Source organism: Equus quagga, chromosome 3, assembly GCF_021613505.1.
Source record: "Equus quagga isolate Etosha38 chromosome 3, UCLA_HA_Equagga_1.0, whole genome shotgun sequence".
In the NCBI taxonomy this organism is placed as follows: domain Eukaryota; kingdom Metazoa; phylum Chordata; class Mammalia; order Perissodactyla; family Equidae; genus Equus; species Equus quagga.
Genome location: NC_060269.1, coordinates 98,316,459 through 98,604,816, shown reverse-complemented (window position 1 = coordinate 98,604,816; position 288,358 = coordinate 98,316,459). Strand labels below are relative to the sequence as shown.

Genomic DNA, 288,358 nt, shown 5'->3' with positions numbered 1-288,358 from the left:
AACAAACTTATCCAGTAATATGGTCAAATCATTTATGGTACATTCACACAATGATGATTATTCAGGTATTTAAAAACATGTTTTTATGGAATATTTGATGATATCTGCTAGCACTTGTTACATATCAAGTCAGGAGGAAGAAAAGGAGCAGGAAAAGAAGAAGAGGAGACTTCAAAATTGCATACACAGTTATTACCGGACATTACGGCTGAACCAGGGCTCAGATTCTGTAGGTGAAATTATTACGTCCCCTCTCTCAACATAGCAATTGAATTTGGAGCTCAGGTCTTCGGAGGAGTTGAGTAGAACCATCTGCTTTTACAAATGCATACGGAGTAAAAAGCGCCTTCTGGTAAAAAATGAAATGAGTCCCAAAGCCATACTCCTGAGAGTCAATGATATAAAAACATGTTTGATGAACTAGGGTGGCAGAATATGGATATATCCAAACCAAAGCCAGTTGTCAGCAAGACCAGCTGTTGCCCACAGGGAAACCATATAAGAAAGGCCAGGACACTGTTTCCCAGACTGAGACCCGGGCTGAAGTCACAGAAGGGAATGTGGGTTTCAGGACCAGCACACACCTAAGGCTGGAACCTGTTCCAACACTGCCTCTCACTCCCCGGGTCCTATAAGGACACCAGGAGGGAAATGTCTATCTAGCTCATAGCATTGTGCCTGACATGGAATTAGTCCTCAGCGAACATTTTTCTCAAATGAAAGAAAAAAATGAGGGAGTCAATGAATGAATAAATGAATAAGAAATCGTCCACCTGGAACCAGGCAGTTTTGCTATGGGCACCTCAACGAAGCATGACACTGAGAAGTAACCTCTTTCAAACCCCAAAAGTGCAGATACACAGATATTTTCGCAGGGAGCAAGCACAAAATCAAGCAGGGCTTTAGGAACCCCCGACAGAGGTGACTCCACAGTGAGGACCATGCCTGGGGGCAACTGAGTCCACAGCGGGATTCTCCTGGGGCTTCGGGGATGCAGCCTATGGCCCTGAGAGCTGCATTCGAGATTCCAAGGCAGCTGCAGGTGAACAACCAGGAGAAGGAACTGAGGTACGAGTGCAAGTGCCTTGGAGAGCTTCAGGACACTCGGAGAAAAGCACCGAGGGCAAAGTGACCTTGGAGAGCTTCAGGACACTCGGAGAAAAGCACCGAGGGCAAAGCGTGCTCTGCTGTCAGGTTGGAGCCCAAGCCACGGATATTTGGATGTTTAACAGACAGATGATTGCATTTTGTGGACACAGACTTTTGCAAAATAAATTATTTAAATTACACAGTAACATACATGTTTTGTAAAAACAGAAGGTCTTACATAGACACACGCACGTATTCACATGTACACATAGACTCACACTTCAACAGAGAGAAAAACATTTCTGTATTTTGTAACTTCTTGTTTAAGGCCCTTGGATTTATTTTGCAAATTGGAAGCAAATTTAAAAGATGGCTTTTCATTAAAAAGGAGTAAATAAAGCGAACTAAGCACTAAAATACCTGTTTCTGTACAGTGTTACCACACAAGTTTATAGTGCATTGAGTTATGCTATAAAACACAGCACAGGTGAGGGTTAATAACTATGTACACTCTCCCTTCGGATCTCTTTACAGCACAGAGGCCTGGAGAGGCCTGGAGAAGGCTGAAGGGGCCAGATCTACAGAAGGAGCCAGAAAGGAGGCCAGCTTTGATGGGCAGCCCCAGTGGTGTCCACAGCACGAGCATGAGCCACATGTGCAGCAGTGACTCCAGATGCCTTTGGTGGCAGCAGCGACGGTGCCACTGCAGGAGGGAAGACGGAGGGTGGACTCGTGACAGCAGTGGAAGAAGATCCAGGTGGACATGCAGAACCAGTTTGGAAGAATCTGTAGGGGCTGGAATTCTCACAAATGGATGAGGATGGAGCCCGAAAATGTTTTACCGTTGTCATTGAGACCACAGTTCCACCCCTACACTATTGTGACCCGGGGGAGAAAGTTTTCATTGCTCATCCTCCAGGAGTTCTTAACCTGGTGGACGGAAGAAAGCAACACTTGAGAACTTAATGGTTTTAGACAATATAGAACGAAGTGGAGAATTAGGAACTGACTCCCTAATGCTGTAAGAGTTTAGAAGAAAGTTCTCTGAGAATGAAGGGGCCAAAAATTATCTCATTATGGAGAAAGGAATTTAAGTTTTTCTGTAAAGGATGGGCTGGAGCTGAATAAAACAAGAAAACTGGAGATCGGTGGTAGAGGGTATTCCAGGGCATGTTCATCCTGCAGCATCATCTTCATGGAAGGCTCTAGAAAGGTGATCCTAAGAAGCAAAGGTCAAGGTAACTAACAAGTTCAATACTTCAGATATAATATATACGAACTTCCTTGACTTAGGATACAGTTACGTCTTGATAAACCCATCATAAGTTGAAAATATCATAAGCCAAGAAGGCATTTAATAGCCCTAACCTACTGAACATCATAGCTTAGCCTAGCCTTCCTTAAACGTGCTCAGAACACTTACATTAGCCCACAGTTGGGCAAAATCATCTAACACAAAGTCTATTTTACAATGAAGTGTTGAATATCTCATGTAATTTATTAACACTGTACTTAAAGTGAAAATCAGAACAGTCGTGTGGGTACAGAATGGTTATAAATGTATCTGTTCTTTACCCTTGTGATTTCGTGGCTGACTGGAAGCTGTGGCCCACTGCCACTGCCCAGCATCACAAGAGAGCATCAAGAGAGTTTCGTACGGCATATTGCTAGCCTGGGAAAAGATCAGAATTTAAAGTTCAAAGTATGGTTTTTACTGAAGGTATATCGCTTTTGCACCATCGTAAAGTTGAAAAATCGTATCTAGGACCATCTGTAGTCTAATCTCATAAAAGGACTATTTTCCATGGAATCTTATTAGAACGTCTGAAGTCAAAACACATTAAAGAACAAAGTAGCTGCCTAGTGAACCCTTTGTGAAGAAGAAAGGATGACAGAGAGAAAAGACTTAATTACAGAAAACCTGTGGTGCTATAATTTTACTGGAGATGGAACCACTGTCATCCGACAGTGTTGAGCGCCCCCTGGTGGTCATACAGTGAAGATTGGTTACTCGGGGATTTTCGTCCATTTTTCTACACGGGGAATGACTCCAAAGGATGAAATGGCCTTGACTTGATTCTTCTTCCCTCCTCCTTCATTCATCTGCATACAAATGCAGCCCACCTCCATTCATCTCCCTCCACCAATCTCATTGTTTGACGCTTCTAAAAAGCCACTTCTTTGAGCACAGCTATAGTAAAATGAAGAGCTAGGGAGAATTTGTAGGTGTATATTGGCAATAAAATGGCTAATTCCAGATGGCAAGAAGATATGTTTTGTATTTCTAAAGAAAATACCGAACATCATGAAAATCAATGTTGTGGGAAACGTGGGCATTTAATGCTATTTACACAGATTTCTCGTTGCTGTGAGACAGGCAAAGATTATACAAGTATGCAAAACGCCTAGTAGAGTGCCTGTCATGGAGCAGGACTCAGTAAACATTATCCTTTTCCCTTGAATAACTACAGATAAATTTCTAAATAGGGTTCAAAAACAAAGTGGACCCCACACATAAAGAATGGTATCTATGTGAGGCGATGGATATGTTAATTACCTTGATTGTGGTAATCATTTCACATTGTATGTGTATAATAAATCATCATATTTTTCACCTTAAATATATGCCGTTGTATTTTTCAATTATACCTCTATAAAGCTGGAAAAAAGTAAAAGATGAAAACAAAACAGAGAACAAAGGGAAAAAGGAAAAATATGGATTTGACAGAAAATCAAAATGCCATAATGATAAAGAATTGAAAATGACTTTATGGGATCTATTTTCTGCCTGCCATATACTGTGTCGACGAAAATAATCCATAACCAATCTATAAATGAAAATTTTGGAAAGTTTATTCTGAGCTGAAATCTGAGGACCATGGCCCAGGGCCTTTCTTCCTGAAGGAAGAAAGGGCACCAAAGAAGTGGGGTGCACAGAGTGGTTATATACCCCCAGAGAGGATGTTTCACATAGGATTGAAATGTCCCTTTTACAATAGTTTCGAGACTGCTCTGTCAGCACAGCTATTGATGGAAATAGCAGGTAAGTCTGCTGTCCTAGTGAACACAGCAGGGTGGCCGGTCTGTTGTCTCGGGCTGGGTGGTCACAGGTGAGCGCAGGAATCAGTTCCTAGCCTGAAGAAAGATGCTTAATCTTTAAGGAAATGCCAAAGTTGGGAGGGGGAGGGAAGTTGCACCTTTATCTCAAGGGCCTTTGTTCTTGCCATAGGAAATATATATACAATTCATGCTCAACAGCCACAGTCAGGCCCTTTTGGAAAAAACAAAGTCAGGCCGAATTAGGTTTATACCAAATGGCTTCCTCATATACTCCAATATATCCTATTGCTTGCCGTTTTTATTTGTCAACTGCCTCTTCTTAGGTTTTATGTGTGTCCTTCATTGAGCAAAAGCTGAAAAGAGAGAAGAATGGGCAAAGAACTATTTAAGTTTCTCCTTGTTGAAACTAATATGGAAAATTCAGTTCTCTGCTACTGGCTAGACATGTGACCTTAAACAAATCACTTAATTGATTTGGGTCTCAATTTCTCCATCTGAAAAATGAAGAGATTGCCCTAGATCAGGGATTCTCCAGTGCAGCTCATGAACCACCGAGAAACTAAGAGGAGTTCATCTGTCCTTGGTGAAATGGACAATGTGTAGTTTTACATAAAGTTAAATTACTAAATTAAAAGGTTGCCATCAATTCTGAGATTACATCCTTCTCACCCATGTGGTGTTAAAATATCCCTTCTTTTATGAAGCAGTGGTGACATGATTTTAGAGGTGGCTTTAATGTCCTTACTAAGTAAAACATCGCCAACCCTAAAGTGATCCCTAAATTTTGGTCTATGAAATCACTGAAAATCCACTGAAATTCACCAAAGAGTGGATATGGTAGAAAGTTAGTAAAATCTGGAGACAGTCGACCAGACTCTGTTAATTCAATCCAGGCTCTGTTAATTACAGACTATGTTACCTTGTGTGATTTATTTAATTGTTCTAAACCCAAGATGCAATTAGACTCTCTGTGCTTGAAAGGTTATGGATCATGAACACCAAAGACCTAGAAATTCCTTTCCTTGCTGGTCTCTGATGGTCCTTCCAGCTCTGCTTTCCAGACTGATACATGCACATTCACCTTAGTTACACTGTACCACTAACAGAACCTCCAGTCACACATATCAACTTGGAAAAAACATTTGAACGATCATCCATGACAAGCTGAAAATGATGGAGACTCTATCACTCTGGGACTAATACAGCGGGAGAGGGAAAGACTGGCTATGCATAAGCATCACAGAGAAAGATGCTAGAATTCTAACAGAATGCCTCCTGTATGTGCTTAGCACACAAATATTCCATGCTAATATACACATGAAAGAGTCATTTCATCACCCCCAAAACATAAACTGCTAGCCGTGAGTTTTCAAATTTCCAAATTTCCTCCTTGGGTTTCACCCCCTTATTGTGTCAACTTTGTGAATTCTCTTTCCAAGGAGAGAGAAAACAAAAGAAATTGGAAAAATGAGAGCTGAATAACCGCCTAGGGTCTCCAAGCTCACATTTGGTCTATAATACTGTGTCTCCACAGAGCTTGGGCAGTGGAAAACACGGGGGGGAAAAAAAAAACAAAAAAAAGCCCTTTCTCCTCTAGAGTGTTCTTCCTCTGCCTCTGACAAAGCTTCTGAATCCAAATACAGGTCACAGGCGCCACCTAGAGGCATAGTCGTAAGTCTGACTCACTTCAGTGAGCTCTGAAATGAGTCAGTTCGTAATCCAATTGAGTGCTCTGTCCAGTCGCAGACTTGAAAATTAATCAGGTAAAGTTCTCCCATCTGTAAATGCTATCAGCGGGAGGCAGTGAGACCAAATGAAGAGGAGATGTGCAAATACACACTTCCTGTCACGTCGTTAGACTCATCTGTCTCACCATCTCATTCGTTAACACTTTTGTGGTTTCGCTTGCTGCCTATTCCACAAGAAAGGTGCACAACATAAAGGCCACAATTCTACCTTGGGGTGTCAGGAGCTCATGAAACTGAAACCACAACAATCCACACAAGCCCTCACTTAAGAAATAATATGCCCTTTTAACAATGAAAATATGTCTGCAATAAATTATATTAGATCCTGCTCTTACCATTGCTATTAGTCAAGTGCAAGGAGTCCATTTCCAGAAAGTTCAGCCTTCACATGTTGGCTTTGTCCCAGTAGCAATAACACAATATCTGAGTGATTTTTTTTTTTATTAATGTTATGATAGATTACAACCTTGTGAGATTTCAGTTGTACATTTTTGTTAGTCATGTTGTGGGTACACCACTTCCCCCTTTGTGCCCTCCCCCCAGCCCCCTTTTCCCTGGTAACCACCGATCAGATCTCCTTGTCAATATACTAACTTCCACCTATGAGTGGAGTCATATAGAGTTCGTCTTTCTCTGACTGGCTTATTTCGCTTAACATAATGAGTGATTTTTTAATCATCTGTGCATCTCATCTATGTGACATTAGCCAGACTAAATAAACAGGGTCCCCGAAATCCAAAGGCCTAGCTCTTCCCAAGATGTCACAAGTCGCCAAAATTGAGAGCTGAAAATAATGAGGAGCTATGAGCTCCTGAGTCCACAACTCAGGACTATGTTTGACAAATGCCTTGGACATCCAGGATATCAGCAAACTAATTTAGAAGGCAGCTCAGCTTGGCAGAAATGATGTTGGCTGGGGATGTTGGAGTCCCAGGTTCTAGTCCCATCTTTCTCACTATCTAGCTGTGCGATCTAAGGCTATTGATTTAACCTCTCAGTTTTCTCATCTGGAAAATAAAGAGGATGTTTATTATGAATTATAAAGTTCTATAAGCAAAAAAAATTTTTCATTATAATTTGAAAGTTCTAGGTTTAATAAAGCCTATACAAAACACCTGCCTTTTTATTAGCATTGATATTTCATTTCTACAAGCCACTAGGGGGCAGTGTCGGGCACTTTGCCTAGGACACAACCTGCAGGGTGAGCAATGAGACTCCTCTCGCACTGAAGAATATCCTTTGCAGTCTTTTTCTAGAATTGTCTGCAGCCTGCCTACCCGTTGCTGCAATCACTATCTCGTGCTTGCTGTAAGATATACCAACCAAGTAGATCTATAAAAGTTTAGAGAAGAAAAGGCTCAACATTAAATATGTTTTTCTTTTATTTTCACTATAAATTGATCATTAGGCCCCGCTTTAAGCGATATCATGTTTAGTTCAATCTTTAATTAATCATTTCAATTGTCATATCAATTCACTAAAACTGCAATTGTTCAAGAAAGAATTAAGTTCTTATTCAATGATCCAGAACAATTCTATAGGTTCTTCCTTTAACCAAATAGATGTCTTTCAGAAAAGATGTATGTAACGACCCTATTGATGACAAAAGTAATGTTTCACTAAAGAAATTTTTAACTTTAGAAAAATCACAGAAGAGACTATATAAATCCCTCAAATCGTAACATTTTGAAAATGTCATTTTTTACATTTTTTGGTTTATCTTTTATGTAAGAATTTAACTTTTGCTTTTAAAGGATCTTTGCATATATTTTTCCATAATCTGCTGTTCTCTCATTAATTTTGTCATGAACATTTTCATGCCTTTAATTGTCCTTTCCATCATCTTCGTTAATGTCTGCACAGTATTATATTATGGGGATAGGAAAAAATTGAGTCAATTGCCTTTTTTGGAAACTTAAGATTGTTTCTAATTTCACAACACTGAAACTAACATTCTTACTGGTAAATCTCTGTACACATCTTTGATATCTGACCATAATCCAAGGTTTAAAGAATTCAGAAACAATTCTAGTCATTTCAAAGTTCAGACATCTTTATTTGCCTCAGACAGACTTTTAAGTAGATTCTGAACATTTGAAGAAGCCCAATGGAGACATTTTTCTAATCTTGACTTTCACCAACTTAGATGCTGTCTTAGTCCATTCGGGCTGCTATAACAGAATACGTAGATTGAGTGGCTTATAAATAACAGAAATATATTTCTCAAAGTTCTGGAGACTGAGAAGTCCAAGATCAGAGGAGGTGCCAGAATATTCGGTGTCTAGTAATTGCCTGCTTCCTGGTTCATAGATGGCTGTCTGCTTCCTGTGTCCTCACATAGCAGAAGGGCTGTGGGAACTCTCTGGCGTCTTTTTTATAAGGGCACTAATCTCATTCACGAGGGCTCCACACTCATGACCTAATTACCTCCCAAGGGCCCTACCTCCAAATAGCATCATATTGAGGATTAGGTTTCAACATATGAATTTGGGGGGACACAAACATTCAGTCCATAGCAGATGCTTTGGTTTAAGTTACCGTAAAAGAACCATAAAGTAAATGTCTTGGATCCATGTGTCCTAATCCACTATTCCCATACAAATTTGGTTAATTCTCCTCCGCAGCCACTAGCGTCCTTCCCTGCCTTCCTTATTTTAATATTCAGTAATATCTAGCTTAAGTTAGAGACTTGGGTTCAAATCCAGGTGGAATTACTTATTACTATGTACTATCCACCCTTGAGCAAGCTATTTAACCTCCTTAAGGCTCAGTGTCCTCATTTGTCAGTTGGGGATTATAACAGCCCCTGACTTACCAGGCTCTTATAGGAAGTAAATGAGCTAAAGCATAAAAAGCACTAAGCACAGAGCCTGATACAAATACTGTTCAATATGTGATAGATATTATTATTTTGTTAATTCAAGAATTTACCAAGTACCTTTCATGTGCTAGGCCTAAGGGATAGAACCCACACGTAATACTCTTCCATCTTCACGTTGGGTACATGCTAATGAGGATACACATCCACAGTCAGTTACAACACAAGGTAATAAGTTCCATGTATAATCATGCAAGAGCTATGGATGTTCAGAGGAGGACAACTGAACAAAGATGTGTGAAGCAAAAGAAAATTGCCTTTAAAGGAAAGAGGAAATGATACCTCAGCAAGGATGATTAACACAAAGAGGAAAGCAGTGTTCCTAGGCCTGTGAAAAGGTTTGGAAAAAAGAGATTAGGCATAGAGCAGTTGGGAAGTTGCATAAATCAAAGCTGAGTGTTTAAGAGTTACCATGTTGAAGACTTTGAACTCTCTCTTAAGTAGAATGGTTAGTAAGTGGTTTTAGGCAAGAGCTGGCATGATCTTATTTCCTTTTGAGAAATGTCTTTGGCTACAGAATGAAAGATACATTGGAAAGACAAGACTGCAGGTAGAGAGCAGTTAGGAAGATATTGTAGAAATTCCAGTGAAATGATGGTGGTTTATAGGTACCTTCATTGGGAATTAGAGAAGCAGACACGTGCAAAAGAGTTTTATGACTTGTGGTATGAGGAGAGGAAGGAAGTTTAAAGGAGAGGGAGAATTCAGGATATTTCTTTAACCAGTCAACTTGGTTGGTAGAGAATATAGAAAAAGGAGCAGATTTGGTCAGAGCGTGACAATGAGTTGAACTTTAAATACACTGAGTTTAGTGCCCGTGGACAGCCACATGGAGATGTCCAATAGTCTGTCTGCTATTTTAATCTGAAGTTCTAGAGAGCAGAAGAATTGGAAGAGCAGATTTTTAATACATCAGGGCATAGATGGCACTGAGGTCAAGGGAATTGATGAGATCACCCAAGAAAAGGGTATAGAGTGAGAAGATAAGGCCTGGGAAAAGCTCTAATGATCAAGACTTGAGAGGAACAGGAAGCAACAAAGGAATTATTGGAAATAGGAGAGGAAGACTAAAGTACGCTTTGCTATGAGAACTAAGAAAAAGAGTGTTTTAAGAAGAAAACAAATGGTTAATCATACCAAATGCTGACAAGAAGTTGAAGTCAAGAAATCAAGTAAAATAAGGATTGAAAAAATTTCAGGGAGGTTTATTGCAGCGGCATGGTGTTTGAAGAGAAAGACAGAATCTAGATGGCAGACTGGGGATACCTGTCTGACTCTCCTCCAAAATCTCTAGAAATTACAAAAAAAGATATATTTTTTTAAAGTAACAAATCTATAACAGAAATTAAAACCAAAGAGGGGAATCATCAATGGAATAGAAATGATGAGAGAAAATGTACTCAGGGAAGGAGTCAGATGAAAGATGAGAACAGTTCTGAGGGTACTCTAAGCTTGGGCATTTAGTAGAAAGGGAGACAGGCAGGGGCAATGGCAACTGTCAGGTTGTTTTTAGGACCACTTAACCACTTGATCCTGCTTATGCCACACAATAGCTGGCAGAGTCATCTATCAAGTATAAGATAATTGATTGTAAGTCATTGGGTTAGGAGGGTACAGCAGTGCTCTGTATGGCCAGCTACACCAAAAAGGAACAAGGAGCACTTCCCATATAAGAATATTTGTTACTGATACCCTCTGCCTTACTGCATATCCTTCTCTCACAATTATTGGAGGCTGCTACAATAATAGATACTAGCAGAGAAAGTTAAACAAAGACAAAAACACAACTAAGAATCACCAACACTTAAAAAAATCACACCCTGAGATATAAGCATAAATCTAAACATGCAGAAGAAGGATATTTTATATCCTGAGGAAATAAAATAAATATAACAAACTGAAAGCAATTTTAAAAGAAACGTAATTAATATCTTCAGAAGCACTAAAAAAATATCATAGCAAAGGAGTGACATCAGCATCATGGTGGAGTGAGCTTTTCCTTGGACTCTCCCCCTCTAAGATACAACCAAAAGGATATTCATACACCAACACAGGACATATACACAGCACAAAAGATTTTGGGGGACCCATGCAGCCATACACCTGAAGGTGGTGGAGGGGCTGGATCCTCCAGAGGAAATGGAAGCTGATCCATAGGAGCTCTGTGGAGAGGGATTGGCTGCAATGGTGGGAAATGCACAGGAGAAAAGGGCACCATGTCCCTGCCCATACTCCAGCCCCAGAATCATCCAGAGCATGGTGCAGTGAGCAGGGTAGTGGCAGGGGGAAAGGGCACAGGCACTCCAGCCCCAGGTTCACCTGGAGCAAGGCACAGAGAGCTTGGTGGCAGCAGCAGGAAAAATGCACAGCCCCAGAATAGTCCAGAGTATGGTGCAGAGAGTGTGGCAGCTGCGGAGGGGAGGGTGCACAGCCGAGAGAGGCACCCCACCACACCTGGTGCTCCAGCCCCAGAATCATCCAGAGCACAGTGCAGAGAGTATGGCAGCCAAGGAGGGGAAAGTTTGCAGATGAGAGAGGTGCCCTAGCTCCATCCGGTACTCCAGCCCCAGGATCATCCAGAGCACAGTGCAGAGAGCTTGGCAGCAGCAGCAGAGAAAGGGAAAGTGCACAGTCCTGCAATAGCCCAGAGCTCCATACAGAGAGACAAGTAGAGGCTGGGGGAAGCACTGGGGAAGGAGAGTACCCCTCCCCCTGCCCAATGCTCCAGATCTGCCATCAATCAATCACTCAGAGAGAAAAGCAGTCACTGGCTGGAGCTGGGGAGCCCCTGCTCATGCCGGGTCCAGAATACACAGTGCCAGATCCCCATCCTGTGGTGTATGTGGCAGCTGTGACCTGATAAGAACACCATGAGGAAGCAAAAATCTACCCCATCAAGCAGTATGAGTCGGTATATTAAAGCTCCAGACCAGAAGGAAAGTGACAAGTACCCAGAAAGCAATCCTGAAGGAACAGAAATCCATAAACTAAACGACAAAGAATTCAAAACAGCAATCATAAAAAAAATCAACAAGTTACAAGAAAATAGAAAGAAAAATTAACAAATTCAGGAGCTTCTTCACAAAGGAGATTGGAAGCCATAAGGAAGAACCAATCAGAATTGTTAAAGATGAAAACCACAATGCATGAAATTAAGAAAAATCTGGATTCCCTAAACAACAGAGCTGGCAATATGGAGGAGAGAATCAGCCAATTAGAGGAGAGTACCATAGAAATGCTTCAGAGGGAGGAGAAGAGAGAACTAAGACTAAAGAAATGAGGAAGCTCTCAGAGAAATATCTGACTCAATCAGGAAATGAAGCATAGGGATTATAGGTATTACAGAGAGGGAAGAGAAGGACAATGGAGCAGAAAGCTTGTTCAAAGAAATAATAGCTGAGAACTTCCCAAACCTGGGGAAGGAGCTGGAAATCCACGTGAAAGAAGCCTCCAGATCTCCTACATTTGTCAATGTAAAAAGACCCACTCCAAGGCACATAGTAGTGAAGCTGGCAAAAGTCAATGACAAAGAAAATATACTAAGGGCAGCAACGTAGAAGAAAATAACTTACAAATGAACCCCTATCAGGCTTTCAGTGGATTCTCAGCAGAAACCTTACAGGCTAGGAGAGAGTGGAATGATATATTCAAAATCCTGAAAGTCAAAAACTTTCAGCCAAGAATACTCTATCCAGTGGAAATCTCCTTCAGATATGATGGAGAAATAAAAACTTTCCCAGATAAACAAAAGCTAAGGGAGTTCATTGCCACAAGACCCCCTACAAGAAGGCCCTCATATCTGAAAAAAAAAAAAAAATAGGAAAGAGGCTACAAATGAATAGGCAGTCAATAGCAGAAAATGGCAGCTCTCTATCAGATCTGGTTAGTAAACACCTAACTTTAACATCAAGGGTAAAGCAAAGGAAAACTCCAAAACAAAAATGATATCTTTTTAACCACAAACTCACAACACAAGATGGAAAAAGATATGACAAAAATAACTTAGAAGGGGAAGAGGAAAGGGATGGAATCAGTATAATCTAAGGAAATAAGAGGCTATCAGAAAATGGACTATCTCAGCTATGAGATTTTTTATATGAACCTAAGGGTAATCACTAAACAAATAATTAGAACAGACACATTTATGAGAAACAAGGAGAAAACGAAAAAAACCAACACAGAAAACTACCTAATCAAATTGGTAGTCCGAAATACATGGGATGAGAAACAAAGGAAATGCAGAAGAACCAGGAAAAGTCTGATAAGATGGCAGTATTAAGCCCTCATCTTTCAATAATCACTCTAAATGTAAAAGGATTGAATTCTCCAATCAAAAGACACAGAGTGGCAGGGTGGATCAAAGAACAAGACCCAACAGTATGCTGCCTCCAGGAAACAAATCTCAACTCTAGAGACAAATATAGGCTCAGAGTGAAGAGATGGAAGACAATACTCCAAGCTCATGGCAAACAAAAGAAAGCAGATGTTGCCATACTTATATCAGACAAAATAGGCTTCGAGATAAAACTGGTAAAAAGAGACATAGAGGGGCAGCATACAATGATAAAAGGGACCCTCCACCAAGAAGACATAACACTTATAAACATGTATGCACCCAAAACAGGAGCACCAAAGTACATAAAGCAACTATTAACAAACCTAAAAGGAAATATCAATGACAACACAGTAATAGTAGGGGACTTCAACACCCCACTTACATCAATGATAGATCATCCAGAAGAAAAGTCAACAAGGAGATAGTGGACTTAAATGAAAAACTAGACCAGGTGAATTTAATAGATATATAGAGAGCACTGTATCCCAAAACAGCAGAATACACATTCTTCTCAAGCATACATGGAACATTCTCAAGGATAGACCATATATTGGGAAACAAGGCAAACCTCAATAAATTTAAGAAGATTGAAATCATATCTACTGTGTTTTCTGACCATAATGCCATGAAACTAAATATCAACTACAAAAAAAAAAGCTGGAAAAGGAACAAAAATGTGGAGACTAAGTAACATGCTACTGAACAACCAATGGGTCGTCAAAGAAATAAAGGGAGAAATGAAAAAATATTTGGAGACAAACAAGAATGAAAATGCACCATACCAACTCTTATAGGATGCAGCAAAAGAGGTCCTAAGAGGGAAATTTATAGCAATACAGGCCCACGTTAACAAACAAGAAAAAGCCCAATTAAACAATCTTAAACTACTCCTAACAGAATTAGAAAAAGAAGAACAGACCAAACCTAAACTCAGCAGAAGAAAGGAAATAATAAAAATTAGAGCAGAAATAAATGAAATTGAAACAAAAAAAGACTGTAAAAAGGATCAATGAAACAAGGAGCTGGTTCTTTGAGAGGATAAACCAAATTGACAAACCCTTAGCCAGACTCACTAAAAGAGAGAAGGCTCAAATAAATAAAACTAGAAATGAAAAAGGAGAAATTACAACAGATTTCACAGAAATACAAAAGATTATAAGAGAATATTATGAAAAACTATATGCCAACAAACTGGACGATCTAGAAGAAATGGATAAATTCTTAGACTCTGACAATTTCCAAAAACTGAATCAAGAAGAAATAGAGAATCTGGATAGACCAATCACAAGCTAAGAGATTGAAACAGTAATCAAAAACCTCCCCCAAAATAGAAGTCTAGGACCAGACAGCTTCTTGGGAGAATTCTACCAAACATTCAAAGACAATTCATTACCTTTTCTTCTTAAACTATTCCAAAAAATTGAGGAAGATGGAAATATTCCTAACACATTCTATGAGGTCAAGATCGATCAGCCTGTTCCCAAAACAGACAAAGACAACACAAAGAAGAATAATTACAGACCAGTATCGCTGATGAACTTAGATGCAAAAATCCTCAACAAAATATTGGCAAACTGAATATAGCAATACATTAAAAAGATTGTATACCATGATCAAGTGGGATATCATACCAGGGACACAGGGATGGTTCAACATCCACAAATCAGTCAGTATGATACACCATATCAACAAAAGGAGGAACAAAAACCGCATGATTATCTCCATAGATGCAGAGAAAGTATTTGACAAGATCCAACATCTTTTCATAATAAAAACTCAATAAAATGGGTATAGAAGGAAAATACCTCAACATAATAAAGGCCATATATGACAGACCCACTGCCAACACCATACTCAATGGGGAAAAACTGAAAGCTATCCTGCTGAGAACAGGAACAAGACAAGGGTGCCCATTCTCACCATTCTTATTCAACATAATACTAGAGGTTTTGGCCAGAGCAATTAGGCAGGAAAAAGAAATAAAAGGAATCCAAATAGGCACTGAAGAAGTGAAACTCTCGCTCTTTGCAGATGACATATTTTTATAAATAGAAAACCCTAAAGAATCCATCAGAAAGCTATTAGAAATAATCAACAATTATAGCAAAGTTGCAGGATACAAAAGTCAATGTACAAAAGTCAGTGGCATTTCTATATTCTAATAACAAACTAACAGAACAAGAACTCAAGAATACAACCCCATTTACAATTGCAAGAAAAATAATAAAGTATCTAGGAATAAATTTAACCTAGGAGATGAAAGACCTATACAAGGAAAACTATAAGACATTACTGAAAGAAATCGATAATGGCATAAAGAAATGGAAAGATATTCCATGTACATGGATTGGAAGAATAAACATAGTTAAAATGTCCATACTACCTAAAGTATTTACAGAGTCAATGCAATCCCAATCAGAATCCCAATGACATTCTTCACAGAAATAGAACAAAGAATCTTAAAATTCATATGGGGCAGCAAAAGACACCAAATAGCCAAAGTAATCCTGAGAAACAAGAACAAAGCAGGTAGCATGGCAATCCCTGACTTCAAAATATATTACAAAGCTGTAGTAATCAAAACAGCATGGTACTGGTACAAAAATAGGCACACAGATCAATGGAACAGAATTGAAAGCCCAGAAATAAAACCACACATATATGGACAGCTAATCTTCAACAAAGGAGCCAAGAACACACAATGGAAAAAGGAAAGCCTCTTCACTAAACAGTGCTGGGAAAACTGAACAGCCACATGCAAAAGAATGAAAGTAGATCATTATCCTTCTCCACACACAAAAGTAGACTCAAAATGGATCAAAGACTTGAAAGTAAGACTGGAAACCATAAAACTTCTGAAAGAAAATATAGGCAGTAGACCCTTTGACATCAGCCTTAAAAGGATCTTTACAAATATGACGCCCACTCAGACAAGGGAAACAAAAGAAAAAATAAATAAGTGTGACTTCATCAGACTAAAGAGCTTCTGGAAGCCAAAGGATACCAACAGCAAAATGAAAAAACAACCCACCAACTGGGAGACAATATTTGCAAATGATATATCCCGTAAAGGGTTAATCTCCATAATACATAAAGAGCTCACACAACTGAACTACAAAAAAATAAACAACCTAATCAAAAAGTGGGCAAAGGATATGAACAGACATTTTTCCAAAGAAGATATACAGATGACCAATAGATACATGAAAAGATGCTCAACATCACTAATCATCAGGGAGATGCAAATCAAAACTAGTCTTAGATACCATCTTACACCTGTTAGAATGGCTCTAATCACCAAGACAAAAATTAATAAATGTTGGAGAGTTTGCAGAGAAAAGGGAACCCTCATCCACTGCTGGTGGGAATGCACAACTGAAATTTCACAATGTTATAAACTATTTAGATCACAACAAAAAAATTTTTTTAAAAAAAGAAAGAGAAGATTTAAGAGTTTATCCTAACTTTAAGGAGTTTATCCTCAAATTTGAGAACACTAGACTAATACAGAGAAAAAAATAGTTTTCTACAAAAGCACCAACAGGGGTGGGCCCCCTGACCAAGTGGTTAAGTTTGTACACTTTGCTTCAGCAGCCCAGGGTTTCACTGGTTGGATCCTGGGCGTGGACATGGCACTGCTCATCAAGCCATGCTGAGGCGGTGTCCTGCATGCCACTAGAAAGACCCACAACTATGTACCAGGGGGCTTTGGGGAGAAAAAAAAAGGAAAAATAAAATATTTAAAAAAAGAAAGCACCAACAAATATAAGCAGTTGTAGTACAAACTAGTAAGTAAACAGTGAGCATGGGATTACGCAGTAATTATAATTGAACAGAGTTCATCTAAGATGGCTGCTGGGATATGGTAAAACTTGCACATGTGCCCAGACTAGGTCCTCCCTGAGGAGAATGTGCTAACCTGGCAGCGTTCAAGGTAGATGCAACTTTGGATCTAGAAACCAGACCTAGACTTTCATCCTGGTGCTGCCATTCACTCATGCTGCCACCTTCAGTGAGTGGTGAGCCATTTTCTGTTTAGTGTCACTGAATAATGACCACTGCCCTTTCCAGGATGTTACAAGAATCAAGGAAAAAACCAAAACTCCAAAACCAGTATCCATATAATTTGTGCTCTGAGGTCCATGGAGGGAAAAAGTACTAAGAACAATTGAAACCAGTTCTGCTTTTTAGTTTCCAATGTGAAATAAAAGAGATTTCAAAAACAAAACAAAACAAAACAATATCATATCCATGTAGCAAACATAGGCTGTTGCAAAAAAAGAATTGATTAGAGCAATTAAAATTAGAAATATTATAACTGAAATAAAACTCAGTAGATGAACTGAGTAGACACACCTGAAGAATAGACACAGCTGAAGAGCAAATTAGTGAACTAGAGCACAACGCAAAAGGTCAGAGTGATGGAAAGTGGGAGGGAGTGAAGAATAAGAGAGTGGAGATAGCTGGTATGGACAACTTAAATAACTATGAATGGGAGAAGAGAGATAGAAGGAGAGAGAACAACATGGAATACCAGAACATATAGATTTCAGGAGTGTTGAATGATAGAGGAGAACCACAAAGTTAAGCAATGCAGTGAGGTCGCTGCTGGAGGGATCATCAAAGTGGGAAATAATTAATACTGGACAACAGAGAAGGCACATGATTTATAGTACCAGGGCAGAAAGAAGGGGAAAGATAGTGGATATGAAGTTTGTAAATTAGTGTCAGGAAGTTAAAGGAGCTCACATTTGCTGTTCTATTATTTTTTCAGTATGGTGAGATGAGGTTTTCTTCCAACCCCATCCCCACTTCCTGGAAGCTGAAAGCTTCCACATCTAAGGTCATTGAATGGGGGCTACCTGTGACGGACAGAAGATAGTTTTTTAACATAGTAAGATATAAAAGGAGAGGAATGTGTTGACAAGCAATAAACCATTACACTATAAAGTATCAGATCTTTTTCAAACTTAGATTCTACTCTCAGGCCAGACTAGCACTTTGACCCTCCTCTCCTATCTTCTGGACCTGTCCAACACAGAAATTTTAAGGAACAAAAAGGGACAACTATTTTAGGAGCTCTTACAGAAGAATAGACTGGGATTAGGATGAGACAAAGAAAAGTAGGTAAGATGATGAAGAAACTAGGAGAAGGGCTCAAGGAGGAGAGTTCAGAAGAGAGACTTTGCAATGAAGGAGATGGCCATGTGGGCTCCTCTAGAGTTTATAAGAGAAAGCCCACCTACATGAACGGAGAATGAACTGGGTCAAATAAAGGAAGACATTCCTAAATTCTCACTCCATGTGGATATTATGTGAGTTAAATTATAGTGCAAACCTGAAGTAAAGAACTGAATGAACTTCCTTTGCAACTCTATTATGTGTGTTTCCAGCTGAGAAAGAGGGTAGAGCATGCTTTCCCCAATCAGTTAACAGGAGATGCCCCAATTTCTCCTGTGAAAAAAACCGTATGTTGGAACAAATGCCCAACTTCCTTATAATGATTTCTCCTTACTGTCACAGCCTTCCACCTCCAAGATAAGATTCAGAGTGACCAGGTTGTATCTTGGGGCTTCCCGCTGGCGTGTTCCCAGGTCACTTAACAGTGTCCAGTTGTACCCGAATCAAATCATAACAAAGAACTAAGGTAAGGGACAATCCACCATGGCAGCCAAACTATTAGCAAAATGGTACCAAGAAAAGTGGCTTCAGAATAAAATGGTTTTGGTATTTAGAATCTCCAGACAGAGGGAGAGAGAAATAGTATAGTATTTTGTGATCTGGTCCCTGGAACCAGTGGGCGAGTGTATAAATTCAGAAGACTGGAACCGTGCCTTCTGCAAACCCACTAGGTCAGTTCCTTTATTGAGCTTTCTTGCAACGCATGGAAAGTGGCATATAGATCTTCATTACCAGACAAATAATTTGTTTTAAAAATCTGAATCACTTCTAGAAAGGGAAGAACCATCCACAGAACTTGACCAGAGGACAGATTTGCAGTGGCTGCTTCAGAACCAACGTGACGGCCTGTGATGGTCAGGGAAAGAGACAAGATTGCTGACATTGGATGCTATTAGAAAGAAAAAGCTAACAGCGTTTGTTAGGAGCACAAAATGATTCCAGATGGGATGAGTGGAACTGTGGATTTTGGAGAGTAAGAACAAGGAACAATAATAGCATGCATCAGAAAGCACAAACTGAAGAGGGTTTGGAGCATTTGCAGCCTCTGCCTTCGAGTTGATACATGGGTTAAATGCCACAAATGGGAAGGAAATATGCTCCTGTTGGGTCCTGTGGGTGACAGTGGGGCACACTTCTCACATAGTAACAGGAAAATAATGGAGACTGTCCAAATCCACCTGGAAAGCTTCTTATTTGATTTTTACTTGCCTTTAATTCCTCTAGTGCAGGAAAAGGGACCTGAGTCGGCCAGGCTGCATTGACACTAATAGTGGAAAATTGTGAATTTGGGCTGTCTCCTGTTAAGGAGGAATAGTTACATTGTGTTTGAAATTATGTATACACATACACATACATACATATATATGTTGAGGAGCAGCTAAGGAGCAGGAGCAGGATGGAGAAGTCCTGTAGCCTTGGAAGATTCATTCCTTCCCAAAACTCCATTCATGTGGTTTAGGTTGAACTTAGCCCAACCCTGGTTCTGGGAGCAGTGCATATAACCCATATTTGACAACCACACCCTACACCAAGGTTAGACCAGTTGGTTCAGGGATGGGCAATCATCACAAACTGTTTAGTTTCCTATTGCTGTTGTAAGAAATTACCACAAACTTAGTGACTTAAAATAAATTTATCATTTTACAGTTCTGGAGATCATTGTCTATAATGAGTCCTCAGGGCTGTGTTCCTTCTGGAGGCTTTAGAAGAGAGTGTGTTTTCTTGTCTCTTCCAGCTTCTAGAGGTCATCTGCATTCCTTGGTTCATTGCCCCCCTCCTCCATCTTCAAAGCCTCTTCTCTGTTCTCCTGCTTCCCTCTTGTGATAACATCGGGACCTCCTAGATAATCCAGGATGATCTCCCCATCTTAAGAGCCTTAACTTGATCACATCTTCAAAGTTCCTTTTGCCACGTAAGGTAACATAATCACAGCTTCTGGAGATCGGGACATGGATATCTCTTGGGGGGCCATTATTCTGTTTCCCACACAAGCCAATCAAAGTCTTCCCTGGAACATTTTCTAGAAGAATGGGAAGCACCAACAATAGAGATATTGCGAGCCTGGAGCTACTAGTGGCCATTTTTGCCACTTGAGACTCAAGAATCAGACTGACCTGAAGGAAAGCAAAGTTGAAAGATAAAGGAAAATGGTCCCAAGAATATTGTTTAAGCTCTCAGGACTATCTATGCCTAAAACCAACATTGCCTGTAGATTTTGCAGTTATATGAATAAATAGATCCTCTCTTTGCTGAAGTTAGATTGAATAAGGCTGCTATACATTATAATCAAAAGAGGCCTTTTAATCAAATTAAGTAATGGAAAAGCAAGCTATAAATTGGAATTTAGATGTTATCCATCATTCCAGGAGATATAAAATATGTTAAAGAGGAATAACATTAACAATACAAAGCCTTCTACTTTTTAGGGAGTAACCTAGAAAAATTGTTTTATTAGAGAAAATTATTAACTTTAAGGGCCATATTCATGAAGTATTCATGTCAGAGTATCTAAATTTTGGAGTCCAGCAAAATTAAGATATATGTGGATTATGGCATGGGTCAAATAGGCTAAAATAGATCAATATCTCATGTTGGGAATTCAAAATGCTCTAACAGCTGACTCAGCGCTCAGTAGTGCTGGTGGTGGTGGTGGTAGCAGTGGTGGTGGTGATGATGATGGTAGTAGTGACATTGGTAGTAGTTGGTGGTGGTGGCTTGCCAAATTTAAGAAATAAGTATTTTCCCAAAGGACTTGCCCTGTTCTTATGGGAGACCCTAGGACCTTCTGTTATTGCCATATAACAATTCTTCCTTCTCATGGAAATCAGATGCATTGGTAGATTGTGAATACTATCTCTTGTTCTTCAACAACATATGGCAAGGATCTGTACATCCCTTCTGTGGGTACATAATGCTACAAGGAAAGTGAATGTGTAATGCTTGCAAAATCATTATGACGTAGCCTCTTTTTTTTGGTCTTCGAAACATGCTTGCTTGTCTTTTTATATATATTAGAAATAGCGTAAGAGACCCTGAAGCACTGAGAACGTTCCACTGGGTCCCTGCAACTATTCCTGTCTTCTTGCTCCTACACAATGACCTCAGCCCCTCACTGTTCTCCACTCCTCTTGCTAAAATCTAAATTGCCTTGCCTAATTCTCCAAACTATCTAAATATCAAGTGACCCTTCCTGTTAAAATAAAAGTTTGCAACAAAAATTTTGCCCTCCTCCCCCCAGTTAGAATGTTCCTTTAGTGCCTTCTCAGGCCCAGCATTTTGAATAAAGATTTATGTTAATGGTGCTCTGAGTGGTTATTGTTTACAGTAGAAAGAAAGGGTGGAAAAAAAGCCTTCAGTATACTGAATGAGGTAAGAAAGTTTTGATTGAACGTCACCCCAGGTCCACAATTTTTTCCCCAAATAAAGCAAGAAGGAATGCTTCTCCCAGGAGCAGGCAAAGGCTGGACTGAGGGCAGCAGGCCTGCAATCCAAGTCCTCTGACCAATTGAACTGATGCCATTTTAGACATCTCTGAAGACATCTGCCTCAGACATGTAATATCTGATTATACCTGGAAATAAAAGGGAAGAAAAACCCTGGAGACCTGTCAATAGCAGTCTTGGGGCAAGAAAAGAACATTAAAATTAAGTTTAAAAAAAAGGTCTAGCTCAGAAAAAAGAGTTAATCCTACTTTACGTGAATGCCTATTCAGGCCAAAGAGAGCCAACCATTTTGACTAAAATGTGACTCCTGTGGCCAATGCATTCATTTAATCATATTACCCACCACCGTGGTAATCCAGGCTGATTTTAACTAGCAAACCCACAGAATTCATATCCATGGACCTTTTTCATAAAATGAGAGAGGAAAATCTGCATACAAACTTTTGTTCATGGATCACTTTACTCCCCACACCCAAGAAAGCCAACTTTCTAGTGTAGGTGTAATGGGGAATTATGGGGGAAAAACATCTTTGCTTTACTCTATGTGATCAAGGGAAAGACTGAGAGGTTGTTACTACAAGAAATGTCCCATTTATCAGGGATTTTTTTGTTTAAGGATATTCCCATTTATCCTTTGGGGAACACAAATCCTGAGAATTTTACTAGAACTTCATCAACAATGTCAGCGACTCTGCCTATAGAATAAAAATAACAATGGAGCCAACTTGTGGGTTGCCATGCCTACAAGACCACCAGGAATTACCAGCTGCACAACTGCCTGGCCTTTTTTGATCTTTGAGTGTATGGCCTGCTTCCATTAAACAGTTTTAGGGTAAGTGACGAGGTGTCAGAGATATTAAGCTAGGAGTGAGTAGGGGGAATGAACATCTTTCCCTTGGTCACTGGGCAGCTCAGCACATCATTGAGATATGGAAAAGACACCTGTCACTCAGGTGCAGCACCAGGAATGGCAAGCTAGACATCAATTCCAAAAATGGCATTTGTGCATTCCAGACATACAAAACAACTGACTGCTGGAAGCTCATTATACATAGTGGTGGACAGGGTAGTCTCCCTAGATGAATGAGCTCAAAGACCCGGGCCAGGATTATCTCAGTAAAGTATTTTAATACCCTCCTGCCCACAGGAAGATGGCAAGGAGGGAACACACGCAGTCTAGGCACTGACCTCAACATCAAAGACGAAAACTGGAGGGATTACTCTAAATAGAGTCAGAAAGAGGCTTGGCTCTCCTTACTACCACCACTGAAGAGAAATGGGGATACAGATAGAAAGAAAAATGGAAGAGATGATGGGAGAGGGAGTGAGTCCTTGGATCTAGATAGCGCAGAATATCTACCACTGCAACGTGGAAGACAGAGGAGCACATTCATCTCCATAGGTCTTAATCTAGAAGTGGTAGCACTTAGACTTGAGGAATAAGGTCAACAAATGTGTTTAAATTAAGGGGAATATTATCCTGGATTGCCAGAGTGGCCAAATGTAATCACAAGTGACCTTAAAAGAGTGAGGCAGGAGGGGCAGGCCCCGTGGCCCAGTGGTTAAGTTCTCATGCTCCACTGCAGGTGGCCCAGTGTTTCGTTAGTTCGAATCCTGGGCGCGGACATGGCACTGCTCATCAAACCACGCTGAGGCAGCATCCCACATGCCACAACTAGAAGGACCCACAACGAAGAATATACAACTATGTACTGGGGGGGCTTTGGGGATAAAAAGGAAAAAAATAAAATAAATAAAAAATAAAAATGAAAAAAAAAGAGTGAGGCAGGAGGGTCAGAGTGAAAGGAGATGTGACAACAAGAAGAGAGGATGGAGTGAGGAGGATCACGAGCCAAGGAACTTGAGCAGCCTTTAGAAGCTGGAAAAGACGAGAAAGCAGATTCTCTCCTAGGGTCTCCAGAAGGAACACAGCCCTGTGGACTCATTGTAGACATCTGACCTCCAGAACTGTGAGATGATAAATTTGTGTTAAGTCACTAAGTTTTTGGTAATTTGCTACAACAGCAATAGGAAAGTATTATGTGGGTGAAATTTCAAATTTTGGAATTGTGGTTTGTCACTCTGTCTCTTAAGGGGGTGGAGACTGTGAGACCTCTTAGTCTCAGTTTCTTTTTCAAAATGGTGTCATTTTGCCTTCTCTCTTATTATGTAAGCTTTCTCTGCTACCATTGTCTTTTTTGCAGCATCTTAGCTTTATCATGCATGTGGGATTTGTCTGGTGTGATGGCCGGTCTAGCATTCACTGCACACGAAGCAGTTCCCCAATTGACTTGGTCTCTGCATATCTCTTAGATCCAGTTTTCAAGAGAGATTTGATTGGTCCAGCTTGGGCTACATGAACAACTCTGATACAATCATCTATGGCCTGCAACGAGTATGAGTTGTCACCTGGTGAAAAACTTACTCCTGAGGGGTGGGAAGGAAATTACTAACATAGCCAAGGCAGCAAGTGAAACAACTCGGTGGGAAGGTTGTCAGATGGGATGTCTGCTTAGCTACTGAAGTCATCCAGTGTGATGGCAGGCCTGAAGATAGAGAAGAAGCCAGTAAATGAGAGAGGAGACCAGGCAGTCAATAGTTGTCAAAAACATGGGTAGGTAGAATTAGGGAGCAGATTGTGGGGCTTTTATTAGGCAAAGGCTGGGGAGGAGGACCTTGTCATGGCATGTAGAGGTGGGGCTTTCCTTGTGCATGTGCTGTTATTCAACATGCCACCTCATGTGACGCATGTATCATTAGTATAATAGCTCTCCACCCAGGTGTAATTTTCACAATGCTAATAGGGCTAGGGTCACTTTCAGTGGACTCTTGGGTGCTAGGGTGCATGCATAAGCCCAGGACAGTCCCGAGGCTGCAGAATGTGGATCTTGGTGGCTTCTATCTGATTCTCCTAAGCCTGCCGATCATTTAGGGCCAATCTTGTTAGGGCTTTATCTTGTTAAGCCTGGGGTCTTGCAGATGGCCTTGTCTCATTAGGCTGGTTCCCATCTCATGATGAAATCTGGTTCAAGGGACCAATCCTGGCAGGGCAGCCACTCTAATTTTCTTTTACCACCATTAGAAAGATTCTTAAAATGTTTCTTAAAAATACCACTTCAATTTGGAGAACATCTTGATGACATATCTTTTGAAAGCTTTTTTGAAGGCTTATAATCTTTATTCTTGCCATAGCAGCTAGTTTGGGAATAGTGGTTTATAAAATTAATAAATTGTCGATGCAAAATAACCAATAACCATTCCATAGATAAAAGAAATAAGGTGAATTTTACTTGAACCAGAGTGAGGATTACACCCTGTGAAGGCTTTAGAAAGCTGCCAAAGAAACATGGTTTTCAGTACAGGCTTAGATCTTTTTATAACAAAGAACATACATTAAACACACCCAGGATACATTTTCATCAAAGTTTCAAAGAGACATTTAGTTGCAAATTAGCAGGTCAACATGACCGTGATGTCAGGAAGGGCACTAATCCAGGCATTACCAATAGGGCATAGGAGAAGCAGGCATTCTTATCTTAAGACAGTGCATTCTTTACTTTAACGGTTAAGCAGATGTACAAGGTATGTTTGATAGGCCATAAGTCAGGCTTTTTAGTTCAAGCTGAATCAGCTTTGAACCCGAATAGTTATCCTATATACCTCAATATGTGAAAATCTCTCGTCAAAATAAGTCAATTTAGCTATACATCAAGTTCTTAGGTCCCTTTTGACAGATAATGGTAGCCTTTTGATACCAGTAAACAGCCATTGATGATTACGTTTTGTTTTTTGGGGGTTCTTTTGCAATTTGGGGGTTCTTTTGCAATTACTGATTAAAGCTTTTTTTTTTTTTTTGAGGAAGATTAGCCCTGAGCTAACTGCTGCCAATCCTCCTCTTTTTTGCTGAGGAAGACTAGCCCTGAGCTAATATCCATGCCCATCTTCCTCTACTTTATATGTGGGATGCCTACCACAGCATGGCTTGCCAAGTGGTGCCATGTCCACACCCGGGATCTGAACTGGCGAACCCCAGACAGGCAAAGTGGAACGTGCGAATTTAACCGCTGTGCCACCGGGCTGGCCCATGATTAAAGCTTTTTGTTGTTTACCCTCCCATTGTTAACTGTGCTGTTTAGGCGATAAGTCATTTGACACCCACTAGGTTCCTATAGATAACATCTCTTTGGTGCCTGGGTCACCATGATAATGGGTGTTTTAGCTGTTTTTCAGGAATTAGGACCCCTTGTCCAGTTCAGGCCACTTGGCACCATTAACCCATCAACTGTGCAGATGCACGATAAGTGACCTTTTGACGTCAAGAGGCTCAAAACTCCACCCTCAGATGGTGCTAGCACCGCCACTTCATGAACGTGCATCCTCCTATGAAGAGGCACGATGTCTGACTACATTTGTGCACATCATCAATTACCTCACCTCTCCTCACCTCCAATCATCTACCTCCACATTTCAGACCACCGTGCCCCCCTACCCCATAAATATCCCTGAGTCCCCATTTTTATGGAGGCGGATTTGAGACTTGTTCTTCCATTTCTTCACTTGGCTTCCTTGTGATTAAAACTGTCTCTGCTGCAATCTCATCATCTCTGTGTTTGGCTTTCCAGGCGATGGGCAAAATGTACCTGGTTCAGTAACACTTTCAAGAGTCTGATATGAGTAAATCTTAGTGATACCAGCTCAGCACAATCTTGACATAGGGAAGCCATATTGTAGAAAAGAAACCACGCTGTAACTTTGAATGACCTCTGAGTACCTAGCCCAGCTGGATACGCACCCTCTAGGAGATATACATGCTTTGTAGAGTTTACATCCACTCCCAGCTGCGGTAAGTTGATAACTTTGTTCTTTTGAGTTCCTTAGGAATGTGATGGCCCCTGGGCAGAGAGTCTATGCTGATAGCCATCATCAATGACAACGTTAAGATCGGGTGTGGCAACTCTGGCTATTCCTTATAATTAAATTCAGGATCAAATGTGTTTCTAAACTGTCTGCATCGTTGGCTCAACAACTCCCTCTCCAGAGTCATGGTGGCAAAACACGAGTGATTCTGTTTCATTCAATGGTCCCCCTACACCAATTCTTTTCAGCAGGAAGTAGCCAGACAGACGACAACCCTGTTCCCATTACCAGCATACAATTATGCTGGGTTACAACTGACAGTGGGGAGTTGGTGCCACTCACGTAAACAGTAATCTTTACTACATATATTAAAGATTTTATTCTTATTATCTTTAAACTAAATCAGGATATAGGGCATTGCTCTGGTCTCTGATGCATATCTAGTAAAACAAAAGATTATCAGAAACTAACACCAGATCTCTGTCCCGCCCAGAGACCAGATGCCTCCCCCACCCGGAGACCAGCCCCCTATGTAACTGGCCTGTAGTCTTTGTTCTGTAAGATGGTTGTTTTGGATATTATCAGCCGTCTTCTCCCTTGCTAGCAAGCTGTAATAAAACCCTTTCTCTCCTACCATCTTGCGTCTTCACTATTGGCAGGTCTTGCACCAGGCAGATGACCCCTCCTTGCATGGCAACATTAGTCATTCCTCTATCCTACCCTCCAATTTCACTAAAATGAAAGCAAGTCTCAGACTAAATTCTCCCATGTATATGTTTATTAAACAAAAGAAAATGTATTAGCAAGCAGACACAAACAGTTCATGATTCTGTGCTCTGAGCTCAATGAAATTCCAGCCTCTATCCTTTTAGCGATGTCATCGCATCTTGCATGAAGACTTAACTACAGACAGGGCTCTGTTATCCTTGGAAAGAATGAGAACAGCTCAAGATGAAGCTTGGGGTTGGAGTCTGAGGTTGGGGAACAGTCTTGTGAGACTGAGCCCTTAGCCTGTGGGATCTGACACTAACTCTAGATAGTGTCAGAACTGAATTGAACTGTAGGACACTCAGTTGGTGTCCACAGAGAATTGGAGAATTACTTGGTGTGGGGAAAAAACACACATTTGGTGGCCAGAAGTGTTCTGTGGGTAGTGTATAGAGGAAAAAGAATTTCCCTTTAGTTGGAGTTTTTCTTTCTAATCCATTCTGCTGTTTTGAGATATTCCATTTTAAATCTCTAATAGTTCTGACCAACGCTTTCCTGTGAGTTGGGAATATCATGATGCCTGGTGATGTTGACATATATGGTATTCTTTTAGCACAGTGATAGTGTCATTGCATAATAAACAATTCTTTGCCATCTAATTCAATAACAAGATAATCCAGACTCTACTGTGCCTTAAATGGATGAAATTTTAAGTCCACTTTTCTTGTTTTGACTGGATATGAACCGGTAATAAAAAATAAACAAGATGTCAAACAGGGCAGTACACATGGCACTCAAAGCGCTCTGGAGTTGTAATTACATCACTGAGATCTGTGGTGTGCTGAGCACTGTGGGAAGCACTGTGACATGAGGTCTCTGTCCCTAGTCAGCTCTGCAGTTGAAGCATGAAAGTCATAACAATACGTAAACAAACACAGCTGTGTTCCAATAAAAATTTATTTTTGGACACTGAAATGTGAATTTCATATAATTTTTGTCACAAAATATTATTCTTCTTTCACTATTTTTTCAATCACTTAAAAATGTAAAAACTATTCTTAGCTTTGAGGCTGTCCAAAAAACGGTGGTGAACCAGATCTGGCCCATGGGTCATAATTTGAGGCTCTCTGATTTAAACTACCACGTGGATATAATACCAAGCGGCATAGGTTGCAGTGCAGCTGATTCTCATTACTTGTGGTAGTTTGTTCTTTAAAGCCACAGAGAAAGTGAATTGGTGACTACGGAACCATTGCTCACAGGGCAAATACGGGCTTAGGTTCCTGTGAACCTGTGTTTACATTTTTGTCAACCAATCAAGACATAACCTTGTTGTATGTTGTGTGTTTTTGTTTGAAGACATCTTATTTAATACATATTGTAGATTCATTCACATTGAACTCATGACCAATAGCACTCTAACTCATGCCCGAACGAAGCTTAACTAACGTGTATTTTCTCTGTGAGGACATTACAGCTTCTTGCACTTAGTGCTTTGGGGCCATTTTAAACAGAGAAATCAACAAAATCAACAAAAAGTATAAAAATGAGAAAAACATGGCATTAAATAACAAGAAGTTCACTTGTTTACAGTATAAGTACTGGGGCAAAAAGGCAGAGTGTACCTTGTTTGCTCTCAGCTGGGAACGTGCACATTGGGCGATCCATATTTTTTGGTGCTAGGAGCAGACCACACACGTCTGCAAGTAACAGCAAAAGCATTTGAGCATTTTAAAAATTAATTTTAGTAAGTAGGTGAATTCACAAATGTGAATCCTTCATATTTGAAGAAACCTTCAAGGATAGAAATGTCTTTTTTTGTTGCCTAAGAGAAAATAACTCAACAGGAGTGGTGCTTCCTTGGAGCACTTACTTTTATTTCAGGTTTTTCCACCCATGTTTTTGTTCCCCAAAACTCAGAAGTCCTCATTTCATAAAACAGAATCAGCAGTGCAGGACCAGGCAGTTAAAGGTAAGGCTACCTTGCACAACTTACCTGAAAACTGGGCAGTCAAGAAGGCAGCCAGTGGTGGAGCACAAGGGAATGTCATTCTCCATGTTAACTGCCTCTTTGGGACAGTTGTGTCAACATGTCCTTCATGTTCAAGTGACAGCAAAGCAAAAAGTTACCGTCCTATGAACCAGGCAAAGCCTCTGTATTAAAGTGCTCTGTTGGTTTAATCTAGTTCATTCTTGGGAATTTTGCGGCCATTCCTCAGCTGGTAATTTTTTTTTCTTTTCTTGAGGTACCGGCCAGGCCTTGTGGTTCCTACGGCTGGGAATCAACCAGGATCAAAATGCGTTTATATATAATTCTTAATTGAGATTGTGGAAGGTCTTAGGTGAAACGCATATGAAGGCTAGACTTTCTTAGTGTGGGAATGGAGAATTGTGGGGAGGCAGGACCGTCTTTCATGGGACCAATTTCTTTCTCAGGGGCAACGCCTAAAGCTACCTTAAAAGAAAAATTTGAAAAAGATGTATCTTTTAATATCTCCAACAAACACGTCCAATAACATCTTCCTCTTGGTGGCATAAGCAGCATAAAGGAATGTGTGACAGCATCCACGGAAAACTACATACCCAGTAAACATCATTATATATTTTACCTGACAATGAGAGTTCCAAAATCACAATGAAACATCAACAAGATCAATACAGTTACTGAAATAAAGCTCAATATTTTCTAATAATTCCTTTTGCTTTTAGACTATATCCCACTAACGATGTGCAGTCAAGTTAATTTGTTCAAGAGTCACCAATTGCTCTCCCCTGTGGCTGTTCGTCCTCAGCTGGTGACATTTGGTTCAGTTGTTTCAGTCGGCTGTGTTTGCTGGCATTCTAGCAGCTGAGAGTCAAAGCTCTCAGGCTGAGGCGAGTGGGGATCTACCGCACTCTGTACTTGGGACAGAGAAGGCTCCACTGTACTTTGAGACGACGGAAAATACTCAAACAGCTGTCTCCAGAATTCTGCACAACAATCTTATTTTACAATGATGTGATCTACCTACATTCTCTAACAACTAAATACACAATCATAGGTACAAGATTCATATGCATGCTCTCTGGCTGAATAAGCTAATTCTTCACCTATTATTACATTTCTAGTAATATTAAAACTTATATGCTTTCATAATATTCAGTAATTATTTTTAAAGTTTGCTAAATACTATGCTGCTCTTTCAAGCTTTTTAGATTTATTTTGCTCCTTTTTCCAGGCTGTGTAATTACAAATTTTGTAATATAGAAGACCCCCATACCAACTTAATGTTATATATTGTCATACCAAGGTTTACAGGTCTAAAGGATTCTCCCAAGTAGCACTAGCTTGGCCCCAGTATTAGTTTTTTCACTTTCTTAAAGGGTTACCAAGGAGATATCTGGTACCTTCACATGTCACATAATTAGCAAAGCATATATGTAAATTCAAGGTTTTGGGGTTTTGCCTCAATACATGTATATAAATGTCTTTATATGAATATATATAAACTCTTACCTTTTTTTCTTTATTTTTCCTTTTTCTCCCAAAGCCCCCCCAGTACATAGTTGTGTATTTTTAGTTGTGGGTCCTTCTAGTTGTGGCATGTGGGACGCCGCCTCAGCATGGCTTGACGAGCAGTGCAATGTCCACGCCCAGGATCTGAACCAGCAAAGCCCTGGGCCACCGAAGCAGAGCGCGTGAACTTAACCACTTGGCCATGGGGCCGGCCCCTAAATTCTTACTTGCAAACTCAGTACAGAGTCCAAAATTTCAGAAACTTTGGGATAAATATATCTATGATTTGAATGTTGTGAAAATTCAAATTTTCCAAAGGCAAATAATGATTTCATAAAATACAGGGTATATATAAAAACATCTAAAAAGACAATAACTAGAAAATATCAATTATTACAACTTTAAACTATACCCATAAAGTTCAAATGGAAAATCTTCTATAAATTTCCAGATTATCTATGTTCTGGTAGAATCACAAGTGTCTATAATGATAACCCATTGTTACTGCAATCTCATGTTTTTTACACATTTGCATAAAGCTTTAAATATGTAGCTTTAATACAGAAATCTAAATTCTTGCATGGATTCAAATATCATGGCTGAAATTCCAAATTTTGCTTTCATTTATCACTCCAGAGGAAAAACAAACTGCATTCTTTAATTTTTCTGTAGGGTCTGAGTTCCTAGTTCTTCCAGGGCTTAATCTGATATTGAAGCAATTTAAAAAGCGATTCTTAAAAAAAAAAGGTGATTCCTGGGATCATCTGTGGGGACACTATGAAGACATACGGGTGAATAAGTATAGGTGTAAAATAGAGAAGTTACTGAGATTTATTTGGGCACCTATTTTTTCCCAGAAAATAGTTTCCTCAATGTGGTCGAGGACTGGCTGTGCTTCTGGGATGTGAGGGTTTGCTCTTTACTCTTGAGTGCTTTTAAAGGGACCTGGAAAGTCTTCTCCCTGTTCGGTTTTCCCAAGGTCCTTCATGTGGTTTTGCAACCACTCCTGGGTTATTTGTGAGGGTGGCAATCAAGGATTTTGACATTTTTTTAAGCCTCATCTTCCCACCTTGACATCTGGCCAGGATAGGATGGTTCAGGTTTTCTCTCACAATGGTTCCAGGGAAAACTAATTTTGAGTCATTCTGCATATGCCAGTTCCATCTCTTAACATACTTTTGAGTTCGGTTATCATAACGGTATAACATAAACTGATCCAGGAGTGAGTCTCCCTTCCTGATTCTTGGGCTGAGATGCACTGGTAAAAAAGTGACTCTGGGGGCCAACCCGGTGGTGGGTGGTTAAGCTCACTTGCTTCACTTCAGGGGCCTGGGGTTCCCCTGTTCAGATCCTGGGCACACATCTAAGCACCACTTATCAAGCCATACTGCGGCAGGCGTCCCACATAATAGAGGAAGATGGGCACGGGTGTTAATTCAGGGCCAATTTTCCTCAGAAAAAAGATGAGGATTGGTAGTGGATGTTACCTCAGGGCTAATCTTCCTCAAAAAAAAAAAAAAAAAGTGAATCTGGCCTAGAGACAAAAATAAGACCCACAGGAAAAAGAAAAAGATGCCCTCTCAGGGAGGGGGAAGGATAACTAACAAACTGTGGTCCTTGCTCAAGAAGACAAAAGATTTCCTTAATTCTGCAGGCCCAGGATGGAGCTCTGCCAGGAGTCCCTCAGCAATCGAGGAGACAGAAGGGTCCAACAGGCAGTTGTCAAGGGATCTTAACAGCTTGTGTCCTCTGTCCCCATTCAGTACCCACCTCCCCTGACCTCAGGCTCTGGAAGTGCTCCAGACTATGACAAACTGTTGGGGAAATAAGATCAAACAGCACAGACTTGGAATTTTCTGAAATATGACTTGCTGTTTACTAAAAAATCTGCCCAGAGAAAGAAATGTGGGTGAATCTTTACCAGCCTGAAGTCAGGTGAGTGATTCACCTCAGTTCATAACACACCCGTTTCCTTTATACATGAATACATCCCAAGATCCTAGCCACCCCCAAGCCTACCTGAAAATATGCTGAGATCTGGGAACAAGCACCTTGTATTCTCAAATAAACTTACTGTATACATTTGTAAAGCAATTCAAAAAGTTTGAAAATGGGAAAGCAATAATAAATGAGGTAAAATATCCATTTGAAAAAAGATATCAATGTACATTTTGAAATCAAGAAGAATCACAGTAAACAAGGTAAAGGATGCACACGAAAGGAGACTTGCCTATTTGAAAAGGGAGCCACAGCATTTCTTCACTTTTTACTTTTCAGAAAGTGACAAACTTCTTTGAGCAGGACGGTGGAAGAGGGCTGATTTCCCTCATCCCATTAGGAGAAAAACATCTGAATTAGTACACAATGATACACATAGCAAGGGCCAACTTGTTCCAGAGACAGCCAAAGTTTTTCTCAAATTCCCTTTCCTCTTTTTGCTATAACACAACCAGCACACTTTTCTGCCTCTGCTTCCTTGACTGCACATGTTGCAAATGGTCAATTCTTGTTATTTGAGGCAGTTATGTTCTATGAAGGCATCATGAACACTGAATGAGTAGAGATGGAACCACTAGTTGAATATTCTCCGAGAGAATACAGAGGGTCAGATTCCTACAAACCTCTGGTCACATTTTTGTCAAACCATCAATATAATATGTTGTTGATTCATTAACATTGAACTCACAGCCAAGAGTATTGTAACTCATGCCTGAATAAAGCTTATCTAATACAGGTATTTTCTCCTTAAGAAACATCAGTGGTTTGAGAAGCAGCTATAACTGGGGAGGGTGGTGGTTTTTTTGGGGGTGGGATTAAAAAAAACAAAACAAGAAAGAAACCTCAGAGCTTTCTTGTGCTTATGAACACTAGACAGCACTTCAGCATGACATTTGGAGGCCATTTAAAATAACAAAATCACTAACAAAAAGCACGAAAATGGGAAAAAACACGGCACTAAGATCACAGCAAGGACACTTATTTACAGTCTGAGAGCTGAAATAAGAAGGCACCGTGTTGCCCTGTTTGACCTGCTGGGAACATGGGCCTCGGGTGACTCAAAGTTTTTGCTACTCTGTGTATGTCCAAGAACGACATCAAAAGGACTGTATTGATTTGGGGGTTACAAATATATTTTAGCAAGTAGGCAGACTGGTAAATATGAACTGTGTGAATAATGAGGATGGACCCTACATAAGTTTCCATTCCTTCACTGTGATTGAGAGGCACAGCTGCCTCAAGTGGGCAGTCACAACCACAGCTGGGAAGCTGGGAAGAGAACCCAGTCTCAACTGCTACCTCTAAATGCTCAGTGAGCTGCAGTAACATGACAACTAAAATGGCTAAGATTTAATAGACATCACTCAAGAAATGACTAATTCATTTCACTTTAGTTTTTATTTTATTGTAAAAACATGAGACGGGATGACAGGGTACGTCAGAACTAGGTTCATGTTCCCTTTTGAGGAAGATTTGTAATTTATAATCTTCTCAAATGCCTATCAAATTTATTCCTAAATATCTCAACCAGAGTTTATGTTTTTTCTTTTTTTGAGGAAGATTAGCCCTGAGCTAACATCTGCTGCCAATCTTCCTCTTTTTTTGCTGGGGAAGACTGGCCCTGAGCTAACATCTGTGTCCATCTTCCTCTACTTCATATGTGGGATGCCTGCCACAGCATGGCTCGACAAGTGGTGCATAGGTCTGCACTCAGGATCCGAACCAGTGAACCCCAGGCTGCCGAAGCAGAATGTGAGAACTCAACTGCTGTGCCACCAGGCTGGCCCCACCCAGAATTAATTTTATCATCTTTTCAAACTAAACAAGCAAAAAACTGGGTTCATAATTTATATTTACTTGTCAATTTTTCCTATATTAAACATCTACCATAGTTTAAACCCATTACAGCACTTAATCCTGCCAAACAAAGAACAGTTTATAAAATCACCTCCCTAATAGGGAGCTGCCCTTCTGGTTTTCTTCCTCTGACTAAACGAACTTGATGCTTAAGATTTCCCACTTTGCACTCCAGCAGTACTAGTGCTATACTCCATATTCCAGATTTCTTATAGAAAAAGGAATGTACGCTTTTTGTATTCTTTCAGAACAGGGTTGAGAGGCAACATTACCTACCATACTAGGTACTTTCTTGCACGCATGGACTACTTGACTGTACCTAAGTCCACTTTTTTCAAATCACATATTAACTCATGATCAATGTATGTTCCATTAGAATAAGATTTCTTAAACGAGAGTTACCAAAAAGGCCTTCAGGGGTGGGGGTGGTGGACAATGAAGGTCCCCATGTTGTGAGTACCAGGACTTTTCTGAAGAGAAAACCATAGCTTTATCAGACGTTCAAACAGGTCTATGATCTTCTATACCTCCAAAATTTTAAGAATCAACTCACTGGTTTCTTTTACTTTATAAAACTTTAATGCGTGGCACTATTCAGTGTAACTTGACATCATTCAGTATATACTCCTGTTCTCCAAAGTTCTGGCACCTCCGGCAAGCTGTAATTTTATAGACAGAGCCAGACACTTTCATTCCACTTTTATACTTTTAGTATACAATTAAACATAACTATTTCTAACACTTAAGAGATTTCAGGTATTGTCAAATATATCTGAATTATGTCTTAACCCACAGTACTTCACAAAATTCATGATTTTAAATAAAGGGAAATTAAGCCATATCTGAATTTCTAAGTCTTCTAAATATATTAAGGTGGTAGTACACTTGTAACAGTTTCAAAATTATTGGAAAGTATGTCATTTTCTTGAAATGAACTTGGCGTAAAAGGCAGCAAAGAGGTCCTTATAAGGAGTGTCCGAATCTGACTTGGTCAATGGTATTCGGCAAAGTTGGCGAAACCTAGGAGAACGCAGCAGCAAGTTCTGTGAGAGGCCCATGAAGCTGGAGCATAACCAGTAGAGAACAATCGACTATAAAAAGAAGAAAGGACATGAATGTTAGCACCTTTCCATTTTCCAAGGACACCAAGGTCCAGAGACAGGCAGGCAATAAAAAAGAAAATTACAATCTCTATAAACAGAAGCACACCAGGACTCATCAAGACCTGCTGACATCTGTGACAGGTCTAATAGACGGGTAAGAAAGAAGGTTGAAAGGAAAACCAACAAGTGAAGAAAAAGCAAAAGCGGAGGGATTCATGATAGAAAGTGGATGACAGAGAGCAGCTCCCAGGCAGAGGCCTGAGGGATTTCCCCTCCCTTCTTTAGCAATTAAGCACACGTTTTCCTTAGCGAGAGCCCTGACAAGCTGCCGTACTGGAGGTAGGGTACTAGGGTCACAGCCATTTATAATGACAAACTGAGCCTCCCTAACCTCATTCTCCTCCACATAGTCATCTATCTTCCAAATTTTCCCCAGTGACCAGTTTCTAAGCGTAGTCAGGAGTGCATTATCTCCGCCTCTTTCTGAGACAAAGAGTCTCAGCATTATCTTCGACTTTCTTTTGTATTACCAACCAGATTGATTTATTTAGGTCAGTGACTAAGTTCTGCAGCCTCTCAAAACCTTCCCATACATGCATCTGCTCCAAAGTCTCCTTTGGCATCAGAAGGCAAGCAGGCCCCAGGGGCATGACCACGTGGTGGCTGAGTCTAAGTCCTGGAGTCAAACTGCATGAGCTTGAATTCCATTCACTCAACTTTGAGTAAGTTATTTTTCTTCTGCTTGAGTTTCCTCATCTGTGAACCAGGGACAGAACGGTACCTACCTCAGGAGGCTGCTGTGAGGAATAACTGAGACAAGTCACGTAGGGTGGTCAGCACAGAATGGAACCCATAGTAAGCACTTGTATTTGTTCTTGAGCATGTTTTTAGGGGCAGAAAGTATCGCATTCTTGAAGGGAGACTAGCAGAGTAGTTAAAAGCAGGAACCAAACTGCCTGGATGTGTTAGGACTCTGCCACGTAAGAGATGAGTGACCTTGGAAGAGTTACTTAACCTCTCTGTGCCTCAGTTTGCTCATCACTGAAGTGGAGATTACGACAGCAACTACTTCGGTACATTGTTGGGAGAATTATATGAGTTAACATATGTAAACCATTTAAAACAGTGCCTGGCACAAAGTCAGCGTTGAATGCATAATAGCTATCATCATCATCTGTCTTAGCCACTAAGCAAAAAGTACCCTGAGCCCAATTACAGCAGACTATAAGCTGCCTACTAAGAATCATTCTTCCTCCTTAGTAACAAAAATCCTAATTTTTAGCTGGGTATACCGTCATCTTAAAAAAAAAGACTACTTCCCAGCCTCTTCTGCAGTCAGGTGTAGCCACAGTACTAAGACATAAGTGCAAGGTTTGGTAGGATATCTGGCAAGCCTCCTTAAAACGGCCTGACTGCACCTGAAGTACCCTCCACCACTCCTGCAAGACGACAAGCTTCAGCAGCCGTCAGGACCATGCTGTGGCCCGAAGGAGAGACAATGCAGGCTGTGGATGACAGAGCAGTAAGAGAGAAGCAGGCTGGGCCTCTCCCGTCCTCAAGGAGCGGGCACATCAGCTCCACACGCAACTGCCCAACTCTGAATTTCCTATATTGGAGAAAATAAACTTTTGGGGATTTAAGGCACTGCTTTTTAGATCTCTGTTACTCATTTAGAACCCAACTGCTCATGAAACTTCACTATTTTATTTGATCTGGTTTCCTCACTTTTAAGTGGCATTATTTCTCCCCAGAAATGTAGTGAATCTGTACTGTTCTATTCTTACAGGGTATTTTACAACAGTACTACTACATGAAAAGTACTATAATAAGCACTTGATGTCATTTCATTAATTCTCACAGACATTAGGATGTCTATTTTAGAAATGAGAAAACACTGTTTTATACAGGACCAACGACAGTATTATGTCCAAGGGACAGCTTTAAAAACACATTTTTGATGCTGAACACATACTGTTACAGATTCCTAAGACAAGTACTATAAAGCACTTCTATATATGCTGATATAACCCTAACTACCAGCAGCAAATGAATTCTACTTTATGGTCTATGTGTTGGCTCTGAGCAAAGACAGAGATATTCCTGACACAGCTTTTGCTCTCTTAGCACTAATATCCATGGGAAATAAGCAAAAGCCTAAAAACATGAAATAAATGCAAACATAACTATTTCTTTTTCTATTTCTATCAAAGTTTAATTACATATAAATGGGGACAAATGTTCCTATCTCATGCAGTTGTTATGAGGTTAAATATCATTACATATGAACCCATATGGACTTGGCACAAAGTTTTGTTTCTTTTTTAAGTAATAAATTCCTTGGCCCAGTCTATGTAGACAGAAAGAACTCAATATATCAACTAATCAAACAGAGCAAATACTATGTTTATAGTACTGTGCAAGGTACATTGCAAGACTTTTTTCAAAAAAAGGGTGAACTGGTATTTTAGTTTAAATTAAAAAAAATAGAATTTTTTTAATTAAAAAAGGAAAAAGGAGTTTGATTTAGTAGGAGAGTCAAGATACATTCACATAAAGGAAGATTAACCAATCCCAAGAAATACACAAGTGTCACTTGGCGATACAGACAGATCAGCTACTATGGAAACTCGGAAACTAGTAAGGCATCGAGCGGTGAGAGGAAGCTCAATAGCAGAGGCAGAATTGCAGCCAGGCTAAGCTAAGAACAGAGAGGAGTCAGCACACGCTACACACAACGCTGGTGGTTACTCACTGAAGGTAGCGTCGCAGCAACTGGAATAATCAACACTGATACCGCACGGACAAAGTGTGTAATATACGTCTGAAAACGAGACATTCCGATTTTCTGCAGAGCAAAAATCTGAAGGGGTAGAATATATACATATACAATGATTATGAAAATGCATATTAAATTAGATGAGCTTTAAAACACAAACCGATTTTTGACTGGCCTCCACCTACATTTTAATAAAAGTAAAAAAAGTTAAAAATAAAACAGATAAATTTATATGGTTGATCATGTATCTTTTAAAAAACTCATGCAGAATTCTTAAATAGAGCTTTAACAGCAATAAAGAAGAGATTCAGCTATATTAAATAGAATCATAGCATAATTTTTACATGTCAACGTGTTTTTAAAGATTATCTGTAAGACTACAAGTCCCTTCAAGACAGGCATTATGTATGAATCATTCCCCTTGTTTCTTTGGCACCTAAATACAGTGCCCAGCATAAAGAAGGAACTTAATAGATACCTCAGGTTTTGGTATGGCTCCATGGAATAAGGGGAAGAATCAAGGCTAGGCAAGACAGTAACAACTTATGAATTACCTATTTAAGAGCCAGCACAGCGTAATGATATGAGCATAGACTCTAGCCTAACTCCCCAGGTTCACGTGACAACCCTGCATTTAGTGGTTATGTGACTTGCGCAAGTTATTTAACTTTTCTGTGCCTTACTTTCTCTACCCTTAAATGAAGGTAATCAAAGTACCTACATCAAAGGATTACTATAAGAATTAAATAAGTTAATTCATGTAAGTTGATTACAATAGGGCCTAGCACACGGTGTATGTTAAGTAAGAATAAGCTTTTATTAAACTTGTGCATGCTGGGTCGTTAGATAGTGTAAAGGAAAGACTTGAGGACTGACATTAATTCATTGTGACCTTGTGTTTATCATTTCCTCCTTTCTAACAAATAGTCACTAAGTACCAACCACATTCACAGAAGTGTGCTAGGTGCTCTTACAGAAACATATTTAGACTACACATGTAGGCTTTCTTCAAGAAATTTTCACTCAAGACCTTACAGTATCATCTACATTCTTCTCGTCTGAAAAAATAAGGGGTGTATCAGATTTCCCAAATAGAGACCAGCAGACATGAAGTCTGTGAGATCTCAAGTGATGTAGATCATTTCTAAGGTTTCTTCCAGTTCAGAGTCTATGCTCTTCTCAGAGTCTGAGAACAGCTCTTTATGAAATTAAAGGCATGACTCCCTTAGACTGTTGAGTAAAGCAGCATGGGATAATGGTAAGCCATGGTTGAGAGGTCAAATTTTACATGTGTAAAGAAATTCTATGACTTTTCTAAGGTCATATAGCTAAAAAATGGCAGTCAGGTATTGACTGTGTTCCCTGCCTACAAATTTACATACTAAGCATATACACAAAGCACCAATCTATTGTGGGAATAAAACTATACTGATTAGGCATCTTAATTACTGTCTTTATTGGAAGCGAACCACAAAACTGTATGTATTCAAGTCATATAATTTTAAAGCTGACAGAAACTTTGGAAGCATTCTGACTCAGCTCTCATTTTAATTATAAGCATTCTGACACTGAGGGGTTAAGGAACTGGCCTAAGACAGACAGACAGTTTGTCAATGGCTGATCTGTAACCAGAAACAAAGGAGTCTCAATTCTAGCTCAGAGCTACCACCGCCAACTCAAACACACTGATATCTGATGTCAGAACAGCAACAACAAAATCCCAATGATTTAAATGGAAAACAAATTTCACTTAAAACCACTGACCTCTACTATTAATAAATTGATGACACCAACGGAGACAGGCAGAATCCACGTGGAATCCAGTGCAGTGAGGTCACGAAACCACAGGACCCCACCAGAAGCTAGCTGCTCCTGGACAGAAAAACCTGCTGAGACAGTTTTATAAAGAAAACAAAAGAATTTCTAAAAATAGCGGAGGGAAATACACAAGACATAACTAGTCTGATAATTCCAAGAAGGCGTCCCTCAAACTAAAGACTTGCATTGGTTTTATTCAGCTTATTTTGATTCCACAACATAAACTAGTCCCTCCTGTATTGAGAAAGAGGCAGGCAACTTTCTATAGCAAACAGACGTACAGAGCCTAAAGATATGCGGCAGTAATCTTTTAAGATTTAAATTTAAATAATTATTTCTCCATAGGCTGCTTTCTTTCAAGTCTATTTAGATTACTTTTTGGTTAGAAATGCCTTCAAATGAAAATAAAAAACAAATGCTTTAGTTTATATCATTTCTTAATGTTGACATTTATAATCATGAAAGCTTTTTCTGGTCTCTTAACTTTATAAATGGAAAAATTCTTGGCCATGAAACTGAATTATGGAATTATAAACCTGATTTCATTACGATCTCCAAGAAGCAGTATTACTAATGTCCTTCCCAGATTCATTTGTTTTCTCAACACAGCTAATTTACTTATACTTAATATTTTAAATTCTACACCCTTAGAAGGAAGACGGTAAAAGTATTCTACTTATAAAAAGCATGGGAGGTTGTTTTTTTCTTTAGATGACAAAGACAATGTTAGAGAACTTATTTGGGGGAAACAAACTTCTGTAATAACTACCTTCTGAACGTGCCGCCCCTGTGCTAAAATTCCGGAGAGCAATAGACATGAAGATCCACATTGGAAGCTGGATCCAGACCAGAACAGTGGCCTTGAAAGGGTGGCAGTTGTCCCGAACATACAGCTCTGAAACAAGCCTCCGCATATTCTTTAGATAAGTGAGCCTAGTTTGAAAGAAGAGGGGAAAAAGGGAAAGGAGAAAATGTCATTTAACTACAGTCATGTGTTGCTTGATGGGGATACCTTCTGAGAAATGTGTAGATAGGTGATTTTGCTGTTGTGCAAACATCACAGAGTGTACTGAAGGGGAACAAAATTTGCCACTCCAAAATATGTCTCTTTCATATGAGGAATACTTTAGGCTGATTATTTTTAAGAAACAAAAGACCCAAATTTCTTCCTCTTACCTCCTCTTTAACTGCCTAAAAGAATTCAGAGAAAACACTTGTCTCAGGAGGCAAGCCATCACCTTAGCACAACGTGAACTAGAAAAGCCTATTTGTTGGGCTCCCCGCTCTGTGTTCTTCTGTTTCTGTGTGGCCAAATGTGTGCTTTCCAAATGTTTGTTCCTTTCCACCTACCTGTGAATTGCCTTCCTCACCTTTGAAGTCTCCGACTCTTCCCACTCCCAATATCATCTTTTGTCTTTTGCTGAGGATGGTATTTAAGGTGAGGGCTTCCGCCATTTTGGTGAGTTACTCAGTTTTCCTGAGTTTCTCCCACGTACGGTCATACATTGCTTAACAAGAGGGACATGTCCTTAGAAATGCATCATCAGGTAATTTCGTTGTTGTGTGAACATCACATAGTGTACTTACACAAACCTAGATGGTACAGACTACTACACACGCAGGCTGAATGGTACTAGTCTTATGGGACCATCACCATATATGTGGTCCATTGTTGACCAAAACATCATTAGGCAGCGTATGACTGTATTAACCGCTTTATACCCATAGCACAAACATTCTCATGTTGTGGTTATTAGCTAAAAGATTTGTGTACAATTTTTACTTGTCACAGGCTGTATTGAGGGGCTGCCTAAACAAACGGCAAGTAAAGCCTTTCACTGAAAATTCTCTAGCAATGTTCGCAAATTATATAACAATTCAATAAATCTGATATTGTCAGACTACAGGCTTTGTGCCTGGTAGTCTTTGGCCAATTAGACTTTAACAAGGGAAATTTCACTACTGACATGGTATGTATAACCAAGATTTATACCAGAAATACTAAAGGTGAAAGCACATTTTACTCAAATCCCTCCACTCCATCCAAGCTCACTGACTTGATCCCTGCATACATCTTTTGAAGCAATGTGATTTTGTACTGAGTATGCTCTTGGTCTGTCAAAATGGTCTCTATTCTTCAATCAACTCTTTCATGAAGATTTTCTTAATCTATTTCTCTGTTAACTATATTAGTTATTCCTGTTCTTAAGTCCTACTTTCTAGACTACAGTCTCCTTGAAGGTCAAGTGTTGGGTCTTATTTATCTCTAAATCTTTTTTTTTGAGGAAGATTAGCCCTGAGCTAACATCTGCTGCCAATCCTCCTCTTTTTGCTGAGGAAGACTGGCCCTGAGCTAACATCTGTGCCCATCTTCCTCTACTTTATATGTGGGATGCAGATGTCCACACCCAGCATCTGAACCAGTGAACCCCAGGCCACTGAAGCGGAATGTGCGCACTTAACTGCTATGCCACCTGGCCGGCCCCTCTAAATCTCTTGTAGCATGTTTTGTAAAAAGGTATGCATTCAACAGGTTTGCTGAATTTAATCGAATTATAGTGTACTGAATTAAGACAGTACCACAGACATTCCACGCTCTTTGTAATTTAGCCTCTGCCTTCTCTTCCAACTTTATCTCTTGTTACTCCTCTACAGATGCCTGTATATTCTAGTGCCTGAATGACTTAGGTTATCCAACAATCAGACTTCTACATTAGTATGCCTTTGGAAGTTATTATATCATCTGTGTAGATAACCCACTTTCCTGGCTGTCTACATCACAAATTCCCTTTCACCCTTCAAGACTAAGCTCCATTGAAAATGCAGGAAACCCTCAGATGTGTCTTCCTAGAACACCACCCATCTGTATAAGGATGTGTCTGGACAATCATCCTGCTCGTGCTGCACAAGCAAGTGCACAGTCTTGTCTAGGCTGGATTCATAACCCAGGTGAGCAGCTACTAATCTGTTCTTTTGGCCTAGAGCTGTAGTTCTCAGATTTCTCTGATCACTAAAACTTCAAAACTATAGGTTTGCCAACTTTATTTTATTAAGTAAAGACATTAAGCTATCACGATGACTTTTTTAAATGTAAGGTCTTTTTAACACTAAATAAAAAGGGAGGCAATTTCGGACTGAAGATAGTTGGCAAATTTACACCTATACAGATAAAAATATATAGATAACCATATATATATATATTACATATTCATAGTAAAAAGCCCTTATTTTTCTCATTGTTGTGAACTGGTGAACACTCTGTCACAGTCCAGTAAGGATAAGAATTTGGGAAACTAAGTAGTAGCTTAGGCTGAGTGAAGAAGGAAGACATAGAAGAAGTTCCCAGTGAATGAAGGCAAGCATACAACTGCAACCTGGTCAAGCACCCTTGGGTAAGGGCTCTCTAAGAGCCCAGACACACACCTACAGAGGGTAACCACAGTGGATGGACAGCACAGTGGCTATCCAGTTGCTCCCACCATGGCATTCACATTTGCTACCTCCCCATTTGTGTGGGCTATTGCCTGCTACAACTTTTACAAAAAGGCCAAGTTTATAAATAATCTATATCATTTGTTGACTAAAATCCTAACAGACTGGCACAGTATCTTCATCCTGTGAAGCGTTCCCTGCAGCTCCACGATGACCCAACTCCCTGTGCATACCTTATTTATAGTACTTAATTCAGTCATTATTTGATAACAGGTCTTTTTAAGTAGGCTGGTGTCCCTTAAGAGCAAGGAACTTACTCTTCTTATCTGTTTCTCCATTTCTTTGTTTTCAGTCCAGTATATAAAACTATCATGCCACATAAACTTAATAAAATATTAAAGAGTAAAAAGAATTACTTTGCTACGAAAGCTACAGAACACCCAAACCTATAATTAACATCATCACTTACACATTATATATACATTCACGGTCTTATATGCATAGAATCAGCTTACCTGGCAACTCTTTTGGACCACCCCAACTGATGTGCACGAACTGCAACTTCTTGGTTAAGACACCTTGCAATGTTTTTTATTTCTGGCTGCAAATTTTCCACCTAGCTAAAGAAAAAGTAGAATTTGTTATGCGCACATAAAGGATCTTTATTCATAACCACTCATAATTTTACTCTCTATTCCCTCAACTCATTTAAAAATGTGGTTTACTGATCATGCCAAGAAACTTTAAGTCTAAGCATAACATGTTTGTTTGCGTAAGAGATCCTCAGATACAACCAAATTCAAATTCCAGCTTCTACACTTAGCTGTGTGATCTTGGGTAAGTTACTTAACCTCTGAAATCCTGTTCCTTCATACATAAAGCTTACAACAGTGCCTACTCCACAGGGTTATTATAAGGATTAAATGAAAACTGCACCCTGCACTTTAATGTTTCATCCCTGGATTTACCAGTAATGGAAACTGAGAAAAGAGAAGTATATTAATTAAGAGGCTTTAATACGCTCTGTGACAGCCACAGAGCCACAAAAAATTTGCCGGTATTTCTGTCCCGTGTTAATTTTCTCTGTGAAGTAGCTCACTGCCTTAACGGTGCTGATGATTCCCTTCCTGTGCCGTTTCCGGGTTTTCTTCCCCAATTATAATAATCTAAAACCATGAAAGCCATTACTTTTGAAGTTTCATATTTGAATAATACTTTGCTTTCAAAGCACTTTAATCCTATTATCTGATTTCATGCCATAACATTGTGAATTAGGCCAGGAAGATATTACTATTCTGATTCCACAGAAAAGATAATGAAGCCCCGAAGGTCAAGTGGCTGCGACCAACCAGACACAGGCTTGTAGGTGGTACGGCCTGAATAAGGAACCAAATTTGCAAATTGCTAGCTTAGTTTTTTCCTACGGAGAAAGATGAGCTGGAATACTTGGGGAGGAAAGATGCTGCAGACATACAGGCTGTTAGAACCTTTAAGAAGGTAATTTTATAGGTTTCTCCAAACAATTTCTTCCGGTACTGATTCCTTTATTTCTCTCGTTCTCTAACAGCAAGCTTAGTAACTACTTATGCTTTGAGCACATACCCAGTAGGGTAAACGAAATGACAGGTACAAGTTTCGCCAAACATCTATTTCGCACATCCAATGCTAGCTAAATTTCTTAGCAATAAAGTGGTCACGATGATTAACACTAAGCACACCGGAAGTATGCAGGGATCTTAAGCCACTGGTAGACGTCAACCAACCCTCCCCGGAGACGGAAGCGCAGGGTCCACGCGCGGGTCGGCGCCCCTCACCTTGGCCAGGATGTAGTGCTGATAGGCGGCCAGGGGCAGGGTGACGGCGCCGCGCAGGGCCACGGTGGTGAGAAGGATGCTGCCCCACCAGGGCAGGCCCGTGGCGGAGTGCGCGCCGAGCAGCACTTCCTCTGCGCCCTGCACCGGCGCCGACCTGGCCAAGGCTTCGTACCAGCCACCCTGGCCGCCCGGGCCCACTGCAGAGACCGACGCCACTGCCCACAGTGGCAGAGCGGAATGCTTGGCGCAGCCTGTTGAGGCCAGCGCAGCCGGCGGGCCCCTGGCCCCGAGCTGCAGGGAAGGGAGCGGCCGCAGCCATCTACCGCCTAGCCGGCACAGCATATCCGCGGCCAAGGCTTAGCCCGGGGCGCGGTGCTCATAGCCTAGCAGCGCGCACCGCTCTGCTGACGCCGCTACGCGCATGCGCGGGCGACCGCTGGCGTAAGGAGGACGCGCGCCTGCCTGCAGCCACCATTCACCTTCCTGGTCAAGCGAGCGACGTCTTGCGTCGCACTGGGGATGACGCAAGAGAGAGGGAAGTTCCGCCTTTCCCACGCGGCACTGGGCAAGCCTACTGCGCGCACACGGAACTTTCCCGCTGCTGGCGTGGAGTCGCGAAGCTCGCTGTTGCCCTGCGCCGGGCGGGGCGTTCTCTAGGGAGCGCTCGCCTTGGAAAGTGCCTTCAGCGTGTGCTCTTCCATTCTTTTTCACTTAACCTCCTGGCGTCACTTGTAGTAGGTTAAGCTTGGTGGGTGGTTTTTGTGACTAGAGGTAGTTCCCCACCTCTTTACGTGCACTCTGCTTCCGTTAGAGATTGAGATTATACTGCCAAAGAGTCAAATAGGTTGCTGAAATGCCAGTTTGTAGAGAGGCATGTGTTTGTGGCCAACCCGAGTTTTAATTAACTACCTTCAAGCAGCAGGCATAATTCAGTCTGTGGTATAAAGATTTAACCGGCTCATCTGTTCCAGTTAGCATGTTCAAGCCCACGTGTAAACTGAGTTTCCTTCAATATTTTCTCTTTCATTAGAAATAGCATATGAATGGCAAAGTACTATATTCTGACTTAAGGGGAATAATCACTAGCAGGGTGGTGAATACTTTACTACTGCTCACATGTACCCCATAGACTTTCAGGAGCCTGAACAGCAACATTAGGTGTCTTCTGGTTAAAAAGAATACGCAAAGTCTACACGGACTAGTTCTTAGTTTTGTGTTCCTGGCAACAGCAAGCAAACGAATGACAAAGTTTCTCATAGAAGGGTCACCCTTAGACCTAGAGGCCAAATTGTGTTGAGTGGAATAAAATGCTGATTAAAACGAAGCCTCCGACAAGTTGGGATAATGTCAAGTGCGGCTACTGTTAGTGCTTCATTGTGCACCCACCCAAATTGATGTCTATAGGTGGATATTTAAATATGTTCAAATATACACATCCCAATATATGCTCTATAGAGACTTTCCTTTTTAAAAGAAAAAGCCTACCAATGTATCTCCCTATTTAAATTAAAAAAGCAGCAACCATTTGCTGACTACTGATTTAAAGCGGGAACTAATTTTAAATGGAAATATTTTGCCTAAAGATTGTGGGAGTACAGAGGCAACTTCTATGCTGCCACCCCCCCTCTCCCTCCAGAGAGCTGGTAACATTGGCAGTTAGCCCTTCCAGTGGCACTGAAGCCTAGGGACTCTGACTTTTTAATATCCAGGAAAAAGGAAGTTGATTTAAAAAATCCGTATTTATGCATTCACTGCTCATATAAAGTAAATCAAGTGTTTTCAAGCTACTCCTCAGATCTCTAAGACTTTCTCCCGTGGAGCTGTATCAGGGGTCAGGCCTGGGACCTCTTCAAGCAGTGTTGGTCTACCTTTTCTGCTACACACTGGGGTCACATATTCTCATTTTAAAGGGTTCCAGTCTTTAAGTTTGAGTATTGTAATCTAAATAAACTTTATGAATGTTTAAGTTCTGCTAATTTCATATATGTAAACATGAATTTTTAAATTCATATAATGGGGATGATTAAAACTTGCTATCTACTTGGTAGAGAATATTAGGGGAAGTATTTGTCAATTATAAAGCCCAAAGCAAAAGGAAAGTGTTAGCACTAATGTGTATGTTAATGGTCATCCAACATTATGATACCTTCTGTCTTCTGAGTTGCAGAATACAATATAAAATGACTATACAAATATTGAGCAAACCAACCGAAATCACGTCAACTCTAACACTTCACTAATGAACTTGTGCAACACATTAAAATACTTTTTATACTTTTTTTTTTTTTTTTTTGGTGAGGATTGGCCCTGAGCTGACATCTGTGCCAATCTCCCACTATTTTGTATGTGGGACATGGCCACAGCGTGGCTTGATGAGCAGTGTGTAGGTCTGTGCCAGAGATCCGAACCCACAAACCCTGGGCCACCAAAGCAGTGTGTGCGAACTTAACCATTACACCACTGAGCCGGCCCCTAAAACACTTTTTAAAAGTTCAACCTTTATATTACTGTTGTGTCACACAACTAATTTTTTTAACTTTATTTAAGCTCCTTAAAAACAGAGACTATATATTTCATTTTCTTTCTGCAGTATTTGAAATTCTTATCACAGTGCTAAACACAGGAATGCAGCTCAAAATTTGAATATAGGCTATTATACATATAAACTGTACAGTCATTTAAATTACTCATTCTCAAATATGCCTTCTGAAATGTATGGCAAAAGAACCTTCAAAAGATAAATGATTTTCACAAGCAATTGTTATTCTGTGGAATCAGATTTAGGTTTAACTTCTTTCTTTCTTTCTTAAGGCATTACTTTTCAAAACCAAAGCTACTCAATACAGAATTATTTTTTTTTCCTGCTGAAAAACCTCCTCATATCATCTTTCTTATAACTGGTTCTTAAGTATTGAGCATGCAAAATTGGCTTTTACTTTTCAAAAGTGTGAATTCATTTAAAGGCAGAAGTCTAATATGAAACTTACAACACATCTATTAGTTCTGTATTCCAGCTATCACATTATAAAGGGATTCTTATTTAGGTTAAAGCCTCAGTGGCACATTTTTCTCTATATTCACTTACCTAAAATACAAGTGATAGTATTTTTGCAATCAAGGTATGTAACACAGTGGGTTGTATTAAAAGCACTAGTAATGCTCTTACCCTGAATTCTAGTCACCTGGAATTAACACCAGTTAATTTGCAATTAATAACACCAGTTAATTCACAATAACAGCCATTAATTCAATGTTGTGACTTATTTAAGCAAGCATTTATCAATGGGATGTATATTTCTAAAGAGATTCAGGAGCATCCAGAATTTACAAAGTATAACATAAGTATATTAAACATTAATATTAAAAGACATCTGGAGGAGCCGGCCTGGTTGCGCAGTGGTTAGGTGCGCACGTTCCACTTCTCGGCAGCCCAGGGTTCACCAGTTTGGATCCCGGGTGCGGACACGGCACCGCTTGGCAAAAGCCTGCTGTGGTAGGCGTCCCACATATAAAGTAGAGGAAGATGGGCATGGATGTTAGCTCAGGGCCACTCTTCCTCAGTAAAAAGAGAAGGATTGGCAGTAGTTAGCTCAGGGCTAACCTTCCTCAAAAAAAAAAGAAAAACAGAAAGAACGAAAAGAAAAGACATCTGGAGAGATTTGCTTATCTAAAGTAAAAATACACTGAGTAGATGGAATACTGAATCTCTATATTATAGTGATTAAAAACAGTGAATTGGTTTTCCTTTGAAATTTTAATCTCTGAAATAATCTGATTTAAAACTTGTCATTTAAAAGAAACTTTCGGCATGCTTTAAATGTTCTGTTCTGTAATGCCAGATCTGTGGGAATGAGTGTGTTTCTGAAAAACACTGAAGTACAAATAGATTGAATAAATCAGAAAGTCTGAAAAGATTCTGTGATCTTCAATTTCCTTGTTTAGTCTAATATGTTGTATTGTTTTAAAAGTCAAGTGGATAATATAGTGTGCAAAATAATTTTTATGAAATGTGTATTTAAGTCATTTGAGTCAAAAGAAAGATGGAATACTTTCATGAAGAAGACAGGATCAGTTAGTACTTACCGTCCCTCCACTTTTCCTTTCCTGAGAAGAAAAGTGACTATAAGTTTAATAATTTATCAAAAAATTATTTTCAATTACTAGCAAAATAAAATGATTTAACTTTACAGTAACAGGAAACAGAAGGGAAAAATATCTTTCACATGAATACTAAAATGAGTTTTTGTGAATATGTTGATATATGATGAAACATATGTTGAAAAGGCATGAAATGGGGATTCTGTTGGCACGCAACAAAATCGTTTCTAAAACAGAATGGTTGGTATAAACAGATTACACAATAAATGGAATATTAACTATTTGGGGATTTAAGGCGTGAACTAACTCAAGTGTTATTTCCAAGAGTTAAGTCACTTCTTAAAATAAGGGAAAAGAAATACCTTATGTAGTCTGCAATTACTCACACCACATACTTTCAAAAAGGGGGAAAGAAAAAGACCTGCATGGTCTCAAAAGATTATGTTCTTTTTTTTATTGTTCAAATAAAAATGCACTGCATTACATCTGAAATATAAAAAATGTATTTGAAAAATGTTCCTAGTACAGACCTCTAAAACCATGGTATTGTACTTAACAAGCCTGATCCCCAAAACTAAATATGGAGCATTCCAATCTATATCCCCCCGTCCCACAGTTTGAAAGTCAAGAAAATATAGGGGTTTTTTTCCTCTCCTTTTTAGTAAGACATGCCATCTTAAGAAATTCAGTTTTGTGAATCCACATAACTCACGTGTTGTAATAAATATTGGGTAGTATCTGTTATCTAGCAGGATTATTTTAATTAGAAAATAACCCTAGTTAACACAGGAAAAAAAATTATAGGATAGTGGCAAAAGTCATATAAAATACTCTGTTAAATATCATTACACACCTTTCATAGTAAAGTGCTATAATTTTATTTTATTTCAAAGCTAGATTAATTTGTAGGATATCATTTAGCTTTTCCTTCAAATTTGGTCATATCAATCAGAGACAGGTAGAAAAACAAATTTATATATTTTAAGACCACCTCCTAAAGATATAGTTGTGTTTTTTACACACTTCTGGATCTGTTTGAGCAATCTTCTTTTACTCTTTACTCAGGCTACTAAAGAAATCATTTCATTTACTTGAACAGCCAAGAAACCATACTAATAATATCAATTCTGGGTGATTTATCTGAATTTTAGTTGATGTTTATGTTTCACCACTGTGGAATTTATGTCTAATTAAAAAAAAAAGACAGATTGATACATACATTACTTCACTTTTATGCTTACTTTCTTTTACATTTCGACCATAGAATTTATTTTTCAATATGAGAGAGGGTAGGACACATATTTTTCTTGGATATGTTACTGTTTATTATTTCAAGTGAATGAAATAGATAAATTCCACTGAGTAGTTTAGTGTGGCCCTGATCTTATATAAACAAGTTAAATGGAGACTTTATCTTATAATCTGTGTATTCATATTTACCATAAATTGTCTTAACGACAAATGCAAAATTTCTTTTATTACTTGCCCCAAGTTAGCTGTTGATCCTTTTCACTGATAATATACAAGTGTAGAGAACAAGAAGCCTTTAAAATTTGAAAAATAAAAAGATACTTTCCACTAAATTACTGAAAATTGGAATTTTTATGTTGACTCTTGATGACTAGAAAGCCAATGTTAAGAATCAATATTATCCAATATAAAATAGTACACTGAATTATTTAATAATAAACAGTATATTAAGAGCTTGTATATGCCGACTGGCAACCAGTGGTGGCTTTTTAAGTTCTCAGAAAGACTAAACACTTTATGGTTAGAAGAAATCACAGGTGATGATGAAGGTGTTCCATCTGTCTGTAGCAGCCATTACAGTAAAAATCTTTACAAAATTATTTCACGATCAGCAAGAGAATTTTACTGGTATTAGTGGTAAAGGTGAGGAGAACAGAGTGAAGAGAGAAGTGTGTATTAGTTTTAAAAGTGTGAAAAGGTAATACAAAGACATGGAAAAGTGATAAATTTCTTCTTCTATATGTGCCTTGCTGCAAACAAACTCAAAAGTGAGCAAGATGGGTATTTTAAAAACCAACGTCGGGAAAAATTCACGGATAATGCCCATTGTTTTGCTTTATACTTAAATTACACAAGCAGAAAAGTTATGCTTATTAATAGTTTAATGTATGAAGGAAACATCCAGATTTCTGAATATGAAGGTACATATCTCACATTAATTTAAGTCTACATAAAGTAGAGCCTCTATACTGACATATTGAAATTTACTTTCTGCTTAGCCTTTTCTGTTATGTAAACAATTGTACATTTATTTGCCATTCTAAAACTTCAGGATCAAGTTTACATAATTTTGCTAAATTTCCGTGTTTGCTCAGAAGCAGTTTACAGTACTAAAACCAACCAGCCAAAGAACAGCTTCAACAGAAAGTTATGTCCAAAGGGGAAGAGGGAAAGAAAAAAAGAAAAATGATAAGAAAAATGCTAACTAAGGTAAAACGGATGATGATGGGGAATGGGCAGTCACAAATGTTCACAGAAAATAGGTCAGTTAGTAAGTTCTTCTGCAAAAAGCCTACACACTTCAGTCAAGCACATCAGTAGAATGATTTGGGAGCATAAATTTTTTTTCGGCCACTTGTGATTTCCTCTGAATAAAAAGGAATCTGCAGGCTAACAAGCTGATCCTCATCAGCCAAGCTGGTTCATATGCACACTGTTCATGTGAGGTGCCCAAGGTCCAGTCCACACCTGTGAATATAAAGCACGTATTTTATTAATTATGTCTTTAACACAGATTTGATTAAAACGAAATTCTTAAAAACTAAGTGCTCTTAATATCTATGGACTAAAATAGCTAAATCTCATTCAACGTATAACATACTCAGAAACAATGAAGAAAAGCAATGATTGATAAACCACTTTTTATCTGTCATTTTCCTGCCTCGCCTTTTATCCCTCAAACAGGATCTGACTTATCAACATCTTTTTTAAACCGTTACCCGAGCACATACAGATTGATGATTGTGGAATAAAAATGAGTCCAAGACATCAAACATACAACAAAACAAGCTAAAATATACAACAATTTCTGTGAATTTTCAGTTATAATTATACATTTGTTTTGACATTTCTCATACTTTTAATAAATAACCTCTACATGGCCCTTTTCACACCACTAGTAAATTTTGATGTATAAAATTACACTACAACAATTTTGCAACTTAAAATCTTTTACTTACCATCTGCTACGCCATGGAATATATTATGCCTTTCATAATTTTAGCCACAAACCATGACCTTTGGTACCACATCACCAAATCTTTTTCTAAATCTCTCTGCTATATTCCAGCTATATTTAATTTCCCTCAATTTCTTCAACTGCCCATAATCACCATACTCTATCATAATTTACCTGTATCCTATTTATCTTGGCATCTCTTAACACTAAATAAATGTTCCCTGAATGGTCAGCCTTACCGTTTGAGGGCCATTATTTTCTGTTGAGCTTGAAACCATCTTTATCAGGGAGTTCCAAGAGGGGTCCGCAGCATGAGGGCCATTAAATATGGGTCCTCCAGCACCATCAGGAATAGGTGCTACTGGAGGAATCATTGCATTCCCATACACAGAAAAAGGCATACCCTTAAACAAGGAGAAAACAAAGATCATGCACATTCAAGTCACTGCTTACTTTTCCCAATATAATCAATAGCCTTAAAAATTGATATTTGAAACTTACAGGTCATTGGAAACATGTAAGTTATCTAGGTAATCTAAAAATTATTTTCCATTACATGACTTCTTCTAGTATTAGATTATACACAAACCTACTATATCCAAAATATTTTGTCAAAAAACATTTCTCTAAACAACTGGGACAAAATCTAGACATAAATATTTATATTTTAGCCATATTTTGACCCATAATTACAGCCAAATCCCCAGCATCATTTCACAAATGCTTAGCCACTTGGAAGTGAAATAAAGCTAATAATAAGAAAACCATTAGAAATAATGAAAATGCTTATTTAAATCACCATTACCCCAACTTTAGGAAAGTCCATGTATCCTGCAGGAACATGCTGATGGAATGTACCAGAAGGAGTTACAATTCCTGTACTCTCTCTCTCCATTGCTTGATGCTGTGAAAACACTCCTGGATCAGACATTGGCCTATGAATCATAGGATTTCCCATCCCAGGGTTACACCAGTCTACTTTGTCTGAGGGAAAACAGAGGCAGAAAAAAATAGTTATTTAAAATCAGAAGACAGCAAAATATTTTATATATATCTAATATTTTCCACATTGAACTGTGAATTTCTTCAAAATTATGACCTACTTTTATATATTTACTGCAGCATTTACATGTTTGTAGGTAGTGTTAGTGGCCTAATAAAATAACCTGAACACTTGTGTTACAAAACAAAAGAATAAAAACTAAGAGAAGATAAAAGTTAAAGAGCCTCAAAGGAAGTATTAATATCTCCTTAATATGATGAAATGAAGAAAAGAATATGCTTGCATCAGACTATTTTCAGAAAACAATGATAAACTCAATGGAAGATCACATGGGAGCAAAAAATGTTCTGAACTCTTAAATAAAAGTGATTAGTCAAAATAAAGAGATATGAGTACAGATCTTTTAAGAATGACTATGAAAGTTAAATACTGCTTACAATATTTTAGTTAAAGGCATAAACTTAACTTCCATAAGCAGGACAGCACATCATACCTTGATTGCCACCAATCCCTTCAAAGGACCAGATGCCACTATGCCCTACCGAAGTGGACAAATTACTCCCAATAACAGATGGAGCTGAAGTTCCAGTTTGCCTGATACGTGCAGAGCGTTCAGTCCCAATAGGGACTGGAACTTTTCTGTCCTGAGAGACGTTGCTGGGCTTTTCTGACCCTAAAGGTACTGATGATGGGGCAGGAGAAGGTGCACGAACTCCAGAGGATACTGACTGTGCAGGAGAATCTAGAGAAAAGATATTTTGAAATGGTATACATGTCATCTATAGAGCATGTAATTTCGTAAAATCAAATCTTAAATTCAGAAGACACCTTAAATATGCATTCTCTAAGGAAAATGAAATATAAGAATAATGCTTAAATAATGTTATGCATACTAAAATTTGGTTCAAGTTCCATGACTTCACAGTCATTTTTTAATTTGGCTCACAATTTTTCCATTTAGGTACATGATAGTAGAATGTGAAGATGGGAATGCTGCAACTACATATGTAATAAACCATAAAACTAACTAATATTTAAATGAATTAAGCCTTGATACTGAGTAAAATATAACATCAGAGCAATGAGAAGACAATGTGTAAATAAAAAAAAACAAACATTAACAACAACAAAATGGAGGTGGGGAAAATCATGCCTGTATTGGCAATTCCCAAACTGTATTCCTTGGGAACACTTGTCCCTTCGTATGTTATAATGAAAAAACAAAGGAATTCAGGTATCTAATGAATTTGGAAAATGTAGCTTAAGCAAAAAATAAGTTTCTTCAAATTAGGACTTCACAGAGCCTTAATATGCTGATAAAATACCAACAGAAGGCTATGCCTCATTGCCCAACTTTGTTTTATTGTATCTTGTGGGTATTCCACAGAACATACTTTTGGAAATGACAGTTTAAACTTTACTTATCAAAACAAGATGAGTTCTTAATATAGTCAACATGACAGTATTCATTAGTGACTCAATGTCTTCACACACTACATAGAAAACATAAAAATAACCAAAATTGTATTTCTTGTGAATAGATTAAATATTAAGTACATTTAAATATAAATAGAATATAAATGGTGGAGGAGTTCCAGCTTAAAAGTTAAAACAGTTACCTGAATACCTACAATTTACTCATAACTGCCTGACTGTATGTCCTAGAGATAGTCATTTAATTATACTTTTCCATTCAACCATCTTTACCTTTAAGTTTTCTGAGTGTGTGTGTCTGTAACCATCCAAGGGATTCAGGTAGCTAATAAACTTACAAAAATCAATCAATCAATCAATCTGCACGTGTGCACACACACACACATGAAAGCATAAAGATTCTACTTCTCAAGATACTTTTCAGGGAATTTGGAAGACAAATAAAAATTCAGTAGTACTCTTAGCCTGAATATGTTTAAAAAACACTTCTCATATATATTTTAGAATCATATAGAATTGGAAAGTACCGTGGAGATCAATTCCATCTTACTAGTGCTCGCAGAGGTCTATTTTGGTTAAATTGATAGTACCACTTCTCAATGAGCTGTAGTGACTATTAACGAAAAAGAATGAATGTGAAAGTACTTTATAAATTTTAATTTATTATATGGATATTGATATTACTGGGGAAGAAAAACATGAAACATATGGACTTGTTATCTGTAAAAGTAAACCAAGCAAACTATTACCCTTAATGAAAAGTTAAAATGTATCTCCTGTGATCATGGATCCATCAGCATTATTTGACAGCATTTACTGTTAACAAATCATAAGACAATGGAAAAGCCACATACGTGTCTTTAAAGCAATTATGAATATTTTTAAATTCACCTTAAAATTATACGGGTATAAGAGGGAATTCTAGGAAGATGGAGGAGGCAGTAGCACAGGTTTTGACTCTTCCCAAATCCTCCCATAAAAACAAAGCCACTAAATTAGCAAAGCCAAAAACCCATAGATAACATTTATAACCAAACTAAGAAAAAGGTATCGATGAATCCAAAGATACAAGTGAATAGGGACAAATCGTCGATAGCTATAAGACTCATGTGCTATCAGCATACGTGGAAGGAAGCAATTCTTCAGACCTAAGAAAAGGAAAAGAGGGGAAACACGAAACAGTCAAAAGTACTCAAAAGAAAGCAAGGCAGGCCAATCTGAGAACAGCAGGTGAAACTGGGAGAGTTCCGCCAATGCATCGGTGATTGCAAAGGATTCACAATAAGATCTGAAGGAGCTGGAGCAATATGGGCCCTAAGAACTCTCAAAAGTACCTGCTGAGGCCTCCTTCCATGATAAAATTCCTCACTGACAAGAAACTTCGAGGATTCCAAACTGAGCAGGAAAGAGACAAGAGAAGCAAAGCAAAGAGAAGATCTAGTCAAGAGCAGGGCAGAGGTGGGATTGGTGGGTGGGTATGGGACAACAAAGCCAGCAGATTTAATAAAGTGCAAGGCCATATTTTTGCACACTTCCCTAAAAGAGGCAATTCTAGAGCCTTTAAGTGAGAAAAGATATCCTGATCCACCTATCCCTTCCAAAAGTTCAGGCCAACTCATTTCATTAAAAAATAGAGAAAAAAAAATAGAACTGCAGTCAAATTCCATACGAAGCTATCATATGAACTAAAAGACATATGGACCCATAACATCTTGTAGATAATAAAAGCACGCCAGAAAGAAAGTTATATCCTAATATTCCAAAGGCATATCAGAAAGAAACTATAACCTAAAATAAATGAAAGAAAAAGATATGAAAGAACATCATAATCCAGAATTAGGAAAACTGGAAATAAGATGACAAAACTCAGGGAAGTATTAGAAATCAAAGAATATTTCAAAAAAGACTAAATTGAACTAAATGGAACACAAGAAAGTGTAAACACAAAGGATAAACAAAGTTTTGGTTTTTTGTTTTTTAAACTACGTATCGAAAGGGCACAATTACCCAGCTGAAGAAAAACCAGCCCAGAACTAAGGCAGGCAAGCAGGAGGCAACCAAGGACAAAAGGCAGGAAGAACTAATGGAAGGACGGAGGAATGAATCCTGCCTTCTCCCAGACTCATCCTTGGGAGCCTGCCCTAACCTCAGTCTTAGATCTAGTTTCTCTTTCCTGTATTCTTCCAAAAACAAAAGCAAAAAGCAAAATAGCAGCAACCCTCCAATATGTTTAAATGAACGGAATAACTAGCCTTGCTTGCTGATCAGCCGCATTTAAGAGATTTGCCCTCTTCACAGATTCTGCCATCTCACTAGCCACAGTTTTTATCAGATGACTGTTTTCTGCTTCCTTCCTGCAGGTTTACAGGACTGAGGACAGGCATCTGGCTGAAGAATGATGAATTTCAGGCTAGCCCACAATCTATGATTGACACGGCCTGACTTGAATATATGAGCTGAGCCAATTATATTCCTCATTCAGAAAGGGGCAATTGATGAACAGGGAAAAACTGGTTTAATTAACTATGAACTGAATCTTTGAGAACCATATACAAGATGAGCTTATCAAGAAGCCTAGGTGTAAAGAGAGTAAACAGAAGAGACGCACAAGAAACAGACCTTGAGTGAGAGACCACAAATCCTCCAGAAAGATGGAAAGAATAGCTGTCCCAAATCCTGGATGGTTCTGGAGATAGCCTTAAAGTAAACACCACTTTCCTTGCAATTCTTTGCTGGCTCAATATTCCTTGCCACGAAAAGAGCCTAATTATTATAATTTCTTTAATTAGAAAAAACCCCCAAATCTAATTCAGAGCCATGTTATTTTAAAATATGCCAGTTTATATTTTGAGAAAAAACAGGGTTTAGAAGTTCTGTGTGGCCTTATACAATTTAGGGAACATTTTTTAGAGAAAGAATACAAAATTAGGTACAGGATCTCCGCAGGGCCCCTTGCAAATGAGGTACCCTGAAGCTTAAGCTTCACTGGCTTCATGGTAAATCTACTTCAGTTTTGAAACGACAACAGGGTCTTGAATTCAAATCGAAAGAGCAATGTGACTTACAAATTGAAAAAGTGCTCCTGCAGGAAAATTGCACTGTGCTTTCTTCACACTGCAGTTCAGTATTTATTAAACTACAGTAGGTTATTAGATTAATGTGGTTGGTCACAACTAGCATAAAAATTTTTTTAAAGGTTAAAGAAAACAGATCAGAAAATACCAGCATGCAACACACATTGTAAGGATAAGTATTGTTTTGTAAATATATAATTTCAACACACACGTACATGTGTACTGGGTCACAATATAAAATTAGTTTCTTCCTTTCAAAATTGTAATGCTTTTTTTACTGCTTTTGATCTGACAATAGTTTTATAAGATTGAGTGTCAAAATGGCCCACCGACTAAATTTGCCAAGGACTGAAACTCACAGACCAGAGCCAGTGATCAGTAATCACTGCAGGGACTGGTTGAGTGTTGGCAGGACAAACTTTAGCAGTTTGAGTGGGATAGGACTCAGGTGATCTCTGCAGAGCCCTTGGGCATCACCAATCTGTTGTTCTGGGGCCTCAGGAAAGGGTTCTTTGCTTTCTTTTTCTTTTTTTTTTTAAAGGAAGGGTCTTGTGTCCCCACATCCCAACTTAATTTGTCAGGGTCCTAATATCATGTCCTAATGTCCTAAAGAGGGGGAGAGAGAAAAGGAGTAGAATGCATGGAGAAACCTGTTCCAGTACATAAAACTAGATAAAAATATTGTGAAAAATAAGTCATGCTTCTGCTACAACAGCATCCAGAATGGCAACTTCTAAGAAAAATATCTAGATAAATATTGAAAACAAATTTTAAAAGACTACCATAAACAAAAATACAAAATTACACTCATATGAACAGATTATCTAAAAGAGTTGGAAGTCATACAAAACAAACTAAATGGTCGTTAAAAAGAAATAGTACTAAGATGTATATTAGGTGAGAAAATGCAAACTATTTAAAAATTCAGTATTAGAGGCAAAAGTCTGAGAGTCTTGCCTGAATCAGTCACTCTAATGGTTGCAAAACGATGACTATAATTATAATTCCCTCTACATTTTTGAGTTGTCATTATACTATAAGAAAGAACATTCCCTTCTGAATTTTAAAACTTTATAATCATTATGGACATATGGATTCTTGTTTTATCCAATTAGCTGCCATTATTCATTTTGAGGGTCAAATTGCCCTGGATTTGGCCAGTGGGAGCCCCTCCAAACTGCCTCCTGTGTCCTTCTGACATGTCCCTATCATTTTGAGCACTTAATCACTCTGCGACACTATATGACTTCACAGGCTCCCCTTATACTTTCCATGCCCCAACACTCAAATCAGCTATTTCCTCAAGAAGCCCTAGTTTTTTTGAGGGGACAAAAATATTTAACAGATGGATCCGGACACTTGATGTGCTCACTGCTACTGAAGATTCATTGCTTCTAAGCCTTTTGAGTAGATAGAGCTGTGGGGAAAATGGCAATTTTATATAATTCAATCTAACACATATGTAATTGAAAAAGCATGAGTTCACACTGCTCCTCTAAGTCCAATCCAATTCCACGGCATTCTTCCTTGTCTTATGCCATTCCACATTTCTGTCTTCTCACAGTGAGAACCCTGGGTCACACCATCATCAATAGACTTATTTACTCATTTGTTCAATCCTACAATATACTCCATATACTTTTAGAGTTGCTTATCCATAACATTATAAAAAACACGTCCTAAGTAGAAGTGAAGATGTGTCTGAAGTCTATTTGTCTCTAGACTGAAGGTCACAGAAAGTACTGTGTTTAAGAGTTTTTTGGATTGTTTCTTTTTCTTTTAATAGGTTTATGTTAATAAATTGAAATACAGTGAGGTTTATTTGTTTCTATTTATATTCAATTGTAGTGTTCTTTTTTTCCATCAAAGTTGATTTTTTGGGAATTTATAAACATTAACACAGTTACAAAAGTAAAACTATTATTTATACTCAGACACGTACCACTTCTTCTGTATATTGACTTCTTACACTAATCCAGTGTGGTAAATATTAACAGATTAGAAAACTGTTTACATTAGGGTTTTGCTGAAAAAGGCAGATTTGGGGGAAAATTAACATGAAAAGTGGCTAAATTCAATAAATTAACTTCTTGTTGCTGTTGTTGTTATTAGTAGTTTAACATACAGTTACGAACTGTATTACAAAAAGAATTCATTGGCAATCCTTACTATTTTACTTTTCTCTTAGGTTTTTTCTTTCTTTAATTGTTGTAATTTTTGCCCTAAAATCTGTTCAAATTCATGTCCCTAAAGGGAGGGACTCTAAGTTAGGATAAAGTACCAATCATTAAAATACAGAGTGAATTACCTTCCATTCTTCAATATTTACCTGTCAATCTTTCTTATAATAAACTAAACAAACAGAATAAATATCCATATTCCTCTAGGATACAGATATATGTTGTTTGAGTACAGCTTTAAATAACCGAGGCTATAACCTTTTATTAAAAGCCAAAGAGTTAGGGATAAAATGTAATGACCAGTTATTCCTTAGTTATATTTAGTTTAAATATTCTATTTAATGCCTTATGTTTAAATAAACCAGGCTAAGTAACATTGTTATACTATATTCACTTTATCTTTTTCAAGGATAGGTAGAGTATCCTCAATGAGAACTGCTAGAGACTGTTTTTCTTATTATATATATTAGTACATTACTTTCATACTTCTTACATTATTTCTGGCATGTTTCTATTTCATCATTTTGAATTCTTTCTTTCTTTTTTTTTTAAAGATTTATTTTTCCTTCTTCTCCCCAAAGCCACCCAGTACATAGTTGTGTATATATTTTTAGTTGTGGGTCCTTCTAGTTGTGGCATGTGGGACACCGCTTCAGCATGGCTTGATGAGCAGTGCTAGGTCAGCGCCCAGGATCGAACCTGGGAAACCCTGGGCTGCAGAAGGGGAGCTCACGAACTTAACCAATTGGCCACGGGGCCAGCCCCTGAATTCTTTCTTAAACCATTTACCCTCACACTTAGGGAAACCTGTGCAAGGATAATAAATACTCTTGCTATGTGACAGTCCTCATTATTTGACAAACACAAGAAAAACTACACAATATGTAAACTCATTACAGGCTATAACTTACTTCATGCTTTAACTGGCAATGTACTTTGATATGCATCTCTCGAATATTTAAATTATTTTTTACTCTTTCATTCAGTTAACCAGGCTCTGTTATGTAGGTTCTAGCATTGTTAGAAGAAATTTGGTAGTTTAAAAAATGATTCTTATAATTTCCTCAAGGAGAAAGCAATTTCATGTCTTTATCCCCACAAAAAAAAAAAGAAAAATTAAGAACTACAAACACAAAACCCACAAAACCCAATAACCTTACTAGAGAATTCTCTTAATGTGAGTTGAAGTCTCTATGACTGCTCTTCCTTAGTTTGAAAATCAGCTTCAAAAGTCTGACTACAGCTAAAAACACACATCAGATAATGTGAAATCAGTTGTGCTGTTAACATAGTAGATGAGATTGAAAGGTGGACAAAACCATGTGACGTAAATACCTTTAAGGCTAGAAATCTTTCTCCTTGGTAGCTGTAGTCTCAAATAAAACTAAAAGTAAATGTAAATCAATAGGAGGTACGACAAGATTAATTTTTTTCCTCGAGAAAATGATCCCTTTTAAAATAAATTTCTATATAATATTCTAGGATTGATATAACAGAGGTTGATTCCAGTTAATTTAAAAATCTAGAAATTCTATTGAAAGTATTCCTGATTTCACAGACTGTCATAATACAAATTACATTTTTACAGTATTAAAATTATGATGAGGTTTAAAAGTTAAAAATTCCAAACTTTGAAAAACTTAAAACCTCTTGTCTTTAAAAAAACATATATGCAAACTCTTCTTAAGGAACCACAGTGTATAATACTCACCATTTGATGCTGATGAACATGGAGTCAACAAACTAAGTGGGGAAAAATGTTGTCTGTTAAAGTTAGCAGCTGCGGGTGCTCCTCCAAGGGGTGCCCCAGGTCCATACATTTGACCTCCTGAAAGGTTTGAAGCAAAGTTCCCCAAATGTGTAGAAGAAGGTGTTACAGAACCATATGGCGAGTCCATATTGACAATACCTACAATGCAGAAGGATAATCATAGTTACCCTCTAGGAGAAACAATTAGAAAAACCTGAAATTCCAAGAGGTCCCTAATATATCCCAAAACATTTTACATTAAAAAAGTTTCTCCATGCTTACTTCTTTTAGTCCACAGACTCACTATATCCCACTTTACTTTATAAAAGAGGAATAACTACCAAGGAAAATATTTCTATATTTAGTTTTAACATTTGATTAGTTATTATAGAATACATGTAGACTTAATATCAACACTGGAGTTTAAAAAGGTTTAATACCCAAGGGGTAGTATAAAAATTTATCTTTAAAAAACTTAGGAGGGGGCCCAGCCCCTTGGCTGAGTGGTTAACGTTCTGCATGCTCCCCTTCAGCAGCATGGGTTTGCAGGTTCGGATCCCAGGTGCAGACCTACTCCACTCACCAACCATGCTGTGGAGGAGTCCCACATAAAAAAAAATGGAGGAAGGCTGGCACAGACGTCAGCTCAGGGCTAATCTTCCTCAAGCACAGAGGATTTTTGAGACAGTGAACATATTCTGCACAATACTATAATGGTGGATACATGTCATTAGACATTTGTTCAAACCCACAGAACATACAACACTAAGTGAACTCTATTGTAAGCTATGGACTTTGGATGTGTTAATGTAGGTCCATCAATTATAACAAATGTACCATTCTGGTGGGGGATGTTGACAATGGGGGAGGCTATGCCTGTATGGGGGCAGGAGGCATGTGGGAAATCTCTGCACTTTTCTCTCAGTTTTGCTGTAACCTAAAAGTTCTATTTAAAAAAAAAAGTCTTAAAAAAAGAACTACAGGGTGAGGAAAAAAAGGCGTAGCTATACTTCTACAATGGAGAGATCTAAGGATCAGCATCTTAACTAAGTGGCCATCCTTTCCATAGCCAATAGTGGGACAATCTGTCACTGAGTGCCTCCTGATATATCCTAGTGTGAGCTTCAAAACATTACCTATCTAAAGTTCCTGCAAAAAGTATCTGACCTGAATGTATAATCATGGATTAAGGAAACAGATGAACCTGAAATGTGGACTATCCTTCAGGACAACTGGATTCTTCAAAGGATTCAATATCAAGAATAACAAAGGAAGGTAGTGAGATGCTTTAGACTGAGGGAGACCAATGAGACATAACAGCCAAAAGCAAGTGTAAACCTTGATTGGATCTTGGATCAAAAGTAAAAAAAAAAACAAAACAACCAGCATAAAGAATCAGTTTGGGGGACCAGCCCAGTGGTGTAGTGGTTAAGTTTGCGCGTTCTGCTTCTGTGGCCCGGGATTGGCTGGTTTGGATCCCAGGTACAGACCTACACACCGCTCATCAAGCCATGATGTGGCAGCATCTCACATACAAAATAGAGAAAAACAGGCACAGATGTTAGCTCAGAAACAATCTTTCTCAAGCAAAAAGAGGGAGATTGGCAACAGGTGTTAGCTCAGGGCCAATCTTCCTCACTAAGGAAAAAAAAAGGAATATACTTGGGATGATGGTACTACATATCGGGTGTTATTACTGAACTAATGTTAATTTTCTTGGGTGTAGTATTAGTGGCATAGCTGTGAAGGAAAACATGCCTGTTTTGACCTGAATCTAGTAATATCCTTCTCTGATAAATTCGCAAGTTAGATTTCAATCCTAATTTTGGTTCTCATCAACTCTTCACCCCAACACCTCCCTTATAAAGAAGATGAGCCTTTTTCTATACCTTTCCACATAATAAGAATTTATTTCTTTTTTCTCTAAATCTTAATTTTAGTCTTTCTGAACACACTACCTAGATTTCACAATTTTTGAAAAGTGAAGTATTTTCACAAAATTCCAACTATTATAAAAATGAAATATAAAAGTATTTCCAACACATTAGCATATGGTGATCTTTTAAAATCAAATTATATTGATTCTATTATTTTAGTACTCAAGAGAAACTGTTTTTGAAAGTACACTTAAGTATTTCAGTCACTCCCCAGGAAAGACATATTTACTGACTAAGTTCATTACATTGTATTTATATGTTATAGAAATATGTAAAAATAACATCCAGTATCACATCAAATTTAGAAATCTTTAGTCCCAGCATGTCATCTCAATAACACAGATCAGGTTGGCAACCCTTCTGTAAAGGGCTGAACAGTGAATATTTTTAGGCTGTCAGCAGAGCATGAAAGCAGCCATGACACAATATGTAAATGAATGGGCATGGCTGTGCTTTAATAAAATTTTATCTATGAACACTGAATTTTGAATTTCCTATTTTTTTTGTCACATATTACACTTTCTAAAATTTTCCTAAAAACTATTTAAAAAAATCTTAGATAACATTATACCTCAATAAAAAAAAAAAAAACAGAAATGTAAAAACAGGTAGCAGGCCACATTTGGTCCACAGACCAGTTTGTCTATCTCTGGCATGGATTACCTTTAATTACTTAAAATGTTTATATTCAAACACATTGCTCTAAATGCAACCTGGTATCCTGGATTGGACACTGCAACAGAAAAAGGATACTATTGGAAAAACTTGAGAAATCTGAATAAAGTCTGTAGTAGAGTTAATTATACTGTACCAATATTAATTTCTTAGTTTTAATAAATGTACCATGATTATGCAAGATAATCCTATGTTTACATTAGGAGAAGCTGGGGTAATTATAGAATTCTTCTTCTATAAGTCTAAAAATATTTCAAAGTAAAAAGCTAAAAAGAAAAAAAGCACTCACAACCAGGAGATCTTTAGATAATCGATAAATGTCAGCATTGTCCACGAGAACTTTCTATAACAGATATCTGTGCTGTCTAGTATGACAGCCTCTAGCCATACGTGTTTATTAAGCACTTGAAATATGGCCAACTTAGCCACTACAGAAAACAGTATGGAGGATCCTCAAAAAATTAAAAGTAGAAATACCGTATAATCTAGCAATTCCTTTCTGGGAATATATCCAAAGGAAACAAAAAAACCCACTAACTCAAAAAGATATCTGCACTCTTATGTTCATAGCAGCATTATCTACAATAACCAAGACATGGAAACAACTAAGTGTCCATTGACGGATGAATAGATAAGATGTGGTACACACACACACACACGAATATTATTCCGCCATGAAAAAGAAGGAAAGGGCCAGCTGGGTGGTGCAGTGGTTAAGTGCGCATGTTCCGCTTCGGCGGCCCGGGATTCGCTGGTTTGGATCCCGGGTGCGGATATGGCACCGCTTGGCACCCCATGCTGTGGTAGGCGATCCACATGTAAAGTAGAGGAAGATGGGCACGGATGTTAGCTCAGGGCCAGTCTTCTTCAGCAAAAAGAGGAGGTTTGGCAGCAGATGTTAGCTCAGGGCTAATCTTCCTCAAAAAATAAATAAAAAATTAAAAAATAAATAAATAAAAAAGAAAATTATGCCATTTGCGACAACATGGGTGGACCTCGAGGGCATTATATTAAGTAAAATAAGTCAGAGAGAGAAAGACAATAACTGTATGATCTCACTTATGTGTGGGATCTAAAACAAACAAACAAGCAAACTCATAGAAAAAGAGATCTAACTGTGGTTACCAGAGGCAGGGGGTCGGGGAAAAGGGGAATTCGAGGAAGGTGGTTAAAAGCTACAAACTTCCAGTGACAGGATAAATAAGTAACAGGGATATAATGTACAACATGATGACTACAGTTAACACTGCTATAAGATATACAGGAAAGCTGTTAAGAGAGTAGATCTTAAGAGTACTCATCACAAAGAAAAAGAATTTTTAAAAATTTTTGTTTTTTCTTTTTATTGTATCTATATGAGATGAATGCTAATTATTGTAATCACTGCACAATATGTAAGTGAAACTATGACGCTACACATCGTAAACTTACATAATGATGTCTGTTAATACACTTCAGCAAAACTGGAAAAAAATTTAAAAAGCAAGAAAGACAGCCAGCTTGACTGAGATGAAATTTTAATTTTACTTAATTTTAATTTAGTTTTAATTTAAATGGCACATATGGTTAGTGGCTACTTTACTGAACTACGTAGCTCTAGATTTTTCTGATTATTTTAAAAACAAAAAAGATGATCAGAAATAAAATCAAATTTAAACAATCTTTGTTAATTATTTATTTGAAATAAAAGCAAACTGACGGTGTTACCTTATTAAATTAAATCATAGAGACTTATTTTGAGAGAAAAATATTCCTGATAAACAAATTTATGGGAAGTTCAAGATAAAATCCACTACAGCTTCTAAAAAGATTTACAAAAAAATACACACCATATTCATAACGGCATTTGAGTTAACTCAATACAACAATTTCTGTCCATCTGACATAGTCATAGGGTAAAAATGTTAGAAAACGACTGAGAGTTTTCACATCACCTGAGTAAATGAGCAGCAGCAAAAATGTCAGAAAATACAAACTCACCTGAGGGACTTGGAGCAGGTCTCTGTAATGGTGGTCGAAAACCTGGAGCTTTGGAAGTATCAGACTGATGTAAAGGATCAGAATTTGGCAAATATGAGGATTTTCCTGATAGCATAGATTCTGGTGTTGACTGAGATGAAACAACAGATCCTCCCCAGAAGGCATGAGCAGAAGTAGGGCTGTTTTCAAACAATGTGCTAAAGGGCCCAAATGGTAAAGGAGCACTAAAATTGGGAGCTATAGGCTTATTTGCTGGATGTACTGAATTTTGACAAGCACTTTGTGTACTTAAGGTTGAAGGTAGCTGGACAGAAGAGGGAACACTGTGAGGTCGTTTAATGTGATTGACACTGAGGACTGCAACAGATGAATTTTGCACTGGAGCTGGATTCTTGTGAGGGGGAGCTGTGCCATGAGAGGGTGGTCTAATAGCAGGGGTTTCCATTTTAGGAGCAGGCTGGGAGCATCCCATTTGTGTTTGAGGCATAGGGTAAGTCACTGGGGCAGTAGAAGGCACCGCCACTGGAGCAGAACTTGTTGTTGCTAAAGGAGGAACAGTCATTCTAACTTCCGGGGGAGGAACCTGAGACTGCTGAAGAGGTGGTCTTGGCTCCTGAGAAACAGATCCCGGGGGTTGTTGCTGAGTAGAATGAACTGATGAACTCCCAGAAGAACTGCTGCTGTTTGGAGGTCTACTGTTTGCCGTTTCTACTACGGGTGGACTACCTGCTTCCTGTTCAGAGGAAGATGCCCCTTTATTGGGAGATGCTGTTCCACAATCCAAGGGGCTGTTTCTAGAAACCCCTCCTGGGTGGGCTGGTGGTGATGGGGAAGATGGGGATGATACTGGGTAGTGTTCTTTGGCAGTAGGCATAGGATATGTGGCATTTGTGGGTGCAGTGCTGTTGTTGCTTGCTGTGGTTGTGACCGTTGTTGTGGTGGCATTGGATGTCTTCACAACCGTGACAAAAAGCTGCCTTCTGACAGAAGGAGAACTTGGACTGCCATTTGTAGATGTACCAGGCACCGTTGAAGCTGATGAACTGGTTGTAGTTGTTGGACTTGAAGTTAAAGAACCTGCTGAATTCACCTGAGAACCACTGCTATTCTGATTGCTATGGCGAGGCACCATGTGAGGCTTAGGCGAGTTAGTAGCTCTGGCAGGGCTCAAAGGCCTGACAGGAAAAGGACCCCAAGTGGATTGAGCTGGTGGAAAAGTACCTCCAAAGTGGGTCATGGGCAACCTTGGTGGACGGATCTGCTGGAAAGTCTGAGCAGCAAGCAAAGCATGTGCAAACTGTGGAGGAGGATATGCTAATGGAAGAGAAACTGGAAAACCAGGCCTCACATTATTCACTGGATTCTTAATGGTTTTGTGAGTAGATGCAGAAGAAATTGCAGGCACAGTGAGTGCTGTGGCAGTTTGAGATGTTGATGACAGAGCTACAGTCGTCATTTTAATTCCCATTAAGGAACTGTTAGCAGCAGTGGTGGTAGGTGCTGATGACCCTATTTTGGAATTTGCTGAGGAGCTTTTCAAACGATTCTTTGGAATAAGTTCATCAATTTCTTTGTCTGGATCCTTGATCAGAGCATTGATCAACTGAGTTGCTTGTCTTGTTGATTCAGTGCCACCTCTGTGAGTTGAGAGAAAAAAAAATTAGGTCCAGTTTCCCCTACTTTTTAATATATAAAGCCTAAATTCATTCGTGTGTGTACATACATACAGAAAACAACAAGGCTAGGAGCAAATTTCTGACTATTCTTGAGGTATTTTGCAAACAAAGCAATAAACTGTCCTGACATGCCACTATAATTTTCAAAGGAACAGTAAAGAATTTATTTTTCAAAAATTCATTTTACTACTGTTTCCTTAAACTAAGAAATCATTTTCCTACTGTAAAATACATTACAGTTAGGAAAACCACTGTACTTAAAAGCCTGTGTAATCCATGTATTACTGTCAAGTTAAACAGTTGATCAATACTAAAAGCAATACAGGTAAAAAAAGAAAATGATACAATTGAGTAAGAAAATTCTTAAATCCTGGGACCTAAGATAACTCCATCTACAACATATTTGTTAGTGGTTTCTCCATTAGTAGAATTATTATTATAATTCCTCTGGAATGATGTCTGAGAATGAGAGAGGCATCCAGATAATGCCAACAATGGCCATAAGGTCAAACTCTAGTGTTGAATCTTCAGGACAATATTTGATCGCAAGGAAGGACTTACGGAAACCCTAAGGGGGAAATTACTCATATGGGGTATCCGCTTCCCTCTTCTCTAGATAAGGCAGGTTATGACTACCCACTTATCCCAGGAGACGGAAAAACAAGATAAGAGAGGAGGATAAGTACAAAACAGAGACAGCTAATTGCCTCTTTCTTTTTTAGGTAGTCTATATCTATTGGTCCTCTTATTATGTGAAGGGGCAGCTGCCTCTTACAAACAAACCTATGATTTCTTAGAATATTATCTTTATTTTAAGACTATTTAGATACAGACATATTAAATTCAAGACAAATATCCACTTCAGATTTAAATCTACTACTAAGCTCATATTCTTTTTTTTTTTAAGATTTTATTTTCTTTTCCTTTTTCTCCCAAAGCCCCCGGTACATAGTTGTGTATTTTTCAGTTGTGCATGTGGGATGCGGTCTCAGCATGGTTTGATGAGCGGTGCCATGTCTGTGCCCAGGATTCGACCTGGTGAAATCCTGGGCCGTCAAAGCAGAGTGCGGGAACTTAAACACTCCGCCATGGGGCCGGCCCCTAAGCTCATATTCTAAGGACACAATCTCAAAATAACAAATCTCAAAGGCTAATTTAAGAGAAAGATGGAAAAATACTGCTTAAAGTGTGTTAGAAACTCATTCCTTTTCAAAAAGTCTTAGAATAAATTTTTAAGAATGTCATATGAACAGTTTATGTAAGGAAAAGACTATCTAAACCTTTGTCACACACATACAAAAGAAAAATTCCTTTAAAGTCCTTTGAAATACTTCACAAGAGCATATGAATTAAAGAAAAAATTATAAAGGTTATCTTCTCAAATACTAATTGGATTCCTATTTTAAAAAAGTATGTTAATAAATACAAAGTTCCACTAAAAACTCAAATGTTTCTATTTCATTAAGCTATAATGCAATAAAACACAAAGGAAGAAGACATAAGAGACAAAATTTTGCCTTATAGTTATTATCCGGTCTCCTGTCTTGTCTTTCTGCTTATCAATATCTATGTGTGCACCAGTGAACTCCCGAATAGCATTAATGTTACAGCCTCCTCTTCCAATCACTCTAGATATCACAGTTGATGGAACAGATACTTTCTTTGACCTGTTTAAAAAGTTGCAAAGATACATCATTAGCATCAGTGGTTGTGATTAAAATAAAAGAGAAAGTATTACTAAAATACGTTTCTGTAAATACACAATAGATCATTGTTGAATAATCCTTTTCCAGCTAGTCTCAGCCCAGGTGATAAAAGGCAACGAGGAGTTACAGAAAAGAAAGAGAGAAAGAGAGAGAGAGAAAGAGAAAGAGAGGAAAAGATAAAGCTTTACCATAGCTTCTCATCTCATTACCAAACACCGTTAGCTTTTTTGACTTTCATTCTTCATTAATACCTGTAAAGCACATATCATATGTAGACATGCACTGGGTTAATGCAAATACTAACAGTAAATAAGACAGACATGGGTTCCTACCCACACATATTGACTATGCAGACACCAAGGAAGAAAACTACAACATCATGCCATGAATGCTCTAAGAAAGGTACCGTAAAGACACATTGGTTGGGACATCTGATCTAGCCCAAAGATTCAAGAAAGGCTTCTGTGGGTGCCTCTGGGTGTTTGACTCATAATCTTCTTTTTATTCTCTAATATGTAACTGAAAAGATGATCTTAAAAATTCATTGTTTTCCTGCATTCTTCTAGAGGCATTAAATGATTAGCCACAAATATGGAAACCTACTAAAGGATGTTCAGCATTGTGAGGAAGGAGAAAATACCCACCAGAATTTCAAAAAAAACCAAACTGATCTAACACTTGCAAAATTACATTACAATTTTAAACATTCAGATTCAGGAACGGAAGACACAAATTTCTGACAAGTCTAAATTAAAGAATACTTCTAAAAGAAATACAGTATAACTCTCAATAAAGAGAATGAGTCAATTACGCTTTAATGAACAAGTAAGTTATTTATTTAGAATGGTAGGTTAAACATTAAAATAAAATGCATTTTTTAAAGGTAAGGTATGACCCATGCCCTTTAATATATATATCTAAGTTACCTGATAATTCCTTTTTCCCTAAAGGGTATAATAATCAGTCAGTGATCATTATTTTCAAATTAGTTAAGAATTTCTTTGTATATCACAATATAAAATGCATGCAGAAAAACTGAATTACTTTACTCATGTATGGAGAGTACTGTGATGTCTGATTTCAATTAGTCCAATAGAGTGTGTGTATGTGAATGAGTTAAGAGTGTGTGTGTGTGTGAGACAGAGACAAAGATAAAGATAAAGACAGAAATAGGGGTAAGGAGGTGGCTTTGGTCCAAAATAAGAAACAAAATGTACAGTGCATTTTGAAATTAATAGTAATAAGTTTGGTTCATTACAGCTCTTGTTTCAAATAATCAAGAGCTTAATTTTTTTTTGAGGAAGATGGGCTCTGAGTTAACATCTGTGCCAATCTTCCTCTATTTTATGTGGGATGCCACAACAGACTGGCTTGATGAATGGTGCTAAGTCTGCGCCCAGGGTCTGAACTTGTGAACCCTGGGCTGCTGAAGTGGAGTGTGTGAACTTAACCACTATGCTACCTGGCTGACCTCAAAAGTTTAATTTTTTTGTAAAATTTCTGGAAAGTTCTTTAAAAGAAGTTATCAAAGATTTATAATAGATCACATTCTTTCTGGGTTTGTGGTATTTTACCACCTTTTAGTTTCTGAATACTGTTTCACTTTTTGACACTCATTACTTAAAAAATCCCAAGCAAGGGGCCGGCCCAGTGGCGTAGTGGTTAAGTTTGCGTACTCAGCTTCAGCCACCTGTGGTTCATAGGTTCGGATCCCAGGTGTGGACCTACACACTGCTCATCAAGCCATGCTGTGGCAGCATCCCACATACAAAATGGAGGAAGATGGGTAGTGATGTCAGCTCAGGGCTAATCTTTCTTAGTGAAACGATGAAGACTGGCAACGGATGTTAGCTCAGGGCCAATCTTCCTCACAAAACAACAACAAAAACAAAAACAAAACCACAAAAACAAAAACCACAAAATCCCAAGCAAAATATAACAAAATATTTTAGTCCTAAAATTCTTGAAATAAAGGTATCTTATGATTTAAAGATTAGAGTAGGTTAAAACCAATACTTATTCATTCTTCAAATATTTACAAGTAATGTAAGACATTAATGTCAAGTAGACATTACGTACTAGGCTCTAAGATTACAAAGCTGACAAGACATAATCTATCACCTTCAAGAGCTTAAATTGGTTCTCTACCAAATACCAACACCTATGGGGGTCAAGCAGATACTACAATTATCTAACTTTTTATGTAAAATCTCCCAATTTAAAAAGTATTAACATATAACTTTTATTTTCACCTAAAATAGGCTGTAGGCTGTCTCTATTGGCCAGATTCAGCCTTGGGACACTAGTTTGTCTGCAACCTTTGGAATAGCTGGAGGATTTTAACTGTAAGGTAAACCACACTTCACTGTGAAATACAGCACATAAAAAGAATGAGAAAAACAATCAAAGAAACACTCACCTTCTTACAACTTCTTTCCATCCTTCTTCTCTCTTTTGTCCACGTTTAGGACTTGCTACTGTTAACTTCCCATTTGGAGAGGAAAGGGGAGATGGACCAGATTTTGTGCAAGTGGACAGAGAGTTACTGGTCACTTCACTGATAGTCTCTGACAATCTTTAACAGAAGAAGGAAAAGTACATTAAATATAGAACGGATGTAGAATTTTTAAACGATAAAGGCCATCTATTATATAATTTTATTCTTTTTTATTTATTTTTAGACTAAATATGGTGAATAAATGAGGAACTTACTTTTCACTTTTCAATACTTAGCATAATATGAAGAGTGAATTTTTAAGATACTATCTCGTGATCATATTTAGCAGAGCTGAATCACAATAATAACCCCCAAGAAACCATAATCAGTATTTTTATGGGCTAAGTTTAACAACCAAAATGAAGAAAGTACATAGTAAAAATAATTTTCTTATTCATTAATACAAAATCTAAAAAATACCTTATTCTTCAATTCAAATGAAATTGTGCCTTCTTTAGCATAAAGACAAACCCTTATTTTGCCAGTTGTTAATTTGTTTGCTTTACTAAAAAATTCAGCAACAAAGCATCTCATAATGATAACATAAATTATAAAAATTGGAACTAACTTTATTGCAGCCTTGCCAGAAACAGATTTTCTCTCCTCCTTTGGAAATGTAACCAGAACAGATGGCTGCTTCTTGCTGGTCACAGTGGTAGTGACCACAGCAGGTGAATGATTGTCACTCTTTCGGCTGCTGTTGCTGTTACTACTTTCATCACTACAGCTGGAAATCCTCATGTTATCACTGTCTCCGCTCTCGCTGGTACTGCTGCTCTTGGACTCTCCGTTCACCTTCTCTGGCTGACTGTATGAGATCGGTAGTGGATCATCAAATATAATTTGAACATTTTCTGGATTAATTTTATTTTTCCTGTTTTTCCTCTTTGAACTGGTTGTAGTTATGGTATTATTTCTTTTACCATGGGAACCTGCCAAAGTTGTCCAGGTTGCAGATATACCTATGGTCGTAGTGGTTGTGGCACTTGGAGGCTCTGTCAAGACTTCAGGCTCATCTGTAAAAGAGCAATACTGAATTAATAAGTTCCAGGTGTTCTTACAATATATTTAGCTTTAAGCATTTGAAGAAAGATAAATACAGGAGTTACTTTGCTACTATCAGACATAAAGTCATCAGTCATTCCAGCATTCATTAGTAGTGATGTGAATATGATTGATTTATTCAGCTCTATGTACCTAAGTCCTAAACAACACATAGTAGGCAGTTTCAAGAAATACTTCTGGGTCAATTTGGGAAATATGAACACGTACTGTATATTACATATTATTATATATTATATAATTATTAAATTTCTTGGATGTAATAATGTTATTGTGGTTATGTAAAATAACGTTCTTTTCCCGGAAAACACATACTCAAGTATTTAGGGGTGCTTTTGTGTGATGCATACAGCTTATATGCAAACTGTTTTGAAAAAGAGAGAGGAAAAAAGATAAACAAAACAAGTGTGCAAAAATGTTATAATAATCTAGGTGACATACAGGTGTTCATCATACTAATTCTTAAACTTTTCTGTAGTTCAAAATTTTCAAAATAAAAGGCTAGAAGAGGGGGAAATGAACACATACACACTGCATACACATTCAGTAGTTTACTGGTAATGGTTCCTCCTCACAATATCCTCATCTCAAATAATCTTTCAGTTAGAACCTAGTTAAAAATAATTCCGGCATTTGAAAAAAATCTGAATATGGTCTGGATTGTAGATGATATTATGGAATTACTATTAATTTTTTCAGGTATTATAAATGGTATTGCAATATGTAAGCAAATGTCATTTTTAGGATATGTGTTTAAGTTTTTATAGGTACAATGTCAGGATGTCTGCAATCTACTTTCAGACAGCTTAGAAAAAATATGTATACATATTTAGAGAGAAAAAGATAAAGCAAATATGGTAAAATGCTTATTTTAAAAATCCAGGTGGAGAGCATTCACGTGTTCATTTTATCATTCTTTTAACTAGTCTGTAGGTTTGAAATTCTTCAAAATAAAAAGCTGGAGAAGAGATTCTGCAGAGATGGCAGCATACGAGGACTCTAACCTCACCTCCTCCCATGGACACAACAAATCTATAGCTGTCTGTGAAACAATTTCCTCTGAGATAGATCTGGAAAAAGGATAAAAAGAACCCCCATGACAAGGGACAACACTGACAGGGGTGGAAGAGGCAGAAATATACCTCTGCTGAGGAAAAATTCACATCCTAGCGGTGGCACTTCAAGGCCGAGAGCAATCTTAAAGGTACGAAGCTCTTCCCAGAGGTGCAGAGGGATCTGAGCAGGCGACCTATGCCACAATAAGCATGCCAACCTTTACATCCAGCACAACCGAGAAAACATCCCATAACACCTGGCTTTGCCGGCTTTGAAAACCAATGGGGAATACCTCCTGAACAATTATCGAACTTGAGAGAAAGAAAAACCCACACTTAAAAGGCCCATGCATAGATTCCCCTGATGAAGAAACCAACAGAGAGAGACAAGAAAACTGCACAGGCCATTAGTAAAAGAGGCTCACTTACTAAGCTCTGAGTGTATCTCAGAGAGGCAGGAGGCAACTATGCCCCCAGCAACTGAGACACTGGAGGCATCCATTATTGTGACCTAGTTCAGTTGTGCTGGCAGACACCAATGGATTCCTTCCTCTAGCTTGTTAGCATAGGGGTTTTCCCCGCCCACTAGAGCACCACATCAATCCAGCACAGCCAAGGTGGGTAGCCCATCCCAGAGACTGGCCTCACCTACCAGCTAGCCCATAGTGAACTTCTGGGCCCATACAGGCGGGGTGGGTGGGGCATGACAGCCATAGAAGATTGTGCTGCTGGCCATTTCAAACACGCACACAGGGGATCTAAGCACCTTCCAATGCCTGAAACAACTATGTGCTGCCAGACCTGGGACCAGCCTCACCCATCTGCATTCCTCAGAGAGCCAACCACAACACCACACTGTAGAGGGCCACATCAGAGCTGCATTACAGTAACTGTGAGTCCTGAGCCTAGCAACCAGCCACAATGGGGGTCTGACTCGCTTAACAGCAAAACAGCAGTAATTGCGTGCTATTAGACCATGGAGCCAGCCATACCATGGCTTGCCCCACCCAATAATAAGTGACCACAGCAACTGCACACAGCTGACCCTTACAACCAGCTGGCCTGGGGGCCAGCCTAGCCTACCCATGCACCTGCAGCAAAAGCAACCCCACCACAATAGAAGCGCACATGTAGCCCACACAGGGGACACTCCAGGAACATCTGGAACAGGTGATGAGAGGGAAGCACATTGCTGGGCCCCATAAGGCATCTCTTATATAAGGCCATATTTCCAAGATTGGGAGATGAAGCTGATCTACCTAACACACAGATGTAAGCACAAAGCAGCAGGCAAAACGAAGAGACAAAGGAATATGTTCCAAATAGGGGAACAGGACAAACCCTCAGGAAAAAAACTAAATGCAACAGAGATAAACAATCTACCTGATAAAGCGTATAAACAGTCATAGGGATGCTCATTGATCTTGGGAGAAGAACAGATATACACATTGAGAACTCTAACAAAGAATCGGAAAATATAAGAAAGAACCAATCAGAACTGAAGAATACAATCATGGAAATGAAAAATTCACTAGAGGGAATCAACAGCAGAGTGGATGACACAGAAGAATGGGGATCAGTGATCTGGATGAAAAAGAAGAAGAAATCACCCAAGCTGAATGGAAAAAAAAATTAAAAAGAACAAGGACAGTCTAAGGGACCTCTGGGACAACATCCAGTGTAGTAACATCTGTATTATAGGTGCCCCAGAAGGAGAAGAGAGAGACAAAGGGGCAGAGAACCAATATGAAGGAATAATAGCTGAGAATTTCCCTAACCAAGGAAACAGACATCCAGGTAGAGGAAGCACCGAGAGTACCAAACAAGATGAACCCAATCTTATATATAGAAAACTCTAAAAAGAATCCACCAAAAAACTATCAGAAATAATAAATGAATACAGTAAAGCTGCAGGGTACAAAATCAACATACAAAAATCAGTTGTGTTTCTATACACTAACAATGAAATACCACAAAGAGAAATTAAGAATACAATCCCATTTATAATCACAACAAAAAGAATAAAACACTAGGAATAAACTTAACCAAAGAGGTAAAAGACCTGTACACTGAAAAGCAGGAAGCACTGTTGAAAGAAATCAAAGACAAACAAATGGAAAGATATTCTATGCTCCTGGATTGGAAGAATTAACATAGTTAAAATGTCCATACTTCCTAAAGCAATCTACAGATTCAATGCAATACCTATCAAAGTCCCAACAACACTTTTCACAGAAATAGAACAAAGAATTCTAAAATTTATATGGAACAACAAAAGAAATCCTGAGAAAAAAGAACAAAGCTGGAGGTATTACACTCCCTGATTTCAAAATACACTACAAAGCTAAAGTAGTCAAAACAGCATGGTGGCATGAAAAAAGATACACAGATCAGTGGAATAGAATTGAGAGTCCAGAAATAAACCCACACATCTATGGACAGCTAATTTTCAACAAGGAACCTAAGAACATACAATGAAGAAAGGAAAGACTTCAATAAATGGTGTTGGGAAAACTGGACAGCCAGATGCAAAAGAATGAACGTAGACCGTTATCTTACACCACATACAAAAAGTAATTCAAAATGAATTAGACTTGAATGTAAGACCTAAAACCATAAAACTTCTAGAAGAAAACACAGGCAGCGTGCTCATTAACATCAGTCTTAGCAGTATCTTTTTGAAGACTATGTCTCACCAGTCAAGAGAAACAAAAGAAAAAAATAAACAAATGGGACTACATCAAACCAAAAATCTCCTGCAAGGCAAAGGAAACAATTAACAAAATGAAAACACAATCTAATAATTGGGAGAAGATATGTGCAAATCATATATCTGATAAGGAGTTAATATCCAACATATATAAAGAACTCATACAACTCAACAACAAAATGACAAACAGCCCAATTAAAAAATGGGCAAAGGATCTGAACAGATATTTTTCCAAAGAAGATATATACAGATGGCCAAAAGGCACATGAAAAGATGTTCAACATCTCTAATTATTAGCGAAATGCAAATCAAAACTGCAATGAGATATCACCTCACATCTGTCAGAATGGCTATAATTAACAAGACGAGAAATAATAAGTGTTGGAGAGGATGTGGAGAAAAGGGAACTCTCATACACTGCTGGTGGGAATGTAAACTGGTGCAGCCATTATGGAAAACAGTATGGAGATTCCTCAGAAAATTAAGAATAGAACTATCGTATGATCCAGCTATCCCACTTCTGGGTATTTATTCAAAGAACATGAAGACATTAAGTCAAAAAGATATTTGCACCCCTATGTTCATTGCAGCATTATTCACAATAGCCAAGACCTGGAAACAACCTAAGTGCCATCATGGATGAATAGATAAAGAAGATGTGGTTTATATACACAACATAATACTACTCAGCCATTAAAAAAATATGAAACCTTGCCATTTGTGACAACATGGATGGACCTTGACGGTATAATAATAAGCAAAGTCTGTCAGAGGGAGAAAGTCAAATACCATGATTTTACTCATAAATGGAAGATAAAAATAACAACCAAACATGTAGCTATAGAGACTAGACTGGTGGTTACCAGAGGGGAGGCGGGGAGGTAAGAAGGAGAAAGGGGTGATGGGGCACGTGTGTAAGGTAAGGGATGGTGATTAGCCTTTCAGTGGTGAACATGATGTGGTCTACACAGAAACTGAAATATAATGACGTACACCTGAAATTTACATAATGTTATAAACCAAATTTACCTCAATTAAAAAAAGAAAAGAAAAAGCTGGGGAGACGTCAATAAATGAAAACAGCATGTAAATACTTTAAGGGCTTATTAACTTAGTAATCTATTCTTACCTTAAGTTACTGATATTTAAGGAAATATAATTTTAAATAGAATGTATTACACGAAACAAATTAGCTGGTTGTTTAGAGAAAATACCTTCAACTTTATGCTTTTCTTTTTCTTGAGCAGCTTGGAGTTCAAAGTTCTCTTTATTTTTGGCTTCGATTTCTTCTAGTTTTCTTCTTTGTTCTTCCTTTTTCTTTCTTCTCTTCTCTTTTCTCTTTTCTCTTTTAGCAGCCAAAGCTAGCCTCCGGCTTTCTTCCCTTAACTGTTAAAGGATCAATAAAACAGAATTATAACACTGGAATTTACCTTGGAAAAAAGCTGTCACATAATGTCATTTTATCATAAGGGAACTAGGATACTATAAAATTCAGTCATCTAGCTCAATTCATTGTTTGATCAAGATCATACTAAAATCACTGTAAAGAGAAAATACTTTTAAATATCAAGATCAAGTTAACGATAAAAGACAATCTAATTTTAAAATGAGTGAACGGTAAAGAGATGCACAGCTTGATGATCACTAAAGAAATGGAAATCAAAGTAACAAGGTATTGGGCAGGCCTGGTGGTGCAATGGTTAAGTTCACATGGTCTGCTTCGGCGGCTAGGGGTTCACTGTTCGGATCCCAGGTGCGGACTTAGCACAGCTGGTCAAGCCATGCTGTGGCAGGTGTCCCATGTATAAAGTAGAGGAAGATGGGCATGGATGCTAGCGCAGGGCCAGTCTTCCTCAGCAAAAAGAGAGGAGGATTGGTGGCAGATGTTAGCTCTAGGCTAATCTTCCTCAAAAAAAAAAAGCAACAAGCTATCATGTTTCATTCATTAATTTGGCAAAATTAAAAAAGATATCATATCAGCAAAAGTTTGGGAAAATGAGTTCTTTCCTATACTGCTGTGGGTCTCGTACAAAAATTACAAACAGCTTATCCTAATAATTTACCCTAAAAACTGACTATCTCAAGTTAAAAACCTATAGGTTCAATAATTTCCATTGCAAAATTGATTATAATGGCAACAAATGGAAACACAGTAAATCCATCAATGGAGAGGGTGGATAAATTGATAATAGTATACATTTAGAATACCAGGCAGCCATTAAAAGTGTTATAAATACATACTTGAGAAAATGTTCACAATTTACATTTGTTAGGAGAAAAAAGGCACAATGCAGATCAATGATCCCATTTATAGGGGAAAAGAACCCCTTATGTGGGTCTATTTGTAGAAGCACACAAAAAAGGCTAAGCAGATACAAATCAAAGGCTTACTTGTGACTACCGCTAGAGAAGAGGACTGGAGGAGGGGTAGCAGGAAGCTAGTGACTTTCACTTTTACTCTGTATAACTGTACATTGTTTCTGTTTGTTAAAATAAATACGTATTACTTTCACAGTCAAAAAATTAATAAGTTTAAAAGTTCAATAACATCTCTTAAAGCTATTTTAACTACTAAATTTTCCTCTTTGGTTCACAGAAAAGTGGAAAAACCATCTTCAAACACTTCTGTTTGCATGTCCTCCAGAGTCAAGCTGATAAGCTAAATCAGACTTACTTTTCATCAGAAAAAGTCTGACTTCATTTTTTGTCTTTTGCTTTTGCTAGACACTTCTGCCTTTTCAAATTATCCCTTTTAGGTGTCTGAAAGGTTATGCCCACCTTGAAAGCTTTTACACCTGGGGCAATGCACCATAATTAAATTCTCCTGGGTGAGAGATCTTTTGTTCCTGAAAAGGGAATAGTTAAGAATAATCTGTAGAATGCTGATACTTTCTCAGAAAGATGGAATTCAGGCAAGAATACAAATGGAAGTTGAAGATCTAGAAATTGTCTGCATAACACCCAGTAGAAATTTTTGCTGGTCCTCCAGAAGCATACAAGCTCCAGTATGAAGATCAGGAAAGGAGGAACTTTTGACCTTTCAGGACTGGGAAGAAAACAGTAATTGGTGAGCTTCACTTCCTAGTTCGCCACAAGGGAGGAAGAGTACTATCTGATTGATGAGTTTGAAAGAAGGAACTGAGCATGTGGGACTCAGCTTATTAAAGCCTGGCTTTAGTGGAACCAGCTGCCTGTCCTCATGAATCAGTGCTTGCTCTGCCTGAACTCCAGTGAAGGAGGCTGGTGGAGTTCTGTCTAGCACTGACTTTGATGGAATGAGGCAGAGAGAGTGTGGAAGTGAGGATGAAGGGTGTGCCAGAAAAACATTTCAAAGCAACTGTGGCTATGGACACACATTAAGTCTCTGTAATTTAGAATTAGGAATAATAACACAAATTTTATCTCTATCATGTAGGTATGGACAGAAAAGCCTTGAGAAAGTTATAGGAAATAGCTTTTGGGGGGATCAGAGTAACAAGTGAAGTTTAAGACTTCTGGCTCAGCCAGGATGGGTTTCTGATTTTGCTAGATTTTTAAATTTGTTCAGTGGTAGGAGGTAATTGTGATTGGAGTTCAAGGGGGCGAAAGCTTTTTTAAAAATAGAAAAGTTTAAATCAGACAGCAGGCTTTCATCTAAACCCACCTGGCCTACGTGGTGTGTGGGTGGGGGTGACGTGCTAGGGCAAGTCTTAGTGTGTGGGTGTGGCTGGGTCTTAGGTATGCAATGCCTCAGGCCTTACAGATTTCAGTCAGTGGAGCCTGGCCCTTTGGCAACTGTAAGAGTCTGCATTATCAAATTTGAGTTCAGGTCCCCAAGGGCTAGGTATTTACTCTTATTTCTAAATGTTGAAGTTCTAAGGCTGGTGTCTTGATAATCTCAGAGATTTTATTAACCCTTTAGACTCACTAAAAAGTAGGGCACAAATTCAGAGGTCCTAAGGAAACTTTCTGGAGAAGAGATCTCACTCAGACTATGGCTGCAAAGGACCTATAACATATAACGCTCTTTAAAACTAAGCAGAATTAGACAAGATATATACAGATTTAAGAGGCAACATGAGTTTGCAGGCGGTAGTTGAAACTAGTGAGTTAAATGAGACCACCAAAGGGAAAAAGTTAATAACTATATATTTATGTGTGGGTGTATACATATTGAGAGAGGGGGAGAATGGGAGGGAACAGCCGATATTCAAAAGGAAGAGCAAATGATCCTTTAGGAAGGCATATTCAGGCAGAGGAAGACAGGTAGGAGACAACAGCTTCAATGTGAGAAGAGTTTCCTGAAGAAAGGCAAATCACCATTGGTAAGCATCAGTAAGAACTGAAAAGAGGTAACAGGATTTGGCAGTGAAGATGCCACTGATGATCTCTGCTGTAGGGGGGGAGCAGGCAAATGGTTCTGGGCTGAGGATTAAAAATTTAAAAGGTAGAGTCAACAAAACATAGATTATTCTCTTAAAATATTTGGAGAAGGAAACAAAATACTAAGTTTGAGATAAAGTTTCACAAGGATAGTTACCCTGATTAAGTTTTAGGCAGAGGGCAGGAGTTAATGAAACAGCAGATAAAGCAATATGGGGGAGGTGGTAATAAGTGATACAAGACCTTGAAGAAAACACATGAAAACAGAATAACTAAATCATGAAGATTCAAGTAAGTCTGGAGGTACAGGAAAACAGAGTTAGAAATTCAGTCTACGACCTATATTTTCTCACAAGGCACATGCCCAGATCTCATTTCACTTACTGGGGAACTGCTATATGTTTGTGGGTATATGTCGGGGAGGGTAGAGGCTTTAAAGAAAAGGGTCAAGTTGTAGAATAATTTTATTGTGGAATGAGAAAGGGCACTAACCCAACTGGTGATTTCTAATTGAGAGTTTAGGAAACAAAGTGACATTTGAGAGTTAAGCTTTTTAAGATGAGAATTTAAGGATTTAGGGAGAGGTGGTCCAGACTGAAGAAATACCATCTGCAAATTTGGTTATATGAAAGTAAATGAGATATGTGAGGAGTAGAAAACCATAGGAAGTGATGAGCCTGAAGAAGTAAGATAGGCGATCTTGAGTGCATGGAATTTCCCACGCAGACAATGAAGAGACTAAAGATTTTTGAGGAGGGACTAAGGCAATCCCACCTGTGTATCAGAAAACTATGGGAACTGTGGAAAAGTTACATTGGAACAGAGAAGGATTAAACTTGAAGGCAAAAGATGATAGAGAGAAAGATATTTATTTATATCGGGAGACTGTTAAGAAGCCTACTGTAGTACTTCAGGTGAGAAGTTGTAACTTAGAAAGGAGTGGATTGGGGCCAGCCCCGTGGCAGAGTGGTTAAGTTCGCACGTTCTGTTTTGGCAGCCCACGGCACGGACCTGGCACCGCTCGCGAGGCCATGCTGAGGCAGCGTCCCACATGCCACAACTAGAAGGACCCACAACTAAAAAAAGCATGCAACTATGTACCAGGGGGGCTTTGGGATGAAAAAGAAAAAGAAAAAAATCTTAAAAAAAAAAAAAAAAAAAGGAGTGAATGGGAGAGAAGGCTCGTCCAGAGACTGCCAAAGCTCAGTTAAAGGTGATGATGATGATACTGATCCAATCAATATGTAGAGGGTCTAATGTGTGCCAGGCACTGGATTAAATTAATTTACTACACTAACTCCTTTGATGCACGTAGGAAATGGTAAGCAAGGATAAGTGAGAAGCTGGAAGTGACATCAAGATTTCATTTCTGAATAATGAGTAGTGACATCAATAACAGAAAAAGAGATCAAAGAGTACTAGGGGAACAGAGGGGCAGGATCCAATGAAAATTCACTGATAACTTGCTATGTACTAAGCATGGTTCTAATCTCTTAAGACTCATCATCAGTAAATGGGACAAAATATCCCTGGCCCTCATGAAGCCTGCAAAGCTCACATTTAGTTAGGGGGGAGGCACACAGATGATAAACATAATAAATACATTATATAGTTTTTAAAAATGTGTTAAGTACAATGTAAAAACAGGAATACTAGAGCAAGGGGAAGAGAAGTGTGTATCTGGGAACAGGTAGGGGGGTTTGATTTTAAATAGGGTGATCACTATAAGCTTCATGAAGGTGAAGTTTAAGCAAACATCTAAAAGAGCTGAAGTAATTCAGGCAAAGAAGTATTACAGCCAGTACATAAGCTGCAAGTATGTTCAAGTAGGCATGGAATGTTCAAGTAGGCTACTGGGGCTGAGAATAGTAGAAAATGACTTTCAGAGAGTGTTATCAGGGAGCTTGATTACCTAGGGCCTGGCAGGGTGTTTTAAACACTTTATCTTTTACTCTGAGGGAAATTTAAATGATTTAAGAGGATCACCTTAAGTGCTAAATGGAGAACAGACTGCAGAGCAAGGAGAGAATCAGGGAGACTAGTTAAATAACTACTGTGGTAATAAACATAAGAGATGATATTAATGACTTGAACCAGAAGTGATGAAAAGCAATTAAGATTCCAGATATAGTTCCAAGGCAAAGGTAACAAGATAATCCAACACAATAGAGGATAGAAAGGAATCAAGGATGATTTCAAGGTTTTTAGCCTGAACAATTGCAAGACAGAGTTGAGGGGTCTGGGGTGGGCAAAGATAGGGAGTTCACATTTGGACACAAGTATGAGCTGTCTAATTAGGTTTCCAAATGGAGATGTTGACTAGCTATCTGGATATATGAGACTGGAGTTTAGGGAAGAGGTCTGGGCTAAAGATATAAATTTGGGATCAGCTGGTATAGATTTAAAGTTACGAAGCAGGATAAGATGACCAGTGGATAAAGAAGATCATGTAATGAGCTAAAGGGCTTCCAACTAAGAGAGGAGAAGAGAAGGAATATCCAGAGAGGTAGAAGAAAAACCAAGAGTGTGTAGTGTTATGGAGGCTAAGTGAACAGAGTATGTCAGGTGTTACTAGACTTAGTAAGATAAGGATAGAGCAGTAATCATTGGATTTAGCTACATGAAAGTCACTGGAGACCATAAAAGCAGGGTTTTGGTGGAGTTGTAAGAGAGAAGGCCTGGCAGGAATAGATTCAAGAAAAAGGAAGAATTGGACATAGCCAAAATAGACAAGGAGTTTTGCTGCAAACGAAAGCAAAGAAGTGGGCTTGTAGCTGAAAACTGGGGAGAAAGGGTTGGAGGAATCAAAAGGTTTTTTTAAGATTGGAGAAATAAGCTTGTATGATGATAAGAATGATCCAGGAGAGGAGGAAAAATGATATAAGAGGTAAAAAAAGACAATTGCTAAAACAATGTTTTTGAGTAAGGGAGACCAGATAGGATCTAGTTTAGAAATGGAGGGACTGGTTACAAAACGTTTATTTAGTAACTGGTAGGAAGAATATAGGTGCAAGGATTGGTGGGTGGGTAAATGGAGTAGGGAAAGTCTTTGACACTCTTCTTCTGATGCTTCAGTTTTCTCACTGATATAGGATGCAAGGGCATCAAGTGAGGGTGAAGGAGAGCAGGCACTTTAAGTCAGAGAATAAAGGAGAAAGGAATAGTGGTCAAGACGAGTGGGAGAATGAATTAAACTAGGGAAATATAGTCTAACTGCTGGAGAGCATTAAAGGGTTCACTGTTACACATTTAAAGCAAAATTAGTCACCAAGGTTGAATGTTTTTTCATGTGATACATTTAGTTACTAGGGTACAGGTGAGAATAAGGAGAAAGAGACTTTGAGTAAGAAAGAGTGAAGGATGGTATGATAAATGGATCTTACAATTTATTGGTAGGCAGGGCGTTGTCAGGATTCTAGGAGGCAGAATTGTAGAGGGAGTAAAGCTGAAAAGATAGGAGATGATAGAGAATGATATGTATAGAACCGAGATGGTGGGATGGGCATATTAAAAGCTTCAGTTAATGGGAAAAAAACCCAATTGAAAATATCTATTAGGAATATTTTTAAAAATATACCCTACAAAGCTACCTAAAAGGTTATGTTACAAAAGTTAACAAAGAAAAAGGTAGGAGAAGAAACAATAAGTAATAAAGTGGAGGGGTAAAACAAATATATCAAAAATGGAGAACAACAATATCTACTAAAGATTCTAACAGTCAACACAAGAACAAGCAATTAACTGCAAGAGGATTCCATAGTTTGATTGGATGAACTGCTCCAGAGTGGGGACTCTTTCATATAGCAAATGCTCAGTAAATAAATGTTTGCTGAATTATGATTAGGGAATCTGATCAATATAATGGGCAGTATTCTCAGCAGCAGTTTTTATAAAGCTATTAACCAAAACTGTCAAATTAAAAAGGCTGACCAAAGAAGCATTTTTATACAAGCAATCAGTGACCCATGCAGAACATCGACAGACCAGACAAGACCAGCTCTAATGATAGTCTTAAATCAGAACTGAGGGAGCCAGAACGTACCATGTCTCAAAAAAGAGTATTTTCCCAGATGTAAATCATAAGTGAAAAACAGTGAACCAAACCCTATCAGATCCCAATCTGATGATTTTTCAAATAGAAATACTGGGCTGCAGGTCAGGAGAGAAGAGCCTCCTCTATAATGCAGAATTCTATCTATGTACCATCCTCATTCAAAACTGTTTATAAAGTATCAGTCTATGCAGAAGAATCAATTTACATGTAATTAATTGATGATTATCTATCATCTTTGAGTTTTAATATTATGGAAAAATATGCAATGACACTTGAAAGAAGTTCCTTTTGATTTGCTTTAAATCTGACTTTTGAAAGCATTGAGCATCAAGGTTAAGAAATGCTGGCGAGAATTCAAAGAAATGACACTTGCTGATAGTAGTAGGAAAACATCACGGAAGTATCAAATTTAAAATATATTGACCCAAGTGAAGAAACTTACTCCATAAAAATAAAAGCACCAAAATATAAGGAAATATGTATAAGAATGTTTATTGCAACATTATCTGTAGTGACAAAAAACTCGAAACATACTTACTATGGAGTATATTCTGCAGTTATTTAAATCACTATCAATTGCCAATATCCATCAGTTATTGACAAGGGGGAAAAAGCAAGTATTAGAATGGTATGTTGACATGATTCTGCTTTTTAAAAAAGCACACCATCTCCATATGTGTGACTATTTATTTGTTCAACAAATATTTATTGAGTGCCTACAGCATGGAAAGCACCATTCTGTGGTGCATACATTCTAGTGGTAGAGAGAAACAAACAAGATAACTAAGTAAAATATAGTATTTAGAATGTTAGAAAGTGAAAATAAAGAAAGGAAATGTGTTTGTGAAACGCAGACTAAAATATGAGGCATCTGAAGGAAGATTCAAGGCAGAAGGCACAGTGAGAGCAAAAAGAAGATGGTCAGTATGAATGGAGCAAAGTGACCAAGAAAAAGTAATAAAAAAATAAGATCCGAGAAGTGTAAGGAGTAGTGTGGGTGGGCAGATCATGCAGGGTCTTAAAAGGCTTTATAGGTTAGTATAGAGGTGAGGACTTTAGTTACCTTATCAAGTTTTTAACTTTAGTTATCTTACAATGACAAAATAGGTTTTTCTTTAGTTATCTCTGAATGTTTCACAGTTTAGACTGAACACATGATTGTAATAAAGAAAACACAATGAAGTTGACTGAGAACAGACATCTTAATAGGATATTTCCTAAAAATTGCTTCCTGACTTTATAATTTACAGGTAGGGAGTAAATCTCTAAATGTATTTAATATAATGAATAAACATCAAAAGTATGAAAAAATTAAAGATTTTAAAAACAGATATCTACATCTTAGCTATAAAAAGGATGCTTTCTAGGTTTATAGAAATGCAAAAAGAAACAATATAATGAAATAACTATTACTTAGAGATCCTAACATTTAAAAATAGGAGAGCAATACAAAAACAGGATATTCTAATACTTTAAAAGAAAGAACTAAGAGGTAGGTTATGTTCAATTAAGGGAGAAGAAGGAACCAGGGAATTTAGAATAAAAAACTGGGTTCAAATCCTAGCCTAGCTCGGCAAGTTACTTAACTTCCCATAGATTCAGTTTTTCCATTTGTAATAGGAGAGTAATAATATTTTTACTGAGAAGACTAAAATAATATGTACTCTGTCATACAACTTGGCCCTATTATATTGCCTGGTATCTAGTAGGCATTAAATAAATATTAGGTGAAACTGAATATGAAGATAGGTCAAGTAATAGTTACAGTGATTTTATCTAATCTCAATGTGCTCATATTCTTTTAAAACTTCAAAATGGCCAAAAAAGCTACTTTTCAATTGACCAGAATCTAAACCACAAATTTTTTGAAAATGAAGAACCTCCAATATTAAATATATTTTCCAGAAAATAAGTGTATTTCACACTTAAATTAGAATAATATGTTCAGAATAATTCATATTTTCTTTATGCAAGATGACATATACAGCTTAACAAAGTCAGCAAGTACAATAAAAAAGAATGGACCTGACTCAAATCAAAAAGGTTATAATTATCATTGTGTATTCTTTATAAATGTAAACAGTACATGTTAAATTTTGTAACTCTTTTTTTGGTGAGGAAAACTGGCCCTGAGCTAACATCTGTGCCAATCTTCCTCTACTTTGTATGTGGGATGCCACCACAGCATGGCTTGATGAGTCGTGTGTAGGTCCGTGCCTGGGATCTGAACCTGCAAACTCTGGGCCAAGGAAGTGGAGCACACAAACTTAACCACTATGCCACTGGGCTGGGCCCAAATTTTATAACATTTTTAACCTTTTATAAAAGATGAAATACAGCAGAATATGTATTCCATAATATTCAATGCCAACCAATTCTTTTCCTGCTATCATTACTATTTCTATCACATTCTAGAGTGCAGAGTTATTGACAGGAAGGAGGAATAAAAGAAGGAGCTATGAGACGGTCCAAACTATAAGTTGTCTGGAGTATTTCACTCCCCATGAGAATAGATGGGAATGATGCTATAGTCTGTCTGAAAAAGAAAAGTACAAGAGAAATCATCCATTTAAAAAAATGTACTCATTAAACATTCCACCAAGTGGCTGTACTTCACTGGTTGGTTATGCCTTGGTAGTGCATTTGGTACTTCTGATAAATCTGTTGGCAACCAATTACAAGGTCTAGGATCAATGAAGTATAGATTTGGATGGGGATTAAGAGATCATTAGCTGAGATAAGTCTAAAATTGAGCATTAGAGGCTAGATTTTCTGACTTCCAGATTAATGCAATTCCTGTAATAAAATTTTGTTAATTCTGATTACAAAGAAAATTCTTTTAATATTTAAAATACTCAAAATTCTTTCCAGTATTTGAGACAAAATTGGAGAGAAAATTCCGATAATTTAAAGCAAAAGCAAACACAAAACAAAACAAAAACAAAAAACAACAGATTACAAAGTAGGGGGAAGAAAGCAGGAGGGAAAAAAGTAGGTATTTTTCATATGTAAAGGTTATCATTACCTTTTCCAAGTCTAACTCCTCTAATAAAATGCTGGCATTTTTGTTTGCTTCAGCAGCCTGTCTATCTTTGGCTTGTACTATTGATTCCATACAAAGATGACACTTCTTCAGCATCTCCTAAAATGAAAAATTAAGACTTTTTCAGCATTAAAAAAATACACATTCAGAGACAATTCTGAAAGGATCAAGATATTAATTAAGGCACTTGAAAGAACATAAGCAATAAAGATCAGTGGTAGGGCAACAAAGGATGCAAGTAAAAACAATTTAAACAGCATATTTTTAAAAATATACAAGCAAAGAGCCTCTACTGTTCTTCAAAATAATATTCATTTGACTGGTACTTTGGAAACTAAAATTATTTACTCCTATAATTTGAATATAAGTAATCGTATAGCAAACAGAATTGAAATAATTTGTCAGTTGGTTAATGGGCTAGAGGAAAAAGTCAATGTCAACAAACAAAATGGGTTTAAAAAATTTTAAAGTACTTAACTGGAAAGAACTGTTCTCAAATATTTAAGCTTTGTTGCTACAACTTCATGTGCAAGAATCACCCATTAAGAAATCACAGACACAGGTACTTTGACACTTTTCTCAGTGATTTCATTCTCACAACACACTTTTTGACAGGAAAGGGATATTTCCCTATTAAGACAAAAGCCTTATTTTTAATCTCTCTCTCATTTCCAAAAAAACCCAGTGGTATCCAGGAATGTTAACTGTCATAGAGGAATCTACAGGCAGGCAAGACAGTAAATTGGCTATGTTAAATAAAACCTATGGGGAAAAGCTGCTCACTGTCATGCAATAACTGCTGAGAAAATGTAACAGAAAGACATTTTTAGATATGTTGACCTCTTTGGATTTTCAGAGGCATGTCTTAGGATTTTATTCAAATATTAGCATAAATCCCAAATCAAAACGTCACCAGGGAAAGATCTTAAGTAGATCTCTAATAGGATCTTTTTGTATCTCCTCTACTTTTCCTGCAAAAATCCAAGCCAATTCATTCTTCAGCTGACAGTTACACAAAATTTTACATTATGCTGAAGACAAAGTTTTCTTGCCCATGATTAAAAGTACTATGTTCATTTTTTGTTTACGTATACAAAAAAAAATCCACTGGGCTTGTTCCTCTCAGAATAGACATCAGTCTGGATAAACAAACATACAGATTATAGCACTAATGGACAATAACAATCTTTGCTTTATATTGTTTAGTATTTACACAAAAATTAAATTAGCTCAAGAACTATTTAAAAGGATAAAGTAATTTTATCACAGAGACTGTTTTATTGCTTCATTAGGTAAGTAGATAATCTATAAATAGTATCCCTTAAATAACATATTTCATCCCCAAATACTAGATAAATGAAAATTGCTATATACAACACATTATTGCTCAAACTAAGACTTTTTTCTTAGCGTGGGATATATATGTATGAAACCAAATGGGATCCCTATCTCATATAGTGGGATGAATTTGATCAATATATTACCTTATCAGTGATGGTTGCTATGTATCTCATACATTCAGAATCTGATGGAAACTGATTCACTTCTTTGACTAAGTAGCGTACCACCTTCACATGACCCTAAAAAACAGATATCAATGCCAAATTAAAAAGAGACTCTAACACGATTCAGTACATCTACAGTCTGTCTTAAGTAAGATTCCTTTGACATTAGTGCCACAAAATAAAGACTTAATTGGGTATTATTTGCACTGTAAATGAAAAAGAGACAGGCTTTGATTTTAACAAGTTAAATCTACATTGTTCATTCTCATCCCACTCTCCAAAAACGTACAGAATAACTTGACCTAAAATTCTAAACCACTCTAAATAAAAGACAATAACCCAAAAATCAGTATGAAGAAATAGGGGATATGTCTGAAAGAAAAAAAATACTCAATTTTCTTTCTAGCTAATTCATTACAATGAGCATCTCGTTTCAGTTCTAAGCATTAAAAGAGTACAAATAATTTTGTTCTTTCAGATAAAAAGTAAATGCATAGTTCTGTAGTAGATAGTATGAAAGAAATACAATACCCTTTCCTAAGCATGAGCTATGATTATATTATTCACCATAACACAGTTCACTATGTTCAAAATCTTTAGACCAAAATTCAAGAGGGTCTCTCTGCTTTCTCCAATCCACAACACTGCTCTCTGACACAAAACATATAAGTTAGCCAGTCTGAATAAACAGCTGTTCACTTTTAGTATACTTCCTCTATTTGCCTCTATCGCTTCTTTTCATCTGTACACCTTTTTAAACTATCTCAATCTTTTAATGAATAGCTCAAATGGCATTTGCATCATTCCTTGATATCTCACCAACACTTCTATAGAATTTAACTATTTATATGGGACAACTCACAGTTACCTGATTTTGTGTGTGGTATCTTACTGACTAAATTACATTTTTCAAAAAGTGCAACTCCTGCACTCTGTACAATGTAATATTCCAACCATTACACTTGCACATGGTAGGTACTAACAAAATAAATAATAGAATGAATACAACAGTATAGACGATAAGCACTGTTCTTAAGGAGCTAAGTCTACTTGGAAAGATAAGATATATGCATGTTAGAAATTGGAGTAGTAACAACACATATATTTGTCAAAATGAATGATAAAGATAATATTATGGAGATTAAATATCTCAATGTGTGCTCAGATAGGATGTGAAGAGTTTCTGTAGAAGGGTAGATTAAAAGAATGAGCAATTTTGGAAAAATGAGGAAGGACATGGGCATTCCTGAGACGAGAACAAAGGCAATGTGAGACAGTGACAAAGAAAAGACCAAGCAAGAAGACTCTCCACATTAGGGACTCAATGGGAGATGAGCTCTAAAGGCACTACATTGTGGTGGCTTTGAATAACAAACTAAGACTGCATTTCAAAAGACTACAGAGACTGGGGAGACAGGAAAAAGTTCTTGAAGGGGATACTAATAGAGTGGAGTGGTCAGGAAGATTACCTTGATAATGATATGCTAGCTTGCATGGATAAGAGGTAGGTAGCCAGTGAGAAAGAGTAAGTTTGTTTGGTGAGAAGAAAAATAGAGAGAGTCAGTGGTGAGGTAGTCTAGAGCATCCAGGGAAGAGGTGGTATAAAGAACAAGAGTCAGAGAGTAAAAGAAAAAAGGAAGAGATGATTTCTTGCGATTTATATTAAAATTTTTCAATACAACAAAGCAATCTGGAATCTACAAAGGATTTTACCTACATGTCTCAGAATAATGAAACTCAAAGTTATAATCTCTGAAATAGTGATCTGGTTTCCTCAGTAACACAACTGCACTTAAGAGCAATCAAATCCTCAAATCAAATTACTTGTACAAAGATCTGTGCTAGGCTCTAGAGAAAGAGAAACAAAGTTTCTCTCGCTTTCAAAAACTGTATTTCTATTTCAGAACGTAGTAAACTCTATTTTCAATAGTTTCACATACTGTCAGCTGGGTTTTCATTATTTAATTCCTTTTTTCCTAGTAACTAAAGTCAGTGATTAAAAATAAAGTCAATGTAAGTTAAATTTTTCTCTGCTGTGCTAATATAAGTATTCATTCATAAACAAGTAATTAGTTACTCTTAATTGGATTTACATTTTGTAAAATATTAAGATTGCAACTAGATTTTGAAAATATTACTTAGAACAACTTTTCAAATAGTTAGTTAGCTTTAATGTTCAGTACGGGTAATATTACTGGCTTTTCTGGGACATCTGTATCTACCTTTCAATGTTGCCATCAGAGCGATTATTAGCTTATTATATTACTGCCTTCATCAGTGATGTTAAGTCCTAAAATGAGTCTTTAGTGAACACTAAACTACGTACTTCCTAGACTAAGTGAAAAACATCTACACGAATGAGGATCGAAGACTAATACCTTTCTAAATGCTGCCATGAGAGGAGTAATCTTGCGATTATCTGCTGCATCCACATCTGCACCTGCTTGCACCAGTAACTGAACCACATCGAGGTGTCCACCATTTGCTGCTAGCCACAATGGAGTGTTCCCCTTCTTGTTACGTACATCAATGTGAGCTCCCCTAAATGAACAACAGAGATACCACTGTTTAAAATGAAACAGATAACAATAAAAACCAAGTATTGAAAATATTTTGTAAAGATGAAAGTTGTTTATACAATTCAAGCCTAAAATATATTTCTCTTTCAAAAACACATTACAAAGAATTTCCAGTCATTGAATTAAAAGCTACTGAATTAAAAAATAGCCATATATCAATAATTGCTTATTTTAAAAATATTGACTGCATAATTCTGAGTTTCAAATCTTGAGAAAATGTGAAATTATACATAGTGAAAAATAAAAGCATATCCCTGTTAATATCATAGTCAATATATTAAACAAACTGTATCCTAGAGACACAAACAGTATCCTTACAAGGCAATTGTATCTGTTTCAGATTATTTATATTCATGTATTTGTATTATGTGGCTTCAAAAAAGAATGAATCTAAAAATAACATGCAGGTTTAGCACTCAGGGCATCATGGTAGATAAGACTCACGGTGAATAACAGTAGTTGATAGTAGCTACTACTAAATTCTACTGCTTAGGATACCATACAGAAAGGTCTTTAAGACTGTTAAAGTATGAAATCCAATTAAGCAGACAAGCATCTTTGGAAGGCTGGCAGGCAACATTTAAGTGACTGAAAGTAGAAACTATCCTGGATCCCATCTGCTACCTTTCATAAGTGTCACTTAAAAGCCCTAATTACTATGAAGAACAAGAAAATCAGCCCCAACGTCTTAGATTATTGTCAGACTTTTAAGGTGTGTAGTGATACTTTTTGCAAAACTTAGACTGTGTGGGCGATGTGAATATGGATGACAACAGCCGGATGTTTAAATAGCTAATTATAGTACTTTTAAAGTGTACACACACACACAGGAAAGGAAGAAAAGAAATATTTCTAGGTTGCATTGAAATAAATCAGACAGTGTAGCATAGCTCTGGATGGGTAGAACAGAACAGAGGTAGGTTTAAAAAATAAAACAAAACATGCACTTATATTTTATAGAAGGAGCAATCACATTTGATTTTCTAATAGCACAATTTTCCCAGAGAGAACAGTAATTACTAGTCACACTGTGTTCATATATGAAGGGTGCGGTAACATCATACCTGCCAATGAGAAGTTCACAGAATTTATAATGCCCTTTATCTGCTGCTATGGTTAAAGCTGTATCTCTCGAGGAGGGCACCGGAGGAGCATTAACATCAGCACCTTTATCCAGAAGAACTCGGCCCACCTCTGCATATCCGCCAGAGGCAGCTTCCATTAGTGGTGTGAGGCCAGTCTAGGTTTAGCGAAAAATAAAAAACAACACATAAGAGACTAGAAAGAGCTAAAATGTTAAAGAATAACAATCTGGGGAGCAATACACTATAAAGATTCACAACTAAATTTTAGCACTGACACTACTAGCCTCCGAGTTACAGTGGTATCTACTGAAAGAAGATAATTCTACCTAATGTCAATTTGTTAAAAAAATTTGTGTAAGATGCAAGTACCTGGCACTTAATAAATGTTCCCTCTCTTCTCCTTCATGATAATACATATTTTTCAGCTCATAACTCTATAGTCACTATTACCTATAAAAATTTATTGTTGAGGTACTTTCAAGAGCAATACTTGGGTCATACAGAACGATTTTTGATTAAATATATATATAAGAGATAAATGTTACCAGAAAATACTAAAATCTAATTAGCATATTGCTACTGTACACTTTAAATATCAAAGCAGTAAATTCATGTGTAAATATCAGACCTTTCCTTACCTTAGCTCTGTGTTCCACATTTGCTTTTCTATCAAGCAGAAGACTAACCACTTCAGTTCTTCCTTGGAAGCAGGCTAATGTAAGGGCAGTGTTCCGATTGGTTTCTATTTGAGCATTTATGTCAGAGCCCATGTCTAACAGGAGCTTAACGGCAGCTGTGTGCCCATTCATAGCTGCTAACATCAGAGGAGAAATGCCCAATTTGCTACCAGTTCTGGGGGTGGAGGTATGGGGAGAACAAAAGGAAAAATACACATTTTAAATGTCCCAGAAAAACTGGATGATAATATAGAATTCTATTTCAGGATTTATTTAAGGTTCCTTATTTTGCAGGATTATTTAAAATAATCATTTTTCTCAGACCTTGTAAGTCTTTAAGATACTACCAAGACTCCATTAGAAATCTTTTATTATCCAGAAGTAGAATACTTTCTGTATCTCATTTAACATATGACTTGGGCTGAAAAGTGATTACTAAATCATTAAGGTACTAAAGACAGATTTTCCATCCTAAAGCACATACTTGCTTACTTAATAAAAACTCATTAAAAAGATGTACGTTAGTTCCACAAGAAATAGAGTAATTGATATTTTTTCACGTTCTACATAAAGAGTTTTAAATACTTAAATAAAATTAATCTTAAAAATCAGTAATTTGAATTTTAAATTTGTAATGAAGGCATTTCCTAAATATGGCACTAAAAATATAAACGTTCTAAAATATCTTTAACATAACATTCTTAACGGGCATGTAGAGAGAGAATAAAACTTGCCTAGAATTAATCTCAGCTCCTGCATTTAGTAATATTTTGATAATGTTCACATAGCCACCAGAAGCAGCCAGGCTTAGAGGCGTGTAATCAGAAACATTCCTGTGCTCTTTATTTGCCCCCCGAGCTAACAATAGCTCCACCACCTGGAAAGAAAAAAGGAAAAAGTGTGCTTTCTTAAGGTGAGACAATTTGCAAGGTATATATTTCTGATTTGTCTTTTTTCCTCATATATTGTATAATAACAGAAGGGAAAAGTCCTTCTTTCATCCTTTACATAAAATTAGTCTCAAATGATAGCAAGACGTCTTAGAGGCCAACAAAGAGATAGCTTCTCAAGTAAAATCATTTTGGAATCTGATGAAACGGCACAGCGTGTTCATGAAAGATCTAGACCTCATGTGTTGCTGTGCAATGCTACTTTGGAATTAATATTTCTGAGTTATTACACCACACAGTGGAAAAATAGAATAATATTTTTTCATTTATACATGTGAATATCTTTAAAATAAATTTTTTAAATTGATAAATGCTAAAAAAAAAAAAAACTTGGAATAAAGCTAACATTTATTTTTTCCAACATTTTATTATGAAAATTTTCAAACATAGAGAAAAACTGAAAAAATTTATATATAACCACTACCTAGATTCTACCATTAATATTCTGCTGAACTTTATCACATCTATTCCTTTGTTCTTCATTTTTTGATGCATTTCCAAGTAAATTGTAGACATCTGCAATTTCCCTTAAATACTGATAGCACGCATATCATTAACTAGACTATTACTTTTTTTCAGTTTTTAGGGGAAATTTGTAACTTACAATAAATGCTCAAAACTTAAGTGTACATTCACCAAGGTCTGATAAACGCATAAACGTAATGTAATTTAAATCTGTTATTTACTCATGATGCTTCCAAGTCAATCCCACCTACAGATTAGTTTCATCTATCTTAGATCTTCATATAAATGAAATTACATAGTGTTTGAGAGCCATTTGTATTGTGTAGCATTCCACTATATGAATATGCTATAGTTTATCATACTGAAATCAAAATTAAGGCTTTAATTTTGATTTTGACACAGGTACTAGTATTTTCATCTTCATTTTCGAAAACAGGCACGGGGAAGTTAAAGAATGTTCAAGTTCATAGTTCTTATCCTTGCTCTTACTATTAATAATGCATCCTAAAATATTAACTGGGAAATAGCAAATAAACATTAACAAACAGTGCTTTGTGTTACATTCCAGTTAAAACTTTACTTGTTTGAAAAAGCTATGACCAATTTTAGATATAACTTGCTGTCCATCACTTTTTTGCTTTTAGAACCACTACGACTAGGTGGCTTACGTGACAAGGTTATAAAAATAAGACCAAAAAATGGCATTAGGCTGTTTTATTTTAGAAACAGTCTCTTAAGCAATAAAATAGAAATCCTTAATCAAATTTCTCAAGTTTTTAAAATTCCATTATGCAAAGATAACTGACCTTAGTTATCTTTCAGAGGAAATGATCTATTTCCAAAAGGTAATAAACATTCAATATAAAAAAAATTAGTTTGTGATTTTATGGTAAAATAACTTTCCAATGTTCTAATGACACCAAATGAAAGCAACAGTGTTAAAAACAAAATTATTACCCTAAAAGACTTCTATAACTGTTATAACCTCATCTGTTACATTTTAATAAGAATGCATACAGATTAGAGTATGCTATAGATTTTAATATTGCTTTGAAAGGAAGGAAATCAACTGATTTCTTTTTGATTCAAAATTGAAAAATTTGTTATTACTTATGAAGCAAGTATTATTTCAAGGTACAAAATTAGTGAAAATTTTACTTAAGTCAAAGTTTAACTTTCATTATATTTCAAAACAGAAGCATTTACATTCTGACCAATACAAGTTTTTCTATTAATGTTGTTATTTAATTGCAAAAATTTCTGCTATCACATTTCAATTTGACGTTCATGGGGATCTCTATTTTTTCTGATGTAGTAGAAATAACTTATGAGATTAAGTTGGCTTATTTTTTACTATCTTAATATTATTTGTTGTAAAATCCTTTTAACATATCAATCACCTCCATGTGGGGATACAGGAAAATAAAAAAATGACACAAATGTATTCATTCGACCAGAAAAAATAGCACAGTAGAAATAGGTCCTTTGCTGTCTCTTGAGCAGAACATCTCTAATAGCAGTGCATCTAACTGTCCACACACAAAATATCTACTTTAAATATAAAGGAGCAAAAATTACTGACACAGCAAAGCAAAAATTGTATGGAAAAAAAAATGCTTGTAGGCTCATTAGGCTCCAATTCTTTTTAATTCACAAGATAAAGGATCACCAAGCCCTATCTTTCTATATATGTACCATTTTATTACATTTCCCAGTCTTTCTGTGCAGGAATTATTCCACCTCTCAAAATTTTTTATTTACAAGTTTATTAAAAATCCCACTGGGTTTAACTTATTAGAGTTCAATGTAACTGATGTGCTATGACAGGAAAAGGAGAGGAGGGGGTTTAAGATACACAAATGGTAACACCAGTTTGTGGTCAGAGTACTTTTAGATACAATGTTTCAGGAGGGATACAGCACAATGGGTGGAATAGCCAGGTGAAGGGTTTGGAAAAGGTATTCTCAAGCTAACAATCAAAAGAACAGGACATGTTTCACATAAACAATAGGTGACTGGCAAATAAAGACTCAAATATCTGGAGATTTAGGAGAGTATAAACCTCTTTCCATTAGTTCAAAGAACAGAACTAGGAATAGTAGGGAAACATAGGGAAGGCATACTTTAGCTTGGTAGAGACAGAAAATTTTATAATAATCAGGATGTTGAAAAAAAAGAAAGAAAATTTTTAAGCTGAGCGGGAAACTGACATGGATGACCTAGGGTACTTACTAAATCTAAGAGTCAACAATTCCCTGATTGAGAAGCTGTCAATCTATAGAGACAGCATGACTTGCTAATCAAAAGCCTTATATCCTTTGTACATAGCATTGGATTTAAAAAATGGATTTAAAAAATTAGGTCATCCAGTTGATTACCAAAGGCCAGAAGAAGATACACAAGACAGTGTGAATTATAATTTCTTGGGCCTACACCTGATCACAACAGCCGTTCTACCTTCCTTAAAAAACTAAAAGGTCATATAATCTTATCTGAGAACCTTACCTCCAGAGTTGAGAAAGGATGGGGATAAACTAGAAAAGGTCCTCAGAACAACTAAAAATTGAATATGCAATTCTCTACTAATCTTTTAAGTACCTTTCATGCTAGGTACTCTAGGACAGTAGGACAGGAAAAGCTGAGTGAATTTAGGCCCTGCTTATCAGAAGCTTACTGATTTGATTTGGGACGTCTTAATCATTCTCTTAGCCTGAATGCAACACACAAGGATTCCTATAGCAGGTATTACTATTGGATGAGCAGAATAATAAACAACATATGATTTTTCTGGCAAGATAGCTTATGCTAACACTAATATTTGTCCTTTTACTAATAAGTAACAGTTTCAGTTACTATGAGAAATCTAAATGTTAATCCACCATTCCCATAAAATCATGTGAGTTAAAAAGTATACATTTGCTAAATAGATGGAGGAGAAAAATTACCTCCTGTCTTCCCCCAGAACAAGCCAAAGATAGAGGTGTGTCCTTGGTTCTTTCAGACTGGGCTTCAATGTCTGCACCATTATCCAGCAATATTTCTACAACACCAACATGACCAGCTGTAGCAGCCAAGATGAGTGGAGTAAAACCTGGAGAAAAACAATGATCTTTTCACTACACACTAAACAAAGGAACAATAATACTGTTTTCCATTATGTCTAACCATCAAAATAGGGCTAGAAGTAGTATTTATTCATAGAACACAAATATTCCAGGAAAAAAAAATTAACAAAAGTAGGCCCCACCTTTCTTGTCTCGGTGCTCAATACTAGCTCCTCTCTCTAGCAGTGTTTGTACCAGTTCCTCATGACCACCAGCACAGGCAAGTGTTAGCGCTGTGTCATGATTACTCTCAGTCTGTAAAAAATTAATTTTTTGATTAGCTTATTAGATAATTCTAAAGTTTTAACATCAATTACACTATATACATATACCAAATACACACAGATACATATGTACCATTCTACTGTATCAAACATTTGGATAATAAGGTTTTTTTTCCACATTAGTGGCCAACTTGTGATTTTAAAGGCTACAAATAATATTTGAACTTTATGGGCAATTCTTAAAGGAAGCATGAAGAAAAAAAGTATGATTTCCAACCATATGCTATTTTCAACTACATGATTAAAAGAAATACTGTGGACCCACTTTCGCTTCCAGCCATTAATGGAGTAACATAAACAAGATTTATCTTCCTATCTCAAAACAACTAAAAAAAAGGGATAAACTATTTGAAATGATGGTATTTAGACAGGCAGTGCACAACAGTGATCTCTGAGGACAGAAATGATTAACTCAACTTATTGCCAGGAGTTTCCAGGCTGCAGTGCCAGGAGGGTACCCAAACAGCCTGGCAGTTTCCCTCAGTCGAGAAGACTGAATTTGGAGAGGTCAAGGTTGCTAGAATTCAAAGGGCAGACTACTGGAGAGGAAAGCGCTACAGAGAGAGAGTATTCCAGAGAGTACTCCAGAGATCTGCCAACCTTCCTCAAGTCTTCAGCTGAGTTCTGATCAGCACATATGAACGAGGAAAATTATCAGAGGCCAGGGAAATACCTCCAGAAGGGATCAGGCTGAACAACACCCAGAACTTACACAGGGCAGGAATAGTTTAGTTTGGTTCCCACCACCCAGAGTAGAAAGACCTCAAAACACACAGGATAACAAGTAAAATCCTTAACAGTGGGGTCAAATTAGCTGTTCCGGACCAATCTAACAAAGCTAAAAAGCAGGCCTTGAAATGAAAAAATTGTTTCCAAGTAACTTAACTGCATTCGGAAACAAAGCCCCAAAATACTTAAAGGAACAAAAAAAAAACCATAGTAAAATATAGAATACTTTGAAAGACAAAGACTATAATAATTGAGACATGACATGGTTTACATACAATTTACTTATGACTTCTAATGATAGTGACCAATATTAGATTTACCAGTGGTCATACTCTCTCACAGTTTAAGAGCTTGTTTAGTGAACTAAGTCCTTATAACTTTAGTACTCTAAACTTGTGCTGTACAAAAAAGATTATATAAGCAACATGTGGCCACTAGTATTTGAAATACGGCTAGTGTGACTGAGGAACTGAATTTCATTTTAACTTTAAATCATTTATATTTAAAAATTAATACTCAATTTTGTTATTGGAAAACTTTTTAGTATGTCTGGAGCAACCTGAGAAAAGGAATCTACTTTTTCAACTGTACAATAGTTTAATCTAAATGCAAATCAAGTATTTTCAATGAAGTTCAAGTTGAGATATATTCTAAATAGGGTGACAAACCATCCGGATTTGCTCAGGACTGAGAGGTTTCTGGGATGAGGGACTTTAAGTGTTAAAATCAAGAAAGTCCCAGGAAAACCAGGATGATTTGATCACTCTAAGCTGTAAGTAACATACACACTAAATTTTGAATACTTTTAGTATGAAATAAAAATGTAAAATAGCTCAGTAATTTTTTCCTTGATTTCATGTTTAAACAATAATATGGATACATTGTTAAATAAAATATGTTCTTAAAATTCATTGCACCTACTTGTCTTTTTTAATGTGGTAAGAGAAAATTTAACGTTACATATGTGTCTTGCATTATTTTTCTATTGAACAGCGCTGTTGTAAGCCATCTTCCCTCATTTCTACACATGCATCTATATTACAGCATTTATCATCAATCTTTCTTATGCTAATATTAGTTATGTGTCTATCACTCTCAGAGGACCATACATTTCTGGAAGGTGAACATGTCTTATTCATGTTTGCATTCTCCACCTCTAAGTGATGCTTTGCCTAGGAAATAATAAATGATAGTTAAGTTGAATGAATGACAATAGCTGTAAAGGGTCACAGAGCCAAAGATTATTACTAACAAAACAAAGGACTATATATATGAAATGTTTATTGTGTTTTAATATTCATATATTATATTTATATAATACTTATTATAGTTATATCATAAATACAAAAAGACATATTCTCCCAGAAGGTCAATAACTCTAAAAACCAAACTTCATTATAAAAAAATGAATAACAAGAGACAAAAGGCAAAATCGATAGTCAAGAAATAAGAAAAAGCCTACTAGTCAGTGATGAAGAGGGAGACCGCAAAAAGAGGCTGGCAGAGAGCAGAGCTACTGACTGCAGAGATCAGGGATGGCCACAAGGGAGAGATGCACCAACTACAACAATGGAGAAGGACATGAATACTTAAATGAGTGACAGCTCTGACTGTGTTATAGTATTTGATCTTCATTTCAGGTTTATAGGGAAGGATTTACGTATGATTTCAGAGAAAAGGAGATAAGGGCTCAGAGAAATAACCCTCTGATGGTCACACAAGCTAACAACCAGTAAGGACCGGCTCAAAAACTAAGAGGATCTTGGATAATAAAATCCTGCTTTTCCCATTACATCACGGAGGGGCCCTAGGACACAGCCAAATGAGGGCAACATGTTAAGTATCTTATGTGCTCTCTATGTTAGTGTATAGACAATCAGTACAAGAGTCAACTTTATGATGAAGAATCAATTTTATGATGAAGTTCGTGCGGTTTCTAAGTCTTCCAGAGGTTAAAGAGTAATTTAGGAAGTGGTGCCAATCTCAAATAGAGAATGAAGACGCAAACAAAATTTGAAAAAGAGAAGCATGGGAAATTTTAGTGGATCAGTAAAATACTGGTTTTCAACATTATAAAACATCAGTTCAACTGGCATTATGAAGCACCTTTTATATTCAAAGTACTCTGCTAGGTACTCTATGATTGACAAAGATAAGTAAATACAGTCCCTGCTCACTAGGAGCTTACTTTTACTATTCAGGGCAAATTTAGGTTCAAACTATGAGAGAAATATTAACAACGTATTATGCGAGTTGAAGAAAAAAATATTTAAAGCTGAGAAAGGAGGACTGACCAAATTCCTTGGGGAACTTAAGAGTGGGTAACTTCATTGTATTTCTGGATTAAGGAGAAATTAAAACAACCAATATTTTATGACAATCTTTGTAAGACAGTAATGAAAGAATTTACAGATTCTGAAGTGAGGCTTCTACTCCCCCCCCCCAAATACTCATCTACACAATCTCCAGATGGTAAGAAATATTAACCTTGTTTGCAATATATCAAAAAACAAATTAACTGAAGTAGAAGTTTGGGTTAAAATTAACAATGATTGACAAGGTACAGAAAAAAATAAGGTTTTGAATATTGCTAATCAAGGAAATAATAATAATAAAGATGACTTTCTGGAAGGCAAAGTACCACTAAAATCATGTTATTGGTTAACAAGTCACATTCTTTGTCATATATCTAAGAGAAACCTGAAAAGGAGAAAGATGTCCAGCTTTGTTAAAAGCTCATCCAGGTTTATATTCTAAAGAAAATATCCATTTAGCCCAAGATACCATAAAATATACAATTCCATACTACAATAGATGTTGTTATGATGACTCTACCTTATTAAGAAATGATAAAATATATTTAAATATAAAAATATTCTCTGAGTTATCAACAGGACTATCCAATTATGTAAGAGTGAAAAACAAGAAAGAATCATAAGATAGATGCAATATTAAAGGAAAAGGCAGCTTTTAACGAGCTGCAATGAGGGTAAAAAACATACCTGAACTGTTTGTAAAAAAGGAAGTGTATCTATTAACTACATCTAAAGTTATTAAATTACTTTGAAAACCACTAGGACTTAAAGGGCTGAACTTTTTAAAACTTCCATAACCTTCAACAATCCCAAACATCTCATTCTCTAACCATGTCAAGGGTCATATATAAGATTAAAAAGGATAACACTTTGGGGTACTCAATAAACAAGAACAGTCAGTAAAACAGTAAATAACCTGCTTAAAACAGTTCATATAAAGTAGAATGCACGAATTTAAGCAGAATGCTTTAATGGCAGCATATTACATATCACTATTAACTCATTTTTCCTGGTATCCTTAATTTCCCTTGTTAAATCATTGTGACCAAACTGTTCTCTGTATTGCAAAACCAACATGAAAAGAGAAAAATATCCAAATGATGTTTATACCATTAAAGGCAAAACATAATTTTACATACTTTACAGTTTCAGTCTTGATATATAAGTTAAATTTAATGTTTACCCTCCTTAAAAGATAATAGTCGATATATGTTAATTACTAAAAACTGGAAAAAAGGCAAAACTGCAGAAGGAAGTATTTATTTTTCTCATTTTTGAAGATGTACTTGAATAAGTTATTCCAAGTTTAAGAATAAAAATGACAAGCAGTTCAGAAATATACAAAAAACAAGAGATAAAAAGGGAGGGAGGCTGGAACACAAGTTTTTACAACTCATGAACAGAACACAATTGGTTCTTTCTCACTTTTAGGGACTATTAGAGTTAATCAAAATTTCATACAATAAAATACAGAAAATATTTAATGAATTCAGTAGTATTCAACTCTAACCTTCCACTGAGTTACTGTTTCATATAAATCCAGTGGTTCTTAAAAATCTCTACCTGCTTCCGAATTTCTTTATCTAGAGTATGCAGGTCTAAGTTTTGTTACACCATCAAGAAAAAGGAAAATAAAGATTAGAATTATGCTATCAGAAAGCATGGTAAAATAGTCGCAAATAATTCCTTCAAACGATCATATACTGATGTTTCTTAAAATAAATTTTGATAACAGGACAATATGTGGTATTAATCTTAAAAGTTTTGAAATTATCCAGACAAACGTGATTCACTAAAATTGCCACATGAGAGATGGACAGTCTGTGGCACACACCTGCAAACCAAAGATGATTTCTAGTTATATAACATTAGATTTGAGGAACCTTACAAAGAACACAAACTTTTATCTTCAGCATTCTTTAGGGTCCAGAAATTAAACATGATTTTTGCTACTCCTTGTTAAAACTATTAGTTCCTAACTATAATGATCAATTAAAGGAGTTTAAAGCAGGACCATTTTAAGAACCATTAGCATTTTAAAAAGGAGACATACATAGAAGCTTTAAAAAAATTAACGTTTCTTTTGTTCTTCCTTAAATTAAGATTTGATGTAAACATGCGGTGTGGCCAAGGAGACAAGCTGAAAAGATGCAAAGATGAGAAACATGTGGATCCTTTACCATCTAGGTGGCGGGCCCATTTTCTATAATCTAATTTACCAGGTTAATATACAGTCATGTGTCGCTTAACAAAGGGGATACGTTCTGAAAAAGACATCGTTAGTCAATTTCTTTATTGTGTGAACAGCATAGAGTGTACTTATACAAACCTATGTGGTATAACATACGATAAACACTAGGCTATATGGTACTAATCTTATGGGACTACCATCATATATATAGTCCATCACTGACCGAAACATAATGCGGCACATGACTGTAATTCAAATGTTCAAAAATTTGAAAACGAGGCAGCATAGTACAGTGGTTAAGAGCACAGGTTCTAGAGGCAGAGTGCCAGAGTTGTTTGAAAGCTGGCTCCATCATAAATTAGCAGTTGGGCAAGGTAGTTAGTATCTCTAACTAAAAAGTTCCACTTTTCTCACCTGTAAAATGGGAATAACAACAGTACCTACTTGATGGGGTTCTCATAAAGATTAAGTTAAAAAACTTAGTACCTATAAAGTGTTAAGAATGTACATGCCAAAATTTGTTAAATAAACAAATGAAAGATCCAATTATTAGAGAATGCTTGATATTTCAAAACAGGAAGAAACCTGGTATTAATTTTTTCATCCTATCACTTATCTGTTATGGCACAGTACTGTCACACCTAAACCAAAATATCCACTATGTAAAATCACATGGAATTTTTATTTTAGAATCTAGAAAAAACTTCAGATGGATTGAGTACAAAAGAATATTTATTTTTACTTTTTAAAGTACCTGCTTGGTTTCATAAAAACTAGTAAATTTTTAAAAACATCAAAAATTAATGAAAAAAATGGTAAACGATTATTTCCAAATATTTATTTTGTATTATGTTTCCCAAAGCAGAAACTTTCTAATGTCTAACTAAGCAATTACAGTAAACTCCATGAAAAGTAATGTAACCCACGTTAGGCTAACCCAACTGAAAAACCTTAATGTAGAGACCAGGAAAAGAAGGAGATTTTTAGAGTGACAGTCAATCTTTCTACAGAAGCATGTCTACTACATTTAAAATGTAAGTTTCTTTTTTAATTAAAAAAATTTTTTGTAAATATTTCCATATAAATTCTCAGAAGTTAATTTATAATAGAGTGATGGTTGATTGATTGAGTTAGGTATAGTCAGGTAAGATTTCACCATCACCATAATAATTTCAAATTCAATAAAATCATGACCACACTTGGAGAAACTTTTTCTGTGGCTGTTTTATTAAAAAGCATTTTTAAAAAGAAACCCTTTGATATTTTGGTGAAGTTTTTACTTTGCTCATGGATCAATTCTTGATCCCATAAAAACTAGAAAATATGCTTTTGGTTAAAACATAACAGCCTTAGAGCAAAAAACATTGGAGGAAACAATGCAAATTCAATACCAAGTTCAATCCAATTTTACAATGCTATCAATATTAAATGTAAACCATTGCAATTCATCAAATGAATCCCTCATAAAAGGCTATACAGTATGATAGTTAAGAAGAGTGCCTTTGAAGTCAAACCAACTTAAGCTTTGACTCCCAGCCACACCACTTCTTAGTTTACTGAAACGATCATAAGCAAAATGCTTAATCTCTGTCTTAGCCTCAATTTCTTCATCAGAGAAATGGATATTTAAGAGTAGCTACTTTATATGTGGTCTGTAGATTAGATAATTCCTTTAAAATAGTCCCTGACAATTTTTAGTCCTCAAAAAAAAAGCACATATAAATCGATAAACATTTGGGAAGAAAGTAAGAAGAGAAATGAAATTCCTTTTTCACAGTATTACCAAGAAACATTTTAATGAAAAGGAGGCTTTACTTTCCAATAGGTTAAGAGTACACGCCCTTAATAGTCCAACATACACACACTCACACACCTCCTGAAATTCAGGTTTATAAAGAACTGATCATTTGCAAAACTACAAGTTTTATAATGTACACCACCACCCTCACCCTTGTCCCCATGATTCTCCAGTATTAATCAAAATACAAAACTAAATAAACTACAAACATTTCTCAGTCCTGAAGAAGGCCATATACCCCTAACCTCATTCAGCAGTCTTCTAAGCTAGGATTCTTGGTGTTTCTTCAGGGCAAAACACAAACTATCCTTTTCTCTCCAACCTCACTTGGCCCTGAGATTTCATGGTAAACTAATTTTTTTTTTAAATTGTTACGTTTTATTGTTTTTGGTTTTTTTTACTTAACAGTGTTACAGACACTACATCTTTCAGTCAGCAAGATTAGAATTTTTGCTATAAATGCAATTGAGTATATATGATATATAAATGGAAGAATCTTTTCTTTTACATGTAATCTATTATGATTTTTAAAGCATATCTTCTAATGTAAGATTAGAAGAAAATACACACTCATCTTAAATAAGTTAATTCTTTTTATATTCTCTTTCAAACTAAAGTTTTTAAAAAGATTATCTGATGACCTTGGAAACCAGACCATCATATAATTATCCATAATAATCTGTATTTGGTACTTTATTTTTTAAAATGTGGATTCTGTTGCAAGGCTCTCCTCCAGCAGCAGGTAAAAAGGTGGATTCTAATTTATTTATAACTGCTGCTCAGCTCTTTGCCTGGAGACAAAGCAGTCTGAGATGATTTAAATCACTGATTAATGTTTTTAATGATGATATAATTCCAGTTAAAAACCATCACTCCTGAACTTGGAGCTTACCTGTGCATCAATATCAATGGCAGGGTAGATAGGAAGCATGGCTGAAGGAGAGATGATAGGACTTGGAGTTGGAGTCTGAGGTTGGGAAATGGAAGCAGCGATACTGTGGGTAGGAGTGTTTGACATTGCAGATGCTCTTCCACTGACTGCTGTTGAACAAAATAACTGCACTTAATATGGATGAAACGTTGTTAGGTAACAGTAAGAAATAATTATTAAAAAATAAAGAATTTTTAAAGCAAAATGTACACAGGTAGACCCATTTTCCTGGTTATTTCTGACTTTGGACAACAGTCCAAAATTATAATGTATATTGAGAGTAACCGATTTTCTAAATAATAATCCATCTGAAAAACAAATTCCCCTCTTACGGCATGTAATCATAAAAGCTTAATTTAAAAAATAACCTTGAAACAAAAATATTTTTTACAAATTAAAATTAAATATAAATGGAGACTTGTCCATTATATCTTCTTAATCAGAAAAGGAACAAAAGGCAAAATAGTCAAGTTCAGAAGGAGGAAAACGTGATTTTTACCTGCCGATTTCAAACTTCACAGTCTAGAACTAATAAAAATAACATCACTGTTTGGGGAGACGTCTCTATCCAATCACTTAAAACACCTCCTACTGTTTCACTAACTACAGACAGGGGGATAATAATATTCTGAATTGTAGTCCTCAGTACAACAGCATAGTCAAATATAAAAACCTGATCCTCACACAGAAATATAATTTCTCACATGCAGAATTATTCTGAGGGGGGTAAATTGCCCACCAATCAATCCAGCAATCACACTGACTTGTAAGGACAAAATTAAAAGATTAGAGTAGAAATAAATGTATGCACACAATCATCCTTCAAACATAGATTATTGTTAGTTCTTCTAAGTATAATTTTGCCATGATATTATTTTCACCAAAATCTGCAAATCTAAGAAGGGGCTATAACTAGGTCAGTACGAGGTGGAGGAACTCCAAAGGCGGTGGCAGTTGAGGGTACTTTATAAATTCCCTCACCAACTCACTTCTGGAGTTGATATGTGAACATCAATCCTTTTTCCCCCTTATTAAAAATGCTATAGTACTAATCTGGGCATTAATCTTTGTTCAACAGTAGTGTGGATATGTGTTACCAACGTAGTTATCAACTACATCAGACAGAAAACAATCATGATTCACAACTGCATCTGAAACCAGGCAAAAGAGATTACCATCCTGCCAAGAACAAAACTGAAATCGACCTTATTTAACAATTATAAACATGGTTGTCAATTAAGAAATCTATTTTACATAAAATCCTTAGTTCAGGCACAAACATACACTATACATTATAGCAACACACATTCTATAATTATACATTTTTAAGTCCACTTAAAAGCCAAAGGAAAAACAAAGGAGGAAACAAAACAAAACAAAAAACAAAACACTGTTTGAATCCTTATGGATCCAGACTGATAGAAAAAGGTATGTACTAACGTATTAAACTGATCATCTAAATCACCTTGATACTGTTACTCCATATTGATAGTTTTGTAGCTTAAGGAAAAATAAAATCAAGATAATTTAAATGTACATATTTTAAGTATAAATTTCAAAACCAGATAAAATCTATGGCTCTTAAGATAGATTCTCCTTTGATTGGACTGATTTTCACAAATGAAAACGCTAAGTATAAAAATTAGCTTAAACAGAATGAACATCAATCTGTCCAAAGTACTGATTTTTATTTCATGATATACTAAACAAAAAAATCTAAGTTTTATTGTTAAATGACTAAATTATAACTTACATTTCAACTGGAATAAGTTCTTTTCAAGAACATACTAAAATTAATTCTCTTACTTTTGGTCAAATTGGTTCTTCTTATCACCTCATTTAAAAGGAGATAGGAAAAATCAATTCCCTCATTTCATTTCCATTGGGGTAACTGTGAAATTGGTTTACTAAAACTAAGTAACTGCCTGTCACTCAGTCATTCTCTACAGTTAAAAGTAACAATTGTAAATATGTAGGTACCTGAAGGAACTCTGGTACAGATCTTTATATGTGGGACTTCATTTTAGGGTTAGATTTTAGAGAGGAGAACCAGATGCTCAGAAAAGTTTTAACATCAGGCAAGGAAAGAGGGAACTTGAAAACACAGCAAAGGCAAGGTGGTAAGAGTGGTTAATGAGGGAACTGATTTTACTTTGCTAAGTATGGAGAACAGGGAATACAGAAGACTTTGGCCAGCAAGTATCAGAGAAAAAGAGACGGAACCTTATAAGAGCAGTCTAATAAATGGGGACTAAGAATTAAAGAGTAGAGGTTACAGTGAAGGAAGGAAGACCGAGCCTAATGAGGTTGTAAGATATTAAAAAACCCAAAGAAAGACATGGAAATGGTCATCGGTCAACTGAAAGAACAAGTACCACCATAGAAGAAGTTTAAAGAAAGGTTATGGAAGCGAGTGCATGAATCTTTCTGTATGTTTATGCACGGTGACAGGGATGAACTGCAGTAGGTAGCTGGATGTTTTTAATTCAGTTCTTCCTTTTGGTCATCTCTCCTCTCCCCACATAAATGAGCATAATAAAGAGGAAACGTATTTTATAATGACAAGTATTTGTCATACTTCCTGAAAAGTTATGTGCTTTTTAAAAATTTTTATGTGAATACACCTGGAAAACATAGGCAGAATTTAATCGTTTTTGTTTGGTAAACAAATCAACAGAAAAACTACTTTACAAACCTCTGATAATTCTGGTAAGCATAAAAATTGTACAATTGGCAAATTGTTGATAACTATGCCCAAGAACTTCAGGTTAACTCTCACAGCATGTCAAAAAATTTGTAAATATTCATTGGTATGGAATGTCCATTCTCCATTTAACTGGATAAAAAAACCACTTAACTCTATACCATTCTTTGGTAGTTCAATTGACACAGAAAGAACACCATTATGATCCAGATTATTGGTCATGGAAGTAATACAAAATTTGGAACTTTTGGCTACTGTGCTGCAATTTTTATAAGATATCTAATATTTTAAAAATTATATTGCAAATTATAATAACCAGCTAATGGTGATTAGCAGTAATTGCCAAATGTAAGAAAAATTTTATACTTATCAATATAAGAATGTTTACAGTTCTTACGAATGATTAATAGTATTTTTTCCAAGGTAGTTACTGTACCCTCTAGGATCAGCAGAGACTTCATTCCACATATGACTGTTGAGGTGATACCAAAAGAGGACTGGGAAACTTCAGAGCAATTTCTAAGTATAAAATCTGTCTCCTTAGCTGGTTTCTTAGTTTCTGAATGTTAGCCTAATATTTCAACAGTATAAAATTTAGTTTTCTTTTATTCCTTTAAAAGGTGTAAGTTAAATTTGGTATAATCTCATCATAATATGTAATGCTACTAAAACATAGTTTCAAAATTAGAGAAATTTAATCATCTTTTAAGCATAGACCAAAGAATTAAACAAGGGGAAGAAGAGAGTAGATGAAAATTATCAAAATTCAACTATTTATTTCCATTGTCTTTCCTTTTTCCTTCCTTTTCAAATTTTTTTTCTTTTTTTATATGAAGAAAATGATCCTTCTCAGTATAACATTCTATGGTTTATGATCCTGTAAAATCTCATTCTATTACTTTGTTACAGAACTCACAAAAAATAAGTACCCCAAACTAGAACCAATAAAAAATAACCTTCCAAAGTATTTCTTCTTGCCAATGAAACTAATTATAATGGAATAAAATTTCTCTGGCTACACATTGAAAGATATATCATTTACGATAATATCAGGGGACCACAACTTCCCATAATACAATTAGAAAGAGACTACATAATAACATTCACAGGGGATAAAAATACTGACATACAGTATAATCAAACCCTATTTGATTTGGTACTTTATTATTGTTCTAAAAGTGTTTATGTTTTTTGCTGTTTTTTTTTAAATATCCATCAGGTTTGAAGTCTGATCCATTAGGATATAAAGTATTTCTGTTCACAAATAAGCTTCCTGAAGTGTCCTAATAGTTTTGCACTTCAACTTCTATCAATTTCGCAGTTTATTAGTGTGAACACAGAAGCAAAAAAGCCAAAATTCAATCTTAACATTCTGAACTTAAAGAGAAAAAACAAAAACAAAAACAAAAAAATCAAACATCAACCCCATTACTGAAAAACCTAGATTCCCAGCCTACCCAGCTAAGCTAGAAAGTTTCAGTCACTTGTATTGAACGAGCTAATCTTTAATTTGACCTGTATCCATCTGAGAACTTCTGAGACTGAACTAATATTTCTAAAGATATACATGGGTCAAGAGTCCAAAAATAGTTCTCAAGTTGGGTAACGGCAAAAAATTCTGGCACACTCTTACTCTCCTTAAGCAAATCATATTTGATACCTGCTCATAACAATATAAACCCACCTGCCATGATGTCATCCAGCGTGTCATTGAGGGTCTGAGCAGGGCTGGCTACCATTAACCCTTGTTGTGTTTCTGTCAGAATTCCTTGCCCCAGCCCTGCCAACTGTGCTTGGCCCAGTACTGGCTGTCCAACTATCACTCCTTGCAGTTCTGTAAGATTTGCGATGGACCCTGGAGGCAAGGGACCTGCCGCCAGAGGCAAAGCTTGAGGCATGGCCAGAGGCTGGATTGGTGCAAAACCCATCTGAGCAGCAGTCTGCTGGGGTTCATCTTTAAGCAAAACAGGATCCACTTGCTGTAACCGTGCATAGTCTCCCTCGGAAAGCTGTTCTCCAACCCCAACAGGAGTTAGTAGTCCCAGATGTTGGCAAGACTGTTGCTGCTGCTGCTGAAGTTGAATTCTTTGAGCTTTAACCTCTAGATACTGCTTTTTTAGCTGCTGCTGAGTTTTCAGTTGTAGTTCTCGTTCTACTTTCTGTAGTTCCTCCAAAATCTTTTGTTTCTTCTGAATTTGTTCCTCCCTTGTTTTGTTCAGCTCCTCGATCTTCTCCTTGGTAAGTTGGTCAGCATGAGCCAGTTCCAAGGACTGCAGCTGTGCATTCTTTTCTATGGCTTCTTTTATCCTCTGTTCCAGTTCTGTTAACTTTCCCTGAGCCTCTTCTACAATGCTCTCTGGAGACTGATTGGTGATGTAACCCTGTACATCCTGGCTGTTTGCTGGCAAATGGCTGCTGGACTTTTGTTTAGAAGCAGCTGTGTGAAAAAGAAACCCCCTCAGAAGTGCACATGAATGGCATCCTCATTACAGAGTTACTGTTGGGAGGTTTAGTGCCAACAGTTATGCACCAAGTTATCATATCCACAGAAGGTGAAAATGCACTGTTAAGCAGTTAAAAACAAATCCACCTTCGTCAACATAAATATAAAATGTATGTATTTTATGTGCATAGAGTAATCTTTGGGAAATTAATTTCAGAACGTTTTAAATATCACACGGCTAAAATTAGACAATAGATGGATGAAGGTTTGTGATATCTATGTGGTGCAATTTAAGTAAAATCTAAGACTGTGTGGATACTCCATCTGGTCAAAAAGATGTAAAAACTTATAAGAACAGAAAAATAATGCTAAATTATTAAGATGTAGGGAAAACTTAGACCTCTAAGTCAAGGTTTTTCCACATTTAATAGTCTGTGCCCTTTAAACATACACACATACACACAAAGAGTGCCCAAACCACTGAGAAATACCAGGCAATTAAAATCCAACTAAAATATATGTCTTTGTTGGGGCCTAGCATCTTCAAGACTGATAAAGACATGATATAAGTTCACATATTCACACAGCTACCTGGCCAGTAGAGAACTGAGATTCAGTTTCCCTGGAAGAAAAGATGCTGGACTACGCCATCCACTGTATCTTCTGACAGCCAGGTGAATAAACAGTTCTGGCTACAGGTATAGCAATCAGTTGTTTGCTATATCAATTGAAAATGGTGCCAAGGCTCTATATTGGTAGTAGTGATTGAAAAGAGCTGGTAGAAATACTTAGTATTCTTGGTGGTAAAATAATACAGGTAGCCGAAAACCAAAAAATTAAAACTGCATTGGTTCTTCAGGCAAACTTTTTAAAAACAAAAACTGATTCAAACTGGTAGCTATAATATTTTGGGATATAACTTATGAACATACATGGTGTAACATCCACAAGTCAATTATGGACCTCAGAATTCTAGAGAAACAAACAAGCAGATCTGAAGTAACTTTGAACTACTGGGGGAGAAAAGGTAATCCAGATATAAAATCTATATTAAACCCGTTATTCTGAAATAAATTTTAACTTTTAATTAATTTACAAAAATGTCAGCCAACTATACCCAGCCTAACATTTTAACATAAACATGAATGACTAGTTATTAGAGGAAATCATGAATAATCAGAATTGCATCAAAGATGAGCATCTGAATTTCTCTGCTAATACTTCTAATTCTAGCACAAATTAGTGCTGTTAACTACTTCTTTCCCAATAACATGCTATTTTCATTTGTAAAAAAAATCTTTAATTATGCCAACTTAGTAAAATTCATTTCTTGTAAAAAAAATAACTTTAAATGGCTAGTTTTTCTGTAATCTTATCATTTTTACTGGAGAAGATGTAAGAAACAGTCTTTAGAAGTTTAACTGACCTTTATTCCTGATGGGAAGAGTAGTGGCAACATTGGCAGGTGGTTTGTCAGGCTCCTGTGGTGGAACAACCATGGGCAGTGCTTGAACTGGTACACGAGGAGCCTAAGACAAAGGAAACATTATATTTCTGCTTTCCCTACACACTACATTAAATAATATGCTTTAAATGAAGAACAAATTACAGAGACTAACTCAAAATATTTTTAATATGGCATGAATCTCAGACAATGATATATTTACTTAAAATACGTTGGTACCCAATTATTTTTCATGACACTTTTTTAATGGACTTTGAATTCAAATTGTTATTCTGACCATAAGAAAGCAAAGCAAAATAATATCAATCTAGAATTGAATATTAAACCAGATGTTCATTAACCATATCAAGTACATATCTTTAAAAAGAACGACGTGTTATAACAAAAAATAACCAATCTAGTTTAAACTGACACCATGAGCAAAAAGGGGATAAAGAAGATATGATATAAAATGCTTTTAGTTTTGAATCTTACCCTATTTAAATCATGGGATGGGGGGGTTAACTGAGTGACATCTGGTGGAGGGGCTGAAAGCAAGTTATTCGGATAGTCCAAAAGATAGCAAACAACACTTGTATGGCCACCTTTTGCTGCTTCTATCAACATAGTCGAGCCATCCTAAAAGAGAGGATGTGGAATGGGAAAAAATTTTAAATAAGTTAATTAACAGAACCATTAAGGAAGATAAAGCCATAGGCCCCAGACACATTAAAATCTTAAGTTTACTCTAATAAGACGAAAATGAATACCCTTAGAATGCCATCTATAAATAGAACTTTTGTAGATGATATTTTGTAATGTCAAAGAATGAAGAATTAATTCACAATGCTATCTGAAACATTTGAGTCACATACTTTTAAACGATGAGTAGGATCTGCCCCATGAGCCAGGAGTAGTTCCACCACTGCCAGATGACCCCCTGCACAAGCCAGGGACAGTACAGTATGATCATTATTAGCTGTGGTTCTATTCACATTTGCTCCTAAAACAGACAAGGCATGGAAAATCATGTTAAGAGATTTTCATTTCTTAAATTACAGTAAACTTCAAAATCATAAAGAGTAGAAAAACAGTATAATGAACCTCCCCCCCAATACCCATTACCCAGTTTCAACGATTATAAACACATGGTCAATCTCCTTTTACATATACCCACATCAGTTTTCTCCTCCCATCTTGAATTATTCTAAAGCAAATCCTAGACAAACATGATATAATTTCGTTCATAAATATTTCAGTAGGTATCATTAAAAGAAAAGGATAAAAGTATATCTTACTCCTAGTGTAATCACTGCTTCAAAAAAGCAGAATATGAAATTTTATCTATATTTTAAGTTCTTCAGTAGAAAAGATGACTAAAAACTAAAACAAAAAATAAACCACGCTGCCCTCTACGGGGTAAATATGTAGAGAATTAACAAGGAATAGAAAGTAATGGTGCTATCTTTTTTTCATTGGAAAATATTTGAAACTGAAAACAGGTATATTTCCCCCTCAATATGAATTCATCCCTGATTTAGAGCATTGTGCTAGACAATGTGGGAAATAAAAAAAAAAATAGCAGGAAGAAAGTGGAATCAGATTCATTAAAATTAACCATAGAAGAGAGAGGATAGTGATTATGCAAATAATCCCATTCTTGAGAACACTATAGTATAAACATACGTCACAAGTTAAGCATGTATTCAAATTGCTTAAAATAATTTGACCACTAAGCTATTTCTGATTTATTTTCTTTACCTACAAAATTACAAACAAGAGATCTTTAGTATTTCTGGTAGGAGAGAAATGGCATACATTGCCTTTTTAATCGTTTATGGCCTATATAGTCTTTCTTTTATCAATGTTGAATCAAAAGTAAAATCTTCAATCTCCTATACTTAAGATGATGAAATCTGCATGAAAAACTGTTTCAACTTGAACTTACATAGTAGACACTTAAGAAATAATTCAAAAGAATAATTTAAAGTAATAACATACTTTTGTCATTAAGGTTTTTGGTATTCAAAGTAGAATTACTGACCATGAATGAAAATCCTTCATGTATTTTGGCATATTTGTCACATTTCAATTTTGAACATTTTTTGTGCTATATTTATGATCCCCCTCTCTATATTTTACAAAGAAGGAAATTTGGGCCCCAGGAAATATAAAGTAGAAAAGTGACTTGTCCTCTAGTTACTCAGTGGCATCGACTTCATAAAAATCCTAGTTTCAAGATATATTATTACATGAACAGAACAGACTTTAAGTTATTTAAACCCCTGAAAGTTTTTCATAGAGAATTTCTTCTTTATAGGATGTTTATCAACTACCCACTCACAAAATCTCAGTAGAATCACCCTACCACATGATATCCAAAAATTGTACTTTACTCCTCAATCTCTAAATATCCAAGGGCAGAGGATACACACTTTTGGGGGAAAACTACTGCTTTACACAAACCTACCTTTACTAATTAAGAACTGAACTGTACAAACATGACCAGCTCTTGCAGCTTTCATTAAAGGAGTTCTTCCACCTTCAGATTCATGCTCCTGTTTAAAAAACACAGACTTAATTGATAGTTAACTGCTAGTGAACAATTATTTTTGCCATAAAAATCAAAAAGGAAAAGAATTGGACTAATTTATGAATCTAAGTATATTAAATATCATGCTTTGAAATAAATTAAGAAATATATTTTTAAATTAAAAAAAATCTCAAATTAGAAACATGTTCTACTGAAATAATTTAAGAACTGAATCCATCTGTGTAATTTTTCCTTCTCTCTCTACACAAAGGATTGTGGAACTTGAGACAGTGAATGGCACTCTAGCACAGCCCTCTCTAAATAATCAACATTATTAGTATTATCCTTATCTACTCCAAGTGATGTTCCTTTCGTAAGTTTGCATCCTACCTGTATGAATTTCTTTAAGTACATCACTCCCTCGCCTTATAGACTTCCCATCATCTCTATTTTATCTTATATAAAAACAACAAGGTCTAGTGATAATTTAAATATCGCTAAAACCATCAGTTATAAGATATTACTAGAGATTTCTGGATCTCAAAATGATGGAGACTCTACTGCATTCTTGTGATTGCTGGGTAATTGAGAACACTATTGGGGAAATTTTCAGATCTTAGAATATAAAGGTTTGAGAAAAAATACCTTTTATAAAGCATTATATATATTGTTTAACATTCACATCTGATGAATAACTTTTGATTTTTCTCTTAAGCTATACACTAGGTTGTTCTAATTGCAATTAACTAAGCAAGATTACATTGCTGTATGTTTCAAAGCCACTGTGGTCAACAGTGGAAGTACAGTTCCTAAGCTTCAAGCTCAAAATCTAATTAGGAAAAAATACGCACAAAACTAACTAGAATATAATGTGTGTAAAAAGCGCTTCAAGAGTTATACCAACAAATCAGAGCTGAAAGAGACCACAATAGTAATCTAATTCAATCCTCTCCTTTCATAAATGAGAAAAGAGAAGTTAAATAACTATTAAGTTTACAAAACTAATGAATAGAGGTGCCTGTTTCTGCCTGCATGTGAACTTCTGTCATAAACTATGAAATTCTACAGGAAAATACATTTGCTTATTGATCTCAGTTCCATGAACATATAGGTACTTACATTTTAACTAAAACCTACCTTTTCACGTCTCACCTCTACTCCCTCACAGGCTAAACTGGAAGACTATTTTCCCCATATACACTTGCTTTTATGCTTCCCTGTGTCTCAGGCTGTACTCATACTATTTCTTCCCACTGGAATACCTCTTTAGTCACGGCATTGCCATAGCTACCTTCCTAAACCTTACCCAGTCTAAAATATAACATCTTACATGACGTCTTCACCTCTTTCGAGCTTCTTTATTTTCTGTACTTTCCCTATGACATCTCTTTATAATCTACCTTATAATGACCTCACTATTTCATCCTTCAAATACTAAAAGTTATTTAAAGGGAAATATTATGTATTAAATACCTACCTTTTTCAACTCCTTTATTATTTAATAGTGCTCTAAACAATGTAGGCACAATTTATTTCCTAAGCTACAGTGAAAAGCCTCTAAGCTATGTTTGACTTTTTATACAATATCAGAAAAGCTTCCAAAAATAGGTAAGTACCTAAGAGAAAATTAATTTGTACTAATATATCTAATACAAAGTCTTCCATCTTTTGTGGGGGACTAGGGCTACTAGACTGGACAGTTCTGCTAACAAAGAAAATAATATGGACACCAAACAATGTAGGAAAAAAAATGTGACTAAATGAGATAAAGAATGGCAAAAAGGTCAACATAAAATTAGAAGAAATATCCTTTGTCTACAATATCCATAGAATTTTAAAATAATTTCTTGTCTTAGTTTTAAATATTAGGATTTAAAAAGTGATACAGCTTACCAGATCTGCTCCTGCCTGAAGTAAGACATCTGCTACATCAGTATGACCGTTTTCACAGGCATATGTTAGTGCTGTATCCCCTGTTGCTGTTGTTGCATGAACATTAGCTCCTGTAGTAGTGTTAAACAACATACAGACTTAATAAAAGAATCATAAGACATAAATGATGGACATAGAAATTTCTTCTAGATAAGCCATATTTCCTCAAATTAGACAAAATAGCCTTATCCATTTCTAGAAATAGGGAATATTGTCAGCATCTTTAAAAGGAAAAGAGAAAAAAAAAATTAGAAATAGATTACCGCTTGAAATTAAAGCTGCTGATACTTCAAACAGCAATAAGGTAAATTATTCAGAATAGACATGAAAGTTTACCACATTTTTTAACACAAATTCAGTGTATCATATCAGAAAAAGATTATTTGCATTATCAGCATTTTTACTTAAAAAAATCATGTCAAAATCTTCTCCCAAATGCAAAAATGCCTACCTGCAGCTAATAAGTATTTAACTAACTCCAAATGACCCTCTTGAGCAGCTTCCATTAAAGGGGTAGAACACCCTAGTTCTATATCAGCTCCCGCCTTAATCAGAAAGTCTGCCACTTCCAGAAAGCCTCCACAGCAAGCCAGAGTCAAGGCAGTTTCTTGAGTTTCTTCTGTCTGTGCATTGATATTTGCTCCTAAAATAAAGATTCTAATTATTTAAAGAAAGTCATTAACTTATTCCAGAGATAAGCAAAATACAATTGTTTCCTAATAAACTATACTTAAAAAATGAATGCTTAGATTATTTATTAAATAATAAAGTGCCTCTCCCTTACCCTGTTAGGCACTTAAAAATAAAGAAAACTATCAAAACCACATCCATCAGTCCATATTTGATGTACACAGCTGGAGTAAGATTTATTCAGCCAGATGGTACAAGTCAGGTGATAAAGGACTTAGAAAAATAAACTATATTCCCTCATTATAAAGATTCAAAAATAAGGATGATAAAGACGTTGATAATGATGATAATAATAGCTAACATTTAATACACTACTACCATTTGTCAGGCAATATTGACAGCATTTTACATGTTGTTATTAGCTCCACTTTACAGCTAAGGAAATTGAGATTAACCAACTTGCCCAAGGTCACAACATTATCATCATCACTACTACCACCATCACCATACCTAACACTTAACAGGCACTATGTGACAAACAGGGTCCCAAAAGCTTTAAACACACATAGCAACTCTCACAACTCTACAGATGGCAAAATTTAGGCACAGAGGGTTACAAACGTGCCTAAAGTTACAAAATTGGCAAGCAATGGAGCTGTGATTCAAACCTAAGAAATTTGCTCCAAAACCGGTGCTTTTAAAATTCAGTCAATATTCTCTCTCAATAAACAAATTTTTTTAAAATGTGCCATTCCTCTTAAATTTGTCTAAACAAAACGTTTACCCTAAAAGAGAGAGAAAAATAGGCTACAAATATGGATAGAGATGGGAGATTACTTCTAAACTTAAGGTATCTTAATACAGTAAAGTAGCTGTTTCACTTTTCCCAAAAGAGAACTCCACTGTATACTGAGCTCCCTGACAGCTTCTTAAATGTGCATTTTTTTTTTTTTTAAGATTGGCACCTGAGCTAACAACTGCTGCCAATCTTTTTTTTTTTCCTGCTTTTTCTCCCCAAATCCTCCCAGTACATAGTTGCATTTTTTTTTTTTTAAGGTGTGGGTCCTTCTAGTTGTGGCATGTGGGACGCTGCCTCAGCATGGCCTGATGAGTGGTGTCATGTCCACTCCCAGAATCCAAAACAGTGAAACCCTGAGCCACCAAAGTGCAGTGTGTGAACTTAACCACTCGGCCATGGGGCTGGCCCTTAAATGTGCATTCTTATCAAGTTAGTCCTTATGGCAGAATTTCCCACACTGTTTCATGAAAAACAGATATATCAAATATTTATCCCGGTATTCTGCCCCAAGAGAATTGTCTTAATATACTAGCTTGAGAAATGTTGAATCTCATATATACCCCATACAACCTACAAGCCTAACCCAACCCCAGTTCTCTCTGTTTTTATTCACACAGTACGTGATGGTTCTGAAAGCTCTATGTTAAAGAAGTCTAATTTGATGTTGTTTAGCACAGTATGGGAGCCATTTTCAAAGCAAACACTTTATCATTAGTTTTTGTGACAACATTTCATTACAAATCTCCTAGAAAGATGAAATATTGAAATTCAATCTTATAGAACTATAATCTTACATATTACACATTTGTGTGTTAGTGTCTTGATCAGTATGGTTACCTTGGCCTAGAAGTAATGCCACCATTTCTTCATGTCCTTCACGAGCTGCTTCCATCAATGGTGTATAACCTTCATCATTGACCTCCTCCAGGCTAGCTCCTCTTTCAATAAGTAAAGCTGCAAGTTCCACATGCCCACCACATGCAGCCAAAGTCAATGGTGACTCAAATGAATCAGCAGGCATGTTCACTTGGGCACCACTGTCAAGAAGTAACCTAGCTACTTCAACATGGCCATCCTAATTACAATGCAATTAAAAAAATTAAATCAGCACCATTAAAAAAATCTTAAACATATGAAAACTTCTCAATTACTAGACAATGACGTTTACTGGTCTCCATTCAAATAAGAATTAATAAATCTATATTTAACAGTTCAGAAGGCAAGTATTTATTAAGATTTATCTATATTTTTTAGTATATAATAGGAAATAGAGATTGAGGATATGAAACATGTAACAAAATGATAACTTCAATCAAGAAGCTTACTAACCACCAGGAAAAAAAAAGTAAGTACATGAAACAAGAGACCTCTGAGATAACATCAATACTGCATGGTATAAGCTTAAATGCTAAAAGGATAAAGTTTAGAAAGGGAAAGTAGGATTTCTGTAGAAACCTTAAGAAAAGCAAACTTTTGATTAGGTAGAAAAAGAAAAAGACAATAGTTTTGGAGGAGTAGGGGAATTGTGCATGATATGTTAGGGGAAGAGGAACACAATATGTACACAGTAGTTCCTGTCTTGTTTAACACTTAAATGCCAGTGAAAATTAAGAAAAAGAAAAAGAAGTTCTCTCATTATTTTCTGTCTCCTTTACTGGTCTCCCTTTCCCACAGCTTCCCTAACTATTGGCAACTCCAAGGCTCTCTTTTCCCCTCTTTTTTTCCTTTGATATACTTTTTCCTTCTGTGTATTACCTCACAGACATTTCATCATTTTCTGAACATGCCATGCCAATGTTGCCTCCATGCATGCCATATTAAACCACTGTTAATGTCTTTATTACCACAATTACTCTGCTGTTCCTTCAATTCAGAATTTTCTTCCTCCATAGCCAACTCCCACATTTCCTTTAAAGTCCAGTTTAAAACTTCAATCTCTTAGCCTCCAAATCTCTGGCCTCTACTATCTTTCATCGACTTACGACACTTCCAGTGGATGCTGGTTAGGTCCAAAGAATATTCCATTTTAATTTCTTAATTTACCTATAGGTTGTTTCCCTAGTGAGGGTGGCAAGGATGTGTTAAGTTCTGTATCATGGGGATATTACTGATGTGTTTTACACACATTATATCTCATTTAATCCTCACAACAACCCCAGAGAAAGATATTGTCCTCATATTAACAGATGATGAATTCGATATCTTCAAAGAAAACTTATGTTTGTTCAAAAGAATAACATACTAAAGCAAACAGTGGCATGGTAATAAGAAAAACAAAGATAACTCAAGTCTTAAATGGCCACCTAAAATTTTTTTAAATTACTAATTAAAATTAACATACTTTCAATAATCATTCTCTGAAAGGAAGTTGAGAAAAGAAACCAAATTCATTTGGGGCCTTTTTCTGTCTTTGGCATGCTTTTCTCATAAATTTGTCTATAATGTTACTCTGATCCATTTCTATGCCACAAATCACACACTGAGATACAGACCCATCCCCAAGTATAAACACTTAAAAGAGTTCTTAAAAAAGGAATTCAGGGCTCATGAAAGACCATAATAGAGGAGGAATTTTGTAACACAAATAATACTGTAATTTCAAATTTTTCATAAACTAAATTATTGGTTTGATGAACATGTTATTCTTAACATTATGTATATACTCTGTGGATTATATTCTCCTTTTATATTCTCGATCAACCTTTTAAAAAGTCACTTCTTGTGTCAACTACATAAAACCAGTATAGTTATATGAGGCTAAGAAAATGAAAGTAGTGCTGTAAAGTTTCAGAAAGCACCTCTAATAGAAGTTAATGTTGTACAACTGGCTCTGAAAACTATTGATAATTCAGTTAGCTGAGGTTCTGCTCCACACTAAGTCTATAATAAACAGAATCTTTAAACCCAAGGGAAAGGCACTCATTGGACAGTAATTCTGCTCTCTCTACCTAATATATAAATACATTTCACGTATGTATTTCACCAATCTTACCATGCAAGCCTCCATTAGAGCAGTGTGCATTTCATCTGTTTTATGCTCTTGATCTGCGCCTGCTTCCAAAAGAAACCGCACCATCTCTAGGTGTCCTAAAACAAAAGTGTTTAAGAGTACTTAAAAATACTTTATTATTCCAACAAATATAAGAAAAAATTACAATATTTTGAAAAGTTATATCTAACTTATAGCAATAAATTTATAATATTAAAGTCAGCTACAAGCCACTCTTGTTCAATACACCCCACTGTCCAATACAAATGATATGTGAGCTTTGCCATTCTATTCCTTACCCTGTTGCCCTAGAAACTGTTGCTACTAGAATCCTTGCTGCAGATGAGCAAAGATGCCATTAAAATCCAATACCTCTATATTCCTTCTACAACCTTTTAAGAGTCCAGGAATGCTATAGTTATTTTATTTACGCTATGGAATAAATTAGCTTTTGTGAACTAGTAGCCTGGGATGATGATAATTACTGAAGTTATTTCTTATGAGAAAATGTATTTTAAGTTTCAACAACTAACTCATAAACTTTTTAGGAACAACCAGTTTGTAAGTTAGGAACTGCATATATAAAAATATCCTTGAAACAATACCATTTAATTTACATTCATTCATTTATTTAGATATAAACAAACATATGTATATATATACACACATACACATACACTTGTATTTATGTAGTTTCCAATAAACCATATGCTTCAGTTCAGGTAAAGATACCTTATGAGCAGTTACACAGAAAAACTATATTTTAAAAAGGACTTCAGATACTATGCAAGAAACAAAAGAAAAATGACTAATTTTTTCCCCCAACTTTATTTACAATGAGCTGCAGTCAATTCTCAATCAAGTGGGACTGAGGGGAAGAAGTGGATGGTAGAATCATAGATAACCAGTTAAAACAAAACTAACTTCAGTGAGTAAGTATAGCACCTGCCATATTTTGTTTTTGCTAACTATCTCCCTCCCTTTCCTCTCTGAAATTCTCCCTTCCCAAAGATCCACAACAATGCTCAGTCTCAGACTGAGTTCTATCCCTTCCCCATCTCCTCCTTGTCAATCTATGTCCTAGGAGACCTCACCAGAAATAGAGGAAACAGAGAGGGTCCATGGATCCTTGGAAGCAGTAGAGATGTTCTCCACCAGCTCAGTTCTACATCCAGCTTCTAATTAAAGCCTGCAAGCCCCAACCTCAGATGCCCCATTTGGAAAGCAGGGTGGGGCTACAAGCAAAGGAGAGAGGGAAGAGTAGTTAAACGTAGCCCCATCTCAGAGTTCCTCTGGCCAGCTGGGACTCAGTAGTAAAATGCAGCCAGTTTCAGGCTCAGAAGTATTTGTGAGAAGAGAGAGGATGCCCCAAGGCTTAATTCCTCTCCTCCCAAAGCAGATCAGCCTCTGCCTAATTACCCAACAACTAGGGAAGTAAAGGACTTCAGCTGTGCTTCCTAACCATCCTTACTCTGAAAATCTGGTAACACCAGATAATCAAGAGCACTTTAGATTGAGCATATTTCCACATTTAACTTAATTTTTAGTTGTTTGTGTGCCTAATCATTATTTTAACCATGTTTTTAAAGGAAATTATTCCAAAAGACCTCACACAACCTTGGCCACTCTGAAATAGAATGAAACAAAACACCAGGGCTAGGACTAGGCTGAGGGATCAAAGTCTTGCGTGCAAAATTTAAGGAAGTATTCACTCACAAACTTGGGTAAGTGAAGATTCAGTCATTGAGAGTAAGTGCCTCCTTAAATTTTGTACCCAGCCTTGGAAGAGCATTGTCTCAGGGTCAAGAATTTATCACTTATTTTATGATACACAAACATGGCATAGCTGCAGATGGGATGAAACATTGAACTGAATGGCTATACAGACATAAAACTGTATGAAATTTGCTTTTTTAAAAATTTCCTTAATTTATAGCCATTTATCTGTCATAAAGGCGGAGTTTGAAAAATGTCTGGCTCTGCGGCTGTCTTTTTAGATCTAGAATCTACAGAATTAATTGAGACTAAGCATCTTTCCACACAACTATCTTGCCTTCCCAAAAGAGAGTATTTTTCTGTATTATCAATATTTTCAGGTTAGCTGATATTTAAAATATCATGCACCTCTTTTATACAGCTACATACAGGTAGGTGTTCTCAACTTCAACCAGCTCTTCCTTCTAAATTTATTAAATGTGTTGATGATACTTTATAATTGCTCTATTGAATTCAAAGTCCCCCCATACCACTTTTTATTTTCCTTTTCATATCTCTCCTTTGTCTTCAATTTTTCTCTCTCCTTCTTGGTATCACGAGAAATAGCGTTAAGTACCTTCCTGTTAACACATCATTCTGGCTACTTTTATTGTGTTTACTTTTAAAGTTAGAGGCTGAATACTTGGGGATTCAATAGGAATTCTTTTGTGTGAACCAGGCAAAAATTCTGATAATGCAAAATCATTCAAAAGTATAGTGCACATTAAAATTAAATGACTGTTTCTGATAAAACAACAGGATCAATTAAGAGTCATTTTATTGTTGACAATATTTATAATATTAAATTTATATTTTTAAAGTAATATTAAGCTTTTAAACTTCGAAGCACTTTTAAACACTTTCATTTAACAATTAATTACATACTACACACTATTATGACATTTTAATTTTACCTTTAATTAAAAAATATTATATAAAGTAATTGTCATTTCATGTGTTTAAAAACTTTGTTTTAAAAAACGTTTTAGGGCCAGCTCTGGTGGCCTAGTGGTTAAGTTCAGTGCACTCAGCTTCAGCAGCCCAGGTTTGGTTCCTGGACACAGACCTACACCACCCATTGTCAGTGGCCATACTGTGATGGAGGCTCACATACAAAAAGAGGAAGATTGGCAACAGGCTGTAGCTCAGGCAAATCTTCCTCAACAAAAAAAAAAAATTAAAAAATAAAAATAAGACATTTTATACTGTACCTTTGTAACAAGCTAATGTAAGGGCACTCTCTTTAAATTCATTGGAATGCGTATTAATGCCAGCCCCATTTTCTAGCAGCAATCTGGCTACTTCCACATGTCCAGCACTTCCAGCTTCCATAAGAGGAGTATGACCATTTTCATTATGGTCCTCAATACTAGCACCGGATTCCAAGAGCACCTTTACAACATCTACATAGCCTCCAGCACAAGCATATGTAAGTGCTGTATTGCCTATTTTAATGAAGAAAAACAAACACATTAACATAAAATACCAAAATAAAAGAGTCTAATTTAACATCAAGAAGAAAACTGAAATGGGAGATTATAATCATAATAAATTTAGATAATCTATTTATACATATATATGTATATATATATCATTCCTTTCCTCACTGGATTTCATCTTACTGAAATCAATTCTCTATTCTTTCCATTTAAAATCAGGGTCAAATACATATGAAAAAATCAGATACACATACCACAACTGTAAAGTTATTAAAGAAATGAGCAATTCTGAAACTAACTTTTCAGGTGAGAAAAAGTTATGTTCATTCTAACTTTCATCAGAGAAATGTTTCACAGGCTTTATTTTTTTTGGATTGTAATTATTAATCACATATAGATACACCTCATACCATTTCTTTTAATCATACATATTTGTTTTCACTACAACTTCAAACATCAGTTAACTGATCAAAGTTAAAGTAATTTCAGAAAGAGTCCTTCTTAATGAAAAAAATCTCCCATGTTACAGAAAAAAACAAAACAAAACAAAAAAACCTTCTGGGTAAAATAAGGATTTCTAAAACTCCTTCATATCAGAACCTGTAGACCTTAAAAATTATCTAAAATATTCAATAAATTTGAAAATCTTATATGAAGGAAATGTGTAATATTTTTCATATAATTTCAGAGCTTTTACACAAATCCATCTATGCCCAAGTTTGAAAGAAAACAAAATTAGTTTAGACTAAAGCTATGTCCCTTGTGGGACACAAGGTTTTCATATAATACTTTCTTTTTCTAAGTAGTTCATATACTTTCTTTTTGTGTCATGCCACAATTCAGCAACAGTAGGGCAATAACAGACCCAGCTTTTGTTCCACATCCTTCTTGTTCTCCCTATCTTCCCTTCCCTTCTCCCCCCAAAAACAGGAATCCTGGATTTCAGAACTGTAGCCCACACCTCTCCATTTCCAAGAGGGTGGTCCTTCTAACCGGGCCAGTGTTTAATCTAAAAGAAACTTACAAGGCCAAGTAATCGCCCTCATACACAAAAAAGGAGAAATTTCCTTCAAAATATCTTCTATATACTTTAAACCTAATGCACAGACTTATGCAAACATGTAACACTTATAATAAAAGAACTGCAAAAGTAAAACTAATGATCACTGATGCGAAATAATCATTACCAAAGAGCGTTAATATTTCAAAAAAGTGAAAAAGAAATACGCATAACCTGTTGAAGACTGTGCATTGACATCGGCTTTATGAGCTAGCAGCAACTTCACAATTTTGACATGTCCTCCATTAGCAGCAGCCATTAAAGGTGTAATGTCACCTTTGATTCCCCTATCTTCCACATTTGCATGCATTGCCAACAAAACCTTATGAAAGAAAATGTTTAAAGGATATTAGAAAATGATATTTTCGTCAAAAAGTTTTGAACATATATTTATGTTAACACCTACCTAGTCATACTATAGTAAAAGAGCCAATAAACACAAAATGTATCTAACAAAACTACTTGTTGAAATAAGCTTAATAGTTGAGTTTATTTCTTTACTAAGAAGGCCACATTAAAAAAATACAAAACAAAACAAAAAACATAAGCTTTATTTTGATAATACAAACCTGCGCAAGCTCATAGTATCCAGCAGAACAAGCTAAACAAAGAAGGCTCTCCCCTTCCTCGGTGTGTTCATTTACACTCCGCCCTTCAATGAGTAACTTTCGCACAGCATTTACATCTCCTTCTGAACAGGCTTCTGCCAAACTGCGGCTATTATAATATCAGAACATAAGAATACAAAAAATAACACAGCATGAGTATTGGTTTTTGAGTTTAATTTTGACAGTCACATGAAATAAGAATGATTATTTCAATATGATCCATAACAAGAAGAAAATCGAACATGACTCAGTTCGTTGTGTTTTTTAGTCTACATATAAAAGTCACTACCTTAAAATTACCAACATTACAAAATGTTTTCAGTTACGCAATTGAAAGATAAAGTCCAATTTACTTTAAGTGGAAAAAAAGAAAATTTTAAAAAAAAATTTTACAGAAAATCACATGAACAAAATACAGGTTATAATTATGCTTCTTTTTGTTTGGTCACTAGAAAATTTTTATGAAACTTAATAAAAAATATTTAATAAAATGGGTAAAACCCATACTAATTATAAAGGCCTAAGTTCTTCAATCAAGTAAAGGGAAATCACTAAGGAAAGTTGTGAGCATGTAATTTTGACAAACACATGAATAACTGATAAGGAGAGTCTTTTTTTTGAAATATTTATTTATGACATCATGTTTTGGGAAGTCTGAAAAATATCCAGGCAAGGCAAAGGCTGAAGTAAAGTAAAATGAATAGAAAAACTAGAGCAACAGAAAATCAGACTGAGAGTAAAGCGTTTGCCCTATAACCCTCCCCCAAAATTCCAACTATGGACATTTCTCAAGATTCTTTCACTTTTGGAGAAAATTCATTCTAAGAAAAACACTAAATCCAGAGCTATTAATTAAAATTATCTTTATTTCAAAAATAACTCAGTTCTTTTATCATCCTCTTGAAACATGGCCCTATCACTTCAGGTACTAAAAGCATTCATGAATAACCTCTTTTCTATACCTCCATTACTACTATCTAGACTCAAGAACATCATCTCAAGCCCAGATGATGGCAACGCCTCCTAAGCAGTCTCTTTTCAATGAGGGAACCAGAGATATCTTGTTTAAGGGAAAGTAGGTCAAGTCACTCTTTTGCTCAGAATCCCCCACTCACCTCTAATATCACTCACAGTAAAAGCTAAAATCCTTATAAGATCTGTCCAGCAGGAGTAACCCACACTTCTCCTTTTCACCTCTCTGGTTTTATCACCTACTATTCTCACTCTTACTCTTCTCATTTTAGCCACACTGGCTTTCCTGCTTTTCATCAAAAATGCTAATTAAGCTCCAACTCCAAGGTATAATTATTTGCTGTCCCTCTGTCAAGACAGCTCCTCTCTCAGACACAGCTTACTCCCTTACCTATTTCAAGTTTTTGCTAAAAAGCCACCTTTTAAGTGAGGATTTCCTTGACCACTCTATTAAAAATGCAACATGACCTCCAACCCCAAACAGTGCCTTAGCACTTCCCCATTCAATTTTTTCCCCATATTTCTTATCATTGTGTCCCATACTATGTATTCTACCCACTTGTTAACTGTATTGTCCCCTTACCAAAGTCAAAGTCTTGAGCAGCACTTAAGTTTGTCTCTTAATTTCCCATTTTATAGGACACTGACAGTCCCTAGACCCAGGGCTCTCTATCACCTTAAAGAAAGTTCGGGAGAAATCCTCCCCACAAGACATTTCCTGTATAAAAACATACCTTTTCTCTCTTTCAAGTGGTCTCTCATTCTCTCTCTCCCCTCAGGCACACAGCCCACTCTACTTTCCTAATTGGACTTTCATTCAATTTCCATATGTATATGCTAGCTTTAAAATAACCTTACAGGAACTGCTCTAGCAACAGTTGAACTTCAGAACTTGTGAGCAAAGTGTACATTAAATTTGGCACATGGCACCACACCGAACTAACGTGAAATCTGGCACATAGCACTCACTGCACTCCACTATATATCTCAAACTTTGCTGAATAAATCTGACTGTCATAAATACGGTCTACTGTTTGGCTGATAACTTCTAGTATTTTCAACGCCAAAGAATCTACGGCTTTATTTTTCTATTCTGTTTCCTGCTTAAACTAGCTTTAATATACTCTTCAAGGTGTTTTTAATTATCTCTCTTGCCAGTCTCTGTAGCCAACACATTAAGGAATATCTTGAGAATATCAATAATATTGTAGGCTAGTAAAACCAAATGTTAACTAAGGAATAGAATCTGAGAGTAACTAAAGAAGGAGAGTCAATCTATGAGAAGAATGGTAAAATAAATTTAAAAACACACAAAACTCTAGCTGAATGAAGATGAATACAGAGCCAAGAGAAACAGCAAATTCATACTCTTGTTAATACTATATAACCTATCTTTCACACTTTTTTTTAAGACTTTTTTTTTTTAAAGATTTTATTTTTCCTTTTTCTCCCCAAAGCCTCCCAGCACATAGTTGTGTATTTTTAGTTGTGAGTTCTAGCTGTGGCATGTGGGACACCGCCTCAACGTGGCCTGACTAGTGGTGCCATGTCCGCGCCCAGGATCCGAACCGGAGAAACCCTGGGCCACTGAAGCAGAGCGTGCGAACTTAACCACTCAGCCACGGGGCCGGCCCCTATCTTTCACACTTTTAAAAGACACTGCATTAAAACTTATTTTTTATTCTTTAAACCCATCCATGTACTCCTATTTTCTTAACTGTGTAAAGCCAACTGCTAAAATAAATAAAAAACCTCTTTTTAGAGGAAAAAAGGAAGCCTGTGAGGAGTGAAAAAAAGTAACATGTATGAATGATTCTTTCCCAGCTGCTTCCTTGGAGTTTAGATCCATGTTTCACTATACTATGCATAATTGTTTTTATATATTAGATGCTATGATTTTTATCGCATAGCATCATCAGAAAAATTTAAAAGGTCAAGTCAAAAAATATTTAATGAGCCCTTACTAACTGTAAAGTACTACATAAAAGGAATTGTAGAACATAAGAAATAAAGTCCCTGGGACTTACTCACATTCAAGTTATGGGAACTAGATCTATGACATTTTTTGAACATTCATTAAAGAAACAAAAACTGTCCCCTTTAAAATGGTCAGAATCCTGAAGGTGAACTGGAAAATGTCAAAACTAATCAGAAAGCATTTACTTCTTTGTCACCAAAACATTAAAAGAAAACAAAATCTAAATAACCAAAAAGTCTTTTATAACACATTGGCTAAGAAGTCAGCCTTGCAGTCAGACACTGGTGTCCTAGCTTTGCCACTTGTCACCTATTTGATCTTAAGTTACTTCATGAGTAAAATGAGAGTGAAAACAAAACCCATGCCTAAGGCTTTCTGTAAATATAAATGAGTCGTCACATGTAAAGTGGTTAGTATAGTGCCAGGCACAAAATAAATGCTCAGTAAATGATAGATTATTATTTTTAAGAAAATGATCACAGTGAAAATGTACTTACTTGTCCGACTGCCCTGCATTTGCTGTGCTTTCAGCTCTCATACGGGTAAGTGCAGCAGCAGCTTCATCCAACGCACAACTAACAGATGATGTCAACCTCCGGAGCACTTCAGGATCTGCAAAGGCTTTACCATCAGCCGTGGATAATTTGCCTATTCCTATTACATTATTTTCACACCAATATGGATACACCCAAAAGGAGAAACAAAGCAAAATTTAAGTTACTTAACTCTATAGATGATAACAATCTTCAAATGGTACATTGGACATATAGATTGCCTGCCCTGAATCTTTTGGGAAATCACTCTTCTCCACTTCTCTAATAATCTTATTCCTTCCCTGTGGTCCATAAGTGCCTGTTACTCTGTGGTGCTAGAAATGGGTCTTTGGCCTGCGCTGGGACAATTCGGCCCACTCAGACCCCTGCCATAATTTTGGAAGAAGAATCTATGTTCAAAGGTTGCTAAATTGCTAAGATGTGAGTCATGAGCTATTTGGCCACGTTTATCATCACAAAGAGAAAAAAACTAGCCAAAATAAGTCAACGTAGAGGAAAGTAGAACAGAGAAATAGAAAGGAGACAGAGTCCTGATAAAGTTATTTTTGACTCATTGACACTAGTAGTACCAGAAGCCAGCACCATCCCTATACTTTTGGCAAAGGACCAACTTTAAGAAAGGTAAGTCGGGCTACTATCACTTGTGACCAAAAATGGCCTAATAAAACACTATATGCTATATAAAAGAGAATACCTATTTACCTCAAAGTATGACTACAACTTATTACATATACTCAATTATATCTAAAAGCACCATATCTAAAAACTATTCAGAATAGCAAGAAAAAAAAAATTTTTCAAAAGCAGAAATGGTTAGTAACCATCTGCAAAAAACATAACTTGTTGCTTTTCCAGGTATCACTATAAAGCAAGATTATCTCTACCTTTTCTTACTCTAACTCAGTGGTGCTTAATCCAGACTGCCCATAAGCAGAGCTTTTCAAAAATGCATCTATATCTGTTGAGCTGTCCTATTTCTAAAGATGTAATTCAGTAAGTAGGAAGTGGGGCCTACACATTTACATATTTTAATAGCTCTAAGGAGATTTGATGCATGGCCAGGATTAAGAACCTCTGCTCCAACTTGAAGATAAACATCTAATGTTATGATGGATATTAGAGAACCCTGCTACCCAAAATGTGGTCCATAGACTAGACGCATTGCTATCATTTGGGAGCTTGTTAGAAATGCAGGATCTCAGATTTACAGATTCTCAGATCCAAGATTTACAGATCCAAAACCAGCATTTTTAAAAAAGATTCCCAAGTGATTCAGATGAACACTAAAGTTTAAGAAACACTACTATACGTCTTAAGACAAAGTATTTAACTAAGATATAGACCAAAAAGACCACTTAAATGGCAATAATAAACGTATTAGTGCAGATTTCTTGTAACAGTGGAAGAGCTCAATGATATCATATAAATCTGTGTTTAAAGTTTGTAAAAGAAAAGTTTATACTTGTTTGCTTTTCTTTCTGAAAAATCCAAGATATCAAACATTACATCTTATGGAACCAAAAATAAATCTGGCAAGAAGCCTTTATGATTTTAGATATAACAAATGTTCAGACCAATCAAATCAAGTATCTGCTACAATCAAGATGTGCAAAGGATAAAAGGATATCAGTCTTGATCTAATAAGACTAATACCTATCGTATAAATTGTGTCACTAATAAGAGCAGCCAACCATAGTCTGAACCTGCTATAGTAGTACTTATTCAATAAGATATCCATGGTAGGTTAAGTATCCTAAGGCACTACTGTGACCAAGGTCACAGATAAATTTTCACATGAGACCATTAATTCCAATTTTTTAGCCAGCTCAGATCGGCTATATAACAACTATTTGTCAATGATAGCAACAGAACTAGGCAAGAGGATACGTCTGGATCAGCAGAAAGTAATCACTGCTTCAAAAAAAAGAACACTGAAAACAAAATATTCCATATTAAATTTTTATCAACTCTCTTATCTTCATAAGTAAAGATAACTATTTTAGTAAAGATAACTAGAAAGTAACCTAAGATATAAATGGTAATCTTCCAAATGAATAGTGACTGAAATTAATTTATTCTAGCTACTCTGGATTATGGTGATCCTTTTTTACTGGTCTTACTCAGTTATTAGATATTAATCAGTGAACATTAAAAAACAGAAAAGATATGTGATGATCAGATTATTCTCTCCAAATTGACATTTAATCAACTGAACAACAGAACCATATAACTTCAGAGAGAAGATGCATTAAAAGATTAACTAGATAGATGTCTTTAAGATAATTATTTTTCTCCTTTTTCCTATTAGAGCTTACTCAAGGGAGAAGTGAAATACAAGAAGAACTCCATCTTTGATAAAACTAGGAGAAATTTGTAAATCTAAGCTAATATTTATGAAGACAAAGTAAATAGGAAATGTAACTGACCTAGCAAAACAGAATAAATGGAAATACAGATATCAAAGAGAAACAAAGTGATCAGCCCAAAAGGACACAGGTGTTACAGGTAGAAGATACAGGTTGAGGCTTGGGTCAGAAAATAGAGACTGGCTGAACACCTGTGAAGAGCAGTCAGACACTTAGGACTCAATCCCCAAACTGCACAGCCGGGTGATTATTCTCTAAAGAAACCAAATCAGAAAGGTCCTGGACTAGGAGACATTAGGTATAGAGAAGGAGATGAGATACTAAATCGAAAATGAGGATTAAATGAACATATGCATGATAAACAGTGAGATCCTCAGCCCCCTTCCCACTCTCAGCTCTCAAAATGCTGGCAGCCAGGTTTATTATTCATCAGACAAAAACTGGCAGGCATGTCTCTCAAGAAAATGAACAGCCACAGAGAAAAGACTTAAAGATACTGACATTTGGGGGTCCTCAAAGAAATGAAGGGTCTCTGTCCAACCAAAATGTACTAGGAATTCTAAAACATTCCCAAGATTACCCAGCTCTGGTGTACACAATAAACAATCCTTGTGACTGTGAATTTGATATTTTATCCTCATAATTAGGTGATATTGTATGGCACAACTGACCTGAAGATAGGGATGTTATCTGGTGGGCTGACCTTATCACATGAGGCCATGAAGAGCAAAGAGATTTGTTTGGCTGACCGGAGAAAATGAAGTCAGAGAGTGAGAGCAGGAGAAGGATTCCATGTGCTGTGCTGGCATGAAGATGGAAGAGGCCACATGTCGAAGAATGAGGGCAACCTCAAGGAGGTGGGAGCAGCCCCAGCTGCCAGTTTATAAGGAAAACAGTATCTCAGTCCTACAGCTCCAAGGAACTGAATTCTGCTACCAACAACAATAAACCTGAAAGTGGATTTTCTCCTATAGCTTACAGATGAGAACTCAGCTCAGGTGACACCTTGATTTCAGCCCCTGAGACCCTGAGCAAAAGAATCTACCCACGCTGTGTGCCCAGATGTCTTATCTACAGAAACTAAAAGATAGTAAACGAGTGTTGTGTCACACTGCTACGGTTATGGTAAACTGTTGTGCTGCAATAGGAAGCTAATTATATTATATATGTAACATATCATATATAACAAACACTTTATAGTGAAACCCACCAGTTGACAAAATATGCATGTACACCTTCCAATTTAACTTCTTAAGGCCTTGCTATTTATTACAAACAAAATCCAGGGTTGACCAGCCATATGAAGAAAATCTTAAATGTGAAAGATGCCAAAAATATTCAAAATGAGAGCAAAATTTTAAAATGCCAAAAATTGTAATGCTTTGGAGGAGTAGGGAAAAAGTAGGAGAGAGAGAGAATATCATAAATAAGTGTGGCGTCAAATTTCCAAACTTGCAACACCAGAAATTCGGAGACAATGAAGCAGTAACTTCAAAAGTCTGAAAGAAAGTGATTTTTAAACTAGAATTCTATACCTAGTCAAACTACCAAGTATGAGGACAGTATGAAAGGCATTCTGAGACAATGTCTCAAGCACCCATTTTTTTTTTTACCTCTCAAGCATCCTTTCTTAAGACGTCTAAACCATAATCTATCTCAGTATCACAAAAAAGAGAAACCGACAGAGTACCTATGTGATAGATAAGGAAATATATACACCACGAATGACTATCCTCACCAAAAACAAAGTGAACCTGGATCCGATCAAATATCTAGATCTGAGTTCTGATTTGCAGGAAATACAACACACAAAGGTACAACTGGTAAAATCTATAAAGTGGGACAAATCACTCCATTTCTTCAACAAGTAAGTAGAACATAAAGGAAGAAACAGAAGGAGGAACTGTTACGATTAAAAGACACTTAAGAAAAATAATTAACATCAAAACCATGTAAAACTTGTTTGAATCCCAATTCAAACAAACAAAACTGTAAAAAGACTTACAAAACAACTGGGGAAATCTGGACACTGACAGGATATTTGGCAATATTAAAGAATTACTTTTTTTTCTCTAGATATGCAATGGTATTATGGTTATATTTCTTTTTAAAAAGTTCTTAATATAGAGATACATACTAAAGTATTTATATATGAACTTATATGATGCTTAGATTTGCTTTAAATTAACATGAGGGTGGGGAGTCAGCAGGGGGGTAATGAGTAAAGATGAAACAAGATTGTCCATACTTTGACAGCTATTGAAACTGAATAATGGATATGCCAAGGATTCATTATGCTATTCTCTCTGGGCTTGAATGTGAAATTTTTCACTTAAAAAAAGAAGGAAATAAAGGAGGAAGGGGGGAGAACTGAGAGAGAGAAGGAAGGCTAGCTTGTTAGCTACTGTAAAGAAAACAGAAAAAATGGGGAAAATACAGAAATAAGAAAAGTGAAGCAACTATTAGCATCCTAGAAAAGGAACTCTATCTCCAAAAGCAGGTCCTTCTAGCTTAAATCTACTTTCATGTAGCATCTTGAACCTGGTTCTGCCTCTTGGGGCCACAGAAAACAAACACCCCTCCTGTACTCAATCTGAGTTTTCTCACCTTCAGGAGAAACAGTACCTCTTCCTCTTATGACACATTTTCAAATAACTTCACAATCCTCATTTCTCTCACATAAACTTCTACAGCAACATCAAATTTCTGAAAAATGCTAAATTATCTCTCAACTACTCTGTATAAACAGTTTTCTACACTCAAGAATAGGACCTTGCCTGTGCCTCAACTACGTTTTCATCTATATTTGGTCAAAATCCCATTAATGATCCACTCTAGAATTTTACCCAGGATAGAAATCAAACTTAACAACGAATTCTTCAAATATTTAGATGATGTGTTAAAAGATATTTATTGAAATGATTACCAAACAGTAGTAGGTCAGTTTTATGCTAGAATAAAGTAACAGTTTACATGCATTGCATGTACAATATATAGTACATTGGGGTGCTCAAACCATGAACAACTAATGTTCACAGTATATTTATGTCTACCTTAGAAAAGTTAAGAAAATATATGGTTATTAAAAATGATCATAGAGGGGCTGGCCCCGTGGCCGAGTGGTTAAGCTCGCGCGCTCCGCTGCAGGCAGCCCAGTGTTTCGTTGGTTCGAATCCTGGGCGCAGACATGGCACTGCTCATCAAACCACGCTGAGGCAGCGTCCCACATGCCACAACTAGAAGGACCCACAACAAAGAATATACAACTATGTACCGGGGGGCTTTGGGGAGAAAAAGGAAAAAAATAAAATCTTCAAAAAAAAAAAAAAAATCATAGAAATTTAGTTACTATTCCCTTACATTTAAGGCACATTATATATATATGTATATATGGTGCTAAATCTTTGATTATGTATATAATCTCTAATTAAAATACTGTTCTTATGGGGCTAATTTAATGATGATCCATTTTATAAAAATATAATGATGATCCACTTTACAAGGTCTCAAGAGAGAGTTTACAACAAAAAACTGGGCTAATTATATACAGTTGATTCTCATTATTCACGGTAGTTATTTCTGTAAAGTCACTGGAAACACTGAATTAATGAATACTGAATCATTGCTCCTATGGGAAATACAGGGCTAGGTTCCTGCAAGCCTCTGGTCACAGCATTTGCATTAACTAATCAATACACAAGCTTGTTTTATGTGTATTTTTGTTTAAAGACAACCTTATTTAATACATAGTTGATTCACTAACACTGAACTCATGGCCAAAAGCACTGTAACTCAAGCCTGAAAGCTTATCTAACACAGTTATTTTCTCCATCAGGCACATCACAGCATTCTCACATTTGGGAACACTAGACAGTACTTCAGCATTACACTTGGGGGCCATTTTAAACCGCAAAATCACCAGCAAAAGGCAGAGAAATGTGAAAAATGTGGCACTAGGTAGATTGTGAAAAAGACATGGGTTAACACTACAAAAGCTGAAACAAGAAGGCAGAGTATCACCTTATTCCATCTCAGTGAGGAACATGTATGTAGGACAAGTCAAATTTTTCACCATTCTGTGCCTTTCTATCAAGAACCATGCGTGAAAGTGCTGCGAGTACTCATTTCGGGGTACAAATACATTTTATCAAATAGGCAAACTCACAAATATGGAATATGGGACAAATGAAAATCGACTGTATAAGAAGTTCCTCTTTATTAGGTTGACAGTAACATGTGGATTTTACTCTGGTAATAAAAATATACTTTAATGAAACGTCCCATATAATTCTCCAGAAAGTAATCCATTAACCTTTATGAGTAGTATTATATTAAATATCCAAGATCATACATATATAATAAGAGACGTTTTTGAGATTTATGAATAACTCTGAAAAATCACATAGACTTATTACACATGTAGAGTTTGCAGACTTACCTGCAGCTTCTAGTAAAGCTTCCAGTCTAGCTTGTGTTTCTGGATCTACTGTCCTGAGGTCTGCACCATCAGCAGTACCTGACAAGAGCAACTTGGAAGCCGTTTCCAGCATTGGATTTTCCAAATCATCCTGATCCAAAATAAAGGACTCCACCTAGAAAACAAACACAAAATAGGAAGGAAGGGAGGAATGAAAGGAGAAAGGGAAAGTGGGAAGAGAAACAGAAGAAAAAGGAAGAGGAGAGAAAAAAATATTTTAACGTAAATATCAATGATAAATACAATGCAATTCTAAATAAATACATAGGCCCACTGTTTAACTAAAGGAGAAAATTGCACTTGTAGAAGAATTTAAGAATGTATTATTCATACGCAGTCTAATTTTTTTTCTCTGGAATCCTTTAATTTGGCGGGGCATGGTGGGGTAAGGGAAAGTTATGAGGTTAATGCTTAGCTTATGAAACCTTTGGCTTTGGTAGAGGACCTAAATCAGCTGTTCTTAAATGTTTTACTCTCAGGACCCCTTTATACACTTATGAAGTACTGGGCTCCCGAGGACTTCATATAAGGACTATATTTATTAATATTTACCATATTAGAAACTAAACTAAAATATCAAAAAATCACCTTCATTAATATCACCACTGGTTTCATAAAGCTGTCAAGCCCAGGCAATTACAATTTCCAACATTCTAATTTGTGCTTGAAAAGCTTAATTTTATCATTGGCAACAAACACTGCTGATTGTTTTTCTTAAAGTGCCATACACTCAATTAGATCATTTCTGAGAACGTCTGCCAAATACTCAAGTTTGAGAAGCACAGTGTGTCTATCAGTTATATTTTCCAGCAAAAATGGCATTTCACAGAAAAAGAAGTGGCTAATTCACCTCACATCTCAAAAAAAGTGCTTTTCCTTCAAATGCCATACTTTCATATGCAGCAGAAGTGCTTTATGTGGACTTCCCATTTTGTCACACACAGTAATAGTAAAAGGACACATTCAAAAGTGGAGATTTCAAGAAATTAATATTTCTTGATTAAATTAAGGTTATTCTTAAGGTGAAACTGGCTTTTTATTTTTTTTAACTGTAAGTACATGGCAGTGAAGAATTCAATACCTGTAAAATTTGGTACTATGGCCTTGATTAAGAGGCCAGTAGTTTTACCTACCATTGCTTTTGCATCATCAGTACAAATGTCAACATAATAAAAAAGGGAAATGACATTTCAGCATTGTGATGAAAATAGTTTAGACCTCTTGGACATCTTGAATGGTCTCTGAGACCCTGAGGGGTCTGAGGACCATACAGTGATAACAACTAATGAAGTAACATACATCAGATTCAATCGAAAGAAATTTAAAGAACTAGAAAATAGCAAACTCCTAAGATATGGGGAAAAGTTTTGTTTTCACATCCCTTACCAGAGTGCCGATTACAAATAGGTACTAAGATATATTCTTTCCTGTTTACTGATAAAAAGTTGATTATTATTATACAAAATATCACTAACTTGATCAGGGGAAATTTATTTCACAAATCTAAGGTACTTCTAACACTGTAATAACTAAAATAGATGTAAAAGTAATTATAACCTAGAACACAATTACATTCATGCCCAGTATCTAGATGTCAGAAATAAAAAAAAATAAACCTTAAGAAATAAATTCTCAACCACTATAACACCAGAAACTCTACACTGTTCCATCTTTGAAAGTAACCTATCTACTAACTAGGCATAAGTACTATATTTAATCAACACATATTTAATACTGAACGTCAAACTTGTGGGGAAACAATATGTTTCTCTACAAATTTCCATTAAACTAACACAGTTTAACATGAAATAACATTTCAGATTTCTAATATTTCAAATGCAAATAGACACAGAATACTCTTAAAATAATCTCTGTAAATACTTAGAAATTTTCACAAAATTTGGCAGTATATTAACTTTAACCAATCAATAACAACTGTGAAGATGGCATGGAGCTAAGAAAAAAACAAGAATAAGTTTTCTTTTAAGTTTTGTGCTTGTTTTGTTATTTTTTTGAGGAAGATTAGCCCTGAGCTAACATCTGCCACCAATCCTCCTCTTTTTGCTGAGGAAGACTGGCCCTGAGCTAACATCCATGCCCATCTTCCTCTACTTTATATGTGGGACGCCTGCCACAGCATGGCTTGCCAAGCGGTGTGTAGGTCTGCACCCAGGATCTAAACCGGCAAACCCCAGACCGCCAAAGCGGACATGCGAAAACTGCTGCGCCACTGGGCCAGCCCCTAATTTTAAGTTATTTTTAAAGGCAGAAGCAAAAGCATAAGGGTTATACTTTAGGAAGTGTACTTTTGGGAATGGTTTTGCCATAGCAAGCTGTGATTCAAAATTACAGCGTGGCAAAAACTATGTCTTCCTATCTTCAACCATACAGAAGATGAGTCTTTCTAAAGAAAAAGGTGCAGGACCAGTCCCATGGAGTACTGGTTGAGTTAGGCACGCTCCGCTTCGGCAGCCTGGGCTCATGGGTTCAGATCCCCAGTGCAGACCTACACCACTCGGCAGCAGCCATGCTGTGGCAGCAACCCACATACAAAGTAGACAAAGACTGGCACAGATGTTAGCTCAGGGCGAACCTTCCTCAGGGGAAAAAAAAAATTAAAAAAGAAAAAGGTGCTTCTCAATGAAATTTTCTGTTAAAATATCTACAATTTTCAACTCAATGGGAGAAGACAGAAGAAAGAAAACAACAGAAATGAATATGAAAAAATGAACAGACGAAAAATTAAATATTTTAAAATTTTAGAAAATAAAAGATCTCAAAGAGCAGTGCATAGTTAAGTGCCAAATCAAACGTACAGATCACAAGTACTAAAACTGTTCAAAGGAGACGGTGCATGTAGAAAGAATAATATGAAAGGATTTTGACCGAAATGACTCATTTGTATAAGAGAAGAGAAGGAATATGGCACTGGTAGGCAAGTATAAAATTTCTATATGCTACAACAGAGGTTTTACTGTAGGAAAGGTCAGAAAGTTAGACATTAGATACAGAAGGTATTAAATTTCAATCAAATGTGATTTTCTGATAGAAAGTCCCCTATGCCAAGTTGTATCTTAACTAAACTTGATGAAAATTTACTAAGAAAAATGGATCTCAATCTCTTTATGAGGGATACTAAGTGCAGAAATATGTTTTCTTATTAACTTCAAACTTCTCCACATAAATTCTTATGTTGATTTTTAAGTCCACTACTCTTATGACGTGAAAAACTTGAAAACTTAAAATACAGTAAATTCAAAGGACTCTTGAAATTCTACGTGTAGATTTAATTTAAAAAGGTATTAGGATGAAAGAAAAGAATAGAAATGGATATATATTATATTGCCCCCTGCCCCCAGTTTAAGATTAATGAAGAAACTAATTTGAAGGATACTGTTAGGATCTGAAGACCTAGGTACCATTACTGCTTCAGTTACTACCCATGAGACTTCAGCAAGTCTCTCAGGTATCTTTAGACCTTTATTCTGCATAATTTTTTCATAAATTTATTACACATGACTTATTATATATATTTATTGCCTTTCTAAACTCCATGGAAACAGGGGCGTTGTTTGGCATGCTGATATATATCCAGCAACCAGAACTATGCTCATCACCTTCTCAAGACTCAAATACTTCTTGAATAATCAAAGATGGTATGAGGAGCCTTCCCTTTCAGACTCTAAAACGCTGTAGTGTATTTGGAGAAAGGAGAGTTAGTTACACAAAATAAATTTAAAGATATATTTTATAGATATAGAAAAATCGTGCATTAGGTAGCAGGTAGAGCAAAATGTTATCTTCACTGATTTATTAAATACACTTTTATTGCAAACAGTCTTTGTGCAAGAGACACTACTGTTTACCACTATGGGGGATAAAGAGAGATGTGTAAAATCAACCCTGCTATAGAGGAACGTATTTCTTTAATGAGAGAACCAAAGTATGTACACAAATGAGCAATAACACAGGGTAGAAAGTGCTTAAGGTAACAAGAGGGAAAAAAGGGCTATAGGAGCTCAGAAGAGAAAGTAGAAGAGAATTTCCCCCTTTAACACCAATTCCTCTTTCCCCAACTTGGAAAGATTCCTGTGCTACATTATAGAACAAGCGGAGACAGACTGATATAAGGAGAGGCAGTCTTACAAAAACACAAAAATAGTAATCCTTTATTTAAATGTAAACTATAACTAAGTTATGGGCATATACCTCTCTACCATGTCCTCAGTTGAGGTAATTCAGATTAAAAACTAAAATGCACTTTCCCATTGAAACCGAACTCATTTTATTATATTCTTTCTACAGAAGAAAAATTCACTCTGAATCAGAGTCAAGTTCTGGAACATTAAAAATGGTCTGAATAAAAAATTCACATAAATATTTTGAGACATTTTCTTTAAATGAAATGTATAAATAACTTTCATGAAGAGAGGAGAGACAGAAGGAAAGGGATGTCCTTATTAAACTTATTTCCTAAGGAAAAGAAACTATCAAAGTCATCAATATTCAAAGCATGACAATTTAAGTTATACTTAAACTATTTTTGGATGTGTTGTCTTGACCGGCTGGATATTTCATGAAAGGCTGCTTGTGCATCAGACTCTTGTCTAATATAAAGAACCATCAAAATGCAAGGGCCTCAGAAATCACCAGATTCAATTCATTGTTACAGATGAAAAAACAGAAGCACAGGACCCTTACCCACATAGCAGGTTTCTAAATATCCAGCACCAAGAGACCAGTTATCCATTAACTATTTCAATATTCTTTCCACTAGCAAATTCCCTGCTGGAATAAAAAGAGGTTGTTTCATTCCGTTCTAGGAAAGCTGACCATATATTCTATATTTAGGGACAAAGCTGTCACCACTTGAATCCATTGTTTAATTACTAAAAGTGTGGCAACTGAACATTATATGCCCGATTTATGCAATATAAAATACAAAGCACCTCCTATGAAGTATTCTTGCCTCTCCTCAAAATAAACAATAATCTAATAGAGCCCTGAGAAATAATTTTCAGTTTACAAAAATTAATAAGGTAAATATTACGAACAACGTTTCTTTTTTCTTTTTTTTGAGGAAGAGGAGTCCTGAGCTAACATCTGCTGCCAATCCTCCTCTTTTTTGCTGAGGAAGACTGGCCCTGAGCTAACATCCATGCCCATCTTCCTCTACTTTATATGTGGGATGCCTACCACAGCATGGCTTGCCAAGCGGTGCCATGTCTACATCCGGGATCCGAACCGGTGAACCCCGGGCCACCAAAGCTGAACGTGCACACTTAAACGCTGCACCACCGGGCTGGCCCCATGCAACAATGTTTCTTAATCTTGGCACTACTGACATTTTAGGCTTTGATGTTTTGGGCTGGATATACTTTGTTGTTAAGGGCTATCCTATACACTTCAGGATGTTTGGCAGCATCTCTGGCCTCTACCCACTATATGCCAGCAGCAATCCTATCACAACTTGCGATGCCAAAAATATCTCCAGACACTGCCAAACGTCCCCTTGCAGGAAAGACAAACAAATGAACAAAAAAACCTTGGGAGGTGGGAAGCTGAGAAGCACTGAGTTAAACAGAGAAATCTAAAGTGTAGAACATGTGGGGAAAAAAAAAACAAAACAGAGAGACAGAGAGAGAGAAAGTAAAAAACTGTTGACTCCAGACACATAACCAACAAAATAATATACACCTTATTTGAAATTTTCAAGACAAGTGAAGAAATCTGAATATTAACTGGGTATGAGACAGCATAAAGAAATTACCCTGGTTGGGTAAGAAAATGCCTCCCTGGAGCCGGCCCCACGGCATAGTGGTTAAGTTCAGCACACTCTGCTTCAGTGGCTCAGGTTCGGATCCCAGGTGGAGACCTACACCACTTGTCAGCCATGCTGTGGCAGCGACCCACATATAAAGTGGAGGAAGACTGGCCCAGATGTTAGCTCAGGGCTAATCTTCCTCAAACAAAAAAGAGGAAGACTGGCAACAGATGTTAGTTCAGGGCAAATATTCCTCAGCACAAAAACAACAAAAAAAAAACCCTTTATCTTCTAGAGATGCATACTCCAATATACAGGAATAGTGTCAGGGATATGCCATAAAATAATTCAGGAAAACAAACTGTTGTGGCAAATTCTCGATAATGTTGGATCTGAGAAAGAGATTTATAGAGGCTATATTAAACTAGTCTCTAGTATACTATACTATACATGTTTTCGTGCATGTTAAATCCTTTGGATTTGAAAGATTAAAGATCATGTTTCACTGGAGAGGTTGATTTTGTTTAAAAAAATTATTATTTAACAGTATTTAGACTAACTATTTGGATTAACAAAGTAATTAAATCTATTAAAATCTATTTAAATATTTAAATCTATTAAAGTAATCTAAACTATTTAGATTAATGAAGTAATTAAAATTCTTTTTTACTTTCTCCGCAAAACAAACTTAACACAATGCTTAACAACAAAAACCAAAGTCTTATTTTAACAATGGTCAGGGTTGAAAGTATTTGTTTATGCCATTAATGGTACTCCCAAACCCTCTATACTCAAAACACAAAGTCACATGGAAATTAGGAAATGTAGGGCCAGCTGTACCAACTGTGAATGTTACCATTACATTTCAAACCAATTCCTCTTCAAAACAGATATATTATCACTACCATATTAGAGAAGAACAGTCCATTCTGTAGTGTAATAAACTGGTATTTGTTCCAAAGGATAATTATATAGAATATTCTGATTAACTGGACATCATATATACAAACTCCCTTCCATTTAACAAATATTCATTACCAATTACAAACTATGTGCAAAGAGGTAGGATAACCAAAGAAGAATGGAAACACAAAAATGATTTTATTATAATCAATGCCTTCCACAAATATACAATATTGAAAGGCAACTCTATGTGCAAACAGCTAACCATATTAAATAAGACTGAAAACAATACTAAATGGATACTAATACAGTGATTGTACACAGGAAGGAAAAAACAATTCTGAATGAGAATGGTAAAAAGAATAACGTTTAAGGAAGATGGGTCCTTTCAATAATGTGCTGAGAAGTTCAAAATTTTTATGGTAGGTTACTAAAGAAATTAAGTATTAAGATAAATAATCAGTGTTTTACAAAGATAATTAGAGACCATGTGAAAGACTATTTTGAATAGATGGACAACAGAGACAAAGAAACCAATTAGGAACTTACTTCAATACGTCAAATGAAAAGAGGTGGGGATGGGAAAAAGGGTCAGTCTCTAAGGATAAACATACTTTAGAAAATCCAAATACTAGCCACTCCAGAATTTGGACTTCTTGAACTTTAACACTTTCTGGCCACCCATCTTACCCCTTTCTACCAATTTATTACTCCTTTTGTTATTCAGGAAACTATCCTGTCCATTTATCACTGAATTTCAAGCTAGTAATCTGAATTTCAAGATGATAATCTATACTTCAAGAAGGCACAAAGTTCACCATACTTAAAATTTAAAGATCTCTCAATCCAGTCAATGCAGAATAATTTCTCCAAAAGAATGTTCATGATGGGGCCAACCCATGGCCTAGTGGTGACATTTGGCATGCTCCACTTTGGTGGCCAAGGCTCAGTTCCCAGGTATGGACCTACACCACTCATCAGTGGCCAATCTGTGGTGGTGACCCACATACAAAATAGAGGAAGACTGGCAACAGATGTTAGCTCAGGGTGAGAAAAAAAAAGAGATAATGTTTACAATGAAGGTTTTATATTTTTATGATTTTTACTTTTAGTAAATATCAGTGTTTGACTCTTACAACCAATTTCATCATTTCAGTGACATAAAGTAGGTTTACAGACATAGATCCATAGATCATAACTGGTAACCATTTCACCTATAAAAAAATAAATGTTCATGACAACTTGACTTGAGGCTATCAACATGGAGTGAATTATATAATAACTCAAGTGTCATCACTTACTCAGTGATATTCAGAGAACAGGCCACATAAACATAACTCAAAGCAATTAATAGTTTCTGAATCCTGGTATTATTTATCATTATGAAAATATCTGTTGCATATAAAAAGTTTAAAAAGCTGCATATAAAAAGACTATAAAAAAGATACTTAAAAAAAGATACTTAAAAAACATACTTATTAAAAGATAATTTTAATCTATGATAATTTCATAACACTGATTGAATAAATTCTTAATAGTTTACATTATGTCCCTCAAATATGCCCAGAAAAATATGGTATTTGCTCCTCCTAGTTCTTTGAATACAAACACAGATTTATTATACATGAAATATTCAAAATTATAGTCATCATAATTTATTCTCTTTGTCATGTGACCCTGAAACCTAATAAAAATTTCTTTGGTCTGTATGTTTTTTAGTCTTAAATAGGCTTAACTTCAACTAAAATACTACAATTCTTAATAAAGAGTAAATTATTCCAAAACTAATATATTTAGATTTTTTTCCATATTATTAAGATAAAAGTAGGGTCACTGAATACTGATCTCTGTATACAGTGAAATAAAATAAAATAAAAATCCACTTAAAGTCCTTCTAGTAAAAGGAGTATCACTTAATAGTATAAATTATTATGGTATCAGTATCCTGAGATTAAAGTGAACGTGAGTAAAAATAAATTTAGCTCTCAGAAAGTCTATTCATTGAGAAAACACTGATTCATTCCTACATTCATTCATTTGTGCTCATCTATCCATCCAATAAATTTTAGTTAAGATCTAGGAATGTGCTAAGAATCAGTAATATAATGGTTAACACAGCATTATTCTCATAGAGCTAATAGAAAATGACTTCTTTTCTTATACTTCAAAGTACCTATCTGCCCACAACAACTCAGTATGAAATGACAACAAATCAATATGAAATGTTTACAATTAACTGTAAACTTTTATAAAGTGGAAAATTATGAGTGTTTAAAATAAGTAAAAACTGAATGGAATTCTCAGATCTAGAGTTTATAAGAGGGTTTTTCTGTAATAGAATTAAACTTCCAGATTATTACACAAATTTCCCCCAAAACCTCTATCAACAGTACAATGCAATTTAATTATATAAATGTCTGGTATTTATTATTATTCATCAATTATCATAAAAACAGCCTCAGAAGAAAATGATTCTTATGAGATGGTTTTAAAATGCACATGCAGATATACACACACATACAGATAAGCACACACACAGTCGTAAACTGGTGAAATTTGAGAATTCCAAGGATATAAATTCTAGAAAGATTCTGGGTGAGGGGGATGACTGTTAGGAAGAGAATTAAAAATCAGACTGATATCAGACTTCCCAAATAAATACAACACCAGCTGCTGGAAGACAACTGTGGAATTAAAAGTTCTGAAGCACAATTCTTTTGAAAATAAAATTCCAAATTGCAGAATAAAATAATAATTTAGATATGTAAACACTTCAAAAATTTAAAAACCACAAACATTTCTGAATTTAGAGAATGTATGCCTTCAACAGCAAAAATGAATCCTAGAAAAGGACAGCCTTGGAATCATTTATACTAAGCAGTTAGAAAAGAAGCTTGTATAATACAATTTATCTTTAACATCTCAGGTAGTTGTTAATAAATGATTCCTTAAGGTTAGAAAAGTAAAAGCCTATTACAACATAAACATAATACTAAAATTTTAGATTACTTAAAAAATAGGAAAGCCAAGATTGAATGAAATAATGCCAAATGCATATGTTCAGGGAAAGGGAGTAACTAGTTACAAATACTGTTTAATTCAATTCAATGCCTGCAGAAGAACAGGAATAAAACACAGAGCTTTCAAACTGGGAAGGAAGCAGAAGAGAGGAAACTCAATAGAAGACAAGGAGAAGGGGTAATAAGAAAACACAGCATCTCTGCCATAACCTTCAATGTACGCGAAAAGACCAAAGACCAAAAGACTAAAAGACCACGTGACTGAGAATATTTCTCTTATTTTAAGAAATGACATACAGATTAGGATAAAAAACTAAAAGGAGGAGGAAAAATTCCACTATATGCTATTATAAGAGAACATCTAAAATTTTCATCATAAAGGCTGAAAACAGACATGTGAGAAAGCAATCTCAGTCAAGGATGTCATTGTTAATATCAGCCAAAAAATTCAAGGCAAAAAGCATTAAATAGAAAAAAGGATATTTTATAATGTTAAAAGATAATATACACAAAAAATGTGTAATAGCCCAACTTTTATGCACCTAACAATAGCAACATAGAAATATCTAAAGTAAAAATGCTAGAAACATAAGCAACTGGAAAATTAACACAACATAGTAAGAAGCTTTCCACATACCTGTCTCAGAAAATGAAAAGAGCGTGTAGATTATGCAAGAATATGGAGGATTCAGAAAAAGAACTAATTACAGTTACATTTCATAGTGAAATAGAACTTAGTATATCATCAACAGGGAATACAGTCTTTGAAAACAAATAAAACCCTGGCATATCTTAAGCAAAGGAAACTCTCAACAGATTTCAAAAAAAAAAAAAGAATTAAAACAGGTTACATTCTTGGTACACGAAGCTAAAGAAACTTAAAATTAACAATAAAAGGATGACAATCTACTTGAAAATTCAAAAAGAGAAGAAAAAAGTCTACTAATTAACACAGACAACAGAACAAATGAAAATGAAAATTTGAGCATACTATTTCCCATGGGATTTGGCTATAGCTGTCCTTAAAGAAAAAGTTTAGAGTCTTCAATGTATTCAAAAGAACACAAGAAAGATTAAGACGCATAAAATAAAAATCTTCAAAAAATAAAATACAAATCAAAATATACCAAGATGCAAAAATAAAATACAAAGCAAAGTATATCAATATAATTTATAATGATAAAAATAGAAGTGAAGAAATTGAGAAGAGATACAGAAGTAATTAATAAAACCAAAAACTGCTTCTTGGGTAAGTCTAGCAAGAAAGAGACAAGCCTTCAGAAAGTTTGATTATGAAAAATTAGAGAAAGAAAAAAACATAAGGAGTCCTTAAAATTAGAAAACTGAGGGGCTGGCCTGTGGCATAGTGGTTAAGTTTACACGCTTCTCCGCTTTGGTAGCCCAGGGTTCTCGGGTTCCGATCCCAGGTGCAGACCTACACACTGCTCATCAAGCCATGCTGTGGCAGCGTCCCACATACAAAATAGAGGAAGACGAGCACAGATGTTAGCTCAGCAACAAGCTTTCTCAAGCAAAAGAATGAAGACTGGCAACAGATATTAGCTCAAGGCCAATCTTTCTCACCAAGGAAAAAGAAAATTAGAAAACTGAGCAAAACTATATCAACCAATGTGCAAGTCTAAACAAAATGGATGGTTTCCTAGGAAAAGGAACTATCAAAATTAATTCAAGAAAAAGTGGAAGCATAACAGAATATATGTATAGAAGACATCTTAAGGGTAGTCACAGATCTACTCCTCAGAAGAAACAGAACATTACTATATTATTTACAAAGCCCAGAAACCAGATAGGAAAACTCCCTAGCTCATAAGTGCAAATAACCTTATTAGCAAACCTGACGAGAAACAGCAAAAACACTAAACAAAACTTAAGTGAAACACACTATTGGCAAACTAAATTCAGCAGTTGTGTAAAAGACTATCATACAACACACACAAGAAAGGGGATAAAGAAAAAAACTAAGAAATACAACTAATTGTACATTCAGAAATAGTGATCTTCCCCCACCTAGAAGGCTTTTCCCAGTGCTTTCATTCCTCAAGTCTTAGTTTACGTTTTACCTTCTCAAATACTACTATCAGAAGAGGTACTCTCCTCATCTCTCTACCACATCACTCTCTTTATTGCCTCCAGAATACTAAAATCACAGCCTAAAACTATCTTGTTCTTGAGTACTTGCTTATCATCTTTCTTCTCCATAAAAAAAAAGAGAGGCATCATTCAGACTTACTCAGAACTATCACCAGTGTGTGGCAAAGTTCCTCGCACAATGCAATATCCAAATAAATACTTGCTGAATAAATATTAAAAATGAAAAACAGCATGACCAATATTAGGTAAATGTACTAATGTAGTTCACTATATTAAAATATTAGAGGTGAAAAGAATATGTATCATCTCAATAAAAACACATAATAAACACAATATCCATTACCAAAAATATTTGTTAAGCCAAGAAGGACACTTTTGTTCCTGATAATGTATTCTACCAGAAATCTAAGGTATATATCAATGTAAATGTTTAAAAATTAGAAGTATTCCATTAAAATCAGGAAAGATGCTCAAATCAGAACTAGTAATGCACAGATCTGGAAATTTAACCAATGCAATACGACCAGAACAAAACTAAACAAAACAAACAAAAAAACCCTAGAGAAGTATAAATACTGAGAAAAGGAAACAACAAAATGCAACCATTTGCAGAAAACATAATCGTCTTTCTAGAAATTTCAAGAGAATCAATTGAAAACTAAGTAAACAATAAGATCAGCATACAAAAATCAATAATTTCCTATACACTAGCAATAACCAATTAAAAAATAAAATGGAAAATGGAAGAAAAGATGTAATTCACAATAAGAACAAAAACTATGAAATACCCAGGAATAAACCTAACAAGAAAAGTGTAAGACCTACAAGAAAAAGACTACAAAACTTTACTAAAGGACATAAAAAAACACCTGAAGAAATGGAGAAGCATACCATGTTCCTGGATGGGAAGATTCAATAGTGTAAAGATGTCAATTCTCCCCAAATTAATCTGTAAATTCAATGCACTTCCAATCAAAATCCCAAAGGGATTTTTAATGGAACTTGACATGTTGATTCTAAAGTTCATCTGGAAGAGAAAATACACAGAAATTGCCAAAACTTTTTTGAAAAAGACAATGGGGGGTGGGGTGCCCTACCAGATGTCAAATATAAAATGAAAATAATCAAAACAATGGAATATTAAATTAAGAACACATATATTTGGACTTCTAAAATATGATAAAGGTGGTATTTCAAGTCAGTGGGAAAAAAAGACATGCTCAATAAATTATTTTGGGAGAATGATTATAAAAATGGAAAAAACGGTTAGGTTTCTACCACAGAATATATAAAAAAAAAATTCCAGATGAATTAAAATCTGCTAGAAACATAAATAAAACTAAAGAAGAAGTAGAAGAAAATATAGGATATTAAGTTACTGTAAAAAGGCTTTTCTGGAAAGACATAAAACCTGGAAGCCAGGAAGGAAAAAACTGATGTATGAAAATGAAAAATCCAAAGATTCCACAAAGTAAGACAACTGACAAGTTAGGAGAAATTATTACAAAATACGATGTATATATTACAAACAGAATTAGAAAGAAATCCTAAAATCTCAGTAAGAAAAAGACAAATCCCACAATGGGCAAAATGATATGAGTAGGCAATTTATACAAGAAATAACAAATGACCAATAAATACACTAAATTTCATTGGGAATCAGGTAAACACAAATTAAAATGAGGAATTATTTTTCATTCATTGACAGATAATATGTCATGTTTGGAAGATAATTTGGCAGAATCTAAAAATCAACACTTAAAAATGCAATTTTCCTTCTAGGAATTTAGTCTACAGAAATATTTGTATACGTAAGCCAAAAAAAACATGGACAAGGATGTTTATTACAATATTGATTATAACAGAAAAAAACTATAAATAAGCCATACTCCCATCAACAGAATAATGGTCAAATAAATTATTCTATGAAATAATAAATAGCTATCTGAAAAATAAATTCAGTAGATCTACATATAAAGGTCTCTACCACGTCTGTCCCATCACTTTTCATCTTTTGAGCCTTTATTATTTACCTTTACGAAACTTATAGTGACATTTTCCCCCAATCTGTTTATTATCTTCCTCTTACTTAAACACACGTTCACTTCAGCAGGGACCCTATTTTGTTCCTTGCTCTATCCTTCGCGTCTACAATAGAGCCTTAAATATTAAGTACTTAAAAATATTTCTTAATGAATACACAAATATTGATACAGAAAGATATACACTTTAGGTAAAAATGAAGCTGCAGAAAAGCAAACGTGGTCTGTTACCTATTTAAGTTGATTTTAAAAACAAAACATATGCATCGGCAAGCATACAAACAAAAAACGTCAAGATGTATAAACTCAGATTATTAATAGTGGTAACTGAAGAGTGAAATTGGTGAGAGAATTTGACCTTTTTACTTGTCTGTACCCTTCTATATTGCTTACCTTTAAAGAAAAAAGAAAAAAAAGACAACTGTAGTTTCCTATTGTGTGGTCTTAGCAAATAATTAAGAAAAAAATACTGAAGACCTTCAAAGAAAACTATCAAGGATAACCAATCGTTTCCATATTTTTAACAAAAGTTCCAGAAGAGTTATAACAACAATTTGTATTATTTTGAGATATATAGGATTAACCTGCTGGCATATGTAATTTAGTTTGAAGTACGCATATGCAATGTAATTATTTTTAAATGAATGAAAAAAGTATTGGCATCAAGATCAAGTCATTATAAGATTCAGTTAAAGCAGTTGCTTGTTTTCTAAAGAGAAGCAAAATCAGGAAAATATATTCACTTCATTCATTCTTTTTCCCTCTGTATCCAAACTTTTTTGAAGGTGAGGTTTATTGAGGTATAATTCAGAATAAAATTCATACTTTTTTTAATTATACAAATCTATGAATTTTGACAAATACATAGTTATGTAATCACCATCACAATCAGGATAAACAATATTTCTAATACTAAAAAATTTCTCTTGTTCTTTTGTAGGTAATCCCCTACCACTACCCTCTGCCCCTAGAAACCATCACATTTTATGTTACTTTCATTTTTTCTTTCCAGAATGGACGGAATCATCCAGACTTTTGAGTGCAGCTTCTTTCACAAATGCATAAGGCCTTTGAGATTCATCCATGCTATAGCATGCATCAGTAGTTCGTTCCTTTTTACTACTGAATAGTATTTCATCAGAATGGACATAGCACAACTCCTTTAGCTATTCTCCGGGTCATGAACATTTGAGTACAAGGCTTTATGTGGGCATGTGTGCACTTCCTTTGGGTAAATATATGAGAAAGACAAGACATGACAAGCGTATATTTAAATTTATAAGAAACTGCCAGACTTTTCCAAATGATAGCACCATTTTGCCTTCCCATCTGCAATGAATGAGAGTTCTGGTGGCTTTGGAGTCTCACTAGCATTTGGTATTGTCAGTTTTTTCCTTTCTTTTATTCCTCCTATGTTACTATGATGAAATCACCTTGTGATTTTACTCTGCAATTCCTTAATGGCTAGCGAATGATACTGAGCATCTTGACCTTATTTGCCATGAGTGTATTTTCTCCAATAAAGTATCTGCTAAAAATCTTTCACCCATGTTTTGCTCAGTTGTTTGTTTCCCCATTATTGAGTTGTGAGAATTCTTAATATAGTCTGGATACAAGCCCTTTATCAGACATGTGGTTTGCAAATATTTTCTCCAAGCTGACAGCTTGTCTTTTCATTTTCTTTTCAATATCTTCTGAAGAACAAGTCGTTTAATTTGGTGAAGTCTAAATTTTCTTTATTTTATGTTTGCCTTTTTTGTACCCTATCTAAAATATCTTTGCCTAACCCAAGGTCACAAAGGTTTTCTACATTCTCTTCTTTAATGTTTTAGCTTTTATATCTAGGTTTATGATCCAATTCAAGTTAATTTTTGTATAAAGTCCAAGACATGAGTTGAAGTTCCTTCCATAAAAGGATATCCAAATGTTTCAGCACCATTTGTTAAAAAGGCTACATTTTCTCTATTGAGAAAAGGTGCCTTTGATCAACTGATCAGACATGGATCTTCTCTAGACACTATTCTGTTCTGTTACTCTACATGTCTATCCTTCCATCAACACCACACCATCTTGGTTAATATAGGTTTACAGTAAGTCTTGAAATCCTTCAACTTTGTTCTTGTTTTTCAAAATTGTTTTGGCTATTCTAGAGTCTTTTCCTGTCCACATAAGTATTAGAAACCACTGGTCCATTTTTACCCTAAAAAAAGGTCTGGTAAGATTTTTATTGGGATTATGTTGAATTCTATAGGCCATTTTTGGGGGATGAGAAGGAGGGGACTGACATCTTCACGGGGTTGAGTCTTCCAAACCATGACTGTAGTATATATATTTTTATTTATTTAGATCATCTTTGATTTCTCTCATAAATGTTTTGCAGTTTTCAGCATATAAATTATACACACATTTTATTTATCCTTAAGTATTCCTTGTATTTTGGTGTTAGTGTAATGGACATTTTTTAAAATTTTCATTTTCCAAATGTTCATTTCTAAAATACAGAATATGAGACCTTGCTAAACTCACTCATTAGTTCTACTATCTTTTTTGTAGGTTCCAATAATTTGGTACATAAACAATCATGTCATCCGTGAACAAAGATGTTTTCTTTGTTTCTTTCCAAGTTTTGTGCTTTTTTTCTTTTTTTAACTTACCTGACTACATCTTGAGTACTATGTCAAGTAGGAATGATAAGAATGGACAACGCTGCCTTGTTCTCAATCTTAGGGAAAAAGTAGTCATTCTCACCATTAAGCATAATGTTAGCTACAGGTTTTTCATAAATGCACTTTATCAGGTTAAGAAAATTCTTTTATATTACTAGTTTGCCAAGAATTTTTTTATGAGTACATATTGAACATTGTCAAATTCTTTTTATCTATTGAGATCATAAAATGATTTTTTTTCTTGAGTATACGTATTAATATAGTGAATTACATTGGTTGATTAACAAATGTTAAATCAACTTTGCATACATACTCTTCGTTCATGATGTATACACTCTTTTCTTTTTACATTGGCACCTGAGCTAATATCTGTTGCCAATCTTGTTTCTTCTTCTTCTTCTTCTTCTTCTTCTTCTCCTCCCCAAAGCCCCCAGTACATAGGTCCAGTTGTAGGTCGCTCCAGTTGTGCTATGTGGAATGCCGCCTCAGCATGGCCCAATGAGTAGTGCCATGTCCACACCCAGGATCCAAACTGGTGAAACCCTGGGTCACCGAAGCAGAGCGCGCAAACTTAACCACTCGGCCACAGCGCCAGCCCCATGATGTATATACTCTTGTTTATATATTGCTAGATTCTGTTTGCTAATATTGTTAAAATTTTTACATCTACGTCCATAATATATATTGCTCTATAATTTTCTTTTCTTATATCTTTGTTTGGTTTTGGTATCAGGGTAATGCTAGTCTCATAATGTAAGCTGGGAAGTAATCACTCACTGTCTATTTCGTGGAAAAATTTGCATAGAATTGGAATTATTTCTTCCTTTAACGTTTCATATAATTCACAGATGAACTGACTCAGACAATTCCATGAATTGAGAGTTTTTAATTAGAAATACTATTTCTCTTTTAGATAGAATATTATTCCATTACTTATTTATTCTTGAGTAAGATTTGATAGTTTGTGCTTTTCACGAAATTTGTCCATTTCGTCTAAGTTAAATTTGTTGGCAAAGTTATTCATAATAGTCCTTTATGAACCTTTTAATGTATATGGGTGGGATTTGTAGTAATGTCCCTTTTTTCACTGCTCATATTGGTAACATGTCTTTTCTCTCTCGATCAGTTTGATTAGAACTTTATCAGTTTTAATGATTCTTTCAAAGAATCAACTTTCAGTAATATTTTCTTTCTTTTTTTTTTTAATTTCCATTGATTGCCACTCTTATCTTGATTCTTGCCTTCATTCTGCCTGCTTTGGTTTAATTTTCTCTTCTTTTCCTAGTTTCTTTACATAGAACTTTAGATCAAAGATTTTAAAACTATGATTTTTTTTTTTTTTGGCCATGGAAGATTAGCCCTGAGCTAACATCCGTTGCCAATCTTCCCCTTTTTTTGTTTGAGGAAGACTAGCCCTGAGCTAACATCTGTGCCAATCTCCCTCTATTTTATATGTGGGTTGCTGCCACAGCATGGCTGACAACTGGTGTAGGTCTGTGCCCGGGATGAGAACCCATGAACTCGGGCTGCCAAAGTGGAGCATGCTGAACTTAACCACTAGACCACAGGGCCAGCCCCACTTTATGCTTTTTTTAATATAAGCATTTAATGTTATAAATTTCCCTCTAAGCACTGCTTTAGCTGCATACCACAAATTCTGATCTATTTCTTTTATGAGGAAGATTAGCCCGGAGCTAACTACTGCCAATCCTCCTTTTTTGCTGAGGAAGACTGGCCCTGAGCTAACATCCATGGCCCATCTTCCTCTACTTTATATGTGGGACGCCTACCACAGCATGGCTTTTTGCCAAGCGGTGCCATGTCTGCACCCGGGATCCGAACCGGTGAACCCCGGGCCACCGAGAAGCAGAACGTGCAAACTTAACTGCTGCGTCACTAGGCCAGCCCCTGACATACTTCATTCAATTCAAAATATTTTCTAATTTCCCATGTGGCTTCCTCTTTGGCCCATGAATTATTTTTAAGATGTGTTGGCTAATTTCCAAATATTTGGGGATTTTCTAGAAATCTTTTAATTTAATTTTCAGTTTAATTCCATCATTAATGGAATTAATTATGGTAAGACAACATACAATATTTTAATCAAAGTATTTTTTGAAGTTCATTAGGAATTTTAAATCGTTAATGGAAAGATAATTGACAAAAAGGCATAATGCACTGGGGCCGGCCCCATGGCCGAGAGGTTGAGTTCACACACTCCGCTGCAGGTGGCCCAGTGTTTCGTTGGTTCAAGTCCTGGGCGTGGACATGGCACCACTCCTCGGGCTGTGCTGGGGTGGCATCCCACATGCCACAGCTAGAAGGACCCACAACGAAGAATATACAACTATGTACGGCTTTGGGGGGAAAAAGGAAAACAATAAAATCTTTAAAAAAATCTTTAAAAAAAAAGGTATAATGTATCAAAACTGTAGGCTTAAAAATGGCTAAAATGGAAAATTTTATGTACATTTTATCACAATTTAAAAAAGAAAAAAACTGTTGGTTTGTAAATTTTAGTATTCAATAAACATCAAATTTGAGTTTAAAAATGTCAATTAAAAAGATCAACAGTATGCATATTTCTTTTAAATTCAAAAAAAAGAAAAAAACATGAATGCTCTAAGAATCCTAAAATTTTAAAAGTAGAAAGGATCTTAACAATCACCTAGTCAAAATCATAACCTCCCCTCATAGTTATATGTTAAATATTTATATCTTTTTTTTTTTTTTTGAGGAAGATCAGACCTGAGCTAATTGCTGCCAATCCTCCTCTTTTTTGCTGAGGAAGACTGGCCCTGAGCTAACATCCATGCCCATCTTCCTCTACTTTATATATGGGATGTCTACCACAGCATGGCTTGCCAAGCAGTGCCATGTCTGCACCCGGGATCTGAACCAGTGAACCCCGGGCCAACGAAGTGGAACGTGCGAACTTAAGCACTGTGCCACCAGGCCAGCCCCTATATCTTTTTTTGCCTCTGAACTTTTACATTTAATATCTTGCCTAATTCTACCATTCTTTCTCATCTATTAAATCTACATTTAACTACATTCTAGGACCCTAAATCTTTCCTCTTTCATTCAGTCTATCTGTTTTCTTCAGGATCATTTCTTTCCTGTCCAGTTCACAATTAAATGCACCCATCATCTCGAGTATTTTCTGGTCACAAGCCCTTCTGAGCTTCTCTTCCTTGGCCAACTGTTTTAAATACTGGTATGTCCTCTTCATTCTATCTTGAACCTTGTTGAATTTAAATAGAAGGGTAACGTTATCTATGAACACAAGTTTTAACTATGACCTATTCCACTGATAATTCTGAAATATTTATCTCTACCAAACAGACTTGTCTCCTGAGCTTCAGTTCTCTATTATCTAAACTGCTAGATATCTCTTCCTGGATGTGCTATAGACATCTCAATTAAACATGCCTTAAAATGATATCTTTCTGTATTCTCTTTCCCATCTCAAGAAGAGAGCTCTTCTTCCTCCTGTATTTTGCCTTTAGTATCTTCATCTTATCATTGGCTTCACCAATCTGAGATAATATTCTATGGAGGGCAGCAACAGCAGGAGATTTCTGATAGTCTATTATTATCCAAATAAATGATGAAACCCTATGTTAATTTTATATATATACAATTAAGCTCAAATAATAAGAAAGAATCAGATTTCTAAGTATTCCAATTCCCTTTAAAAGGTAAATCAGGTCTTATCACTCTTTTCTTTAAAACTATCCAATGGCTCCCATTTCACTTAGATCAACGCCAAAGTCTTTACAACATCCCAAGATACTAAGGATTATTACGTTTCAGCCACTCATGTAACCCGAACTCCAAAAACACAATAGGAGCTCAACAAAATAGCTTCTGAATGAATAATTTCCAATATTTGGGTGAGATCAAACAGAAAAGAATATTCTTAGTATATCAAACAATGGTGAGCAGAAGTAATGGTAGAACACTAGATACTTGCTCACTTGAATTGATATAAATATAAATGTACCATATTGATAAATTTCAGTAATTACCGAAACAGACCATTGCTATTATAACTAATACTTTTTCTCTACCCATTAATTTTCCTTTATCTGAGTCTAAAGGTGGTATGTATAAAAGGGTACATTTTGGGGCTGGCCCCGTGGCCGAGTGGTTAAGTTCGGGCGCTCTGCTGCAGGCGGCCCAGTGTTTCGTTGGTTCAAATCCTGGGCGCAGACATGGCACTGCTCATCAGACCACACTGAGGCAGCGTCCCACATGCCACAACTAGAAGGACCCACAACAAAGAATATACAACTATGCACCGGGGGGCCTTGGGGAGAAAAAGGAAAATAAATAAATAAATAAAATCTTTAAAAAAAAAAGTACATTTTTATCCCATGCAATAAGAATAAAGACTTCTCTTACACTTTTTTTTTTTTTTTTGAAGATTTTATTTTTTCCTTTTTCTCCCCAAAGCCCCCCCGGTACATAGTTGTGTATTCTTCGTTGTGGGTTCTTCTAGTTGTGGCATGTGGGACGCTGCCTCAGCGTGGTCTGATGAGCAGTGCCATGTCCGTGCCCAGGATTCGAACCAACGAAACACTGGGCCGCCTGCAGCGGAGCGCGCGAACTTAACCACTCGGCCACGGGGCCAGCCCCTCTTACACTTGTTTTTTATTTTCCCTAAATTTCAAAATCCAAAGACTGCAAAAAATGGTAACTGTTTCTTAGGTGAGGCTTTAGAACACTTGTATTATCAAGCTAGATGAAATTAGAGAAAGATAACTTCTAATTTTAAGATTAATTACACTTTGCATAGAAATTACTCCTAAAAATCTGAATTTGCATATAGATGTCAAATATAATACACAACCAAACGTAAAAATGTTTACTCCCACCTCAAAAAATGCTTCAGAAAGAGGGAAGTCACTTTGACACATTAGCCCAAAACAATGCAAGTCTAGAATGGATGTAAGTATACATAAAATCCACATGACAATTTTTTTAAGGCAAAGAAATGTAACAAGATTAAAATTTATTCCTGGTCTTCAATTCTAAATGCTGGATATATAGAAGTCTTTTAAAGATCATTTTTTAAAACTATCCAATAAATGATTTCATTGTGGAGAGCAAGAATAGACACTACACAGAGAAAAAATGAAAACCCCAAGTGTCTTCAAGTTTTAAGAAGAGGTGCTTCTGGTTCCAGATACAATCATTATACACAGCTGTGAAAGTACTTTATCTCACAAATCTTAAATGAAAGGGAAGATGTGTTCTAGAAAACTGTGTTAATGACCCAAAATGTTGATTTAGCGTTAAAAACATTAATGTCAAAGGTAAATGTGAAGAATCAGAATAAAATTATTTCATAAAATGTCAGAGTAGACAAGAATCAATATTTTTCAAAATTACTTTACAAGATAAGAGACATTTAAGTAGTTCGTCCAAATCCTAAAGTCTCTATTTACGTAGCTATTATACTGGATTCACTGCTTAGCACTGACCTCAAGAAGAATTTCAAAGGACTGAAACACATTAAGAGCTTCCCATAACTAAGTTCATAGAGTATTTTTTAACATGGCCTGATAGAGGTTCACAAAATTACTCAAATGGCCCCTAGAAATCACACTGCTCTTTGCAAACTATCGTTAAGTAACTCTCATTTTGGAATAATTTTACTAGACTATACGAAATCATAATCATGAAAATACATGCCCAGTCAGAAAAGTTCAAGCTACAGAATTAATCATAACTTGCCCTGTCTTGGTTTCCCCATCGCAAGCTTACTTTCTATTTCACTGATTCTGTTGTCTGCTGGCACAAAAGAAGCAGAAAGCATGCAGTTTGAGTCACACAGTGTTTCCACAAAACTCTTGTCTTCATCCTAGGAACAGGACTTTAAGCAGCTACTTTAAGCAAATATGAAATTAAAACATCTTAAACTACAAAGATTAAAAATTAATTATCATTTGCATTATTAAAAGAAGCTTCATGGCTGATTCGATTCAATAGATATTGTTTAGCTAATTAATTTGGAAATGAGTCTCAATGAGGTCAGTAACTCCTGGTCGGTAGGGTCTGTCTTTACCCATCTCAGTTTCCACAACAGCACTTCATATGTGAAAGGTCATAGATAAATGCTGGTTAAATTTAACATAAACAGCATATTTTATTTCCTGCATTTAAAATGTTTGACAGAAATTAATTCAATTAAATTTCAAAAGATCTATAAGCATTTCTCTAACATTGAGTCCTTTTTGTCTGCTGGTTACTTAAGATGTATTCTGATTAGCACCCCTTTGAGCCACCAACTCCCCATCAGTCACTCTAAACTGAGCAGCTCTGAAATAGTTGTTAGAACTTGTGTTGCTAATAAATCCCATCTACAATAAGAAGGGTTCTTGTGGTAGAAGGTAGAAAAGAAGTTACTATGCAAGTAACACTCAAGTCTTATATTCCTATAGTCACACAGTGAATACTGTTTACATCACGGAAATCAAGGTTTATGCAATGTCTATAGCAATACAGAAAATTGTGCTATAACACAATAAATGCATCCAGACAACCTCACATTCTGCAAAACAGCACATTAAAAATAACATAGCTGGGGCCAGCCCCATGGCCACGCTGTAGAGGCATCTCACATATAAAGTACAGGAAGACTGGCACAGATGTTAGCTCAGGGGTAATCTTCCTCAAGTGAAAAAAAAGAGCAAGACTGGCAATGAATGTTAGCTAAAGGCAAATCTTACAGACACACACACACACACAACAAACATGGCTTAGCTGGAAAAAATAGAACTGGGGACATTCCACCCAAAACTTATGCAATTCTAATCAGAACACTAAGAAAAATACATAGCAATTATAATAAAAATACTAGCATACTTGAAAAGACATATTAAACTCCCACAAAGAAATATTATAGTAAATATGCCAACTTTTAAAAGAAAAGAGAACCCTGTAACGAGCACTTTCAAGAGAGAATACTCAGCCAAATTAAGCCAAGGCAAAGAAATTAAGCTGAATGAGCATCATGTTAAATATATTATTTACTCATTGACTTAGTACATTCAACTGTGTTAGTATACTTTGCATTTAGCTCCTATTATCTGGTAGTACAAAACCTAAAAATATTGGGAAAAACTGTCTATGAACCAATGTAACCTCAGAGTTACACTGCCATCATTCTTCTAACTTTAGGGTACCCATATAATCTAAATCTAAACATTTTTTAAAATACCCCAGACAAACAAGCATAAAGAAATGTCCCAAGCAAACTGGAACATGGTCACTTCATCTACCTACTAATTGTAAAGGAGCTTTTGCTTTATAGAAACATTCAATGGAGCAGAATAATTTTAGTAAAACATCACTGACTTTGATCCATTATCTAGTCATGATAAAACAATGAATTATCATTTGATTGGCAAAAAAATTAAGTCCATACACTGAAACCCTTAAATTGCCTAAACATATCATTTACTTTCGTTTCTCACTGCAAATGAAAATCACATGTGGTACACTGCAAGTGTTCACGAAACAAATTAACTGAATAGCCATCGGCAATAGGTTCCACTTGATAAAGAGATTATTTAAGGATAGGCCTACTTGACACTGAAAAGCTCCTAAGAAATATAGCTAAGTTGTCTGTATAGTATGCTGGCAAAATGGCTCTGAAATATATGCATTTGCAAAATTTCATCGAAAATCCATACTTTTATAAGAGAAAAAGGTAACTAGAATGTTGACAGGCACATGATACACCATTAATACCTCAAGAAGTAATTCCTTAGTATAAACTGTCTAATAACAGAGAAAGAAAGAAAAAAATTAAAAGATAATTTATTTTAGTATACTACAGCTTTGCCCCAAATCACAAAGGAGATTAAACCAAAATTATAAAATTCCTTTCACTGAACATCTGGCCCCCACCAAACATCCCACCAACAAAACCAGAGTCATCCTTTTCCCCTAAAATGATACCCAAATACGTTCCCCATGAATTACATAATAAATTAGCTAAGTCATGAACAAAACAAATTACAAACTTTAGGAATGTGAAGTTAAACACCTGGTTAAGGAAGGTAACCTAAAACTTGGAATGTATAAAAAGACATACAGAAATTTGAAGAGTTTGGCATCAAAAAACGTAAACTTCTACTCCTTGAAAGCAAACTCAAGAGAAAGTGGCTGTAGTACATTCTAAATATTTCCCATTCTCTTCCCAATACATCTCATTCTAGTTATTGTTCCATTTGCCTCAAATTATGCCTCAAGATTACGACAACAGGACATCAGCAATCATGCCACAGCCACAGAAGTCATCCCCATGCTTGCCCTGGGCCCATCCCTGTAGACTGCTAAAAAATGTAGTCCGGCTTTGCGTGCACACTTGAGTTTTTTTTGGAGGGGGTAGTGGGGAAAACAAGGAAAGTACAAGAAGAAAACGGGGGGAAAAAAGCCCAGAAGGACAAAGAGAAAGTAAGGGTACCAGACACCTTCCAACAAGAAGTCTTCTATTTAGGGTCAGCCCCCATAGCTGAGTGGTTAAGTTCGCACCCTCTGCTGTGGCAGCCCAGGGTTTCGCTGGTTCAGATCCCGAGTGCTGACCTAGTACTGCTCATCAAGCCATGCTGAAGTGGTGTCCTACACAGCAGAACTAGAAGGATCTACACCTAGAATATACAACTATGTACTGGAGGGTTTTGGGGAGAAGAAGAAAAAGAAAGAAAAAAGAAAGTCCTCTATTTGACTGAGGAAAATACCTCAATTTGCCACTATCTTATATAAAATACCTCATTACTTCTACCTTTTCTAATTCCCTTCAAAACATTAACTGCAGAGGCATACCCCAGGAATTGACAATTACAGTTCCCTCTGCCTGGAATTCACTAAGATTTTCAAATGGCCAGTTTCTCCTCAACATTCAGATTTCTACTTACATTTGTCAGTCCTCAGAGTAGTATTTTCTGACCCTATGAACAATAGCTCGTCCCCTCTATCATGGTCTCTATCCCATCACCTTAGTTTTTTAATAATATTAATGACTATAATGTATTATTAATTTTATATTTATCATTGCAATATTAATGACTAAATTGTATTATTTATTTTCTAGTCTAATTGTATACTGTCAGTCTTTCCAACTAAAATTAAGTTCCATGAAAGTAGGAAGTTCATCTGTCTTTGTCACTGCTGTAGTCTTTTAAGCCAAAAGCAGTGCAGGACACCCAGGAGGCAGTCAATAAATATTTGTTGAATGACTATTATATCACTAAAGATATTCAACTTTGACAAGTCCTTTATTTGGAGACCTTGAAATACATCTCAATGCCTCCCGTATTTTTTCATCTCCTCAAAAGTTTCTGACAATGGAGTATATCCGTGAAGTGTATTTTTTCCATCTAGAGGAGTACTATTGTAATTAAAATTTTTATCAATTTAATATGTGTCCTTTTTGAAGCTAGAAAGACACTAAACACTAAAACTGTTCTCATGCTAAGAGAGATTTACTTATATTTTTAATCTATGATGAATTTCACAATCCAAAAAAAGAAACACAGAAGAGCTTTTGTCTCTGTTTGCACTGATTCTGAAACAAAACAGGTTTGGATTACACGATAAAATAAAGACAGGAGGAACATTTTTGTCTAGAATATTTAAAAATTAAAAATGTCTACCACGACAAACTATGGAATCTTCCCATCTGAAATTTCTCAGAAAGCGCCAGCCAATTCAAAGGTCTGCTTCTATTCAGCATTGAATAAAAAAGCAACTTTACTCCCTTAGTGTTATGGACTAAATGTTTATGTTCCCACCAAAATCCAAATGTTGAAATTCTACCCCCCAATGTGATGGTATTAGGAGGTGGAGAATCTGGGAAGTGATTAGGATTGGATGTCACGAGGGTGGAAGCCTCATGAATGGGATTAGTACACTTATAAGAGTCATGAGAGAGCTTACTACTTCTCTTTGCTCTCCATCATGAGCATAAAACAAGAAGTCATATTCTGCAACCTGGAAGAAAGACATCACGAGAACCCAACACCATGCTGGTACTCTGAAATCTCAGACTTCAAGCCTCCAGATCTATCAGATATAAATTTCTGTTGTTTATAAGCCATCAAGTCTATGGTACTTTGTTATAGCAGCCCTAATTGACTAAGACACTTGGAGAGTTTGGGAGCACACGGCTTTAAATTCTCTTTATACACAGTCTTAGAGCAGTGGTTCTCAACTTTAGGTGTACACTAGAATTAACAGAAAAAGTACTGATGCCTGGATCCTATCTTCAGATATTCTGATGTAATCATTCTGGGGTACAGCTTTGGCATTGGATTTTTCAAAGCTCCCTAGGTAACACTAATGCAAGACCAAGGTTAAACCATTGCTTAAAAGATAAAAATTGATAGGGGGCCGGCCCGGTGGCGCAGCGGTTAAATTCGCAAGTTCCGCTTCTCGGCGGCCCGGGATTCGCTGGTTCAGATCCCGGGTGCGGACATGGCACTGCTTGGCAGCCATGCTGTGGTAGGCGTCCCACGTATAAACTAGAGGAAGATGGGCACGGATGTTAGCTCAGAGCCAGGCTTCCTCAGCAAAAAGAGGAGGATTGGTGGCAGATGTTAGCTCAGGGCTAATCTTCCTCCAAAAAAAACAAAAAAAACAAAAAGAAAAAAAAAGATAAAAATTAATAGCAACATTATGAAAGCAGTTTATTATGTGAAGATAAAAATAATTTCTCTTAACTGAAAGGCACTGTGCCATTCTAACATTAGCTTTTTTTTTTTAATAGGATTGGCACCTGAGCCAACATCTGTTGTCAATCTTTTTCTTTTCTTCTTCTTCTTGTTCTTCCCAAAGCCCAGCAGTACATAGTTGTATATTCTAGTTGTGGGTCCTTCTGGTTGTGCTATGTGGGCCACCGCCTCAGCAAGGCCGGACAAGCGGTGCCATGTCTGTGCCCAGGATCCGAACTGGTGAAACCCTGGGTCGCCAAAGCAGAGCACACAAACTTAACCACTTGGCCACAGGGCTGACCCCCAATAGCTTTTGCTTAAATACAAAAATAGCCAAACATTTTATAGGTCACATAAAAAACATCAGAACCTTTCTTTCTCAAGCTTTCTCAAACATACACATCAAACTACCTATAACGTACTCAGCATTATGCTAGGCACTGATGAGTAAAACTGGATCCCAATACTCATGTAATCAGGCATCCACTTCTGCCTTTCAGATTTCCCCACCTCAACTACCACTATGATCACTCTCTCCTTTCCATCAGGGATTGGACTAAATCAGGTGTACAATTGTAATGCCAAATGTATATCTTTCAGACACTAGTGTTCAGGGTTAATGACAGGTTTGTTAGATGTCAAGCTCTCTTTTTACTTACGGATTATTCACAGAATTTAGTCAATCCTAGTAAAACAGTAGTTCATTCTTTAAAGAATAGATATCCTGGAATATAAAGTATAACTTCACTAATTAATCATCCACTTAAATGGTGATGGGGGAAAAAAGTTAAGATTCTTGTCTCATCACATCATGTATTACAATATAAAATAAATTCTAGCAAAATAGAATTAAAAACCATATAGATGGGGGCCAGCCCCGGGGCATAGTGGTTAAGTTCAGTGCACTCCACCTTGGTGGCCCAGGTTCGCAGGTTTGGAACCCGGGTGCAGACCTACACCACTTGTCAGCCATGCTGTGGTGGAACCCAGAAATAAAGTGGAGGAAGACTGGCACAGATTATAGCTCAGGGCTCATCTTCCTCAAGCAAAAGAAGAGGAAGATTGGCAATAGATATTAGCTAAGGGCTAATCTTCCTCAGCAAAAAATAAATGAATGAATGAATATTATCTGATCTCCAGAAGGAGAGAGATTTTACTAAATATAAAATAAGAGAAATTAATCACAAAGAAAAAGAAAAGGCACATTTACATAAAAGTTTTGAAAAAACTCCCTTAACAAAGAAATGTAAGTAACTCAGAAAAAAATTTTTTTATCATATTTAACAAAGATTCACACCAATACATAAAGATTCTCTTAAAAAGTAGAGTGCAAAATGGCCAAAGAACACTTTAAAAACTTTTTTCCAATATAAAAACTGGAAGCAACCCAGATATCCAACAATATGAATGTACAGTAAATTGTATTCTCAAGTTAGAATATTATGCCATCACCAAAAGAATTATTTTCAGAAAAAATCAATGAAACAGGAAAAAGCTCAAGATACATATAAGTTAAAGGTTAGGACATAAAATTCTCAAGTCTAATAAAAATAATTGAGACATCAGCATAAAGACTGAGATACAAATATTAAAATATTTGTTTTTCCTTTATGTTTCAAAATCTTTATAATGAATATGTATTAATGTAATTTACAGAAAAAGTTTCAAAGTCCATAACCCCTGACATGAATTTCTACAAGAATCCTAAGGATTCTTGGAAATCTGATGGATTTCTACAAGAAATCTTCTAAAATCCAGAGGAAAACACAGAAAAATAGTCAACGTGGTATTATGTATAATAGCAAAAGAAAAAATAAAAATAAATTTGACGTCTTTATTTAAATTGACACTTCCATCAAATATTTAAGGACATAGGCAAACAAAAATAATGTATGTGGGGAAAACATTAAGATACATAATATTTTTAAATAATATGGTCCCAATTTGTTAAAAATGTGCATATATCTGTATTTGCATAGAGGATGGACTCAAAGTAAATATACCAAAATATAACATTGTTCATTTTAACTCTCTTTGAACCATTCTAATATTTTTCAAGTTTTCTATGAGATTTTATAATTAATAAAGCTTTCCATCCCATTCCTAAGGAGCTGACAATAGAGTGTTTGACATTAATAATAACCTGAAACAGTTTATTTTAAATTACTTCAAAATGTATTCACTTTTCTAAACTTAGGCAGCTGAGAGCAATTTTTGGAATATTTCACCAAATGTGTTTAGGCCTCCTTAAAATGTACTTTGAAACATAAGCGTGTTTGATGCTGCTATACAAACATGGTAAACTATCAACAGTTAACACTGGCAGTCATCTGTGGCAGGAGCATCTGCAATGGAACTCCACTGACACTATATCTGCTGAGTATGTATTGTATGTACGTGATAGGAAATGACTTTGGAACTAAAAAATGAGGCTGCAAAGACTGTAAGATGTGACACTCAATTAGCAATGAAAGATATTTCACTGCAAATTTGCCATAACTTACTCAGTTTCTTTTAGTATAATTCTCTCCACAACCGAGCAGTTTAAATACAGTGATTATATGATTTACAGTCATGACAAAGGAAATGGTACTTGACTAGGCTTCCCATCTCTTTCTAGACAATGGACAACAGGCAAACAGAGGTATGATAACTCAAGAGAAACGAAGTGAATCGTACTACCTCCCCATCTTTCTGCCATCTCCAATAGTATTTGAGGAAAACAGCAGAGAACTGAAGACTTAGTTCAGGAGACAAAGATTAGAGATTGCAGAAGGCTAAGAAGGCTAAAATTTGCAGGGCAGAAAACTGGAGAGAAGAACTGGGGAAAGAACTAGTAGAGAACTGTAAGCTAAACAACTATAGTAGCTCCCACAGAGTTGGGTTACATCAAGATCCAACTAGCCAGAGGAGAGAGATTTCACTGAATACCTAAGGTAACTGGTAGAGAATCCAGAAAGGCCACACATAAGAGTTAGGTTACTCTAGAGTACAGGCAACTAGAAAGATGCCATAACAATGCTTCAAAACAAGCCTCAGAAGAATGAAGCTGAATTGCAGGTAATATAAGTGCTAGCCAAAAATAAATTCAATACTCTTTAAAGAAGAACAATAACATTCAGACATCCAACAATGTAACAGCACAATGTCTCACATCAAATAAAAATTACTAGACTGGCAAAGAAGCAAGAAAATATATCCTATAACTAGGGAAAAATACAGGTAAACAGAAACAGACCTCAAAATGACAGGTGTGGCATTTCAGACAAGGACGTTAAAGCTCCTTTAAATGTGCTCAAGGATTCAAAGAAAAATGTGAACATAATGAGGAGAGAAATAAAATCTATAAAAATAAAAAATCAAATGGAATTTCCAAAGCTGAAAAATACATTATTTGCTATAAAAAATTCACTGAATGAAGAAATGAATGAAAAACTTCACTGCAGAAGAAAAGACCAGTGAACCTGAGAAAGAAGAATAGAAATTATCCAAATTAAAACACAAAGAGAAAAGAGGCTTAAAACATGTACAGAGGCAACATTACCTTTAGGAGGATATAACTTAGTGTGTAACTGGAATCCCAGGAAGACAGGAGGAGAAGGGTAGAAAAAAATATTTCAAGAAATAATATCTAGGAATTTTCAAAATTAGAAAAATATAAACTTGCAAATCCATTAAGCTCAACAAACTTCAAGTAGGATAAACACAAAGAAAACTACACCAAGGTATATCTACAATAAAACTACTGAAAATCAATAAGAAAAAAAAAAAAAACCTTAAAACAGCCAGAACAAAAAAGATATTATGTACAAAGGGAGAGAAAGAAAAATGACTGCTCACTCCTCATCAGAAAGAATAGAAGTCAGAAGACGAAAGACATTTTTAAGGTGCTGAAAAAAAATCTTGCAACCAAGAACACTATATGCAGTGAAAATATACTTCAAACATAAGGGGAAATAGACATGTGTTGACAAAATCTGAGAGAATTTGTTGCCAGCAGACCTGCACTATAAAAAACATTAAGATAAACTATTCAAGTGGATGGAAATTATTTCAAGTAGATACTTGACAAAACTGGATTCATGCAAAGTAATAAAGAACACCAGAAATGATATAAAAATGAGTGTCTTCTTTTTCTACATTTAAGAAAATATCTTAAAATAAGAACAATCTGGAGATTCACAATACATACAGAAATAAAATGTATCACAATAATCCCACAAGAGACATAAGGGAAGAAATAAAATACACTGGTGTAAGGTGCCTAACATTATATGTGAAGCTGTATACTATTATGTGAAGGTGCTACAAGTTAAAACATGTATACTACAAACCCCAAAATAACTACTCAAAAAATAATAAAAAGAGAGCCAGCCCTGATGGCCTAGTGGTTAAAAGTTCAGAGTTCTGATCACTTCAGTGGCCCAGTTTGTTTCCCAGTCGTGGAAGCTGTCTGTCAGCTGCCATGTTGTCGTGGTGGGTCACACAGAAGAACTAGAAGGACTCAGGATATATAAGGATATATAACTATGCACTGGGGCTTTGGGGAGGGGGAAAAAAAGGAGGAAGATTGGCAACAGATGTTAGCACAGGGCAAATCTTTCCCTGCAAAAGTAACAATAATAATAATAATAATAATGAGGTAATAAAGCAACAGAGGTAAGAAAATGAAATAATCAAAAAGTGGTGAGTAAAAATAATCAAATAAAAGGCATGAGCAAAGGAAAAAAGGAGCAATAACAAATGGGACAACCAGAAAACAATCAGCAAGATGGTAGACTCAAACATAAGATATTGATAACTACATTAAGTGAAAATGAATTAAATACGTTGATTAAAAGGCAGAGATTGACAGTCTGGATAAAAAGGCAAGAGCTAACTATAAGCTGTCTACAAGAAATATACTTTACATATAAAGACAAAGACAGGTGAAAAGGATGGAGAAAGATATACCATGAAAACATTAGTTGTAGCAAAGCTGGTAGAGCTATTCTTAATATCAAAGTAGAATCCAGACAAAACAAAGAATACTAACAAAGACCAAAAAAAAAGGATACTTAATTATATAAAAGGATCAATTTAGCAAGAAGATATAATAATCCTAAATGTTTACATACATAATAGAACTCCAAAATATATGAAACAAAAACTGACAGATCAGAAAGAAAAAAGGAGCCTCTCTTTAATTATTTTGAAGATGTCAAAAGTTATCTCCCAGTAATTGATAGAATAAACAGAAAATCAGTAAGGATATAAAAGAATTAAACATTATCAACTAAAGTAATCTAATTGACATTTATGAAACACTTACCCCAACAATTGCGGAGAACATATTCCTTTTAAGTGTGTATGGAACATTTATCAAGAAGGACTTTATTTTGGATCATAAAACAAGTTTCAATACATTTAAAAGACTAGAAATCACAGTATACTATATTGTCTGGCCATATATAATTAAATTAGAAATCTGTAACATGCCAACATGTTAGCAATGAAATAAGCCACTTTTAAATAACCCATAGAACCTTTCTCAAAGAGTTCTTCATCTGAACCACAGACAACCAAAAATGATTTGAGTGACTATTTTCTTAATTCTTATACACCAAGGATGATATGTAAACAGTACCATTCTATATGCACAGGAGAAAAGAGATGTCTTAAGCATGAGAGATTAATTCTCCCATGAAATTCCAGTTGAGAAATGCAAAATGAGCCAAAGAGGAAATCACAAGAGAAATTATAAAACATTTAGAATTAAATGATAATGAAAATACAACACATCAAAATTTGTGGTGTACAGAAGGAAATTTATAGCTTTTAATATTCATAGTAGAAAAGAAGAAATGTTAAAAACAATAATCTAAGCTTCTACGTAAAGTTACTGGCATAAGAAGAACAAATTAAATTCAAAGGAGAAAAGAAGAAATAGAGCAGAAATCAATGAAATAGAAAATAAACACAACAAAGAAAAAGAAATCGATGACAGGAAATGAAAATCAACTTAAAACTTATCAAAAGTAAAATTAATAAATTTCACATTAGACTATCCAAGAAAAAAGAGAAAATTCAAATTACCAGTACTAGGATTCAAAGAGGGAACATTATTACAGATCCTACCATCATCATTTAAAGAGTACAGGTCTATTAAGAACACCTCAGGGCCGGCTCTGTGGCCGAGTGCTTAAGTTTGCGCGCTCCGCTGCAGCGGCCCAGGGTTCGGATCCTGGGCACGGACATGGCACCACTAGTCAGGCCACATTGAGACGGCGTCCTGCATCCCACAACTAGAAGGACATGCAACTAGGATATACAGCTGTGTACAGGGGGGTTTGGGGAGATAAAGCAGGAAAAAAAAAAAAAAAAGATTGGCAACAGTTGTTAGCCCAGGTGCCAATCTTTAAAAAAAAAAAAAAAAAGAACATCTCAATGTCAATTAAATCAACAACTCAGATTAAAATAAATTTCTGAAGACTTACAAATTATCAAAACTGACAGAGAAAAGCTAAATAGCTCTCCATCTATCAAGGAAACTGTAATTTTTAATGAAACATTTTCCTACAAACAAAACATTAGGTGCAGATGGCTTCACTGGCCAACTCGATCAAACATTCAATTATACATAAACTTTCTGAAAATAGAAGAGAAGACATACTCCCAATCACTTTATGAGGCTAACATTTCTCTGATACAAAAAAATGGTCAAGGTTTTACAAGTAAAGAAAACTAAAGATCAATATGCCTGTGAAGAATAATCCTTAAAAGATATCGGTAAAGGGCCGGGCCTGTGGCCAAGCGGTTAAGTTCAAGCACTCCACTTCGGAGGCCCAGGGTTTCGCCGGTTTGGATCCCGGGCGCGGACACAGCACTGCTCGTCAGGCCATGCTGAGGCGGCGTCCCACATGCCACAACTGGAAGGACCCACAACTGAAAATACACAGCTAGGTACTGGGGGGCTTTGGGGAGAAAATGGAGAAATAAAATCTTTAAAAAAAAAAAAGATGTTGGTAAAGCAAATCCTGCCATATCCAAAAGGGGTCATACATCATGACCAAATGGAGTTTACCCCAAGAATACAAAGTTGGCTTAAAATCCAAAAGTCAATTAATATAATTCACACAGTAACAGAATAAAGGATAAAAATCATAAGATCATCCCAAAAGATACAGATAAAAGCACATGACAATTCAGTACCCTTTGATGATAAAAATTCTCAGCAAACTAGGAATGGAAGGGAACATCTCCACCAGATAAAAGGAATCAAGAAAAAACTATGGATAATATACTTAATGGTGAAATACTGAACCCTTTTCTCCCTAAGATCAGGAATAAGGCAAGGTTGTCCACAGGTCACCATTTCTATTCAACATTTTACTGGAGGTCTTACCTAGTGCAATAAGGCAAGAAATAAAGAATGAAAGGCATAAAGATGGGGCAAAAAGGGAGAAAACCTAACTTTATTTGCATAGATGACTATGTATGTAGAAAATCCTAAAATCCACTTAAGAAATCCCAAAAAACAAAAAACAAAAACCCTGGTAGAACTAAGTGAATTAGCAAGCCTGTAGGATACAAGATCAATATAGAAATATCCATTGCATTCCTATATATAAGCAACAAACAACTGCAAAATAAAATAAAAAGAATTACCATTTATAGTAATTTTAAAAACCCATAAAACAGGATGAAGAGGATCAGAATATGCCACCCCAAAATGCGCCACATTGGCATCATGATTATGTTGACTGACGTCAATTGAGAAACAGCAGATGTATAAAGAACTCTATGCCCTCTCCCTTTCTGTCTAAAAGCAGGGTGTAAATTTCCCTTTGTGAAGTATTCCCTCGCGCTCTATCCCATACCCGGAAGAGGAGAAAGATCCTTAATCACTGGAGATGGCTCTTAGCACTGGTGATGGCTCTGACTTAAGTGTGCATAAGAAATCTTAATAAAAAACCCTTATTTACCATTAGTTTCCCCATATATTTACCTTCCTACAATTTATTGCCCCTAGAAGCCCAAATCCTTTTTCCTTTGACTACTCACTTCACAATTTATCACCCTTTGCTAAAAAGGTATATAAGCTCTCAAGCTTAATTACTTCTTTGGATTTTCACTTCTTTTCTGTGAGATCCCCATGTGCACGTGTAATAAACCTTCTCTCCTGTTACTCGTTTATCAGTTTAATTCACAGGCCCCAGCACCTGAATTTAAAAGGGTAGAGGAAAAGTGTTTTCTCTACTACAGGGACAAATTTAACAAATTATTTGCAAGACCTGAACAGTGAAAACTACACAACAGCGCTGAGAGAAATTAAAGAAAATCTAAATAGATGGTTATCATGCGGGCCAACATTAAGTCAGCTATCCAAAATACATTTCTAAGTCTGATACCATCAAGAAGCTACCAGTTTGCAACTTTTGCTCTGGATATTCTAAATTTTATCCTTGGAACAAATAAGACCCCATCAGAAAACTGAGTACTCAGACTACATTATTTTTTTAACCCAAGTGTACTTTATCAGTAAATCCTTGGAATACGTTCTGTAGAAACAATATGAAGCTTGTTTATTTTTGGAATGCTAAAGAAGTTATTTATTACAACACGTAGTACTTCCATTATCGAGGTGAAGGAGAAATTTTGTCCAAGACCTAAACTGCACAAAATAAACCAGTTCCCTAGATGATCTATTACGCTATGAAGGTTATGGACAACACAAACCTCAAAACTCATCAAGTTTCCAATTTGGCTCTGGTTGCTAGTTAATTTGATCTAAGTTTAGCAATTATATGTTGTAAAAGCATTTCTGTATACTACTTTTACCTATGGTCTTAATTCACTAGGTTGGCCTTTTGTATTTTCATTCTTCAGAATAAATATTCTTACAAGCTACCTCAAATTATTCTGCAGGATAAAATATCTTTTACATAAATACGTAAGCAATTTTTAAAAATTTAAAGAGAGCCAAGGTACCTATATTAAAGAATTTACCATTTAATCAAGGACATCACAGAGAACCATAAAATATTTTAAATGTATGCAGTCTCACATTACTTTTTAAGAGCAGAAAAGAGTGGGAGATAATGAACATGAAAGGAAGACTAGGGAAAAAAAAACCCTAGGAAAGGAATAGGACTTTGAATAATGAATAGATAGTAAGGAGGGTAGCAGGTAGACAACGTGAACAGTAACAATATTAGAATACAATATAAAGGTAAACAGTTTAGATTAAATATGGTAAAGATAAAGTTGGGTACATAGAAGGAAGTCAAATAATACATAGTTCAGGAAGAAAATTGAGCCTGGATTTGATTCTTAAATATGAAACAATATAGTAAAATGGGTTTAAAAACTTCTGAAATATATGAGAGAGACACACCATCATCTCACACTTTTTGTTTAAAGTTACTGAGGCCACTATCTTAAGAGATCTAGTTATAGACTTTATATCTAGAAGGGATCTTAGAGAAACTACATAATACAATTTGACTTTAGAGATTAAGAAAAGCAAAAATTAAAAAAAACTTATTTCAAATAATATATAAAGATCACAAGCCTTAAAACTCCAACCTATTGATGACCTGGGTTGATCTGAATAATGATGTGGATCAAGGCTGCCCCAGGGAGAGAAGCCCAAGGCATCCTGGCCTACATGCCAATCTATATGACCTGATTCATATCTAAAGTTATAGGACCACACGATAAGCAGACCCCACTAGCACCGATACCATTTTAATGACTTTTTACATCACCTTCCTTTGTCTAGTAAAAATAAGTCGTGTACTCATGCCTTATAAATTTAGCTCTAACCCTCGACAGACTGCAACCCTTCATTGCCCATGGGTCCCGTAGCCATGCCTGCAGCTCTTACTGCCCATGGGTCCTGTCCCCATGTCTGCAGCTCTTACTGCCCATGGGTCTTGTCCCCATACCTGCAGCGCTTCACTGCCCATGGGTCCTGTCCCCATGTCTGCAGCCCTTCACTGCCCAGGTGTCCTGTCCCCATGCTATTCTCTGAATAAAGGAGCACTACTACCAGACCTTCAAGAGTCCAAGAAATCTTTCTTTCGACTCTGGCTCACCGAGCCGGCATCAAATAATACGAATGATTTTCAGTTCTTCTTCCTCATTCCATGTATACACCTAACCAAAGCTAAGAGTTCAAAGAACTTCCCAAGGGAAAAAGATAGGACGGTGATTCCTTCCCTGCACAAGAATCCTTCAACTTAAAATCAAAAACAAGCATTTACTGTATTCAAGACACAATGCTAGGTTACTGAAGACACTAAGAAAAATAAAACTATTCACAGTTTTCATATTTCCTATCATATGAATATCGTTATTCATATGATAACACTATAAGCTCAAAACAATGAAAATGGAAGCCTATTAAATATAATCTAGAAATACTTAAAAAACAATGTCAACATAATTCAGCATTCTCACTTACCTATCACTTTATAAGATATACTCTTTGTAATTCACAAAATATTTATAAAATGATGATCCACCTGCCAAGATTTTTTTTAAATGACAGATGTAGGGCTTAATCTTAATATTTTGCTTCTTTAAATCGATAGTTTTATAAAAGAGAGTACCTTTCTATCCACTGTTATCTCCATTTACTTTATTTGATGGAGAAGACTAAGAAAAGGAAAGAGAAACTGAGAAAGATAACAAAATATTGTACAAATGAGACAAAGTATTAAAAGAGGAAATTTTCCAGTATGTGCGAACACAAACACCAGTACATGTTTTCAGAAAAGCTTAACTAGTGTTTCCTAATGAAACATAAGAATTTAGAAACTGTATTTCTCAAACTTGCTTAAATAGGTCACACATATATATGTTGGTCTTTGTTATGATGACACGGCAAAACTTACAAATGCAGAACATATGACAAGGACTGAAGAAGTGGCAACAGGACAAATTCAAGGTTAGAACTGGCTAAGGATAAACACTAGTTAGACGAATGAGAAGGTCAAGAAATGAGAAGGTCTGTGTGAAATCAAGGAGTTACGCTGGCCACAATATCCAAACAACAAGTAGAGAATCAGAATCTAGACAACTTGTAACAGGAAAAAGGAAAAAAGAAGTGGGCAACAGGTGTCAAAACTTAGAGAAAGAGGCTAAATGATAAAAGGTCAGAGAATAAACAAGGAATTCAGATAGCAGAACACCAACAAGCAGTTTAACACTGGCTCAACACTGTTCTTCTCAACAGTTCCCTGGAATTTGGAGGTGGGGAGAAGAGTTAATTAGCATTTGAGAAGTGTAAAGACAAGAGCCTTGCAAATGTTACTGACATTTCTCTATTCCTACAGGAACACATAATTTCAATGACAATTCTAAAATTACATTGTGCCAACAATATAGTACATATAAGTATATATGTTTATATAAATATAAATACAAGAAGAAAATATGAAGTAGATTTTAAATGACTTAATTTTGCTCCTATGCAAAGGAATTTGAAACTAACAGCTTAGTTTTTGGATAACTAAGATATATGTTATCTGAATCTTATTTTTCATTTTCATAGACAATATAAAATAGAACTAGTCTCAGAGAAAGCATTTCTCTTGACTAGATGAAAATCAGCTGGCACCTGTGATAGGATACAAACAAGAAACCTATAGCCTTTAAAATAAAAATATTCAAATGTGATAAATTCTTAATGTTTTTACTGCTAAAATATGAGTATCAAACAGTTACAACTTATGAACTCCTTTCCTAATCATTCAGTAGAATTATAGCATAAGATTTTTGATAGAATTTACAAACCCAATTCAGTTTTTAATTATTCTCTTTAAAATCAAAACAGTGCTACAACTTAATGTTATTCTACAAGCAAAACCATTTTCTAGCTTCTCCTTTCACTCACTACTTTACTCAGGAGTCCTCAAACTCTTTTTTCATAAATTCCAAATGACAATCTAGGACTTATAATTTTAAAGCAACATTCAAATTCCCACACAAAGTCTTCTCATTTCTTAAAGCTGCTATATTGTAGCTGAAGGATAGAGAAACCTACCGGGAGTGTTAAAAGAGAATGGTAAAAGAAGATATTTGAATCAAACAGACTTCAGTCTACAACTTAGTTTTACACCCTTATTGACTGTAAACTTAAGTAATATACTGTAAACCAGCGGTTATTCAATGGCGGTCCATGGGATCCATGGGGATCCCCAACCCTCTTTCAGAGGGTCTGCAAGGTCCAAACTATTTTTATAACACTAAGACGTTATTTGCCTGTTTCATTGGCTGACATGTGCACTGACAATACAAAAGTAATGGTGGGTAAAACTGCTGATCCCTTAACACAAAATCAAGGCCGAGGCACCAATCATCATATTCGTCCCAGTCAAGCACTCAAAATTAAAAGAAAAGGGGGTGGGGGAGCCACCATTATGAAGCGGTAAAAAGTATTAATTTTTAAATTTGCAACCTTGAGTATATGACTTTTTGTGTATGACAAACTGGGAGACAGTTCTGACGTATACCTAAATACAGTAGTTGTCTCAAGAAAAACACTTGTGTAAATGTGAACTAAACCAGTAGCTTTTTTTCATGTATAGCAATTTTTACTTACAACAGACTATGGTTATTCAGACTTATCTGGAAGATATTTTCTCAAAAATGAATGAAGTGAGCCTGTCACTTCAAGGAAAACAACCCACTTTCTTTGTCATCTGTGATAAAATTCAAGCTTTCAAGAAAAAATTAGAATTTTAGAAAACATATCTGACACTGTGAATGTGACAGCCTCCCAGTTTTTGACTTTTCTAAGGAGATCAGTGGTGATATTAGAAAATGTGAATTTTTTGATATTGTAGAATAAAATGTAGCAATATTTGGAAGTCAGTAAACCAGTATTTTCCAAATGACCAATGTATGATGTTATAAAATCATGCATGAGTAAAAGATCCATTCAAAATGCACAATAAACTAGTGGATTTTAATCTAACGAAGTTTAGAAAATTCACTGATAATGTTTCAGATTCCACACGATAATTAACCTCTAAGAAACTGTCACTTATGTAGTTTTAGGAGTGGTATGAAAGAAATTATCTGAAAAGGTTATTAAAATATTCTTCCCTTTTTTATCCTCATATAAGTGTGAGACCACATTTTCTTCTCAGACTTCCTCCAAAATACTGTATTGCAATAGACTGAATATAAAAGCAGCTGTGTGAGTCAAGTTACGTTCTATTAAGCTAGACTTCAAAGATAGTTCCAAAAATGTACAACAATGTCACTCTGCTCACAGGTTTTTTTTTTCTTTTGGAAAATAAATGATTTTTTATAAAAGTATGTTAACATGTAATAGGCTTAATATTAATTTTTTAAATGAATAAATATGTAAATGTTACATTTTCTGAATTTTAATTTCAATATAATTGATACGTATAACTCTCATAAGCAAGACCTCTTGAGTTCTCAATAATTTTTAAGAGTGTAAAAGAGTCCCAAGGCCAAAAAATTTGAGAATTCCTCCTCTAATAATCTCTGACAATAAAATTTTCTTTGTCTGTCAAATGAGGGATGATATCTATTAGTATAAAATACTATATGAGGGCTGTCCTCACTTTAAAAAGTAGCTAACAGTTAGGTATTAAATATGGGCTAAGTGCTGTGCTAAGTGTTTACACAGATTATCTTATTTATTCCTTACAATCATTCTAGGAAATGGATACCTACCTCTTCAGAGTCATTTGGAGGATTAAATAAAATAATGCTGGTGAACCATTTGCACAGTCCTTCTCTATAACAAATTTTTAATTTATTTGTGCTCAATTTATTTATATTTGTATTCAATTTATTTGTGCAATTCATAAAGTGCTCAATTACTATTGCCATCATACTATGTGGGCACGTTATGTACAACATATATCTATGCATAGCCAGCTAGTTAGAAGCCTGATTCCACCCAAGACCAAATTATTAATGACCAATACTAATCTAACCAATCATTAACCCAAAGTTATCTCAGAGGCCTTTAACATTTATGAACAACTCCTGAAATGCCTTTCTTTGTCTTGCAAATCTGGAAGCTATATACTAAACCAAGCCAGTGGTTAAACAGGACTTTGATGCTCACCAACTTTGTAGTGACCAAGTCACTTCATAGCAGAACAAGTTCTTCATTCAAGTATTAGAACAAGGACCCCTAACATTTCAGAACCAGGAAAGTGCCAACGTTGTTACATGTATGTGCAGATAATACATGATGTAGACCTTTCCTAATTCATGCTTCACAGCAGGCATTAACCACTGGACTAGGATGCATTAACGTGGGACTAGTGGCATTTGGACAGGTCTGCCTTTACTCTCACATAAGAGTAATAGATTAATTCACATAGTTCTAGCTACCCTATCTTTTTGTAAGCTGTCTGGAGCCTTCATATTCCACTAAAATATTAATCTTCTTTATAGAGATTATTAACTAATGTAAGCATATCTTTCAGCCATATTCTACTACTCCCCCATGCATTTCCCCAAAGTTGGTGTGTGAAAGCACTGCTGCAACTTCTTTCTGCTCCTCTCTCCAAGATGAACTTGACTTTCAATTAAGAGTATTCATAATGCATAATATAACAGGTACATGAATGTGTGTATGCAGAGCATACATAAGCATACACGTAAGTGTGTTGTATGTATGTATACATACACACAGACACAGTTTACTGATTTAAATGGCAATAGAAAAATAGAAAAATCTTTAAGGAGAAAAAGATGAAAATGGTATCCAGGAGACTTTCTAGAAAGCCCAACATTCATAAATATACATAACAATTAAACAGATAAGCATAAAAAAAGATAACCTAAAGATGCCCAGGTAAAGGAAAATACTGCTTACTTAAAAATTCAGAATTCTTAAAATAGGGGTTTCAAACTATTCGAGCAAACAAATGAAGTAAAATATGAGTATTTAAATACACATCTGTATGCATCCTGAATTCAAGAATTTTCAAATACCAATAGCAGGCATTTTGTCTTCTGAACTTTTACTTTTGTGAAGCAAAATTAGCTGGACTAATCTCATTTAACTTCCAGTGCCTAGCACAATGAAGGCGCTCAATAAATATTGGAGTGAAATTATAAGATTCACTTAGCCAAACATGTCTAAATCTTTCCAAAAGCTCTTAATGAGTGAAAAATGTTACTTACATCAATTCAAGTAATTTATATAGTCAGTAAACTATTCTGTGTCTAGATCAACTTATATTTATGTCTGAAGAGTTACTGCAACTCTTCCTACTGAAAAATGTCACCATGGTTATACTAAATACAGAACTTCAGAAATCCACAAGAAGACTTACCAATATACAAACGATGGGTATTACATAAGCCAATATATTTTTTAGAATAAAAAAAATATACCAGGTACCTGTCAAAAGAGTCTACTTCATAGAGATTTTATACCATTACTAAAAATAATCTTTATGGTAAATAGCAAGTGGAGTTCCCCTGTTTGAACCAGGATGCACTATTTACCATTAGCCCATAGTGTTGACAGATAAAAAGGCAACAATAACTTCCCTGTGACTCTTTCACTCTTATTTAAAAAGAAAACTTCTGATCTCAAGACAAACAGAAAGTAAGAAATGGTTCCATAATAAACCTGCTTACTATATTTAAATCTGACCCTTAATTTAGTTACACCCTAATGGGTTCAACCAAATTCTCAACCCACTGTGACCTCTAAGCAACAACCAGAGACTTGAGGCTTTTAGCTTATCTTACAACCTGTAAAATCAAGTACAGATGGAGCTAGAAACCCTGGCTTTAGTTGACAAAGGAACAAGACTGGGCATGAGAGTTATTATATTTAACATTGTAACTATTTTTATTTTCATAAAAATTGCAATTTTATTAAAGTAAAAATATATAAAATGCTATACCCTGAAGGAAGTATTTTGACTTTAATTAAAAGATAAAATTATTTGTGAAAATTTCTCATTGCTAAAACAATTCTTATAGAAAACTACTAGAACTGGTTCAATTATAAATAATATAACTAGAATATATAGTAATCAAGTTTCTGAAATGATGTCTCATATGTTTTGTATTTTCATATAAAAAAGCTTACATATAAACCTTAGGTTTATATACACAGCACTTGGTCACACAAATTTGGAATATACAAAAAAAAGTTTGGAGGACTTTTCTTATCTTTTTAAGTACTGAGATCCACTATTACATACAACTTACAGGAAAAGCATCAAAATTCTAAAATTAAAATCATGTCTCAGCAAAAATAACATAAGCAATACAAAACAAGAGATATTTACATAGCCTCCCACTCTTTTTCTATCATCTGTATTCAGTTATTTTCCTGGGTATTAGTTAAAGTGGGCAAAAGCAACATAAACACTTTGACTACCTTAGTTCAGAAAAGAAAATTACTGACTGGATTGTTCGGATAATTTCAATAAACAAGTTATTCTGTTTAATCCACTACCTTGGATAGGTGAGAAGCAATGACATAAATTGAAATCAACCTTTTCCAGTTTTACGGTAAGTTTTAGAAAATTACAATATTTTACCTAAGATTTTGAAGATCATCTAAAATTCAAGTTAAGTACACATGTGTATATAAAATAAATGATCACAATTTAAAAGGTAAATTATAGCATTATGAGAATTAATCTGCACTATACACACTGATATTGATTTTGTTTTCTTTTTACTAAGATTTAATAAGAGCACCTTTAAAAAATGTATGATTCAAAGGAGCAAGTTACACTCAAAGACAGAAAAAAATAGAAGGGGTCCAACGTTTAATGCAAACAAGCAAAAATCTACCTAAAATCCCAGATGCTCAATACATAGTCATAAAGGGTAAAATTATGGTGACAAACTTCAGATAGCTCAATGTCAGGTACAATAATAAAACTGTCATTGTGTTATATAGATAAACTTCATTATTAGACATTTATACAAGGAGTTAACCCTTTAAAAAAACAAAAATATTTTTTTGTAAAGCTTGTGTAATCTGTACCTATTCACTTGCAATATGAGGTACTTTAGAAAATGGTACATTTAGCTTTGGAGATTTAGCAAGTTTATTCTCTTTGAACTTCTATTTTTAGCGTTAGGTCATTATGAGTACTTATAATTTTGGAAAAGAAGCATATTTTGTTACTACTACTTGGAAAATTTGCACACCTAGTTGTCAATTATTGAAAAGTACTCAGTTAAATCAAATAATATTAAATAAAGACAAAACTACTCAGTATGTTTTAATGCAACAGGTATACACGAAACAAATTAAAGAGACTGAAAATTAGGACAAACAATTAAAACTCCAGAGGTTATTTTAACAACTAGCAACAATGAACAAACCAGGTAATGTTAAATCTTAAAAATGACACTAAGCAATTTTAGTGGAAATAATGAAGCCAACTTTTAAGACAGCATTAGAAAAACCTATACATAAAGCATAAAACTATGCTCAAGCAGGTTTTCCCTAGAAAATAAATAAGACTTCTAAAATCTGTTATATATCAAATTGTAAATGGCCAAAAAAAATGTCAAATAGATCTTTTGAGATCTGTAAAGTGTATTTCTTTAAAATCTAAAGCAAAATTTTAAAAAAGCAAATTAAAATGTACCACCAGAACTTTATAATCTAATTAGACTTGTTTAAACTGAACCACTAAAAAGTCATATGACTGCTCCTAATTACTGAAGTTCCTTGATGAAAGTATATACCACTATTTCTAAGTAGATAATTCACCATACCATTTCTAAGGAAACTCACCAATAATATCAAACAAACAAACAAAAATGAGAGAAAGAATGGAAATTAACCAGAGGATTCAACTCAAACAATAAGCTCTTAAGGAGAGGGGGACAGAGTATGTTGGCAGGTGTTTGCAAGGAGCTAGATAATACAATGGAATCAGTTTTCATTCTGCAGAGCAACCATGAGACTTGCTGCAATGTCAGCTCCAAGCACACACTGAGGGACTCCAGAAAATGCTCATTGATCATGCAGCACTTTATAATGCGCATAGGCTTTTTCTCCTGCTAACCCCGCCTAGCTTCCCTTTGCAGCTCATTCTCCCAAGCCCTCTCCTCATAATAAAATCTCTTCCTGAAGATAGTGAAATATTTAATAAATTATCATAGTCTAAGTATTAGGAATACTTCTCACCATCACAAAGCCTCTTTATCTGAATTAGCCAGTTTTTTCTTAATGAGGGGGAAAAAAACCCTAGAATCCCATAGATAAGAAAATAGGATTTAAATATCTATACCTATAAATGCAAATGTTTGACAGTATACTACAGCCAAGGCCAAAACCAATTATAGTTTCACTTTGACATGTATTTCCTTGAACTGATTTATACTCAAATAGGTTCTTATAAAATTAATATAACTAGGAAAAAAAAGAAAATATAATTCAAAATTCTCATGACTCAAAATGCATATTTTTATTGTGAGCTCTCAAGTGTTAGTGCCTTAAATTTTAGGGTCTTTTAATTTTTAATTTAATAATTTATTTTATAATAATCAAAGTCACACGAAAATTCTACAATCAGAATGTACCAGCCAAATTAAGCAATCAGATTGACACATATGCTTAATTTTACCCCAGAAACTAAAATAACCAGCTGTTTTTAATAGTTAACTGCAAGCAGAGCTTTAGGCTTAGATATGTAAATGAATTCTAAGACATATGAAACTAAACCTACTCAAAGCTGCTTTGCAGACCCCACCTTCTAATGAGTTAATCTAAAGGTCACCACCAGCACAAGGCTTTTTATTAAGTCCGAGGCCCTTTCTTTTTTTTAATTTCCTATCAAACATATATCTACAATTTACAAAACATGAAGTTTAAACAAAACAATTCTAGACTAGTTTAGTAATCATGTGAACCAGACTGGCACATTCTCACACGGAATAAGGTCTGATCGTATCTTGCTTTTATGCTCTGCCTCCCTTTGCTCTCTCCTCTAATCTATTCATCTGTAAAATAATTCCGGCAGATAAGATTTCTTTGTTCAGATTTCAACTTTCATTTCATTTACAAACCTAGCCCTACCTCAAGAATGTCTTCTAGAACATATGCTTCCATTTCAGCCGCTGTCTCCACCATGTTTTATCAAACTGCCATGTTTCTTACTGCACTATGATTAGATCATTGCCAGCAGGAACACTCCTCTGTGTCAGCAAGGGAACAGGAAATGGAATGTTCTATTACATGCCTAAAGCAGCTTAGCTGTTCACTAGCCAGGCATCTACCAAAAGAGCAGGGGGTGACTCACTGTGTATTTTTTAAAGATACAGAAGCTCTATTCCAAAGCAAACTTCTGTCAAGTAATTTCAACAGAGAAAATAGACAAAGTCTCTTATTTTACCATTTCAAATTTTAAAATCCTAAAATTAAAAAACATACTAATTATATATTTTTTAAAGCTATTTAACACGTCTGGCTTCCTGGTTGAACAAAAGAGGCTGAAGTGGGTTACATAGCAATTTATCCTTAGTAAAGCCCGGTAGTGAGATTAATGGCTGTATTAAATACACAAAGAAGGAGGCAAGGTAATATCAAAGTAGGAATTCGCTACATCAGGCAAATGCATTATATAACACATATATTATAGGCGTTGACTTGAGAATGTCAAAGATAATGATCTTAATATAGATTTTTTAAAATAGTAAACTGGTTTCCTATAAACTAATCTGTTGGGAAATATCTGAGAGAACAAGATTAACATTCAACTGACTTACAATTACTGAAGCAAGACATAACACATCATGGTTGGATTCATTTTCTAGGAATGTCTTTAACTTCATTTACTAACCAAAGAAATGGCCTCCCCCTTATAAATACAAGAAACTAAATTTTTCAGCGAAACGGAATTCAGAAACACTATATCTGGATGATCAAACAGCAAATAAAGTGGGTGACTGACAGCAGAGCCAATTTATTTTATATTCATTACTGTAAGTGACCTTCAGTTTAGTAAAATTTGTTACTTTGTCAAACTTCCTCCTTATGTAATCTGGAAGAGGAAAAATGCAATGGGAAGGAACACTGTTTTATGCTCTGTAGCATTAATAAAATAATCCTGCACTTGTAGGGGTGCCATACAAACTAAACTTGAAACGATCCCTCAATGTGCAGATTAACAAATCTAATTACAAGTCTAACCAATCTAATTACAAGGTGAACAGTTCTTCTAGTCTAAATTTTCCTAACCTAACTAAACAAAACAAATTTTTAAGAGGAAAGGAAAAAGACAGAAAAAAAACTAAGAGGGAGTTATCGTTAACACATGTGGCCAAATCTAAGCTGAGAAAAGTGATGATATGAATGACACTGCCAGTAACATCTCCTCAGAGTGATGCCATGTTAATAGCGGAAAGAGATTTTTGTAGTCCCTTGGGCCTCAGTTTAGTAACCTATAAAACAGGATAACATTCATGCAACATGGAATATCTACTCTGTATCAGAAACTGCTCTAGGTACAGTCAAAAAGACAGATAAAATTTCGTCTTAACAGGTTCATATGAAGATTAGATGAGATAAAGTATTTACTACTCAGTTTCTGATATTCAGGAGGCACCCTTACTAAGTCAGGCAAAATATGAGTTATTTTTTTTAAATATACATGTTATTTAACCTTCACAATAACCCTCTAAGTGATAATAATTTAAAATAGTAACATTAATAATTACACTGCACTTCCTATATGGCATATGCCATTTTAAGTGCTTTGTATACATTCACTCACTCAATTCTCACAATAATCCTAAAAAAAAGCTAGGTACTATTTTTATTTCCATTCTACACAGGTCGAAACTGAGGCATAGAGCGCCTAAGCAATTTGCCCTACTTACTCCAAATTTAGCTAATTAAATTGAAAAGCTAAGACTTGAACCCAGACAGTTGTCTCTGGAGTCCATCCTCTGAACCATCTACTAGACTTCCTCCAGGTGTTATTACCCTCATTTTACAGGTGAGGAAATCAAGTCTCAGAGAGTGCACAGAGTTAGCAGAGTTAAGATTCAAACCCAGAATGGTCTGACTCCAAAGGCTATGTGAAATTAATGGAAAACAAATGATATTAAAAATGTTTTACCTCAGACCATACATAGTGCTTACATTTAAGCATGTGTATGCCTGGCATTTGGTGGCTTCTCAAACCAAATAATTTCCATTGTTAAGACCCAGCTTAAAGGAACTAGAAAACTGGCTTTTACTATTTCCTGCCTTCCAGGTCAATTCTTTCCATGCTTCAAATAAATGGCTTCATCCATAGACTAAGAGAAGTCATCAACAAGCTTTCTCTTTCTCAAACTTTCCTCCAACATAAGCAAGTAAAGATAGGTTTGAGTTCAAAGAACTTACATATTGGAGCACTCGTTTCCCATAAACCAATAACAGACTTTCCAACTTTTTTGGACAAGAAATCCAGTCCCCTAAGGATCAAGTCAATCATATCATTCACTATCCTCTTCCGTTCTAGGATTATTAGATTGCTTCTCTTATGTTTTCTAATATTTGCTGTTAATTTTTTACTAATAAATATGTGATCATGCCTTTCCTACAGAATTATGAATGTTTATTTACCATTTATTATTGCTGTCCTTTACAGATCAGAAGTTAATGAAAGCAACACTTTTTTGGCCAATGTATACCCAGGGCCAGCACAGTCTTTGGCATAGAGCAGGTATTTAAATATTTGCTGACAAAATAACAAATGTATAAATAAAGGAATTGTCTGATATCCAGTAATGCATCCTAATCCCTTTTAAACTACTGCTACTACTAGGAATAATTTCTGATGGACAAAAATATTTGTTCTGTGATGATTATCTTTAGGTCACTAAAGGAAGCTATGATAAATACTCAATATAAACAAAATCTATATATCAGAATTTCTGTAATTCTTTGTTATAAAACAAAATAATTATTTCCTCTTAGTTTTATTTTCTGTTCCTTTTTGTTAATATGACCTAAGCCACAGCATAGGATACCCTGGGCAAAAAGATGTGAAAGGAGATTCAAATACATCTGCCTTAAGACCCTGCATCCTAAAAGAGAGCCACCTTCCTTGAAATGAGTTCAACCTCATTTTGTATTTCAGAAAACTTTTCCTATTTACTTAAATGGATTTCAATGGCACAAGTTCTTTCATTTTAGCCAATGGCAAAAGCATTGCAGTATAAATAGTAGTTAACATAGTAAGAGTTATGCAAATAAATGTAAACCAACACATATAAATAACATAAATCAAAAAAAAATTTACTAAAATAAGAAGATCCAAATGTCCAGAGTGAAGAAAAAAGCATCTTACAAAAAAGGGGGGAAAGGACATAGGAAGCTAAATAAATACCAAGACTGAATGAAGGAATCTTCTAAAATTTACAATTTTATTTAGGGCCAGCACTAGCTTCTTTGATCAAGAAACAAGAAAACCAAATACACACACACACACAGAAATGTGTTGACAAGCAAGCAACCCTATTTTGTATGATTTACTATTTTGTGGATGTTTGTTCCCCCCATAAAACTTTTTTTAATTAAAAGTTCCTTATAAAGGAGTTATGTTCCCATCAAATATTTTTTTTCTATTTAGGGAAGGGCAAGACTTTTAAAAATCCATATTTTCAAACAAAAAAAGGACAGATAATTGGTGGCAGGATAAATGTAATGATTTCATCTACCTAGATAAGAACAAATTACTTAGAAAAACAAAATGTTAACCAACTTCACCCTCTCAAAACGTATGAAATGAAAGGCTTACTTTAGAATAGTCTCAAATTTTCTCTTTTCTACACTATAAGTTTTATTTTGGCAGAATTATGAAACCCAAGTGTAAAACAGCCTGAACCAAGCCTAAATGAGATACAAATATCAAAGAATTAAACAGAATTTAAATTAAGGGGCCGGCCCTGTGGCCAAGTGGTTAAGTTTGCACGCTCTGCTTCGGCAGCCCAGAGTTTCGCAGACATAGCACCACTCATCAAGCCATGCTGAGGCAGCATCCCACATGCCACAACTAGAAGGACCCACAACTAAAAATATACAACTATGTACCAGGGGGCTTTGGGGAGAATAAGGAAAAATAAAATCTTAAAAAAAAAAAAAAGTATTTAAATTAAAAGGCTAATAAAACCTGGTCAAATTTTTGAAAGCCCATATACTAAAAATGCTATCCCCATGATTTTACCTACTATTTCCCCTAAACTAATCATGCCACTATGACTGAGGGTCTAGATGTATGCCCAGTGTACCACAGTAACATTCTTTTCATTATCTCCACAGTTTACTTTCTTTTTTATTAACTACGGTTTTTATCTATGAAGTAATATATGTACGTGGAAAACATTCACATATAAAAGAGAATACAGGGAAAAGTAAACCTACCACTCACCAACTCCTAAGACACAACCAGTGAGTGTATCCTTCTAGAAATAACCTACATATACGAAGCACATCTTAGTGTAAAGATTATGGTTATACAAATGGAAGCAGAATAGGCATAATTTTCTACATCTCCACTTTTAAAATTTAATACTCTATGAAAATTCTTTCAGATGAGCACACATAGATCTAGTTCTTTGATTTTGACAACTGCTTAAATTTTCACTGAAGAACTGTACAACAATTTAATCAGTTCCCTACTGATAAGCAGTCGTGTTGTTTCGGTCATTTCATAATGCTGCAGTGAACATGCCCAATGAAAGAGCACTCACACACTGCACGTGCCTGAATATAACTGTGTGGCAAATTTCGTGCAAAGTACATATAATTAAAATTTTATGCTATCAAACTGCCCCCTAAACAAGTTGAACTAACTTATACTCTGACAATGAATAAGACTGCCTGCTTCCTTACAAATATTAAGTATTAATGATACAATATTTAAAAACTAAGATCAGAAATCAGCATCAGTTATGAAGCATCTTTCTAGGTTTATCCTTACTTCCCATCATTTCGACTTTTCAAGAAATCTCAAACGAAAATTACACCTCCTCTCATATAACTTCTGCCCCTTACTAAAAAAATCTCATAAATTCATCCCCCGACAGATTAAGAACTTCAGCTGATTATTTCCCAAAAAAAAGTCACAATGAAGATTTCTATCTATTTGTATGTAGTTGAAGAAAAGAAAATTGGGAGTCTACCCTTTTAAAAAACCTACTTCTGCTAAAATACAAATTCCAACCAGGTCTAGTAGGTTCTTTAAGTTAGGAGTAAATTAAGAAGTTTCTGCCAGAATTGAGTATTCTAAAGATCCAGAATTCTGATTATGTTCTCATTAGTAAATCACTAAAATACTGTTGGATAGATTTATTTGTTTACCTTCCACATTATTTCAAACTATTCATTTTTAAGGCATAAAATTTCAAAGTAATCTTTTCATCATTAGAAAAAAATCTAATGTATACTAAAAAGAAGACAGGGTCACACATAAGCAGTTTTTATTAACTAACACAAACAGCACAAAACAGTTTCTATCTCAGTTTATCAATATAACATCCCAGGACTAATTTTGATGATAATATTTAAAAATATGAATGATTAAACCTTCACCAGAACCTCCAAAATAAACATAACAGTTGGACATGCTTCTAGATATGTGTAGGAATACCTAAAAGGCTTAGGTAACAAAGGATGAAGTAAGGATATATAAAATTGTAACTTCATGAATAAAATAATACAAAGGCCATCCAGTAGCATATTCTAAATGTGAGGAAGGGTATGAACTATTTTAGAATAATTTATTTTATTGCTTAAAAGAAATTTTTCAAGGCTGATACTATAACAAGCCCTAGTAAGCTTCTTTTTTTAAAAGATCATCATTAACATTTTCATCATTCATTTATACAAATATTTACTGTGTGCTTACTGGGTTGACAGCCTTTATACTAAACAATGGATAGAGAATGGCAAATAAAGTTAGTCCACCTCCAAGAGCCTACAATAAAATTTGATCCTGATTCTCAACAGAGTTTTCTTTTCTTTTCTTTTCTTTTGGTGAAGAAGATTGGCCCTGAGCCAACATCTATTGCCAATCTTTTTATGCTTGAGGGAGACTGTTGCTGAGCTAACATCTGTGCCAATCTTCCTCTATTCTATGTGGGACACTGCCACAGTGTGGCCTGACAAGTAGTGCTAGGTCTGTGCTTGGGATCCGAACCTGTGAATCCCAGGCCCCCAAAGCAGAGCAAGTGAACTTAACCATTACACCACCAGGCCGATCCCTCAACAGAGTTTAACATCAAAATCTTTATTAATTTTTTTTCCTCTTCTCTGATTTATAGTCCTTTTACATCTTTAACCCAATTAACAAAATCTAAAACTCCTCTTAGAACAGTGCAGAAAATATTACTATATTTAAACAAAATATTTCATCCAGATGTGTCCTACTAGAATGAAATACAAGCACAATCTTGTCCAAATATAAGTAAGATACTAAGCAAAGAAACAAAGCAGCTTGTCCCTCTTTTCACATCTCCAGTAACAGTTGTGCCTATTGGACCCTTGTGCCTGTTGGACACTTGCATTTCTTATCTCTACCCATGATGGGTCACACCATGAATTCATTCTTTTTCCAGTATTTCACAAGAGGTTCTATGTATAAAAAATTAATAAAACACTTACTGTTTTTAGATCACATTCACCTCCCAAATTTGTCTATATTATACAACATTTTCAAATAAAAATAAAAACAAGCACATATATAATAGAAATTACTTATTTCAATGCTTTGGTTTTTCGTTGTTTTAAATAGGCTAAATCTACCGATAGTACAACACTCTCAATTTGGTCAGCAACACATTAACCATCTTCTGCTCTCAAGCAAGAATTATCTACAAACAAAAAGAAATACACCAAACACATACCTCAACCCTGGCACACACATACCCCATACATGCACAGTGGTGGGGAGAGTAGAGAAGCTGGGGATAAAAATACAAAATACAAGAAAAGACATAAGTCCAAAGCCAAGTTTTTAGAGTTATCAATTTCTATCACCCTTCTTCTGAACGATAACTGTCCTATTCTAGGGGACTGAAGAAATAGCTCCAGGAAACTCAAATTAGATGGTATGATAGTATCAAAGGCATGGAAAATAATCAGGGTGTAAATACCACCAAAGGAACCTCAGAATCCCAATGCCGTCACTGGCTCTCCTTCTTTGGTTCCTTGACAGTCTAGGGTCCCTGACAACAACCTCCAATCAGTCTGGTCTCTCATGATGCCTGTTAACACTCTGTTATATCTAGCCTAATCTATTCCTAACAAATTTTGAACGGTTTGCATGCAAGCAATTATTCTAAGTACCAAAAGACTATTCTTTCAGATTCATAATTCCATCTCTAAGAAATGTATTACATTGAATTGCCTGTATCCAACAAGAGCTAGGCCAAAAATTACAAAATGGGGCACCATTCCCTGTTCCACTATCCTGATCCTGACCATGAGAGGATCTTTAGGGGTCTTCACATAAAGAGAATCTCAGAGTGTACCAGTGACATACTGAAGCTCCCAAGGTAGATATATAGACAGGATTCTAACACAACCCTCATACATATATATAAAGAAATACAGATTTCATTCAATGTAACTGTGAACTACCTCTTTGGTCATCATGAGGATATCTCACAACACAGCTATGTTAGGAGCAATGTTACCATTAACTTTCAACATCCCCCACAAATTTCAGAATCCAGTTTTCCTACAAGTCTCCAAGAAAAACTAACATAATATAAGAAAACAGAAAGCAATAATTAGAAACTTTTATGTGTGCAATAGATATCTCACTAGTATGCTTTATGAAATCAAATTTAACCCACATTCATATCTTTTAACTCCTCCATCACCAATTTCTTATCCAAGTCTTTTTAGAAAGCCTATCAACTCCCATCCTCTTCAAGAACATATACGCCAATGTCTCTCAGTGAAGGGAGTTAATAATGTTTAAAGGGTAGACAGTGAATCATTAATAGCTTACAAAATGCTTAAAAGCATAACTGAACTGCCAAATATAATTTTATACTTAATATTTGTTTTTTGTATGCTTGGGGAAACCATCTCCCTCTTAAAACAAATTCCACAATTTCCAGTAAAATGCTTAGCTTTTAAAATATTTCTTATCATTAAGTTATTTTAAGGGTATATTTTTGCATAACTCAGTTTTTTAGCACTCCAGCTTACTTAGAAAACTATGTACCAAATCTGAAACTATGTATCAAATCTGAAAAACATACAATTAGAAATCTCCTTCCCAAAAGATCTGATGCAACACTCCTAAAACTAGGCTTTCAAAAAACATTTTATCTATGTAGAGCATAAACAGGATGCCAACCTGCCTTTGAAATGGCATCAAAATAACATTAACTCCTTCATTCAACAAATATTATTGTCTGGCTAGGGACATGATATCAGCCCCATCTTTAGAAGGATTAAAAAAGGCCATTTCTATTTCCAACTTCCTTCTTCCAGTTCTCCCAGAAGACACACCCTGCTTCTAGTAGCTGTGGCTCTCCTTGATCACCTGACTTCCTCCTTATGGACAAACCAGGCTTCTAATCCCAGTCTCACTAAGTCAGAGAAAATGTCATCTTATTTAGAGGCACTGGTGGGGAAAAGGACTCAGAATTTTCCATTATATCCAAATTTTTTTATTTTTTTGGTTCACTTACGTATTTATGAATGGAAAAAACTTACAATGCAGTATATCCAAATTTTTAAGAATAAACTTTTTATAAAGGAGTCAGGGAAAGAATTCAGGAATTGACATAAAAAATGGAAAGTGTGGGGCTGGCCTGGTGGCGTAGTGGTTAAATTCACAAGCTCCACTTCAGCGGCCCAGGGTTTGCAGGTTCAGATCCCTGGTGCAGACCTACACGCCACTAATCAAGCCACACTGTCGTGGCATCCCACGTACAAAGTGGAGAAAGACTGGCACAGATGTTAGCTCAGTAACAATCTTCCTCAAGCAAAAAGAGGAAGATTGGCAACAGATGTTAGCTCAGGGCCAATCTTCCTCACCAAATTAAAAAAAAAGTGTAAGTGAATCAAGAATTATGCATCCTGCATAAAATAATCACATTTGTATTCTATGCAACTTTCCAATTTCCTGGACTCAATCGCTATGTGTCCCTCTCCTTCTATCTCAGATAGTTTCTAAAAACCACATGGCCATGGAATGTCCCTATAAATAAAAGTATTATTATCTAACTAGGCAGATGCAACCCATCTGCAATCTTTTCAATATTCTATAACCTATTTTATAACCTATTTTATAGGTTATATTATTTTTATTATAAAGGCTTATGACACATTCTACTTCATAACTACAATTAAGCCTATTTTGTATATTTTCTAGATTAATTCTACAAACTAAAAATCAATTAAGTACATTTATAACATGACTAAGTAAATACTAGTAACTGAAGGAAATGTAATTTTATGTCATATAGACATTACTGGTTGAAAGAGAATTGTCCACATATTCTAGACTGATAACACTTGAATTTTCTTCTAGCTTTCTTCAGTTCTTTTCAAAGGCCCAAGATCTCCACTGTAGTTACCACTGTTTCCTCCTCCCAACACTAGCCTACCACTATATCCTCTATCTTGGATTATATATTTCATTGTACTCTAGCATCTCAAATATTTTCATATTAAGGTACATAGTTTTTCCAAGTGTAAAAAATGTACTTGTCTTTATATATAAATAGTGTGGCTGAATATAGAAAATTTAGGTCCAAATCTACTTTGCCCCAAATGGTGAAGACCCTACTCCACTGTCTTCAAGCATTCAGCAAGGATGCTAAGAACTTAATCATTTGATTTTCCATTTTTCATTCCCTCTCTCTGGCAGTAACTGGGGATTTTGTCTTTATCTTTAGAGTTCTGAAATTTTACCAGATGTAGATCTTTGTTCATTCATCCTGCTTGGTATTAGATGGGCTCTTTCAATCTGAAATTCATTATCTTTCTCCAGCTCATGAAATTTTCTTCAATTATTTCTTTCAGTATTTTTCTCCTTCCCACTGTTCTGTTCTCTGCTTCTAGAACTCATATTTACAGACGTGAAAACTTTGTGATGTATTTTCCATACCTCTTTAATTGTCCCAATTTTTCCGGAATTTTTTTTTTTTTTGCTTCATATAAACAGAGTTTCTCCTCTTTAGCTCCAAATCAACAATTCAGTCTTGATTCACGCTAAATTATTATTTAGCTCATCCATTAAAATCTTCCTTTATAATTTTCAAATCTTTTCTGGTTCTCTGCCCCCTTTTCAGTGAAACCATGATTAATCATTGCAACGTGTTCTTAAATCTTAAAATGAAATACCAATTACTTTTTTCCTTTGAAGTTTTCTTCTGAATTATATCTGAGGTTAGTTGTTCTTTTATTCATCTTAATCCTCTTCCATCTTGATTCTCCTCAATCATCTGAATATCCCTGTCTGTTTATATTGGTGAATAAAAGTTAGTTTAGAAAGTACAGGAAGCCAGTGTGGGCTCTGAGTTGTTCGGGTTTGTTTTCCCAAGTGGCTTCTCTCTTAACTGGGAGAGTAGTACTATTTAAGCAGGCAGGGCATATGTATAAGCAGACATCCCAGAAAGGTACCTAGACAGGAAGTCAAGCTCACTGGGAACCGCCAAAACTGCTTTCCTCAGAGTAGCATGCTTTAGTGCCTCTGCTTCTCTCTCAGGTTTCAACATTTCATTAGATGTCCTACTAAACTGTTGGTCTACTTTCTTAAGAGAATAGTTCTCAGAGTTCGGGCCTGAGGGCAGGCATCATTGCCACCAGAGCTGTTTAGCCTGGAGAAAAGGCAGAAAGGAGGCCCAACTAACTCAGCACTTTAGAAAATAATTCCTTAAAAAATTCTTGATTATTACCCAATTGCCCACTACTGTTCTTTGTATTTGTTAACTCCAAGCTTGGAGCCTTTCCAAGGTTCCCCTAGGAAAACCTGAGCTTACCTCTGGTATCTTGGGTTCCAGTTTCCTCTGAGATTTTGCTGTCAATCCGATCCCGTGAACTTTCTATCTTCTTCAAAATTCCTGGTCCTCTGATGGTACCTGTAGTGGACTGTGAACTGTAATTTTACTGCTCAACATGCTTTCTCCCCACCCCCTTTTTCTAGTAACATAATCCCTCTTGTCTGTGGGGAAAATATTCCATGTGATCTGGGTAGAGGTGATTCTTCCCAGCCACCACAGGGGTGGCCACATGACCCAGGTCTGGCTAGAATATCCCATCCCACTCTCCTTTGGCAGCCATCTTTGCCTGGCTGAAAATAAAGCTAATACAAAAGAAAAGAGAGACTAAAAACATTTAGAGAGAAACAGTACTTGATGACATCATTCAAATCTGGGTTTGGATCTTCTTCCCTCCTTCCCCACACACATGCAAGCACACACTAAAGTTACTGAGCCAACGAAGTCCTTTTGCTCCTCCTTCAAGGTAGTTTGACTAATACAATAACATCTGTTCCCGCTTTTCAGATCTGTGCTTTAATGCAGTCTTTAAACAATATCAGTGGGACATTGGGAAGAAAGGAAGTTAAAGGAATGTGCTCAATCCACCAAATTTAAAAGGAAACTTAGGACAATAACTGCAAAATAAGCCTGAACAAATGAAATTAAAGCTTTATAGTTTGCTGTTAAACATATAATGAGAAAATAGCTGTGAAAAAGCAAAAAAAAAAAAAGAAAATAGCTGTAAAGTTTACTAAGTACATCTTATTGTTCCATAAGACATCCTTCATAACTCTAGAGAGAAAAAAGCAGATATAAAAATCAATTATTCTTAACTAGCTTTTTCTCTTAGTCAAGATTCCAATGGTTTCAAAGAGAAAAAGAATGAACGAGGGAAGGTGATAGCCAATTAATGGGTCCTCTTGCCAAGTAAAGCTGTTCTTCTGGGCTCCGTGGGGTACACAACAAAGTTGTTCATACATGTAATAGCAAGACAAAAAGCTGCAATATCAAGCCTGTGTTTTCTATGTTTTAGCATAAAAACAAGAGGATTCAGTGATATGCAAAACTTCCCACATACTAAGGCACATTTGCAACTTAAAACACATTCCACTACTGGGATCTGGCCAAGAACTCAGGTACTAGAGTTGGGTTTGAGCAAGCAAGCTGGGTCAAAAGGTGGACAGGATCTTGGGCTGTGAGGTGGTTATATGGAGGCAGAGTAAGAAAATAAAGACAGAAAAGGTACAAGTGAAAGAACAATCCACTAGCAAGTTAGGGATGTTTTAAAGGTTCTGAGATCTAGAAAACCACATGGTCAAATCTTTGCTTTGATACTTTGCCATTTTATCTAGAACTATATAATCACCTGCTAAGCCTACAGCAGAGAAGTCACAGAAATATTGTTTGCTTCATCATTCTCAGAAAAGGAGATAAAAGAGTAAGAAAAGAATGTTGCATTTCCCATTACTCTTATCACTCCCTCTTTATTAACAGTTTGATAAAGTACCATAAATTTTTAAATTAGGAGAATTTAAAAACATATTCTATTTAAATACTAAAGATCTAATGAATCCAAAATATAATCCTAAAAGGGCATCTAAGCCATACAATTATCACTTGTGGAATCTTCACTACAGAATCTCTCTATGCTAATACTGGCTCCACCTAAAATTAATGAACCCACATGCACAATTACAGTTGAAGAGTGTAACTGGCAATCTACAAATTCAATAAAATAATCAAATTAAATGGAGTTAGGAAGGAAAATGAGACAAAGATTTTTCTAAATTACAGATTTCTAATTTTATTTTTTAAAAATAGCCAGTCTTACTAGTCAGTAACCCCATTTTCACGAAGCTCTCCATTCTTTCTTATAGTTCAGTTAAAACCCCTATAGTTCACAAATGTTTCCACACCCATAATCTCACTTCATCTCCACCAAGAGAAGGTATTATTATGTCCCTTTTTCATGAGGCTCTGGGAGATTCAGCTTGCATGTCATACTTACTTGACAGCATGAATTAAGATGTAGCAGGGTCTAAAACAGCGTTCTCACTTCACCTTTTGAGAATTTACTATAGAAGAGGTCATCTACACGATATGTATTTTGATTTGATGTTCCAGAAATGGTGAAGAATAGTATACTATTCACTCACAATCTATGAAATCCATCTCAAGATTAATCACATGAATTCTTCACAAAAAAAGTTAGGAAAACAAGATAGAACAGTGCAACATTAGCTACACTCCGACTGTCTTTTATTTGGCGGGGGGGGGGGGGGGGGGTTATCTTATTATCTGGTATTCTAACCAACTCTGAAATGTTACAGTACTATTACTACTTATGTATAATGACCTAGAGGTAAGTCATAAATTAGAATAAGCTGTCATTCACAGTGATCTGTAAAGAGGACCCAAATGCAAGATAAAATGAGCTAGTGAGCAATTTATATAAAACATACTTCTTGGGCAATTACTAGGGAGGCCACATAAGAGTAAGGAAGCAGTGAACTACAGGAGTTAAGACAGCAGACTTTGATATGAGACTTACCAGGTTTATATTCCATTTCCATCATTTACTGTGACCTTGAACAAGTTATTCTTTGCCTTGATTTTTTTCCAACCATAAAATGTGGATAATAATATTATCAACCCCTTAGAGTTGTTTTTGGGGATTAAGTGAGATACTATACATAAAGCAATTAAAATTGGACCTGGCATATTGTAAACGCTCATTAAAATATTAGTTACAGCGGTTATAATTACCCAATGTGCTAAGTGTTATGAATACCTTCAGGGAAGAGGTAATATTTCATCTGGTCCTTAATGGCTCAAGCGGTTAACAGAGAGTGACATCTAGAGAGAATAGGGCTTGAAAGCTGACATCTGACCTAGCACATTCTAAAACACACTAAACCACTACAAAACCACTACAGTTTAAACAATATGGCACTGACACACATAATAAAATGGGAAGTACAGAAACAGACTCATGTACCTTTGGTCTAGCACTTTCACCACAGGAATAATACACAAAGATATATATCAAAAAGAGTCCACTGCAGTGTTGTTTGTAATGGGAGAACGCTGAGAAGAACTAAAACACTGGCTACAAACACTGGATAAAACCAGGGAAGTCATGATATCTAACCGGGGAATACTCCACAGTTGTTGAAAGAAATAAGGTAAACCATATGGTATTTATATGGAAGAACCTATGATAGACTATTAATTAAAAAAGAAAGTTTCAGAATGTTTTTATAATGACCTCACTTATGCAAAATAAAAATTTGTTTACATAAATACACATGTGGATACATGTCTGAAAACACACAAAGGCATGAAATCATATACACTTAAAATTTACACCTTGGGATAGAAAAGAAGGGAAATTTTCAACTCTTATTCCTTATCTTCCTCTACTATTTACATTTTTACAGTTTACATTTACTCATGATTTAATAAAAATGGGAAAAAAGATAATGCAATCTCTCTTTAAAATTCCTCCAATATAAAAAAACAAATAAATGTATAAAATAAAACACCAGTCACAGTTTAGTATCATTGCTGCATCCTTTAGCATAGGTTTGATTTAAAAGCTGTGTCATCCCTCAGATAGAATTAAAACTCATCTACCTCAGGTCTTATAACAGCTCTTCTATTTTGGCATTTTCTGAAAATCAACTGCATTTCCCAGTTCATTTGAAATATATTTTTAAAACACTGAAACAAAACTAAAGAGCACTAGAATGACAATGCAAGAGAATTAGAACACATTCATAGAGTTTGTAGGTCCTGCCCCAATAGTGTACAGAGATGTTCAAGTCCAAAGACAGCCCTGTTAAGACTAATGACATCACACAAATCACTAAGAACATTAGAAAGCTGCTGGTGCTCCTCTCGTCTTCCTCATAAAAACATCTTTACTTCTCTAGTAGAAACTTGTAAGGTAGGGAGGAAAGAACAGAAAGAAGAATTCAAGCCTGCTTAGAGCCTTAGAGATAGGAGGAAAAAAACTGTTTCAAAAGATCACTTACTACATTAAACGAAAAATACAGAAAACTACTTTGTTAACCATAAAACCCTGGAGATGTTAGTTACTATCAAACAGCACAGGAAACTACTTAGTACAAACAACTAATTTTAGTATGTGGGCCTTCAGGTTATACAAAAGCAGTACAGGTAAAGATGTATATACTGAGCAGATACAATCCACTCTATTGTTCTATTGTCTAAATACGTGAAATAAAGGTAGCATTTCAAACAGTGGGAAAGGAAGGACTACAAAAGAGCTAAATCAACTGATTACCTATCTGGAAGTAGAAGATTAAGTTCCTATCTTCCTTCATAAACCAACAGAAATTTGAAATACATGAATTAAGTTTAAAAAATAAGAGGTAAAATAGCCAAGAGGTGGAAGCAACCCAAATGACCGTCAATGGATGAATGGATAAACAAAGCGTGATAACTACATAGACTGGATTATTCAGTCTTAAACAGGAAGGAAATTCTGTCACATACTATGGCATGGATGAATCTTAAGGACATAATGCTAAGTAAAATAAGTCGGTCACAAAAAGACAAATACTGTATGAGGTACCTAAAGTAGTCAACTTCACAGACACAGAAAGTACGATGATGGTTGCCAGGAGCTGAGGGAAGAGAGGAGAGATGAGTTGCTGTTTAATGGGTATAGAGTTTCAGTTTTTCAAGATGAGAAAGTTCCGGAGACAGCTGCACAAAAATGTGAACATACTTACTATTGAATTGTACACTAAAAGCTTAAAATACTAACTTTTTTTTTTAACATTTACCATGTGTTGTTTACCACAAATTTTTTAAATTATAAACAAGTTAGAGGTACGTACTAAATTACTTAAGCCATTAAAAAAAAAACTAAACTATAAAGAGATCAAATAAAGCACTTGATCAAACTCCTTTCTAACATCTCAGTGGTAAATATGTTAAAAATACAATATATAGGGGCTGGCCCAGTGGCATAGCGGTTAAATTTGCATGCTGTGGTTCAGTGGCCTGGGGTTCACAGGTTCAGATCCTGGGTGCAGACCTACCCACCACTCATCAAGCCATGCTGTGGCAGCATTCTACATACAAAAAGCAGAGGAAGACTGGCACAGGTGTTAGCTCAGGGCCAATCTTCCTCATAAGAAAAAAAAAAAAAAAATATATATATATATATATATATGATTAAAAGGAAAAAGGATGTATATGAACTGAATCTATAAGGCACAAATCTTTATAAAACTGATGTGAGGAAGAAAATTAGTTTCTCCCAACAAATTTGAAAATCTATATGAAACAGATAATCTTCACAGAAAATATAAATTAAAATGTTAACGAAATCAGGGGCCAGCCCAGTGGCGCAGCGGTTAAGTTCGCATGTTCCACTTCTCAGTGTCCCAGGGTTCACTGGTTCGGATCCCGGGTGCAGACATGGCATCACTTGGCTAAAGCCATGCTGTGGTAGGCGTCCCATGTATAAAGTAGAGGAAGATGGGCATGGATGTTAGCTCAGGGCCAGTCTTCCTCAGCAAAGAGAGGAGGATTGTTAGTAGTTAGCTCAGGGCTAATCTTCCTCCAAAAAAAAAAAAAAGAAAAAAAAGTTAAGGAAATCAAATCCAACAATGTATTAAAAGAATGCTACCTCATATTCTGTATTCCAAAGAGTTTAATATTAGGAAATGTTATTATTGCAATTCATTACATGAATAGATTGGGGGGAAGGGGGAGAAACGATCACTTCAATAGATGCCAAAAATGCATTTGATAAAATTCGGCATATTTCTGATAACACTTAGTAAGCTAAGAGAAAGAGAAACACTAAATTGATAAAGGATATTTGCATTATACTTGACAGTGACACAATAGCATTCCCATTAAAACAAGAGAAAAACAAGGATAGCCTCTATTATCACTTTTATTCAACATTTTCAGAGTGTTCAAAACTAACGCAATTAAGAGAAGAAAAACAAATAAGAGGTATAAATATTAAAAGAGAGGAGACAAAAGACAAAATTATTTCTTAGAGTCAATATAACTGACATAATATGAGAATTCAGCTTAGCGGCCATATGCGCAAGATCGAGTATCAAAATCAACAGGTTCCTATACTCCAACAATAACTAATTAGAAAGTGTAATGGAAGAAAAACACCATTCACAATAGCAATAAGAATTATAAAATAATTACTAATAAATTCCACAAGAAATGTGCAAGACCTATACGAAAACCATAAAATTTTATTAAAGACAGATGAAGGGCCTGAAAAAACAGAGGCATGCCATGTTTCTGAATGGGAATGCTCAGTAATATACATCTATTTCTCCCCAAATTAATTCAAATTTCAATGTAATTCCAATCAAAATCTCAATGGGCATATTTTATGGCAGTTTACAAAAGCCATCGGACAAGTTTAAACACATAATATCCAAAACTCATGATGAAGATCAATGAGGGAGAACTCGTCTTCTAAGATATCAAAGGATGCTAACATATTAGGTTGAACCATAACAAATCAAACAGTGGATGACTTTTGATTTACAAAAAAAGCAATTTCAAAAGGTTCAACCCAGTAACTAAAATTGATGTGGAATAGGAATAAACAAATAGCTGTTAGGAATCTGGGCATGTTAAAAGCTCAAATTCCCCCACTCCCACCACCTGCAAATCCCTTTCTAAGTGGTAATAAACAGATAAGAGTCCACTAAATTATCTAATATCAATAAAGCTTGGTTAAAGACCAACAGGGCCTCCTATTTCTCACCCCAGTTAAACTTACCAGTTACAAGCAGAAAACTGAAAGAGAAGGTGGAGAAGAGGAGAGGGGTAGGTGGAGGAAGTTTCTTCCAACAATCCTTGACAGGGAATGATATCTAAGTTGAAATCTAAAAGATGAGAAGAAACAAAGCACCAAGGGAAGAACATCCAAGAAAGAAAATAAAAAGACCCCAAGTGAGAAAGTCTGCATGTTCTAAGAACAGAAAGGTCAGTGTGACTAGAAAACAGCGAACGAACTGAAAGCGATATAAAATGAGGTTAGAACAATAAGAAGAAACAGCCATACGAGCAAAGAGAAGTCGAATAATGATTACATTTCAGAAAGATTAGTCTTGTTGCTGCATGAAGAATGCATGAAGTATGGGGAGACAAGAGAGCTAGGAGATGAAATCAGAAGACTACTAGAAAGTTCAAGAAAGATAACAGCCTGGGCTAGGGTGATGATAGCAAAGATGGAGAGAGGTGGGAAGTTTAACGGTATACTTTGGAGGTCTTATGTCCAATATCTTTTCCCTTCCTACGCTCCCATCTTACCTCTTTAGCAACAGAAACACTGTTTCTTTAGGAAACCATTCCATGAGGCTCAGGTGGGAATGACCTCGCCTAGTCCACCTCCTAGACTGCACAAATGTTGAGGGGCCAGAAAGTTCAGCCTAGTACCCAAGAAGAAAGGTTTAAATTGGAGATATAAAGTAGAGAGTCACTAGCATACGCATATATAAACACTCAAGACGAGATAAAATCACCTAAGCAGTGAGACCGGATATCAAAAAGGGCCCAGGACCGAGCAATGAGGTACCAAATAATCAAAAGATGTATAGTAAAGGGGATAGGAGGAAGCAAAAAGGAGCCAGTAAGGTAGAAACAGGAGAGGTTAGTGTTACATAAGCAAAGAGAGTAGCACTTTTTAAGAGGCAAGGACTGGTCAACAAGGTCAAATGCTACTGAAAAGAGTAGATGAGAGATGGACACAATAATTAAGTCTATATCCAACAAGATATCCATGTATCTTTGGAAAACAATGTACAGAACTAACAAAAGAAAATTTCTAAGAAATTTTTTTAAATACTGGGGTGAAGGTCTCCACAAGTCATAAAAGAATAATTCATTTTACTTCACAAAAATAAAAATTTTCTCCATTGTGAAAATCCTGTAAACAGAATAAGTGTTAACAAATAACACAGCAAAGGATTTATACCCATAAATAGAAACAGCACCAACAAATCACTAAGAAAAAGACAATTCTAATAGAATAATAAGTAAAGGATAAAACGGGAAATTTTCAAAAGGAATCCAAATGAAAAATAAACATGAATATTTACTCCCTGTCAACAGTAACCAAGAAAATGAAAACAAAACTATTTTTGGTTAACAGATGTTTTAAACTAAGAAGATTGATCATATCCAGTAGCATTCTTATACATTGTTGATAAAGTGAAACTTGGGAGTATTTACCAAAGTTAACATGTGCATAACCTCTGGCCCAGCAATTCCATTTCTAAGAATCCATCCCAAAGAAATATTTTTGTACTTAAAAATAACTGTAAAAGGATGTTCACTTCAGCATTATATGTGTAATAGCAATGTAGTGAAAACCATGTAAATGTCTACCAACATAAAAAATCAAATAAATTATGTACCTTCATACTATGTAACATTCACAAAGAAATGAGAACAGTGAGGCAAATCCTAATGTACTCTCTCAGACACACACACCCTCCTCACACACACACACACACTCTCTCTCTCTCTTCTCTCTGTCACTCCTTCATACTCATTCTCACCAAGAAACTAAAACATTTGATATAAATCAAGCTGTTAGCAGCATTTACCAAGAAAAAGTGGGATAAAAATCTTTACTTATTAGAAGACTCTTTTTTTACAAGTATGAATGCCTTTGTTAGTTTTCATAGTTTAAGTATAATCATCTGAAGATGCATATCTTCAATTCATATATTTTAAGAATGTTCATCAATGAAACTTTTAGCAGACAAACGTTCTAAGTGACAGCTCTGTTCTGTGTGATAATTTAATACACACCAAATAAAAAGAATGAAAAGACCATTTCAAATAATAATGATTAATTATGGAGAACAGGATTATAGGTGATTTTTGTATTCTTTAGATCTTTTGATTTTGTCCAATTTTCTACAAATATGTTTCCACAAATATGTATGTTTAGTTATACAAACATTATATTTAAAATCTAACTTAAAAGATATTTAACACTGTACCCTACACTGTCCCATAGCTCAGTTTCTCATATTTTAACATATCTGTACCTGCAGCAACCACGAGTATACTTAAATAGCTACCTCTTTCATACTACAAAATCTTCAGGGTAAAATCAGAATGGATGATTCTTTGGAGTCAATGACATTCTAGAAAAATAGCACAGACAGACCTCATCTTAAAAAAATAAGAACATAATACCACAAATCAGACGGTATTCCAAGAGACACTCAGTCTACCCTACTCATATTCAAAGACAGAAATAAAATGATCCTTATGAGACCAACTCTAAAGGCACACAGTTACACTGAAAACTAACACAGACTCCCAAATAAATAATTTTACAGAATTAAAATCATCTTCATAGCCTTAAATTATTAATTTTATCTCAACAAGACTTAAATTTTATGAAGCTAGGAGAATGTTTCAGTTTCTTCAAATCCCTCATAATCCCTAAGTGATTTTGCTAGGTCTCAATAACGCTTCTTATATAAATTTAGTGGAAAAACATCCTAATAGTGATACTTATCTTCTAAAACTCATAACAGAATTTCATCACTGTGCTAAGTTTTCATGTATGTACGTAAGTTTAAAAGTTTTATTACTACAACATACATAAAATCATTTAACTCAATACATACAGCTCTCATTTTAAATATAGCTAACTTTTTCACATTCACTGAGAGAGAAATGGTTGAGATTACTATATACTGAAAACAGCCACACATAGGAGATACTCAATAAAAGTTTGTCAAATAAAAGAATTCCTATACTGCATCTCACAGTAGTAAGAGCTACAATAGAGGCTTTTCAACATGACTATTTTTGTTACGAACATCATATAAAAAATTAGAGGGAAACATAGCATAGAGAAGGAAAGACACAATAATGGGGTCAAAGAGTGAACTGGAAATAGACCTGGTGTAACACAAACTGGAAGACTTCCTTTTCTCCTCAGGTTTCAGATTTAGGGTGATAAGAAAGAAGGAAAAATAGAACTTCATGTTAATGTTGATTCCAAATTCAAAACAGACGAAATCAAATTTTCCAGATCTCTCTGAAATATTTTTCAATCAAAGATTCTTTAATTAAAAAACAATCCACGAGGAAAGACCCAGACCAAGAATTAACATTACAATAAGTTTTTACTTCTTCACTTTTCTTTTGTTCTTTTCTGTTCCTTTCTTTTTTGGGGGGAAAGGGGGATAAAAAATATGAAAGATTAAATGAGACCAAATGATAGCTTGGGAGGGGCATATGCCCTGCTAAAGACACACAGCTACAGACTAGTTTCATATATTTGTCATGTCTGGTCTGCACTTTCAAATAATCTGGAGAAACGAAAACTGAAGAGTTCACTTATTTTCAAAATTGAAATAACACTATCTAATGCACCTCATATTTTTCTCCATGTTATGACTCAGTTTGAGTAACTGGTTAATTTGAACATTAACTGAACATTAAGTAACAAGCAATAAGAGTATTATTAAGTACAATCTGCAGTCCTCCTTCATCATGGATTCCATCCCTAACCCTCCAATCATTTTTAAACTATCCCTCTTTAGATCTTCCATGGTTTTAGTCATCATTTTCACGATACAGCAGGCAAAAATATATATAATCTATTTGTGCAGATGTATCATAGCCTTATTTAAATTAAGAATTATGATTTTTCTCTAATATCTTATTTAATCTTGTTCAACATTATGTTGAACTTTTACTGAAAAAGCATGCTTTGTTTAAGACCATTCACCCAAAAAAGCACATTTTTTTTTACCTATGACTCAAAAAACCTATTTAACATTTTAATCTATTCTCAAGAATCTTGTCCATTCCCATCAGCACAATTCACTGTGATCTATCTGCATGCTTTGAGAGAGATTTTATCATCTATTAAAATTGTTCATAAAAACACTAAATAATATTAGCTCCAAAAGGAATTCCTAAAGTATTGTGATCTTTACATTTTTTTCTATCTGACTTTCTTTTATTTCTAGTCTCACACAAAAGTAAACTTAAAAAGTCAATTCTTTTTAAAGATCAGGTAATGTTTATGAGTTTTGTAGGATGACGGAAGGCAACCTAAGTTATGCTTTCAATAATTAGGTCTATATTAATTTTGAGTTCTATGGTAATCTTGGGGAAAATAAAACCCAACATGTCCCTTTTTAATAATTAAAACACCAAATTATAAATCATGATAAAATATCTATATTGCTCCACAATTCCACTTCCCCTCATGACTGGATAAGAACAGTTGTAAGACAAAATAAAAGTTAAGAGAAGTTAAGCACCATTAAGTAAGCAAGGGTATTTTGCTTCTGGGTGGCAAGTAGATCGGCATAACTCTACCAGATAGGTAAGGTTCCAGGGACTAGAAGGGTATTCATATTTACACATCACCTTCAATTCTCTAATGATCTGCTTTTTTCAAGAGATGAAAGTTAGTCAGATTTGGCATAGGTTACCATAGATGTTGGTGCCCCCTATTGGTCCTAACAAAAACATAAGTGGTATCAGCAGGTATTCACATGCCATTATGAAGTGAAAATTCCTTTTCATCTATGGTCAAGTATGGAAAAATTATAAGGAAGCTCATTATATCCACATTTCCTAACCCACTAAATTATTTTTATAAAAATACAGAATAAACAACTGTCATAAAGGCAAATACACTGCCTCAAGGACCTGACAACCAACCTCCTAGTCAACTGGACAGTATAAGTGAATACCAGTAGCAGCAGTGTAGTGATTTCTGAGAGTTAAAATGCCCTGCTTTAATGACTATTCAACAATGAAAAGTTTCACAGTACTAACTCCAATTAGGTTGGTGAGGTTAATGATGACTAGACTAAATTGAGTAATTAGAGTCCAATTAAAACATCTGACGGGGTCTACCATAAACAGCTGCAACCAAGTTCTGTTACCTTAAGACTTGAGGTGCCAAATATTTCCAGAGTTAAGTGGTTAAAGAAGAAATATTTATGAACTATTTTTACTTCAGAGATCTGACTTCATGAAAACCTAGCAAAGGTAAGACAATGGTGTACAGACACACACAGTACAGTGCAGGAGATATAAAGATGTATTTTAAGATAATGTTTCTGTCCTCAGATCTAACAGTCCACAGCAGGATAGATGAAAACTGCTTCATCAATTAAAAGGCACAATACAAGGATTTAAGAGAGAGTAGGCATAGGGCTAGTTTACCAGAAAGAACAGAAAAATCTTGGACCCTCTACTTCACATTTGTTACCAAATTACCTTAGTTAATGCAGTTTCTAAACAATCCACATAAATGCCTGTCTGATTCCCCACTGCCACTGCAGTGACAATGTTTCAAAACAACAAGGTGGGAGGAAGAAGGTAGTCACAGACCTCTGAGGATCTAAGAAAGTTTGTACTCATAGGTTGGGGGGAATCTTATAAGCACCTTCAACAAAATCTCGTGTTTAATTTCAGGGTATTCACAGCCTATCCAGACCCCAAGTTAAGAACTCCTATTTAAAAGGAAAATATTTTTTTTTAGCTTAATAAAGGCAGATAACCTTGAAAAGTAAAAATCTTGAGAGGCAGGGAGAAGCAATAAATTGCCTCTAGAGAGAGTGGTTTTCACTATAAAGTTTCATTTTCTTAACAATTGTTAATTCTGGATGGTGGGAATATGCATGTATTTATCTGTACTTTTCTGTATTCTTTTTTCAGTAATTTTTTCAGAGTAAGAAAAGGAAAGAAAAGCTTGGGATAGCCAACTTGTCTTCAATGGTTGCCCTACTGCCAAAAAAGTATCTCCCCCTATACCATCTGAATTCATTTTAACATTATCTGAAATGCCAAAATCAGAGATGTTGCACTCAATATCACACAACATAAGAGAGCATGTGAATGAGTAAGTGAATGAATGAGCAGGCTTTGAATCAAAGAGACATAGTATATAAGTCTCGCTCAGCCACTTATTAGCTATGCGACCCTGATGAAGTTACCTAAAATCCTTCTAAGCCAGTAACTTTGCCTCTAAAGTGAATATGAATATCACCACCACAAACATCTGCATACTTCTGAAACTTATACACTTTGTTCAGGATATCCATTTACCACTTAATCTTACTCTCATACCTCCCCCAAACCTTTATTTAATCATTGGTGCGTTTGTAAATCAGTGTATCTTAAAACAGTTTTCCTCACCATTGCTTAGCCAGTATAGCAAAATGCCCAGCATATATAGCAACTCCAAAAATTTACTGAATAATGAAACAAATATGACTTCGTAGGGTTATGGTGAAAATAAAATGACAATACATGAAAACTGTATTAACTCATTTAATTCTTGTAACAATGCTATTAGGTAGAATCTACTATTATCACCATCTACATATGAGGAAACAGAGGTGGAGCGAGGTTAAGTAACCTGCCCAAGACCACAAAGCTAGTGAGTGATAAATCAAGGATTTAAATCCAAGCTCCAGTGCATGCTCTTAACCGTTATGTTAGACTTGACATACTGTAGGCACTGAATAAGTAACAGCTTTTATTATGTTCTTAAAATGGAAATATATCTAGGAGGTTTAAGGTACTTATCAGGCACTTGACAATCAATGTCTACAGGTTTAACTGGCTTTCCCCTAATACCTATGGAAGATCACCATCACTAAGAGAAGTAATTAAGTAATTGAAAGACATTGAAATCCATACTAAAGCTGTTCAGCAGTCCCGGATCCAAGAGACGAAGAAATTCTATTCCTTCTCTTGGTTGGTTTCCTAGATGAATTCTGGATTCTCCCTAGGTACTAGTTATTCACTGAAAATGTTTTTTTATCAAGTACTGTGCTTAAGCAGAATAGGAGACAAGACAATTAATTATGACAGAACCATTGCTTCAAAGATCTTAACATCCTGTTTATAAATACTGCTTCACCAATTAAGAGATGAAACTGGGGAACAAGTAAGCTTCTCTGGGCTAATCTGGGATTCTACCATAATAACAGAGGACCTTAGACAGCATTTTCCATTAAAATACAAACAAACAAAAAAGATTTGGAAGTGAACTTGAGGAAACACAATCTACTTCTGAAATAATTTTTCTTTCTCCCTCATTCTCAGTCCTCCCTCTTTCCTGTCTATAAACAGATTCTCCCTTTCAAAATCCTTTCAAAAGTGAATGAATAAATCAGTACTAATTTATTTAATGGCTCCTCTTGTCTAAAATTTTTTCACTAGGTTTGTCCCTTAAATTTAAAGCCTCAAGCTACCTATAAAAATAGATAGAATTCTTATCAACTCCTACTGCATTTGCATTTTATGCATCTTCAACAAAAATATTACTTTTAATAGCAAGTTTTTCCCCTCTTTGAATTCTGCTTTAGAAAACACTGATGCCATTCAATTACATTTAAAAATGCATTCAAGAGAACGCAATGTTATTTCTGAAATGGAATATCAACTCTTGGAATTTCAACATTTTTTTCATGTAATATTCAAGTAAGCAATTTATTTTAGTCCACTAATTTGAAAAGAAGTGCATCACAGCTTTTGTGTTGGAAATACATTTCTGTTTTCCTTATTGGACAATCATCCACTGAAAGCCAAGAAAAGTAAACATTTTCCAATTTTTGATCTAAGTTTTTGTGTCAAATTGGGGGGGGAGGTGGGAGAGGGAAGGGGAAAGCTCTTGGTCTTACATCTTTGTTTCCAGGTATACCTGAAGTTATACAAATTATCTAAAACAGATTATTCTACTTTGAAATACTGAAGAGAAAATCCAATTCTCAATAAGAATTAGATTCTTGTTCTTCAACATTCAAATAAAGTTCTTAGGTAAATTGAATCTCCTTTCCTTCCAACTTTTCCTCTTTTAGCAGATATAGAAAATATCCAGCTGGCATTTCTTCATAACGAATGCATATATTTGTTATATTATCCTCCACTTTTTTAGGTTAAATACTCCAAAACTGCACTGTTTCATATTCTTTTTTAACCTTTTGATGATTTTTATTGGAAGGATAATCTCAAGGATCATGTTACCCACATTCTTCACTGTGTAAGCAACAACAGAATGAATGAGAAAAAGGACTTATATACAATGAGTATTAGCCACAAGATTTCCTAGCTCTACAAAGTTAAACTTCTGGTGACGTATCAATAAAATGGTAATGAAATGAAAAACTGCACAACTCATCCATTTGGCTTTTGGTGTACAGTGACTGTGAGGTTTATTTATTTATTTTGGTCAAGGATGGAGGCAGGTATTGTAGTCCTTTCTGTCTGCTCATCCCCCATCATGTACTCGTATAGATTTATTTTTAATGGCTGTACCTTCTTATACTTACTTCTCCTGACTCATCTTCATAACAAATGACAAACCCATTGTTTACACCACTATGCAGAAGACAGAATAAAGCACACTCAAAACAAAGAAACACTTCCCTAGTTGATTGAAGTCAACATATACCATCCATATTTTCCAAGGAAAACAAACCTGACTCACAAAATTAACACACCTACAAACTTAAGGCTATTCTACATGATGTAGGAAATACTAAAAGTTTTGCTTATTAGGTCAAATTCCAATGGACAAAACTACCTAGATATGTAAAGTTTACAGCATAATATTCCAGTAAGTACTGCACTCAACTTGTTATTGTGTTACTGGAGAATTTAAAAAAATAAAATACTGATATTTTGCCCATTATTTGCTGCATGATTGTGTTACCTTGCAATTCACTGCCTATTTTCTGAAAGAGGTCAGAAGGGGGATACAAGGAAATTGTCACAAAAAGTGTCCTGGTCTGAACTGCTAAAAACTTTGATTTCTACTTTTGCTACTATCCACAACCAGTTTCCTCTAAGCCTTGTTTTTCTCATTTTTAAAATAAAAGGGTTGGACTAGATTATCTCTAAAATGTTTCTCATCTCTACAAAGAATAATACAATTGAATGATTCTGTCACAATAGATTTTATTAGAAATAAGGATCCAGTCACATCCTTCACTTGTTTCAAATGCAGCCTGAGCAACACATTGTCCTTAAATATCCAACTAGATCAATACAAAATCTATCAATACAAACTTATCCTAGAATTCAACAGGCTAAATGGAATAGCAGGGAATGTCTGTCTTTTTGGTATAGAGATTTACACTACTACTTCTCTACCTATCTAACTTCATCCCGTCTGAGGCAAAAGAGAATCTGGTCTTTTACTAATACATAAGGCTCAAACTCTTTAAAATGTATTTCTCTATTTGAACAGATCACAACATCCAATAACGCAATTTTCAAAACATCCATCTTGCACCAAGACAAGCTCTGTGTTTGTGGAAGAGAATAAACGGCAAGAGGGACTTCTAGATAATTCAGTTGTTCCCTCTTATAACTAAATTTATAATCAGCCTTTAAAGCTGTTTTCCTTCTGCTGCCTTAAGTTACAACTTCTTTCTCCAGATCAAGATTTTCTAGCTTCCATTTCAGGGAGTGGACAAGAGAGTTACAAAAGAGGTGATAGAACTAGTAGGGCTAACTCTTACTTTGTTGTCAGTATGGTATTTTTTACCGAGCTTTAGGATTATATGGCCTTCTTTGAAGAATAAGGTCCTGCAACGCCGCCTGTCTGTGGACCCAGGAAAAATTATAAACAGTTATTATGAAACCAGATCACTAGGACAAACCAAGAGGCCCTTCCTATCCCAACTCACCACAACCAAGCCTGGCTCAGACTCTTTAGCCGCCACATATTATCTGGAAAACAACAGGACCTAACTTAATTCTTCCTAACTAAGGAAGCACTTGAAGATGTATATGAATGTACGTGTAAGGATAAAATATATTTTCATCCCACTGAGTTATACATAAATGTACACGGACACGGACGTAAGATGAGTTCATTCAAAATCCTGGAGAGATCGAGGAAGTGAAGGTTACTTCAGCAACCACAATAGTTATGAAAAAAACCTGCAGCAGAACACTATGGAAAAGTACAGCTTCTCACGTGTCTCTCTCATACACAGATACTTAGCTCTGAGTCCATTACAACCTTCCCTCAAAACTGCTCTCCTCCAGCTCACCAGCGGGAGAAATTTACCAACCTCCCAGTCTTTCCCCAAGAGACTCATCTACCTATTATCTTACCCCTCCCGCTTTGGTCCCGCCCCCGCCCCAGAAATAAGATGGCCCTCCTGGCCCCAGGCAGACCCCGCCGGGAGTGCGAATAGAAGATCTAACCAATTCCCTCCATCCTTAACCATGTGAACCATGCCCGGTAACGTGCTGTTCACCAACTCTGTGGTCCTCCCACCCCCACGTGTCAGCTACCCTCCCCCACATGCCCACACCTCACGATTGAGGCCGGGGAAAGAAAGAGGGCAGAGGAAAGCCTGGCCCCTAAGATAGATCAACCCACAGGAATCTGTCCCACCGCAAGTCCCCTCCCACCTTCGGCCCCTGCCCTTTACAATCCCTTCCTCCCTCCTTCCTTTGAAACCAGGCCCTTGCCTCAGAAACCTCCTCTTCCTCGTCGTCGTCGTCCTCCTCTTCCTCGCTGTTGTTGCTGCTGGTGCCGCCGCCGCCACCTCCTCCGCCTCCGCCGCCTCCACCGCCGCCGCTGTTGTCGCTGTCGCTGCTGCTTTCGCTGCTACTGGGGGGTCGGCAAGTCCGGTTACGCTTGGCCTTATGGTGCTGCTGCTGCTGCGGCGGCGGCTTTTTCTTTAGGAGCAGGTCGCAGACTCGCACCATCCCACGAGGAGACGAGGCCGAGCGAGCCCCGCTGCCGCCGCCAGCGCCGCCGCCGACCTCCGCCGCCGCCGCGGGGGGGCCCGCCACAGCCGCCACCGCCGGGGGGCTCCCTTCTCCCTCAGCTGCTGCTGCCGCCGCCGCCGCCGCCACCGCCGCCACCGGAACCGTCGCCTTCTCCATCCCCAGGGAAAGAGGGAGGGCGCGGACGGGGGAGGGGCGTGGGGGCTACGCTCTACCGCGACTTCGGCCGCACCGGGGCCGACACAGCGCTCGGTGCCGCCTCCACCGCCACCGCCTCGGTCACCTCTACTGCCGCCGCCGCCGCCGCCGCTCCGCCAGCTCTCACCTAGTCTCGCGATACTAAGGGCGGGGAGCCTGACGATGGGAGGGAGGGAGGGAGGGAGTGTGAGGGAGAGGGCGGGGGCGGGGGGGTGGCGAGGCGTAGAGGGAGACCCGGGTGTCGGGATACCCAGAGGAGCCGAGACGACGAAGCAGCGGGGGGGGAGTGTGTCTAGGGCGACTTCCGATGGGGGGACGGCGGGGACAGAGGACGGCCGCGGCGACTGCCGGAGCGCCCGCGAGCGCCCGGATTGCTTCTCTTTCCTCGCTATTTCCCCCACACGCAGCCCTTCAGCCCTCCCTTCTTCCTTCCTTGCTTGTGACTAGAACGCAGCCGCAGGCGGAAGTGCAAGTGACGCCATCAGCCGTCGCCCGAGCGGTGGCGCGCGGGTGGCCGAAAGACGAAAGTGAGACTTGGAGGGCCTGGGCCGGGCCGCGAGGGCGAGCGGGCGGTGCTGCGGGGCGCGGGGCACGGGGCGGGCGGGCTGGCATGAAGCGGCCCCCGCCGGCGGGGAAGGCGGGGCGGGAGCGCGGTCCGCACGCTTGGGTAGCTGGAGGCCGGGACCGCCAGATCCGGGAGGTGGGGCCTCGTTGCGGACTGTTGCACGTAGTTTTATTCCTGGCAATTTTTTGCACCGGCGAATCGTGAGTTAGGGCTTTGGATCTTGAGAGGTGGCGTCGTATGGGGGAAGGAGCCCTCTTTGCCTAAGTCTTGGGTCATAGGCTTCCTGATCACTGAGTTCGCACTTGTGTAATATAAAGAAGTTCGATTAGGTGATTTCTGAGATCACACCATCTCTAAAGTTTCCAAAGTGGAGAAGACAAGAGAAGGAAGCAGGATCTGTGCCAGAGTTTGTAGACCATTCACTGAATGACCCTGATTTAGTTCTTCCACCCCTCACCGACTCAGCTTTTATCTATGAAGTGAGCATCATAAATAATCATCCTTATCTCTGCATCTCTTGGAATATTGTGATGCGCGAGGGTTGTGAAGGTGTAGGTGTGTGAAGAACTTCCAGGACTTTTGAAATAGCGTAGCTTATTGAACTCAGAATTATCCTTTCTGGTCCAATAAGAGCACAGTGGCATAAGGAAAATGAAGCAAACATCGAAGGCAGATGTACTGGCACAAGATAAAAAAGTATGTCTCAGCTGACAGAGTTGCCTTTTTAAGACTGCTAAGTTTAGCTGCGTGTGCCTGAATTTTTTTAGCGTTTTTTTTTTTTCTTTTTAGTATTGGCATACCATATGAAATGTGGGCAGTTGCCAGTACTCGAGAGAGTACTATGGCAGAATTGGCAATGCCTGAATCAATTCATTAAAGCAAAAATTCATATGCGCCTACTGTGTGCATTGTTTATGAAATCAAAGTCCCTGCTTCCAAGGGCTCTTCAGTGTAATAAGTGCTATAGTAAATAGATATACAAAGTGCCAACCATCTGCCTGTTCCTGTCTTTTATTGGTTGCTCAGTGCCTCTGCAGAGCAGTACACTACATTGTGTATCTTACCACTAGAGATTTAGGTTCTGTAACCTCAGCTGGATTCCTCCCTCCTTCTTTCGATATCCTTCAGCACCTTTTTCCCTTCCCACCAGAATACTTTTTGCAGTCTTTAAACCTCAGCCACATTTCATTATATGACTTTACTTCAAACTTCATTCACAAGAAGATTGATGCCATTAGGCACAAACTCCTTCAATTTTCCAAATGGTAGAAACTTAGATACTTATGGATCTTTCGTTTTCTCCAGTATCAGAAGAATGAGACTCTCCTTGCTCTTATGTAAGCCTAATTATCCATCTGTACTCAACTTCCGGTCCCCTTTTTCTCTTCCACTTATTATCTTTTCTGTCTTCAGTCTCCCGCATTTCTGGTTCCTTAGCTTATCCTTCTGTAGCTCTCACTCTCTTTCCCGTCCTTCCAGGTCAAGCTTTAAAGAATATTCTACAGTCAGTGTCTCTTTGTTACCTGAAATTCACTCACTAACCCTCTGCAATCTAACTTCTATACCAATTGTACTATCAAAAATACTCTCTTTAAAGTAATCCCATTACTTGGAAAAAAATGAATTCTTACTCTTTTATATAGTACTGAAGTGATTATTTTGTTGGGACTAGTAGGATAAGGTCAAACCTGTTAGAATGGACAGAGTGACTTTCTGTTATTTTTGTCTAGCATTTTTTTCCTTTTAGAACTTTGTGGCAGAGACTTGACTAGCCATTCATGAAACTTATTTCTTCTTCCAGAAAATACAGGTAAACTGAGTCTTCCAGTTTCCTTTGTAGTTAGTGTGTCCATGTAATTGACTTATTGCCAGTGAAATGTGAATGGAAGTGATACGCACATTTCCAGGCTTAATGAAGTCCTCCCATCTTCCCTTACTCTTTCTCTATCAGCTTGAAGCTAGTGAGTATAGTGACACTGAAAACTATATGTTAGAGATGCCAGAGCCAGAAGAGACAAGGAACATGAGTGGGTTAAATCACTACTTGGAAGGCAAACACCTCCAAATTAGAAAAACTCCTTTTGGGACTTCTTTGTAAGAGAGAAAATTGACATTTGAGAATTTATATGTTACAAGAGTTAAAATGACCGTAACTAATCCAGTACTGGAAGTAGAGTGCTGCTAAGACAGTACCCTCAATTATGGGTTTTTTGACTTAGTGATGATGCAGCAGATGTTGGAGAAACTAATACCAGAGGCTGGAAAGAGACCCATGTTTTACGGTGGCAAAACTGTCTCCCATGATAATTGAAAAGCGTATCACCTATCTATTGAGATGGTGGTTCCAGAGGAAATAGCTCTAAAGAATAAAAGTAATAGTGTATGTTGAATTTTACATTTTATTTTTAGCAAAGTTTTACTAAGAGGTAAGCTCTTTATATTGCAGAAATAATTGCAGAAATGGAAGTAATAGGAATATTTGGAAGGATTGGAAAAGCTGACTTTTTCTGGACCTTGAATGGTAAAAAATGAAACTGGAAGAGGCCTTGAGTACGTTCCCTTAAGATTTAGTCCAGGAACAAAGATTAGATCAAGGCTTTGGCCCTCCCATCCAAAGCCATTATTGTAGATGGCCTCAAGGTGGCTGGGATGAAGTTCTAGAGAAACAGACGTGAACGCAAGGAAGCAAAGACGTAAATCAGGTTTGAGAATTACGTAAGAAAGAAATTCGGGTGTGGTTACTGGAAGCAAATAGATCATAAGACTAAACTTTTGAAGGAATTTTATCACTAATCAAATCATGAACCTGGTTCAAATGTTGCTCAGATGTGAAAACAGTAAGGCAACTGTTCAACTCCAAACTTGTATAAGTAGGAAATAGGGTATAAAGGGCTCCCCAATACCCACATAGGATGTGGCCATGGAGAATGGTGGACAAATAACATGTCAGAAGCTAGTGTAAGGGCTCATGCAGAAGACAGAGAGCAAGGGGGTTCCTCTCAAAGACTAGTGGAGTCTCATCAAAACTTCCTCCACTCCCAGGGGAGATGGATCAGAAATGCCTGTGCAGGATGTCATCATTAAGCATCCATATTGCCTAGTGTCTCGTATTTTTTTCCATTCCTAATGAAAGCCTATTGTAGTTACCTGTCCCTGATCTACCACTGTAAATTGGGTTGCTGGGACATGAGGTGATATTAGAAATAACTTGTGTTTTTAGTTCATAGGATACATCTGGACCCAGTGAAGAGGACTGCATTTCCTAAAAACCTAGGCTTTGAGCCTGACCTACTGACTGGATAGAACTTTAGGTTTTTTCCATTGGGATAGGATATGTTCTACGTGTGGGAAGAGAGGTAAAATAGATATTTAGTGATCAGAATAGTGGACTGTTGCCGACACTAGATTCTTTTTCTGGGCACACAGTAAGGTTATATTTCCCAGCCTCACTTACAATTAGGTTTACCAGTTAGATGTGCCAATTAGGTTCTAACTAGTGGAATAAAGTAGAAGTGATGTGCTCTTATTGCAGCTCTGCTCCGTAAAAACACATGACCAGTCCTCCAAGATCTCCTCATTCCCTGTCTACTTGAGGCAGATGGGCACATTTGCGTTGGAAGCCATGTGCTGAAAATGGTGACACCACAACATGGAAGGACTCTGTTTTCCTGAATCTTCACTTGGAGGTTAGCTCTCTGCCTATTAAGAATACTTGTGTTAGAGTTCACATCCATTCTTTTGTATTAAGCCACTGAGGTTTGAGAGTTTATCCTAACTAGTATAGACCTACCCTTTTTTCCCCAAGTGCAACCATCCATTACCTAGTCCTAACTGTCATACCACAGGTATGGGCCCATGAGTCAGGCCAGCCAAAGTTCCCCTATTCCTCAGGCATATTGATTGGTTCAGGCATGGGCAGATTAACAATATGAAGCCAGTCAGACATTCTCACCATTTTGGCTAGCACTATTGAGAAAGGCACCTAACTCTGAAATTAAGTAGCGACTTAAACTACCTATGGCCTTTGGTCACCAAGTAGAGCAAACCTACCTGAGAATTAAATCATTAGAAGAAAATAGAGGCAATCTCAATAGTATTGCAAGAGGGGAAAGAGCGCATGAATTGAGACACGTATTGCCTGGCTCTCTCCTCAGGGTTGAAACCCCAATGAGTAAGGGAAGACTGCAAGGAAGACTTGGGAATTCAAAAATAGGGAGCTTGTGGCTTGTGCCCTGCTTCACACCTGGAAGTTTGCCCAACATAGGCAACTACAATGAAATGGCAGCATAATATGTTTAAGCAGAGAGGACTAGGCAGCATTGATAACCACTCCCCCTCCTGCATCTTGCTGGACTACAGTGGACTGAAAAGGAGATACAGAATGTAAATTTGGTGAGAACCCAATTGCGTTCCACAGGCTTGCCACAGGGCAGGGTGAGGCAAACTCATGGCAGAGGCTATGGTGTGAATCCATGGAGGGTCCTATTGAGAAGACACTGAGATCCATAAGTTCTGGAATAAGGGCGAGGGAAAGCAATCACACTTTGAGAGAATAGATTGCAAGTTGTATCAACAGTGGACCTTTCAGCAATAGGTTTAGACAACAAGAAGTCCACTTGCCCCTCTGCAAATGCCATGATGGTGAAGAACTTAGATCCTGCAACCAGATAAAATCTTAGAAGAAAACAGCCTAATAATACCTTAAACTTTTGAATTCCCTGAAGTTGAGTCCACAATTGATATGAAATTGAAAATGAACTGTTAAACTAGAGGAGAATAAGAAATCTTGATATGGCAAGGTTTGGGTTTCTATTCCTGACTAATAAGTAAAATAGTCCTAGTGTCAACAAATGACACACTCTGAAATGTAAAACTGCTGGGTCTAGGTGGGATGCACAGTAATAAAGATTCCTTGGCTTTAGCTAGGAGCTTTGGCATTACTTACTATGTTGTAGCAAGCAAGTAACCTTTTGTATTTTAGGACTTAGACAATGTCTATACTATGATTGAAATTTTAGGGAAATTGGTGGAAAAATGTCACAATTTTTGGAGTGTGTCCACTATTGAGGTCCTACAAGTAAGGGATGCACTTCATTTCAAGCTAGCTATCTGAATGCCGAGGAGAGAGGGTGTATTTCTAAGATACCTCTTTTCTGCTTGTAGTCAGTAAACCATGTGGCTGAGAATCAAAATGAACCTGCATCTTGCAGGTTTGGGAAACCCACATTTTCTTTTCTGAGCTTAAGTTAGTGCAGACAAAGGCAGGAAGTTGAAAACACAGTATCCTTGATCACCTCATGCATCTCTTGCTGTATATATCCTGTCTGACAGAGCTTGACAAATTAGTCCTATTGCAAGGAGCCATTCGCTGAGCTGCAACATGGGGGCAAGGAGACAGACATAAAACCTAGCTGCATTCTTCCTAAGCTCCTGCCTCAGCTTATAATTTTGGATGCAAAGGCCAAAATAGAAATACTTAGTTTAGTTGGCTGGAGGATAGGTATTATAGAAATATGTAATTAAGTTTAGTTGGCTGTAGGGTAGACATTGCATGCCAGTCTTGCAACCCATTGGTAAGGGACAGAAAACAGATTTACACACCATCTCTGTTTTTGGTTTCTAAACCACAGAGTTACCAAAAGCAAAGTGACCAACAGCCAACTAAGATCCTAAGAGAATTGTATTGACAATAACACCAAGCCCTGCAAACAAAGGCCTACAATTGCTTAATTCCAATACCCTCATGTGCAGCAAGGGATAAGGAAGTGTCTTCCAAGGAACAAACTCAAGACCACTGTATTAACTGACCAAGAAGTTCATCTACTAGCTAATTAGGGTACCCTTAATCACATATTCTCCTTATTAAGTATATACCAATATCTAATAAAATTATCTTTATCATGCTGTACCATGAAGAGCTGCATCCAGATCTGGCCAAATGAAAAGCACCTCATCCAGAACTCTTGGTTTTCATGCAAGAATCAATAATTAGATAAGACTTTGGCATGCGTACCATTGGGGAGGGGAGTATTACCCATGGGCAACCTAATTACATTATCTTAAGCTAGGGCATTTTTAAAATTGTATGTAGTGAAAGAAGCACAATTATAGATGCTGGGTAGCCAAGGGGTGGAGTGCAGTAGACAACACTTGCTTTTTGCCTGTCCATCTTTTCAGGAAATACCTTTCGTCTACCTGATAAAGCTTTCAATGATGTGACTTTTTTTTCCCCTGCCATAAAGATAGGACGTGAGCCAAGCCAATCTTTCTAGTCATCTAGGAAAAATTTTACTGAGGCCAGAGCTGCTGCTGACCATCTTTGACCCACCATGGAGCAAGACTGTCTTACTATGTAACGAAACCAGAAGAAGACAAATACGAGCAATAGAAAGTAGAGTCCAGATGATATCATTTGAAATCCGGGATCATATAATCACCCATTGTCTTTCATAATTAAGTGGCCACTAAGTTCTGCCTTTTCTGCCACCAACCCCTGCCACCCTCGTTTAAGCTATTTTAAGGTAAATTTTATTCTTTTGCAACTACAGTAGTCCTGACTAATATAGCCGTCTGGGTGGCATAGTCACATTTTTAGAGAATCTTACAGAACAAAGACTGAAGCAGTAGTTATGGTTGTCCCACCAACACCACCATGGAGACATTCCTTCAGTTGCCTTCCTTGGAGAAACTGTGTTTGACTTTATTAAGGAAGATAGTGATTTAAGATTACTTGCCAGTCGCCAAAGTCTAGCCTCTTTTCAGCCCCTACCTTACCTGACCCTTGTGGAATTAGGCATCAATTGTTGCAGTTTCCAAGGGGGCCCCAATAAAACAGTTTCCCTCTTGCCCAGCCTGAACAATATGAGAAATAAAGGATAGAAATAGGGGCCAAAATATCACTTTATCACTGATAAAACAGTTGGTTAATGTTACTTGGTGTGAAAACCAAATAGACTTGGCAACTGATCCCCAGAATTAGGAGCTGTATACCTCCAGTTCCTAGCAATGCTTGACAAGGACAGCATAGAGGATCAAATGAGAATTCGGCCTCTGGACAACCTCCTCTTGGAGGTTGGCAGACAAAGCTAAGTCAAACATTCCTCACAAATTTACTAATCATATAAATCACTCAATCTCCCTAAGCATAGAGAAAGACCTGGAACTGTTGAGGTCCTTTCACAGGAAGCAAACATCAGAAGCAAGCAAGATGTTTTCTCTCCTAGCATCCTTGAGCAATTCCTGCTTGAAACCCACTGTTTTTAGTTTCCATGATAGCTTCCTAGTTGCTTTATCTATCTAATCAATCCTACTTAGTATTTATAGGCCTTTCTTCTATCTGGCTCTTAAGTATTAAGAGTTCCCCATGATTCAGGCCATTGCCCTATTTCTATTTTATGTACTCTCCCTAAGGAATCTCATTTAGTTTCACAATTTCAGTTACCATGTTTAAGTCTAATGAATTCATAACCCTTATCTCCAACCCATATAGATCCAGGGTACCAATGGAATTACCATGTTTAAGCTAATGTTCCCGTAACTGTATCTTCAGCCTAAACATCCAAGATTACCAAACCCTGTTCGTTCTATGTCCTTGTATCTAATTACTTTTTTTTTCCCCTGAGGAAGATTAGCCCTGAGCTAACATCTGCTGCCAATCCTGCCCTTTTTTTTTGCTGAGGAAGGCTGGCCCTGAGCTAACATCTGTGCCCATCTTCCTCTACTTTGTATGTGGGACGCCTACCATAGCATGGTTTGCCAAGTGGTGCCATGTCCACACCTGGGATTCAAACCCGCAAACCCCAGGCCACCAAAGCAGAACGTGTGCACTTAACCGCTGCAGCACCGGGCCGGCCCTAATTACTTTCTTTGTCCTCGCCACCACTGCCTTAATTTGGCTTGTACCATCTTTCACCCATACCATTGGAATAGTCTATTAGTTTTCGTGCCCCTGATTCTACTGTACTCCGTTTTTCCACCACATTGCCACCTGAGTTACTTCTCTACCTTGTAAAAACAATTTATTTTGGAATACAAAAACAATACATATTCATTGTAGAACACTAAGAAAATATAGAAAAGCACACAAAGAGGAACATAATTCCATCAGCTAGAGATAGCCACTGATGCATTTTAGTGCAAACCTTTTCAGTGTTTTCTTTTTTTTTTTTTTAAGGATTAGCACCTGGGCTAACAACTGTTGCCAATCTTTTTTTTTTTTTTTTTTTTTCTGCTTTATCTCCCCAAAGCTCCCCTGTACACAGTTGTATATCTTAGCTGCAGGTCCTTCTAGTTGTGGTATGTGGGGCGCTGCCTCAACATGGCCTGACGAGCGGTGCCATGTCTGCGCCCCGGATCCAAACCCTGGGCTGCTGCAGTGGAGCACAGGAATTTAACCACTCGGCCACAGAGCCGGCCCCTCAGTGTTTTCTATGTGTATTTTTTTCTCTAGTTTCCATCTTTAATAAGCAAAATCACAATTACATTATTTTATAAAAGGAAGTTTTATATTTTATAAAAAGAAGTTTGGAAACTATTGGAGAAGTGGGAAAGGAAACAAGTATTTCTAGCTTCCTGTAGTTCACTTTGCCAAGTTGGCAGCAGGTTTATTCTTTTTCTGGAATTGTTTTACTTTTTCATTGTTTTTTTTTCCCCCACATTTAATTGTACAAACCATCAAGCTTTTCTTCTCCCAATAGACCTAAGTAACACTGGATGCTTTCTTTTCGTTTTAGACTGACCAACACGGTTCTCAATAAATTAATTCAGCCAATTTGTATTTTGCTTTAAAGCAGTAAATAAATGTCTTGAGTGCCTACTTTGTACCAGAGTCTATGCTAGACTTTGGGACTCTATGTGTATTTTTAAATAAAATGAGACGTCTGCTGCTGCTTTATAGTATGCTTTTTAAAGGAAAAAATAATATATGTGAGCATATTTTCGTCCTTAAATTAAATGTCCTTGATAATATCACTCATATTAAATAGATAAGGGATATATCAATTTATTTAAGACAAACATTGTAAACTGGCAGCCTATAACCAAAACTGGTATATGGACATGCTATAGTTTTTCATCATAGCATTTCAAAGTTGTTTCAATTTTGAATGCCTTTACACCAGATATGCTCTCTTCAATTCCTCGCAGTTTCCAAAAATTCCTATTATGTTATGCTCAGTATTCCCTCATTTTTGTCACCTACCTGTTTTTATTTTGTTGTTGCTGTTTTGTGTGTGGTTTTGTTTTTTTTTTTACGTTGGTGTTTGAGTTGAAAATGGACAAGTTAGCCAACATAAGAATATATTTTCATTCATTCACCTAGTATTTGTTGCCTACCTACAATGTACCAGGCGCTGTGTTAGGCAAGAAAATGGTGAGCAACACAAACATGGTCCCTTATAGCTTCAAACCTATCATCTAGTGTGAGAGACATGCAAATGAAATAACTGCTACAAGGGAAACCTGGCCTCGGGACTCTTGTTTTGTTTGCGGGATGGAGTTTTCCTGAGGAAGTAATATTTGAACTGAGGTCTATAGTAGGAACTACTTAGGCAAAAAAAAAAAAAATAGAGAATATTCCTGGCCAAAGGACTATATATGCAAAAGTCTTGAAAAGAGAGATATCAAATTGTGTCAAAAGGGCTGAAACACAGAAAGTGAGTGGAATAGTGTTTGCGAGATGAAGGTGGAGAAGTTAGCAGAAGCCAGATCATTCAGGGCCTTGTGGACTATGCTAAGGATCCTGAGACAGATATTGAGATGAAATCTGCCTTCCTCTAGTTGCTATCCATCCAATGACTCTAGTCTTCCTCTTTCCTTCTTTTTTGGTCACTCCTAATATGACACGATTTTGAGATCTCCTTCACCCTGTGATCACCCTTTTTTAGAATTTATAATTTTCTTAGTCTACTGCTCTGGAAGCAGAGCCAAGAAAGAAATAGTTAGGCTGAGGGGCAGGGGGATAACAATCTAACACAAATAATAATTAACTACTGGCCACTTTAGTAGAACACAGTTGCTGCATAATTCAAAATCAATTAAATGGTATTGGGTCATGAATATATATTTTATGTTAAATTTTCTTTTGTTCAAAAATGTATTATCTCTTAAAGTTTAGGTTAAAATTAAAATAAGTATTGCTTTTCTGTTTGTACTCCTAGGTTGGGTAAAGAAGGGAAAAAAGCAATGGAAAAGCTTAGAGATTCCTGGATAGAAAGAGAAAGCCAGCCTGTGATTAAATATATGCCAAGGATAATCTACAACTAAAGAATGTACATTAACTCTTGGTTATGAAGCAAAAAAGCTACCCACATTTAAGTTTTGTGCTCCATTTTATGTTTGTTTGTTTGACAATTTTTGTTCCTGTTTGTTTCAAAGATTTAAAGTAGTTACTGCATAGAGCAACTCCTATATAAAGATTTGTGAGTTCCTGAATTTTTTACTTTCAAACTGAATGTCAAGAGAAACATTTTCAGAGTTCAGATTCAGAGAAAGCAAGTATATTAACAACTAGCAAGAATATGAAAAGTTAAAACACTTCCTGGCTTGTATCTTTCTCAGGAAAAACTGAGTCCATTAGAAAGTTGGGGAGTGGTCTGGTAATACCAGAAAGAATTTAGGGATTCCTAAGGAAATCTTTGATTCATTCATTGATTATGCCACAAATATTTATTAAATACCTACTGTGTGATATACACTATTTTGGGCACTGGGTATAGCTCCTACAAAAGTGCATTATTTATGAATGCATTTTTGTGCAGGAAATCATACAATAGACCCTTGATGTACACATAAAAGATTCTCCCAGTCACCTTCTTAAATCCTCAAATAAGCAAATATTTTATATCATGTAACTTAACCCAGGAAATAGAGTAAAGTATAACTAATCTTTAATATTTTCACAAATAACAATAAGTTTAAAAAACAGGAAAGTTTCTGGTCTAGCTTATGAGGAGCTTAGAAGTTGGCACTCTGTCCTGGTAACAAGTAAAAAGCTGAACAAACTGAAAAATCAACAACTCTTAGATCCATCAGAGCAGTGAGGTCACAGGGCAAACCACTTCCCCCAAAATTGGAGAGACAGACAGATGGACATAGAGAATCACAGCTTACTGGAGCAGAAATCTCCACAAGAACCAGTGCTGGGGTAGGGAAACCTGAACTGTAATTGACAAATTACTAGAGGCTTAGTGTGGCTAAGACTTGAGAGTTAGAAATCCAGGAGGATAAAATCATAAGGGATCCCCATGCTTTGGTGAGTTTTACTTCCAGGACCCCTACCAGGTCCTCACAGTGAATAATACTGTTCATGTTTCTGGCAGGGGGAGGAGAAAAGTAATGATTTTGAAGTATACCAGAGCATTATGGTCTTAATAAAGCCTGCCCTCAGAAGAAACTATTTTACCAAAGCCTAACCTGCTGAGGTTTTATCAGATCCTAACCTAATTAGGGGAAGGGAAATACCCAGCTCTAGCTCCCTCTAGCTATCCTGTCCCACCTTAGGGGGAGTGCGAAGGGGAGAGACTGAGCAGCACTATTCACTATTGAGGGACACAGGCTCACCAAAGACTGAGACCTAATCATAGGACTATAGAACACTTCACTTCCCTCCATATCTTACCACTGCATTTCCAAAGGCCTAATTACTACAGTTCCTTTTACCTAGTATATCATGTCTAGCTTTCAATGAAAAATTGCAAGGCATCCTAAAAGGCAAAAATCATACTTTGGAGAAACTGAACAGTCATCAGAACCAGAGTCAGATATGGCAGGAATGTTGGAATTATCAGACCAGGAACTTAAAAATTCTGTGATTAATATGGTAAGGCTTTAATGGAAAAAGTAGACAACATGCAAGAACAGATGGAGAATGTAAGCAGAGAGATGAAAATTCTAAGAAAGAATCAAAAAGAAATGCTAGAGATCAGAAACTCTAACAGAAATGAAGAATCCCTTTGTTGGACTCATCTGTAGACTAGACACAGCTAAGGAAAGAATCTCTGAGCCTGAGGACATAACAATAGAAACTTCCCAAACTTCAGAGAAAAATCACTGAAAAAAACAGAACAGAATATTCAAGAACTGTGGGACAACTACAAAAGGTGTAACATGCATGTAATGGGAATACCAGATGGAGAAGAGTGAAAGCACCAGAAGCAATATTTGAAGCAATAATGACTGAGAACTTCCCCCAAATTAACCTCTGACACCAAACTACAGATCCCAGGAAGCTCAGAGAAGACTAAGCAAGATAAATTTTTAAAAACTACACCTAGGCATATCGTATTCAAACTTGAGAAAATCAAAGATAAAGCAAAAATCTTGAAAGAAGAAAGAGGAAAAAAACCTTATCTATAGAGAAATAAAGATAAGAATTACATTGTTTGTGCATACATTCGATTACATACATTTCTCCTCAGAAACCATGCAAGCAGAACAAGAGTAAAGCGAAGTATTTAAAGCATTGCGAGAAAAAAACACCAACCTAGAATTCTGTGTACTGCAAAATTATTCTTCAAAAGTGAAGGAGAAATAAAGACTTTCTTAGATAAGTAATAATTAAGGGAATTCGTTGCCAGTAGACCTGCCTTGTAAGAATTGTTAAGAGAAGTTCTTCAGAGAGAAGGAAAATAGTATAGGTCAGAAACTTGGATCTACATAAAGCAGTTCATTGGAGAATGAATAAGTGAAGGTAAAATAAAAACTTTTATCTTTTCTTATTCTTAATTGATCTAACAGATAACAATTTGTTCAAAATAATAATACCAACAGTGTATTTGATTATGTATACTTATGTGTGTATGTGTGTCTGTATACATATATATAAGCATATGTATAAGTGAAATAAAAGACAGCAATGATACAAGGGATGGGAGGAAAGAGTTAGGAATATTTCGTTATAAGGTACTCACATTACCCATGAAGCAGTGTAGTGTTAATTGAAAGTGGGTTTAGATTAGTTGTATATTGCAAACTTTAGGAAAATCACCAAAAAAAGTAAAGAAAAAAAGCATAATTGATATGCTAAGACAGGAGACAAAATGGAATCAAAGGAAATGCTCAATACCACCAAAGACAGAAAAAGTGTGGAAGACAAAAATAGGAACAAAGAACAAGGGCAGCAAATAGAAAACAGTAACAAATATGATAGATATTAATCCAATTGTATTAATAATAACTTTAAATGTTAATAATAACTAATTAAAACACAGAGATTGTCAGAGTGGAGCAAAGAAAGCAGGTGGTGAAATAATAGAATAAGAATACAGAAATAGACCCCATGCAAAGCAAGCCCAGAATCAGAAACATACGTATATGGCAACTTGGTACAGAGAGGAGATTATAATTCATAGGGGGAAATGGACTATTTAATAAATTATATGACAACTGGGAAAATAATAAAATTAGAGCCCCACTTAATACCATACATAAAACCTAACCCTAAAAAGCAGGAGTTTAAAACTCTTAGAATAAAATCACGGAGGAGGATAGGACTTCTTAAGCAAGATACCAAAAGCATAATCCATAAAGGAAAAATATGATAAATTTCACTACACCAAACAGAAACATTCCACATGACCAAAGATACCCGCAATGGATCTAGTGAATTTGCTGGCTCACCGTTCATTTATTCATTTAATGAATATTTATTTGCTTAGTTGGTGGGGTCCCAGCTGTTGACAAAATAAACCAAATTCCTGCCCACATTTAGCTATTCCAGTCGGAGAGTAAAACATGAAGAAAAATAAAAAAGAAAAGGAAGATAGGGCTAAATGAGGGAAAGACTTGTAATCTACCACAAGATAAAGTTAGGAGAAGCTGTACTCTAAAAGTGACAGCTGAACAAAGAACCAATGGAGGGACAAGAGAGAAGCGTGCAAGTACTTGGGGGGACAAGCATTCCAAGCAGAGGAATAGAAATGCCTAACTTCCTTCTAGTATGTCTTTCTGTACAGAAGATATTGAATAACTGAAAACTACTTTACCCAGCCTGCCTTGCAAATAGGGGTTCAGATCTGATGGAGGTTCCTCCAATCAGATATGTACAAATCACAAAAGACTTGACATCAGAACTGAGTAGAGAGAAAGATAGAATGTGGACATGCATTTTGCCGGTACAAATTTTGGCAGACGCTTCTGAAACTTGAAGATTTGGCAGGAAGTTATCTGATCATAACCAAGATGGTGTGATTTTTCACCCAAAAGCTTTAGCAACAGAGGTAGAATGGTTTTGGAGCCAGATGCTTTAGTTATGATTTAAACTTGGCAGGCACCTTCCTGATCTTGGCAGGAGCAGTAGCTCCCCTGGTAGCCCTAATGTGATGTGATGCTTTAGGTATTAATTCTGGAAGTTCACTTAAAATTCACTTCATCTGTCCACCAAAATAATTCTGTAAGCCATTTAATGTCCACTAATATACTCCTTTCTGCTGAAACTACAGTATATTCTACTCTCTTCAACTTAATTCTGACCAATAGAGTAGTACCATCAACGGCTATAGACGACATCCTCTCAAGAAAATGGGAACCTGTGATGGATTTTCTGACCTAGGTGGGTTTTTAAGGAAGCAAGAATACTAGCATCAGTTGATGGGACCCAGAAAATCTGTTACTTAAGTGATCACCTGTGATTGCCTGGAATGAAGTGCCTACTGAAGGCAAGACTTGCAAACTATATTACTATAAAAGGGAGAATGAGTAATACAAGGTTTGTGGGGTGGGCCATCTGCTTTTAACTGTACCAAAAAACCTTAAATAAAGACAATGACAAACCAGAATTTAAAATTCCAGGCTCCAGGCATGATTAGAGATTCAGGGAGCTTCTGTAATTGCCCTAAAATAAACTCTTGCATCTGTAGGTCCAGAGCAACCATATCTGAAAATAAGATATAGAGTCTGATCTTCCAAGTTTCAGAGTTACAATGGAACCTGATTTTATAGGATTTCTGGAGCTTATATGTAAAAATCAGGGACTACTGGGGATATAGTGAGACCCAAAGAGTATTTGGATTAATTCAGATAACTGGGATCCACAAAATGTTAAGACTCACTGAATCCCCCTTGCCAGCAGCCCCTCTTCCCTTTATGTTGAGGCTGTCCTTTCCCTGCCTGAAATCCCTGGAGCAACCTCACTTGAGGAAGCTACCTCATGCCTCACCTCTGCCACTTCTTATATCCAGTCCAGATCTATAACTAGAGTCATGCTCCATTAAGAGAAGTTCTGTCACATGACAGGGACAAGATTTTGCTAATTTTCACCTCCAGAAAACTGGGAATATGTATAAAGATGGAGAAGCAAAGAACACGATTTTTGATAGAGTCAAATTTGTTGACATAGGATTCTCAATTCAATGTGTTTAAATTATTTTGGAGTGGTTATAATCATTTGTTTGCTTGAGTGACTGAAATATATTTTCAATGGTGGACAATGTTCAGTGGATTTGAGACGTCAGAAGTTCCTTAGCAAAATGCAGAAGAAGGAAGAGAAATATTTAAGGAGAAAGGAAAACTTCAGTGGATTTATAATGTTCACTTTTTCTCCTACTCTCCATTGTCTCTCAGAAGGCCCCGGAGGATACTCCCTCCACCAAGATATTGAGAAAATAGTGACAGAAGTATCAGCAGTCTTAAAAAGGTCAGCGCTCTAGTTTCCGTCATCTAAAGACTAGTAATAAAATGGGGAAAAAATGCTATTGAAAGAGGTTCTCTGATTTTAATAGAAATGATTTTATCCCACAGTAGCACAGACCAAGTTATAGCATATAAGCAACAGAGGCAAGGTAGCTGTGATTGCCATAACTGTAAGACTACAATGGTATTCAAAGTGAAAGGATCTTTTGTAATAGCAAATTGACCGTGAAGTTCCATAGGACTTAAATAGATAGGCAGCTCACAGGAATAATCGGGGTTGCCACACTGTACATAGCCCTTAGCAACATTTACGTTATAGTCTATGTAGACAGTGTCTTCTGGAGCACAAGACTCACTGTGATGAGAATGGTGCACCCTTGAATTGTGCAAAATGGTGGCCTTGATATAACTTAAAGCATACTGAAAATCGCAGCTTCTTACCTCGTCTCCAGTCCTGAGTCATTTCACAGTCCTTAAGAAGCCCAAGAAGGGGTCACATGTGGAAGATACGTGCATCACAGGTACATGTTGTGAATCTTTCTCCTTTCCATAAGCAACTCATGGACATTTGCTAATGCTTGGTCCCACTTTTTTCACCCTATCTCCATCCACACCCTTGCCATGTCCTTACCATAACCAGAGTATAGTTCCTGCCCCCTCACTTTGGGCTCAGTGGTATGACTTGCTTTGGCCATTTTCATGTAATGAAAGTAACATTGTGCCAGTTCTGAGCCTGGGCAAGTATTTGCACATGTATGCCTGACTTCTTGCTTCTCTGTCACTGTCTTGAGAACACATCCCAGCTATTTCACTGATCCAAGGAAAAAAAGAGTGGAGCAGGCCCACACCAGCAAACTTGCAGCATGGAGCAGAGGTACCCTCAGCTACACTGCAGATAAATGAATAAGGCCAGCTGAGATCAGCAGAGCCACCCAGGCACGGTCTTTCACCCCCTACCATTAAAAAAGAAGGGCAACACCCAGTGGACCTCCTTAGATTTTTGAAGATAATATATGGCATTTGTGTATGCTGCTCCAATCTATTTATTCTAGACTACAGCAACTGACCCACAGATGTGAGCAAGAATAAATAATTGTGTAAACCACTGAATTTGGGGGTAATTTGTTGTGATCAGTATGATACCTGTGCATTGGGAAAAGGGAAATACCCAGAAATTACTGGACACTGACTCTTAGCATACTTGAATCTCCAGGACTTGGAATGCCACTATGATCCACCAATTAGTATGGCTGCTTATGGAAGTCAGGTGCTAAATGGAGTCTCGGCCTGGGACTGCCTCATGATGGTTCATAAACCCCTTGTCTTGTTATTTGTCCAGTGCTTTTATGGACATATATGACATTGTAGGAATACCTACGTTACCTTCCTAACTTTGAAATGAGGGCATTTGTGGCAGGAAGGGCCAGATGAAAGCTTCTGAAACTAGTTCCCTACAAAATTAGTAAAGCTGCATTCCTTGGGAATTTGCAGAATTAGTGCTACCATAAAAGACTTGAAAGACGCAGTAGCAGTGATTCCTGTCTATTCACATTTGTCTATCCTCTCTTGCCTAGGTAGAAACAGATGAGTCTTGGAGATAACAGTAGATTACAGTAAATGTAATCAGGTACTGACTCTAGTTACAGCTGCTACTCCAGATATGGTCTCTTTAATAAGGGAAATCAACACAGCCTCTAGCAGTTAGAATATGGCTATTAATCTGACAATTGCTTTTTCTCTCCATCTCAGTGAGAACTCCAGAAGGTGTTTGCTTTTACCTTGTAGGAACACAAATATATTTTCATTGATCTTTTTCAGCTCTCCAGCTCTGGGTTACAATCTAGTCTGCAGAGACCATTACCATCTCACCATCTCATAATGCTGTATAACATCAGACTGGCCAACTACTTTGATGATATTCTCATAGAACTGGGTGAATAGATTTCAAAGACTGGATAATAAACTCCAATGAAAATCCAGGTAACTGTGACCTTACCGAAATTTCTGGGGATCAGGTGGTCTCAAGCATCTCATGATATTCCCTCCAATGCAATAGGAAAAGTGCTGTACCTTTTTCCCATATCACTAAAAAAGAGATAAAGCACTTGATGAGCTTCTTTGGATTTTATAAGTAGCATATACTACATTTGGATGTGCTGCTCCAGTCTATTTAATGAAAATTAGCAAGTTCGAAAGGTCCTCAAAGCAAGAGAACTTTCTAGCTGGTCTAGGCTGTAGCATGAGTGATTGTCGTTTAGCTGCATGACAAGTGATTAAGAGTCTATGGCAATCCCTGATGAACATAGATGCAAAAGTCCCCAACAAAATAACAGCAAACGAAATTCAACAATACATTAAAAGAGTCTTACACCATGATCAAATGAGATTTATTGCAGGGATGCAAGGATGGTTCAACACCACAAATCAATCAATGTTATACACCATATTAACAAAACAAAGGATAAAAATCATATTATCTCAATATATACAGAAAAAGCATTTGACAAAATTCAGCATCCATTTATGATAAAAACTCAATGAAATGGATGTAAAAGGAACATACCTCAACATAATAAAGGCAATATGTGATAAATGTGCAGCTAACATCACACTCACTGGTGAAAAACTGAAAGCTTTTCCTTTAGGACCAGGAACAAGACAGGCATGCCCACTCTCACCACTTTTATTCAACATAGTATCATAAGCAATTAGGCAAGAAAAAGAAAAAGAGATATAGGCATACCTCATTTTATTGTACTTTGCTTTATTGCACTTAGCAGATGTTGCAATATTTGCGTGACTCATTTTATTGCAATATTTGCTTTATTGCAGTTGTCTTGAATCAAAAAGCCATCCAAAATAAGAAAGGAAAAAGTAGAACTGCCACTATTTGCAGATGTCATGATACTATGTATAGAAAACCCTAAAGATTCTGCCAAAAAAAAATCTTAGAACTAATAAATGAATTCAGTAAAAGTTGCAGGATACAAAATTAATTTACAGAAATTGGTTGCATTTCTTCTATAGACTAATAATGAGCTATCAGAAAGAGAAATTAAGAAAATAATCCTATTTACACTGGCATCAAAAAAATAAAATACCTAGGAATAAATTTAACAAAGGAGGTGGAAGACCTACACTCTGAAAACTGTAAGACAGTGATGAAAGAAACTGAAGATGACACAACTAAATGGAAAGATATACTATGCTCATAGACTGGAATAATTAATATTGGTAAAATGCCCATACTACCCAAAGAATCTACACATTCAATGCAATCTCCATCAAAATACCAATGGCATTCTTCATAGAACTAGAACAAAGAATTCTGAGGTTTGTGTGGAACCACAAAGACCCTGAATAGCCAAAGCAACCTTGAGAAACAACAAGAAAGCTGGAGGTATTGCATTTTCTGATTTCAAACTATACTACAAAGCTATCATAATCAAAACAGTATGGTACTGGCACAAAAACAGACACAGATCAATGGAATAGGATAGATAGCCCAGAAATAAACCTATGCATATGTGGGCAATTAATCTATGATAAAAGTGGCAAGAATATACAATAGGAAAAAGACAGTCTCTTCAATAAATGATGTTGTGAAAACTGGACAATTACATGCAAAATAATGAAACTGGACCCCTATCTTACACTATGTACAAAAATAAATTTGAAATGGATTAAAGACTTGAATATAAGACCTGAAGCCATAAAACTCCTAGAATAAAACATAGGCAGTTAGCTCTTTGATATCAGTCTTAGCAATACTTTTTTGGATCAGTCTCCTCAGTCAAGGGCAACGAAAGCAAAAATAAGCAAATGGGATTGCATCAAAATGAAACCTTTTGCACAGTGAAGGAAACCATCAACAAAACAAAAAGGCAACCTATTGAATGACAGAAGGTATTTGCAAATGATACATCTGATAAAGGGTTAATATCCAAACTATATAAAGAACTTACACAACTTAATATCAAAAAAAAAAACCCAAACAACTTGATTGAAAAATGGGCAGAGGACTTGAATCAACATCTTTCCAAAGAAGATATATAGATCGCCAACAGGCACACAAAAAGATGATCAATATCTTTAATCATCAGAGAAATACCAATCAAAACCACAATGAGATATTACCTCACACCAGTCAGAATGGGTAATATAAAAAAGACAAGAAATAAGTGTTGGCAAGGATGTGGAGAAAAGCGAACCCTTGTACACTGTTGGTAGGAATGTAAATTAGTGTAGCCACTATGGAAAACTTTATGGAGGTTCCCCCCAAAATTAAAAATAGAACTATCATACAATCCAGCAATTGTATTTCTGGGTATTTATTCAAAGAAAATGAAAACACTAATTCAAAGAGATATATGAACCACTATGTTCATTGCACCATTATTTACAATATCCAAGATATGGAAGCAAGCTAAGTGTCCATTGATAGATGAATAGATAAAGAAGATATGGTGTATACATATGTATACACACACACACACACACACACACATATATATACACAATGGACTATTACTCGGCCATAGAAAGAATGAACTCAACATGGATGGACCTAGAGGATATTATGCTAAATAAAATAAATCAGATCAAGAAAGACAAATACTGTATGATTTCAGGCTCATAGATTCAGGAAACAAACTGGTGGTTACCAGAGTGGGGAAGGGTTGGGGGTGTGGGTAAAATAGGTGAAGGGGATTAAAAGGTACAAACTTCCAGTTATAAAATAAGTCATGGGGATGTAATGTAATGTAAGGATAGGGAATATAGTCAATATGATTGTAATAACTTTGTATGATGACAAATGGTAACCAGACTTATTGTGGTGATCATTTCATAATGTGTGTAAATATCAAATCACTATGATATACACCTGAAACTAATAGGATATTGTACATCAATTTAAAAAAAAAGAGTCTATGACAGATCAAGATGCTGTTTGGAGCTTGTGGCAAGCCCCAGTAAGAGAATCACAATGTAGGCCCTTAAGGCTTTGGATCAATGGTATATAACTAACTATTCTCCTTTTGAGAAACTGTTCCTGGTTTGACTTGTGAGCCCTGGTAGAAATTGAACACCTTACCGTGAGAATTTAAGGACTTGAAGTCTTGGATGATGTCACAAACATTATTAGTTTTATCTAATCTAACAAGCTATAAAGCTGCATATACCCAGAATCACTCTGACATCAACTGGAAGTGATACATAGGAGATTGGAGTAAAGTTTGCCCTAAAGCCACTAGTAAATGATGTAACCAAGGAGGTAACTCACATTACCAGCTGCTTACTCTTTCTATATTGCCGCCATTCTATCAAGTCACACTTGTGACAACAGTGGGAATTCTCTATGATCAGTTGATTTAGGAAGAAAAAAATTCAACCTGGTTTGCAGATGCTTCTGGAAAATGAACTGGCTCCTGCCAGAAGAAGATTATCATAGCATTACAGTCTCACTCAGAGATTTTTGCTGAGCTAACATCTGTGCCAGTCTTCCTATATTTTGTATGTAGGACGCCACCACAGCATGGCTTGAAGAGTAATATGTAGGTCTGTGTCCAGGATCTGAACGCACAAACCCTGGGCCACCAGAGCAGAGTGCATGAACTTAACCACTACACCACCGGGTTGGCCCCTATCTTTTCAAAAATTGTTCTTAGTTTTGTTGGTCTTTTTTAACCTGTTTTTTGGTTTCTATTTCCTTTATTTCTCCTCTGATCTTTGTTATGTTCTTTCTTCTGCTAACGTTGGCTTAGTTCTTATTTTTCTAGTTCCTTGAGTTATGTTAGGTTATTTGTGAAGTTTCTTTTTTTCCTTAATATAGACATTTATCATTATAAACTTCCCTCTTAGAACTGCTTTGGCTGTATCCCATAAGTTTTGGTATATTGTGTTTCTGTTTTTATTTGTTTTAAAATATTTTTTGATTTCTCTTTTCATTTCTGTTTTGATCCATTAGTTGTTCAGGAGTGTGTTAATTTCCACATTTGTGAATTTTCCAATTTTCCTCCTGTTATTGATTTTGTTTCATAACATTGTGGTTAGAAAAGATGCTTGATATGATTTTGGTCTTCTTAAATTTGTTAAGACTTGTTTTGTGTCCTAACATGTGATCTATCCTGGAGAATGCTGCATGTGTGCTTGATAAGAATGTATATTCTGCTGCTGTTGGATGGAATGTTCTATATATATTTGTTAGATCTATTTGTTCTAAAGTGTTGGTCAAGTCTAATGTTTCTTTATTAATTTTCTGTCAGAGTGATCCACTGTTGAAAGTGGGAGGTTAAAGTCCACTATTATTTTGTATTACTGTCTATCTCTCCCTTCATATCTGTTAATATTTGCTTTATATGTTTAGGTGCTCCAATGTTGGGTGCAGGACATGTGTGGGGTTGGGGGGAGGATGGCAGCCCTGGTTCTGGGGCAGTACAACAGTGGTTCCTTTGGGGTGAGTGCTGTAGCAGCATTTCCCTCTCTGGGAGTCCCTGGTTGCTGTGGCAGTTGGTTACCTCAGTGGAAAAAATCTGGATGTCCCATGTGGACTAGTCTCCTGGGGTCTGTGTGGATGAATGCTAAATTGTCTTTTGCTTTGAAAGCTGCCGAGTCCACAGCTATTGTGAGAGCTGTTGAGGTTAGCAGTTATAAAAGCTCCCAGGGTCCTCCACAAAGCTGGCCACTAAGGACCACAGTGGCACCTGCTGCGAGGTTGATACTGATAACCTCCACCCTTCTTCTTCATTCCTAGCTGTCTCCTGATGTCTCAGTTATGCCAGTCTCCCCAGCAATCCTTTCTGTGCAGTTAGTCTTCATTTCTTGCTCCACTATTTTGCTGCAGGTTTTTAATTTGACTCTGAGCTGTGAGGGCTATTTTTGCTCCTGGAAAGCTATCTAATTGTTATTTTATGTGGAGGGGTGAAGGCTGGTATCTCCTATGCCACCATCTTGCTAACATCACTCTCTAAGAAAAAGTCTTTATATTTACTCATGTAGTTACCATTTCTGGTGCTTTTCATTCCTTTATGTAGATTTAGGTTTTCATTTGGTATTATTTTCCTTTTGCTTGAAGGACTTCCTTTACCATTTCTTATAATGCGGTGTTGGTGATTAATTCTTTCAGCTTTCTTTTATGTCTGAAAAAGTCCTTATTTCATCTTTGTTTCTGAAGGATATTTACAAAGGGTAAAGAATTCTATGTTGATTTTTTTCTTTTTAGTACTTTTAGGGTGTTGCTTCACTATATTCTAGCTTGAGTTGCTTCTGATAAAAAATTTATTCTCATCTTTATCTTTGGTCACATTTATATCACGTATCTTTTTCCTCTGGCTGCTTTTAAGATTTATTAATTATTACTGGTTCTAAGAAATTTTGCTATTAAGCTGTGTTAGGCAAGACCAGACAACATTTAGTCTAGGATTAAATCTTACTCACCACTAAGGCAAGACCCTTCTTATATCCTGTCTGATGTTTCTAAAACATGAGGTTTTCCACTCTGGCTGTTGGGGACAGGTACTGTCCTACTCTATGTGTGAGCTGTGAATACTCTTTCCTCCAGTGCTTTTGGGTGGTTCTTCCCCCAGCGTTGGGTAGTTTCCTCACATGCATGTGCTGATCAGTTCTCAACCAAATATTCAAGAGACACTCTCTGAAGATCTCTGGAGTACTTTCTCTGTGCAGTTCTCTCCTCTCTAGTACTATTCTCTTCCAACTCCAGCCTCTTTGACTTCCCAGCTCCTTCTCCTCAACTCAAGGTTATTCATCCCTGCATTGCAGACTGGAAATGTTCTCCAGGCAGTAAGCTGGAGTTATGGTATAGCTTACCTCATTTATTCCCATATGACAGGGAACAAATGTCCTTCATTGCCTGATATCCAATGTCTTGAAAGCCATTATTTTATAAATTTTATCCCTTTTTATAGTTATTTCAGACAGAAGGGTAAATCTAATCCCAATTACTCATCTTCAGCAGAAGCAAAAGTCCAGAGTGATTTTTAAAAAAGAGCACAAATCTTTTCATATTATGCTCCTCATAAAACCTGTCAATGGCTTCTCATTGTTCTTAGGATAAGGTGCATAGCCTTTAGCAAGGTCTCCAAAATCTGGCTGCTTATTGCTAATCTTATGCCACTCTCCCCTTACCCTTTCTGTTTTAGCCACACAAGCCTTCTTTCACTTGCTCAAACTCAACAGACACTTCTGCCTGTCCTCCCCTAGCCTCTACACCATACGTTGTATACCCACTTTTCACCCAGTAACTCAAACCTATACTTCAGAATTTGCCTTGACTGTCATTTTTTCGAGGAAACTGTCCTTAGCCTCCCTCAATAAGTTATGTTTTTATGATTGTCCCCATAGGCTTAGAGATCAACATCGAGATTAAGGAGATACTCTGTAATACATCAGGGTGTTATGTGAAATAATTTCTGAGGGTCTTTCAATTATAAATTTCTATGATTTGATATACTGCACATTCTTTAAAAACAAATGAATGCGGGGCTGGCCCCGTGGCCGAGTGGTTAAGTTCGCGCGCTCCGCTGCAGGCGGCCCAGTGTTTCGCCGGTTCGAATCCTGGGCGCGGACATGGCACTGCTCGTCAGACCACGCTGAGGCAGCGTCCCACATGCCACAACTAGAGGAACCCAAGACGAAGAATACACAACTATGTACCGGGGGGCTTTGGGGAGAAAAAGGAAAAAAATAAAATCTTTAAAAAAAAAATAACAACAAATGAATGCATCATTTTGAAAACTATCTTACTTACTAAGACTATAGTATTTTGCTAAATTTAATTGTAGAAGTGTTAAATGGGATCTGGTAGCATTCAACTTCTCAGGAAGGCTTCTTTGAATGGGATTAAACATTGCCATACACACTGCACCTCACCTACAATTTGTTATTATTTGCAAACTCTATGTATTGACTAGGTACTCAGTATTATAAGCACCAGAGAGGTCATACAAAATCAATTCCGTTCCTCAAGAAAATTAAGATTTGTTTAGAGAGATAAAGCCTTCATGTAGGAAACAACAAGGAATTGCCAGTTATTTACAAGATAATGATGGGGCCAGCCCAGTGGCGCAGCGGTTAAGTGTGCACGTTCTGCTTCTCGGTGGTCCAGGGTTCATTGATTTGGATCCCAGGCACTGGTTGGCAAAAGCCATGCTGTGGTAGGCATCCCACGTATAAAGCAGAGGAAGATGGGCATGGATGTTAGCTCAGGGCCAGTCTTCCTCAGCAAAAAGAGGAAGATTGGCAGTAGTTAGCTCAGGGCTAATCTTCCTCAAAAAAAAAAAAAATTGGAACCAAAAAAAAAAAAAGATAATGACTAAATGCATGTGAAGTTGTATATTCTGTAAGTCCTGCCCTTGCTACTCTGAGAGTGAGAAGGACTAAGACAAATTGGGTAGAGACATCAGCCACTCAATTTTACGCTAAAGAAGGGACCCCAGAGGCAATATCAGGTAGATTTGTTAATTATCTGGAGTAGCTAGAAGCAAAAGGAGGCAAAAGATAAGTACAAAGCATTTCCCAAGGAGAAAAGCTGGAAAGCAAGTCGATGAAACTGAATCTGTTATCAGATGCAAGGAATGAATGTTGGGCCAAAAGCCAGAAGGCAAATCAGGGGTCATGAGTTGTGTCAACACAGGAATACAGTGGGAGAAAGGAGCAAGATAGCAATGAGGCTGGAAGATTCAGCGCTCTGGATGTGAGGAGGGCTGAATTACCTGAAGCTTTCTGTAACTTACCAGGGAAGCTTACCTGTTACTGAAGCTTAACTATTATTGAGTATAAGGCCGGCTGATTTAAGGAAACTGGTTAGGGGGAATTTGCCCTCCGACTCCTATAGAAACACCCAGGCTTGCCCTCTCTAGGAAGGGAAGGCTTTCCCAGGGCTTGCCCTGGAAGGTATCAGTTCTCTTTGGTAAGAGGTTCTGTTCTACCTCTGTGCCTTAAATGAGTCATATATGGCCATGTCCCCCAGCATTTGCCTGCTGTGATCTGTTCACTATAATTATTGTGTACATGCCTCCCTGGTTCATCATCTGTACTCATTCATTGTGTAGTCCGTCTGGCCTCTGACTGTGGCTCCATTCCCAATTTACAGTTCTGCTCTTGTCCTTTGAACTAGACTTTGGTGTTTGGTTTCCTCTTTCTGGTTATTGGCTTACTCTCAAAAGCGTGTTCTAATGATCATCCCCACTTCAAACTACTTCACTTTCACATTCTGTAGAGACCCAACCCCCATTTCTGTAGAGACCTTTACCCCTATTTCTAGTCATGGAGCAGTACCTCAACTCAATCCACTGGATCATACACAAGGGATTCTCATCAGTGGTTGTTCATATGTATTTCCTCTATTAAGTGCTGTCTCTACCAGTTGAAGTACCAGAGCTAGCTATAATAACAACGAAGTCCAGGTCATTCCCTACTCTGTACTTTGGCTCCTTCTTTGTGGCAGTTGGTTAAGTTGCAAAGGCACTATATGCACAGGGATTAGTGAAAATGAATTTGGGATGCAGGAATGGTAAACCTTGAAGTGGAAGGCCCCACTTTATGGGTCAGGAATCTTGTTCTCCTACAGGCTAGAAAGTAGTGATGGGTGGTTCATGCCTATTATGAGAAGAGCCACAGAACCTGCTTTTTGTATTGTTTCCCTTAGTGTTCAGGACTGTCAACTTAAGCTTTCACTTATTTAACAGATACCTATTGAGTGCCTACCCTGTATGTATTTGGCACTGGGCTAGAACTTGGGGATACAATGGTGAGCAAAAATAGGAATGGTCCCCGCTGTTACTGAGCTTACAAGCTAAGTGGGGGAAAGATATTATATATTAATCCAAAGATTATTTAATGGAAATTATTGCTAAATACAATATAATAATATAGCTATCCCACATAAACAAATGTAAATATAGTAATATAACTATAATTAATGGAAAACTATAACTATGTTAAGTGCTTTAAAGAAGAAGTACATGGTACTATAAAACAGTATAATAGTGCTTTCCTGGGAAATTATGATTGATCTGAGATCTTAAGGGAAGACAGGAGTTACCTAGGTAAAGAAGGGATGAAGTATATCCATCCTAAGTTCCTTTGGTAAAAGGAACCATGGTGGATTCGAGTAGTTGAAAGAAGGCTATTGTTGTCATTTGTGTCAGAAAGCTATTAAAAGCATGTTGCCAGATGAATCTAAGAAGCAGGTAAAGGCTGACCATAGAGGGCCATTGTGAGGATTTCTGTCTTTACCCAATAAAAGATAGGGTGCCATTGAAGTATGTTAAGCCAGAGAGTGCTATAATTTGTCTTTTGAAAAGATCATCCTAGTCCTAGTTGCTCACGTCGAGGAGGCCAAAAGGATGTAGGGAGACCAGCCAGAAGGCTGATTTTGTATATTCAGGCAAGATATAATGCTAGCTTAGACTACTGTGTTGGTGGTGGAGGTGGCTGGAAGTGGTTGGATCCAAGATATATTTTGAAATCAGAGTTAATAGGAGTTCCTGATGAATTAGAAATGAAGTGTGACAATTTCCTCAAATCTCTGACCTCTACCGCCATCCTTGAACACTTTTAGAAGATGGTGTTATCTCCTATTTTACTAAAAAAATGGAAGCCATTAGACAAGAACTCCCTCATTTATCTGCCGTCAAACATGCACTAGAGAGGGGCCTAGGGCACTCAGTGCCTTCAGGCGAGAGCCAGATTTCAATTAAAGCAAGGGAGTAAAGTGAGAACTCAGAGAAATTTCTAAGGATAAAGGAGTGTGTTGTGGATAAGCTCTGGCTGTTGTATTGGGCTTTTTACTAAAGTCTAGAATTCCAGGAAAGAGTGAGGACCGATCTGAAGAAAGGAAATGGAAAGTGTTATGGTGATAATGGTGAAGTAAAGGATGAATGACCATACAATCTGTCATATAATGGAAGCATGGGTGAAAGGTATGGTGAATTTTTTTGAGGGGGGACAGATAGTGGGAAGTGGTCAGAGAATTTGACCAGAATGGTCATAGATGTAGAAATTGGCAACCCACATGTTGGAAGGTCTGGACAGTGCTGGCTGCAGAAACTGAAGACTCACATGCTGCAGGGCCTAAGTGATGGTGGGTATGAAAACCGAAGAAGCCAGACTTCTATCAGGAGATGTCCATAGTTCCTTTGGGTTGTTTTGGGTTTTTTCTGGGAACTGACATGACAAAGATTATGGTGATGCTAGGCATGAAGGAAAGCAGCAGACATGAAATCCATATTTGCTGAAGAAGGGGTGTGTAAAGATTGTTACAGACCAACTTCTCAGTTGTAAGACAGGTGATGGTTTATTTGATATGTAGCCATGGGAAGTTTTCTTTTTGCTTCCAATCGATCATTCTTTTTAACCCTTATTTGTGGATAGTGATTAGGAGGGGGTGAATTCAGACATGGAAGGATCTGAGGGATGCACTCTAGAAACACAAGACTAATTGCAATACATGGCCTCATTCTAAATTATCAGGTAGTGTATGGAGATGGAAAAGGGCTATGACAAACCATGATAAGTTTCTTAATGAGCTCTGAGAGATCAAGGTATAATTTTTCCTAGGGCCTCCTGAGCCTGCTTTGATTCTAGATGCAAATCTTGCAAGCAGTGGTATGCATCAGAATGCTGTGTCAGAAAAAGGATTACCAGACATCCTCATGGGCCATGTTTAAGATCTTGAGTGAACCTCAGTTTCCACCAGGTAACCATTTGCCTGGGCTTCACTTTCGTGAAGCAGCATCTTGACTTTTTGGGGCCCCTTTCAGTAATTCTCGAGCTCCTGCAGATGCTGCTTGGCCCAAGGGTTTACCTCTTATCACTCCCAATGAAGTCTGTCGCTTCTAGCTGTGGTTGTAGGGCCATGTCAGTCTTTGAGCAAAGACCCTCAGACATGAATAACCTTGCCTGTCAAAAAATTCCTAGATTCATTTTGCCCTGTTTGTACCTGGTGAATACATGATGTGGAATTTGACTCCCCAGAAGAATATGACACACTGCACCTGATATGTGCTTAGTTCTGTTGTCATTTATGCTGTCCCTTGTTAAGAACATCAGGTCATAGGGGAGTTTTAAGCCCTCTCAGGTGAGTATATCTAGACCTTAAAGACAGTATTTATGGTGTACATGTCCAGTCTCATATATTATGTAACTAATTATTGCCATAGACAGCTTTCTCTAGAAATATGTGCACAGGCAAAGTTCACCTCCACTTGAGGCACCCTTATGGCAAGGATTCCTCCATGGAGATGATGGAGAGCTCTTTTAATGATGACAGGAGGAGATGGATGGCTGCGTACGATTGAGATTAAGGTGAGAAAGCTCTTTCTTCCTTGCAGGGGAAATACCATTTGTAGACCAATGATATCTTATCTGGTTCCTCTAACTTATTTGGCTGGAAAGGGTATCATTCAGGATTCTGACAGGATAATAGAGCTGCTATAAAATTTATGGGAATAAGAGATTTATTAAATGTGCAAGGAGCTGTGGAAATGAAAGTCTGGAAGAGGGAAGTCAGAGATTCAGAGGAACCATCACTAATCAGTAGTTTCTAAATACCTGCCCGGTGGACAAGTCCAAGCTTGCTGGGAGAAGCAGGAAGCCAAGTACTTCAGGCTACCGACGTGCAATGGCGAAGGGGGAGCTTGTGGTGAGGTCTATGGAAGCTACTGCCTCTGGGAAATTTTTGCCTTCATGTTGCTACTGCCTCTGTGGGTCCATAGCCAAGTACCTGGTGGAGGGCCTAGGGTCACTGTTGGCCAGCAGGACCAGCAGCTGGGAAGATGACCAAATGCAGGGGAGGACAAGCTAGGACCTGCTTACATTCTGTGTCAGTTTGCACCATGTCTAACCACAATGAACTTATGAGAATTATGGCTTTTACTTTACTTTTGCCTTCCAAATCTTGTGCAGTTCCTCTTTGGGTCAACTCTAACCTAGTACTATAGAGGGAAGGGAATTTTTGGAAATGTAGTTTTTGGCATTAGCTAAATTCACATAACACAATCCGGCACAGACATTCAAACCCAAAGCTCTCAAAAATTCTTTTACTTGAGTTTCCTCAGAGGTAAAGATGGCATAGTAGTCCTAGGGCCACAAAACTCTGGAAATCATACGAAGCTAAATTTTTTAACATACCTAGATCATGGAGAATCAAGAGAACACCTGAGTGTTGCAATGCCTGAAGAGTATCACCAAATACTTAAATTGCTCCAAGCGTGTCTGCAAGACCGTTTCCCTGATAACATTCCTTGAATGTGGATTTGATTTCATGCTCCCTCTGAGTTGGTCCAAGGCCTTTGGGGATGGACAGTCTCATACCAGTTCAGCTTTGCAGTTGCAATAATTCCTGGCAGAATTGGGGTTTCTCATTCTTCTCTTAAAGAGTACCAGGTCTCCAGCAAAGAGGCAAAGAGGGCTGAGAGTTTGCCACAGATATTTCATCTATGGAATTCCAAAGGGCATAGAAATCTTCTAAGAGTGGAGTACATTCCCTTTTTTTTAAATTTGAGCCACAAATGCAAAATAGATGATGTATTCAACTCTTGATTTACAGTTATTATCTGCTTCTTGTTTCAAGAATGCCATTTAATAGGCCAGATTTTATATATACATACTCCAGAATGAGAGCATCAAGTCAAGTAGTTGTTCTTTGGCCTGTGGGAACGCTAGGCTCAGGTGAAGTTCAATGTCTAAGGACTCCAGGAGTTCACAGCGTTGTGTGTCTCTAGTTAGTTGATGATAATAGCTCTCTAACAGCAGGTGCTTATATAACATATATGCCTGGACTTGTTCTCCAAAAATGTTCTATCTCAGTACAAACTCAGCAGCTGCTATCGCTTCTTTTTTCTTCTTTTCTGCTGTCCTCCTCTCTACTTGTCTATCTACACTGGAAATTCATCCTGCTTCTGAGAAGGAAGTCATAGCTATAGGAGGTCTGATTAGGTGGCTATGCAGGAAGTCTGATGAAGATTTGTAATGAGTTTGTTCAAGTTTCTTGGAGGAGCAGTCCAAGCTATCTTATTCCAGTATGATGACACTGTGATACACCATCTGGCTTCCTTTCAATGAAGGACTGAGGCCTCAGCTGCTGAAGGGGCTATCTGCAGACAACCTTAAGCTTTCAGCACCTTCGGAGATTGCCTCAGTTGCAGAGATCCACATGAGAAATCCCATACCCAATAGCTGATTGATGTAGGGTAGAAAAACCTCACCATCTGAAAGACCATTCTACGTCCAAAGTTTCCAGTGGGTTTGGCTGGGGCTGTTACTTGACTTCTCCCTTTCCTCACTCCTGCTTCCTTTCCCTTTCTTTCACAGATGCCAATCCCATGAGTACTCCCTGTACACTAAACTCTGTCTTAGAGTCTACTTTCTTGGAATCCAAGCTGCAACACCTGTATAGCTTGTGAGAATCTTTCTTGGAGCTGTACTTGAAAAGCCGGATGGTTAATCCTCCTCTCAGCCTTCCTCCCCTCAGATACTAGCTTTGCGGTGAGGTTATGGATTAAAGATGTATTGTTAGAGTGAAAAAAAGTGCTATTGACATTTAGAAGGAAGAAAGTGATCAATGAGAGCTCAAGCGACAAAGAAAATCTTTCCAAAGACTATAGTATTTATGTGGTCTTTGATAGGTGGTAGAGCATGTCGTGATTGTATGACACAAGAGATGATCCTGTTCTCCATTTCCTCCTCCAATCTATTCTCCACTCTTCAGCCACATATTTTCAAATTCAAATATGGTCAGATTGACTTTCTTCTTAAAATCCTCAAAGTACTGCTCATTACTAGTGGTATAAAGTTGAAACTCTCTTAAACAATCTTTTGACCTGGATCGTGTCCTAGTTCTCTGGCCTCATCTCTCATTCCTCAAGTCTACTGAATTTCATTCAGTTTCTCCAAAGTACCGTGTTAATGCGTTCCTGGGCCTTTTCACATATAGCTCTCCTTGCCTAGACCACTCTTTTCTCCTATCACTAAACACACTTCAACTTATATTTCAGGACTTAACTTCAATGTCACTTCCTCTGGGAAACCTTGCCTGACAATGTAGTTGCCTTCTTTGGCCCTGCCCTAGCCTCTGTACTTCCCCTGGAATACCAGTTACCCAATTTTGTTTTTCTTGAACACTGTAAGCTCCCCAATAACAACACCTAATGTTTGTAGAGGGCTTACTATGTGCCAGGAACTGTTTTATGCACTTGACATGTGTTATTTCTTTTAATCTTTACAATAAACTTATGATACCATGTTATCCCCTTTTGACAGCTAAGGAAACAGAGGCAAAATGGGGGTTAAGGAACCTCACAGTAAGTGGTAGAACCTGTATTTTAACTTGGTTTGTCTAATTCTGGAGGCTGTGCCACCATTACATTGTGGTTCGGTGCCTGCCCCCTGCTAAGAACTCAAAAAATATTTATTGAACGAATAATTTAACAGGCCCAACCAGAGGAGGAGAAGAGCACTCAGAATTATTGGGAATAAAGTAGAAAAGTTAGGTCCAGATTATGGAAACTCTAGGACACTGAGAAGTAGTTTAGACTGGAGGTGGCTGGGAATAGGGATTCATTGTTGAAAATACTTTTTTAAGGAGATTAGATTGGCAACAGTTTGTGCAACTTTTACTCTGTGTCTTCCACTTCAACCTTCAGCTTGAAGTTAGAACATATAGAAAGAGGAATGATGAAACATTAATAGGAACATTCAATAGTGCATAAAATGTAAAGGTTGAAATTGTGTTTTCTTTAACCGAAGGTCATATACATTTAAAGAGGCAGAGAGTATCTTTTTCAGATAATTTTATGGTATGGCTATTAAGATTTTACATTTTTAAAGCAGAAATAGATTTTTAAAAACATTACTTCCTACAGGATATTTAGGGGCAAATCACAGTTTTTAAGAATTTAAGTGACATCTCCTTACCAAAGCTCTTTTTTTCGGGGGGGATAAGGAAAATTGGCCCTGGGCTAACATCTGTGTCAGTCTTCCTATATTTTGTCTGTGGGACACTGCCACAGCATGGCTTGATGAGTGGTGAGTAGCTCCGTGCCCAGGATCTGAACCAGTAAACCTCAGGCTGCCAAAGTGGAACGCATGAACTTAACCACTTAGCCACAAGACCAGCCCCCCAAAGCTCTTTATATATGTATATATTTTTTCATAGACTCCTCTTTTGAAAACTTTTTTTTCAAGTAGGGTTTTAGAGTTCCTGTTAAATCCAAAATATTAAAATCAACTGTGACAATCTATAATTTTAATACTTTCTATTGGTTCTGTGTTCACAAGGCAAATATTACCTTTTGTTGCAAGCAAAGCCTCTGTTGACCCAAGTGTCTTAACTGGAAAACTTTGTTGTTAATCTCTAAGTGTGAAATTCCACCTTCAAGTATGTTTGTTGAGGGTGGTAAAGACTTAAAAATCATTGTCCTCTAAAGTGATTTGACTACATTGAGTGAATACCAGAGATCGTTTAAACATGGTCATGGGGCTTACCCAGGAGTAGCGTAAGCATCATAACATTCCTCTTCTTTCTTCACCCCGTCCCCATCCCCCATTTGTACTCATATTACACTGAGTGAAAAATCGTAACAATATCTTCCTCTTACAATTCTAGTTGTTCTCACCCAAAAGTGCCTTAAGTATTTCAGAGCCATTAATCAAGGGTCTTCAGTTCTTGTAAATTTTGTTTCACTTTCCATTTCCCCATACATGTACTATGTCACTGAAGAACATTGTGACAATCTAGAGATATACATAAGAGTTTTGTGAAACAGAAGAGACCAGACTAACAGGAAAAGACTTGTCTTTGCATAGCTGAAAGTCACTTTTTGTTGCCCTAGGCAGTATCTATATAAATCTATACATTCTTGTTTTTAGAATTTTGGAATACAAGGGTTGGGAAGTGAAACAGCAGTCATTTAAAATAATATAAGTAATACAGTTTATGTTTTTTATTTATATGCTATAAAAAGTTGTATGACTGTAAGTTCTATTCTCATTCTCTCTTGTTCCCTCTGTTCTTTTCACTCTCCCTCCATTTTTCTAAGTGTAGAGTTTGAGACCTGATGTAAGTAATAGAGAGAATTTACCATACTTTTAAGAATATTATCTTTAACATATTTCAATATGTATAATTATTAGTTTTAAGATACTTTTAGACTACTGAGATGCAAATCAAAATGCAGAATAATTTAAATGACTGAAAATGTAATATATAATATAAAATGATATAAGAAATATATTATGATATGATATGTATTCCAAAAAAGAAGCCTGGGAAGACCCCGTCTAAATAAGTCATTTTTGGGGGTCTTGTGGAAAGTACTTCGAAAAGATAGGCAGTAATGCTCTGGAGCAACTGAAATTGAGGCCTGTGCGACTTCAATTGTGAGACACAGGTCATATGTATTAAAACATAACGAACAAAGAAAACAGACAGAAGGTTTGAATATGAGCCTCAGTGAAAATTCACAAAGGAGGAAGTTTTGCTTTTGGACATTGATTTGCAATTGAGCTGCTTCTCTCAGAGGCAACACTATGTAGCATCTGGTGGATTGTGAGGCAGCAGGGATTTGTTCATTATTAAGGAGTGTTGATAAGTCTCCTAAGCAGTACTGGAGGGGAAAACTAGCTACATGTAATCATTTATTTTAACAGGTGACAAATCAGGTATTTTGAAATAATGGGGAGGTGAATGAGGAAGATTTTATCAATAAAGTAAAGATTAAAATATATTAAATGTTCTGAATATGATTTGAAGAGGTTTATAAAACATGGAGGAGCATAACTGGATATTCTAAATTAAAACAACTAATTGGGAAAATATTAGCCTCTATGCTGACAGAAGCCATATCTCTTATCGTGTGCGTTCATACAAAGCCATAAGCTAAATACCAAGTTCTCAAAAAAACAAACAAAGAATATCATTTGATTCATTTAACAAGAAAAAATTAATAATTAGACATGGAAAAATTGACCAGTTTCAGTAGTGAATGCAGTTTTAAATAGCAAAATATTATAATTTTATTCCTGTTAAGATACTAAAAATTTCAGAGAAATTAAAATGTCCGATAGCAAGGTTATCTTCAAATTGTTATTTTTTGCTGGTATCATCGTAAATGGCTCAAACCATTTTGTGAAGTTACTAGGCAGTAAATATAAAAAGTTATACAATTTCTTCTCCCTTGATTCTCTAATACTCATAGGAATTAATCTTGTGAAAAATTCCAAAGAAGAAAAAATGACCTGCATTGTGGTTTCACAGGGTGAGGAAGAGCAAAATACAAATGGCCAACAACAGAGAATTGTTTAAATTATGGTGTGGGAACTCAATAGAATCTTATACTTCCATTTGTAAGGGGTATTTGGGGTTCATGGGGACAATAGCGAGGTATTTCTCAATAACTAAGATTTAAGAAAAATAATGTTTTTGCAAAAGGGAGGCAATGAGATCAAAGCATAAGGGATCAGTGCAGAAGAAGGAGAATGGCTCCCAGGCCCAAAGTAGATATCTGTAACTAGAGTGAATTTATTGGCACATTTGTTGAAAGGATGTGTCAATTGAGGATAGGGTTGCTCAGCAATGGAAACAACAAAAAAAGGAGGTCTTGAAGACAAAACAGGTCTGCCCACCCAACACTGATTAGGACCTTATTATCTTGCTTAGAAGTGCTTAAAGCTATTATGGGTACAGGCATTCAAATTACATTAGGGACTCATTTGTTTGAAGTCCATTCTAATCAGGCAACCTCCCTATCATTAGACATTTCATGTAGCTTACCTAGAGGGAGAGAATGTGATAGTCAGGTTAAAGCAAACACAGGGAGGTAGGCTCGTATCTTTACCTCTTTACTTCTCACTGTAAATTGATAAATTGCTATTTTAGTTTCACCATATGTCAGTCTCCTGGAGGTTTGTTAGAATGAATTGATATCCCCATGTTCAATCAATTCGGGGACAGGGAACAAATTAGGTGTCCTAGTCTGTAAATGAGGAGACTGAAGAATTTACTCAGGTAAGTGGCACCTTGTGGACATGACTAGTCACCTGGCCTTCCACAGGTGATACACTACATCATTTCATAGTCTTTGTGTATCTACACATTAAGATGGTAGTTATGAACCTGTACAGCAAGTAGAAAAACAGTTTTGATATAATTTTAAGTGAAAAAGTTAAAGCAGAACATTTTGTCTATCAAGAAAGCAATAATTTAAAATATACGTGAATATGGGCACAAAAATAAGGGAACAAGGGAAAGAAACAGTGACTGTGTTAGGGAGCATGTCAACAATATTTCTTTTCTTTTACTGTCATTTTGTTTGTTTACTTCATAAAAATCAGAAGAAAAATAAAGGAATGCATTATATGGGTATAAAGTTTTACTATAATAATGATATTTAATACTATAAATAATAGCATATTTAATGATAATTATAAATATTAAGCCATACCAATTTTAGAGGCATTTTCATTTCTAACTGACCTATGAATCTGTTATGGTCAATACATGGTAACAGAGAAAACTCAAATTCAGGGGCTGGTCTGGTGGCATAGCGGTTAAGCTCACAGGCTCCGCTTCGGTGGCCCAGGTTCATTGGTTTGGGTTCTGGGCTGGGACCTATACACCACTCCTCAAGCCATGCTCTGGCAGCATCCCACATAGAGGAACCAGAAGGACCTACAACTAGGATGTACAACTATGTCCTGGGGCTTTGGGGAGAAAAAAAAGAAAAGAGAAAGATTGGCAACAGATGTCAGCCCAGGGCCAATCTTCCAGGAAAAAAAAAAAGAAACCTCAAATTCAAAATGAAGGTGCAATAGCTACATAACTATATATTGCATACCAAAACAAATATTTTCTCGACATGTGGCTTTTCAATTTTCAGTCAAGTGAAAGCATATTGAGCATTAAGAGTCATCTTCTAAACATATTAAAGACTTTGAATAATTTCTGGTAAATTACATTGTAATAAATGTATAAATAGAAAGCCTGGCCATATATGCTTGAAATTTCCTTTTTAATAAGCAGGTCTACTTCTTTATTGGTAATTTAATGTTTTACTTCATTCCTGGTTTTCTCTTCCTTTTTCCTAAGTTATTAAAATAACTTAAAAGAATTTTTTTTGCATCTCCTAGTTTCTCACAAATTAAAATTTATAAGAAATAATTTTTTTAGGGAGGAACTCATAATTTAGAAGCCTAACATAATAGTGATTTCCATTTACCCCTTTAGCAGTTAAAGGTTTTTATAGAGTATCATGATCTATGACTTAAATATTAAATGAAGATTATTGTTGAGGGCATTGGACTTGTACAGCAAAATAAAGTAAAACATGAGCATTGCCCAAATATAGCTTCGAGATTTAAATTTTAACCTTAAGTATTTAAGTAATTTCATTCAAAAAGTGATTTAATATAAGCAGAAGTGTTATTGCTCCAATTCTCTCCTTTCCTTTGTGTGTTTCCTCTTTTGTTTTAATCTCTCTTCTGTCTTTTTACCACTGAGTCAGGTTAGTGAAAGTCTGCATCCCCCCCCCCCCCCCCCCCCCCCAGAGTGTGAAAATAGCAGTCACTGTTTACTCATTTTGAGGGAGAATACTCTTCCAAGAGGAAATTTGCTTATGACTCCACAGTTCTGCTTTTCAGGGTTCAGCATCAAAGGCTATTTTTATCACCAGTCCTCCTTGATTGTCCTCCTCCTGCTGGTGTGGAAGCTAAAGAAGCCACTGCATCTGAGTCAGTCACTGCTTACCACATTCAGAACAATTTCTCAGGGATAGTAGTAAACAAGGAGTCATGGACTATACAGTTAAACTGTGGTAGCTTTCTAGAAAAGCAAGGAGAGAGTAGATTTTATCGTAAGTAAGAAATGAATGGAGCAAATTGCATCTTTGGGTACATCATATCTCCAGTCAAGTCTTCAAAATATGTTGAACTCAAGTAAGTTGAAACATGTTTGTTAGTCTCTATGCTTCTAATTCATGACAGGCATAAATGTGAAATTAGAGTTTAAAATTATCTGCTTTTTATTTATTTCTAGATCGGCAGTGACTTTTACCTCAAAGCTCGGAGATACATTTGTAGGCATAGATGTGTACAGCATGTGCAAACATAGGTAGACAGAGATAGACCCAATTTCAGGAGGTTATAGAAAATACATAGCACACCATACTCTTGAATACACCAACCACCTCCCACCTCCACAGTCAAACACAGGTACGTCCTTGGGTGTCTTTCCCTTCCCTTCTACTTCTTTGGGTATACGTGGAAAAAAAACCCAGGAAGAAACGTATAAATAATTGTAAAATACAAATAGACATCAAAAGAAGAATCAAGGAAAAAAAAGTGAAGAGAAATTAATACAGCTAAAATGCTAACTTTGGATACTAGGGGTTCTACCTATAATGTTGATTTTTAAAAAATGTGTCTTGAAATTAGTTAAGGAAATAAACTTAAAAGGCTTTTGCATTGAAATAAATACAAAAGCCTTTTCCGTTGTCTCTAAAAGTTTTTAAATAATCCATGTTAAAATACTCTACATGTGGTCTGACTAATGTAGTCTTGAGGTTATATTTCACTATGAACTGGGCTTGTATTATGTTAATGAAATCTTGGATTATATTAGCTTTTTTTTAAAGCATCCAGATTATATTTTAGCTTTTTGTGAGCCGGGCCTCCACTAAAATCCTCTAATCCTTTTTACATGATCATTGTCCAATATTTCCTAAATTGAATTTTTGAACTTAAGGGCAGAAGTTTTTATCAATGCCTGCTGAATTGTATCTCATTTACATTACTTCTTTATTCTAGTCAGTTAAGGTAATCATTTTGAATCTTGATTCAGTTATTGGTCATATTATTTACTGCAGGGGTTGGCCAACTTTTTCTGTAAAAAGCTGGATAGTTAATATTTAGGCTTTGTGGGCCATGGGTCTTTGTTACATATTCCTCTTTTTCTTTCATTAAATATAAAACTCTTAAATGTAAAGACCATTCTTATCTCAAGGGCCCTACAATGGCAGGCCTGGACCAGACTTGATCCATAGGTTGTAATTTAGGGATCCTGAGCAACTGTATTGATTATCTATTGCTGTATAACAAATTATCCCACAACTTAGTGGCTTAAAATACCAAACATTGTTATCTCACAGTTTCTGTGGATCAGGAATCCAGGGAATGGCTTATCTAGATGCCTCTGCCTCAAAGAATTGTTGTAATGAAGGTGTTGTAATGAAGGTGTTGTCTGGGGCTACAGTCTCATCGGAAGCCTCAACTGAGAGACGATCTGCTTCTGAGCTCACTTATTCACTGCTGGCAGAATTTAGTTCCTCATGGGCTGTTGGACTGAAGCCTTCAGTTCCTCACTGGCTGTTGGCCAGTAGTCTCCCTCTGTTTGTTGCCAAGTGGGCCTCCAGAGGGCAGCTGGATTCCATCACAGTGAGTTAGCAAGAGAGAAGAAAGAATATGCAATATGAAAGCTATAATCTCTTTGTAACCTAATTTCAGAAGTGACTCCCAGCACTTTCGCTGTGTTATATTCATTAGTATTACAGTCCTGCATCACTTAATGATGGGGATAAATTCTGAGAAATGCATTGTTGTCATTGTGTGAACATCATAGAATGTACTGAAGGGGAACAAAATTTGCTACCCCAAAATGTATTTCTTTAACATGAGGATTATTTTAGACTGATTATTTTTAAGGAACAAGACTCAAAAATTTTTCTTGTTACCTCCCCCTTAACTGCCTAAAAGAATTCAGATTAAAAAACCTGTCTCAGGAAGCAAGCTATCACCTTAGCAAAACATGAATTAGGTGGTAGATAGGGAGGAATCTAGAAAAGTCTGTTGTTGGGCTCTCCTCTGTGTTCTTATGTTTCTGTGTGGTGAAACACTTTTTGCAAATGTTTGCTCATTTTCATCTATCTGTGAATTACCTTCCTTCCCTTTGAAGTCCCTGGCTCTCCCCACCCCCAACATCTTCTTTTGTCTTTAGCTGAGGATGGAATTTAAGCTGAAGGGTTTGGCCATTTTGATGAGTTACTTGATTTTTCTTGTGTTTCTCCCATGTATGCATGTTATTAAATTTTTGTTTGTTTTTCTCCTGTTAATCTGTCTGAAGCAATTTAATTCTGGGACCAGCCAGAAGAACCTAGAAGGGTAGAGAAAAATTTCTTCCTCCCCAACAGTACTTACTCAAACCTAGGTGGTATTTAGCCTACTAAACACCTAGACTATATGGTACTATGTACTTATGGGACTACCATCGTATATGAGGTCTGTCATTGACTGAAAGGTGGTTATGCAGCACATAGCTGAATATCCATACTCTAACCAGAATTGGCAATATAAAGTGCCATAACTTTAAGTACTATATCACTCAAACTGCAATCCCACTGACAGCCCAAAGATTGTAACTCTTTCCTCATCAAGTAATATAAGAGGCATTACTTCTTGGATATATACTATGAGCCAAATACTGTGCTAAACAACTTTATATGAAGTTTCTCATCACTTCTTCTTAATAACTCTGGGAGGTAGGTGCTATTATTATGTGCATTTTACAGAGAGATTAAGCAACTTACCTGTGGTCATTCAACTAGTGAACGATGAAGCCAAATTTTAAAACCCAATAGCCTAAATCCAGAGTGCCTTCTCTTAAAACAGAGGCACAAGTGTAACATTTGTTTATTTGAAAACTGCTAAGGAAACTTTTCCTAGGAAACATGATTGAATGATTTACTAGAGTTATTATTTTTTTTCAAAGTTTGATGCCACTAGATGGCAACATTTTCAAAAGTTTTTATTGCTTAAGGTGGGAAAGTAACTCAATTTATTATTTTATTTTAAAAATTTGGCTTTATTGAAGTATAATTGATGAATAAAATTGTAAGATATTTAAAGTGTACGTCATGGTGATTTGATGTGTGACTACATTGGAAAAGGATGCCCTCATCTAGTGAATTAACGCATCCATCACCTCACATTTTATTTATTTGTTTGTTTGTTTGTTTGGTGAGAACATTTCAGTTCTACTCTCTTGGCAAATTTCAATCATACAATACAGTGTTATCAACTATAGTCACCATGTTTTACATTAGATCCTCAGACCTTACTCATCTTATAGCTGACAGTACATACCCTTTTACCAAACTCTCTCCATTTGCCCCACTCCTCAGCCCTGGGCAACCACTTTTCTACTCTGTTTCTTTGAGTTTGATTGTTTTTTTTATTCCACGCGGTAGTTTTCTTTCTCTGTCTAGCTTCTTTCACTTAGCATAATGCCCTCAAGGTCCATCTAAATTATGACAAATGTCGGGATTTCCCTCTTTCTCATGACTGAATAATATTCCATTGTATATACATAGCACATTTTCTTTATTCATTCGTTTGTTGATGGACACTTAGGTTGTTTCCATATCTTGGCTATTGTGAATAATGCTGCAATGAACACGGGAGTCCAGATATCTCTTTGATATTCTGTTTTTATTTCTTTTGGATATATACTCAAAAGTGGAATTGCTAGATCATATGGTAGCTCTATTTTTAATTTCTTGAGGAACTTCCATACTGTTTCCCATGGTGGCTGCACTGATTACATTCTCATCAACAGTGCACAAGGATTCTCTTTTCTCCACATCCTCGCCAACACTTATCTCTTGGCTTTTTGATGATAGCCATTCTAACAGTTGTGAGGTGATATCTCATTGTGGTTTTGGTTCGCATTTCCTTGCTAATTAGTGATGTTGAGCATCTTTTCATGTAGCTGTTGGCCATTTCTTCTTTGGAAAAATATCTACTCAGTTCCTCTGCCCATTTTTAGATTAGATTGTTTGGGGTTTTGCTATTGAATTGCATGAATTCTTTATATACTGTGGATATTAGCCCCTTATCAGACATATGATTTGCAAGTATTTTCTCCCATTCTGTAAGTCGTTTTTTCATTTTGTTGATGGTTTCATTTGCTGTACAGAAACTTTTTAGTTTGATATAATCCTGCTTGTTTATTTTTGCTCTTTTTGCCTTTACCTTTAGTGTCCAATCCAAAAAAATAATTGCCAAGACCACAGTCAAGTAACTTACTCTCTGTGTTTTATCTAAGAGTTTTATGGTTTCAGGTCTTATCTTCAAGTCTTTAATCCATTTGGAGTTAATTTTTGTGTATGGTGTAAGATGAGGTACAATTTCATTCTTCTGCATGTGGCTTTTCTCAACACCATTTATTGAAGAGACTGTCCTTTCCCCATTGTATATTCTTGGCTCCTTTGCCCTAAATTAATTGATCATATATGTCAATGTAAGTCTATTTCTGGGTCTATGTGGTTTTATCCCTGGGATCTCTATTCTGTTCCATTAATCTATGTGTCTGTTTTTATGTCAATACCGTACTGTTTTGATTACTATAGCTTTGTAATATAGTTTGAAATCAGGAAGTGTGATGGCTGCAGCTTTGTTCTTCTTTCTCAAGATTGCTTTGTTATTTGGAGTCTTTTATGGTTTCACACAAATTTTAGGATAGTTTTTTTCTATTTCTGTGAAAAATGCCATTGGAATTTTGATAGCGATTGCATTGAATCTGCAGGTTTCTTTGAGTAGTATGGACATTTTAACAATATTAATTCTTTCAGTCTATGAACACTGACTATCTTTTCGTTTGTTTGTGTGTTCAATTTCTTTTATCAATGTCTTATAGTTTTCAATGTACAGATCTTTCACCTCCTTGCTTAAATTTATTCCTAGGTATTTTATTCTTTTTGATGCAATTTTAAATCGGATTGTTTTCTTAATTTCTCGTTCTGATAGTTAGTTGTTAGTGTATAGAAAAGCATCTGATTTTTGTATATTAATTATGTATCCTGCAACTCTACTGAATTTGTTAATTAGTTTTAATAGTTTTTTGGTAAAGTCTTTAGGGTTTTCTAAATATAATATCATGTTATCTGCAAATAGAAACAGTTTTACTTCTTCCTTTTCAAAATGGATGACTTTTCTTTTTGTGCCTAATTGCTCTGACCAGGACTTCCAGTACTATGTTGAATAACAGTGGTGAGAGTGGGCATTCTTGCCTTGTTCCTGAGCTTAGAGGAAAAGCTTTCAGCTTTTCACTGTTGAGTATGACATTAGTTGTTGGCTTGTCACATACGACCTTTATTATGTTAAGGTATGTTCCCTTTATACTTAATTTGTTGATAGTTTTTTTTTTTTTATCATGAATGGATCTTGAATTTTGTCGAATGCTTTTTCTGCTCCAAAAGATATGATCATATGAGTTTTATCCTTCATTTTTGTTAATGTGGTGTATCACATTGATTGATTTGCACATGTTGAAACTTCCTTGCATTCCAGGAAAAAAAAACCCACTTGATCATGGTGTATGGTCCTTTTAATGTCCTGTTGAATTCAATTCGCTAATATTTAGTTGGAGATTTTTGCTTCTATGTTCATCAGGGATGCTGGCCTGTAGTTTTCTTTTCTTGTAGTGAGTAGTTTTAGTATCAAAGTAATGCTGGCCTCATAAAATGAATTTGGAAGTCCTCCTTCCTCTTCTATTTTTTGAAAGAGTTTGGGTAGAATTGACATTAGTCCTCCTTTAAACGTTTGGTAGAATTCACCAGTGAAGCTGTCTCTCCCTGGACTTTTTTTGTCAGGAGGTTTTGATTACTGATTCAATCTCCTTACTATTAATTGGTCTGTTCAGATTATCTGTTTCTTCATGATTCAGTTTTGGTAATTTGTATGTTTCTAAGAACTTATCCATTTCTTCTAGGTTGTCCACTTTGTTCATGTCACTTTTATGACTGATTGGTTTCCTGTGAATGAATTATTTATCTTTGGTTAGCCAAATTATAATTGCTTTATTTGTAGGAAAGTTTTTCAATGATGTAATATAACTATGGCAGAGATTTAAGTGGACAAAAATTTGAGTGTTATGTGCTTTTTATATTTGTTTACTTTAAGTTTTGCTTTAGTTTGAAGTTGAAGATGAGTTCTTATGAAACTTAAAATTTCTTCCGGGAGGTTTTTCTTCATGCCACAATACTGCCACCAAGTACTGTATGCTTGTTTGTTTGTTTAATATCAAGCATAGCAAACACCTTAAAAGCACTTTCAGAAAAACATTGTGCTATAACAAACTTTAGTGATTTTACAAATAAAATTTGTGCTGCCTAGAATGCACCTCTCCTCCTTTACATCATATATTCTTATATGTATTTAAGGTCTAATTTACATATATATCTTTTTCTCTGTGATACCTCTCACACTAATGCAGGCAGTTAGATCCCTCTAACTGCACCATCACAGCACCATACACATGGTCCATTTGAGCCTTTGGTACACTACATATGTCCTAGTGATATACTTATAAGTCTGTTCTTCCACTCCAATGGGACCCTCTCAAAGGCAGTCTTCTTTAAATTCAAATTTGTAACCCTTTCCCCATCCCACCCCAGTCTCTGTCCAGAGTGCTTAGCATTGTGTCTGACAGTACTCTCAATATCTGAATAAAAAAAATGACATGATATTAAAATATCACAACTTATTCATCTAATCCTCTACAATGGCATATGAGTTCTTTTCACATTTTTGCTATTACATACAATGTTTCAAAAAACATCCTTGTTCCTGTCTTGTATGTACAGGAGAATTTCTTTAGAAGCTCTAGTAGCAGATTTGTGAATCATAGAGTACATACAGTACATATAATTTCAATTATAGTTGACATTTGTCATTCACTTTGCCTGCTTATCACCTAATTTGCCTGCCTGTGCTTTGGGAATTTCCCATTTTATGGATGTGGTGGGAGGCAGAGTGTACTTTCCACTACAAACAGTGAAAATGTCAAATACTTGCTTTCTCAGTTTCCCGTGCACCTAGCATGTGGATATGGGATCTTGGCTCTGTACTTGGAATTAGGAGCCAAAACATCAAATGAGAGGAACTCTAGACAGCTGTGTACATCATTGCAAGAAGATTAAATCTTGTAGCAATAGTTGTACCCATGCTATTGGTGGCATTTAGTATGCAGAGCCAACTCTGTTTGCAATGTAGGCTGCAACAACTGATGATTGGTGGAAGCCATAGTAGGGTTCTCTTTAGACCACTTCCATAGTGTGATTTTTGGCATTGTTTTTGGTGCAAAGCACTGTCTCTAATCCTTTTAATGATTTCCTATTTTGCTTAAGTCAGTTGAACTTGGTTATTTTTTGTTTCCAACTGAAAATGCTGACTGGTATAGATAAAAACCAAGAGTAGGCTGAGAGTGTTGTTTCTAAATATCCTGAACAGTTGAAAAAAAGAAAAAGGAATGACATTTTCATATTTTTAACTTAGGGCATAGACTGAAAATTAGCTAAAATAAATCTGACCAATACATATGATAATGGAATCTCAGCATCCTAGACCAATAAAAAGGAAGATTATAATTTAAGATTTAACTGAATTTACTTAAGTGAGTACCTTTATCAGAAATTTGATTTCTAGTGTACTAGCTTAAACATCTTGGAGTGGTTTTAACTGTTTTCTTTTTTGGTTGACTTAAATCTAGACAATAGCTCATACTAAAAAAAATTAACATACCATCAAGAAAAAAGGGAAAAGAATTAAAAGATTTGAGAGGTAGAAATGTTAGATTAATTTGTTGTATGCATTCTGCTCTTGTCACTCCTAACTGTATTCCTCAATTTGGTCCAGAAGACAATCTCTTCACCAAGTCCTTGAGAAATACATTGGTGAAGAGAATGCCAGCATCTTATGGACTTCCTTCATTTCAGTGAGGATGAGAAGATTCTAGGTTGGCAGAAGCTAATTAGAAACACTTAATCAATAGAGACAAATTGGCATGATTACCGTAATGGTACACAGTAAATTCTGGACTATGAGACCAAATAACTACTTGATTAGAGTTGCCTGTGATGAACAACATGCTATCAAATAAAAATAAACAAAAAGTTGGTCATGTCCAGCAGTATTCCATCATCAAATGGGAAGTAGTATATATGGAACTGGGCCTGAGACTATCTAGAGGCACAAATAATTTGCACATGCAGATGACTCCCATTCTGAGTATGTTACTTCTGCCACACTGTCATTTCTCCCCTAACCTCACTTAAGCCCTCATGAGGAACTCCTTATTACCTAAATATTTGACTCTGGTTAACAGATTTGTCTATATGACTTGTTGGTACCGAGTGGAAGTGAACTGCTACTTCCTTACAACCACACTCGGGGCTGGCCCTTAAGGATCATAAGAAGGAATTCATCCTAATGGGTGGAATTTTGAGAACTTCAGGTAATTTTCCAGTTTTCATGGAAGGTATGGACTGAGTCATGAATCTACACTCACTCATGGTCATTAGCTAATGGAACTGGAAGGAAGAAGAATGGAATGTTAGAGACAAGGGGTTTGAGAAATAAAACACATGGATAGACCTCTTTTAATGGACTCCAAATATGAGAACATTGTCCCAAATGAATGCTCATCGAAAGGGCTTTACCATAGAAGAGTCTCTTAATAATCAGATGGACAAAATGATGATTCCTTTAACTGTCAGTCAACCTCTTTCTATGCCCACATGATTGCTTTTTCAATAGTCTCATGAATAAAATGGCCATTCTGCAGGAGTCGAGGCTATGTATGGTTTTTAAATTCTTAATGATTTTTGAACAAGGGGGTCTCACATTTTGCTTTTGCACTGAGCCCTGCAAATTATATACCAATGCTACCTGCAAGAAGAATCTTTAGCTCCAGTGAGTTAAGAGGGAGTCTTTTATAACGTAATGTTAGCACGAGAATGATATCCATCACTTTTTGACATATAATGTAATGTAATTAGAGAAGTGACATCCCATAACTATAGTCTTGGTTAGAATCAAGTAACAGGTCCTTCCCACACTCAAGGAGAGGGGATTATAAAAGGGCATGAATACCAGGAGGTGGGGACCATGAGGGCCACCCCTAGAGTCTTTCTGCCACAGTGCCATAAACTGGAGTAGAGTAGGTGGAGAGTAGGTAGCTAAAAAGGATATAGATGGAGTTTCTCTGCCTGCCATGCTTTTGTTAGCACCACTATTGTATGGAGTTTATGACTGTCTTATTTATAGTCGCTGTATCCCACACAGCACTGTTGCCAAGGAACTGATTTTATGGTTTACTGTTTATCCTTTACCTCCTGCCCAATAGGTTGTCAGAATGTACTACTGAAGACTAACTTATAGTGCTAGGCAGGGGAATGCAATATCTTGAGAGGTCAGCATGCTGTCTTGTATGATGCATTATATGCTTGGAACAAGCAACCAGTATGTGGTGAAGTTTTTCTCCTAGGCAGCATGCATGGAGTTGGGGAGCAACGCCTATAAGTAGTGGACAAAATTACACCTAATGCCCTACTTATAAGTTTTTTGCATCCTGTCTTCAGAACACTAGTTTTTACTGGTTTATTTTACTAAAATAAATTGTTCCACCAGGGAACAAGAATAAAGTTTAATTGAATTGAAAGTGGACACAGCCAATAGGCAATTCATGCCACTGGACAAACCAAAAAAGGAGGTTCTGGTGTTGGCAGGGTGATAGATTCTATTTATGAAGAGTGATAGGCTTGTTGCTACACACTGAAGGCAAAGAATAGGGATAAAATCCTTCTTTCTCTATAACTTTTATAATTCTTATTTCTTTTCTGATTTTATTGTCTGAGAGCTCCAGTATATTGTTGAAAAGCAGGGGCGTTAGTTGGCATCTGTGTATTATGATTCAAAAGATAATATTTCTAGTTTTTTGTCATTAAGTATGATGTTTGTGGAAGATTTTTAAAAAATGACCTTTAGTTAAACACATTGTCTTCTATTCTTGGTTTGCTATTTTTTTTTATAATCATGAAAGTATATTGACTTTGTCTAATGCATTTTTAATGAGTTGAAATAATAGTAAGTTATTCTTTTAATCTATCAGTGTGATGAATCATATCAATTGGTTTTCTCAGGTTGAACCGTTTTGGAGTTCCTAGAATAAACCCTTCTTGGTCATCTCTATTTCTATCTCTTCAGCGCTGGATGTGATTTGTTAACTTTTTATTTAGGATTTTGCATCTATATTTATCAATGACATTCACATATAATTTTTCCATTCTTATATTGTCCTTGTTCAGTTTTGGTTTTAAGATTAATTGGGTAGTATATGAGTCAGGGTTCAGTTTAAGACAAGAAGTTCCCCACTGCTTGAAAAGGGATGTATTATATAGGATGTTAAATGTCATACTTAGAGATACATTGCTGGAGCTGAAAAAGAGACTTTTATCTGAATTTCCAGGAACTACACCCAAATCCATACTGCAGAACTTGGTCATCAAGGTAATACTGCCAGTGCTGCAATCAAGAATTTGAAAAATTAAGAAGCTGCCATCTCTGCCATGATTAGAAAGCCACTGAATCAGGAAGTTACCTGTCAGTCAGGATACCGAAGCTTCTCTATTTCCAGCCCCAGAATCACGTCACCTCTGCTAATCAGGAAGCCACCTGCAGTCAGGGCGCTGCTGTCAGCTGAGGAACCACACTGAGTTTGTCACAATCCACTGCAGCATACTGGGTGTCCTGCCCCCTGCCTCCCTCCCAATATGATTCACTTCCAAATGAAAGCTTGATGAGTTTAGCTGCACAGCAGAGCCTAAATCATACCTGGAATCTGAGCAAGAGGGATTCTGGGAAATGCAGTGTTTTACATGGTTTCTGCCTGTTTTAAGGAGGTGGAATAGGTATTGAATGAGCCAATCCACATTGGTGTTCGTGCATAACACTCCCTCGTTTTCTATGATCTGAAACAACTTGTATAAGACAGGAATGATCTGTTTCTGGAAGGTTTTGTGAAATATACCTGTAAATTTTGTCAGAGAGAATCTTTTAAATCTACCAGTTAAATTTATTTTATGTGTGAGAATAGGGGTAAGAGACGTCATATTTGTATTAATTTGTAAATGAATAAAATGTCTTTGGAAGCATTCACAAGTAAATGATGAATGTTAGGATGCCTTTGGGAGAGATGCTGGGTAGTTGGAGGATGTGATGGGAGAGAGAATTTTTACCACATGCACTTGGAGTATTTGAATTTAGAATCACGTGAATGTACCATCTATTGAAATATAAGATATATAAAAAGTATTGGCAAAAACTTGAACTATTACTTTATAATTTTTAAGAATTTCCTCTTTATTCATTTCTAATATTGTTTTTGTGATTTCTTTTATCTTTTTTCCTTTGATTGCTAAAAACTTTATTTTATTACCCTTTTCAAATAATAAACTTTCAGATTTTCTATTCCTTTTTATTGTTTCTTTGACATTTCTTCAGATTCTAGATATAACTTTATTATTTCCTTCCTGGAGCTACTTTTTTGGGTTTTCTCTTTTCTTTCTCTAATTTAAATACTTACTTGATAAATTTAATTCCCGCTCTTCCCCTCCCACACTCCTGATAAATGCAGTTAAATTTTTCTCTAGATACACTTTGGGTGCCTCCTACATGTTTTAATATATGGTACTGTACTTTTTTGTTTTTTAAACTGTCAAAGCCATTTTTATTATTTATTTATTTATTTTTGCCGAGAAAGATTAACCCCAAGCTAACATCTGTTGCCAATCTTCCTCTTTTTTTTTTTTTTTTGCTTGAGGAAGATTATCCCTGAGCTAACATCTGTGCCAGTCTTCCTCCACTTTATATATGGGTCACTACCACAGCATGGCTGACGAGTGATGTAGGTCTGTGCCTGAGATCTGAACCCATGAACGTGGGCTGCCGAAACAGAGTGTGTCAAACTCAACCACTAGGCCACGGGGCTGGCCCCTATTATTGATTTTAATGAGTTAAGAAATTCTGTTGTTTACGTAAGTTAATCTTTCAAATGCAGTAGACTCTAGGTATTATGGCATCTTATTTCTATGTGCCACATTGTAAAATAAAACAATAGTTGCATCATTCTGATGTGGAAATCAAGGAAGTGAAATCAAATACTTATTTTGACACCTAAGTTAAATTCCCAGGCTGCCTTCTCTGCTTAAAAATGATAAAAAACAAAAGACCTTTACGAAATCTAAACTATCATTGCAGTTATGTCACAACATATCTTAGTCCACAATGTTTTTTTGTGGTCAAAGAAGTGAAGACTTAGAGTTTTGTCTTATTCCTAGATTTCTCTTTTTGCAATCTTTTCCCTTCTTCAGATTCTTTGAGCTTTCTCCTCTTTATCTATTCATTCTATCAAAACCAGAAAAAATCTCAGAATCCATCATTGACACATATTTGCCGTCTGCTTACGTTTAATCTGAAGCTAATTTGAATTTCAACCTTCCATCTGCATTTAAATCCTATTCTCCATTTGTGAGTTTTAAAAGTATCTGCAAGAGGTGAGACTATACTAAGCGGAGAGTCAGGAAGACCCCCTGAAATCTCATAAATTAAACTGAGAGCCCTGAGAAGAAGCCTGAAGTTTATCTTCCAGGGTGACTTGAAATGGGGGTGCTAGATAAGTTGATTTCTCTCTCTTTCTCTCTCCTCAACCCTATTTCTTTGAGGAGGCTGTTCAAACTGGAGCCCAGTTCCCAGAACTTCTGAGGATGTCACATACATGTGTCCCTCCAGACTAGTTGGCTGCCCCGTCTGTCTTACCCCAGGTGTGCCTGTTGGAATATCATCTGCCTTACATGCCCCTTGCTGCTTTTCTGCCTAAAGCCTCAGTGGGTTCTTCTTAAACCCTATCTCTCTCCCTCTATAGGTATTTATTTTATTTTATTTTTTCTGGCACATTTACCTTTAGTACAATTCAAGAGACATATGTTGATCATTTACTATGCACAAAGCACTGTGATAAGCACTAATTCTTAGTTTGTAGTACAACTTTTCTAGTGTCTAGAAATGTATGTAAACATCTGTCCTGATTCTAGATTTGAAGTTTCTGACAAAAGTGCACTAGAGCATTGCTTCATTACTATCTTTCCTATTGGCTACTCATACTACTTTGCATTATAGTTATATTGATGCCAATTGTTTCCTCTGCTGGATTTTTAACTCCTTGAGGAGACTACAGCTTTGTATTTGACATAGAATTAGAAACAGATCCTTACACTTTGTAGGTACTTAAATGTATGAATATAAAAGCCCTTGATGAATATCAGAAGCTTTCTGTATTCCTAGTGCTTCCTGGGAAATATTTAACAATGAGCTCTCTGAAAAGAATAGTATGCATATATATGTACATAAGTTTATTATAAAGTGTATTAGCATAAAGGATGCATAGCACACAATTTACAAATAATAATAAAATATGTAATACTCTTTACTGTAAATTTCATATAACCAATTGATTTTCACAGAATTCTTTCATTGATTTTTACCAAACTGTTATATCTGTAGCTGTCCTACAGCTGCAACCGATGACCATGTGTAGTTCTAACGTGACATTGGTGGATATGTTCATTTACCTTAACAAATAAGATGGAAAAAAACCGAAGACTGATGTTGGAACTTCACTTGTTTGTCAATTGTGTGTGACTTTTTTACTGAATCAGATAATGATTTTCAAATACTGAAAGGATATTTCTCCAATTTTTTGTGCAACTCACAAAGTGGTATGACGTGATACACTTTTAAGTTTAATCTTCAGTATTCTTTCTCCATAATTTTCTTAAATCTATCATTAAAACAACAAATTAAGACCGGATTTGTAGTGTTTCCAAAAATAAATAGAAATAATTTTTCTTCTATTTACCTACTCTGTTGGATATACATTATATTCATTGGTAGCAGCATAAATTTGAATTTTCTGGTTGAAAATAGTTACTGCTGACATCTGCTTTTCTTCAGTTTCATAGCCAAGTTGGCCTACCCAATTGTTCTTTCTTCATTTATAGATTGGTCATGTAAGCAAAAAGGTAAATTCTTCTGGAAGGGGGGACCTCTATATCAGAGATTTGAGCCTTAGTTATATAACTCTAAGTAAATTATTTTCTCTTTCTAGGCCTCTGACATCTCATTCACAGATGAGATTGAATGAGATGAAAGAGATGATCTTTCAGGTTTCCTTCAGAGTCTATGATTCGTGGTGGTGGTGGATTATAGTTCTTACATATTTGCTGCTTCTTCCTGTGAGAGGTTGATAATTCCCTATCCTATGATGTCCGACTTAGCCACATGGCCAGCAGTGCCCTTCCTTGTAGGAACATTGTGCTTTCCAGCTCAGTGACATCAGGCATCACCAGGCAACATGCATTGGCCAATGGAATGTAAACAGAAGATATGTGTGCCACTTCTGATGAGAAGCTCTAAGAGCCATCCTAGGTTCTGCTCTGTCTCTTTGCCCTCTGCCACAATGACAAAGTTCCACAGAGGCTGCTTTTTCACCTGGATCATGCAGGGAAGAGAATGTGGAACATGCAGCTAACCCCCAGCTGGCAAGTAAAATAACAACATCTTTCTTGTTATAAGCCCCTGAGAGACTGGGATTTTTGTTATTGTAGCATAATCTAGAAAAAGATGATTAGTATATAAATTCATCAATAATTGAATATCAGTTCATACTTAAAATTTAAAAGGCAATAGTGTCCAATTAAAATTTAATAGAAAACTCATTTAATAGATATGCATATATGTATCTTAATATATATATATGCATCCTCTAGCCATCACTCCTCAATTTCCTCATCTCCCCCAGCCCTTCTTTTCCTTCCCTTCATGATCCCTTCTGTTCCCTTCATAAGATTATGTGTATATATAGATTATATAGATTACATATGCGTACATATATATGAAAGAAATTGACCTATATATCTACTCAGAATATTCCTTGAAATTTATGCCTTGAATCCCTGAATGACTCCAAGTAAAAGTGAATATTTTTCAAAAGCAATTCTTCGTTATTAAGGTATTACATGTCTACCCTAAATGGCAATATTCCTTAGCCATTCGTGATTTCCAAACGTTAATTCAAAAGCAGGACTTCTCCTGAAGTACCGTGACTTCTTGACTCTATTTGTTGCTGTCATTTTAAAGTTGATTAAAGAAGCTGAAAAGTCTCTAAGCTTACTAATACTTCATTTGTGACACAAGAATATTAGTTCGTTTTTCCCTTTGCTCGCATAGTGAAGGGAATCTGAAAGTAAGCTCTAAATGTCAATGGCAATGACTTATCCACATGAACTTGTATCTTCAATATCATCAAGGTAGCCTTTGCGGCAGTTTCACTACTTTATGTAACTTTCCTTTGTTTCCTCTTTAACTCTCATATTTTTTGAAACCAATAATGGCTTTAGTACATTTCTGAAGGGCAGCTACGTGAGGCTTAGAGATTTGCAGTTTTTCACATTCACATCTGACTTAGGACATTCTCTCAGAATCAGCACGTGATTCTCTGCTGCTTTGTTCAAGGCAAAATACTCCTGAATGGCCATCACATACAACTAGCATTTTTTTTAATGTTTTTATTGAGATATAATTCATATGCTATACAACACCCATTTAAAATGTACAATTCATGGGCTCTTAGTATATTCACAGAGTAATGCACCCATTACCACAATCAATTTTAGAACATTTTCATTACCCTGAAAAAAGCCTCTAGCCATCACCCCTCCATCTTCTCATCTTCCCCAGCCCAGTAAGGGTCCAGTCTCATTATTTTGCGTGTGGCTATTTGCATGTCCCAGTACCATTTGACGATAAGACTATTCTTTCCCCACCAAGTGGTCTTGGCACACTTGCCTAAAATCTGTTGACCATAGTTGTATGGGTTTATGTCTGGACTCTCACTTCTATTAAATTAATTTATATGTCTATTCTTATGCCAGTACTACATTGTCTTGATTACTTTAGCTTTGCAGTAAGTTTTGAATGATGACCTTATTTCCAAATTTATATCAATTTTCACATTTACACACAATTTGTTTATCTTTGGGTTGTGCTTGAGAGGTGGTTAGCACTAGTATATTGTTATGATTTGGAGTTTTATGGTTAGAGGCAATAAATCATAATGGTTATGGGCACAGGTGAATTTGAAATGACTGCACCGCTTCCTAGATGTGTGAACTTGTGTAATCCTCTCTGAGCTTCAGTTTCCCATCTTAAAATGGGAACAATAATGCTTATATTAGTGGACTTTTGTGAGGATTAAATGAGTTAGTATATGGAAAGTGCTGAATAAAGGTAGAGTTTATTTTCTTGGACAGAATGTCAATTTGCATTCCATGTTCCTTATGTGTGTACAGTGACAGTATACTGGCTCATACTTTGATTACGAAAATAGAAATAAACCTTTTTTCAACAAATAGGAGAAAAAATGAAGGCAGAAGAGGAGAAAAGTAAAGCAAAACTGCCTGTGGAGAAGTGTGGGGAGGAGGAGGCAGAAAGAATCCATGTATGGGCCTTCTCCAGGAATTTAAGGAAACTTCTTTCTCCAATAATTCTTTTAAAATAGTTTAAATAGTTGGTCTGCCTGCAAAGGCTTGCAGCCTCTTTTGCAGACATCAAGGAATGTACTTTCAAACAACCTCTTGGAATCTCTTCTTAGAACTTATTATTGAGTATGGGCCTTTATGAGAGAGAGCGGGGTAGGTTTCTACTCAACCTGTTTCAGCTCCTAGATCATACTTTCAGTCATATTTTTAAACATAAGTTATTTAAAACTCTATAAATCTGTTAAAAACAGTAATAGCAAGAATTCAGAGGCCATAGGCTAAGCATTTTTCAGCACGTAGTAACCCATCTATTAAACCCAGGCGTTAGCACTGCTACTGTATTGAAAAGGTCTGGGGCTCCCTTTCTGTCCTATTTGGGAAAACATTTGTTAACAATTTTCTTTTCCAAATTACTCCTGGGAGGAAGCTTCCATGGCCTCATCTGCATGTAGTTCAAGTGAAAAGAAAGCCTGTTGAGGATTGTGAACAGTCAGCGATGCAACACGAGGTGGCACTCTTGTCCCAGTGAGAGCTGCAGAGGAGTGCATTGGACAGAGGATACAAAACTTCAAAAGATGTGGTTGATCTGAACGCCACTGGGAGTCTGCCTGACAGAGTGAACAGTCAGCCAGTCACACAGCCATAGGTGGACTTGAGAAAGCGGACTGGTACAATGTGTGTGTGTGTGGAGGGGGGACAAGCAGCAGTACAGCAACAAGCCGAGAAAAATAAGAACTAGTGTCGGAACAGTGCTGCAGAGTCCACTTATTAGTTACCTTTATTCTTTAGTTTAATCTTTGCAACAATCGTCTCTATACTGCTGCTACCTACACATGCCTACAACAAATATTAGATAATGACATTTCTACATAGAAATAATGGCTCCCTGTGGTCTTTAGGATAAGATCTACCTAGTCCCCAATCTTCACTCTTTCTTCATTGCTGAAGTTCCATCTGAAGTTCCAGAAATGCATCTTTCTCTCGTGCATCTGTGATTTTGTGTATGGTAGCATTGTACCTAGACCTTTCTTCATCCTTTCATCTTCGTGGAGGGTTTCTGCTCCTTCTTTCTGAGTCAACATAGATTTCACCTCCTCCTAGAAGCCTTCCTTGATCACCTGCACTGGACAGGAATGTGAGGATTGAAGCTAGTATATGTAAACTACTTAACAGAACGGTAACAAATGGTATCTAATGTTATTATACCAGTCTAATCATTTTAGTCTATTTATATGCCAATCGTTTTTATTTATCATGAATATTTATTATTTTCTGGGTGCATCTTCAGGTCTGCCATGTTTTTATTGGTAGGTAATGACCAGAATGCTACTTAATATTTCCAGCGTGGAATCTTCCCCTTTATGCAAGTGTAGGATGACATTTTCTGCTTTGTTTTCAGTGTTCTTCCTAATTAACTCATTCACTAAACACTTCTCAGTTCCTACGTACAAAGTGCTGTCCTAAGCACTGGGAGTATAGGATATAAATATGGATAGCATAATGGAGAAACTTATTCTGTAGTGATTCTTAATATTTTACTGTTCTTTAGAATTTCAAGATGAAATTGCATCATTGCTATGGGGAAAGCTGGTAATAATAATGCTTTTCCTGGATTATAGCTGATAGGTTGCTTTCTCCTCTTTCCTAACTATAATTTATAGTAGAATTCCCCAGCGCATTAACCCTTGCCCTCAGTAAATCTTTTAGCACTCTTCTGCTGATTAACACTGTCTCAAAAGATCCCCTTGATATTCATTATTATATCTCTGGGTTGAAAAAACAAACAGAAAAACCACTAGAGGACTCTAATGTCAACCACAGAATTTGTCCCTTTTTCAAGACCTTTTGCAGAATTGTGTGTAGCCTTTGAATAGTCAGGGTCCTGGCAAGAATCAGAAGGCAGCTCAAAGTAGGCGACTTGAGAAAACGACTGCTTGCAAAGATATGGGAAGAGTTTAGAAAAGCAAACCATCCTGGGGCTAGCAAAATGGGGAGGCAATACTCCTCTCAGGCCTCAAGAAGCCAGGGGAAGGAGAGATTCCAGAACCCAAAGAGGGGAGCTTCAGGGAGAGGACTGCCTGAGCAGAGCTGAAACTTTCCACACAGAGATGCAGCCAATCCCTGGTGACCAGCAGGCAGGGGGCCTGGGAAATTAATGTCTTCACCTCATTCTCCAACCAACCCCCACCTGCCACCCAGGGGGTCCCATTGACAGAAGCCCCAGGGATGGAGAAGGCAAGGGATTCAGTTGATACAGTTCATGCAGGTCAGCCTCTTGATACAGATCAGGGTGGAGAAGGGTGTAACATGCATCTGGAGAAGTGAGTGGAAGAAACTCAGCACAGGCCTTAACTTGTCCATAACCTGGGAGACATAGCAATTGTTTGGTTTTTTTTATTAAAAGGAATGTGAATTTATCCCTACAATTTTTTGTCATGTCTACAAGTCAGTCGCCTTTTTATGAAAATATATCCTTTCTCCCTACTTTTTCCATCTCCAATTCATTTAATCAACATTTATTGAATCCGTCTTTGGGCAGTTTCCGGGGGCACAGAAATAAAGAAAGTGTGCAATCTCAAGGATCACACCATCAGGTGGGGAATAGGAGAAATAAACAAACCATCACCTTATGGAGTACTGTAAGCACGATGAATGAGGGCAAAGCACAGGGGTGCCGGGAGCTCACAGACAGGGTGGTTACCCCAGTTACAGGTTGTCTGGGAAGCCTTCCTGGCGGAGGAGATTTGGGCAGACTACTTAGCCAAGTGTAGTTTAGTCTCTTTTTTTCCCCATGTTTGTTTAACTCTTATTTAACCCTTCAAAGATCCATGTTATGTGGCTGTGAATTTTCTTTTCCTTGCTTCTTTTCCAATTTTACCCTCTTAATTTTTTTCATTGAACAAATATTTATTTATTCTTTTTTTTAAAGTTGGGTTTTTAAAAATCGAGATATAATTGACGTATAACATTGTATTAGTTTAAGGTGTAATAACATAATGATGCGATACATGTATATATTGTGAAGTGACCACCACAAGTCTAGTTACCATCCATCAGCATACATAGTTACATTTTTTTCTTGTGATGAGACCTTTTAAAATTTACTCTCTTAGCAACTTTCAAATATGCCATAGACTATTATTAACTATAGTCACCATGCTGTACATTACTTATCTGTTTTATAACTGGGAGTTTGTACCTTTTGACTCCCCTCAGCTGTTACCCCTTCCCACTCACCTTTGGCAACCACCAATCTGTTCTCTGTATCTATGAGCTTGGTTTTTTGTTGTTGTCATTTTGTTTGTTTTGTTTTCTAGATTCCAAATATAAGTGAAATCATATGGTATTTGTCTTTCTCTGACTTATTTCACTTAGCATAATGCCCTCAAGGTCCATCCGGCTTGTCAGAAATGGCAAAATTTCACTCTTTTTTATGGCTAGTAGTATTCTGTTGTATCTATTACAATATCTTCTCTATCTATTCATCCATCAATAGACACTTAGGTTGTTTCCATATCTTGGCTGTTATAAATAATGCTGCAAAGATCATGGTAGTGCATATATTTTTTCAAACTAGCATTTTTGTTTTCTTTGGATAAATGCTTAGAAGTGGAATTGCTGGATCATATGGTATTTCTATGTTTAATTTTTTGTGGAATCTGCACACTGTTTTCTATAGTGGCTGCACCAATTTACACTCCCACCAACAGTACACAAGGCTTCCCTTTTCTTCACATCTGCACCAGCACTTATTTCTTGTCTTTTTGACAATAGGAATTCTATCATGTGTGAAGTGATATCTCACTGTGGTTTGATTTGCACTTCCCTGATGATTAGTGATGTTGAGCACCTTACCATGTACCTGTTGACCATCTGTATGTCTTCTTTGGAAAAATGTCTCCTCAGATCCCCTGCCCACTTTTTAATGTTTGGGGATTTTGCTATTGAGTTGCATGAGTTCTTTATATATTGTGGATATTAATCCCTTCTCAGATATATTATCTGCAAATATTTTTCTCCATTTGATAGGTTGCCTTTTTATCTTGTTAATGGTTTTCTTTACTGTGCAGAAGGCTTTTAGTTTGATGTCATCTCATTTGTTTATTTTTGCTTTTGTTGCCTTTGCTTTTGGCGACAAATCCAAAAGATTATCACCAAGATCAATATCAAGGAGCTTATTGTGTATGTTTTCTTCTGGGACATTTTTGGTTTCAGGTCTTACATTCAAATCTTTGATCCATTTTGATTTAATTTTTGTGTATGGTGTAAGATAGTGGTCCAATTTCATTCGTTTGCATGTGTCTGTCCAGTTTTCCTAACACCGTTTTTTGAAGAGACTGTCCTTTCCCCATTGTATACTCTTGGCTCCTTTATTGTAAATTAATTGACCATATATGTGTGGGTTCATTTCCGGGCTCTCGATTCTGTTCCATTGATTTGTGTGTCTGTTTTTGTACCAATACCGTACTGTTTGATTACTGTAGGTTTGTAGTATAGTTTGAAATTAAGGAGCACGATGCCTCTAGCTTTGTTCTTTTTTCTCAAGATTGCTTTGGTTATTTGGGGTCTTTTGTGGTTCCATACAAATTTTTGGATTGTTTGTTCTATTTCTGTGAAAAATGCCATTAGAATTTTGATACAGATTGCATTGAATCTGTAGATTGCTTTGGGTAGTATGGACATTTGAACAACATTTATTCTTCCAACCCATGAGCACAGAATATCTTTCCATTTATTTGTATCTGCTTTAATATGTTTCACCAATGTCTTATAATTTTCAGTGTACAGGTCTTTCATCTCTGTTAAATTTATTCCTACATATTTTATTCTTTTTGATGGAATTGTAGATGGGGTTGTTTTCTTAATTTCTCTTTCTGATAGTTTGTTATTAGTGTATAGAAATGCAATAGATTATTTATTGATTTTGTATCCTACAACTTTGCTGAATTTGTTCATCTTCTTAATTATTAATTATGCTTTATTAGGTTGCTTAAAATGAGTATTGGCTATTTGTATTTCACAAATTGCTAGACCAATCTCTGGAAATATTTTTTATTATCCTGCATTTGGAATGACCATGGTGATCTAACTTTATTTGACTGATTTTGGGGGGAAGGTTTTAGTGTCTTTGGAATTGTTTAATTAGGAGCTAGACTAAAGACTTTCTATGTAGGTATCATTTACTTATGCAACTGCTCAAAGGACAAGGGTGAAAAGGAGAACCCTATCTGCATAGGACATGTTTGTGTGTGTAATTAAATTTTAATACTGTCGTGAACCACCATGAACATAAATTTTTGGGCACATCTCTGAATCCGATCTTTAAATAAGCTGCAAAGTATGGATTACCATGTCAAATGGTATGACCATTTTTATGGTTCTGGATACACATTGCCACATTGCCTTCAGAAGACTGTGCACTGCTATATACAAATGTCACACGCTTTCATTATCACTATGAATGATATATTTTTGATATTTTCTAACTTTTGTGTGCTCCTTCCTATTAGCTGGCTGTTGTCAGCTTCACTCTAACAATGGCCTTTTACCCTGGCAACAGCAATTGGTTCCGGTTTCCACCTTTTTAATATATTCCCAGAACTAGCCTCATTGTGCCGCCTCAGAAATATGAGCAGCTGTAGTGTGCCCGCTCTTCAGATGTCTGGGTCCCAGCTTCCTCCAAGATTTATTATAATAATTTTTCTATTTTGCGTATGTTTGAAGTTTCCTATCACGTATTCTGATAAACTCACAGTTGCCCTTTGTTTCTAGTCCATTTTGCATTGGTGGTTAGAGTTTTTGTTCACTTGTAAGAGCTCAATCACCTGGTCTCTCATGCCTGGAGACAGAAACCCCCTCCTCCCCCTTTATTAAAATCTCTGTTGTAACTTTGGTTATGTGCTCTTTTTTCAATTCAGATTTTTTGTGCTATCTCTCTCTCTCTCTTTTTTTTTTTTAAATCAATTGTGCCCAAGGTTTGAAAATTTTAGTCGTATTTTTAAAGAACCATGTTTTGTGTTTAATGAATTTCTCTGCTGCATCTTCCCTATTCCATCGACTTCTGCTCTTATCCACATAGTTTCTTTCTCATATACATTAGTCCTCCTCCTGCCTTCTAATTTCCTTCTGAAGACCCATTTGGCAGATTTTAACAGGAATTAGCTGACAAAGGAGAAATGCATTTTTAGAGTCCCAGTCTCAGCTTTACAAAATATAGAAAAAAATGAATGGGTTTGGAGCTGAAAGATGATTGCTTAAGAACCAACTAATATGATCCAAATGATATATTTTTGGAATTTAACTTTTATTTTCCAGGGGGGAAAGGTATGAAATTTATTTTTGCTCCCCCTTTTCTCTCTTTCTATTCTCCTCATCTTCCTCCTCCTCCTCCTTTTGTTATAACTCTAGGCGTAGGTAAAATAATGAATATATGTAGAAGAATTGGAAAAGTCTGTCCTAGCATTCATTGCGTTCTTGAAACACCGCATTTGCTGCAAGATTTAAGGAACTGCCCCTGCACTAATGCACTAATGGCATTGTGAGTGCTAAGAGCCGGGTGCTTAAGTCGGATCTGGATTTGAAGCCTTGCTTGCTTACTTTCTAATTAGGTCTACGGCCTTGGGTGAGTTACCTAACTTCTCCAAACCTCAATTTCCTTACTTACTGTGAGGGTTAAGTGAAATAATACCTGCAAAAGTCAGCACTTGGCACGTGATAAGTGCTCAGTAAATGCTAGCTTTTAATTATAATTACACACACCAACCACTATGGAATATTTTCCCTCTCATACAAAACATTGTAGAAATACCTTAACGCCCCAAAGTCCAAAGGTAGACGAACTTAATGTTTAAAAGCTACCATGTCTATGGAGTGAACATTTTGTGAGAAAACAAATATTTGGATAAATACCAAGAAAGCCAGAGGTGGTTGAAATATTGGCTGGCTGACAAAATAACTTGTGTTGCTTAATGGTCCACAAAGGCAATGCAAAGCACTCTCTTTAGATGTGTTATATCTTCACTTTTAAGTTATTTCTAAGGTTCCTAAGAATTAGGGAAATAAGATATATTTATAACGTAAGTGTTTGGGTTATGGTCACCTTGAGAAATGTTTAATTCCTAAAAGTCAAAGAAAAAAGTTTTTTACAGTGTTATTTTGTTTTTCTTTTATATGAATTGTGTTACTTGTAAATTCCTTGCCTTGTAATTTATGTACCACTTGAAATGTATTAGACATTTAAATAATTGTCTGCAAGAAACAGCAGCAATTCTCCTGGCCCCTTGGAACTGGGTGGCTTTCCTCGCACAAGCCTGTCTGTATACTGAGGGGCAGTCAAAGACTGTATAGTTAGTTTAATTCCATTCCACAAACGGGGTCTGAGCACCTACAACAGGCCCAAGAGCTTTGCAAACAGACGTGGCATCTACGGACCAAAAGGTTACGTGCACATGTATTGCTGGCAAAAGAGAGCAGAGCGCACCAATTTAAACCACCATGAGGGGTATCATTTTAGTAAAAGCACGTCAACAGTGTACTAGATGTCTGCTTAGGCTCTAAAACACTGATTCTCAATCTGATTACAATAGCAACAATTTTTGATTTTTTATAATACTCTAAGTGACTTGAGAAAAACTTTGAGGCATTATTATTATCATTTTTACAAAAGATTAGTTATTTGAATACATGAATTTTGCAAAATTAATTTGCAAATCCTTAGGAAGGGGGAGACATTATCTGGGCAAAAATAACTTGCTAATAGATAATTACTGTACACCTTTTTGGTTAATTAAAGCTAATGTTTATGAAAAATTCCATGCCCTTTGTTGAATACTCTGTAGTATTTTCCAACTTATTTTCCTCTTATCACTTCTTCAATAAACTTGCTGTTTTTCTCTCAAACTCTGATTTCCATCAAGCTTGTAGAATTAAATTAGCCTTGTTTAATATTGCTGCTAATCAGACCCCTTCCACAATGACCCTTTCAGTTGCCTTTGGATTGTGATTCACAAGCAATAATGTGAAAATTACGGTATACAGTCTAGCTGTTTGCCTGCCAGCACTGAGGTGAGAGAGGCTGGCAATCTTCAGGATTTACAGATGATGACTGAGGCTCAGACAGGTTAGAAAACTCAACAAATTGCAGAGCAATGTAGAGCAGAGCAGAGGTTAGAACTCAGGTTCCCTGATACCCTGTTGAATCCCCTTTGTATACTCAACAGTTTTCTCACCGTTCGAATAGTGTTGCAGAGCTTTCCCACATACCCCAGAGAGCAAATACGAGATTTAAGTATTCCAAAGTGTTTGGTCTCCCTGTCAAAATATATTTGCATCATTTATCTTTTGAGATTTTTCATGGAGTGTGTTTAATAGAAACAAGATTGCTTTAACTTTGTTGTAAGAAGCCATCTGGAGCTCTTGGTATACAGTGTGTAACTGGGTAAACATTGGAAATAATTTGTAATTTGATGAGACACCAGATGAAATTAAAAACAAAGTGATTAGGAAATTATATTATGAAAGTCCTTATAATCTATACGTTTTCTATTTTAAAAATAATATAGAAGTGCAATAGCTACATTGTAGAATATCTAGAAACTTCAATGGAAGAAAAATTCTGGTTCAATTCTAGAAATATAATCACATCACCATTTTGCTTCCTAGTTTATACTCTCTCCCTATATATCTATTTTTTAAAAAATATAATTATACTCACAGTACACATATAATTTCCATTCTGACTTTACTTACTATCATAACATAATGAGCGTTATACTTTGAAACGAGAAAATTCAAAAGGAAAAGTTAAATTTTCAAAAACTTTTGTTTAACCATGAGTCAGTTATAAATTGGTCACTGAAAGGATGATAAAGTTCTAAAATATGAAAGACGTTTAAGTGAAAGTTTTTAAACCAAAGTAAGAACACAATCATAAAATAGTGCCTACTATTAAAGATGAAACAAAAGTTTTTTTATGTAAAGCATTTAACAATGAAAACCATGGGTCTTTTAATCTGGTGATTCTCCAGTTTTCCAGTAATTTTTTTCCTGTGCGTTTTTATGCTCGAAACTTTTTCCTGGTTAGCCTATGGCACCTACTTGCTATTTTTGGGGAGTTGGTGGAATTTGGACTTACGAAAGGAATGTAAAGGGAAAGAAAAATGATATGATATCTGGAATTTGTTTAAAATAGTACAGAGGAAAAAGTTCAGTTATAGATAAAACACCACCACAAAATTTTCATAATTTCTGAACCTGAGTGATGTATACATTTTAGTATTCTCTCTACTTTGTGTAATTTTGCAAATTTTAAATAAAAAGTAAAAACAAAATAGAGTGGCACAACTTTTGTCTGTCAAGGAAAATTCTTGAAACACCTTTGAAATCTAGGTTTTGTGGAGAAAGGAAAAAGTTTTCCAAATTGCTTAATTTCCTTTAATATCAAGAACCAGATCTGAGGGACTTAGATTGCAGAGTTTCTTCCTGGCTTTGAAATTTTACTACCTCTAATGATGATGGCTAGGCTATGAGGCTTGCTATTCTAGGGTAGAAGAGGGATTTGAAGAAAGAGAAAAGCCTGAATCTGCCTATTTGGTCCCCAGGAGATTTTGAAAAGGCAAGAGAGTAAGATAGCTGTGAGTTACACATATCCCAACCTCCCTTCTCTAGGCTAAAATCCTGGAGAGAAGTGTTAGATCAGTTGAGGGCGTGGTGCATTTATTCTGGTGAGTGGGCATTGAGAGCAGAGGGTTTTTTTGCCTCATTCTTGTGGTCTGCTGGGTGTCCACCACTCTGCAGGGAGGCCCTGCTCCCCCTTGAGGCAGCCCCAGCAGAGTAAAGGGGTGGAGCAGTGTGGATGGGCAAACAGGGTGTGCTTCACACTCCTGATCATTCCTCTAACTCCTCTCTCTGTGTCCTCCCTCTCTACAAACTGTAGACTCAGGAACAGACAGCAAAGCATCCAGAGATGGGTTCTTACCAACCACACCACAGGGGCAGGCACTCCTGAAGTATGACTGAAGACCTCCCACTTTCCCCAATGCCCCGAGAGCACGTGAACCCTCTCCATTCATACAGCTCGATGCTACTTGGGGAAAAGTGCTGGGGGTGGGGGCAACTTGAAAGAATAGACTTTTAAACAAATAAAACAAAACAAAAACAACAGAGTTAGGAAGCAGACACTTTAAAGTAGGAGAGATAAGGAAACTGCGATGGACTGAGTTGTGTCCCCACCGAAATTCATGTATTGGAGCCCTAACCCTCAGTGTGATGGTATTTGCAGATGGGACCTTTGGGAGGTAATTGAATTTAGATGAGGTCGTGTAGATGGGACTCTCATAATGGGATTAGTGTCCTTATAAGAAGAGACACTCTGGCTTGTTTTCTGTCTCTGCCATGTGAGAGCACAGAGAAAGGGTGACCATCTGCAAGCCAGAAAGAGAACTCCCCCAAGAACCTGACCATGCTGGAATGCTGATGTCAGACTTCTGCCCTCCAGGATGATGAGAAAATTGATTTATGTTTTTTAAGCCACCCAGACTATGGTATTTTTCTATGGCAGCCTGAGCTGACTAATACAGATACTATAATTAAAAAATTAAAAATTTATCCCTTTACTACTCAGTGGAGAAAGACTCATGACTATTTCTGGAAAACAAAAAAACTATATTTTTATCACTCATCTGAGAGTAGTGAGAATAAATTTTTAATGCCATTACAGTAATATACATATATGCTAATTATTCTAAACAATGTAAAATGGTTTACCAAATGAGTAAGCTATTCTCTAACCTAGCTTCTGGGATTCCATTCCATCACTCCAGAAATTCTTCTTCTTCTTCCAGAAACATTCAGTTCACATGTAAGCACATTTGTCTGTGGGAGAGACTGCCAGTTGTTCACCAAAACCCACTCTCCTTTCTTCCTTTACTAATAAACTCCCAAGTTCAGCTGGGCTCACCCAGCTATAGACTGCACTTTCAGGCTCCCTTGGGATTAGTTTGGCTGTGTCACTATGTTCTGGCCAATGGGATGTGAGTAAAAGATGATGTGTGCCTTTTCTGGGTATGTGTTTAAAAGGAATGAGCCTATTTCCCCCTAGTGTGTTCCCCCTTCTTGCCAGCTGGGGCACGGAGAGAGTGGAACAGCTACCTTGATTCCAGAGATGGGTGACATCATGTCAAGGATGGCGCATCAGTACCGGACTGCTAATATCTGGATGTTATTTTAGAGAGAAACAAAATTTGTATCTTATTTAAGCCACTGTATTTTGAGGTTTTCTTGTTACAGAGGACTCGTACCATAAGCAATATTATACAAATATATCTTTTTTAAAAAAGAAAAACACGGGCCAGCCTGGTGGTGTAGCGGTTAAGTTCATGCACTCCACTTGGGTGGTCCGGGGTTTGCCAGTTTGGTTCCCAGGCATGGACCTACACTCCACTTATCAAGCCATGCTGTGGTAGGCGTCCCACATATAAAGTAGAGGAAGATGGGCACAGATGTTAGCTCAGGGGCAGTTTTCCTCAGCAAAAAGAGCAGGATTGGTGGCAGATGTTAGTTCAGGGCTAATATTCCTCAAAAAAAAAAAAAAAAAAAAAAAAAAGGACAAACAGAAGCACATCCTAACACTAGTATTTTGTATTTTGCTTTGTTTTTTACAATCATTAATATGCTTTAAAAGTCTTGTATGATTTCTTTGTTATTCTTATTTTATCCAGTGTCTCCAGAAATTCTACACATCCCATTTATTCATTCGATAAATGTTTATTGGGAGCCTGATATGTGCTGCACCCCCAAGTACCTGCTCTGACAGTAAATGAGGAAAAGCTGGGGATTAATGTTCCCAGAAACAATCTTAATCAATGAGGGATGGTGCTGATGACAATTTTGAAGCGTGTTCCGTATAGTCTCTCAGGAGCTCTCCAGTGACTTTGAGCCCCAGGTGCCCATGGTCGGAACCCACTCACCAACACATCCTTCCTTGGCTTTCTTGTCTTCCTTACCTTACTTTCTGATTTCCTCACTCTGTCTTCAGGGATCACCTCCCAAATAAACTCTTTACATCCAGTCCTGGTCTCAGAGTCTGTTTTGGAAGAAACCAAACTAAGACAGTTGTTCAGGAAGGTTTATTTCTCAGGAGGAAACTTCTGAATAGAAGTCTGAATGCTGAGTGAGTAAGCCTTGTGAATATCTGAAGGAAGAGAAATGAGAAAATCTGAAGTGCTTGAGGTGAGAACATGCTTGGCAATTTTGAAGAACAGCAAGGAGGCTACCTGGCTGGGGTGGGGCATGTGAGGGCAGAGTGATAGGAGATGCCTTTGGAGGATTAAGCTGTGCCTGATCCTTGTGGACTATGATAAGGATTTAGGATTTTATTCTAAGTGTCATGGGAAGCCTTTGGATGGTTTGAGCTGGCTAACGATGTAATATGATCTAACTCGTAAAAAGATTAATTTTGTTGTTCTGGTTACATGTGCATTGAGCACACACATTTATCTCTACTGCCTATCAAAACAGTACAGAAATAACAAAAACACAAACTCACAAGGACAAAGAGAACTGGAAAGTACGTAACAATGCATAAGAAATATGCAACAAAATTTTGAGATCTGGAAAGTGGATAGAAACGATGTTGCATTTAACAGACTGGAGAAAGCCAAAACCTAAGAGAAGTGGGGGGAGAGGCTGTTAGCGGTTGAATTATGTCTCCCCAAAGAAGATATATTGAAGTTCTAACTCCTAGTACCTCTGAATGTGATCCTATTTGGAATTAAGGTCTTTGGAAATTTAACCAAATTAAGATGAGATCGTTAGGACGGGCTCTAACCCAGTATGACTGATGTCTTTATAAAAAGGAGAAATTTGGATACAGAGACATACACATACAGAGGGGGAGGATGGTGTGAAACCATACAGGGAGAACGTCATTTGAAGATGGAGGATTGGAATGATGCATCCATAAGCCAAGGGATGCCTGAGGCCACCCGAATCTAGGAGAGAAGCATGGAACAGATCCTTCTCTGGCACCTTCAGAGAAAGAATGGCCCTGTTGACACTTTGACTTTGGACTTCTGGCCTCCAGAACTGTGAGACTATAAAGTTCAGTTAAGCCACCCAACTTTTGGTACTTTGTTATGGCACCCCTAGAAAAATAATACAGACGTCTATAAAAATCAAGCCAATATATGCCACAGAATTTAGGCTGTCATTATAAAAGGAGAGACTGGTAACCTTAAAGGTGGATGTGAAAGATAGTAGGGATAACTGAGGGGTTAAATGAAATTAAAAGAGCACTTATCTCCCTAGATCCCCCTTCCTCTTCACTTACGTGTCCAGGTGACTATCCCTCCCTTACTATAGCATGAGATTGAAGAGTTAGTCAATAAAGTTGTTGAACCAGAAAATCTCTGGACTCAAGAAGAAGCAAGGATGAGACATCATATTGAAAATAGGGAAAATAAACAAAGTCCATATTTTGAAGAGTGAGATTCTTACCCCTTTTTCTCCACTGATCTCCAGAACAGTGGCGGCCAACCTTACATATCTAAGCGGGAAATTAGGAAATTTCCTCTCCGAGGAAAATAGCAGACACAAGAGCAAAGAACAATAAAAATGTCTGGATCCCATGACCACCCTGAAGCAAAGCCCAGAGTCAGTAAGTTCCACAAAGCCTACGAAATTTCCAAATAATATTTACTGTCTTATTTTAAATATGTATGGAAAACTAAGAATCACTAGACATTTGAGAGGAGTCTCTTACATGGGAGATGGAAAACAAAACAAGCAAACACACATAATCTAGAGGATACAGAAAACACTAGCAGCAGAAGAAAACAAAACCAAAATCTATAGTTAATCTTAGAAAGAGAAGAAAATATATCATTTTCTGGATGGATTCTGCAGGTGGAATCCTTTCACAACACATACATATAACAAACCAACCTGCTGTACACTTTAAATATCTTACAATTTTATTTGTCAAATATACCTCAATTTAAAAAAGTGAAGACTCCACAGAATCTGTGAAACAAGAACAGGAGGCTATAGATGCACGAACTTAAGAAGTAAAAACAAACCAAATACATGACAGAATAAAAAAAAAACTCAACAGAATTTGGATTGGAATATTAAGTTGAGAAAATTGCCCAGAAAGTAGAACAAAATGACAAAGACATAGAAAGTGAGAAGGAAATGATAAGAAAGCTAGAGTTGGGGCAAGAGGTTCAATATTCGAAATATAGAATTTGCAGAAAGAGGAAAGGAAAGGAGATAATCATCAATGAAATAATTCAAGGAAGTTTCATAGACCCGAAGGATGTTAATGTCTGTTTTGATAAAGGCCAGTTGTGATCCAGTACAATGGTTGAAAAAGACCCATACCAAGAAACTTTATGAAATTCTAGAACAATTGTGACAAAGTCTCAGAATCTTTCAACAGCAACAGCTACATAATTTGTGCAGCTCCGTGCAAAATCAAAATATGAGGCTCCTTGTTTAAAAATTATTAGGAATTTCAAGAGTGCAACAGCAGAGCATTAAGCCAAGTGTGGATGCCTTTTGGGTGTGGGGTCCCGTGTAATTGCACAGGTCACATCCTATGAAGTCCAGGTTCCCGGGAAGAAAAAATATCAGGAAATCAGAACGAATGCCTCTCCTCTCCCCCTCATTCTAAGCTACGACTGTGATTCTTACTCCACTCAGCACATAGAAGCAATCAGAAAAGACCTACTTCATCTTTCCAACTCCAAAACCACAAGCCTGCCTCTCCCTGTTTTTAAACTTTGCTTTCTCTTCTTCAGTGACTGAACTATCCTGGCTCTTGTCTAAAGTCTTTTCTTCAACTTGTGTGCTGGATCCCATATCATCTGGCATAGTCAAGGTTTTTCTCCTTCATTTCACTCTTTTCTCCAGCATCATCAGTTTTTGCTTTTCTTTGGGATCATTCCTATCAGAATATAAATACCGCCATCTTTGAAAGGTACTCACTTGGCCGAAGACCTCTTCCAGCTACAGCCTCCTTTCTCTGCTCCCCTTTATAGCAAAATTCACAAAAAAGAGTTGTCTTTATGTACTGTTCCACTTCTACCTCCTCACTCCCATCATCCATTCTGTCTCCTATGCTTCAATCAGGCTGATATCCACATGACCCACTGAAACTACTATTGCCAAAGTCAACAATGACCCCCCTCTTATCAAAACCAATGGTCAAATCTCAGGCGTCATTTTCCTCAACTTTCAGGAGGATTTGAGATAGCTGATCATTTCCTTGCCCTTGTTCTTGTCCTTTGTAGGACATCACACTCTTCTGGGTTTCCTCTTACTTCCCTGACCATTTCACTTCCCTTTGCTTACTTCTTCCTTATATCTGAGCTTGAACTGTTGGTGTAAACCAGAGTTCAGTCCTTGGGCTTCTTTTTCTCTACCTACTTTCTTTATCTAAGCAATTAATTTCATCTCATCATGTAATTATCATCAATACACTGTTGTATCCCATATTTTGATCTTCAGGCTTGGCTCCCTCCTTGAGTTTAAATTCATATACCCAAAAGCCTACATGAAATTTACTTGGATGCTTAACAGGTAACTCAGATATAATATATTCAAAATAGAACTCAATTGCCTCTCTCAAATCTCGGATCTCATCAATCCAATAAAATGGACCCATCATCCACTCAGCTGCTATGGCCCAAACTCTGACAATTTTTCTTAATTCTTCTCTTTCCCTTACATGCCACATCAATCATTGATTCAGTGAATGATTCATCTACGATTCATCAGTCATTAAATCATGTTGGTTCTAATTCCAAGATATATCCTGAAATTGATGATTTCTCAGCACTTCCGCCATTGCTCTGGACTCACCCCTCAACAACTGCCATAGCCCCTTAACTACTCTCCCTTCCTCCTGTGTTGTTTCCCTACTAGCTACTCCTCATGTAACAACCAGAATAATGTTCACAAAACCCTAGAGTGTAAGTAATATTTTTATTACTCTCTTTTACAGATGAGAACACAAGCTGAAAATGGTTAAGGAACTTGTCCATGTTCACATAGCTCGTAAATGGTGAAACCAAAATTTGAACCTTGATGCTTTTCTAGAGCATCCTTCCCTCCTCCCCCACCTCTGAGTGCTTATACTCTTTCATCTTGTGTCTGTAGTGCCTATCTCTGTACTCTGAGTAGCACCTGACACACAGTAGGCACTTAACAAATATTGGTTGAGTTAATTAACGAATAGCACCTGGCACACAGTGATTACTCAGTAAATGGTTTTTATATGAGTGTCTTAGAATATAAGCTTTTAATGTAAGATTTTAAAGGAACAATTTTACTATACATCTTATTCACATAGAACTTCATAATTTGCTATTAGATCGTACTTATTGTGCAGGAAAAATATTAAGTTTGATACATTTTTCTGCTCAAAACCCTACATTGGCTTTCCATTTCACTCAGAGAAAAAGCCAAAATCTTTTCAGTGGCCTATAGGATGCTCTATGATCTGGTGTCCGTACCTCTCTGACTTCCTCTCCTACTCTCTCCGCCTCTTGGTCATTCTGTTTTAGACCTACTGACTTTCTCAATGTTCCTCCAACACATCAGAGGTGCTCCTGTCTTAGGGCTTTTGCACTGATTGCTCTCTTTGCCTCGAACACTCTTTCCCCACATGTGTATGTGGCACCTCCCTTATCTCTTTCAAGTCTTTGCCCAAATATCATTCTCAGTGAGGTCCACTCTGATTGTCTTATTTAAAATTGTGACAAATCTACGCTGCCTGCATACCCAATCTCCCTTAACCTGCTCTAATTTTAATTTCATCCATAGTACACAGCACCCTCTAAAATATTATATAATTTAGTTGTTTATTTTGCTAATATTGTCTATCTACCTGTAAAATGCCATGATGGTAGGAGTGTTTGTTTTTTTATTAATAGGTAGTCAATAATATTTGTTGAATGAATGAATGAATGAATTAAAATTGTGAAACAATCTCAGAAAGTTATTTCCTTTGTGAACTGTTGAGAATTTGTATTTATAGAGCTCAGTTTATTAAGAGCACATGTGAACACTTGCTCACTTATAGATAAATGCCATATATTTGAGTGTTGGTTAAATTTGCTTACCAAATTTGGAGGAACATTAAGGGCTATTAAAAATAAATAGAACTATTATTTGTGACTTGATTGTCACAGCTAACCTCTACATGGATGAGATAAGTTCTTTCTGTCCATCCATGGTTGTTAAAATCAAGTTATTGAAATCAAGTTACTTCACCAAGACTCTCTTAATTCTTTAGATTATCTCCTCATTTCAAAATAGAAGTAACTTAATATTTGGGAGACTACTCTCAACCCCACAAATTCCTCAAATTTTGTTTTTTGACCATTCTTCATGACTCTACGAATTTTGTTGAGGATAAGCAGTCTTACTTAGATAACAAGGGAATTTTAAATTTATTTTGAACCTGTAGTTTGCCATGGTTATTGACCTAGGCTAGGATTTTTCAAATGTTTCTGCCACTACTTTGTGAACATAATGCATTTTGTATATTGGAACCCCAATAAATACACAGATAAAAGAAGGTCCCTATTACTATAAATTTACTTTATAGATTCAAATTAAAACATTTAATAATATGAACTCGATCAATGAGAACAATAAGGCCGTTTTGATTAAACATAAGCCTGAGTAATTGGAGCTCATGAATGTCAATTACAGTGTTTTTTATAGCCTCCTGCTCGATTTATGTCTGGAGGAGCATTGGTTGCAAGGTTCCAGAAAAAATAGTTGCAAGAATCTGGAGTGACGTCACCAACATGGTGAAATAGGAGGCTCCTGATTTTCCCATGGATGCAGTGAATATACAGCTACACAGGATCAATTCCCTCTGCGAGATATCCAGAACCTAGTTGAGTGATCTCTACACACTGGGAGACTGAGAAAATACCCCCATCAAAATGAGTAGGAAAGGCTCAGACACCATTTCACCTCCCTTGGCACGATAAACTCCACCCTTGTACAATGCCTTACAATCGAGAGGGAACCTCCAACTCCCAGCTTCTCCCTGAGAAGCGAAGGGATTGGACTATACTTCTAGTCCCTCACCTTTTAAGGTTGCTGCCCGGAAGATGGGCCCCCAAATCACCTAGCCCCGAGAACCAATGAGGCTTGCATCCATGAGTCCCACAGGACCATAGCGAACAAAGAAGCACTGTTAAATGGGCATGACAGCACTTCCCCTGGCTAAACCTCACCCCTAACTCTGCTTAGCTCAGAGGAAACAGGCAAAAACACCTGTCTCCCAGTTTTTACCCTGGAAGGGGTTTGGCTGCATACTTTCCCAGATGCTGCCTGAGAATCCAGCTTTTAATCATCCTGCATCTGGGTGCTAACTGGGATCCTCCTGGGAGCCTGAAAGAGCAGGTGGGCACTTCCCCTGCCTTATCCCTTCAGCTTACTCCAACAATAAAACCAAGTTACCAGCTTCTCCCTGGAAGGAGTTTGTTCACACATTCAATGCACCAACTTTGCCAGCTGCCATCAGAGAGAAGGGCTCCCAAATCACTTAGTACTGATAGCCAGTGGGCTTGGCATTCACAAGTCCCACAGGACCATAGCAAACAAAGAGGCAGGTAAGTGGGCGTGTAAGCATTCTCTGTGGGGAGTTGTTTATGGATAGGAAGAAATAATATTGTTAAAATGTCCATATCACCCAAAGTGATCTACAGATTCAATGTAATCCCTATCAAAACTTCAATGGCATTTTTCAAAGAACAACAAACAAGCCTAAAATTCATATGGAACAATAAAAGACTGAATGTTAAAGCAATCTTGAGCAAGAAGCACAAAGCTGGAAGCATCACACTTCCTGATTTCTAACTATACTACAAATTGACAGTAATCAAAACAGTACTGTGTTTTTACTGGTGTCAAAAGAGACGCATAGATCAATGGAACAGAATAGAGAGCTCAGAGATAAGCTCACACATGTGTGGTCAATTAATTTACCACAAAGAAGCCAAGAATATACAATGAGGAAAGGACGGTCTCTTCAATAAATGTTGTTGGGAAAACTGGACAGCCACACGCAAAAGAGTGAAAGTAGACCCCTATCTTACGTTATACCCCAAAATCATCTCAAAATAGATTAAAGACTTGAATGTAAGACCTGAAACCATAAAACTCCTAGAGGAAAACATAGACAGTAAATCTCTTGATACTGGTCTTGACTGATTTTTTGGATTTGACACCAAAAACAAAAGCAACAAACACAAAAATAAACAAGTGGGGACTACATCAAACTTAAAAGCTTCTGCACAGCAAAGGAATTCCTTAAGAAAATGAAAAGGCAACCTACAGAATGGGAGAGAATGTTTGCAAAGCACGTATCCAATAAGAGGTTAATATCTAAAATATACAGGGAACTCATACAACCAAATAGCAAAAAAACAAATAACCCAATTAGTAAATGAGCACAGGACCTGAATATACAGTTTTCCAAAGATGACATACAAATGACCTACAGGCACGTGAAAAGATACTCACCATCAGTAATCATCAAGAAAATGCAAATGAAAACCACAGTGAGACAACACCTCACACCAATTAGGATGTCTAATATCAAAAAGACAAGCAATTAATGCCTGCAAGGGTGCAGTAAAAAGGGAACCCTTAAACACTGTTGGTGGTAATGTAAACTGGAGCAGCCACTACAGAAAATGGTATGGAAGTCTATGTGAGGTGGTGAATATGTTAACTAACTTCCCGTGGGAGTCCTTTCACATTATATGTATATATCAAATCATCACATTGTATACTTTAGATATATTGCAATTTAATTTGTCAATCATATCTCAATAAAAGCTCAAAAAAAATAGTTGCAAATGGTAATAGTTAAAAAATAAAACACAAGGAAAAACAGCATGATTTGCAATCTTAAAATATCTGGTTAACAGGAATCATAGAATAATTTTATTTTATAGATATATCACCAACCATATCTAACAACCACTTATATTATTAACCATAAATATGTCAGACAAGAAACATTCCAAATTTATAGTAAGTGATAAAGTGATGATACTCTCATGATGCTATCTGTTGGAAGTTCACTTGTCTTTGCACATGTCATTATTACGATTTGAGAAAAGTATATAA

General features: G+C 36.5%; 2 protein-coding genes across 10 annotated transcripts; both read right to left on the bottom strand.

Annotated features, from left to right (window-relative positions):
* Positions 1-34,539: 34,539 nt before the first annotated feature.
* LOC124237661 (cytochrome c oxidase assembly protein COX18, mitochondrial) lies at positions 34,540-46,045 on the bottom strand. 3 transcript variants are annotated; one of them, XM_046657591.1, is made up of 6 exons: positions 45,595-46,045; positions 44,296-44,396; positions 41,118-41,281; positions 40,295-40,425; positions 38,507-38,614; positions 34,540-35,742 (listed from the first exon to the last, which is right to left on the bottom strand). In XM_046657591.1, the coding sequence occupies exons 1-6, from the start codon at positions 45,934-45,936 to the stop codon at positions 35,569-35,571; spliced, it is 1,020 nt and encodes a 339-aa protein (XP_046513547.1). In that variant the 5' UTR covers positions 45,937-46,045; the 3' UTR covers positions 34,540-35,568. The 3 variants fall into 3 exon arrangements, with proteins under 3 accessions (XP_046513547.1, XP_046513548.1, XP_046513549.1); XM_046657592.1 differs by having other exon boundaries at positions 34,541-35,742; positions 40,295-40,419; XM_046657593.1 differs by having other exon boundaries at positions 34,541-35,742; positions 40,295-40,416.
* Positions 46,046-51,806: 5,761 nt separating this feature from the next.
* On the bottom strand, positions 51,807-213,671 carry ANKRD17 (ankyrin repeat domain 17). 7 transcript variants are annotated; one of them, XM_046657012.1, is made up of 34 exons: positions 213,110-213,671; positions 138,356-138,509; positions 131,495-131,651; positions 128,009-128,156; positions 127,614-127,761; positions 126,152-126,385; positions 123,189-123,283; positions 121,034-121,271; positions 119,219-119,410; positions 118,729-118,838; positions 116,773-116,860; positions 115,178-115,305; positions 114,798-114,941; positions 114,285-114,387; positions 112,100-112,852; positions 107,673-107,821; positions 99,607-99,718; positions 99,305-99,450; positions 95,679-95,821; positions 94,906-95,119; positions 94,247-94,422; positions 92,982-93,144; positions 90,583-90,678; positions 89,081-89,197; positions 78,854-79,025; positions 73,381-73,828; positions 72,735-72,890; positions 70,127-70,276; positions 66,934-68,570; positions 62,303-62,500; positions 54,397-54,645; positions 53,706-53,884; positions 53,140-53,304; positions 51,807-52,410 (listed from the first exon to the last, which is right to left on the bottom strand). In XM_046657012.1, exons 1-34 carry the CDS (start codon positions 213,527-213,529, stop codon positions 52,351-52,353), a joined length of 7,842 nt encoding a protein of 2,613 aa, XP_046512968.1. In that variant the 5' UTR covers positions 213,530-213,671; the 3' UTR covers positions 51,807-52,350. The 7 variants fall into 7 exon arrangements, with proteins under 7 accessions (XP_046512968.1, XP_046512969.1, XP_046512972.1 ...); XM_046657013.1 differs by having other exon boundaries at positions 107,673-107,818; XM_046657016.1 differs by lacking the exon at positions 213,110-213,671 and adding an exon at positions 195,596-195,670.
* Positions 213,672-288,358: the final 74,687 nt, after the last annotated feature.

What these genes read in the sequence shown, in the direction of transcription:
- LOC124237661 (XM_046657591.1), bottom strand. Translation starts at nt 45,936, where the DNA reads ATGCTGTGCCGGCTAGGCGGTAGATGGCTGCGGCCGCTCCCTTCCCTG. An exon ending in AGGGGCGGCACGTTCAGAAG is followed by an intron (nt 40,426 to 41,117) that starts GTAGTTATTACA and finishes TTTATAAAACTG; the next exon opens with TCTCAGCAGGTTTTTCTGTC. An exon ending in TTGCTGCGACGCTACCTTCA is followed by an intron (nt 35,743 to 38,506) that starts GTGAGTAACCAC and finishes TTCTTTTTATAG; the next exon opens with TCGATTGTTCTCTACTGGTT.
- ANKRD17 (XM_046657012.1), bottom strand. Translation starts at nt 213,529, where the DNA reads ATGGAGAAGGCGACGGTTCCGGTGGCGGCGGTGGCGGCGGCGGCGGCG. An exon ending in TCTGGCAAGGCTGCAATAAA is followed by an intron (nt 72,891 to 73,380) that starts GTTAGTTCCAAT and finishes CTTCTGTTAAAG; the next exon opens with ATTGTCAGAGACTATCAGTG. An exon ending in ACCTGCTCCAAGTCCCTCAG is followed by an intron (nt 62,501 to 66,933) that starts GTGAGTTTGTAT and finishes TCTGCATTGTAG; the next exon opens with GTATTGTCAATATGGACTCG.